Source organism: Aulonocara stuartgranti (assembly GCF_965226115.1).
Source record: "Aulonocara stuartgranti genome assembly, chromosome: 5".
In the NCBI taxonomy this organism is placed as follows: Eukaryota; Metazoa; Chordata; class Actinopteri; order Cichliformes; family Cichlidae; genus Aulonocara; species Aulonocara stuartgranti.
Genome location: NC_138943.1, coordinates 9180699 through 9469056, shown reverse-complemented (window position 1 = coordinate 9469056; position 288358 = coordinate 9180699). Strand labels below are relative to the sequence as shown.

Below are 288358 nucleotides of genomic sequence, written 5' to 3'. Positions count from 1 at the left end.
TATAGAATACACCAGTGTATGAATGTGAGAGTGAATGAATAGTGGTATTGTAAAGTGCTTTGAGGGGTCCCGAAAAGCGCTATATAAATGCAATCCATTATTATTATTATTATTATAGAACACCCGCCGTCTTATGAAGGCCGTCCAAAACAATTATTTCACAATGCCTAGGCCTATGTTTATACCTCGGTGGAGACTGAGTTGTTTGTCCTGTGGTCAAACTGTGTGGAAGTACAAAATGTTTAAAAGCATGTCGGGCAGAATTTTAAGTGCCTGTGGGTAAAATACTTTCCTCAGCGCATCTAACAGAAGTACATCTGAAAATTAGGTTTCAAATAGTGTCTGGAAGATACTACAAAGCACACAGTATCTAATTTTCATTCTCACACTCCTGACTTATTTGTAATGGGGCTGTAATTAAATAAATCATCATAATTAAAGCTGGTATGTGCGATGTTTAGTGATTTATAAGTTATTACTAAACCCATCTGTCTGGTTGAGTTTTGTGTACAACTATAATTTTGTGGAGACTTTCTGTTTTTATGATGATGAGTAACGTGAGGCAGGTGGTAGGACCCATCACACAGTAATCACCAGCAGACCAAAGCTGAAAATAAGCAAGACAAAACACAAACTACAGAGGAGAGCAGACAAACTTGTGGCATCTGAACACACTTGGAGTGAAAAGGGGAAAGTGAAGGGAAGTAGTACTTTTAATATCAAGTCAAGATGTCAAGATGATGACACTGCTTCAATAATGTTGAGGTCTGGATTCTGGGGAGGCCAGTCAATGACTGATAGTGTTCCATTGTGTGTTTCTTCTATCCACTTGCATTGGCAGAGTGTTTGAGATCATGCTGAAAAGTGAAGCCACTTTCAGTCAGATGCTTTCCAGGTGGTACTGCAAAGTGGATCAGAATCTGATGCTATTCATCAATTTTGACAAGATCCCAACACCACTGGCTGAAATGCAGAGCCAAAATACAGCAGAGCCTCCCCCACCCTGTAGATAACTGTAGACACTCACTATTGCATCTCTCCTGCCCTCCTCTGTAGCTACTGATGATGGGTTGAAACAAAACTTTCTCATTTTTTCAATTTTACTCCAAAAGGCCTTTTGCCACAGATTTTCAAACCAGTTCTTGCAAATTTACCATAACTCAGCTTTTTCTCCCCGTTTCCTTTTATAAGAATGGCTTGTTGACAGCCACCCCCTGGCTGAGATTATTTCTGATTAATCTTTAGTTAACAGTAGTAAACTAAATCAGTTTAAGGGCCAGATGCACCTCATCCTTTTTCTTAAGGACATGACTTTCAGACACCTGCTATTAATAGCTTTTTTAGGTCTGTCACTTCTTCTTTTTGGTTAATAGGTCTTTGGGAACCATCGTGTTCATGAAAAAATACTATTATGTCGTGTCAAATTGTATCATATTTTTTTGCATTTTTTGCAGTTTTAACACATTATGAGGGGAATTAGTTTTTTGTGAATGGCTGCTAGTAACAAAGTGCCTACAGATAAAATGTCAAATTGGTTCTTTGCTAAATTCCCTCTTATGTGAGGGCACAACACTGGTGCATCACTGAAGTTCAGCGCCTTTTTTATTCTTGAATGATTCATAGATTGGTGGCTGATAATTTATATTATCAGGCAGCAAAAATAATGTAAGTTTAACAAATTATTACACTTTTTGCAAACTTGTAGAGCAGGGGTGGCCAACCAGTCAGAGACCAAGAGCCACTTTTTTTTTACTGTGTTACCGCAAAGAGCCACATCCTACACATGGGCACACATGAACATCACCCATCCTTTCCTCCCTCTCTCTCTCTCTCTCTCTCTCTCTCTCTCTCTCTCTCACACACACACACACACACACACACACACACACACACACACACACACACACACACACACACACACCAATATGATAATGACTCCTACAGTACTAAAACCACAGGCCAGTCATTTTCAACAATTGTGTGCACTGTCTCACACACACAAACTCTCAGTTCAACCAAGTCCACAAACAAAAATATAATAATCAATAGCATTTACTTTTACAATGCATGTTGTTTAATGGGACTTCTGGCATTCCTTGCCTTGTATGTTGACCCAAACATTGACAGTATCTTAAGCGCAGCCCGTTTGACATTGGGGTATTTTTCCATTGGCATACTTTTCCAGAACTCAATGGTCCCTTCCCTTAAAGCAGGTTTCAATTGGTCCTCCTCACAAAGATCGATCATCTCCAACTCAGCCGCAGCTTAATCTGTGACTAGCGAGACTTTCAAACAGCCGGTCTCTGCATTCAATGGGTCGACGAGGAACGTAATCTGTGGCCTTTTCAATTGTAGATCATGGAACCCGGTCACAAAGCTTTCGTGCAAGTTTTCAATCAGCGTTGCATATCTGGCTCTTTGCTTACTCAGGGCAGCGCTGGTGACTTGCCCGCTTGGCTTTTAGCAGAGTGGGAAAATGCGTTAAATCTCCCTTTTGAATATGTGTCTTGAACAGCTTCAGTTTGTTGACAAACGCAAACACACTTTGCACCAGGTCAGGCAGCATTTTTAACTTACCCTGCAGGGTCAGGTTATGTCTGTCCAAGTGACACAGCATGTCGACCAAAAAGGCCAGATCCATAATCCACTTGAGGTCCGAGAGCACGGGATAGTCCTTGTCCTTCTCTTCCATAAACAGTTTCATGGCATCCAAAAGCTCAAAGAAGTGAGCGAGTACCTGGCCTTTTGACAGCCACCTCGCAGTGCAGCGGCAGGTCACCTGGAAGCCCTTGGTCCAGCTCAGCAATGAGATTCTTGAATTGACTGTGGTTAAGCACATGTGTGCGGATATAGTTGACGATTTCCATCACAGGCTTCATGACGTTATCTAAATTCAATGATTTAGACACGAGTTGCTCCATGTGGATGATGCAGTGGAAATTCCAAAAGTCAGGAATAGTTCGGTCAGCTTTGCACAGCCCCACAAGCCCGTTCACAGATCCCATCATGGCTGGTGCTCCATCCGTGGCTATTGCAGTTCATTTCGTTATGGGCAGATTTGCTTTTTCTAATGCAGCCATCATGGTTTCTTTCACATCTGTGCCACGGGTTCTGTCTTTTAATGGCACAATATCCAGGAGTTCTTTGATCACACAATCGTTTGACACAGACTGTGCAAATATTGCCAACTGAGGCTTGTCTTGTATATCACAACTCTCATCCAATGCGACACTAAAATACTCACATGCTTGAAGGTCAGAGTGCAACTGTGTTTCAATAGCCGTGTTAATGTCCGATATTCTGTGTTCAACAGTGTGGCGGGACAGTTGGACGTCTGATACCATGCGTTTTAATTTGTCGTTTTCAGGAGACAAGATTTCAACAACGTCACTGAGGCATTTTTTAACGAACTCCCCTTCATCGTATGGCTTTTTAGCCTGTGCAATGTTCCAAGCCAGCTGATAGGATGCGAGTGTTAAGGTCTCTGACCGCTTCGTAAATTTTTGGAAAAACTGTATGTGCTGACTTTTCAAAGTGGCCAACTCGTGCTTGCGAAGTTCAGTCCCTTTTGGGTCGATGGTTCTGGTCGATGTTAGCATGGAGTGAGCTGAAGTGGTGCTGAAGATTTGAAGCTTTGAAATGCGTTAATGACGTCAGAATGGCTTGCCATTGCGTTCAACAAAAAAATATAAACTCTCCCACTCTGTTAAAAACGTCCTGTGTTCATCTTCATATTTTCTTTTTGCTGTGTATTTTTTCCTTGCCATTTTAAGGGCAAACTTGCTCCTACTGGGAAACTTTGCGGTATTTTCATCTCACACACATGGCCATTTAATGAAAATACCGTATTGAACTCAAGCGAAGCGAACGTGCACATTTTAAAACAACAACACAAAAAAACCCCAAAAACACAAACTTTGATATGAACGTAAGAGCCGCATGAAACCAGGCAAAGAGCCGCATGCGGCTCGAGAGCCGCGGGTTGGCCACCCCTGTTGTAGAGTAAGGACTCATGCACTCATCTTGCACTTAACTTAAAATTAACATTCCATAATACAGGATATTAGTTCTTTAGTGATTGCTTAGGGGAAATTGCCTGCCATCCACACACACACACACACACACACACACACACACACACACACACACACACACACACACACACACACACACACACACTCTAATACAGGACTGAGACAGTAACTCCCAGTTTACAATAATGCCATGACTGCTGCATTGACGCATGAAAGGATAGCTTGTCTGTATTGCAGTGATGCCAATGGCTTCTGGCAAATACTCTTGGATGAAAACACATCAGATGCAACCTGTGGCACAGTACCTCTGCTGCACATACTGGATAATCAGGTAAATATATGCTTGTATGAATATATGCTGTGAAATAAAGTCAAAGCTGTTTTCATGAATAAATGTAAGCATTTAAAGTTAGATGGAAGAAATGGTAGATTCAGTCTGCTCTTTTGGGAAATTCAAACCCAACTGTGACATCTTGTGGCACCACCTTAAATGCTCTCAGCAGGTTCTTCACATACTGATTCTGCTGTTTGAAAACCCTTTTCTTACTGTAGACAATGTTCCCAAAGAAATAAAGGAACCAGCTTACACGTGATCATCATTGTTTTTGTGTGTGTGTCATTATGCAAATATCATCAAATAAAGTGATTTTACAAGAGACGAACTGTGTAACTGAAGACAAATAAAAAGAATGAACATTAAATAAATGAAGAACCTCTACAAACTGCACTCACATCGTTCAAACTTCACACGCCCTTAACTTAGGCACGCTTGGGTCTGCTTGCAGCTCTTTCTGACAGCAAGGTTATATGCACAAGCTCAATCAATTCAGAAGCATCCATTCATACATAATACATCAGGCTTTTCTGTTCTCAGTTTGGAATGAAGGATTACCACCATCACCAAAACAGAATGTGCACTAATCTGCTCTGTCAACTTTTTGGTGTCCATTTTAAATAGACTAAATGCTGCAATGCTATGTATAAATATTTCAGCTACACTGTAATCCACTGAATGACCTTCTTACTTCAATTTCATTTGATCCTTAAAGACTATTATTCTTTTAAGTCGTATGCAGGAAATTGTGATTCTTATTCAGTCCCTGTATGGCTTTCTCTATTATTCCATGTGGTGACACACTCTCTTTGCTCAAAGTACACACAATAAAATTGCTTGTCTGTGCCATTTTTTAAATCCGTAACACCACCAACACTGCTGTTTTTAGTTTAGGTATTCTGTTAAAACCTACTTGAAAACACTTATAGTTATTTATAATTAATGGGCTTCTAAATACCCCAGCTCTTGCTTTATGAGAGCGGGGAAAGGCTTTGTTTGCATCCAGGTAAACAGCCTCTGTAGAGAGTTAGAGAGAGACTGTATTTGCTCAAATGCAATCTAAAAACAATCAAGTAACAGTTTAGGTTTTCAGGTTTCTAGCTGGCTACACTGGAAGTCCCAAATTATTGGTCATTTTTTCCAAAACCCAAGTCACTAGACAGTTCCTGACAGGGTTCAGATTCTGTTTATGGCCACCTTAAGATGTGTTTTGTGGTCTCCTCCAATTCCTGAGGGAAACATTTGGCTTATTGGCAGCTCCATGCTCCACATGTGCTGACTTGCCAGTCGGTAATTTTGTCTGTCTGCTAGTCAGTCTTGAGTGCTTTTATACGTTTTTTGTTCAAAACAGCTGCCTGCTGTGGCCACACTTCAGAGCACTCAGATGGTCAATCAGAAAAAGTCCAAAAAACAACAATAGTCATGTGGTTTCAGCTGGAAAGCTCCTGGAGACCTGCAGTGATTATCTCTTGGTGACAACTTTTAAATTATCCGTCTGACATATTGTTATAACAAGAATGTAATTTGCACCACTTGCAGGGATGAGGAACTTGAAGATCTAGCTTCATTATTACACTTCTGTACCAAGCACAATCCTAAATATATAAGGTTTTAAAATACCACACTGCAACTTAGTGCAATGTAATATTTCTGGATCACTTGTACAACAAATGGGGGCACCTGGGGAAAAGTGCAACCCTTAATGTAAGTAAAGAATTCCACCAAAAGCCCTTCCTGAATAATATCGCTGATGGCAGATGGCACAGAAATACCAAGCCAAATCCTTTTATGAAACCTCACCCAACACTCGTACTCTGTATTTGTAATTCAGCTATAATCTAATAGTTATTAAAAATATATATTTGTTTTGGCTCAACTTAAAATAAAGAAGATGAAGCTACAGATAACATGTGAATGAACAATTACAGCACAAATAAGTATTCAATTCAACCTTAAAAAATTCATTATAATTTTCATAAAAGGCAATGTTCTACACAAAGCACAGTGTTTTTTCTACACAGTCACATCATAACAAGAGCCAGATGATGTCGTCTATAGCCTTTGATAAAGCACTGAATCACTGCTATTATTTCTAGCTGAAAAGATGCTACACTAAAAAATACTTCACCACAATAAAAGAAACAAATAAAAAATATTCTTCTTTCATGCATACTGCAATCATTTCCAATTATTTTCAGTGCCATGTGAGATAATAACATGTTTTGTTCCTTTTCATCCACTAATCTAGGTGCACCTATTTCAATTGTCTCACAGGATTTGAGTGGTCTCTCAGATGATATCCCAGCTGGAGAGAAAAACAATTGTTGCCCTTGACACTTGAAGTTGCCAACAGAGGGCACAGCACGTTCAGGTTGTAATATTGACTGGATACACCTCCACAAAAGCAACTGCGGATGTTTGGAAAGCATGACAGCTGTGTGATATCTATAACTAAATATATATTAGTTATTATCATGCAGCAGTTAACAAGGTGGTGTCGAAGTGTCCAACAAAAAAACTCTGGAAATCTGGGTGCTCTTACATGCTCTTTTGCAGCTACAATTCCCCAAAAGTTGGGACGCTGTGCTAAATGTAACTAACAGGCAATGATTTGCAAATCTCATAAACCCATAATAGAAAAGATAGCATGTTTAAACAAAGACATTTTACAGTTTCATGACAAATGTCGACTGAAAAAGGCTGAAAAATTAAATGGTAATAAAAAGAAATGGCTGGAGGAACAATTTCCAAGTAATTGGCGACAGGTTAACAACATGGTTGGGTAAAATGAGAGCATCTTAGAGAGGCTGAGTTTCTCAGTTTCTCATTTACCATGTGGAAAAGCATCGCATCTAAGTGGAAAACTGTTCTGTGGTCAAGTTCTTTTTGGAAAACATGGATGTCCCATCCTCCAGACTAGAGGAGAGCAACCATCCAGCTTGCTATCAGCGCTTAGTTTAAAAGACTGGATCTCTGATGATGTGCAGGCGCATTAGTGCCTGTTCAATCGACAAGTGTGGGAGCACACTGTCAGTGCCCAAAGAGCCATACAGATTTCAAACATATGCTCCCATCCAGATCAAGTCTTTCATAGTTCAGCAAGACAATGTAACTGTAATGCATTCTGCATTACAACAGTGTGGCTTTGTAGTAGAACAGTGTTTCCCAACCTTTTGGAGCCAAGGCACATATATCACATTAGAAAAATCACATGGCACACCACCAAACAAAAATGTTTAAAAAAAAGCATATTGATCATTTTTCCCCTCGCACCACATATATGGGTTTGTCCCCAGTATACCCTTTTTGCCTTCTTCTGACCACTACTCATGCTAGGGCCTTCATCTAGGTTGGACCCAGGTTTGAAAAATTTTCAAATATTTATCTGTTGCTATTACGGCTGCCTTGTCTCGCTCACAGCATATGTAATTTCTTCTTGTCTTCCTCTGTTTTACTGGCAGTTGGCAACCCATTTAATTAGAGCAGGTAGTTGTACTGCCCTCTAGTGGAAGTTGTTCTGCCCGTTACTCATGCCGGTCGCATAGTGTACTAATCAGGTGGAACCAGATAATCTTCCACGGCACACCTGATCATTTCTCATGGCACACCTATGTCCCACAGTGGTTGGGAAACACTGTAGTAGAAGAGTCAGATTGGTGAATTTCCTGCCTGTGCAATCCAGACCTTTCACCGACTGAAAACATAGCTATAATCTTATATGAGACAATGAGAATGGGAAAACCTTCCTTTCCCAGTAGTTTAGCAGCTGGTCTCTTCGCTTCTCAGACATTTATAGACTGTGGTTAAAAGAAGATTGATGCTACACAGTATAATTAATTGTATTCTGTTTTTATTTCAGTTTTACACTGCATTCCAGTGTTTTTTGGAATTGCAGTTGTAAAATACTCTGCACTAATTTACATCTTTATACAAACAGTTAAGTTGTTTGTGGCGACACTCACTCTGCATTTCCCCTCAGTTCCACACAGTGTTTCTGGCTTGCAATTTTATTGTTTTTGGTTTTCTCATACTCCTCCCAATAGCCCTGTTTCCAGCTGCGCAACAATAAAGTTCAGAGCCCAGTATTAAACCCATCATGGCAAAGGCAGAGAAAATTCACAACTAAATTGTGTGCATTTAGAAGCTAAAGAGCCAGAAATTTCCCTCAGGTATATGTGGAGACCAAAATAGAGCAGGTCTATTGGCAAGGTAGCTCAAAATGAAACTGTGAAAATGTAATGTTTTTGCAGATAGGCACATTTGTTAATAGGTTCACTAGTTGTATTTTTGACACTCAATCAATCAATCAATCAATCAATCAATCAATCAATCAATCAATCAATCAATCAATCAATCAATCAATCAATCAATCAATCAGTTAGTTAATGCAAGATTATTGATATAATGGTGTCCCTTGATTTAAGCCTTTCTGCTATTTTCTCTACAAAGTAAGGGTTTTCTAATTTTGAAGGAACTGATTTCCCCTTTATAAGTTTGATTGGCCTGCTGTAACCTCCAATCATCACTGCAATTTTATGCTAGAGTGTGTACTGATGTAGATCTCATCACTCGACTTCTCGGGTTAACTACCCCACTTTTATGAAGGTGGTAAGAGTGAGACAATTACTTAAATTTGTGCAGTATGGAAACTGATTTATTCCATGTAGAAGTGGAATAAACCATAAGGTTTCATATATACTTTGTCAAATAACTCTCAAATGAATAAAAGCTTGGAAGAGGTGCTAAAGTTTTTCATTATTTAATTGTTGTTAAAGTTCTTAAAATAGTTACAACTTAAACACTTTGTTGAGGTGGGAAAATGCAGTGTGAGGACATTGATGATAGAGATAGGTTTCTGGAAAAATAAAGAAATAAAATCTGAATAAAAAGATGTAACTATTGTTCTGATTGTGTGCATAACTATTCAATTGGTTCCTCTGTTATTGTATGGGATGCCAAGAGGTCATGGTCCCCTTTAGCCACATCTTGGTTTCTCATGGCTTGACCAAAAATAACTTTTGGAACTAATGCAGGGAAATGCAACCAGTTTTACTACAGTGACATAATATAACTGATGTCATAAAATGATATTTGTTTTGTGTTAAACATCTGACGTATGTGTTTGAATGCAGTCTGCTGTAGCTGCTTTTAAGACTGTTTGACTTATATTCATTCACACAACTACACTGAATCATAACAAGTAAAATAAGATGTAGCCTAGTTTTCTTTTAGAAAGAAATTCTGTCATTGATTAACAAGCGTAGGCAACATGAGACAAGGTGTAAAGTGACATCTAGTTTAAACATAGACTTTATGTCCGCAAAGAGTAATAAATGTACAAAACTTCATCCAACATGATTCAGTAAACATACAGCAGGGCCATTCATCTTACATGATGTAGCTTTCACATGTTTTCTTAGAGCACTTCCCCTTAGCGTTGTCATGTAAACATGACTGGCCTTTTGCTGCACAACGTTTTTTCCATAGTTGCTCTTAACAGTGCACTGCAGATGTAAATCAAAGAGGCTTTGAAGTCATGATTTACCAAAAAACCCCAAAAAAACCCCACAGGCTGCCTAAAAAGAGCACATATCTCCAGTGTAAAACATGTTTAATCATTGCTATTAGTTGCATCACATGAGAAAACTTTAAGTAGAGATGTGTGGCTGTTTTATCCTCAGATAAGACCTTGGCCTCTGCATCAAATAATCACACAATTTGAATGTCATTTGGTTTTTAAGGCCAGTGTTTCGTGTTGTTGGACCTTTTGAATCTTATTAATTCATTGTTGCTTTGATTTTGAGAAGTGAACTTGTTCCTTGATTCTATTCATTGTGATTGATCCCTTGTGTTTATGAGTTTTTCTTTTCAGTGTTAGTTCCCTACTATATTATTTGAGATCTCTAGGTCAGTCATAAATGACTTTAGTGTTATGAGTTTACTTCCTCTTCTCTCACTCTTGTCTCTGTGGTTCTTCCCTTGGTATCTATATATGTTAAGCCTGTCATGGCATGTCTCTGTGCTTGTTTACCTTTGGACTCCCCAGCCCGTCATGTCTCACTCTGTGTGTGTGTATGCGTGTCTCACACTCTCTCTCTCTCTCTGTCTGCCCTCTCATGTCTTTTATACTTAGACCCCCGGAGAGCAGTCATTTTGGTTTTCTACCTTAGACCCCCGCGGAGTCATCATTTTGCGTTTCTACCTTTAAAAGCCGGAGAGCAGTCAGTCAAATGCTGGAGTCATTCATATGTATATTAGGTCGTTACCTAGGAATTCTGGAGGGAGGGGAGTGGGGGTGAGTGATTGAGGGGGTGGGGGAGTGGAGTGTTTCAGTTTGCCATCTTAGGGAGAAATCAACACATGTCCTTTGTATGTCCTTTGTTGCTGACATTTATTGATGAAAACAGTACAAAAAACCAACCATTTGTACACATATTTACAAATAATGATAAAAAGTGAGTGAGTACATTTCAACATTTTCAGCAATCACTCACAATCCTGGCACTGCCACGGTATCTGTCGTCTGCATTTACCACATGTGTACCTGTAGCAGTGAACACATCGCACAGTGGCCTGATTTTTTTTGCATCTGTGTTTGACCTGACACGTGGCCCTTTTTCCAGGGCTCGGTGTGGAGTGGCATACCTGAGTGGTGAATTCATTGCGATCTGTCTGTCTAGTGGATTGAGGAATTTCCCTGCGAATCTTGTTGACTGTGCCGAGGATGGTGGTTTTCCGTCCAAGAAGTTTTTGCGCAAGTGAAAGCGATGTGAAGAAATTGTCCGTGGTAACATTTCTGCCCTTGTCTAGGAATGGTTCCATCAGCCTCATTACTACATTTTCAGAAAGTCTCTCCCCAGTGGGACGATTGGGGTCCTTGCCAAGATATGGGAAGACATTGCAAATGTACTTGGATTTTAGGTCGCAGGCCACCCAAAACTTGATCCCAAACTTGTCCGGTTTACTTGCAATATACTGCAGGAAACAGCACCGAGTCTTTGATGGGAAAAGCTGTTCATCAACGGTGATATGTAGACCAGGGTTGTAGCACGTGATGCAGTTGGTGACAAATGATCCCCACACACTGGAAATTGCAGCGAACTTGTCAGTCTTTGCTCGATCACAGCGGGTGGACTTGTCATCAAAGCGTAGGTGTTGCATGATGTCTTGGAAGCGGTTTCGTGCCATAGTTCCAATTATCTGTGGGTTTCCCAGGTTTGCTGACCAGCAGTCATTTACCGATGGAACCCTGTAAACCCCCCGCAAGATGACAATTGCAATAAATGCCATTAGTTCAGGGAGGTCCATGAACCAATGAACATGCTCCGTTTGCTGTGCATGTTGAATAGTCCATTCTTGAATGCTATGAAGCATGTCAAGAGTGACGAAACACAGGAAGCTCTGAAGGCGACTCGAGATACTTCTCCTGGCCTTAGCCGTTGGCTCTCCATCTGCAGCGTACGCTTCTATTGAGGTGAAAGGTAGTGTAAATGACTGCTGGTCAGCAAACCTGGGAAACCCACAGATAATTGGAACTACAGGGAGTGCAGAATTATTAGGCAAGTTGTATTTCTGAGGAATAATTTTATTATTGAACAACAACCATGTTCTCAATGAACCCAAAAAACTCATTAATATCAAAGCTGAATGTTTTTGGAAGCAGTTTTTAGTTTGTTTTTAGTTTTAGCTATTTTAGGGGGATATCTGTGTGTGCAGGTGACTATTACTGTGCAGAATTATTAGGCAACTTAACAAAAAACAAATATATACCCATTTCAATTGCAGCGACTTGTAGGGTTAGGGTTAGGGAGTGGAGAATACAGGGAGTGCAGAATTATTAGGCAAATGAGTATTTTGTCCACATCATCCTCTTCATGCATGTTGTCTTACTCCAAGCTGTATAGGCTCGAAAGCCTACTACCAACTAAGCATATTAGGTGATGTGCATCTCTGTAATGAGAAGGGGATGCAGAGGGATGCAGCAGTCTCAAAATTGCAAAGCTTCTGAAGCGTGATCATCGAACAATCAAGCGTTTCATTCAAAATAGTCAACAGGGTCGCAAGAAGCGTGTGGAAAAACCAAGGCGGCAAAATAACTGCCCATGAACTGAGAAAAGTCAAGCGTGCAGCTGCCAAGATGCCACTTGCCACCAGTTTGGCCATATTTCAGAGCTGGAAGAAGTCTGCATCCTTCAAGAAAAACATGATTTTCATGCAGGACAATGCTCCATCACACGCGTCCAAGTACTCCACAGCGTGGCTGGCAAGAAAGGGTATAAAAGAAGAAAAACTAATGACATGGCCGCCTTGTTCACCTGATCTGAACCCCATTGAAAACCTGTGGTCCATCATCAAATGTGAGATTTACAAGGAGGGAAAACAGTACACCTCTTTGAACAGTGTCTGGGAGGCTGTGGTTGCTGCTGCACGCAATGTTGATGGTGAACAGATCAAAACACTGACAGAATCCATGGATGGCAGGCTTTTGAGTGTCCTTGCAAAGAAAGGTGGCTATATTGGTCGCTGATTTGTTTTTGAATGTCAGAAATGTATATTTGTGAATGTGGAGATGTTATATTGGTGTCACTGGTAAAAATAAATAATTGAAATGGGTATATATTTGTTTTTTGTTAAGTTGCCTAATAATTCTGCACAGTAATAGTCACCTGCACACACAGATATCCCCCTAAAATAGCTAAAACTAAAAACAAACTAAAAACTGCTTCCAAAAACATTCAGCTTTGATATTAATGAGTTTTTTGGGTTCATTGAGAACATGGTTGTTGTTCAATAATAAAATTATTCCTCAGAAATACAACTTGCCTAATAATTCTGCACTCCCTGTAGTTCCAATTATCTGTGGGTTTCCCAGGTTTGCTGACCAGCAGTCATTTACACTACCTTTCACCTCAATAGAAGCGTACGCTGCAGATGGAGAGCCAACGGCTAAGGCCAGGAGAAGTATCTCGAGTCGCCTTCAGAGCTTCCTGTGTTTCGTCACTCTTGACATGCTTCGTAGCATTCAAGAATGGACTATTCAACATGCACAGCAAACGGAGCATGTTCATTGGTTCATGGACCTCCCTGAACTAATGGCATTTATTGCAATTGTCATCTTGCGGGGGGTTTACAGGGTTCCATCGGTAAATGACTGCTGGTCAGCAAACCTGGGAAACCCACAGATAATTGGAACTATGGCACGAAACCGCTTCCAAGACATCATGCAACACCTACGCTTTGATGACAAGTCCACCCGCTGTGATCGAGCAAAGACTGACAAGTTCGCTGCAATTTCCAGTGTGTGGGGATCATTTGTCACCAACTGCATCACGTGCTACAACCCTGGTCTACATATCACCGTTGATGAACAGCTTTTCCCATCAAAGACTCGGTGCTGTTTCCTGCAGTATATTGCAAGTAAACCGGACAAGTTTGGGATCAAGTTTTGGGTGGCCTGCGACCTAAAATCCAAGTACATTTGCAATGTCTTCCCATATCTTGGCAAGGACCCCAATCGTCCCACTGGGGAGAGACTTTCTGAAAATGTAGTAATGAGGCTGATGGAACCATTCCTAGACAAGGGCAGAAATGTTACCACGGACAATTTCTTCACATCGCTTTCACTTGCGCAAAAACTTCTTGGACGGAAAACCACCATCCTCGGCACAGTCAACAAGATTCGCAGGGAAATTCCTCAATCCACTAGACAGACAGATCGCAATGAATTCACCACTCAGGTATGCCACTCCACACCGAGCCCTGGAAAAAGGGCCACGTGTCAGGTCAAACACAGATGCAAAAAAAATCAGGCCACTGTGCGATGTGTTCACTGCTACAGGTACACATGTGGTAAATGCAGACGACAGATACCGTGGCAGTGCCAGGATTGTGAGTGATTGCTGAAAATGTTGAAATGTACTCACTCACTTTTTATCATTATTTGTAAATATGTGTACAAATGGTTGGTTTTTTGTACTGTTTTCATCAATAAATGTCAGCAACAAAGGACATACAAAGGACATGTGTTGATTTCTCCCTAAGATGGCAAACTGAAACACTCCACTCCCCCACCCCCTCAATCACTCACCCCCACTCCCCTCCCTCCAGAATTCCTAGGTAACGACCTAATATACATATGAATGACTAGCCAATTTAGCTTCCACTTCCAGCATTTGACTGCTCTCCGGCTTTTAAAGGTAGAACGGTAGAAGCCTAAGAATCCCAGTGTTATGTGTTTATTATTCTCTTCCTGCATCAAGTTTGTGTGTCTAGAGTCTGGGTTTTTGTCCCTGATGTGTTTCCTGTCTTATTTTAATAGTCTTTGTCTCACGTATTTACTTTTGCTTCCACTGTCTTATTACTCCTGATTTCTCCCTGCTCTTTTTCCAGCTGTTTGTTCCTGGTTTTTCTTTTGTATTTATGTTTTGCTTTTTGTTGGCTCACTTTCAGTTTACCATCTGCTTTTCCATATCAGCATTTGAGTCTTCGCACTCATCTCCATGAAACCTGACACCGTGTCCAATGAATACCTTTGGTGCATTTATGGCAGTAACCATGGTAACACATGACAGAACATAATCACTTCTAAGCTGACAGCACTTGACACATTAAACACATAAAATATGACAGTCATAGAATTTGATCAACCTACATGGCTTAAGATCTATCCAACTTACAATGGCTGCTCGAACAGATTTTATTTAGGCTTATTGGACACATTTCAACAAGACAGTAATTCTGACAAATAATCAAATAAAAAAAAAAAGACCATGTCAGAGCTACTGTACTAAAATTAAAGAATAATAAACAAATGCTAATTAAAAAATAGCATTTAAATCATGAAACAAATGTAATTTATTATATACTTCTGCTGTAAACATGTTAATGTTTTGGTAACTATGATGTTCACATGTACAATATTACTACAGTTTAGTGTCAGCATAGAAATGTGTGTTAACTGGGACCAAGTAGAGTTGATTCTGATAAGACTTAGCTATGCAGTTATTTGGTCTCAACTTAAAGTCTTGATATTTTTAGCCGGATCCATTACAGTCGAGTGGAAAAGTGTCAAATTATTTTAAAGTGGGATTGATTTATACATGTATATTAACAGAAAATGTTCCTTAGTAAGAGAGTAGGAAATTCACAGCAGTAAAATTAGACTATTGCAACTGAACATCTGTTTCCAACCTGCAACCACTATTTATTTGAGACTCCAGGGACAACATATATGATCCATGTGAAATTGAGTTTTGAAATTTGTGACCTTGAACGTTTCTGAAAAATCCCACTTTCACATTAATTATTCCCTTGACTAGAACATAACATCGTTACTGGCATCAGTTTATTATGCTGTTATTGCTTAGTATGGTCAGTATCATTTTCTTTCATGTATTGCTTACTTGTTTGGGAACCAGAATTTAATCAGCTCATAACTGTTGTACTGAATGATAATTAGGGCCAATAAAGTCCTCAAGATAATCAATATGTAACTGAAATGTCAGCAAAGACTTGCAAACCTTTTCTGTGTATCTCTATTCTATATTTTCCACCCTCAGGCTAATTCATTCCACAAAAGAGGACCTTCCTTCAAGAGTGGTTCTGTTTATGAAAACAGCAGAATCAGAAACCAGTATGGTATGTTTGTCCCTGATTAGTAAAGTATTTGTATCAAAACATCAATAAAATATACCAAAAGAAAAATACACTGCAGTCCGAGTATGAGTGTCACCATGATGGACGTGCAGCTGCAGTGGTGTCTTTTTAGATAAGCACTCCATTGACTGATTGTTGTGTGCAAAATATGGGTGTCTCTTTTTTTCATTCCAAATATAGATAAGATAACATTAACACTGAATTCAAATGCATGTGTGCAAGTGGCCAATTATAAGAAATTAATAAAGAAATACATTTTTGGACAAATCAACTCAGTTCTTTTTTCCTTTGTAAATCTTGAAATGACATGAAAGCCAGTTTAAACCCTTTATCCATTATCTAACTTTAATTACAGTAGTCTCTGTTTTCTTTCCTCCCATTTATTTATTTATTTGAATCAGGCTCACAAAGGTCAACTGTGGTAAAATGGGTACCATTATTCAGTGATTCAGAATAAAAAGCCTGAAAACAAAAAGCATTTTATTTAAGACTGACCTATTTTGCAGTTTTTGCATGCTACCTATCATTTCCTGAGTCTGAAATGAAAAACCAATGTACTTTGTAAGTCACACACTCATTAAATTCAAACTCTTTATTACACAATGTGAAGTACACACAGTGTAGTTTTTATTATAGTGACAACATCTCATTGTAAGTATTAGTGTGTTTGGTGTTATTGCAGATTTACTTTATTTTGCGCTTTGACAATCATTTCTTGATTTGTATTGTATGAATCCGATAATCAGTTTGTATAACTGCTTATCCAACTTAAGTTCATTGAGAGGCAGGCACTTATTCCAAATCTGACAGGGTGAGAGTGGGGTAGATGGTGGACAGATCCCCAGTCCATTGCAGAGGCAGACAACCACATACTATTATATCCACACTTAAAGCTAACTTAAAATCACCATTTAACCTAATGTGCTTGCCTTTGAACAATGAAGGCAAAGACCAAGGACCTGCAGGAACCACAGCAAGCAAAATCCACACAGAAGGGTCCCAGGCGACCAGGAGGTTCAGTCCAGAAATCTTCTGTGATGTTACGCCACGCACACTACATGTAATTTATTAATTATTATACATTTATTGCTTTTTAGAGATTTCACTTTGCATGTGATTGTGGCAGTATAAGCTAATTAAACAATGGCTGGAAACAGTCTGCTACTCTCTACAATTTTGACTCTTAAGCGTTGCCACTCAGACTCAGACTTTTACACTGAACCCTGACCTTACAGGAGAGGCAATATAGACGATAGCTGGAATAATACAAACAATAACGGGAGTAATAAAGACAATAATATAAGGAGTGTGTGCTTAGCCTGATTTGTAGAAATATACAAGTAATATGTAACATGTAAAAAGATGCCTTTGTTAAACAAATTGTAATGTATTGTAACTGTGTTTGGCTTACTCACAATAATGAGATTTTCTTCCAATGTAGATTTGTTTTAATATTTCCTACCTTGCCTTATTTAGTGGCCACTATTGCATTTACTACCATACCTGCTATTTTAATCATCTGTCTAAATGTTGTATTTGACAGCCTTCTGGACAGGTATAGTTCCAAGACCCAGTCTCTATGTAAGCTCTACTATTAAAGAGAGGAGCAGGACTTTTGAGTAATATTTGTTCAACACTCTTATGAAATGTTAGCCTTTTGAAGGAGCTATACGAGGAGAGAATTTGGTAGTAGTCACAGTACTAGCTAGAATAACATAAACAATTAAATGAGTCATGCGTAAATCTGACACTCCTGATGAATTTCCACAAGGATAGTCTGCAGGAAGCGGTTGAGTCCATTTATAGCTTTGCAGCAAAGCTGTCACTGCTGACTCTAGAGGGGTATAAATTAAAGCAGGAGACATATCATTAGCAATGAGTCTCCAGAATAGAATTAACTTTTATGAAATGACCTTCAAAGTTGATACAGACGGCAGGTTGGGAACAAAATCTATTATATTTGTTGAGGATTATTTATACAGCTATAACTTTATTTTTTCCCTGTACTTCTTACTTTCTTCTTACTTGACACTCTCCTAATATCCAAGTTCCTCCTGTAAAATGCTGTGTTGTTGTGGACAGATTAATATATATCAAGAAAATATTGCAAAAGCACAAAATAAAGTAAATCTGCAGTAGCACTGAATGTACTAATCGCTACAATGAGAGATTTTGTCAGTTTAATTACAATTACACAGCGCCTGCTTCACATTGTGTAATAAAAAGAGTTTCAATTTAATGAGTGTGACTGATTCAGCTCATAGTTAATGAATGGAGTCTGTCTGGGTTTTCAGACTGTTTTTTATGAGTCATTCTACTCCTGATGGTGTTGCACTGAAATGGAACCCCCTTGGCTTATTGACCTTATAAGCCTGTGAGGTCAAAAATAATGCCAAAACAAAAAATAAATTAGAAAAAAAATAGCGAGAGTTATCTGGACAAAAATGCCATGTTGAGGAAATAGATGTGCTAGAGCAGCAGAGGTCCACAAAGGGTGCCACGCCTGTCAAGTAAGAACAGGAAACCGAGGCTATAATTTGCACTGGCTCACCAAAATTGGAGAACAGACGACTAGACAAATGTTTCCTGGTCTAATGAATCTTGGTTTCTGGTATGGCTTTCAGATGGTACAGTTCGCAACCAGTGATTCATCCTGCCTTGTAAGTTCAGGCTTTTTGTAGTGAACTGTTGTGATCTGTATTTTCTTTGCACACATTAAGTCCCTTATTATTGAGCATCATTTAAATTCCACAGCCTACCGGAATGTTATTGCTGTCCATCGTTTCATGATCACATTGCACCCATCAACTGATGACTGCTTCCAGCAGGATAAGATAAGATAAGAAAAGCTTTATTTATCCCGAGGGAATCTCTTTTGTCGTAAACATGCTCAATGCAGCAAGAGGAAAAAATGAGTGCAGATAAAATAAAATAACACAACTATCAGTACAAGTAATTATGACAAATGACATAATGCTAATGTTAGTGCAATGAATAATTGGATGGCATGGATATCATGCCATGCCACAAAGCTCACAATATCTCAAACTGGTTTCGTGAACATGACATATCCAATATAGCATCACTGGGATGTGGTGGAACATGAAATTCACATTACACATGTGAAGCTGACAAATCTGCAGCTACTGTGTGATGCTATCATGTTGATATGGGCCAAAATCTTTGAGGAATGGTTTGACGACCTTGTTGCCACAAAGACTCAAGACAGGTCTAAAAGGAAAAGGGGGTCCGACCAGGTACTAGGTATTAAGTACAGGTGTAACTAATAAGTGTATAGTGAATATTGTACATTCAAGCTGTTTTCGAAATTAATCTGATGCAGCCCTTTGAATTACATTTAACTATGTAGCTCTGCAGCATTCGTTAGACATAGTCGCTTTCACTGCTGCAAACTGTATAACATTAAAAACTAGAATGAATATTTGTTTTTTACAGATCAGTAATATGACCGGCTCTGCTTCTGTCAGGCCAGTCACGGAATCATTTTGTTTGTATTCACTTGACATTTCTACAATTGCATTTCTATTATTAGGCCACCAGATGAAATATGATCCATTGGTTTTTCAAGTGTTTTGGCATTTCAGGGTGTAGTTCATTATCTTTTTATTGGCTATGCTGTGACATAATAATGTTTGATGGTTATTCTTCATTCAGTTTACAACTTTAGATGCGTCAGAAAGAGTCCACTTTTAAAACCCAAAGGCTCAGATAAGAAAGACCGCTTTCACCTGAATCACGACTCCTAGATTATATCCTGTATCTTGATTGATTATGTGTATCCAGGTTCATTGAGTTTATATATTAAACCCATTTTTTCAATGGTAAGACTGAAATGTCTATAAAACTTTACATTGTCTAAATAAAGGAAGAGATCTAGGTGTTTTTTTTTTTCGCTTTTCTTTCCACAATAAATGGGAAGTAAATATTGAATTACAGACAGAAAGGCCAAGTAGGTATCCTCCTTCACCTAAAACCTCCTAAAACCTAAAACAAAACACTGAAATATGTTATTGTACAGTTACAGTTATTGCTATAAAAAACAAATAAGTGTGCAAAGACTACCATGTGGCCATTAAAGGTCATTTTTTTGCATTGCACTGATGTCACAGCTTAAGGATAAGTCTCTGCAGATGACCACACACGTGCAGACAGACAAACACACATATCACATACACAACTTTCGCCCTGTCTTCCTAACGTGCATTAGTACCAAGTGCAATCTTCTCAATATAACAAGTATTTCATTCTACTTTGTATAGTATGTTATTCTTCTTTTATCTTATTCTATTCTATTATTTTTGTTCTTAATTTTTACTGCTCTTAACTTGTACTTTCTGATCAAAACACTACTACTTTTAAAACATTGCCCACATGTGGGACTAATAAAGGTTTATCTTATCTTCTTAAACCTGCAGTATTTGTGTGTTTGATTCCTGTCTTAGATATCTAACCACCTACCTACCTAATTAGTAATAAATCCCATGTTGTTCTGAACATGTATAGTATTTGAAACTTAGTTTGTTGGAATCCAGTCACACCACACCCAGCTGATGGGCACTTTACCTCGGTATGTAGACTGGAAACAAAGGAAAACAGCTAGCTTCCTATAGTCTTCTTCTTCTTCTTTTTTTAAGCAGCAGAAGACTGTCGCCTTCCCCCTGTCACCAAGTACAAGATATATGAGGCTGTATTTTTGCCTGGGTTTTCATTCAGCCATCCATTCTCTTCCACTTATCCTTATGAGGGTTGCAGGAGGGCTGGAGCCTACAGTATCCTAGCTACTATAGGACGAGAAGAGGGGTACACCCTGGACAGGTCGCCAATCTGTCGCACTACTAGCACAGAGAGACAGACAACCATTCTCACTCACATTCACACCTATGGGGAATTTAGAATTACTAATTCACCTAACCCCACTAACTGCATGTCTTTGGACTGTGGGAGGAAGACAGAGGACCCAGAGAGAACCCACACAAACACAGCGAGAACATGCAAACTCTACACAGAAAGGCACCAGACAGACAGCGGAGGTGAACTCAGGACCTTCTTGCTGTGAGGCAACAGTGCTACTTTATGCACCACGCCACCGCGCTCCCCGATTGCTGGGGTTTCTCTCTAAAATTGTTGGCTCTTTAGAGTATAAAATGCCAACTGAGGTAACTGTTATTGTGAATTGTTAAATTGAACATTTCAGTTATTGTTATCACAAGATTAACATACAATCTATTATAGTCAATTACACCAGAAAGTATTGCATAGTAGATTAAATTTTAGTTGTCAGTTTAGTTTACTATTATTCAATATGACTGCAATGTTGTTATTTCTTGATTGGACTCCACTGGTAGAAAACGATATTTTCACGCGTCCTGTATGTCAGAACCAGATGAAGCCATGAAGTCAAAGTCCACTTTGCCATTATAGATTACTGATCATGGATACATTATAGACCCTATTACAATATAACAAAGTTAAAAGTCTGAATACTTTCTGAGCTAATATTTTGAACCTTTACTCTGAGAGTATCCTATAATAAACATGTTGTTTTTTAGCTTAAACAACAACATGGAAACTGAAAAAAATAAAAATATTATCAAGCGTTCAGTTTAGTACGTTACCAGTTTACTAACTACTTAACAACAGAGAGCAAATGATTACTGTGTATGGGTGCAGTAACTGTTATAATGTACTCAAACCTCTTCAAACACAAAAGTAAAGTACTTTTCAAATTAGCAGTGTCTTACCTTCAGTCACACCCACACTGATAAGTCACAGTGATAAACAGTCAGAATGCTTTTATCTTGATGTTGTTGTGATAAAGGATAAATGAGTCAGAGTTATTTTGAGATAATAAATTGCATTTAGCTGCAACAATGCGTAAAAAGGGCAAAGGTTCGTTATCCAACAGTAAAGAAATGCAGTAACCGTGGCACGTTTGGATTTCTCGACATCTCCTTGTAAAATAAAATTTCTTCAATGACCATATGCTTGGATGACATGATTTCAAAATGTTTTACAGCCCTAAAAACATAAATCATAATCATAAAGAGTCAGTAGTAGTTTAGACACATAAATATTTGTTCCAAGTTAGAAAATGGTAAAGTTTATGGCAGGAAAAGCAACAACTGGACCTCCTGCTAGGGCACAGAACAGAATGGGCATCAATTACAGCAAAGTCCCTGAGTGTGACAAAGCAGCAGGTACAATGTTGTACATTGTTGTGCTGTGTTATTGTGTCGCATACAAATGATGTCACAGGACTTTCAGCTGTATTGCTGTAATGACCTTGACTTAATGTACATTTTAAGTGGCACTCAATTATAATGAAAAACGTCTAAAACCGAGTAGAGAAGCGCCTCGAGTCGGGTAAAAGCAAGTTGGTACTGGTAGAAAAGAGTGAGCAGACTTCTATCAATATGGCTCTGGTGCTTAGGCCCTGTTCTTGTCCTGCATTGATGAGAGCCTTTATTGTGTATTTATTTGTTTGTTTACTTTCATGCTGGGGTGTTTTTAGTCTTAACGTCCACAAATACATCTTAGCAGCCTGCAGAAGTTTGACGGATAGTTTAATTGACCCACTTGAGTGTGAAATGTTGAGAAGTCACTCTACTTGAAGAGATTCTATTCACTCTCAGGCTGATGATTTACTCTCTCCACCCTAAACTGCTGCCATTAGTGTGAATAATTGCCCTTTCCCATGACTTGGAGGCTATTATTCACTTTTTGCAAACAGAAAACTGTTTGTTTTGACAAGCTTGGACAAATAGTGATGCAAAAAAAGGTTTTGACCAGTTCTTAACTGGGCCTCTTAGTCTGGTCTGTTTATTTTATTTGCGATTAACAGAGGTCACTTTGTGCAGTAAAATGCCAGACCCAGTTAAATTCACCAACTCTAACCTATTACTCAACACTTTGTCACATCAAATCAGCCCATAATAATGCTTCAGCACTATTAAATTATTAACATGTATCGAGTTATCCCAATATTTTTACAACCCACTGTACTGCCCACACATTTCCGCCAGACAGCCTTACGTGGCAGCCCGTTGGACTGAAAAGAATCCTTTCCTGTCTGAAGTGAAGATTATTGATTAACAGTGCGGGCTTAGCCTCATGTACTAGTACCACCCTTCTACACTGGCTGTATGATAAAGGCAATGCAAAAACTGACTAACTCAGCCTTTAAATGATGACATAGGCATAATTTTACATTTTAATTAGATTTTATATATATAGTGCCGAACCACAACATTCCCAGTTATCATTACCCCTGCTTACATCATACAGTGACTCAATTGGCTTGAGTCAGTGCCATCATAAACTGTGTGAATGGCATATAGTACAGGTTTCCTGTATGTCACAATTGTTGACACATTCAGACAGATAACATCCTAACGTCCTTCCTAACACCCTTTTCACACACACACATAGAAACAAAGAAACACACACACCTACTAATATCTGGCTTTTTCTTTAATGACTCTCCAGTTTTCACAAACATTCCTCAGCTCCAATTCCAATCAGCAGTGATGGAAAAATTATATTCTAGATGGGCAGACTAATCTTCGCCTGCCTTTTAACACCATGCCATGAGGCGTGATGAAGCTGTCGCCTCCATCAGTAACACCTGTGATCCTTTGTCATTTCAGCCAAAAATCCCTGACTGTCTCCTTTCAAGCAGCACTCAGACATTGTTCAGTCGAGTTTGAAATATATAAAAACTAAACCACCGTGACACTGGCCTCCAGGCTGCTTTTCACTCTTTCCTAACTTTATTTTCCAGCATGTCAGTGACACCAAATGTGGCACACCTGAGAAAAAAAAACAAAAACATAAAACGCAAACTTATTTACCAGCAATGGGAAGTGAGTGATAACATTGAATATACACATTAGGTATATTTTTATGTGCCATTGTAACATTTTTTTTATCTTAAAAATGTTTCATAGGTTCCGTGCCAGTACAGTTACAGGTCAGTGAAGCAGGTTGAGCAGGTGGTCAATGCCAAAGGCTACAGCAGGGGCCTGGGTTTGATTCTGCCCTGGGTGGCTTCCTCTATGTTGTTCTCATTTTTACTGTTCTGTTGAAAAAACAGAATTCCCTCATAGACACCTCAACTTTTTTAATTAATTTAATTCAAGTATTATTGAAAAAAAAAAGATATTAATTTAGAAACACGATATAATTTATAATTAATGTGTAATATGTGATTTTGAATTTAATTTATTATGTAATCTATTAGATTAATTTACACAATAATGTTAGTTGATAAAGTAAGTTTGGTCAGTTAAGGGTTACAGCATGGCTCCACCAAGGTTATCACATTTGCCTTACAGGCAGAAGAACCCTAGTTTGAGGATACACAAACTCAAGCCAGTAAAAAGCTAGTGTTCTCCTAGTGCCAGCCCTAAAGCTGAAAAAATGGAACAGGCGTATCAGGAAAGGTATCCAGGATAAAACCTGTGCCAAATCAAAGCAGACAGATCCATCCGCTGTGGGAACCCCTAGGGAATTTGGGAGCGGCTCAAAGTACCTTCATTTGAGGGTTAAGGGCAGGACATCCTCAATGAAAACTATTTCTTATAACAGCTTTTGTCAAACTGCAGCACTTTAATGTAGAGAAGGAAAAGACTACTGTCATAAGCTGAAGAGCTGGTCAACCGTGGTGTGAAGTGGGTGTTTTCGTGGGTAAAAATTATTTACCCACGAAAACACCATAAATTAGCATGAATGAGTATTCATTCTCCTCTGCTATTAAACGTGTGTGACTGCTCAGCAGTAAGATAAACTCACTTCAATAAAGTGCAAAGACAGCAGTTTGACTGGAGGCAATCACCAAGCTGTGAAAACAGAAGTGGATAAAACACCAGTCTGAGTGTGGCTATAAATCAAATAAGGCGAGATGTCATAAACAATAGAGCGGCCTGTTGTAAAAGTCAATTCAGTAATAAAGAAACCTGAAGACCACTGAATTCACAGGAGTAAAGACAAAACGGTGACTTTCCCCTCCGGTAAGGAAGAAATAAAGTACAGTGCTCAAAACATTAAAGAAACACTCAGTAGGAAAAATATGGAAGGAAGATATGTCAGTGGCCTTGAGCTTTAATGCCATTCCTGATTTGTTGTCCCTCTAGTGCACCTGTTTCATTATCACCAAGGCGGCTGAAGCAACCCCCTTTAGCTACTTAGCCGACTAGATTCTCCACGTCAAAGTATTCAGTTCCCAGTTGTAAGCAGTATCTGCTTCACCAACAGATAAATGCCCTGTAATGTAAAAAAACAGCAGGACAATTAGCAACAGCCACTGCTGTTCTCTTCTTCTCTAAGACAATTTCCAACAGCTGGAAGAAAAACAGTTTAATTTGCTAAATGGCCGTAAAGATTTTTTTTTATCCTGCAGAGGATAAGCATGTTTTGGTGATTTGGGCAATTCAATTAAAACAAATACAAGCATTTTAAAAATTACCCAGAAGAAATACTCACAGATTACCTTAAAGAAGTCCAGTAACTTTCTTTCTGAGCTCATTAGGTTAAATTGTTAATGTTACTGTTAATTTTTTACCTGCTCGTCATGGACAAAATGCATGTACACCATGGTCTTTTCCAATGCAAATTAAAGCTTACAGCTGTGACTCAAACAATTTAGAGAATAATTTTGGTCATGTAAGCAATGAAAGAGCTAGAAGACAAAAAGTTGCTTCATCTTAAGGTCCAATTATAGCACCAGTATATATATATATATATAAATTTAACACAGAGCCAGAAATGCAGCAGGTTCACGTTACAGGTGTAATAAGGGACAGTAAAGAAATGAGCTACATAATATATTTGTTATTAGATTAGATTTCTTCAGGGAAGTGAGTGATAATTAAAAAACAAATAAAATAACTTCATTTTCCTGCTCTAGCTGAAATCACCTGATAAATCGCTCAGACTCAAACTAAAGATGACCAAAATATATTTGAGATGCACTGCGCCACAGCAGGTCTGTTCACTGGGTAGATTGATCCTTCATGCTACGGGTAAAAAAATTGTTTTTAATGAACTCATTAAAATCCTGCCAGCTGTGTCTCTGGGCTGCCACACCCACTGCCGTGTACGTGATTGCACATTTGGTGCCATTCCAAAGCAAGTCAATTAACTTTACTTGCATCTCTTTTTTGTTTTATTAATGGAGGGTCAGATGTACCGCTTGAAGCCTTTTTCGACTTATGTTATACCAACCCTGATCGCACCATGTCAAAAAATCCTTTTAGAAAGCATGACCATGCACTTTTAATGATGATTAATTCAAGTCAGGGCAGGCTTGTCAAGGACAAATAAATAAATAAATAAAACTGAACTCTGTTCAGCTGTTTTCTGCAGCAGAAGCAGGAAAAGCAGTCAATTTTTTTGCACTAGTATTCAGTGAGTATTCTCAGCCAGGGGCTAATAAGATCTCTGTACACACCTCACATAGGAGAGAACACTATTTGCTTATAGCTGTAGTCCAGTTAAGTGCTTTTGGGTGTGTTTTTGTTGATAAGAAAATCAAAGATATGAAAGAAAAGTACTGACACTGACATAAATAAACCTTTTCTGTAATAAACAACGCGTTATGTGGGGGGAGGCCTATTTAAATATAAAAACTGTTTGTCTGACATTTTTCCACATTAAACAAAGCCCATTATTTGGATCAATTTCTAACAATGGGTCTGTGAGTCACTATCGTCCGAGGAATTCAAGATAATTCTTTAACCAACCCAAGATGCAGCACACATGAGCCAGAGATCCATAAATCTAATCAGAGAGACGATGAGCTCAAAGTAGGATTTATGAATTTCTCTTTACAGCCTTGTAAAACACTAACTCTAATCTCACTAATTATTAACCCGTGAGAAAAACGTTGCTCTCATTTGCAGCATATCTGGTCACATGATAATGGGGCTGCTGGGTAGAATTGTATAAAAGGAGGCTTGTAGGCACAGGGAAATCAGAAACATCAAACTGAGCACCTGCTGAGCACATCTACAATAAGACGCAAAAAGACTGCAAGACAAACTGCTGTCTACTGTCACCATGAAAGCCACATTTGCCATCACCGCTCTCGTCGTCCTGGCTCTGGGCTGGACCTCTGAGGCTGTGCAAGTTGAAGTAAGTGCCTTCCTTAGCATCATTGCATGACTGATGTGTTCATGATGAGATTGCAGGCTTGAACAATGGCAATTTTCTGCTCATTAGTAGAGAGAGTGAAGCTCAAATTTTGGGAAATTAAACTAACTTTTGTTCTGGACTTTCATGGATTACAAATCATACTGAAACTGTGTAGACTCTGAAGCTTTAGATGAAGTTGCAGTGCCTTTGTAACTGCAATTGCTTCTCTTTCAGGAGAACGGACTGTCTTTCTCAATGGAAGCTGTCAAGCGGCTTCAAGAGATGTCGGAGAGTAACGGTATGACAGGACAACAAAACCCAAGACTGAAGGCTAACACCATGTCCCTCTGTGCTGACCCCATGCTCCCACAGGAGTTTCTGCCACTCTGCAGGCAGAGAGGAGCATCTGCTTCCCTTGTCAGATTATGTAAGGCATTTATAAATTCAGTTTGCCTGAATCATAACATCTTAGGTCATAAATATTAAATATAGATGACTCAGCAGTGTACCTTATCTGCTTCCATTTCTTGTCTTCATTTTAGCTGCTGTACCCTTGGACATCTGTGAGATCTGCGCATTTGCTGCCTGCACTGGTTGCTAAACAAACAAAGCAAGCCAGAAACATCCTGCTTACTTGTGATTAATTTTTCATCCCCTGCTAAAATGTTTTAAGGAAATTCGACTTTTAACCACATGCAATGATGAACCAATGGCTTTATCTCTGCATTTTTGACTCTGGCCCATTGGATGCCTGAAAAATTTAGACTAAAAATATCTCAAAAAGGAAAAGAAAAAAAGAATCTGACAAAATGGGGAATGTTTTGCAAACTGTTACTTAGCATAATATAGCATATTTACTATTTTATTTTTCTGCAAAATTCTTTGGCATGCATTTTGTTTTGGATTTTTCGTTTGTTACATTTCCATCTTGCCTTGCTTTATATTCATATTTAAAGAAATGTTTTCTTTTTATTATTATTGTTTGGAATAAAAAGCCTTCATTGATAGATGACGTGTACATTGTGGTCTATTCTACAAATGCAAATATGCTATTGCCATTCTTATTAACACACTAGTAGGTAAGGTAGCAAAAATATTATTTTCATGTTGTTAGTTGTAACAACATCTGACCCATATTTTAAATGGAAATTTGACTACCAAAGCTACTTTCAGCGCTTTCCTCGTCACAGGGCATCACTACAGCACAGTTTAATGCTAGATGCCCTTTCTGTGAACAGTGTTGCGACTTTTTTTCTAAAAAGCGACTAGCGACAAATCTGGCGTCTTTTTCTGGTGTTATTGGAGACTCATTTATGACGACTTTTTGACGTGAAAGCGCATATCGCTCTTACTCTCAACAAGCAGCAGGTGCTGCAGTGGGCACCAATTATCAGCAACCCTCCCCCAGCTGCTATCAGGGCAGGAGATGTTCCCATCTATGCGTCCAAACTGCAAATGAATCGCGCATGAGCAAAGCCGATACTCCCGTACTGACTGTAACGTAGTCAGTTCTTCTTTTACTGTTATTGTCATGGTCTGGCTGGCAGACCGTGGGGATGTGGGGAAAGGAGGACCCAAAACGCAGACTCTGCGATGCAAACAGTGCTCTTTATTTACAGTGAAAAGGCTGTAAATACAATAACTCCCCGTTGCTCCCTCGAACCCCGTGTGCGTGCTTCCCTCCGATATCTGTGCTCGTGCTCCCCGCTGTTGTGTTTCCGCACCCCCGTGCGTGCTGCCTCTCCGGACCACTCCTCCTCCTGTAGGGAAACCAGAGACGCAGCCGTCAACACTAACCCTCGGCGGGCATATACGCACAGCACAGACCTAAGCTAACACACACTGACTTGGTAAGATAACTCAATGATCCCGCGCCGGTGGGAGCTCCAACTCTCTCCTAAGTAGCTCCCCCGACGAGCCCTGATCACCAACAGGTGTGGCATGAACTTCAGGTGTGGCCAGTCCTTCCGCAGGGCCACACCCCTCAGGCCTGCAGGTGGCTGAGCTCCATCCTCCAGCCACACCCGCAGACATACACATCCATACCCTGTCTATACATATGAGTGGGACACAGACTAACACAGCACAGTGCAGAAAAACACACACATCACCAAAATAAAAATAATAACAACAATAACATCAACAGTCAAAACTGCTCACGGACCCCGAGTCCTCCAGAGCTGGGTCCGTGACAGTTATGTTGTTTTGTGGGTCACAAGGTTTAAAACTACTTATAAACACACACACACACACACACACACACACACACACACACACAAAGTAACTCCACCAGAGTGACTATTTCGGGTCACTTTTGGAGCAGGGTTGGAATTGTGACATTAAAAATAAAACAATAATTGCTAAAAGAAATTTAATTTGTAGTTTTAAATAAATTCTAAATGCATTTAGGACGTTTTTAGCTCACTTTATGTCTCTTCCACGATGTTATTTTTCTCTCCTACAACGTAGGTTACAAATACATTAGCATGACCAATTATGCAAATTAGGTGATGACGTTATTTAGCGACTTTTCGCTACTTTTAGGACAGCCAAAAGATGGTTTCCTTACTGAGGAGTTGGCAACACTGCCTGTGGAACTGAACCATTACACTGTGTAATCGCAACTGGCCAATATATATATATATATATTTTGAAAATGGCTTGTAACATTTTATAACACTTACTTACTGAGACATCCAGCATTATGTAGACTCCCCTTTAAAATCCCCATCTAGATCTTTAAATACTTGATCTAGGGCATGATGTAATTTATTTCAGTCAAGTGTACAGGGAAGTGGAGGAGCAATAAATGTAAACAGAACCTGTGTGCACACAAAAAAGTGATTTCATTTCATGCAATATTATAGCAGGAAATTCGTCATCACAGATGACATGGACCCAGAGCTTTTATGTATCTGAATTTTGAGGGTTTTGTGAGTATATTTGAGTTTGGGTTTCTGTTTTGGGAATATTATTCTAGTATTCGAAGTTTTTAAGTTCTTGATCGTTACATGGATTTCATTATTATTCTAAAATGATAATGATAATAGTTTCCAGTTTGTACCTAATTTCATCTTTTCTGTTTTGCCATCTGTATTGAGGTTTCATGTGAGTTTTTTTGAGAAGCACAATTCATGGCTTAGCAAGCTTCGGGGAGCTGAAAATCAGAGTTTTCTGTGTCATGGAATTGCCTCTTTTGTACCTGGCTAAATGCCAAGTAAAAAGGGGCCTTTTGTGTTCAGCATAATCATGGTGACTGATGCTGTACACATAAACTGATTGGGAGCAGGTTATGGTATGAGTTTTGGTTTCAAATCATCTAGAAAAACCACATTTTCTCTTTTATTCATGGCACATTTTAAGTTTCTCTCCTGGGGAAATATGTTTTATATGCGCAAATATTTAAGCCTCATCTTACTAAAAGACACTGAATGAACTGCAAACTGTATATCGCATTGTTAGGGAAATGTCTATTATTCAGAAAAATGTATGAATGCTTTAAAAACTTTAATCTGCTGCTTAGTATGTTTTACACTGCTGGAATTGCAGCTGCAATAACACAGAGCATACACCTAGAATACCCGTGCAATAAATTAATTTCACGTTGATCTGCTAACAAACTAAAGTGATTTCCACATTTCTTTTACTAGGCAGTTTTAATGTTCTGGAAGATCCCTCGGACACCTGCAGAGAGAGTAGGACGGTCTAAAGTTTTTCAGTAGTGTCTAAAGTCTTTGTGTTTCCCTGATCAGCATCAGCATTAATATATGATGCTGTTCCTAAAACAGGAAACTTACACTGTACTTTTTGTCCTCATGTCAAATTTGTACATACTCTAATGGTGCTGTATATTTTGAATAAGTCGCTATGGAAAATACCTGATCTTAAACCTCACATACGTGTTGAAATCTCAGTTAAAGTTATTTTATCTGAAGAATTCAAATATTTGGTGTCTGTAAACCGTGAGTGCATGGGCTGTAGTTAAATCATAAAGTTAGCTTAAAAGTGCTACAAATCAATAGTGCTAACGAAAAGCTGGAGAGGCCGACGGTGACCTCTGATTGTGTTTAAGGGCTTGTTTATATTAAATAAACCATGATACAAAGCATTACAGCCCATTAAATAGCCAACAGCCTTAATGAATGCAGCAGGAACTCAGAAGATTCATACAGCATCACTTCACAAGCAGAGAAGTATAAAGACTTCTGCATTTCTACAAACTGCACACCATCATAACACCTCAACCGATATTAACACATGGCCATTTTTTTGTGTGTGCCATTCTAAAAAACCTGCTCAGGCATTAATTTCAATGCTGTTTTTCCTGGAATACCCTAAAATCAGAATCAGCATCAGAATACTTTATTGATCAAATTATGTTGGTTACAGTGCTCCAGTACAAACAGTAACAAAGACAGACACTACAAGAAGTAAGACTACAATATATACATACATATAAGTCACTTATTGATAAATATCTGAATAAGAAAGAAGAGCATGTGCAAAAAGGGTGGAGCTATTGCAGTATACAGTGTTTTAGATGGATGAGTTGTACAGGGACATGGCCACAGGCAGGAATGATTTCCTGTGTCGTTCAGTGGTGCTTTTTGGTAATCTCAGTCTCCCACTGAACATGGTCCTGTGGCTAGCCAGCATGTCATGGAGTGGGTGGGAGGTGTTATCCAACATTGTCTTTATCTTGGACAGCATCCGCCTCTCCGACACCACCTTAAGAGAGACCAGCTCCATCCCCACAACATTGCTGGCCTCAGTTTATTGAGTCTGTTAGCATCAGCAACCCTCAATCTGCTCCCTCAGCATTGCAGCGGCATAGAGGATCGCACTGGCCACAACAGACTCGTAGAAAATCCTGAGCATTGTCCGACCACTGTTGAAGGACCTCAAAAAATAGAGACGACTCTGGCCCTTCCTGTAAAGTGCTGTGGTGTTTTTAGCCCAGTTTATTGTCAATGTATACGCCGAGGTATTTATAGTCATCCACAATGTCAATATTGACCCGCTGGATTGAAACAGGGGTCAAGTGTTTCCTGGTCTTCCTGAAGTCCACGATCAGTTCCTTGGTCTTTGCCACGTTGAGCTGCAGATGATTCTGCTCACACCACGTGACAAAGGAGTCGACCACAGCCCGGTACTCTGTCTCATCATCCCTGCTGATGAATCCAACCACTGCAGAGTCATCAAGAGAATATACACCTTATTCAAAACTCTACTGCACACATTTTGTGTATTTTAAGTATTTTGGTTTGTTTGCTTATTTCTCCATTTTATTATATTGGTGCAATCCAACCATTTTCTGAAGGGTGACAGTAAGGGTCTACAGTCTTGAACCATTCACGTTCACATTCAGCCAGATTAATTTGCCTAAAAGTCCTTGGACTGTAGGAGGGAGCAGGAGTACCCATAGAGAACAGTGAGAGGCGTGTTTTTTACTATGTTTTGTTCTTGTGAAGCCTCTGAAATATTTCTTACAAATAAAACTGACTTGACCTGAAAGTGGCTTTATGTAAGACATTTGTTGGTTCTGAGCTTTCAACCCTGCATTCTATTCAATACAATTCAGTTTCATTTATACAGGTCCATTCTGAGTTTAACATTTTAGTTGTGTTTATTATGTGTTTTGTGCAATTTGTTCTTGTAATTTTTATTTCTGCGTTCTGTTAATTTTTCTGTTATTTTATTCTCTACTTTGGTTGCAGTTTCTTTCATAATTTGTAATTAAGTTTAAGTTTTCCTGCACTTCTGTACTTTCGTGCAGTTTCAATGTTAGATGAGCCCATGCTGTGTTATTCCCGGTTTTATTTTGGTCTGTGGTAAGTGATAGTAAAATAATGAAATATATAAGAAAGTCAAATGTGTAAAATTATAAAATAATATTGCAAAACCTAGTATGAACCATAACTAAGGTTAAATTACTATGATGTCTGCCCCAAATTTGTCAACAGATGCTGGGATCACCAAAAATAGTGCCAGGAGTTTCATACAGATGTGGTGAGAAGTTTAGAGGCTCTTATAATGATTATGAATATTATATTGTAGTTTGGGGCTTTTAATGATTTCTCTAACTTTACAGTATACATTTTAATGACTTTAAAAAGGAAGAATTGGGTGCAGAAGTTTGAATTTATTCACACAGGGTAAAAAGTATACATACAAGCTCAAGTATACCCATATGGAAAAGAAATAGAAAAAACTTATAAAAGACTTGCATAAGATGTGGCCTACTTCATATAGTGAATCATATAAGGCTTATGCGATTCACTCATGAAGGTGGCCACTTTCTCATTACTTTCATATATTGTTTTAGTAAGTATCCAAAATATACAAGTTTCATGTATATAATTTTTCAAGGGATCTTATATCTGTTTTCACTCTTGTATGCTTTTCATACAAGTTTCACACAAGACAGATACAGACTTTATAAGATGTATATATATATCGTTTCCATATGGGTATGCATGCACCCCACCTTAAGCTATATTAAGATAACAATGAATTAATATCAGTAGATAGGAATACAAACTTCAGTCTAAGTAAAAACAAACCCCAACAACTTTTAATCGTACTCAGCTTGAATCTGAATAAAAAGAAGCAAAATAAAAAATATCTATTTCCTGATGCCTACATTAAAATTTAGGGAACACCTAAAATGTCCAACTGTAATTTGATATACAATGAAAAATTACAGTCTTTGAATTATGCATTTATTTAAGCAAATACAAAATAATTTGAAAATATCATGTGGTGAAATTATTATTAACCAGTCTGCTTTAAGAACAACATTTACAATGGGTAATTTAAATTAATAGTTTATGCCATTTAAATGTCATGCAGCTGTGTCAGAGATTAGCTTAAACCCCGCCCCCAAACCTTTGAAGGTTCAACTTCAAAGGAAAGTGGATGACGTCACAGTGGCTGCAGCCGAACGTGGGCGGGGCTTAAACCTATATAAAGGAGCCGTCCAGACTCTCAAGCATTTGGTTTACAAAGAGCACACATGCCTAGTCCAACTCCAACCAGCCAACAATTTATTTCCTCTTCTACATTTCAGAGTCAGAGAAATAGTAATACAAACTTAAACATGACAACTCCACACAGTAACACCTCAGTGGAAACATGGAAGTCCTTAAGTGACCACTTTTTTGGTACAATTGTACCACAGTGGCAATCTCTGCAGTTCAACCCAGAGTACTGCAACACTGAGCTGCCTTCCACTTTGCTGAAAGACATGTTGAAACTTTGTTCCATGTTAGTGGATGCAATGGACACAACCGTGGAGAAGGGAGATGCAGTGTCCACGCAGAATAATGAGCCTTCTCTTCACTCAGTGCACACAGAGTCCCCTGAGAAAACAGAAGAAACAGGAGCAAAGGACAGCATCCTGAAAGAAATTTCTGTAGATGACCACGGTGATAATGAAGAAACAGAAACTCCAGGACTGGAGGACTCTTCAGACTCAAAAAACCTCAAGCTGCATTTGACTGCAGAGGAGAGCAGTCTTGATGAAACATCCACAGATGACAGTGAAAACAGAGAAATTCTAACACTGCATCGTGTACCTGCACCACCTTGCATATATCCAGATATTTTAATAGGTTTCAGCTGTGAGTCATCTGAGGAAGAAGCGTCTGTGTCATCCCAGAGGTTTCCTCCTCAAACCCTCACCGCAGCCACAGTAGAACCGAAGAAAAACTACTCAGCTGATACAAAAGACTTGGACAACATAGAAGCTTCCCCCCTGGAAAAGCCTGTGAAGAAAACACTACATAGGTCAGTCCGTAAGTCTGATTCAGATTTTCGTTCTTATGATGTCACTCTGGCATCTGATTATCTGTCTGAAGAAAAGATGTGTGTTTACAAAGTTATTCAGTTGGTAGTTTCAGAGGCCGCAGGCAAAGCCTCGTCTAAATACAAGGACTTCACACGGTGCCACAACTCCGACTCTATCAGCGATCGTCTGCTTGAAAAAATCTGGCCTCAGATTGACGAGAGGGATTTGGATCTATCTCCAAAAAGGCTGACCAATATCAACAAGGACATTTTCACCAATCTTTGCAAAGCACATAACTGCAGGGAGAAGTATTTGATTTTATATCTGAGCGAACGGCTTGACGATATTACTGTCCCAACATTTACAAAACACCTGTTGGCCTTACCAAAAAGAGTACTCACTATATATAAAAACCGAGAAGAGTACGTAAAAGTTGTTGAAAGCTTCACTAAAGATTTGGTTCTGCACGCTATAAGCAACGCAAATGAGGCAAGGAAATTGCCTCCAGGTGCAGATAAAGCCATCATGAACAGGTTTACCCATAGGATTTGGGCTAAAATTTTGTCCCAAAAGCTTAAAATGTCCTTAGAGAACACTGAAGAAGTCAGTGTGAAAGTGTACAATGAACTCCGGCAAAAGTGGAAAAATCCAAACACTGTCCTGGAGTTAATGTTTAATGGCCAAGACAATATTGAAAACGTGATTGTCAAAAGTTTCAAAAGAAATGCCCCATTGAAGAGACCTAATTTCTTCTCTAGGGTTTTCTCACGAGCACGTTAAAGTTTACCTGACACCTGCATCTAAAAAGCTGCGTTTTCAAAAATACCTGGGTACATGTGGACGTAGCCTAGATGCATTACATTTTTATTATAATTCTTCATTGTTAATGTTAAAACCAGACTACTTTAAAATAATTGTCTCATGAACCACCTGGTTGATAATAATTTCACCACATTACATTATAGCATTTTTCTGTCCTTTATTCCGTCTTCCTTCTCTCACCCCAACCGGTCGCAGCAGATGGCCGCCCCTCCCTGAGCCTGGTTCTGCTGGAGGTTTCTTCCTGTTAAAAGGGAGTTTTTCCTTCCCACTGTCGCCAAAGTGCTTGCTCACAGGGGGTCATATGATTGTTGGGTTCTGTACTATTGTAGGGTCTACCTTACAATAGAAAGCGCCTTGAGGCAACTGTTGTTGTGATTAGGCGCTATATAAATAAAATTAAATTGAATTCAAATAAAAATGAATTTAAAAAAAAGTTTTAAAAGTGTACTTAGTTTTATTTGCTGTCAATTTGCCTAGAATGGAATATCAGATTAGAACGGCCTCTAAAATATAATATTTAATTTATTAAATAAATCAAATGATTTACAGAAAATAAAATTCAAAAACACTTTCATTTTCACTGTATCTGTATGGCTATAGAGGAGCTGTTATTATTTTGCCTGTTTGTCAGTGCTGGTACGAACCCCGTTGGTGCTGTGTTGATCCTTTTGCAGAGGTTTGAAGTTTCTTTCGATAAATCTGAGTCAGTTTGGGTCGTGTGTCGTGTTCACTATATTTAATTTTACCTAATTTGTGTGTTTTTACTGATTAGTTTCGGTAGTATACCCTGGTGTTTTTCCTAATTACTTGTGTATTTATAGCCTCTGTCTCCCCTCAGTTATATGTCATGTTGTACTGCTTGTTCACATTTACTGGCCCTCGTGTGGCTTCTATTGGTTTAACTGGACTTTGATACTGGCTGCCCTTTGGATTATCGCCTCAATAAAGGTTTGTTTTTTTGTTTTAATTTGTCTCACAGGTGTATTTTTCATCCACATTGACATTTGTAAATATATTGAGCAGTTTTAATATATTCAAGATTATCCTTAATGCGCAGAAAGGAAGGTTTTGTGGAGCATGTACTTGTAGGTTATTTGCGTTTGCTGACAGGTCCGGTGATCACTTCAAAACTAATGCACAGGCAATTTTTCTAACATTTAATTTCCTTTCACCCAATTCTACATCAGGATGTAACACAACATCTGCTCAAGCACCATTCACCTTCATTTCAGACTCAAATATGCACCCTATCAGCATTCAGTAGTGTGAATAATTTAATTTATGCCGCCAAACTACCTCGTTAAACAGACATGCTCTCAGTTCAGGACACCAGTGAACTCTTGAGCATACCAGCCCTGCCACCTGCACAATAATGAACTAGTAATGAGTTGCTACGAAGGCGGATTCTGGGTTTTGGGGCTTTATAGGTGAAAAAATTATTGTATTTTTCTCCGTTCACTAATCTTTGCTCTCTTTTGTAAATGCACAACAAAAATTAGCTTTTTTTTAAAATAGCTATATATAAGCTATTTTTAAAAAGACAAGAGGCACTTCTTTAGTAGCATTATTTACTTTAATTTACTTATTTACAACAGTACTCAGTGAACTCTGTGATAACAGCCAGTGACGGGGGAGGGTCACAGTTCTTGATATTTGCTTGTGTGTGTGTGTGTGTGCGCGCACTTGCAGATCCTTTGGTCTGTTCCCTATTCACACACGGGTGTGATTGAGGCTCTAACTCTTGGGGTAAAGCTGTTTACTTAATAAGATCACACACTAATTGTTGGCGTAAACAGTGAGTAGCAAGGGTGTGTGGCGTCTTTGATAAATGCTGCTAGTCTTCTTACTCTGTTAACTAACACAGATGATGATCAGGTTTGGAAGCTCTGTTCTGACAATTTACAGCCTTTACTGCACTGTGCACCCACGCATTTGGTTTGGTTATAATGTTTCATATGGCGATTCTGTATTTAGCATTAGTTTCCTTGGGAGCCAGGCCTATTTTAATTTATGGATAAAGGCTATGGTTTGATCTGAAGTGTTGGAGGGCTGCATCAGCAGGTTTGACACACAAGCCACTTTTAATTATGGAATAAGCCCACAAGTATTACCGGATTCATGAATCTGTTTGAGTCTGTCATTCCTAGATTCATGACAATAGGTGAGACTGCAGTGTTTGCCATTGGACAGTATGTTATAATCTTATGTGTGTCTATCCTTTTATGTGACTGCACGCAGTTAAGATCTGTGCCTTGTTAAAAGTGAGGTTACTACTTCAGAGGAAAAAAACATAATAAATCTCCTCTTAGACAAGCACTCCCATCCATTAATCAGATGACATTTGAACTTGTCAACGTAATGTCTGACTAACTCGGTCAGTTTCCTTCATAAGTCATGATTGCAATATTACTCACATCTATGAATATTTACATAAAAATTTCAGCACATTAAATGAGAAGTTGTATTAAAGCACTGATGCATGGGACACGATTACAACTTTGTTTGTCTCTCATGAAAGCTGGAAAGCTCACTTAAAACGAGTGCATTGGATTTGTTTCAGATTTGCAATTAATACATTAGCTCCCATCCCTCTCACTGAGCCTGTTTGCAGGGGTGAGAGCAGCTTCAGAGCATGAGGACTTGATGTTTAAAAATTGTGGATACATATAACTAGGTTCAGTGTTTGTTTTCTTTTTGACTTCCATAAAGAAAACTGGGAACTGTGTAAAACCAAGCTAAAATCTAATAATCATCTTAAAATAAAGGAGTCAATCTGTGGTTAGTTGGTAGGAAATGCACATAAAATGAAATCAGCCTACTTGCTAACAATCCTGAAAAACTGTTAGCAAGTCAAACAGCTGCCGATTAAAAGACAGGGAAAGAGTTCAATAATAAGCTAAAACTAGTCATGGGATTTATCATCAAAAGCATTTTTGCTTTGATATTTGACCGTTTTTACCTATTGCTGTATGTGCTCCAGCCAGAAAGCAGTTATATAATACTTATTGAGTGTGAAAAATCAATGAAAAGTTACCACATTCTTTATTGATTTTCCCAACAATGCTTGGCTGGTTACTTAATGGTTCTAGCCAAGTCTGTGCATGTGGGTGTAGTTTAACCTTCAAGTGTCCGATTGCTTTTGTGACATTTTTAAGTTTCCTACTATGAATTTGGAGAATGCAAAGTTTCATACTTCATGAACCATCCATCCATCCATCCTCATCCGCTTTATCCAAGGCCGGGTCGCGGGGGCAGCAGCCTAAGCAAAGAGGCCCAGACCTCCCTCTCCCCAGCCACCTCCTCCAGCTTATCCGGGGGAACACCAAGGCGTTCCCAGGCCAGCCGAGAGATATAATCTCTCCAGCGTGTCCTGGGTCTGCCCCGGACAATTCATGAACCATGGAATTAAAATGCACAGTTTTCTTATGACCCCAGAAATGTATTTTTATTTGTTTTGACATTATTTTAAAATGCTGCACAGTTTTGCAATGAAACATGGATTATAGAACAGGATTCAGAGAATTCCTGAAGTGTATGCAGTTGCAGACGGGCCATGGTTACAAGATGTGCTTTCATATATATTTTAACAATGTTTGTTGCAGCTTGTTGCATTAAAAACTGCTGTTCCTAGGACTGCGCTCTTCTGGACAGAAATCTCGAATGTTGGTCCTAGCAACTGCGAGAGCCACTTGCCTAGCTTGGGGGTCACTGCACCGACTGCTCCGATTACCACTGAGACCACTGTTGCCTTCACCCTCCAAATCTTCTCGACTTCTTCAGCCCTTGGTATTCCTGCAGCTTCTTGAGTTCCTATCGCTCAGTATCACTACATCTTCCTCTGCTTTTCTAGTTGGTTAGCCATCACCAGTTTGTCTATCTGTATTTGGAAGTCTCACAGGATCTTAGCTCAGCATTCTTGACCACCTTAGGTGGCATGTCCCATTTTGATCTCTGAACTTTCAGGACATACTTGGCACAGATGTCTCTGTGTACTACGCTGGCCACTTGGTTATGGCGTTCCATGTATGCCCTGCCTGTTAGCATCTTGCACCCTGCTGTTATGTGCTGGATTGTCTCAGGGGCATCTTTACACAGCCTGCACCTGGGGTCTTGCTTGGTGTGATAGACCTCAGCCTCTATGGATCTTGTGCTCAGAGCTTGTTCTTGTGCTGCCATGATTAGTGCCTCTGTGCTGTCTTTCAGTCCAGCTTTGTCCAGCCACTGGTAGGATTTCTGGATGTCAGCTATTCCTCTATCTGCTGGTGCTACATAGCGTGACTGTCATTCCATGATGATTCCTCCTCTTGTGCCTCTTCTTTCTCAGGTTTCTGCTGCAATGCTGGGTGTCTGTTGTCTCGTCCCGGACAGTTCTTGGAGGATCAAGAAACTGATACCGCTGACAGGCCCCCTGGCTCTTAAAAACTAATTACAATTTTTGAGTTCATACAAAGAAATTTTAGTAAAATGGATGAGCCTGCCGCATCAATTTCTCACTTTGATTTTCAGTGTCTTTGAATTCATCCTTATGTAGCTTGATGTGGCTGTCAGGGTCCCGGGACTGGGCGACCCAGGATCCCTGGGCAGTCATGGACCTGCGTATTATTATTATGTATTTTTGGTGTCGTTTCTCCTTCTCTGTGCGTGTACATATGTGTGTTTCTCTGTGCTGTGTTAGTCTGTGTCCCACTCATATGTTTAGGCGAGGTATGGGTGTGTATGTCTGCGGGTGTGCCTGGAGGATGGAGCTCGGCCACCTGCAGGCCTGAGGGGTGTGCCCCTGCGGAGGGACTGGCCACACCCGAAGCCACACACCTGCCGCTGATCAGGGCTCGTCGGGGGAGCTACTTAGGAGAGTCTTGGAGCTCCCACCGACGCGGGATCATTGAGTTATCTTACCAAGTCAGTGTGTGTTAGCGTAGGTCTGTGCTGTGCGTATATGTGCTGGTTAGTGTTGACGGCTGCGTCTCTGGTTTCCCTACAGGAGGAGGAGTGGTCCGGAGAGGCAGCACGCACGGGGGTGCGGAAACACAACAGCGGGGAGCACGAGCACAGATATCGGAGGGAAGCACGCGCACGGGGTTCGAGGGAGCAACGGGGAGTTATTGTGTTTACAGCTTTCCACTGTAAATAAAGAGCACTGTTTGCATCGCAGAGTCTGCGTTTTGGGTCCTCCTTTCCCCACATCCCCACGGTCTGCCAGCCAGACCGTGACAGAATGATCCCGCCACCCACCATGGACCCAGCAAACTCAGGAGTTGCCACGGAGGAGAGATCGCTCACGCAGCTATGGGATTACTGCCGGAGCGTAATCCAGGCTGTAGACCCACCCAAGAGACATATACAGGTAGTGTTCTTTGACAATTACCTCTCATCCACTACCTTCACCACGAACATTCTGGACATTCACAAACTTAGGCACCTGGTCGCTAGTTTAAGGGAGAGCTCGAGTTTCGAACTATTTGGCTTGGGTGGTCCGAGCATGGACAGTTCGGCTGCTCTCCTAGAGACTCTTGCCGCTTGGTTTTTCACGCGTCGGCGGAGGGCTTTCCCGTCGATGCTCGCGGCACAATCGTTTGATCCGCCATTACAGAAGGCATGCCGCACTCTCCACCGCCATTCCATTACGCCTCAACCTACTCCTGCGGTTTCAGCCCGGTCAGCTGGCAACGGACCGACAGCGCTCATCACCGCAGTGAGTAAACCCGACTCGTTTGTGTCTATTAATCATGTCATTGAAAATCACAACCCAGATGAACAGCAGAAGACTGTTTCCATACACCCGGCCCCGCCTTCACGGAGGAGAAGGCGTCCTCGCAAACAGCGTTCACCCACATCCACACTCACTCCTGTGCTGGTCGAAGACTCAGGACCAGCGGCTCTGGATGCCACAGTGAGTAAAATGGACTCTGCCGGTGTTATAAATTCCCTTTCTGTAAACACGACAATAGAAACTGTTTGCTGTACCTCCAAAGACCCGGCAAATATTCCCTCTGAGACTGTAAGCTGGGAGCTAGGGAGCTCTGAGCATACAGACCCAGATGACTTTTTGGCTCAGTCTGGCCGCATGGAGACGGAGGTTCTCCCCAGGGCTTCCCCAGAGACCGAACTGGAGGTCTCAGTTGCCTCTGGACCCCTGGAATTTGTTGGGCCAGCTGTAACATTTTCATCCTCTCCACCCTTCATAGTAGCCATCTCACCCTCACCTCAGCCTGCTGCCCAGCTGGTGGCTCAGTCTTCAGTCCTGTCAGCCTCTCACCTTCATCCTCAGTTGGAGGTCGATATGCCGGCCGGACCACCTCTGCCATCATTTCACCCATCTGTCCCTGCATCGCTGTCCAGTCTACCGGGAGTGGCTGCCACACCATCGTCGCCTCCGGTCCATCCATCTGTGGCTGAAGCGCAGCCGTCGACTCATCCGCCTGCAGTCGCCCCTCAGCCGTCTGCTTCACTGGCCGCTACCTCACCACCCGCACCTGCCTTGCCCCAGTGGGAGCTCTGCGGGCCCCAGTGGGAGCTCTGCGGGCCCCAGTGGGAGCTCTGCGAGCCGGAGCTCTCGCTGCCAGCAGCCGAGGAGGAGCTCTCGCTGCCAGCAGCCGAGGAGGGACCCGCTCAGCCGGAGCCGGAGATCAGCGGACCGGAGGGACCTCCACGTCTAGCGCGGCCTCCTCTACGTCTGGTGCGTCCACGTCAGCGGTCGGCGCGTCATGGGCCTGGTGCCACGCCTCGCTGTTGCTCACCGGAGCAGCGCCGCCGCCACCGGACCCGTGGCAGGCCACCAGAACCGTTCCGCCGCCACCGGACCCGTGGCAGGCCGCCGGAGGAGCAGCGTCGCCGCCACCGGACCCGTGGCAGGCCGCCAGAACCGTTCCGCCGCCACCGGACCCGTGGCAGGCCGCCGGAGGAGCAGCGCCGCTGCCACCGGACCGGTGGCAGGCCACCAGAACCGTTCCGCTGCCACCGGACCCGTGGCAGGCCCCCTGAACTGTTTTGCTGCTGCTGCCGGACCCGGGGCCGTCCGCCGGAGCTGCTATGTCGCCGCCGTTGGGCTCGAGGTAGGCCCCCTGAACTCTTTTGTTATGTTGATGGGCCGCCTGAGACTGTTTTGTGGCGTTTTTTCTTTTTGTTGCTCCGCTGCGGGATGCGCGGTCGGACTCTGGGACTGTGACCTTGGGGGGGTTGTTTTCTTTGGGGGTTTTTGCTTGTTTTGGTTCTGCCCTCCGTCCTGGACCTCCCGCCGCCCGCCCTGGGTTGGTTGTACTGTTTTTGGTTTGTGTTTTTGGGTCGTCGGGAGCCGACCCTTAGAGGGGGGGTACTGTCAGGGTCCTGGGACTGGGCGACCCAGGATCCCTGGGCAGTCATGGACCTGCGTATTATTATGTATTTTTGGTGTCGTTTCTCCTTCTCTGTGCGTGTACATATGTGTGTTTCTCTGTGCTGTGTTAGTCTGTGTCCCACTCATATGTTTAGGCGAGGTATGGGTGTGTATGTCTGCGGGTGTGCCTGGAGGATGGAGCTCGGCCACCTGCAGGCCTGAGGGGTGTGCCCCTGCGGAGGGACTGGCCACACCCGAAGCCACACACCTGCCGCTGATCAGGGCTCGTCGGGGGAGCTACTTAGGAGAGTCTTGGAGCTCCCACCGACGCGGGATCATTGAGTTATCTTACCAAGTCAGTGTGTGTTAGCGTAGGTCTGTGCTGTGCGTATATGCCCGCCGAGGGTTAGTGTTGACGGCTGCGTCTCTGGTTTCCCTACAGGAGGAGGAGTGGTCCGGAGAGGCAGCACGCACGGGGGTGCGGAAACACAACAGCGGGGAGCACGAGCACAGATATCGGAGGGAAGCACGCGCACGGGGTTCGAGGGAGCAACGGGGAGTTATTGTGTTTACAGCTTTCCACTGTAAATAAAGAGCACTGTTTGCATCGCAGAGTCTGCGTTTTGGGTCCTCCTTTCCCCACATCCCCACGGTCTGCCAGCCAGACCGTGACAGTGGCATCCTTTTGTTCCCTTTTGTTTGTTGTTTTATTTTTTTTCCTCAAAAACATTAAAAAGGGCAACATTCGACTGATCAGGTAATTCTTAAAGAGAAAAAACCACCTATAGTTCTGTAAACTTCATGAAGACTTTTCTCATCCAAGATGCTTTGTCAGAACTGTAAAGCCTGTTTTGTCTTCAAATCCTAATTTTACATTAATTTAGCTGTAATTTAAATATTGCCCTAAAAGCCCCTTTACAACAAATTTATTGATGGCTTCTCTTTTAATCCCTAATCATACATTAAATAAAACTTAAATGAAAACATCTGCTTTTCTGCACGTTTTGAGCCATCCTGGATTTTCTTTTTTGCTGCTAAATATCAAATTATCTAACAAATATTAACACTGAATCAAATGTGCATTGACTTCTTTTGATTTTCCTTGATTTATATTTTATTTTTAATGTATTTTTTTGTAATGCTAAAAAATTGTATTTAATTTATTTTGTGAACTTTGTATTTTTTTCCCCTTATACTTAGAAGCATATTTGCTCATTAGGAGTTTTAATTGGCTTCTAGAGTATCAAAGTCAAACCAAGACAGATTTTGCTGAATAGAGAATTTCAGCTTCTTTTAATAAGCTGTTTCAAGGACTTTAACTTTGATGCACTGCTTTTATTCATTTAGTCTCTCAATGCATGCTCAATCGTCCAGGTAAGGAAATCCCAAAAAGCTGATTCTGTTCATCTGGAGGTAGCATTTTCACTGGGGGAAACATTTCTTCACTCATCCAAGTGACTTCTTCAATCTCAGCTGACTGCAGGCTCCCCCAACCTTTTAAACAGTACATTTGCACAATGACTACAAACTAGCACCACTGGCCAACAGTGGGCTGTGAGGTCATTTTCTCAATCATTAATATGTAAATTGCCATGAGCATTGATCAATGAACATGAATAACATTCGACTTTTTGGGTTCTCACTCATGGGTCGTCCCCAATCACATACAGTTCAATCTTAAGCCTTCAAACTGTGATCTTTCTCAAGGTAATAAAAAGTAGAAAAGGTTTAAGCTTTTAATCCAGCAAAAGTAAAACATATAAAACTAGATATAGGTTTGATTTTATGAAATAAAGTTTACAAAGACAGTTATAATTCATTGTTGATGGCAGCTCTCAGAATTGTCTCTCAGACTCTCACAGATTTGACTGCCAGACTTCAAAACAGTGCCGTTTCAGATCAAATATGCTTATCTGTTTTCCAGTGATTCCCATCTGTTGCCAGTTTGTAAAATGTCGTAATTTACACATGTGTACATACATAGCTGCTTCTTTATCAGACAGCACTGACGAGGGATGAGATTTATTAGCTGGTACTGAGATATCAGATGCGTGGTGTGAAAAGTCACAAAACATAAAATATTGTGCCGACGGAGGTAATAACACAGGTAGTTGTTATAAACAGATTACATGACGGTGTTTATAAAGGAAAAAGCAGATCCAACATGCTTGAACTCACAACTGGTTGTCGAATGCCTTCATTTTATCACTTTATAATGGCAAAAAAGTGTAGTTCAGACTCTCCCACCTGCTACTGTCCCCCACCCATTGTTTGTATTGTGTTTACAAGTCTCCTCCCTAATTTTTGAAAATATCTATAAAAGTCTTTCCATTTCACTGTTTCTTGGTCGGTTCACCTTTTCCAGCTCTAGTGTCTCAACATCATCAACCACAGAAGAAAATCATAAATCGAAAGGCATCTTCACATCATCTTGAAAAATGAGAGTCCTCTTTGCTCTTTTTTTGGTGGGATGTGTGTGCGGTGTACCTCAAGGACTATGGGTCAGAGTAAGTATCATTTGTTTTTGGAAGTATTATAGATCCAAGGCTCATTTTTAAAGTCTCTTTGGTGTTTTTTGTATATTTCGATGCATTTCTGGCACAGTAGCTTATGGTTGATATATTCAGGCTATCTTCTTACATAAAACATTAACTTCAAGGAAATCACTCAACCCACTTATGTTCAGTGTGTCCTTCAAAAGTACACATGACATGACTGTCCTGTCCTTTCCTCTGATTAATCTCTGCGAATACAATGAAAATTTCGGCTTTTTGACACGACATTAACAAAACTTTTACTGGCCCAGATGGAAACTTCTTGTCCCTCTCCCCACAGGTTGGAGACAAAAGCTTCCCACTGGAGGCTGTGAAGCAGCTCAAGAAAATCATGGAATTAGATGAAAATCTTGGTTCTCACTCTGACGCACACACTTTCAAGACTGTGTGTGCCAACCCTCTTGTGCCGCAGGTGTTTCGACCAGTGTGCCAAAAGGATGAAGAAGTAGCCGTTTTCTCAAGTCTAAGTAAGGAGAGCCCAAAGGGAGATCAGATTATTTTGGTCACAAACACATTACGGTATTACAGTGTGTTCCTGTCACATCGTTATTTCTCCACAGCTTACTGCAAAGGGTATTGCATGCATAAGAAATTATGCAAGTAGCTCATTGGGCACACTCTGAGCAACCAGTGTTAATGACTTAAAGCAAGATCCCAAACCAAAAACAAACAGTGTGTTATGTGTTATTATGCAACAGCAGTCTTGTGTAATATATTGCAATCATTTTTTAAGGACAAAAGCAATAACAGTGTTTTAGTCTGTAAATCAGTTTGTTTACCAACTCTCTATTCAATCTATAATAGCTGGTCCCAAGCTCAATTAAGCATAATAAGTTTCAGTCCAAAAATGGACAAATTCCAGTTGTCATAGATGCCATATGTTGCCATTAATTTTACAGAATGTGTAAGCAAAATTTCCTGAAACAGACAAGATGCTTTCCTTCAAACCTTTTTGCAAATGTAACATTTGTTTGCTATTAGACTCAGAGGGTTAATACACCTTTACTACTATTATTGTGGGAATGGTAGATGGTATTTGTTGCATGCATTGTTACATGAGAATGTCACTGGCATTTTAACTAGAGAAGCCAATTAGTTTCCCACACACTCGAAGCAGTGGCAAATTCACTATTTAATATATCAAAATATGTCTTGGAGCACCTCTAAAGCTCATATGTCAATCTGCATGTGAAATGTTGCGTGACAGTTTGTTGGTTAGTTGTTTCCCCCTGTTTTTAGGCTTTGTTGTATGCTGGTTTTGCTGGATGTTTTATGTGTTCCCACACATTAGCCTTTCCCTTTTATATGAATGACTTGCTCAACCACCTGAACTCCAGTTGCTGAGCCAGTCTCAGTATCCTTTTGCCAAATTTAAACAGCAAACAATTACGCACAGGCTCTTCCATCTAATCTTTAGTTTTATTACTCAGACAAACACTCTGTAGGACTCAAGATTAAAGACACAGACAACAAGCATAAAGTTTAGTTGAGTTGCTCAAATGGATTCATAGAATCCAATGTTTTCACATTGTAATAGACACATCCAGCAAGTGCTGCACCACAAAATGCCTGGAAGAATAACACCAGGCTTTGCAGAAAAGTCATCAGAAAAGACACTTGTTGCTGTAATAACATCCAATTATCACTATTAGGAGTAATTTTTCAAAATGGAAAGCAGGCCATTGGGTAAAATAAGGAATGTTTTTTTCTAATTGGGATTATTAAAATAATCACTGAAGTTGTTGTTATGTTTTTTCTTGCACTGTCTAGTGGTTATAAATATGAATGAGTGTGAGATATGTGCCAACCCCGCCTGCGCTGGATGTGGATATTGAGGCTGCCGTCAGCTAGACACACACCTCCCCTGAGAGTCTCTAAGGTGTCATCATCCATTGTTCTTCTACATCTGGGAGTCATGGAGTCTCAGCAAGAAGTTTTCAAGTATTCAGAACTGTTAACTGTTAATTAATGTAAGGGGAAGAGGGGTTGTGTTATATATAAATTCATTGCAAAGCAAAACTGTTGATAAAAATGATATTTAATGGAAATCTGGTGGAATGTGTAACTGCAGAACTTAAGCTGGAGAAGTAAAACAATGCTAAGCTGTGTTAGAGTTTGTATTGTTGATTGTCATTTATGCTTAGAAATATTTACTTATATATGCTTAGAGTTTTGTAATTAGTTGTAGATTGGTAGAGGTTTTGATCCTTGATAGTCTGCAAACTTTGTGTGTATTAGACAGCACTTTGGGAGCATGAGAGGTCATACCGTGTCTTATTATTTTATGGTAGGATTAACGTAGTTGCGTCTGTTCTAGTCTAAGTGCTCTTTGTTTAGATGAACTGCAGGACTTCCTCACCGTGTTATCTAGGATGAACCATCTAGGGTGAGGGGGAGGCTACCCTCTTCCTGACCAAGGATGTTTGACCCTTTGATCAGCAGTCCACACACACACACACACACACACACACACACACACACACAGGCAAGGTACTCTTTGTTTGTATGTAGACGTCATATGTTAATGAACTTATGCATATTCATGTAACCTCAATAAAAGGACAGTGTATGGGAGAACGGACGAGAGCTACTGGGGTCAAGCGAAGGAACGGCGCTCTGTCCGGTTCTCTCCCGTGCACGAGTACCATGAAGAAGTTTGCCTACTTGCGTCTTGCTTGCAGTGTAATTATATTGTCTTAACGTTCCAGCGAATAGGTTCAAGCTACAAACCTATCAAGCTGTATATACAGATCCCCTGGAGCTTGTGTGCAAGTTTTTATAGACAAAATTATAGGTTTATGTGACATTATATGCAATAATAAGATGCTCTTTTTCTCTGGCGATTCGATGATGATTTACTCAATCATTAAGGACACACACAAGCTGAAGAATTTAATAACATAATGTTTTGCATAAGTTTGTTTCCTACAATTTCACATCCAACTAGGATAGAAGTAAACGATGCTGTCATAGATAATATATTCTCATATGATGTAGTTGAGAAAATTCTCAGGGGTATAACCATGAATGATATAAATGATCATCTGCCATTTTTTTAGATGTAGAAAATAGAAATATCATTGAGAAAGACGTCAGAACTAGCAGGATAACAAGATGTATTAGACATAGTTAAAGCTGATATGATTAAACAAGCCTGGAGCAGCTTGTTCAGAAGATGCAAATGAGGTATAGAAAACTTGGGGGAAATAATAACTGACTCATACAATAAAAACTGCAGAAAGAAAAATTAATGGTCTAAAGAATTCTTTAAAATTAGAACAAAAGGGCAGGGATAGCTCAGTAGGTAAAGTGGTCGCCCCATGATCGGAAGGTCGGCGGTTCGAATCCACTTAACGGCTACCCTGAGGTACCCCTGAGCAAGGTACCGTCCCTACACACTGCTCCCCGGGCGCCTGCTTAGTGGGCTGCCCACTGCTTCACTGAGTGAATGGGTCAAATGCAGAGAAAAACAAGTAATTTCCCCATGGGGATCAATAAAGTATCCATTATTTTTATTATTATTAAAAGAGTCTAAAAATGAATATGAAAAGTATAAAAATAAATTAACATGGATACTAAGATCATCATAAGCAAAAGAACACATAATAGTTTACTACAAATACAGGTAAGGCATACAGAACACCGGGAGAGTTTGAAATATTCTGATATTCTAATTTCATTGCAAATACTGGAACACGGCAATCAAAGAGTTCTTTGTAAATCTAGGAACAAAACTAGCTGTGACAATTAAAACACCCAACAATAATCAAAGAGAAACAGGTTAGCTGGATATAGAGAGCCATAATCTATATTTCAGAGGAACGGACAAAACAAAAATAATACTGTAACAGCAGGACAGTGTGCACTGAACTCCGCACCACACATGGCACAGGGCCTCCGTTACACCAAAGACACTCACACTGTAACACTAGACAGGAACCCAAGTGACCTTACAAAGAATGAAAATAAATTAATATGTCTGGACTTAAGCATTTGACACCATTGACAAATTATTGGAAAGGTTAGAAATATAAATGAGTAAGACAGACTGCACACTCATAGTTCCATATTTGACCCATTGGGCAGAAGTATTCGGAAATGCATATAGAATGATCACCAACTTAATATTTTTATTACGAGATAAAGAACTAAAAATAGTATTGACAGCAAATTATTATCATTTCACTACCCCACTGTTCATTTGGATGAATACATTAAAATTTGTGTTTTTTATTATTAAGAGATTTTACAGTTATTTCGATTATGTAAAAAGTAAAAAACAATTACCTCCAGGCATCCAAGATTTGTTCCGGTTGAGAAGAACCAATTACTTTTATGTTAATGTAATTATGACATACTGTTTTTTGATGGGGGGCTTTTGGTCACATTGTCCATTTTTGGTTGGCTAAATATTGTATTATATATGAGGGGTAAGTGCAATATTGAAGCTTTTGCTTCTGTGTACACTATATTGTATAAGTATTCTCTCGGCATTCATCCCAAAGGTGTTCTCTCTGGTTGAGGACAGGACTCTGCACAGGCCAGTCAAGTTCTTCCACACCTAACTTGCTCATCCATGTCCATACGGAGCTTGTTTGTGTCTTTTTTTGTTTTGTTTTGTAGTAATGTCAGAAGTGGAGCTGTCCCCAAATTGGTCTTACAAAGTCCGAAATGTTTTTGTATGCTTTGGTATGCTACGTAGAGTTCCTTACTCCTAAAAAACAAGTCTTCACTGTTGTAGAGTCCAGTGGTAGCGTTCTTGAGCTAATCTAAAGGCTGCGTGAAGTTTGGAGGTCATTATTGATTGACTCTGCAGAAAGCTTGTGGCCTTTACACACTATGCAATTCACCATCTGCTGACCCCACTTTGTGATTTTACATGACACATACTACGTCACGGCTGAGTTGTAGTCTTTCCCAGTTGCTTCCATTTTTTTGTAATGCCACTAACAGTTTACTGTGGAATGTTTAGTAGCAAGGAAATTTCACAAGGTGACATCCTGTCATGGTACCACGTTGGATTTCATGGAGCTCTGAGAGTGACCCATTCTTTCACAAATGTTCATAGAAGCAGTCTGCATGCTTAGGTTCTTGATTTTATACACCTGTGGCTATGAAAGTGATTGGGACTTTAATAATTTAGGATGGGTGAGTAAAAACTTTTGGTAATATAGTGTATTTCTTTCTTTTTTCCTTTTTTTTTGTTTTGTTATGACAGACAGAAACAAAATGGACAAACATTTCTATGTACAAGCATCCACGGACACACCAAACCACAACTTCACTTAATCCCAGCAGGTCTTAGTGGTCAAAGTACTTGATTTTGGATTAAAGTGACAAAAATCGGATTTACCATTTTTTATGCTTTGGTAGATACAATCCTTTGTTACTAAGGCCACAAATCTGTTAAACTTTTAAAACTCCTTAAGGCAATTTTATAATAATCAAATCCTTTGGATTGATGAAAGAATGTTTTTAACTGAATATATATATTTACAGACACAAACCTGCATGCACACAAAAGAAGAATGATGCTTCAAAGCCACTGAACTGGGATAAAAGTAAAGGGTATTAAGCAAGTCTAATGAAAGCAAGTCTAAAGTGAGTGAGCTGAAGGGGTCATATTCAAAAATGTTTTATTTGTTAGACAAATCATTTGGCTTCAACTAAACTCGTCCACTTAACCAAACTGGTAACACCCTTTTAATGTAATTCTTCAAATACACGATCTGTTTGCTTTTGTTTGTTGCCCGCGACTGATTTTGCCAGGATCTACCATGTGTCTGATATGACACGATGAAAATGTATCCAACAGACTAGCCAGTAGTGCAGCTAATTTATGTAACAGCAGCAGGGAATGTGCATCACTGCACTTCAGACATCAATATGCACGACCTGATTCGTGAAATGCTCTCCGGCCCCTGTGTTTTGCAGCCATCACAGCTGTCACACACACACTCTCATCAGTCATTACAGAAACACCCATTTTTAATCATTTAAAGCTGCTCTGTTGTCTGGACAGGTTTTTAGTTGAATCCACTGATCTTTAAAACCTCCAATAATTAGTTTAATGGATCACTTTAATGGGCTGCTTTGATCACGGTGACCAGCCTTAACAGTTACTGCATGTCTGTGTGGTTGCACTGATGTTTCAGTGGAAATAAAGTTGAAACCTACAATATTACATGCCATTTACAAATGAACGGTGACAAATATTGCAGTCCATAATGTATTTCAAGTCTGTTATTGTAGTATCACATTGCAGTATGTGCTGGGTTGAGTAGATACAAACAGACGGATACATACATATGTCAAACTTCTGGTAAGTCCTTATCCTCTATTATTCCTTCCAATTTTTGCAATGTGCAGGTGTACCACTACCAATGGCAGCAAAAGGTTATTGTGGCCAGATGGTTATCTTTTTATGTATTAACACATTCAGATAACTTACACTTACGGACAATTGAATTCACTGAGTTCCTTAGATTTTCCCAGTGTTCTGAATATTGATGAAACCAGTGAGTCATGTCAAACAAATCGTTTTTATGCTGGCAAAGGGAAACTACCAGTTGAGATTGATAACTAGTGACTGGGCTCGCTGCACAGGTGACATCCTGTCACGGCAACGCGTTGGAATTCAGGCCTTGGCCATGTCAGGTTGAAAGATATTGTAGAGCCATGAGCACCACTTATCAAAAGATTTAAGTGAAAAGTATATACATTTGAGCCTATATGTATCCTTTTGGCTGTGTGTATTTGAAACAATGCAAAATAAATTCAAATCCAATTATTGTTTTTAAAAGTAAAATAATATGTATGCAGCACAATCTTTCAGCATGCTCAGAAAAGAGCAATTCAAAGAAATCATTAAAATTACCATGACATTCATGTTCATGACGAGGATATATAAACTTGCTGCAGATGCAGAATTGATATGAAATCTGGGAAAATTATATGAAATTATAATTAGAGGAAGTTAAGAGCATATCCTGGCTAATAACAAGAAAATGAAAGATCATCACAAAAATCGTTAATTTAAATATGTGTTATTTTAAAAGAGAAACAATGACAGACCCTCACTTGTTAAGGAAGTCTCACCTGTTCAACGGGATCTAAGCGAAAAAGGAAATAAAAAGGAGCGAATGCTCTTGTCTCGTTCGGCTCTTCTGCTCCTTCTTCTTTTTGACGACATTTGGCGCCCTCTCGCGGTGTTTCACTAACATTACAACGAGCGGTTTGTGATCAAATAACTGACTTAAACAATAAACCAACGCGAATCCGACGAATAAGTGTCATTGAACGTTAAAACACGAATTATTCATAAGGCTAAAGAGAAAGCTGGTGTTCATCTCACCCTATAGCTCCGTATTTATGTCTTTAAGGAGAAAAACAAATCATTTAACTTTGAAAACAGCCGCCAGTGAACGAAACCTTGGAAGTGTCGTAGAAACGGGCTGATTTTTCACATAGAAATATATTCTGTATCAGGCAGGATTGCGTTATTTTTAAAAAAGACGCGTTTCTGTTCGGTTGTTTTACACATCCGCAAGAATTCCGTGTACGCCAGCTGTACTCTGGCAACGTTGACCAGCTGTTAAACCCTAGTGTTTCATTTGGTGTCCCTTTGAATTGATATCACGTGGCTCGTTGGTCTAGGGGTATGATTCTCGCTTAGGGTGCGAGAGGTCCCGGGTTCAAATCCCGGACGAGCCCTCGTCTTTTTGCGTTCGTCTTCCATAGGCTTTAATGTCTAAGTCCCTCAGGTTTATTTTTCTAAGCGCGTTTTGTCACACTTCCACTATAGATTAAAGTAGCCCTCTGTTCTTTTAAAAAAAAAAATGCTACACAAGTTTGCTCAAAAGATAACCCTCTAATATTGCCTACTGTCAGGAGAGGGAAGCCCATGGGTGGGCTGGTTGGGTTGATAGGGTGCAGCAGAGCAGGGGAAATATTCATTTATAAATAAGTTTCTCTGCACATGCTGTTTGTGGATTTAGACAACTAAATTCAACAGTATGTAAACAGGTGTTTCGCACATTTGGATTAATTAGGACATAAGAAGTAAGCAAAATTACCTGCCACATGAAAAATGTTACTCCTTTTGTGCTCACTGCTCTACAACAGCACTAGATAGATGTTGAATTACCAGTTATGCCACTTTGACATCTATGAATGCATGACAGGGAAGAGAAGGAAAACTGAGATGTGTTGAGGCTGTATGTGAACTATATCTCCATATTGTCTGCTGGAAGTAACACCAGGCTAAAGCAAATGAAGAATTAACTTTTTCAGCAGTGTTAACCTGCCTATTAAAGGTGATTACTCATTTACTAAGGTTACCAGAGCCCTAACATTTATCAAATGAAAAAGCTAAAACTTTGATTTTACCTTTAATGAGTCATGTATAACCCAGCTATTCATTGGTTTGTGCAGTTTGTGTGCACTTATCTGTCTACATTTTAAAAACAAGGTAAAAGTAGACGAGCCTATAAAAAGGTTTAGTCAAAAAAATCCCAAATGTCTAAAGCTGATGACTTGTTAGTACCAGGATAGCATCACACAGTTGTTCCACAATACAAAGGTGCTCTATTAGATTGAGATCTGGTGACCGTGGAGGGCATTTGAGTGCAAGGAACTCACTGTCATACTCAAGAAACCAGTTTGAGATGGTTTTGAGCTTTGTGAAATGGTGTTTCATTCTGCCGGAGAAGACATGGTCCCACAGATCAGCAGTACACTGTACAGTACACAACAATACTCTGTGGGCCCCAAAGAGTGCCAAAAATATCTCCTACACCATAAAACCTCCACCAACAGTTTAAACCGTTGATACAAGGCTGGAGGAATTCATGTTTTCATGTTACTTATGCCAAACTCTGACACTATAATCCAAATGTTTCAGCACATATTGAGACTCTTCAGAGAATGCAACATTTTTGCCAAATATATGTTGTCCAAGTCTAGTGAGCCTGTGCCTCAGTTTTCTGTTCTTAACTTACAAATGTGGCCTTGTGCTTCTGTGGCCCATCTCCTTCAAGGTTTTACATGTTGTGCATATAGACATGTTACAAACATTACATTGTTATGTTTAGAAGTCAACCATGGCTGCTGCAGAAGCCTCAAGGCAGATAAAGAAAGCCCAAAGGCTGATAAAAACAGTTCATGCTTTTTTGCATGCCAATTATTAAGAAATACAATTAATTACATCCGAATATTGAGGAATGTACTTCATATTTTATGCATAATTATACCATTTTTCTTTCTAAAGAATAGCCTGGTTGTTTGAGGCTTAAACTTGAAAATTAGTGTTTCAGTTAATAACGCTTCTCCTATCCATCTGTTCATTTTTCTTTCACTGTTTTATGACAGTTTATCAGTGAATTGTTTAACTGAGGACCAGAGATGGGCAGTAACGCGTTATCCGATTACTTTTTTTCAAGTAACGAGTAAAGTAAGGTATTATTATTGCAAAAACGGTAATTCGATTACCGTTACTTTCCCGTAGGAACGCTGCGTTACTGCGTTACTAAAACCGTGATGTTTTTGCGAGAATGTCTCATGACAGTGACGTAAGCGAGTGCGACAATCGCGACACCAGCTGTGTGCAGATCAACAATGGATAATATATCGAGTGCGGGAGAGTATGAGCATGCAGCATTTAAAGCGTGGAAGTACTGAGCTTACTTTGAGTTTGATACCATAAAAAGGGACAAAAACATTAGCGTCTGTTGTGCGTGGAAAGAAAACTTCTTTTTACAGCGAAAAAAAACCCTAAATTTCCAAGCAAGCACCGGGAGTGCGCTACGACTTAATGGGAAATTCACAGAGAAACTCGCAGATTCTTCCACTGACCGCTGCTGCACCAGGGTAAACCTCCGCCTACCCCACTCCTGCTTTACAGGTGAAAATAGAGCAAAAGCACCGCTAGTCTTTGATTTTATTTATTTTCTGCTGTGTTTTACTTGCATCTATTTGAAAGAGTGAATATAAACACAAAAAAATATTTTATGTGCTGCAATGTGCAGAAAATAGGTTTAAATGTTAAACAAATTTCTTCCAGTCAGAGAATGGTGCATGTTATTAACTTTTTGCTTCATGCATAAAGTTAAAAGATTAAAACTAACAAAACAAGTTTTAAAAAGAGACTTTTCCATTTGATTACATTTTGTATGATGGATTATGCAGAAAAAGTAGAATTGGGCTGAAAGATCTATCACTTTATTACCTATTCAGGTTGTAAATCGTGTTTTTAAAAAGTAACTAAGTAATTAATTACTTTTGAAAATAAGTAATCAGTAAAGTAACAGGGTTACTTTAAGTCAAGTCAAGTCAAGTATTTATTTATTGTCATTGTCAAAGAACAATGAAATTGCGTTTGGGGGAAGTAATCAGTAATTAGTTATTGATTACTTTTTTCAAGTAACTTGACCAACACTGCTGAGGACTGAATATAATGCAGTTCACATAAAGCAGCAGCTCTAAATAACTCAACGTCCACCAGAGGGCACACATCACCAAACTATTTTTACCTTATGCTGCTGAGCTGTTAGCATATTCCATGCATATATTTATTTTCCAGCAAGTGTCAGTATTGCACCTTCTGCATTCTTTCAGCCTGCTAGCTTTACTAAGCTCCAAGCCGAGTACACATCACAGAAATCAGCTCTCTCTCAAACTTTGCTCATTGCCACTGCAGCTAGTTTAAAGTACACCAGCTATCAGGCCCTCCTTCAAGCCCATGCAGTTTCCTGCTTTACATGGTGACAAGTAGACCTCTGAAAGGGCTTTATGAAACAGAAATCAATGCCAGCACACATCAAAACCAACCAAACCTATAAGCAACTATATTGTAAAATCTATTTAGATAAGAAAAAGTAAATAGCTTCTCCTACTGCAAAGAAAACAGAAAGATGGTCTGACCTCTTTTGTTGTCCGTCCTCCTGAGCAGGCAACCTGGAGGAGGTGAGTCCTGCAAATATTATAATTTGTTCAGCACAAGAGCTAACCATATCTTTAATTACAAATAATAACAGTAATTTGAAGTTGGAAAAAGTTCTGACTAAGATCTTCTAGTCCACAGAGATAGGATGGCCAGCATCTTTTGCAAACTGTCATTGTGAAATAATGCCTCAAAATATATAAAAATACCAATTAATTATGAGCTAATAAACACAATCCAAGGTAAGAGCATGTTGTAATAGTCTCCATAGCAACAAACTCTTAAACCTACTTAAAAGACTTTAAAAAACACATCCAGTGTGCACAAGGATGTGCCTGCCTTTACATTGCATGGTTCACAGTGCCAAAGTAACCTCAAGTGTGCAAACCAAAATAACAACACTGGTCCGGCCGGGTTGAGTCAAACGATGATTTTAATGATCACACGCGTGGGAGATGGACACCGTACGCAGACAGCATCAGATCTCAAAATGGTGGAGCATTGATCAAACTCTTATAGCCTCTAGTGGCCCCCACCTAGTCATAAAAGCCTAAACATTCACATTCTTTCTCTCACACGGCGCCTAAGCTACGACCTTGGCTCCCTGTTTATCTGCTCCTGCTGAGATGGGGCAGAAAACTCCAGCATGTTCTGTTCTCTTCTAATCAGACAAATAAGGCGATGACTTTCTGCGAACAGTATTTCTTATAACTCAGCAGTATAATGCATCATAAAACAATATCATTCATTCACAATAAATCAGCAGTCTAATGTAATACAGTTTAACAAATGTAATAGTTATCACCTTCTTCTAATTCAGGAGAATAATGCAAACTAAAACTACATACTAATTCACAATCTTTAATTAGGGGTCTAACATGGCATAAAATAATATTATAATCCCACACTCCCCCTGTTGAGCTCTTTAGAATAAAGAGCTCACCTACACCCTGCAATCCAGTGTTGCCGGGTTCATTTCTTCTTACCCCTGAGGCCCTTTGTCCCCCTGTTCGGTGGACCATATGTGAGATGACCTCTGTGTTTGCGCAGTTCAGATGCAAGAAAAACTATTATTACAACAACAATAGTAGGTACAGATGACACTCTCATCACTCCCCAGTTCTCCCACAGCTTTATTTTGGTGCTACCTTATACCCTTCAGACGTACTCAGACTAGAACCTCTGTCCGAGGAGCTTTTAACAAAAGACATCAAAAACAAATTAGCCATTTTTAATTCTAACATGTGCCTCCCCCTTTTCACAAAAATCATGTGTTTCCTTCCGCCTACCGTCCCACGGTTTCCTCTCCAGTGTGGTACTCAGCTTCTCATGAACACAGGCATTTCATCTTCTAAACGCTATTCAGTTCATTTCAATGATTAACGCTTAAACATGGAAATAATGATTTATGCTTCTCACTGGTTCTCTAAAAAAGCCTGGAAACCTTTTGGGTCATTATTAGCTTAAGTTTTACCATACCTAAGTTATCAAAAACACAAATGAAGTCATAAAAATGTTCATATAACCCTTGTTTGATGTTAAAACTCAATTTCCCCCCTTTTTGATACATTCCCATGTGTCAATTCAACGGAGCTAGAAAATTAAAAGAAAAGGTTAGTGACCTCATATCTCAGAAAGTATGAGTCCTTCTCCCATCCAGTGTCATTGCTCCAGTCCTGTCATCCTGTGCCAGGGAATGAAATCAATTTAATTGTCATGTTAGATCTGTTCAACTCCTGGCTCCGCCCAGAGCCTACGTCCGCAGAATTGCCAAGAAACAAAACCTGTATTAATATGAACTTCACTTCAATATGAACTTGTTGACTACTTTTGACACAGCAAAGGAACATTCTCTCCTTCTCGAGGACAGGCACTGACTCCCACCTATCTCCTGGAGCCAACTGTCCCTTATGGAGACACAACATTGCAGCTACAAGGTTTTGCAGATTGTTAAGTTGATCTGTGTGTAATGCTCTGAATCAGGTATGTAATATAAAATTAATGTTGTTTAATTAACTGCCACTAATTAAAACTTAACAAACGATATAACTGAATAAAAGATCACAAAGAATAACATGATATCAGTGTTATGTAAGCGCGTCCGGCCTTCTATGCTCGAAGTCACTCCACTCCATAGATCAGCCAGACATCGCGCTGACTGTAGCTTTTAACCCTTATTAACTTGAGCACAACTCTATAATGAGCAACAAACTGCAATATGTATAAAGATGATCATGGTTACACCTGCAATGAAAGATCATATGACTATTCTGACACCTGTAAATAGAAGATTAACCTGAGGTTATAACAATTACTGTAATACAAATGTTAATGTAATGTCAATAGCTTCAATAAATGTTTAATGCAATGCTTGTTATATGATTCTGATGTAACAATAATGCTGATGCTAAAATAACAGTAAAACACCCCCTTCTTATCCCGTTTATAAACTTCACACATAAACGTTTATAAATGCCTCTTTTAAATTTTATTTCCCCCTGTTTTGCCCTCACTGACCACAGCAGGGGAATCTATGTTTTGATTCATCCATGAATGCAGCTCACCCGATTCATCACTGAGCCCCACCGTCACTGGCATCTGACAGGGTGGCGCTGCATATTCTTCCTTTAATGTCTCTATGTTCAATCAGTTAATTAGAGTGCTTGAACATGAAGTAGACTGCGTCCACAACAAGTCAATACAGCTGTAAATGTGGCCAATTATAAATCTATTACCAATCAATAACAAAAAATAGCTTTTATTTTATGCATGCTTTTAGTCAACCACTCACCCAGAGGATCTTCAATCCCAGAAAATTCCTTCTCCTCATTTAATGAGTCTGTCCTCCTTCCATGCACTGGTAATATACTCACATATCTATATTATTGCTAATATATATTGTAATATATCTATATCACTAAAGCACTTCTGGATGGATGCAAACTGCATTTCGTTGCCCTGTACCTGTGCATGTGCAATGACAATAAAGTTGAATTCTAATTCTAATTCTAACTGGTCCATCCAGAGCCATATCATCTTGAAATACAGGGAGTGCAGAATTATTAGGCAAGTTGTATTTTTGAGGAATAATTTTATTATTGAACAACAACCATGTTCTCAATGAACCCAAAAAACTCATTAATATCAAAGCTGAATGTTTTTGGAAGTAGTTTTTAGTTTGTTTTTAGTTTTAGCTATTTTAGGGGGATATCTGTGTGTGCAGGTGACTATTACTGTGCATAATTATTAGGCAACTTAACAAAAAACAAATATATACCCATTTCAATTATTTATTTTTACCAGTGAAACCAACATCTCCACATTCACAAATATACATTTCTGACATTCAAAAACAAAACAAAAACAAATCAGCGACCAATATAGCCACCTTTCTTTGCAAGGACACTCAAAAGCCTGCCATCCATGGATTCTGTCAGTGTTTTGATCTGTTCACCATCAACATTGCGTGCAGCAGCAACCACAGCCTCCCAGACACTGTTCAGAGAGGTGTACTGTTTTCCCTCCTTGTAAATCTCACATTTGATGATGGACCACAGGTTCTCAATGGGGTTCAGATCAGGTGAACAAGGTGGCCATGTCATTAGTTTTTCTTCTTTTATACCCTTTCTTGCCAGCCACGCTGTGGAGTACTTGGACGCGTGTGATGGAGCATTGTCCTGCATGAAAATCATGTTTTTCTTGAAGGATGCAGACTTCTTCCTGTACCACTGCTTGAAGAAGGTGTCTTCCAGAAACTGGCAGTAGGACTGGGAGTTGAGCTTGACTCCATCCTCAACCCGAAAAGGCCCCACAAGCTCATCTTTGATGATACCAGCCCAAACCAGTACTCCACCTCCACCTTGCTGGCGTCTGAGTGGGACTGGAGCTCTCTGCCCTTTACCAATCCAGCCACGGGCCCATCCATCTGGCCCATCAAGACTCACTCTCATTTCATCAGTCCATAAAACCTTAGAAAAACCAGTCTTGAGATATTTCTTGGCCCAGTCTTGACGTTTCAGCTTGTGTGTCTTGTTCAGTGGTGGTCGTCTTTCAGCCTTTCTTACCTTGGCCATGTCTCTGAGTATTGCACACCTTGTGCTTTTGGGCACTCCAGTGATGTTGCAGCTCTGAAATATGGCCAAACTGGTGGCAAGTGTTATCTTGGCAGCTGCACGCTTGACTTTTCTCAGTTCATGGGCAGTTATTTTGCGCCTTGGTTTTTCCACACACTTCTTGCGACCCTGTTGACTATTTTGAATGAAACGCTTGATTGTTCGATGATCACGCTTCAGAAGCTTTGCAATTTTGAGACTGCTGCATCCCTCTGCAAGATATCTCACTATTTTTGACTTTTCTGAGCCTGTCAAGTCCTTCTTTTGACCCGTTTTGCCAAAGGAAAGGAAGTTACCTAATAATTATGCACACCTGATATAGGGTGTTGATGTCATTAGACCACACCCCTTCTCATTACAGAGATGCACATCACCTAATATGCTTAATTGGTAGCTTTCGAGCCTATACAGCTTGGAGTAAGACAACATGCATGAAGAGGATGATGTGGACAAAATACTCATTTGCCTAATAATTCTGCACTCCCTGTATACATACAACAAGCCAAACCACACCTTGGTCACACCAACCCTTTTCCGCCCTGAAGATGTCCAACGCCATCTTAGTCTGGACTGTCAAAGGTGACTTTAACGCTGACTGTTCCGACAATCCATTTTATAACATTTCCTGGTCAGATTAGCCAATCTCTGCACACTGGAATAAACATAATCAACATGATCAACATTTTTCCTGCGTGTTATTTCACCATCTTATTGATTCCAACGCTCCATCCCTATGTGGTTTGCTACATTATGTTTATCTAGAACTCCACTCTGTCTCTAAATGTTTGAAGAATTTTTCATGTTTGGGGTCAAATTTCAAGAATTTGACCATACGTGAAATTAATGGTGTTATCACCCCCATCGGGGCTTACCTTTCCCACTTCTGATGATATTCCTCCCTATTCTTTGCAAGTACCCCCTTTTGGTGGTGAGAAACTGTTGGTGTGGTCAAGTGGGTGCTGTAAAAACAAAAGCTCAAGACAGAACAGCTATCAGTCATGTACTTCATACAAAATTAGCATATATTGAATTTCATATTGATCCTCTGAGTGTAATGTCACATTTTAATTTTAATTTATCAAAGCTAAACACAATAATTTTTCTTTATTTTGCTCTTGTTCTTGTGCAGCACCACCTCTCAGCACATGCCCCTGTCGGTTCTATCCTACTTTTAAATTGCTGACTATTTCAAGAAAGCACCTAAATGATGGGGACCAGTGTTTATTATTACATATCTCCATTTTGAATGTGACAAGTCTACCATCTCCCTGTTATCCATAGATATTAATAGAGTTTTTTTGGCTTTTTTCCTCTATAAAAGTTAATTGACTCTTTACAGTGGCCTGCTATGGTTAATAATAACATGTTCAGTCATGAGTGAAATCAAAGCTTTTCTTCACTCTAGCATTTAACATTCCCAACAATATAATGTGATACCTTAATTAAAACAGCTAATAATAATAAAAAAATTCTTAATGCAAACATCAGTAACTCAAAATTAGCAACCAAAGGGTTAAGTCTGCAGTTCACACTCATGTGAAGCTACAGTCTCCCCCTTTAGTCTCTGTCATCCTTCTGTTCCTGTAAAAACAAAACAAAGCAAGACAAAACATCCACCCTTCTTCTACAGGCTGGGTGAATTGTTTGTGGACATTTACTAATCCTAAAGTCGGCACCGTTTTTGTCTCAGTATCAAGTCAGTTAAAACTTTTAGTCGTCAGTCCATCACAGTCCAGTCACATGCATACATCCACACACATTCATACCAGATATTGCTGATAATGGAGTCTCACGCGCAACCTATTGGAGCATCCATCACCAGCAAGATGACGTCATCATTTTAAAGGAAAACAGTTCCTTGTTTTTTTGGACTGGATTGACTCGCTGCAATCCTTTTAGGCTCAGGACTTCTCATGTGATCAATGTCCCATATAAGTGAATTTCTCCAGAGCCCATTATAATCATGGAGAAAAACACTTTGCGACTGTTTCCAGTAAGAATATTTTATAGCGCTTTAAAGTTCAATCTCTCAGGCCTGGATTAAAGAGCTGATTTGTTAAATCAGGAACTCACAAAATACCAAAATATCACCACCAGTGGATCACACCTCTCAGATGTTCTTATTTCAGTGCACTGTAACAAAAAACGGGGCCTGTTGCAAACATGTCCAAGCATAAAACCATCTTTCTCTCTCTTAGAGAAAGAAAACAATCCAAACCTCACTAATAAAATAAACCTAGTGTTAAGCAAAACCCAAAAATCAACCAAAATGTCACCAGAAACTTTTTCTCCCTCCCTGGACAATATTGTGTAGGAATACAGGTACTGTAACTCCTTTTTGCACTGAAAAAAAAACATGTTGGATTTACTTGATTCAATAGTGGACACTGGTTGCACACAAATGTTTTGCTTTGGCAGAAACTTAAACAACTGAGTTAAATCAACACAACCTTTTCATATTCAGTAAACCTGTGCATTTTGTGTTCATAAAACACAATTGAAACATGTTCAGATGGAGTAAGTTGAGCTCCTGGAATATTTTAATCCTTCACCATTCTGTCATTTTATTTCAACACTATTCAATAACTTTTATCCAAATACTACTTGGTCACTTAAATACCACATGTTGTCTTCATATTACATACGGTTCAACAAAGTCTAGATCCTGGTTACCATAAAAATTGAATGGATCTACAACAACTACCATCCACCTATCTTTATCCTGGTTGCAGCAGGGCTGGGAAATAACCCTGAAGTGATAGGTTACCAGGCAGGGTACACCCTGGACAGGTCACCAGTCTATCACATAGAAACAAACAACCATTTACACTTACATTCACAGATAATTTAGAATGATCAATTAACCTAGCTCTAATAACTGCATGACTTTTTCTCTCACACTGGAAACCAGAATTTCGTACAGATCTTTAAAGCCTGAGGCAATTGTGTTAAATACACGCGAGATGCTTACGTGCATTTAACGTAAGGGCAGGCCCCTTTTTTTTCATTTTTTTTTTCAGTGTGTTTCTCCTTCAATTAAATCTCAATCACAAAAATGTGGTGCTCCGAAATAAAACTCACACCGTTAATTCATCATTTTCACTCTGTACCACTGCTCCTTATCAGTCTGTGTGAAGCACAGTAAAGAATTCAGTCGAGGCCTTAAGCCATAAACAGACATCACGCACAGACATTGTTTTCATAACCAAACTGCTCTAGACCTTGTCCCCTAAATCTACACAAATGCCCTCTGGGTGACATGAAACGCATTTAACCAATAAACAATCAATGGCTTCTTGTGTCTTTTTTCTTTTTTGAGCCAAAGCTTGGCCTGTCTGTCGTCCCAATTCTGTTAATCTATCCTTTTGCCGCTGTACTCAGGTTTCCAGGTTGAGAGAAATCCACCTGTATGGACCCCGACATTGAACCCGACAGATTAGCCAGAGGTCCCTTTACTACGAGCCGCGGACCTTCAATAATAGTAATAAATCACAGCAATAGTACATTCATGTAGTTTTAAAAAGCACGATAATATATTAAGTAATCCAAAGTATTCAGAATACGTTACTCTCATTGAATAACGTAACGGAATACGTTACAAAATACATTTTGGGGCATGTATTCTGTAATCTGTAGTGGAATACATTTTGAAAGTAACCTTCCCAACACTGTACATGGATGAAAGAAACAGTCTATCCCACGCCTGTATTTCTTATCCTGTTCATAGTTGAGCTGCTGGAGCTCATTCCACTACAAACTTACACAGAAAGGGGATGTTGACAGTCTTTGTCGGGGTCAACACAGATACGGAAAGCTTCAAATCGCAAATTTATAGTTGCTAAATATTGACACGTGTTTGGACTGTGAGAGAACATGCACAGTCAACACAGGCGAGGCCCCCACAGCCAGTGGATCCCGTTTGAGCCAATAGTCTCCTGTGAGGAATTTGTGAGAGTTGCATTTTGGATTTTCACAACTCTGAATCCCCACCTCCAATCAGGTGTCCTCTTTGAAGGACCGGTACCCTAAATCAGCGGTCCCCAACCCCCGGGACTCGGACCGGTACCGGTCTGTGAGTCGTTTGGTACCGGACCGTGAGAGTTGAGGCTCAGGTGTGAAATGTATGGTTTTCAGGGTTTTTATCGGTTTTCAGCGTTATCTTGTTATCGTTTTTATCATTAACTTGGTTTTCCTGGGTCTTTTCACGTGTGTTATGAATAAATCTTCTTTTTTTCGGTACCGGTACTAGTTTTATTTTGTTGTATTTATCTGCGACACATTAAAGGCCGGTCCGTGAAAATATTGTCGGGCATAAACCGGTCCGTGGTGCAAAAAAGGTTGGAGACCGCTGCCCTAAATCATGAATTAAGTCACCAGTTTGAACCAAACCCAGCATTGAAGATCAGTCTTGTTTTCAACATTTACGTTGGTCTGAACAGATAAATCAAACTTTTACACATCCCAATTTTTTTGTTGTTGTTTTTTTGCTCCAACGTTAAATTTAATAATTTCAGCAGGTATCTGGTAGCACTAAAGCAAGCCTCCTCCTCCTCAGCCTCCTCAAACCATACTCCTCTACACCTGATGGGCAAGTTTAGCATTCATCCACACATAGAGTTGATTCCCAAGAGAAGCGGATAAAAGCAAGCAAGTACTAGAGGTGGATGAGGACTTGCATTGCACTTTCGTGAACACAAGATTATGATAACAACTGCAGCTGCATGTGAAAGGAGTTTAATCCATTCCTTACAGCTTTATTTTTGAGGTTGAAAACACCACCAAGCTCTGAGCACTCTGAGCTGACTATTGCTCTCAATAGATGCATGCTACGTGCTCAGCATAGTGAGGGTTGGCAAGACTTCTTTGGTGAAGGGCTTTATGCTCAGTGTCAGAATCACAGGGCATGTCATTGCTAAATCACCCTACATGCTCAGCACATAGTTTCCTTTGATACAGCATGACTGAGCCGACTTTAATTTATTTAGAATTGGATGTTTTCTGGATTGAATCTGTGTACCAGGAGATGAGCACATAAAAGAAAGTGCGCGGTTGTGGAATTTTGTGAGTCCTGACTTGAATGCTGCCTGGAGCATCAAATGTTACGTCAACATTCCGCAACATCAGGTCTTTGTCTCTATATGACACCAGCATAAGATTTTTCAAAATAAAAGAAGTAATTGCTAACACACTTTGATCAATATTCAACATGCCATCTCATTATGTCAAATCTGTTCCATGATTTACAATAAGGATGTTTCTAACTTTCCCCCATAAAACTAAATCTCTTTATTAGCTGAGCAGAAGACTTTTAGTTCTTTTAGTGTTCAGAGTCTATTTATGCTGAAAGGCAAAATTCTGGGACATTTTGCATGTTTGAAGTTTTTCCTGCTATCAGATATTTAACCTAAAGGCAGTGAAGGGCTTCAGATGAGTGTGCAGTCACTCTGTATCATAAATTTGATAACATTGCAGTACTCAAACAGGAACAGAGGAAAGCTGCGTTATCTTATTGCTCTTATTGCACGTCATGATATTGTGAAGTCAATCATGATAGGGTTCCATGTAATGCATATTTTTATTAGTGATTAAACTGCAGACTTTGCAGGAATTGTAGCTGTTTTGATACCCACAGTATGCTTTGCATCATAATCCATTTGCACCATTACAGCTTTGCAGTATTTGGCTGAATCTATGTATATATAACATGTATAGCCCTGTATCATCCTGCTACTTCTATCAGCACACATTATCAAAAACACCTATAGTGACCTGGTTCCACTCACGTCCATACATGCCCATGCCATCCCATATGGAAAAGAAATAGTAAAAACTTATATGTGATTACTCATGAAAGTGGCCACTTTCATGATAACATTCCCCATATCGTGATTAAAAGATGTGGTATTCTTCAGAGCATGACCTGTTTTTCTCATTTCCCATACTTTTCTCTTCCCATCATGCTGGTACAATTTAATCTTGCTTTCATCTCACCAAAGATTTTCTTAGATGCTTTTTAACAAAGTCTAATCTGGCCTTTGTGTTGTTAAGTGTAGAAAGTGGTTTCCATCTTGTTGTAAACACTCTGTATTTCTATTAATGAAAATGTTTCTTGATTGGAGACTTTGACCATGATACGGCTACTTTGCCAAGTTTATTTGACTTGGTTAAATGTTATGAAGTTGTTTTAGTTGTCTTCTGTCATCTTCCAGGATGTTTGGCCAGTACATTCCTTGTTTTTGAGAATGTACCAGAGTGTTGATGTGACCACCCCTGAAGTTGTTGTTTTCTCTATATTGGGTTTATTTTGCTTTTTGAGGCCAATGATGGCTTCCTTCGCTTGAATCAACATTTCTTTTGACCTTATATTAAGAGTTGAACTGAACAGCTACAAAATGCAAGTTGAACAGTTGGAATCACCTTCAGATCTTTTATCTGTCACACTTGTCATGAAATAATGAGAGACTGACCTGACCGTGAAACTGCTCTTACATTTGACTCTTTGAAAATGGGGAATAAAATTTTCAAAAATTCCAAAACAGTTCATTCAATTTGTTTGTTAAACTCTCCGAAAAATAGTGGTACGTCTGTACAGAGCCAAAATCCCCAAAAAAGTTGCCATTATCCAAACATTTGTACACCTAGCTGTCTACAAATTATGAGAAAAGCGTGACCGTAGAGTCACAGCATCCGTAGCCTGATAAATATTTAGTTTAATATATCACAGTTTAATGTTTGACCATTTGATCTTGGATGAAACAATCAGTTGGAATAAAGAATGACTTAAGTACACTTAATTTCAAGAATACTGCACTAATATTTTACCTCTGATCTGATAAACGAGTCTTGCTTGTTTAAAAGTCAACCCACATATCATTATAATTATTATAAATTAATTGTTTACGTGCAGTTCTATGAAATCTATGATTTTGAGGCAGTTACAAAGTTATAAATATGTTAACGTTCATCTTTGGCTTTATTTACTCAGTTCTTGAGTTTATCATTTCATTTAATTTGTGCATTCATCAGTGAAAATATTCATTCTGTCAAGTGCTTATACTTGTTTATTTTCCATGCAGACACTGACTTGTAGTCAGTCCTCAGATGCACCTCAGAAGGTGTAAATATTTACAGCAGCACCAACACACATTATAAAAGGAAGATGTTTGTCTCTTGCATACTAATCTACACAATCAAAGACTCCAATGTCTGTTGTATTGAAAGTACTAATACCCTCAGGTTATTTATTATTTACACGTCAATCGACTTTCAAAACAAGGTAAGAGCAGATCTGCCTATAAAAGGGTTGCAATTACAAAGATATATCTCAGTTTTTCCACATACATTGAATCTACTGTCATTTCAGCCTCTTTCAGCTTCATTCAAACCTATGGACTAAGGATCTGTTTATCTAATTACATGTACATTACAATTTATAGTCAGTAGGCAAGCAAACAAGAGCAGTTTGATTCACAAATATTTGAGATATTGTAATCAAGCACATTTTGTATTTGGGAGTTTTCGCATGCTAAAACACCAGATAATTTTATTTTTTAGTGAATAAATATTATAATGAACAAAAGTATGTTTCTTTTACAATACAGAGATGACAACAGACCTCAGAGTATAGCTTTTATGTTTATGTTCTTCTATTAAAATTTAAGGCCAAAAGAAACAATCATGGCTCAATGAAAAAGAGATACTTTTGATATACAGAAAATTAAACCATAGTCAGATATGAAAAGCCCTGGCAAAAATAGATATTTTTACTTCCATCCTATAAAAAACAAATTCTAAACTGCAATCCAACGTTCATTACTGTTATTAGGTATTCGGTGAATGTGCCATCTTTTGGCAACAATTTCAAAATGTTATTTTTTTGCAATATTATGAAAGATATGAAGCGATCCCAGTACTGGGACATCCAGAATCGATGAGGGTTAGAGAATCTTACGCTTGTTTTCACTGAAACAGAGCTTAAAGAATGCGCAAGATTCATTATGTTGTGTTTCTAAGACAAGAGCATAAAACTAAGTCTACTTTTTCCAAACACAGCGCTGGCAGCACTAAACTAAAAACATTTCCTAATGTAATTTTGCGTTAGATTATTAAAACAATAAACGCCTTTATTTTGGAAACATTTTTCTTTTGGGATTTTTACACCAACATTTTGCTCAGGCAACTGAAAGGACAAACAAATTTTAGCCAGTGAATGTACTGAACAACCGTTCAATCTTTTTTATTTTTGGCCCGCTAAATTTCACAGCCATAACACACAAACACACACAGAAAGAAAAACATAAGCATGCACTGATAGACATTTGACCCACCAACGCAAACAGTCCTTTCCTGCAGACTTTTCAGTGATTAAAGGGTTTTTTTCATTCTCTCGTGACTGTATATAGATCTGAGATAGGAACATACACACATCCAGAAAACTGAGACAGAGGTTTTTTTGTGTTCAAACTTATGCAAACCGCAAATCAAATAAACACCAAAATCCTCCTTTAGAGCCAGAAAGCTTTTACAATCATTGCTTTGAAATTATATACATTTACAGTCATAACAGAGTGAAGTTAACTGACTATTTCATCTAAAACCACCATATGGTTGATATTGTTTAAAAAAAACATTTAAAAATTACTTGCACAGGTGGGTGATTATCAGTGATGGGAATAACGGCGTTACAAGTAACGGCGTTACTAAAGGCGTTACTTTTTTCAGTAATCTAACTAATTACTATTCCTATCGTTACAACACCTTTACAGTTACTAACAAGAAAATGCGGTCCGTTACTATTTTTCAACAAACAGACGCTTGAAGCTGTGTTCAGCTCACCGCATTTTATATCAGTTGCACGGAAGTAGCTAACTATATAACTAATCTGGACGCTACAGCTTTAAGCAGCTGCGCTTGCAAGCACTCTCTGCTTATGAGCAAAAAAAACAACAACAAAAAAAAAAACCAGGGGAAGTTTTAGGAGTGACGGCGAGAGAGAGAGTTTTGAGATGTGAGAGATTTGTGACGTTTAGCGTTTTTGGGGTGTGTAGTTCATGTGTTGTCTTGAGTAGTTAGTGTGTAGTGTTGTGGATAGTTTTGCGTTGTGTGTCAGAACAATGAGGCGACTGCTGTCTCCAGGTAGAAAAAGGAGTGATACACCTGCTGCTGTCAGACCTGCAGGTATCAGGCTCCTTTATAGTGGACAGAAATTATGTTTTTGGAGTGGCACAAATAATTTGTGTGGCATCTTATTGAATGCAGAACAGCTGATTGTTCTGTAAATAGTTTGAAATGGTTATTTAAAAAATCAAGGTGAAGGGTAAATGGATGCAAATAACTTTGTTGTTTGCAAAACTTGTGCATAGGATTTTAAAATTGACAATTTATATTCGCATTTAAAGTTATGAAATATGATTCATTAAACATGTTTGTGGTTGTTACAGTAAAAAAATATAACTTTTTCTACTCTGATTTTATGGGGTTTTTTTTCTGATTTTAGATCAATTGTGTTAATACAGTATGTCAAAATGAAAACATAACTGTAAATTCAGACACGTGAGGTTGTGCTGAAAAGGATGATACCAAACAAGGCAAAGTAAATCGGTTTTTAAAGGTAAAATGTAGAGGGAAAATCAAAAGTAGTTAAAAATGGCCAATTATACCCTGGACCCCAGAGGCTTAAACATTTTTTTAAAGCAACGCAATAGTTACTTTTCAAGTAATTAATTACTTTTAGAATATTGTAACTCAGTTACTAACTCAGTTACTTTTTTGAAGAAGTAACTAGTAACTATAATTAATTACCTTTTCAAAGTAACTTGCCCAACACTGGTGATTATAGTCTGGTGCAGAACTTATTTCTAAAATAAACCTGCATATAATTACAGCTAAAATAATTTTGTGTAATTTGGCCATTGTAACAGCCACTATGGTGTGGTGTCCCTTTAAGACACCCAAGTCGAGGGTTGATGGTGTCATCAGTTTGTGCCACTGCTCTCTCTCTCTGTGATTGTGGGGACACGTGCCTTCACGCTCGTGCTTAACGAGAGAGGGACTTATGTTTTCTTTTCCAGACCCTTTTTTTTTGTTTTGTTTGCAACGCTTGGGTTGTATGAACGCTGGGCATTCTGTTGTTGAGCCGCAGCCGTTCAGCCGGGCTTTTATACGGTTGCTGAAGAATGCGTATTAAAGAACCACCGTGGATTACTGATACCAGCGTGGGTGTGTATCCTTCCGCCTAGCCTGCTAGGTGTTTTGCCGCCTCTTCTCAACCACACAACACAACCCAACGTTACAAAATGGCGCCCGAACATCTTCTCTTGGACCTCAGTATGCAGTATCTTCGAGCATCTGATGATTGGTACATAAAAAGGTACGACGCGGCAAAGTGGCTGTCCGCCATGTTTCGCGGGAACGGACCAGGCTGGCCTGGACGAGGACGTCGGGAGGATCAAAGGGTCGCGGCGGTGCATTTCCATGGCAACGACTGGAGCTGCTCCAGCATGGTTTGTGGACTGTGGCGCCGTTCTCTGTTTGGCCTCTTCGTCGTGGCTCCATTGGATGTGCGTGGACCTGCGTTTCCTGGGCGTGGGTTCGATCCAGCTTTGCCGTAGTTCCTGAATTTGCATTTTTTTTCTTATGTATTTCGTGTTGGTTACTGTTGTAACATGACTGTTGTTTGGGTTTTCTACAGTACTTTCTGGTACTGTTTTCACATATTATGCTGTCTGTTGCAAGTTTGTGAAGTAGAAGAAACGCAATGAAAGAAAAAGGGAATTTCATTCTGCAATTGTCCTGGCTATCCTAAGTTTATTTTCTTTCTTTAACATTTGTTTAAATGGACATTCACCATGTGGGACACTGTCATGTATGCCAGTTTGTCAATATTGCACTGTACATTTCCCTGTTTTGGTTTTAACTTCTTATCCTGCTGACCATGTATGGAGGCTGGTTAAGTCTGGACTGTACCAATGCTGTACAGGTGTGTAACAATTCCTCCACGACCTGCTTACTACCTAAAGTAGCTATGTGTGGTGAAAGGGGGTAGCGGGAGGAGGGTCACCTGGGTCCGGCTGAGGGCAGCCTTTGTTTAACCCGGGGGGAATATGTAACAGCCACTATGGTGTGGTGTCCCTTTAAGACACCCAAGTCGAGGGTTGATGGTGTCATCAGTTTGTGCCACTGCTCTCTCTCTCTGTGATTGTGGGGACACGTGCCTTCACGCTCGTGCTTAACGAGAGAGGGACTTATGTTTTCTTTTCCAGACCCTTTTTTTTTGTTTTGTTTGCAACGCTTGGGTTGTATGAACGCTGGGCATTCTGTTGTTGAGCTGCAGCCGTTCAGCCGGGCTTTTATACGGTTGCTGAAGAATGCGTATTAAAGAACCACCGTGGATTACTGATACCAGCGTGGGTGTGTATCCTTCCGCCTAGCCTGCTAGGTGTTTTGCCGCCTCTTCTCAACCACACAACACAACCCAACGTTACACCATCTGGATAAAATGTCTTTTACTGTAGATAAATAAGATTTTCTTTTCTGCTTGATAACTGTTTGTCCTTAAACTTTTTTAAGCAGCGCAGTGTGAAATTAGATTTTTGTAGAAAATAAGATCAGTTACATATGTTTTTGTGATTTAGCCATGGTGCGAGTATGAAAGGTTGGCTGTTTCTAGGTGTTTGCCCTGTTTCCCCCTGTGTACCATCACCTCTGGCTTTAAGACAGCAGCGATAGGCATCAGCCCCACACAACCCACCTAATTGTCTGATTAAGAAAATGGAGGGATGGAAATTAATTTATACTACCTTCTCTGATGTTTTTGTCTTTATCGGTTCATGTTTTAGTAACTGATCACTGTTAAGTGTATAAAACTATTCACAATCACAGTCCAATAACGAGAGATCACTCGGAACAATCGAACATGATTTACTGAGATAGAGAAATTAATGTATTTGTCGATTAGACTTCGATGACCCATCATGGCAAAACAGAATCCCCCCCACCCCCATAGTCTAGACACTGGCGGTGAAGATGAAGACTGAGGCCAGGATCAAGCTCTGACAGAGATGCCTGTGAGGTGGAGATGGGGAGGAGTAGGGTTATACAAATGAAAGCCTGAAAGGGAGCGTGATGGTGATCACGGATCTAAACTATGCAAAGTGGAGGCTGATTGGCCCAAAGAAGGCGGGCAAGAAGATGATTGGACTAATGGAGTGTTATGGGGAAATGTTTTTATGCTTTGCTTCATAATAATAGTGTTCATATTTAGAAGCTGCAGCCCAGCTTCTAAACAGTAAACTGTAAGCCATATAAGCCATATGATAAGACCACATGAGATTTACACACAAAGCTGAGTTTTGCAGAAGTTGACTCACAAACAGCACCCACACACGAACATGAAAAACAGGAACTGCTATGCTTGTTAAATAAAGGAAACGCCTGCGACTCGGTGTGAGTCTCTCTGAGTCTTCACCCGTGCACGTTAACTGTCAAAGTGTCTGAGTGTCATTTCTTCACCTGTGCGTTTGATAATTGTTTAATCCCGAACATGGAGTAATGATGACAATACTGAGATTGACAGCGATACCGTTTAGAGAACAGAAAAGCAGCCTAACACCCAGGAAAGCAGGCAGATGACTGATTACAGATCAGCCTTATTGAATTTACACATAAGCTTCATTATAATATGTATCTATGCATGCAAAGAGATCATTTTCACACAACTTCTGAGGTGGGCATGATGATAGTGTACTACAAAATGTTCATGTAACAGTCTACACTGGTTAAAACGCCATTTAGAACAATGAGAAAATTACTTATTAGAAATGAGAGTGACGATTTGTTTATGTACCTTTCTGTTTCTTGTTAATGCCCTCAAAATATGTCTTTTTATCTTGTTAGATTTATCATACTGTATGTTATCTTTGAGGGAAAACATGAAAATACAATTTAGAGAAAGAAAATCTGCCAATCCAACCTCTCTCTCTTTCTCTCCCAATTAATCTCATTTTATAGCCAGATGGACTAATAGGAAGTTTGGCTTCAGTAGTATGGGATTACACTTGAATGAGCAGCACATTTGTGTCCTTCTATGAGCTGGATGAGATGAGTTTTAGGAATGGGACTGATGCGAATAAGTAAAGATTTCTCGTAATCTGTCAGTATCCACCAGAAATGTCTTTGGTCTAAAGGTTAAATAGAAGCGGACATCTTTTAGAGTTTAATCAACAGAAAGCTATAGACCAGGTTTGCTTTGCTGTGGCTTCCACCCAGTGAAAGGAAGATTGTATATATAATGATTAACTTTCAAGGTTTGGTCAGAAATACGTGGATGCCAACTGTCTCTCATTAACATCCATCAAAGAGCCCTCTGTTTGAAGCAGCCACTCATGTGCTGCTGTACTGAATAAACAACTAGGAGCCATCTGTAATTGACGACTAATGGGACCTTCTGTTCATTTCCATGTAACAAGGAAAAGGCTTCAAATTCTATTTTAATTGGGAGCATTATCAACAGGAGAAGCCTGTGGGAGAAACCATTTGGATGCACCAATCAGGTTAATTGGATACTAACTCTACTTGGCAAGTAATTTTCAGATGAATACGAGAGTTTAAGGAGGTCAGGCAAAGTATGACGTGCAGTAAAAGCCATCTCCACAGCAACAAATCTAAAAGCTACCATTCCAGATTGTTATCAAGACGTGTCATTACTCAATAGGAGAACTGTGGTAGAGCGAGAGCTGGATGATTGATTTTCCTGCCTTAAGAATCTCCTGTGAGTTTCTCATCTAACAGAACAGATCAATGCTGAGTCCTTATAAAAACACAGGTAAAACCACCTTGCTGACTTCAGTTTGCTGGTTAAAGACACATCTGGTACTTCCATCTGACAAGTGTGCATAAATTGTCACGTGAAAGATTAAAATGAAACTTCCCTGTTTTACTTAATCCCGTGTAGAAAATCCAAAGGATTGTTAATATAAATCTGGAGCAGACCAAAAGGTTAGCTTATCTAATAATGAAACTACTAAGGCATAGCTGTTTTTCAGTCAGACAAGGTGAGTTGTGACAGTTTTGACTCATGATCCCTTGGCTTGTTATGTAGGCTTGGTGTACTGGAAGACATGTGACTCTGTTTATGCTGTAAACTCTGCTCTTTTTGTGCATTTTTAGAGGTTTGTTAACTGTTTCCATCTGTAAAAGTAAGTGCCCGAAGTCTCTCAGATTTCTGAATTGCCCTGGTTAATCTATTGCAGTGACTGTTTCCTGGCATAAGAAGCTCATTAAGGCTTGGCTTGGCGTCCTCTCTCCCACCGTTTTTTAAGGTCTGGGGAGGGGAATAGCACTACGTTCACTGTTTGGATCAACTTATGCATGCAGCTGTGTAGGAGAGTCAAGACAGTGGGTGGGGGAGGTGACGGAGGACTAAAAGGAGAGGGCAGAGGGGGGGAGCCAGGAGACTACAAAAGAGATCAACTCTCCTTCACTTGAAAGCTGTGCTCTGAGGAAATGTACGAGAAAAGAACATCAGAGCAGAGATGAAGCATACAAACCAAAAGTTCAATATGGGGGAAAAACAGTGATGTGTCTTTTTAAATTGCCTTTTTTATATTCACTTCCATTTCTTTCATATTTTTTCTTGATGTCTTACATGAAGCACTTTGTATTCTGTTGTTGGAAGGTGCTTGAAAAATACAATACAAACATTTTAAAACTAAAGCCTAATGTTAAACTTTCAAAACACTCCTTCAGTTTAATTTTATCACTGCCAAAAATTAGGCTGGCATTAGGGATTGGTTCACACTTTATTAAACTTTTACTTTTTGGGGGGGGCTGGCACTTTTTTGAGGAAATCTTTTGCATGTGATGTTTTACAAGGCTCAGCACATGTATGACATGTCCTCCGAGAGTCATCCAAATTAAAATTTGCACTTATTTTGAGAAAGTCACACATGGTTTTGTATCACTGTGTTTCGTGCAATTCATTAATAATGCATCCATCCATCCGTCCAGTGGACCCTGGACAGGTCTCTGCTCTGTCGCAGGGCTGTGATCTCCAGACCACTCCAGATCCAAACAAAATAAATGAAAAATAAATGAAAGTAAAATTGATAACACACACCCAGTCTGACTTTTCTGACATTTCAGAGCAGAGGACTCACCAACTTTGTTAGGTACAATTGCTCATTAACACAAATATTTAATCAGCCAATCATACTGGAGCAACTCAGACCATGTAAACCTGTAGACATGTTCCAGAACACCTCCTGATGTACAAATTGACCATCAGAATGGGGAACAAGGGTGATTTAAGTGGCTTTGAATGTGGTATGGTGGTTGGTGAATTTTCCCACACAATCATCTCTCGTGTTTACGGAGAAAATGTCGCGGTTTGCGGGGCAAGCGGTGGTGTTTGTGAACAAAGGAGCCAAAATGCAGGCAAAGGCTGTGATGCGAGTGAGCGTTTATTTACAATGAGTGAAGTACAAACAAAAAGCAAGGGTGGTAAGGACAGAACTAAGGAATGGCCTGAGCTGGGAAAACTAATGAACTAACCTAAAACATGTAGCAGGGAGAAACATGGGATGGTGAGCAGAGAGATGCAATGACACACCAACTAATGCAGACAGACCAACAATGAGCACAGGCAACCACACACTATATATATATATATATACACACACACACACACACACAGAGGGAACACGGAATGGCAAACCGCAGGGAGGCACAGCTGATCCTAATTAACATGACGAGGCAAGAGACGCAGGCCTTCAAAGTAAAACCGGAACCCACAGACTGAACTACCGACACTGACTCAGAGCACAGAGAGAGCACACAGACTGGAATAACCTGGCACACAACAAAGGAGGCACAGGAAGAAACTCTCAACTAGAGTACATGATCAAAATAAACATCAAATCATCAGATAATAATAACAATAATAATAATAAACACAGAATGCTGGGTCACTGACCCAGCACCATGGCAGAATATGCCTTGTTGATGCCAGAGACCAGAGGAAACTGTCCAGAATGCTTCAAGCTGATAGGATGGCAACAGTAACTAAAATAACCACTCATTACAACCAAGGCATGCTGAAGAGCATCTCTGAATGCACAGCACGTTGAAGCATAAAGCAGATGGGGTACGGCAGAAGAAGATATTTTCTTGGCACACTTTGGGACCCTTAATACCAACTGAGCATCCTTAAAATGCCACAGCCTACCTGAGTATGATTGCAGACTATACCCCTCCCTTTATGACCACAATTTACTCCTGTTCCCATGGAGGTTCTCGTCATGGATATGCAGCTGACACATCTGCAGTAAAAACCACTTCAATGCTCTTTTCAATAGGAATCTACGAATGCCACAAATGCTTAAGTTGTGAGCTGGTACTAGCAAGGTGTACCTATAAAGTGAATCCAATGCAAATACTTTTCTTCACACCTGGAATTTAGATACACATGCAGAGGTCGGTCAGAGTTCTCAGACAGTGATCGAGACTGCCATCAATCGGCTGTCTCTGAGGCCACTGGATGAAAGAATGACTGCACATCCTGTGACAGTATAATAAGAGGCACCAGAGCAGAAAATAAGTGTCAGCTTATCAATGGCTTACAGTGCGTGAATGCAGCAAGTGACACACAAATAGCATAATTTCAACATTTTAAAAGTGAAAATTCACATTATAACCACTGACATGGCAGCTTGTTCAGTAACCTGTTTCACAGCCTGCCAACAAGCCAACGAAGTGTAGCTTTGTTTCATTAAATGCCTCAAGAGCACAGAAACCAGCTACCAACACTGACGTATGTCAAATTTTTAATGTTAGTCATTATTCTTTGTGTCATTACTTCAAAAGAATTCAAACTTTCTTTTCTTTTTTTTTTGCACTGAGGCAATTGTAGATAAGGTGCACTCTTTTTTGTGAAGTTAAAAGCTTGGCTTCATGTGCTTCTACTTAGCATGTAAATTTGCTGAGCATATCCCTCCCTGACTTTATTGCAGATTTTTCCTTCCATAAATTTGGCCACGGCGGATGGTGTCACTCTAAAGTTCATTCATTTGCCGCAGTCTTCATTCCCTGCACATTTGGGAGGACAGTTTAGGCCGTTATATTCATGACTGTGAGGCTGTACGGAGGAGAAATGGAGAAAGTGAATGCAGAAGTCAGGGCACAGACCTGAGTCTTCATGCCCTCATGGGTGCCTCCCTCTGTGAAATGAGGCTGTGGGGGGTGTGGAGAGAGACCATTAGGGTATTTAACCTCTTACTAAAAGGAAATATATAATATTGAGACTATAAACAGTTCTGGAAATGTGCAAGACACAATGGCAAATGTACTTAATGCAGCATCTAAAAGAATTACCAAGTGTAATAGTAACTCTGTAGAAATCAGTATAAATGCAACACATTAGATCAAACTTCATCACAGCTAGGTGAGAGAGTAAATATTCCTTTCCTCTTGTATGCAAAAGCAAATATTTTGCATACTGAATAATGCAGTGAATCATTATTGATTTAACTTATTTCTTTAAAATTGTGATAGCAGTTAAAACTATAAACTATCACGATTTTTAAATGTGCTCAAATGAACTAGATTATCGAGTGGGTTGTTAATTTTATTTTTTGCCCCAAGGAAAATCTCTGCTTCGAAAAGGGAGAGAATTAGCATCTTCTTGCAGCCTCACTGCTCCTTTTATACCGCAGCCCTGCAGCTGTCAGCCTTGCCTTCCTTTCTCAGTTTGATCTGTCTGAGCCTCTGAATCCCAGCCCTCTCCTTTTTTCCTTCTCTCTTTTTTTTCCCCTATTATTCAGCCATGTCCACTGTGAATCAGGGGTCTGGAGATCATGACGCAGATTGTAGAGTGGGTCTCTGATACAGAGACAAAAGACTATTAATACAAAATGTCATAACATAAAAGTAAAAGTGACCCAATCAAAGGGAGGGAGACACGTAGAGGGTGCGAAATGGAAAACATCGAGCTGTCACAGCACTCTGTTCAGGCTGATTGAGGTGAAGTTTTTGATGAGCGATTTCATATCAGCCGTTTCAGGGCGAGTGACACTTTGATGACACAGTCATAACTTTTTAGATCTATATCTGTTCAGTTTTTCCATTACATCCGAGCTTTCAGTGACATCTCTTCGGCTATACCCAACCATTTTTTCCATCTTTAATTAAAGCGGAACATTAGCATGAAGAAAGATCACACTTAAGTAAGTAAGTAAAATTTATTTATATAGCACATTTCACAGATAAAAATCACAAAGTGCTTTACAATAAGATCAGACATACAAGTTAAAATTAATTAAAAGCCCATTTGTATAAAAATGTCTTCAGCTGCTTTTTAAAAAAGTCAGTAGAGTCTAGACAGCGTAAAGACAACGGCAGAGAGTTCCACAGCCTAGGTGCCAGTACCTGAAAAGCCCGATCCCCACGTGTTTTAAACCTAGTACGTGGGACCACCAGTAGCCTCTGACTTGAAGACCTAAGTGCTCGGGATGAAGCATGAGGTTTCAACAGGTCAGAGATATACTGGGGAGCTTCACCATGCAGAGCTCTAAAAGTTACAACTAAAATTTTAAAATGAACCCTAAAATTTACAGGCAACCAATGAAGAGAAGCCAAAACTGGAATAATGTGTGACCTTTTGTTTGTAGCAGTTAAAAGTCTTGCCGCTGCATTCTGTACAGACTGAAGGCGATCCAGAGCTGATTTGTTGAGACACGTAAAAAGACCGTTACAATAATCCAAACGAGAAGAGATAAAAGCATGAATAATCATCTCAAGTTCTGCCTTTGACACCAGTAGCCTGAGTTTAGAAATGTTTCTTAGATGATAAAAACAGTTCCGGACAAGTTGTTTAGAGTGTTTCTCAAGAGACATTGAACTGTCATATATAACACCTAAGTTTCTGTCTGAAAAACAAAATCTTTAGAAAAGATTAGAGCTTCTTTGATTTAAATAATAAATTGAGTTTATATTGCTATTAAGGCAACAGTTCTAGCTCTTTTCTTCAGCTACATTTACGCACATTTTATTCACACTTGAGCCGAACATACTTCTTATAATTAGTGTCCTTCTTATCTGTTTTTTGAAAAATTCTGTGATTTTTTTTTAACTATTTATGGCTGTACAGGGAAAAAATGTTTTTAATGCAGTATATGTGCTGTTTTAATTGTTGTTTGGGTGTTTTCTTCCGCTACAGTATGAAAGACCTTTACATTTCTTGCCTGAGTAAGCTTCACACTGGATGTCCATCCATCCATTTTCTTCCACTTATCCAATTCAGAGTCACAGTGGGGTTGGAGTTTATCACAGCAGCCACAGAATGAGAGGGGGGGTACACCCTTTTCAGGTCGCCAGTCTGTCGCAGGACTAACAGAGAGACTGAAAACCAATCACACTCACATTCACACCTACTGGCAATTTTAAATCACCGGTTAACTGAAGCCCACTCACTGCATGTCTTTGGACTGAGGGAGGAAGCCGGAGTACCTGAAAGGAACGCCACTCAGACACAGGAAGAACATGCGAAGGCCACACAAAAAGGCCCCAGCAGGGTGGTAGATTCAAACCCAGGACCTGTGCATCTCTCTGGCTCTTGACGAAGGCGGTCGCACTTTCTCCCTCTCCCTTCCCTTATCTTTCCTGCTTGGCTTTCTCATGTCTCTGTCTGGTCTTGTCTGCTTCTCTCCCTCTACCCTTGAAGAGTCTCACAGTCCGTTCTCTAAAACCTAAAAGAGGAATTATGGATTTGATCAACTGGTCCCTGAATCCAATTGACACCCTCTTCTCGATGAGAAGCCTGGGTTCAGGAGAGCCTATTGAAGACATCTATCTTTTTGGAACCATGATAACAGGGTTCTTGCTGGCTTGGCCCTGGCTTGGCCCTGGCTTGGCCCTGGCTTGGCCCTGGCTTGGCCCTGGCTTGGCCCTGGCTTGGCCCTGGCTTATCGAAGAATAAAGAAAGCGGAAAGAGCTGTTCAAATCAACACAAGGCTGCCCGCTATGTTGATTGGAACGACGGAGCAAGCCATGGCTTCTCAGAATGGGCTCATTAGACGCAGCACGGATGACATCTTGGAGAAGCTTGCGGCTGCTGTGAGTGCTGAGACTCTGACAACATCGGACAACATCTTGGAGAGGCTCACAGCTGTCGTGAACACTCATGCTCTATGAGCAAACTGGATAACATCTCGGTGTAGCTGGATAACATCAGGGAGAGGCTCATGGCTCTCCAACAGGAATGGTGAGGAACCAGTGATGGACATTAGATCGACTGTAAAATTGACATGCAGTGGTTCGCACTAAAGCAAGAACACCACCATTATTTCATGTGGCTACCATATCGGCACTAGCTGCAGTCTCAAGGCTGGAGCTGAACAGAACAAACAATTTCTCCCCTGATAACAAACTGTATTTAGACTCTTCATTCCAAACACCCTTGTACGCTTATCTCCAAGGCCGAGTCGGACAGCGGGTCTGGGCCCAGCACTAGATGAATAGCTGCCGGGCAGGATGGCAGTGTCTGGATCGGCTTACTTCTCACCCCTTACCCACCCCTGTTGCTTGTCACGTGCTTCATGATGTTGTGATGTGGACATTTATGTGCTCTTTGTGCAGAGGAGGGGTTTTTTTGTTTTCTGTTCTCATGCTGTCCCGCCCTTGCATGTGACAAATAAAGGCTTTCTTGACTTGATTTGTTAGGCAACATGCTAACCATATTGTTACAATAATCTAACATCACTCAGACAACTGTCAGCTGTCTTATTAGACAGTTTAGTCAGCTTTCAAGACACCATGAGTTTATTTTTGAAGTACATGATGCTCTGTTATTATTACATTTCCTTTGAGTTATCATTAAAGTACAGCATGTGACCTTCTTGTCTAATTTTAACTGGTACTCCTTAAGAGATAACGTGCTTGGGGAAGGATGGGAATAAACTGGAAAAACAATACGCTATCAGCCAGATATGACAAAGTTTCCTCTTTGCATATGTTACATATGCAAAGAGGAAACTGCAAAGAGCTGGAAGCGTTACGCTTCCAGCTCTTCATAAATCACAGACGTTCAGAAAGGTTGGCTTTTCACGTTTTTTTCTGTAGAACACATGGAAAACACTTAACATGTGTCTTCTGGTGGTACCCGCAATTGTAGCTCCCTCACAGTGCAAACGCAACTTGTGTTGACAGACTTATAATCTACTTCTTAATAAAGAAAAGATGGAAAATAATCATTTCTTCAATTTTACTGTCTGTCACACTGAACTTGTACACAAAAATAAATCTTATGACTTATAAAAATACATTTCACAATCGTATAAAACAAAATAACAGGGTACAGAAGTCTCAGCAAACAGTATCACCGGCTAAACATTGTCCTCTAGTGGACAAATTTACAGTAGCGCACTACATTTTCACTTGCTTGTGCTTTACAGACAAAATGACCGTTAACAAGCGCACGTACCTGCAGAAGACAGAAAACATTTAACATGTGTATTCTGGTGGTTCCCGCAATTGTAGCTGCTACAATGTAAAACAACGTCACAAAAAGCACAGAAAAACAGTAAGTCCAAACACATTTCCTGCTATGCGCAGCAACCACTAGGGGGCCGACAAAAGCTTACTGCCAAAGAGCAAAAATACGGCAGAAACACTGTTTGACAGCAACCAGCCTTTGTTTCGGTTACACAGTAACATTCTAACATCAATATAAACCTATATACATCGACATGTACAACTTGTGTAACAACATTCACACCAGAAACCATAAAGGCAACAGGGGATGTAACATAAATGAGATAAGATAAGATAAGATAAGATAAGATAAGATAAGATAAGATAAGATAAGATAAGATAAGATAACCTTTATTAGAGAAGGCAACTGAATGATTCTGGGTCTGAGGAGAGCGGTCTGGTGGAGCTTTTTTGTGTAGTGGCTTCCTTTTTTTTTCAACTTTCTTAAAGGAATTAAAATTTGGCACAAACATTAAACTTGATTCCTGGAAGCTAATTCAAATGTGTTAGTTAAAGGTCGAGGTCACCTCACAAAGAATTTTTCAGGTATAATTAATCATATTTTATAGCCAAAAGGTCAAGAAGCCCACATTGTGATCTCCATTAATCACCATGATTGTGTCTCCACAGGAAAAAAAACAGTTTGTTCTGTTCCTCATTGAAGAGGATGGCACTTTTATTTCAGTACTTGCAGGAGACCACATTCTTCACTTCCTATACCAAAGTAATAACCAGGACAAGGGGAGGCTTCTGTACTTCTGGTGGTTTCACCTCAAGCTCATTGGTTTTGCTGATTCTCCTCAGGGATTTTAGTTTAGGTGCTTGTTGCACCATTTAACGAAGCTTTCTATTAGTCTTCTCTATCCTCCATTCAGTCCAATCATACATTCTACTCATCATAATGATACGTTACATTTCTCCCTTTTCATTACACCCCTTGTATAATCCTGACAAGATATTGGTGTGAACTACAAGTGGGCTTATCGGTTGAGGCAAACAGTCAAAATTCGATCTAGTTCTTATTTCCTTTATTATTTATTTTATTTTATTTATTTATTTATTTTAGAAAAAAATGTCCATGGTACTTCATGATTAGTAGAAGGTTGTGTAGGGTGCCTGAGGAACAGAGATGGGCGGTAACGCGTTACTGTAATCTGATTACTTTTTTCAAGTAACGAGTAAAGTAAGGGATTACTATTGCAAAAACGGTAATTAGATTACCGTTACTTTCCCGTAGGAAAGCTGCGTTACTGCGTTACTAAAACCGTGATGTTTTTGTGAGAATGTCTCATGACAGTGACGTAAGCGAGCGCGACATTCGTGGCAAAAACTGTGTGCAGATCAACAATGGATCATATATCGAGTGCAGGAGAGAGTATGAGCGTGCAGCGTTTAAAGCGTGGAAGTACTGACCTTACTTTGAGTTTGAGTCCATAAAAAGTGACAAAAACATTAGCGTCCATTGTGCGTGGAAAGAAAACGTCTTTTTACAGCGAAAAAAACCCCTAAACTTCCAAGCAAGCACCGAGTGCGCTATGACATAATGGGAAATTCACAGAGAAACTCGCGGATTCTTCCACTGACCGCCGCGGCACACCTGCACCAGGGTAAACCTCCGCCTACCCCACTCCTGCTTTACAGGTGAACATAGAGCAAAAGGACCGCTAGTCTTTGATTTTATTTATTTTCTGCTGTGTTTTACTTGCATCTATTTGAAAGACTGAGTGTAAACACACACAAAAAAATATTTTATGTGCTGGAATGTGCAGAAAATAGGTTTAAATATTAAACAAATTTCTTCCAGTCACAGAATGTTGCATATAATTAGATTTTTGCTTGATACATAAAGTTAAAAGATTAAAACTAATAAAACAAGTTTAAAAAAGGGACTTTTCCATTTGATTACATTTTGTATGATGGATTATGCAGAAAAAATAGAATTGGGCTGAAAGATCTATCACTTTATCACCTATTCAGGTTGTAAATCGTGTTTTTAAAAAGTAACTAAGTAACTAAGTAATTAATTACTTTTGAAAATAAGTAATCAGTAAAGTAACGGGATTACTTTTTGGGGGAAGTAATCAGTAATTAGTTACTGATTACTTTTTTCAAGTAACTTGACCAACATTGCTGAGGAATGTCACTTATAGACGATTACTTTAGGTACATCTTGCTAGTAAGGTGTTGGAGCCCCTTTTTGCTCACAGAACTGATTAAATTTTTTGTGCTAAAGATTCCCAAAGGGTGCTGAAAACATTGCTTCATGATTTTGGTCCATACTGATACAGTTGATGAAGATTTGTCAGCTGAACATCCATGGTGCAAATCTCCTGTTTCACCACTGTACAAAGGTGCTCTACTGGACTGAGTACAATGAACTCACTGTCTTCAGGTTGAGATGATTAGAGCTTTGTGACATGGTGCATTATCCTGCTAGAAGTAGCCATTAGCAACACTGTTATCAGCAACAAAATTCAGACAGGCTACGGCCTTTAAATTATGCCCAGTTGGTATTTAGACAAACCAAAGTGTGCCAAGAAAATAACCCCTCCGCCACTACACCATCACCATCCACTTGGACTCTTGAAACAAAGCATGGTGGGCCCATGCTTTCTTGTCGTTTACCCCAGATTCTGACCATACCATTTGAATGTTGCAGCAGAACTTGAGACTCATCAGACCAGACAGAGCAGGTCATCTACTAATCAGAAGGCTAGTGGTTCGATCCCTGGTCTGCATGTCAAATATCCCTGGGCAAGATACTATCCCCAAGTTGCTCACTGATCCATCCGTGAGAGCAGGAATGTGTGTAAATGTTAGATAGAACGCATTTATATGGAAAAACCATAGAAAAAAGTGCCTGTGTAGATGGGTGAATTAAGCAAGTTGTATAAAGCACTATTTAAGAACCAGTTCATTTACAACGTTTTTTTAAATCTTCCAATTTTGTTGAGTGCATGTGAATTGTAGCCTTGGTTTCCTGTTCTTAGCTGTCAGGAGTGGCATCTTTAGTACATGGTCTTTAGCACACCTTGATTGCAGTGAGTGGTTATTTGACTTACTGTTGGCTTCCCGTCAGCTCATAGCAGTCACACCATTCAGACCTTTGGCGTCAGCAAGGCATTTTCTCCCAAAGAACTGCCACTCACTGGATATTTTCCCTTTTTCTTTGTAAACCCTAGAGGCGGTTGAGGGGGAATATCCCAGGAGGTAAGCAGTTTCTGAAATACTCAGACCAGCCCATCTGGCACCAACAACCGTGCTACATTCAAAGTCACTTAAATCATCGTTCTTCCCCATTTTGATGCTCCGTTTCAGCTTCAGCAGGGCATCTTAACCATGTCTACACACTATATAAAAAACCTTTGGTCAGGCAAATGTAAACTGACATATACTAAAAGTAGACACTTATTGGTTGTGCCAAAGGGAGAGGCCCCATGAGAAGAGGCATGACACTGAAAATTACGGTGTAACTGAAAGTTTTATGAATTTAAACGTGGTGTTGTAATATGAACTCAGCAGAGGTGATGACTTGCCTGAGAAAACTGCACATCTATTAAGATCCGAGCATTTCCATGAAAATTCAAGCTGAGGCATGACACTGACTACTTTCTTTCACTGCTTGCTTTGTTGCTCATTGACTGAATGGAAAAAATCTGAGAAGACAACTGGAATCAAATGCACGAGACACACCCAAGTGCTTTGTATTTGAAAAACCATTTCATCAAAATCAGTGAGTTAAGTTGCATACTCGGGGCTTTTTGATATTCATAATATACAGTCTGACGCTATCTCTCTCTAAATGGAGAACAGAAACGATAAAGTGGGATGGCAGAATGATGTGTAGCTGGGAAGAGGAAAAGAAGATAAACCAGTAGAGAAAGTTAACTTGATATCATGACATGTTTCCTGAGGGCCTAAATGAGCCATTTTCAGTCCTGATATTAAGAAAGTACTGCTAACAACATGAGGACTTCATTTCATGCCTGCTTAGACTAAACCTCCTTTTTCATGCTTCAGTCAACATGATTCCCCTGTTTTCCCAGTGACCACATGATGCCAAGAAATTAATGGTTTCAATACACCCACATTCCACACAAGCTATAACAAAGCAGGTGGAAAAGTACAACACACATGCTGGCCGAGAGGGTTTTTGGACAGATGTGAGACAAAATGTTTGAAATTTTTTAATGTTTTTACTTTGTGTTGATATATTACATTTTGTGAAAATTTGTCCCTTTTCATCCTAAAACATATAATTTTTCTCATATATCACTGTTGCCTGCTTTTCATTTTTTGTTTTGTAAAAATGGTTACATGTAAATAAATCTGACTTTAGTATTGTTCTGCTGAAATGCTTGAAGCGGTCAGTGAAAAGAGCGCTGTAATGAAAATTTGGAGGAAAAATATAACTGAAGGGCAGAGAATGGGGGCAAAAGGAGAAAACTTAATCATGTTTGTCCCACCAAAACTGTTAACAAGATTAACAGAAAAACAGACACATTTCATTCATTGAATTTGAGATTTAAAAACTTGTATTTGGACAGAACCATCGGTGGTATATTTCTTTTACTTTTCTTTTTTTTCTTTTTTTTTGAAATTATGCAAAAAAAACATGCATGACAAAAAATGATCTTAATGTATCGTCAATTATACATTCATTTGCCTCTTTTGGCAAAAAAACAAAAACAAATTATAATAATTCTTCAAATTGTGAACATATCTTTGAAAGCTTGTGAGGTAGACTGTTAAATGCACATTTAAAATATGAAACAAATTCAGACATTTGCAAATTCGGTCTATTTAAACAGAGACGGGCTGCATTAAAAAAGGACGACGAACGAGTCTGAAAATCCTTAGTTAATAGAAAAATCACAATTGAAATCTCACAATTAACAATGATCTCTGCCACAGCACCCATTAAAAAAAATCAGTGCATCACAGTGGGTTGATTGTTTTGTTTAGTTATCCGCTACACTTTTGTCAGTTAATCATCGTAAAAATAAACATGTCGAAAGGTGGTCCCATATTTAAAATAGTGGAGAGACAAATTAAAAAATAATAAAGCAACATAATCAAATTAAAATCTTAAAATGAGTGGTTAAAGTGAGTGCATTAACAGCGTTGGGTGTCTGGGAAAGGTCAGCACAAAAGTCGCGCAGCTGAGAGAATGACTGCAACAATGGAGAAGGCTGGCCGTAATCCAGCTGACCCGCTGGGTGACATACAGTGCTCCCTGTACTCCCCGATACAGGCTGCATATGCCATTACATGGGGGATGTAGTTTTGTTCGTGGACCCCATGTAGGAGGTGAGCCAAGGGACCTTTCGCAAACACAGCCACATCCTCTCCTCCATGAGTCTCCGCGTTCAGCGGTACGGCTGCCTGGGCCTGGTAGTTGTTTCCCTCTGAAAGGAAGAGACAGAGACAAAAGATGCAGGCAGTCATTATTATTTTTAACTCGCAAGGGGATGATAGGGACTAACTCCCAGTGATATCCCTCCATGTTTCAGTGTCCTGCAAGGACACCAAGAAGCTCAGGTTCTCTGAGCATATGCTTAATGTCTAAGTGTTAACAAACCTGAAACCCTAGTTAAACACCCCTATTTTGGTTACCAGGGAAAAGCACACCACACACGCTCCAAGTACACCCACCCTGCTCAGTGCCTCACACCGTGGGTGATTCTACAGTGGAATAAAGTCTAGCCATCCTCCAGTAGACTAGTTCCACAAGCACTGAGGTAAGCCCAACTATATCTTGGGGTCTCTTCATCACCAGGTAGAACTGCAAGTCAGTTTAAGCAGCCGGGTATTGAACCACCACGGTCTCTGCCTTTGACCACTGCCCAAATGACAAGCGCTATCTTATCATTATTCTGAAGCAATGTGAATAAAACGTTTTTACTTACTATAGTCAACAGCAGAGACGTTCTCCCTCGCGCCATTGATAACTTTGTGACCTGGTCCGTTTCCATACAAAATTGAGGTGAAGGGCTTCTGATCAACATCACTCAGCATGGGAGCCAGACCTGTGGAAGAACCAGACGTAATGTAAAGAACTGCAAGTTCTCCACTTCAGCTGTACAGTATCTAACATATGCTTGTCATTACATACCAAATATTGTATTTCCTCTGGGTGTGTAGCCTCCAAAGCTGAATACGTGAGAATGGTCAGCAGTAACTATGGTCAGCGTTTCATGGTCGCTGGTCAAAAGACCTGCCCGGCCAATAGCCCGGTCCATTTCCACAGCTTCATGAAGAGCCTGCTTGGCCTTGCCTTCATGGTGTCCGTGGTCAATACGTCCTCCTGGTGTAAATATTTACAGTTAGGCTAACATGACCTCAGAGTGGTTTGTATAACATGTAATTGAGCCAGATTTGTTTGTCCCAAAAAATGCCAATGCAGCTGCTTTAGGAATGACAAAGGGCATCTTGGGAGAGACTTTGAAGCCCTGCTTATTTTCTCTGTTTTGTAAACTTGGCCTGTTGCTCCATAAAGTTGAAAAAACTGGCTAAAAATGTCAAATCGCTCCCCAGTATTGCTATCTCTATAAAGATGTGGAGGAAGCCATTTCAGATGGTCTGGTATCTAACAAAAACCTCTCTTAATGCAAGCTAACCAGAGGTGACGAAAGTATACACATTCTTCACTTAAGTAGTGCAAATACTTGTGTTAAAAATACTCAGTTTAAGTACTGATTCAGAAGGCCCTGAGTAAATGTGGTTATCCCAGCTGGACATTTGTCAAAGCTGGGAAGGATCCTAAGAAAGCTCCAGCCGATCCAGGAGAGAAAGACAACTGCTGCCTAAGCGAAAACCCGTAGTGATCCCGTACGTGTCAGGAGTACCGAAAGAGTTGAGATGCATTTTTTCTAAACACTGCTTTTCTGTGGCTTTTAAACCCCCCAAAAAATGCTGCGCTGAAAATCGGTCCACCCCAAGGATCGGGTCCCCAGACACAAACAGAGTAATGTATTGTACGCTGGTAAGTGCCAGGAGGATTGCCCGGATTTATACATCAGGGAAACCAAACAACCTCTGGCGAAGCGGATGATGCAACACAGAAGAGCCAACTCGTCAGGTCAGGACTCCGCAGTCTATTTACACCTACGGGCCAGTGGATACTCTTTGATTGATGAGGATGTACACATCCTGGACAGGGAGGAACGCTGGTTTGAGGGCGGAGTCAAGGAGGCCATTTACGTGAAAAGGGAAAGACCATCTCTGAATCGAGGAGGGGGCCTAAGGGTACATCTTTCACCATCTTACATTGCTGTGATTGCAGCCATTCCCCAACTCTCTGTGAATGGTACTCATGGCCATTGATCAGTGGTTATTGATCAATGGTCATGACAATTTGCATATTAATGATCAAGGAACTGACCTCACAGCCCATTGTTCATTCAGTGGGCTAGGTTCAGCCATTGTGCAAATGTGCTGTTTGTAAGGTTGGGGAAACCTGCAGTCAGCTGAGACTAAAGCAGTCACTTGGATGAGTGACAAAACGTTTCTCCCACTGAAAAAACTAGGTCCAGATGAACAGACTCAACTTTTTGGGATTCAGAAGGCTCAATAAACACTCTACTTAAAGAAAATTCTTATATAAATGCTCCCGTTTAACTATAAAAGGGAGTGCTTTAAACTATAAAAGTACTCCCTTTTATAGTTAAAGGGGAGTGAATGGGAGATCTTAGCTACATACAGAAGTCTGCTAAGTCTTGGTGAAATCAGCACAAGAACAAAAAAAATAACAACTGTGTAATTGTACCATAACAGAGGCTTCAAACTCACCCTCTACAAGCAGGTAAAATCCACTGGGGTTCTTTTTTAGGATCTTGATAGCCACATCCACCATCTCTGTCAGTGAAGGATCACTCTCAGTGTTCCTCTCCAAGTCATACATCATATCCCCAGGTTCAAAGAGACCTGGAATACCAGAGGGCACAGCTCAATGTGTAACAAGGTATTACACACAGAAAATAAGCCTGCAGTAAAAGCAAACGCATATGGCACTTTATTAAAACTTCAATGAAACTGTCATAATGAGACTGAGACTCACCCAGTAAGTAATCCACATTGTTGGGGTTTAGGGATAAGAGCTGCGTCTTGTTCCATACATAATGATTTTTCTGCAACAAAAAAAAGAAAAAAAGGTACAGAACAGTTTTGGTGGTACAAATGGAGTCACTTTGAATTTCAGAATATGAAAATGCAATTAGGTAGATAAAGAGGAAATGAGGAAACAAGAAGAGCAAAGAGAAACAAAAGAGGAAAAATTACTTTGTCCTTCATTCTGTCAACCCACTCCTGCACCAGGTTTCTTCCATCTTTCCGTGTGCCACTGTGCTTCAAAATATTAGGATACTCTACATCCGACATGTTTTTGGGAAACATATACTTCCTTCCTCCACCCATAATCACCTGATTTAAAAAAAAACATAGATAATCGTAATCACAGTTTTTTTGGGGACCAAATAAAAACATGTCCTGTGTAAGAAACCATCATATCAAACATTTACTGTTGGCTCGTAAACACAGTGCTAATGTTCAACGATGCCATCAATTTGTAACTTCCTTTGCCTGACCAGAACTTCAAATTAAGCAGCAAACAGGGGAGGAAGCTCTATGAGAATATTAAAGCACATTTCTAGCTCATTGCTAACATCCATGCAAATCTGAATCTTCAAAACACAGAACTTTATTTAACCAGGAAGGGAAATGTGCGAGATTAAGAATGTCTTTTGCAAGCATGTCAAGCACTAGTACGAGATTACGCTAAACAAGTTCCAAAAGTTTTAAATATCTTCGTGTAGATGTGTACATTTGTGTACTTGCTCATTGACAAACAGTGTATTTCCAGCAATAACAAAAGTATTTCGCCACTTAGTATTTTGCTTTTCACATGAGGTAGCACATGAAAGTGCAACTGACAGTCTGCAGCTGTAGCACATGTTTCCATTTTATCCGGGAATGTCACAAAAGACGCTTAGTTTTTATTCGTGCAGATCGTATAAATATTGCAAAACTTTGACAGAGACGCGACTCAACCACCGTCGTGTAACCTCACTGGCACTTCATAGGCATTTCTTCAAATAATAAGTGTTATTTCTATCAGTTTTAGGCTCAGTTCCTTCATTTGGTGTGCATGTCATTTGTGTTGCAGCTCTTTGGTCACAGTAAATACAGATAAAGAATATTTTTGAAATATCATAGAACAGTGCAAACATCAGTGATATTAGAGGATCAATGATGTCTGCACTAGTTTATGGCAATCAAATCAAAAGTGTATAAGGATATTCAGCTATAAGCAATAAATGTGACCTTCACTAGACTTAGTTATCTCTGGACAGTGAATGTCTGTAATATGTTTCATGACAATCATTCAGTTGTTAGAAAAAATGAATTTCAGAGTGGAATGAAGTGATAAACCAACAAACCACAGTCTGGATTCTGGAGCTGCTAATAACGTCCACAGATAGTCGATCAATTAATCTTCAGGTTTAATCTGAATCTCTACTTTTCACTTACATCAATGTTGGGAATGTTTTCAAACAGTTGTCTGGCGATATCCTTGCAGCCAGCTTGCAGTGCTTCTACTGGCATCTCATTGTCAGAGTACCAGTCTCTGTCCACACAGTGTGCGTACGCAGCACTAGGAGTCGCATGGTTGACACGTGTTGTTGTCACTATGCCCACTGACTTTCCTGTAAACAAACATGAATATTGAGAAACCCCTCAGATATGTAAATAACCTTTTAAGGATACGTTTCCATCTATGTGTTCGGTGAGTCCTTTCAGTGCAGCAGTGGAATAAATTCATGGGTCAGTTGTTTTGTATCTGCATTGGTAAAAATTGGATGCCACTGTATGGGGAGCGGGGAAATCAGTGGTAAACAAATTGCACAATTTACACCTTAATTATTAATTATGGTATAAAAAGTCATGGAGATCTACTGGAAACAGGGTGTCAAATACTGCATGTCATGTTCCCAGAGGAATGATTGGCTCTCTTATTGTCTGTGACCTGTGAACCATCCATAAACCAGTAAAGTATAGGTGATTAAAGTAAAACACAGAAATCAATGTCAATACAGAACAAGTATATATTGTAATGCAAACAAAGGTAATAATATTAAGGCAAAACATTTGCAGCCTGATGAACAGCAACTGCATCCAAGCCATTTAAAATCACCTTAACTTCATTAAATTAGACCAGCTTATAAAGTTTTAGCTGATTCTGCGACTGGTTCAGCGTGAACTATTGTTCACAGACAGAAATAATGAACCCTGAGACCTACAGGACAGTAACTTCCCACACTTTGCTGATGAACATAAGTCAGTAAGTAAAATGGGATTAAGTCAAGAACAGCATTATAAATAAGACTTTACTAGTGGCTGAGTCTATGACATGACCAAGCAGACCAGCCAACCTAAGCATACACCATAGACTGAGTAAGAGCTTTAAACTTATCCCCACCATACTGTAGCACTCATTCACACCACACATCTGGCTCCTCTTCCGTGGTGCATTTTTTTGTTTGTTTGCTAGTGTGAGTGTTGAGTGTATAAAGTGCAAAAGTTAATACTCATATAAACTCTGAGCTTTGTTGTTAGGATACCTGGTGAAGGTAGTCACTGATGAGACTTTAGACATGCTTCTCTAGGCTGATCAATATTTATCTTATTAAGCAGGTGAAACCACTTATTAAGGGAGGAGAAAAAACTGCATATTTACTTTCTAGTCCACAGACATGCATGTTAGGTTAATTGGTGATTCTACGCTGGCTGTGGATATCAGAATCAATGTTTGCCTGTGTCTTTATGTTAGCCTTGTGGTGCTCCATGGTTTTCAATCATCCCCCAAAAAATACACATGCGAGCCTAACACAATCCCCACTGACCCTTGTGCTTAACACGGCTGGATGAACTTAGTAACAAGATCTGCATTTTTGAAAAGTTTGTTGTCACTCTACCTGCGTCCTTTGCCCATTTAAGGATCGAGGTGACCTCATTGCCCTGTGTGGTGTTACACTGGGAGCGGACAGCGGCTGCACTCACACCCAGTGTGCCCTCATTGGCCTTAACCCCGCATAGGTAAGCTGTGGCTGTGCCAGCACTGTCTGGCACCTGTGCATTGGTGTTGTAGGTCTGCAGGGACACAGTGCAGGATAGTTTGTGTTAATATGATCTGACTTGTTTAAACTTGAGCATTAACTATGAGCACTGACAGCTCTATTAAAAAAAACAAACCAAATAAAAGTAAACCAGAGTGTCTACAATTCTAATGAGCTTGAAGGTGTCTTGTCTTGGGCTGCTGTCTTGTAATTTTTTTAAGTAATCTTCAGGAATAGCTCTCCAGGCTTCTTGACGGACATTTAAAGCTCTTCTTTTGATGTTGACTTTTTTTTTCCGTTCCCCGTTAAGATGATCCCACACTGATTCAATAATGTTGAGGTCCGGGCTCTGAGGTGGCCAATCCATGACTGATAATGTTCCACTGTTATGGTTTTACTGCACTGTCAGTATTAATGGTATCATTGTCATGCTAAAAAATAGTGTTGCACGGTGCATCAAAATCTGATTGTACTTTTCTGCTCTCACAATTCTTTCAATTTTAGCAAGATCCCCAAGCTGTAATGCAGCCCAGAACCACGACAGAGCCTCCACCAAACTTTACAAGTAGCTGTAGACACTCACTATTGCACCCCTCTCTGTAAATACTGAAGACTATTTGAACCAAATGATTGATTCTTCACGCCATCAGACCTGCTGCCACTGATTATCAGTCCAGCTCTTCTGTAATCTGGCATACCTTAGCCTTTTCCCCCCAGCCTTTTCCCTCCTTAAGAATGGCTTCTTGACAGCTACATCCCGTTGAGATAATTTATAGCTTCAGTGAACAGTACAGACGGAAAGGCCCACTGTATCTGTCAGGATATGTGTCAAGTCTATGCTGGATTTTTGTTCCATTTCTTAAGAACAAGACTTTTTAATCACACATCCTGTTCATTTGCTATAAATATTGTTTTAGGTCTCCCACTCTCCTTCACTTCAGATTCCTCAAATTTCTTGCAGTTAACAGCTCTTTGGTAATCATCTTGTTGTTCTTTGGTATTTTTCATAGATTCAACTATAGAAATGTAAACAAATCATGTGCTTTTGTGCTAGCCTGCCAGTACTAAAATGTTTAAAGATACCATTTTAAGTTGTTTTTCGTTAAATAGTCATTTGTAGGCACATTTCTTGAGCTAGATGCCGTTTTTTCTGCCACGGTCAAGTGCAAGGACTGGACTGTAAATATGTGGAAAAGTAGCCAAAGGAAAAACATCTTTCTTGAGAAAGCCAGGAGAAAGATCTCTAATGACCACTTTAAAAATGACAAGAAATCTTGGCTCACAGGAAAGAAAACATATAGTAATTGTGGTGTGGTTCTCAAGACTTTTACACTTTTAACCCTCAAGCAACCAAACTATTTTAGCTACTTTATTGGGGTGACAAATGATTCTATTGGTTATATTTTAATGTAATTTTGAAGGCTTCTCATTATATTCATCACATTTTTTTTTTTTTTTTTTTATTGATTGATTGAATCTTTATTTTGAACATGTTGAAAAAGTATAAAAAAAATAGAATTAAAAGAGACAAATGAACAAAGCAAACAAAAGGAAAACGAGCAACCACAACTCCAAATAACGTCCATGTTCAAAAAGGAGCAGGAAGAAGCATAAGCTTATTTAATCCCACCCCTTTTCCACTATCTAGTATCAATAGACTACAGAAATACCTCCTTGTAATTACATTATATGTTATGTGTAATTTTTTTTATTATTATTTTTTTTAAATATATACACATATATGTTTCTATCTATCCATACCTACGTATATACACACATACGCACATATACACATTTTCAATAACCCCATTAACACCTGAAGGATACACAACCTACAATTTTATATATATTTAATATATATATATATATATATATATATATATATATATATATATATATACATATACATATACATATATATATATACATACACACATACATACACACACACATACACATATATATACATATACATATATATATATATATATATATATACATACATATACATATACACATATATATATATACATACATACATACATACATATACACATACATATATACCCATACCAACAAACCCGTGCATGCGCACACACATGAAAATATTAGACAAGAACACCCTATCAAATCTCTACCTTTTCCCTACCTTTATGTAAAATATAAAGTAGGAAATAACTTGGTAATTAAAATGATCATAACGGCTCATTAAATGTTATTCAGGGTCATAAATGACCCTTCATGGACACTTGAAGTTTAGAGAATGTTACTGTAAGAAAAATATTTTTTTAAGAATCATTGCAGTCATTGCCATTTCGTTCTTATCTGATTTTTTTCAAGCATGCATTTCACAAACACAGAGCACTAGAAGAGCAACTTTTATCATGTTAGCATAACAAAGGTATTTTTGAATTGAATACTAAAAGAAATACATCCTTTTACATTTTCTAGACTCTAAAATGAATAGTTTAGTGAATTGTTGTTGATGAGTCAATGAGATATAAATAATCAACCTATTTTTGTATTTTTTTTTATTTTTATCTATAACTTACACACATCCAGTATGATAAACACTAAACAGCCTTGTTTCCGGTCACAGGCCTTTTCTGGAAGCCATTAATAGCCAAAGCACGATCAATACATTGTGTCATAGTGCACTTTAGTCAGACCTTGGATAAAGATACAAAAGGGAACTTGTCCATTTCCAACTGCGTCTCTTCTCCGCTCTGTCCATTCAGCTGACCCTTCAGTATGCGAGCAGCTGTCACCGTGGGAATACCCATCCCTAAACCGCAAAAAGCACTGAGTTTTATGACAGATTTTGACACAGCAGGGACAGAAAGGAAAACCCTGTGAAAATCAAAGATTAAAGAGTTCATTGTACTTCATTTGCTGCACATGGACATTTTTTTGTTGAAGTTGACATTCTAGAACAAAATGACTGCTGATAGGTAAAACATTTCTTCTGGATTCATATTACTTCAAAAGCAGATACCAAAAGAAAAAGAAGGGAAAAGAAAACAACTACACTTGCAGCAGATACTTTTTAGGTCACAGAGATGAAGGAGTCTTTTGTAGTTACAATAGAGAGAAATAATAATGTGCCCTACATACTCAGTATATGGTCCAGCGTAGCTTTGTGCAAATAGACATTAAACACCTTTCCAGACACATTTCTTTATGCATTCACATCAAATCGAGAGAGTTGCGCAGTGGCACCATGTACTTAAACATGCTCAGCACTGCAGTGCCTTTTGAGACACTAATTTCAGCACAGTCCAGTACATGCAAGTCTTAATATTCCCTTGGGAATAGTAAGCACAAAGCAAGCTGTTGGGTGCATACTAAGTTTTAACACATTAACAAGTTTCTTATGCTGTTTCACATACTAAACATTTTTTGCTCTGGTGATGATCTGCAGAATTTATTGGAGGATATGACTAATGAAATAAGTAAAGTGAAGTTCTGGCTTGATAAAAACAAATTATCATTAAATTTGAATAAATCTAAACTTATGTTATTTGGAAATAGTAGTTTAAATACAAATGCAAAGATTCAAATAAATGGTGTTGATATTGAAAGAGTCAGTGAAAATTAATTTCTGGGGGTAATAATAGATGAAAAACTTAACTGGAGAGCTCACGTAAGATATATTCATTCCAAAGTATCACGAAGCATTGCAGTACTAAACAAGGCAAAACAGGTATTCGACAGAACATCACTTCATATTCTCTACTGTTCACTGGTTTCACCATACTTAAGCTATTGTGCAGAAGTCTGGGGCAATAACTATAAAACCACATTACATTCACTTTTTACTCTTCAAAAGAAAGCAATTCGAATCATCCACAATGCAGGTTATAGGGAACATACAAACTCACTATTTTTGCAGTCTGAAATATTGAAAATTGACGATATAGTGAAATTCCAAACAGCACAAATTCTATTCAAAGCAAAAAATAAAGAACTGCCAGGTAATATTCAGAGTATGTTTTTTTTGAAAGAAGGAAGTTATAATTTAAGGGGTTTTTGTAACTTCAAAACAATGAAGGTACGTACTACAAGAAAAGGCTTTTGTGTTTCTGTTCAAGGAGTGAAACTATGGAACAAACTGAATATGGAATTAAAGCAATGTCCAAACATAAAACTGTTCAAAAAGAGTTATAAAAATATGATCTTCTCGATCTATAAAGAAAAGGAAAATATTTAAATTAAGTGAATGTCTCTATTTAAAAACAAACAAACAAAAAATTCATGATGTGATATTATAGTATATAGTATATCAGAAATCTGTTCACTATTTTTATTACAAATTATATCAGTAAGGAAGCTGACTAAATATTCACTGATAATTTATGGGACAGGGGTGGGATTAAATAAGTGTATACTTCTTCCCACTCCCTTTCAACATGTAAATTAATCAGAATGTTTTTTTGTATGTAATTTGTATAGTATTTTTTTTCTCTCATTTCTTTTCTAAATGTACTTGTATATTGTTCACATGTTGAAATAAATTACCAATCAATCAATAAATAGCATGCCAGTGTTGAATTCCATGAATAACTCCTAATGCATTTTGATGAATCTTTTACATTTTCAGTTAGAAAACTGAACTCAAAACACTTAATTGATCATTTCAAACACTCCAACATATGAGACCATTGTCATAAAACTCACATTTATAGTTTTGTACATAGAGAGCAAAACTAATTATTATGCTTTAGCCTTAGGTCTGGTTCTATTAGTCAGATTCATGTCAAAGGTTGCCCTGCATGTAGCTTAGCTTAGAGGTCCACAGAGGAAACAGCTGACTTTGGTGCTGAGTGTTGTTACTTAACAGAATCCTGTAATATTCCTGGTAAAGAGTAATCATTAATCTCAATTCTTGGGAAACATTAAATAGTTAAACAATTGCACACACTTTTTTTTTCATTTTATTAATTTTTCTGTTATTCTATAAAACGGCAAACATAACTGTGAATGCAGCTGCATGCAAGAATGTCATGGTGTGCGCATAGAGCAAACAGAGAGGCTGAAAGCACATGCCCCCATGGAGGATAAAGGTTTTTGTTCAACCAGCGAGGAATCCAGCACAAACAGAACCCCAGTGATCCAGTGGCAGCACGCTTGCTTTGTTTGCTCCCATTCATTCACCTCACTCATTGGAAAAAATTTTAAAAATCTCAGTCATCTTCTACTGATCAACTGAATCCTCTGTAATATCGTTCAAGTCTAATTACAACATGGAATTACTTTTACCCTATCAAAGTGTCAAGGCTCTGCGCTGACCACAAATGGTAATGGTAAATGGCCTGTATTTATATAGCGCTTTACTAGTCCCTTAGGACCCCAAAGCGCTTTACATATCCAGTCATCCACCCATTCACACACTGGTGATGGCAAGCTACATTGTAGCCACAGCCACCCTGGGGCGCACTGACAGAGGCGAGGCTGCCGGACACTGGCGCCACCGGGCCCTCTGACCACCACCAGTAGGCAACAGGTGAAGTGTCTTGCCCAAGGACACAACGACCAAGACTGTCCAAGCCGGGGCTCGAACCGGCAACCTTCCGATTACAAGGCGCACTCCCAACTCTTGAGCCACGATCGCCCACACAAGTCTTTGGTGATGAGCCTATTGAAGAGCTAATGCTTTGGTAGCCGCAGTTGCATTTCACCTTTCATCTGCAGGCACTGATGTAACTTTATTAACATCTTGCCACAAATCTGTAATGACGTGTCGCTTACCATCTCCAAGGAAGAGGATGAGATTCTTTGCTTTGTTTTTATTGAGCTCTTGCAGCGTCAAAGCATTCTTCAAAGTTCGCTGAGCCCATGCGTTCCAAAACTTGGGATCTTTCTCTTGCTCTGTGTATTGCAATAAACAAATCAGGTTATATTTGGATAGTCCTAGGAATCACCAGATGCAGGTCTGCTGAGATTTTGCATTGACACTGTACAAAATGCCAAAGGTGCATTGGTTCCAGCTTCTCCAGCTTAAATATTTGGAGATTTCTTTATTCTTTCAAGGTAGTCAACCAAATATCTTTATCTACTTATCAATCCATTATTTAAAACAATAATCATCGGATTTAAGATGAAAACACTTTCAAGCAATATTAAAGCCAGAAAATTACTTGTTTTTTGTGGCAACGCTAAACCAAACACAGCTTGATATAAAAGCTTCTTTTTAGGATTTTCAACCTTCCTAGTGTGTGTTGGACACCTACTGTCAAACTATAAACCATTAGACTGTTTCTGTTGTTCTATTTGTTGGGTTTTTTTAGCAGCTGACTACAAACACAGTGACTTACCCGGGAATTGTGGGTTCCCCAAGCTCCCCAAAATCAGACAAAAGCAAATGATTAGCAGGGCTGTCATCTTCCTGTTGTCGAGTGTGTGCGGGTGACACGTTACTCTAGACAGTCACCACATGCCACTTTGAGAAGCTGGAGAGGCCTGGCCGCAGTCGTCTCACAGCTACAAGAGAACAAGGGCACAAACTAGTAATTTTGCATGCGTCATTTCATCATACACTGACTCTGACATACTGGTTTAATATTTATTTACTCCATGATAATGTGACCAAGTGCAGTTGTTAATTGCAAGCTACACTTGTCTTTCTTCAGTGTTATGTGGAGACTGGAGTTATAGGCAATGAATACAGACATTAAGCAAGAGAAAAAAATCTCATTTGAAGTTTTCAACCGAACCTCAGAATTTGCTTATTTTACTTGATCTTTACAATAAAGACAAGCTGATATGAAGCCAAGTCTTTTCAACATTTGGTCACCCTTCTATAGCAAGAAAGTGTTGAGATAAAAGTCCTTTCTGTCACAGAAGTTTCCCCAAATAAAGAAACAGGCAAAAAGGAGGCTGCGAGGGGGTGGGGGTGACACAAGAGGAATACAACCATCTGTGTTCATTTCATCTAAGCCACTTAAATGATATGTCTTTGCATTATTGATATGACTTGCTCAAAAGTGGAGCTTTCAGTCGCTGAACACTTTGTAGGCAAAACAAAAGAAGAGCTTGGAGAAGTTAAGCTTCAGGCCTCGCTGTGAATGTAAGTAGTCACAACAGGGGCCCTTATGGGTCCTGGCCAGTCAGGCTTTCAACTATAATTATACACACCCTCTTCTTTCTTCTCTGCGCTTATAGTCAAGGTCATTTTAATGGGATTGCACTCAATGGCACTGAGAGGTTTAAGAGCCATGACAAAGCCGATTAACACCAAACGATTGACTGCACATGTCCACCCTTGAATGAAAACCTCAACATTAATATTTCTTGACAGAAAAATCTTTACCTGAGGCTAATTACTTCAGTTACAATTATTTCATCACCTCCAAAAACAAGCTTAAAATTGAATCTGTCCCAGGCTCCGAATAAGAAGTAAGTCTGAACATACCAGGTTAACTAAAAAGAAATGTCAACACCAACCGGGCAAGAAGTCATGGATATAATAATGTAGCATTTCCCAGATGCTGCAGGTCAGTGGTCATTAACAGCCTTAAAATCTGCCAGGTCCACCCAGTGGCACTGAACCAGCCAGTCTGCAGGTAAAGTAGCAGAGCAGTGCCATAACTGCCACCAGCAGGATTCCTGTCAGCGCAGTGGTCAGTATCGCATTGGCTTCCGTTTCAGTCATGGTGTCACCAGACATTCAGATGCTCCAGTGTGTCCGGACCGGTGTCAGCTAGAGCGAGGTGTCCCAGCACCAAACAGCTTCGCTCCTCTCAGCCTTCCCAAGCTCCTATTGAAGCTTGAGGCAGGTCACGGGGGCACTTAAATGTGTAATTCCAGCAGGCAGCAGCACCAAAGCATGGATTAGGTTTTTAATTCTGCTCAGAGTGGAACGGCTGACAGATAGAAGCTATTACCTTCAAAATATTACATCAAAATAAGGGGATCGATGTGGTGGCAGGTTTTCAGACAGCAGAGATTGTGCTGCCTTCTCTGTTTCTGTCAATTTTAAAAATCCAACTTGTTTTGCGTCTGACACCAAGCTGCCTCATGCAACCTCTTCTATGCACACAGAATAACTAACACTTCCGCTACACTACACACAAATGTGGTGGAAAGCATTTGATTGCAATCTCTATACTTGAAATACTCAGACATCCACAACATGAACTTTTACAATATGTAACTTTCGGGGCTTTAAGGATTTTGCTACATCAAATCCTTTATTCATAAATGAAGTACCTAATCTCAGTGAAAATGATAGAATACGGAGCCAGTGTCTCTGCAACAGATGACCAAAAACATTTTTTATAATCCAGCGCAAATCATTTTACACGGCTTTACAGCAAGCATTAACTGGCAGCAATGCCACAGCAGATGGAGAGAGGGAAAACACGATTAAATAAAGGAGGGGGAAACGAGCAGAACACCCACATCGCTGCTTGTACTCCGACAACGTGGTTTCTCCGAAAGCAACCTGTTATGTGTAGAAAACACGACCAAAAAACCCCCAAAAAGTTCATTGCAGTTTTACTTACTGCAGTTGGATTCCGTGGGCAAAAATGACATCAAAATGTTCTTGCAGTCCACTCAGTCCTCCCTCTTGAAGCGCGTGTCCTGGTCGCTGCTTCCACGGTGCTTATCTGAGGGCCACACTTGTTCGATTGAGGCTCCAGGATCTGAGAATAGCGGTCTGTATCCCACGAAGGGGGGAGAAAAAAAACCCTTAGAAATAACGATGCCCTGCTGCTGCCATGGGAGTAAATGGACCGAGAGCTCCGCCTGCCGGGCAACCCTGGAGTTGCTTCTTCGAGAACAGAGCACAGTGGCACCATTACAGTGTTCAATATTCATACTTCTGCAGCAATCAGGGGCGTTTCCAGGGAGACCAACAACAAAGCAGTCCACAGGAAATCTGAAAATTTAATCATAAATAAATTGAATATCGATAACTTTCGTAAAAAAAGGACAATGGGCACAATTTTCAGGCTGTGTGCAGTACTAATACAGTTCCATCATGTGAAAAGTGGTACTGAAAAAGAGCCCATGGCTTTCCTAATACAGATACATCTATATGATGTGTTAATACATATCATAATATGTTTAAATGTAATCTCAAGTACTCTTGAGAACAGCCTTTGTCAGAATTACTGATTCACTCCTGTGTTTATCACTTTAGTGTTGCATGCTGTTAATCTTATATTACATATTTATATTTATTTTGAAACTTGCTAAATAATACATGGTATGGAGTTTAAATTACAACACTCGATACCAAAATATATGTGTATTTAAATATTACAGTTTTTTCTGAATGCTTAAACCCTAACTGTGATTCCTGTAGCACAATCTCTAAAACTATTCAGACTTATAGCAAAACCACTCACTGAGTTTGCAAAACTAAAAGCACAAAAACTGCTTTGCACTCAGTTTGCAATTTTGTAACACACACTTTGCAAAACTGTAGGCACAATTCACTGCACAACACTCAATTACCAAATTTCCAACACACTCCTAGCAAAAGTATACACATGTATGGCTATCATTAACACTAATTTGCCAACTGTCTGGCACACTTTCACATGTCAAAACTTTCTTAGATAATTAGTTCACTTTGCAATCAGCCTAAGCACTATAATACAGGTAAGCTCTGTGTGCGGAGTACAATGGAGGGAGCAGAAAGAGTGAGAAGTAGAGGAGGCCGAGGAAGAGGACGTGGAGGTGAAGAAGTAGGATGAAGAGGACGACAAGGACAAGGAGGAGCAAGAGGAAGACGAGGAGGGGGGAGAGGAAGATGAGGAGGGGAGAGAGGAAGGGTAGGAAGAGTAAGAAATAGAATTGCTGATGACATCAGAGCTACAATAGTGGACCATGTAATCAACCGTGGAATGACCCTGAGGGTAGCTGGCCAACGGGTCCAGCCTAACTCGAGCCGCTACACTGTAGCAAGCACCATAAGGACATCTTGAAATGAGAATCGGTTAGTACAGTCACTTCGCACAAAGATTTGTAGCACTGCCATATGCCAATGAGAAACACACCAATACCACTGATGTAAAAATACTGAAATTGTTACTTTACAGAATTGCTAGATGACCAGATGCTGGGGCAGAAGAAGCATGTTCACTGCAGACCAAGTAACCCATATAGTCATTATGGCGATTGCAAATAATCCTATACTTGGAAATAAACACTTGTGTTTGTTTTGATGTGTTTGAATAAACACCAGTACTTGAAGTTTGGATCCCTCTATGCTTATGGATCTATGACAGAAGTATGAGCTCAAACTGACATAGCCTACCTTGTGCACAGAGAAAGCAAAAGCCAGATGTGTTTTGTATTCATACCATCAGTGTGCAGTTGGCGCATTGTGTGCTTAGGAGATGATGGCTTGTGTGTACTGTTTGATACGGAAACACCATTTTTACGAAGGTGTGAAGAGTTAATCTAGCTGTGTTTGCTTTTGCAAGAGAACTACAATGTTTTGATGATTGGGTGACAGGTTTTCTTATTTGTGTGAAGAGTTTTGCAAAATTAGCCAATAGTTACAAAAAATGTGCTTAAGCAATCAGAAAAAACTGTAAAAAGGGATTTTAGTAAAGTACAGATTTCATCACTGAGCCATACACTCATCCAGCGGTTCTGGGCAATTATTTTAAGTCTAGAGTGACCACATCCCTAAAGAAGTACATGTGGGACAAAGAGTGTGTTTGTGTGGGACACTGTGGGTTACATATGCTGAGATGTGGTCTTAATTTTTTAAGAAACATGTACAAACTGTGTACAAGTATGACAGCTCTTATAAACTCTGTTATTTTGGCTGCTTTTCTGTTTGGTAATATTTTGGTTTAAGCAGTTACGCATCTGTATATGAGCACATTTCTTTTTGAGTCTTGTTTCTTTTTTGGGCTCTTGTGTGTGCCACTTCACCCGCCAATTCATGTAATTATTATTCTTAAAAATTGAGGTATTATAGCAATATCATCATAATAAAGGCACATAATTATTTTTATTATATTGTATATGCACTTCCTTTTGTTTAATTATATTCCAAAGAACTCTCCATATGTGAGACTTCATGGAGACTTTCTCTGTTGAACATAGGGACGAGTGATGAGGTGCAAATGCTGTGGAGACCCACATAAAGTGGAATACCTGCTCAGGGAGTATCACTCACACTTATCATTTATGACATGAATGCCACAAAGCTTAAAAACAAACAAACAAACAACAAATAGACAACCATTCAATTTAGAGTCACAAATTAACCTAACCCCACTAACTGCCTGTCTTTGGACTGTGGGAGGAAGCCAAAGTACCTGAAGAGAGCCCACACAGAGAGAATATGGAAACTCCACACAGATGATGTCTAACTCAGAAACTTTCTTTTGCTGTTTAAAGTCGTTGGTAAGGAGTACTGCAGTTTCAGCTTGTGTGGTTTTATTTTGGATGTATGCTTCTTGCTATTTACTGCGACCTCCTTTGGGTGTCGCTGTTAGACCTGCTTTCTCAATCATCATATGCAGTTACATTCTTTATACAAATTTGTGGTTTGTATCTGGTCTGTCAGGCTAAAAAAATAAATAAAATAAAACAAAAGATAAAAATCCATAGAGCCTAATGTAGTTCATACCCTTTCCTATCTTAAATAGCATTTGTTTTGGGGGTGCTTGGTGTATTTTTAGAGTATTTTTTCAGTTTGTCAAGGCTTCAAAATGAACAGAGATATCGGTTAACAGTCAAAGGTCATATATTCAGAAGTTCAATGTTGTGCGAATGTGTAAAATTTTAACTCTGCATGTTAACAATTGATACAACATGATGTACATGTATCACTGAAGTAAAATACAATATGAGGACTACTGGGAGGAAAAAAATGCTGGAACTGTTCTAGCTGTTACACCAAAGTGTTTCAAGGTGAGTAAAGCTGATATAAAGAGTACTTATTATTATTATTATTATTATTATTATTATTATTATTATTATTATTATTAATAACAATAATAATAATAATAATAATAATAATTACATTTTAAAAATTCAAACTTTTGAATTGGGATTTTAAAGTTAATGACGTTAGAAGAACAAGCATACATTTTGGTGGTTGTTTGAACTTTTGATACATTGTTACACGAGCTTAGTTAATTCATCAGCAGTTATATTGATATCATTGCTCTGGCAAGTTCAGCATAACCAAAATGCTTAGTTAATGTTGGGTTAACTTAGTAATGCAGGCTAATACTCTTTAGTGTTTATCTTTTACTAACCTATGTAGGCTACTGTGACAACTCAGATACGGGGGAAAAGAGAGAGGTCACTATTAAACCTTACCATTAAAAACCAATTTGATGTTTTTATGCTGAGAGAGCAGCTTCTTGCCGACGCCTCTCATTTCAGTTTGAGTGCTTCTATTTGAAACCTCTAGGCGTGAATGTGCTGATTTCCGGGGTAGAGGCGTAGTGGAGGAAAGTTTCAGAGGGACGTGAACTATCTTGACAATGAAGCGCAGGCTCTTTGGCTGTTTTAGCTGAAGATCGCTCACTGTCCCACGGTCAGAAAGCGCACCAGAGTCACGGCGGTGGCGGCAGATCAACAGAGAGCACGGTAAGACGTCCTCTGGCTACACGCGATACTGATTAAAAGTGTAATTACACAACTGGACTGTGCGCAGTAACGCATTAAGAGAGACTAATTATTACAAACTACTGCGAGGTTGTGGTCATTAAAGGAAGAAACCCTGTTTTTAAAGGAAATGTTAATGCAAATGTGTGGCTGTGCTTCCTATATAACTAAAGAGCAGGCTGCATACAGAGCCTTGCATGGAGTTTAGTGGCCTTATTCTAGGTTAGCTTCATGCTGTGGGTTTTAATTTGACAGTAACTATCCAATAGAGATTTGGGGCTTTGCTGCCATATTCAAATATGTTGCATTAATAGTCTTGTTTGCAGCCTCTCAGGTTTTCACTACTAACTTTGACACACATCACGTTTGAGTCAGCAAAGTTGTGTTCATAAATACCCAGGGGTGCGTTTAGTGAGTCAACCTCAACATCCTATCGTTCCATGTACCATTTAACATGCTCAACCGTCTGCACTGACCTGTGCATATGTGACATTTTAGTCACCACAACTTCTACAACCAGCGTATTTGAGATTACATTTGTAAGAATTTATTATATATACAGAGGCAAAAAATTGATTGTTTTGTGCCTCTGCCCCCCTCTTTGTGTACTGTGAAGAACTAAATAGTGAAAACTTTCTTTAAAAGACTATCCAGAATGTTTTCTGCTTGTGTTTAGGGACCAACGCAACCATAATAAAAGTTTCAAGTTATTACATCAAATTTAAAGCAAATTCTTCCTAAAATAGATTGCTTCACCTTAACCTCAGCTTTAGGAGGAATTGGATTTCCTGATTTTCATGTCCTTTTGCCACTTCCTTTTCCTCTCTGTTGAGAGCTACTTCTGCTTTTCACTGCTTTTTCTTTTTAATTTATGTAGCAATTAACCAGTCCAAACTCAAGTTAAAATCAATATCTAGGTTGTTTGAAATACTGCTCTGTTGATTGCTGGCACAGAAGGCAACTATTTGTACAGTTTCATGCCTGGGTGATTGATTGCTTTAAAGATGTTTACAAGGCTCTGGAGGTGTTGCACTTGGGGAGCTTGGTTCACCCAGTTATTCATTACCTAGGTGTGATCAGGAGTGTGCTGCAGGATGCCATAACAACAGCAGGAACAGGTAATCTGCTGTTATCTGTTTGTGCTGGTGCAAGATTCCGTGTGCCACTCCTTTTAATCCTGGCCTTATGCTAAAAAGGTCCTGCTTGGAGCGCTTTAATCATATATGAGAACTATATTGAAATATAGCAATATGCCATATTATATGTATCAGGGCAAATATTATTCTACCACGTTTAACTTGTGTGCATGCAGGGTCAGGATGACTGAACTTAATACTTTGGTTACTTGCAGCAGACACACAGCATGATGGCGAAACAAGACCTGGCTCATTGATATTTGATCACCGTACATACGTCAGAGTACCTGAAAAGTACACAGAATAATGAGTTGGAGTCGTACACTAACCAGGAATCTGAAGAATTTCAGAGCTGAAACCTGCATATTAAAAACCATGTGAGAGAAAATGCAAGCTCTTTATTTTGTCAAAGGAGGCATACACAGAACACTAAAAATAGGCCTGAAGTGTTATGATTCTCATAAAGCTCTTCAGCTTAGTTTAACAATCAGAGCTGGGAAAGCCTGGGAAAGTAGCTTTATGTCTTTTTTTTTTTGTGTGTGTGTGTGTGTGTGTGTGTGTGTGTGGGGGGGGGGGGGGGGGGGGTCATTATCAGGGTGTTTTCCCCAAAGGAAACATTGTCTCTGCACTGTGACAAAAAATAAATTTCCACTGCTGTTTTGACATCAGGGATCAAGAGCTGCAGCCTGAGATGACTTTGTCTTATCAGCGGCCTTCAGGCAGAAACGGGAGCCTGGACACAAAAGATTAAGTGGTTGGTGGCTCCTTTTAGGAATAACTGCACCAGGCATTATTCCTAGTTTAATTTCTTTGCTTCATTTGCTACGTAAACATGCGAACATTAGGCACAGGTCGAAAACTCAGCTGACAAGTTGAAGCCGCGAGCACTGAATTGCAGTATTCCAGTAAACACAGCCAGAGGCAGCTGCAGTGTGTTCAGCCAGTTTCTCATCAGGTAATATGTTGGACTGGATCAAAAAGTTTGTACTTGTTATAGTAGGATGTTTAGTCATGTTTATGTTCGACAGGGTGGTATTCCTGGAATGTTTTTCCTGAACTTTGGATTCACACCAATGGGTTAACAAAGAGCTTTAGGCTTGGAAAGAAGCCTGTTTTTTTCTCTGCTTCTTGCTGAAAGTCTTCTGAGATTCATCTCTGCATGACAGCACAGCATGATTCAGATCTGATAAACAGAAGTCAACAGACACGTGTCTCTTGCGCAGGATACTAGGCTTATATTGTAACTTGTTTCTAGCATGTAGTCATTAATTACTGATCTTATGTGGTCTGCAGCTGCATCCAGACCTAGCGTCTCGCTGGCTTACCACAGTGGTTGACCAGGGCACACTTCTTCCCGTGCCGAATGGGTGCACTGCCAGCTCATGTCAGACAAACTTTAAATCATCTCCCTCCTTCCGCCGACATTTTTTACACATTTTCTTTTTCCTCTCGTCCTACTCGCATTTGTTTCTTTGCTAATAAACTGTCAAACTCTGCACGCCACAGCGCATGCAGCACCCAATTCTAAACACAAACACACTGAAGTTATTATTGGAAGAATGCCCGAGTGCTACAAATAATCGTCTGGTTTGCAGGATCAGTGACGAATTACTGACGCATGGTTGGGTTTACATTCTCCCTCAAAGGCCACAGTCTCCCGTCATTTCCAAGAATTGGAGGATACTTACCTCGCATACTGTCGGCTTTACTTTGGGAAGACATCTTTGGGCCCTGTGGGACACCATTAGGGATTTCCTACAAAGTGTCCACAACTGACCTTGACCACAGACTGTTAGTGTAAGATTTGCATCATTTTATGTTTTCATATGCCTCCCACTTGTCACTTAGCGTGACTTCCTTTAAGAAAGGGCATCAACAGGAACTTGTGAGCAGGAGAGACCTAAGGTTCATATTTATAATTTATAACTCTTTCTTTCAGGTCTGTGTGGATGAGTGTATATTAGTATTGCATCAAGTATTACAATTCACATTTCTTGAAAATTAAAGAGGCCTTTATTGGTCACAAAATATTAACAGGAAAGGGGAAGTGGTATTGTGACTACGTAGTGATTCAACTCAATCTGTGTGGCAATCTGTGCGTACACATCTGCACAGACTCTAGCTGCCAGGAAAGTGTTCAGAAACAGTGAATGTGCACAGGAATGCCTGTGCAGCAACAACGTGGACAGTGCCAATAAATACTGCATTTTGTTATCCTGCACTGTGATCCAAAGCAGACTACATGATTAAACCGGGGTGTTTTTCTTTTTTGCATATAATTTTGTTGAGTTACACTCACTTTGTTTAATTCATGAGGCGCTTTTTTTGTTAAATGGAACAGCTGTAATCCTTTAATGAGTTATAGGTCAAATATTGATGGAGCAAAACGTATGTGTGTCAAACGAGAAAGTCAAACGTCAATGTCCCCATTAGACCTTTTGCTTTGAGCTATAGGCCATTCGAAACCATTTATATAATTGAAAGTGTATCTATGCCCTCATATTCTGCCCTACCTCTTTCCCCTCATCATTTTAGTCCTTCCATTTTTTCATAAGCTGATTGTATGACCCAGCAGGCCAGCTGCCAGCCCTTTATTGGAGTTCATAAACACACCAGCACAGTGATGGTTTTTGCAAAGTATGTAGAATCATCCTTTTTGCTTGTTTGTTTTTTGGCATGCAACTAATCCTGCAGTGTTTGTCGCAGAAACACAATGACGACTGCTACAGCGTGGGTCTTGGTGTCAGATTTTCAAAATAAAAGCCACCAGTTTCTTAATGTAAGCTCAATGTGCTTTAAAATATATCCAGTTTCCAAAATAAAAACGCTGAGTTATTGTTTTTTGTTTTTTTTTTAAAGAAAACACTTTCCTTCTTAATGTAAGCCTGATATGTTTTTTTTATAATAAAGCCCCTAGTTAGATCTAGGAAGTTATGAGGACAACAACAAGCAGTAGTTTTATTTCAGAATAAAAGTCCCCAAACAGTTATTGGCTGGTATCAGTGTCTTCCCTAGTAAGTTTTATACTACTGATCAGAATGAAAGCCTTTTAATTTAATTTTTTTTTCAGTTTCCTTCTGCTTCAGTAACTATTTCTTTTTTTAAGTTGGCTTATTTATGTACAACTATTTAAGCAGCAAGCAGCCGACCAAGAACAGCAGTACCAACAAATCCAACACTCTTTCTCAACAAATTTTCAGTTTAACTTCAACTGTTCCCCTCCTCCCATTGGGGTTCATTTCATAAATCTCATCTAATAGAAACCAAGATTTAGTAGGAATCACAGGAATTTGTGCTCCTGGTTTGCATGGAATTCTCGAGGATTTTTGTGGTAGGAACATCAATTTTTGTTTATGAGAGACGAGTGGGAACTAAAAGAAAGGATCTGACCTTCTGGCTGTGCTTATGAGACAATCTAATAAAGTCTTAATCAAGTAAACATTTATTTCAGTCGCGGGTTTGGTTTTTGGTCAAAAGGCTAACATGTGAACTGTGCCCACAAGGGGAAAAACTAAGATTGGACAAAAGTGCTATTTTAGAGTCTGATTATATGCTTGATGATCAAAATACTCCAGGCAAAAATGTTTTTAATATATCCCCCTGTGGCGTTTTGCATTGTGGTGACACATTTACAGGCAGCTGAAGTTAATCATTGTCCTGTTAACAGTGTTGAAATTGTAGTATAAGAACGATCTATATCTCTGGCCTCTTGTGCTTCAGGTGTTTACTAGTGAACTGCAGATATGTATATTTACTACCCAAAAGTCTACAGTCTTACTTGTGTAAGACAAGCAAGACAACTTTTTGTGATGCATAGTCTGGAGTCTTGCTGCAACAGAGTAGATGACTTTACACGTGGTTGCCTGGTTGGCAGAGGCAGGATGTAAACAACAACCAAGATGGCATTTAAAAACTTCCAGAGCATGTAATGTGTGTGTAACCTCACAGCTAGCAGTTCAATGTCAGAGCTGCTGAAAGTGACCTGGGTGGCGCAGTTTGTTAATAAAAGCAGCAATCCAGTCAACGCTTTCCTTGCCACTCTGATCTTTTCCTGTTACCAGAAACGCCTGAAAAGCTGTATCAATAGGAGCCAGTAATTCTGAGGCAACAGGCTATGGGGAGTATTAGAAAACAAAGTTGTGTAATGTCAGTCGCTGTACTAAAAGATCTGTTTATGAATTGTAAGTGATAGGAAGTAGCTCCTTAGGTTTGGAAGTTTCAAATTAGCTTTTAAAAATGGATTGCGCATTGCAATCAACCATCCAGGAAAGTAACTCTCCAAAAGTTGATTCTGTTCATCTGGACGTAATAATAATGATAATAATGGATTGGATTTATATAGCGCTTTTCAAGGCACCCAAAGCGCTTTACAATGCCACTATTCATTCACTCTCGCATTCATACACTGGTGGAGGCAAGCTACGGTTGTAGCCACAGCTGCCCTGGGGCAGACTGACAGAAGCGAGGCTGCCATTTCGCGCCATCGGCCCCTCTGGCCAGCACCAGTAGGCAAGTAGGGTAAAGTGTCTTGCCCAAGGACACAACGACCAGGACAGAGAGCCCAGGGATCGAACCGGCGACCTTCCGGTCACAGATACGCTTCCACGTAGCGTAACGTCAACATTTGGAGATTGCACATTTCCTTTGAGAATAATCGGAACATTTGGAAATTGACTCTTTGAATTGCAAGCAAGAAACTATACTGTGGTGTGTAGTTTAATATTCCCCAAAAATGATGTCCAATTATTCAAATATTTGAGATTTATTGTGAAACAGGCTGCTATGAATACATTCATAAACTCAGATGGGTTTTAAATTTTGCTTAATTTAAACACCACCACTAACATTTTTTTTTGTGTGTTAGTTTTTTAAATGTGATTAAAGGTCAAAAATGTAGAACCCAAGAGGCAGGTTTAGCTGCAACATTGACACCCAAAAAAGAATTACAAGTCTAAACAAAGTCCAAAAGGCTTGTGCAAACACCACAGTAATCCACGAGACCACAAGGAGGGACACCAGGTGGAACAGCAGACAGCCTAACCAGTGACACGGGGCGAGACAGGAAAATAAATGAAGACAGGTGAACCTAATGAGGGTGGGGCAGGGGAATCACAAAAGTGGCAAAGTAACACACAAAGACACATATGACACTGAAAAAGAGGAAGTGAGTGGTAGTGACACAGAGTGAAGAAAAAGGAAATACAGGAGACATGAGAAAGTAGTGCTTTTTAAGAAAATAAACGAGATAAATCTTAAAAACTAAATAAAAACGTAAACACTATATAAGTCATTCATGAAAGTTTCTATATGTCCATCCATCGTGTATCCAGTTTCGTTGACACTGTAGGATTTAACTGATATTCCATGTCCCCATTTGTCCATGTTCTACCTGGAGGAGCCGTCCCACCCCTACCTACCAGGCTTGATTGGTGTCCCCCTGGAAGAGGAGGTGGCTGGGGAGAGGGTGTTCTGGCCATCTCTGCTTAAATTGCTACCCCTGTGACCCCAACCTAGATAAGCACTGAAAAATGAAAGGATAGACAGCTATGGTTTAAATCTGTACCCTGCACCACAGAATGACGTGCACCTTCACAGTAATATAACTACATGTTTCTGCCATACAGACCACAACAGCTGTGATAGGGCTGTTTGGTAGCATTATATGGTATAACCTCAGTATATTGAGTAACACAGGGAGGATACCTCTGTGTAATAAAAGTTGTAACTGTCTCTTGCTTACAGTTATATAGTTAGCACAGTACTAAATCATGCTGAGGTTTAGCCGAGACACCCTTCAGAGAAAGCTAATTTCCCCTGCTCACATTCCTGCTCATATTCTTTTGGTCATAAAAGCATCACCATTCATCCAATTTTTCTTATTCAGTTCAGGGTCTTAGCTAGTCGCCAGTCATTTAGAGAGACAGACAATCATGCGCGCTGCCATTCACAACCACGGCCAACTTAAAATCAACAGTTAAGCTAGCATGTATGTATTTGGACTCATGTAGGGGGCCAGAGTACCCACAGGAAGAACATGTGTTCCAGCTGGGCGGCAGATTCAAAAATAGGCTACAGTGCTAGACACAATGCTATGAGAACCTTATTGCTCTCCCTCCCATCATCACAGGTCAAAAATAAAGCAGCTGCTTTATAAAATCTTTATAGCTTCTTCAGCAGATTAAAATGATTTGCAATATGATGTGTTGTCTAATAAATGGATCCATGTGCAAGCCTCAGCTAGGGTTAAACTTCTTTGTTATTTGGTGACCAGCTTCCCACTCCAGCTCATAAAGGAAACTTTGAAGTGCTATTTCTATACATTATTATGAAATATTCTTAGTATTACCTTACCTTTCAAGTTATTTTTCTTTTTATAACGGAAAGTTAGTGTGGTTGTGCATTATTGGTGTTTGTGTCGCTTACCCACTTAAATCAGCCAGACATTATGCTTTAATAAATAGAGCCATGATACATTTTCTTTTATTTTTTACATATACTTCCCAAAGAAGGAATGCCTGCTGATGGTCGGGCGACCGTGGCTCAGGGGGTTGGAAATCGCATCTGTAACCGGAAGGTCACCGGTTCGATCCCTGGGCTCTCTGTCCTGGTCGTTGTGTCCTTGGGCAAGACACTTTACCCTACTTGCCTACTGGTGTTGGCCAGAGGGGCCGATGGCGCGATATGGCAGCCTCGCTTCTGTCAGTCTGCCCCAGGGCAGCTGTGGCTACAACTGTAGCTTGCCTCCACCAGTGTATGAGAGTGAATGAATAGTGGTATTGTAAAGTGCTTTGGGTGCCTTGAAAAGTGCTATATAAATCCAATCCATTATTATGGTCAGCTGTAGATATTCTTTGTCTTATGTGTTTAGGTTATACCGATGACAGGTTCCACTTACACGTCATGGTGCAGGATTTCTGTTCTGTCACTTCCTGATTTATTTTGTAATCCTTGGACCATGTTCATTCCTGTTAGCTTTGCTTCTGGTCCTTCTTACGTTTCCCTCCAATTTTCCACCACACCTGTCCCCAATCAGATAATCACTCTCCCCAGCATATATACTCACAGCTTCCCTTCCGGTTGGCTTCTTTTTTAAAACAGCTTTTTCATGTTTGTGCCCCTTTTTGGGTGAGGGATTAAACATGAGAAGAAGTGGCTGTTATGACTTTCAGGTAACAATTGCAAAAGAAACTGAGCATGTATGTAAAAGATTGTTGTTGTTTTTTTTTCTGTGCTCCTCCTCCCAGTCCATTGTGTCCTATAGAAAAGACAAAGGGCGTGAACTACAACTGCGCGCTTGCCTCCACAAATCTAAGTGAAACCACATTTGAGTATGTGCTTTCACACACACTCACATAGACGCGCACGCTCACACAATCTGTACCATACACTCAGTCTCAGTCATGTAAAAGTCAGAGCTACTTCCCGTTTTTCAGTAGTTCCGGCTTCTCTGTTGCCGTGTTTGCACAGACCGTGCTGAAAAGGAAGTCTACAGAAACTTTGCTCAGGAAGAGAGGGAGAGGAGAAGCGCAAGGAGATCGTACTTTCAGGAGGAGGAGGTTTTCCTACTGTTGTGAAGTTTGCTGCAGGGTCTCTCTGCCTGAAGCCATGGGGGTGTTTGGAGGTGTTGAGAGAACTGGAGGGAGCAGAAAAGTGCTTTGAAAGGCTGTTGTTTTTTTTATGTTCCATTTGTTTTTCCCCCAAGCAGTTTTGCTGTGTGAGTGAAAGAAGTAAACCGGATAATTTTGTTTTCTCCTGATGGATTTTAGAGGGAAACCCTACTCTGCCTTAAATTCCTGAAGAACAGACACCGCACGCAAAAACTCTCACACACGTTAGTGGGATGTTATTAGATGCTTGAAGCAACATGGAAGCTCTGAGAGAGTCTTTTCTTAATTTGACTTTTCAGATGTCCGCATACAGGCGAGCCACTCTGGACGAGGAGGACGTGGTGGACTCCACCAGTGACGATATCTACCCATCAGCTCCCATGCAGGTAAGAATGCAAATACCTTGGGCTAAACCTAAGAAACAGGTTTGTGCTGGTACTGGATTATTATAGAACATGTGGGTAAGTGTGTAATTGTTGAGGTTTTGCACCTGGTATAAGACAACACATTTTCTAAATTTTTAATTACAGATGAACCAACAGCGGCTTATGCTTATGCTTATGATTAGTTTTTTCTTTTTAAGCAAGCTGTCCTCATTTAGTGGTTCAATAAAAGCCGCCACTCTAGCCGTAGTATTAGTTTAACTTGTCTATCCGGAACTTTAAGATATCTAGTACTTAGAAATGTATTCCTATTCTGATTTATGAAGGAATTTGAAGTCTTCATGTAATGTTGCATTGGCCAAAACATCTAAATAGAGGCCTCATTCTGAACTGAGCATGTGTATGAAATAGAAGATTATAAGATTAGTGAGTATATTTGCATGACAGTTGAACGAAAGATGGCCTAACCGCTAGTGAGCTGGGACATATCCTCCCCAGTGTCTGTAGTTCTCAAACTAAATTTGGATCCCCTGGAATACTGTTAATGAATAAGTTAAAAATAAAAAGGCTTTAAACTCTTCCAGAAAAAGTCACCAGAAAAAAAAACTGTGGTCACATCACTTGTGTGGGTTTCATCCAGTTCTGTCCAGAGACGGCATTTTGTTTTTGCTCAGTGATGGACGGGGTGCATCCAACTCTCACCCAGCATCAGCTGGTATCAGTCCACTGAAACTGGTTGGATAAGCAGTTAAGAAAAGGCATGAATTGATGGATAACTGCATAGCTGTCATTTTTATCATTTTCATACATGTTGGGTGCAGATTGCTGCATCTTATTATTTATTTATTTTATTCATGGTGGGGACAAAATAAAACTCCTGTAAAATAAAATTATCAGTGCTATAACTGAAAACGGTCTATAGTTCAAGCAATACTGAAATCTGAACTTTGCCTCCACTGTTCTGCTTGGCTTTCAGTGTGGCATCAAGCACAAATTAACCATGTCAACAGTAAAAATGATAAAGCTAGCTAAATTAAAGAATTCCCAACAGCATGTATTTGTATTTTACAGGAGCCTTGCAGAAACATCCTGGAAATGTTATTCTCTGTAGTAAAAACAATGCAAAAAGCCATAATCAAAACACTAAGAGTATGCTGTTGCTACTGCCCTTCTACTCATGTATTTGGTTGACAGCATTTTGAGATCATTTTACAACATTTCAGCAATTTGGCAAATATTAATGTTTGGACAAATGTCTTAATTGTTACTTGTAAAATTTAAAAATGATTTGTCTCCTGTGTCTTAGAGAGAAGACCACAACGCAAGAATATTCCACAAATTGACTTTAGTTTTCAAACAGAATGAAATTGGTTGCTTTTTTTCTCCCCATTGAGATGAAGTTGTCTTTATTTTTTTTTTATGGTTTTCACACAAGGAAGTTTTTGCGCACAGACACTGAAGCATTTAAGTGTGAAATCCTTTGTATTTTTTCTGCTTTATGAAAGAACACAACATGTATAAAGGATTTCACTGAGACTGCAGATAGAGCATTTGGCCTCATTCCTTAAGTTAAACAGTGTATTGTTCATGTCCATACAGTGCAGACAGACACTGCTTTGTGCAGTTCGTTCATTCTTTAGGTGCTTTATTTAACCAGGATTGAAACTGTGTTCAAACTGTGCCTAGATTCAAGTATAACGTGTGGGGTTTTTATTTTTGTGAAATGAAATGTAGCTTCCTAAGACTGTGGCAAACTACAGGTGAGAAAGACTTGGCAGTGATTATCCCAATTGTGCTCAGAAATGCAGCTCTGCACCAAACCTGCTTAATTCACTAAGTCTCTGGGATTAAGAAGCCGCCTTTGCTTCGATCACACTTTAATTTGACTTGTAAAAATGTGTTGTTTTTTTTTTTTTTGTTTTTTTTCCGCCTGTCCCATTTGGTTCTTTAGCCATCAGAATTGTTGTCTGAAGACCAACAAGGATACCCAATGGATTTACTTTGCCAAATGGATCATCGTGGCATTGCCGCATTGGTCCATTTGGTCGATCTTTGTTTTTATTATTTATTTTATTTTCAGATGTTACAGACGGGACAGACATGAGTGAGAGATAGGAAAGGGAGAAAGAAAGAGGAAGGAAAGGAAAAACAGAAGGGGAGAGGGACAGTGAGAAAGGGGGGGAGAAAAAAAATAAAAATCTCCTGGATCACCTGTTGAGAGAAGAATAGAAAACAAGCAAAAAAAGACAAAAAAAAAAAACAAAGCAACATACTAAACACAACACCATCGCATTAATCTAGCTAAGTGTAAACAGCAGTAAATGCTAAATATTCAATGTTGTTGTGCAGCACGCAGGACAGATGTGCTTCAAAGTAGCAGCCAAGAAAGGTGTAATTTGGGTCTACGAGCAGTGTACACCCGTGTGCATACCTGTGTGGATCAGCGCGCTTGTATTCCAAAGGTTTCTCCATGTAACGATCTGCTAGGGAGTGTGGGGGGGCCACAGCCCCGTCCTCCAGGGTGTGAAGCAGGTATGGAGGAGATCAAAACTCCAGACATCCAGAGGCCCCCAGAACACAAACCATGGAAGACCAACAGAGGGGCAGCCGCGCCACTGTTCCAGTAAGAGCTGAGGAGAGTCCCAGATGAGGGTTCACTCAGCAGCCGCGGAGCAGAAGCCAGGGGGAGTTGCAGTGACGCGCCCGTGAGCTCCGCCGGCAGCCAGCCGTGCCTGAGTGACCGAGCCCCAGGCCGAGAGGCCGGGGGCACCCCACCCCCGAAGGGGCCCGAGCGAGCCCCAGGCTCCAGGCCCCGATAAGCGGCCGTCAAGGAGTGAGCCGGTGTGTACCCGGACGCCCACCCCCACACACAAAGAACCACCAACGCACCGACACCTGAGGGAGTCCGCCACCGGCAGGGGAAGTGGTGGTAGGTGGAGATAGGCCTCCAAACCTTGGAGGGCCTGAGGTGTCCCCAGAGAGGTGGCGTCTGATACCCAACCTGACATATAGACACAGACATACAGGCACACACAGACACAAACATTCATTCCCACCCTCATGCTCTCATATGCACTCACTCCACACTCAACCAGCGTGGAGACAGACATAAAGAGACGCTGTACACACGATCACACTCCCCAAGCGTACTCTACAAACCGGGTCTAGGTACCCTTGCCCCTGGAGGGGGGAACTGCACCCAGACCCAGGTGGTGTTACCCTTTTCCCTGCGGTGGGGAGAGGCAGACCACCCCGACTCCGTAGCAGCAGGGAGGCCCCACACTCCAGACCGCAGTCGGACGGCCAGCTCCACCTAGCCCTCCTGCTCCAGCAGGCCGCAGAGAATGGGGGTGGGAGAAGACTCCAAACCTCCCTCCACCCACTCATTGTAGTGTTGATGCATGTGTGTTCTAAGGTGCAATTAAAACCCAGGAGGGCATGGAGCTACCTGCCAAGGAGCAGCAGGTAAGCGCATGGTCCCTCCTGCTAGCCCTCAATGTCTACGTGTATTTAAAATTGAGAGGTGGGCAACGACGCCAGGGGTGAGGTGTACACCCTGATGGTAATTTGGACTCCGTGTATCGTGCCCACCCCCAAGATCCTATATGTATGTGTAATGAGAGTGTGAGTAATGTGAATGTCTAAGTTGTGGGATAAAATTGAGGCAGAGGCAACCAGAAGGGGACGGGGGGGGTAGCCTCCTCTGCACCCTGGTGACATACCCCTACTCCAAGGCCCTGCATGTGTGGGTGGTTGTGGTGGAGCGGGAAGAGAGAGGCAGCTGGAGATGGGGGGGGGAAGGAAGGGAGGGGCAGGTAACCCCTCCCTGGGGCCAGCTCCCCCGCTGACCCCAGTAGGCACTCCCACACTCCGCGACCCGCCAGGGAAAGGGGGCCTAGGCCCATCCAGACCGGGGCCCAGTGCAGCAGCGCCTCCTGGCCCCACAGAGCCCGGGACAGTCCACCCAACCCCACCACAGAGAAAATTGCACCCACCCCACCATCCACTCATCTTCCAGACTACATAAGACGGTAAACGCCCAGGCTGAGATCTTCCTCCACCTCTCCTGTATCTCCCCCTCCTGCAGAGAGAGTTCCTGAAGAGAGGAAAGCTCCTGCAAGATGTGACAATCTCCCCCACCAGTTGAAGAGCCCCCCAGGCGGTTCGACGCACCGGCGGCACCCTGCTCCAGGGCCGGGCCCCCATGCACCCACCCGCCCCAGCCCAGAGACGGAGCGCCCCCAGAACCTCACGCCCATCCCGGACCCACCCAGGGGCAGCCAGGCTACCAGGTCAGTAACCCACGTCTGTCAGCACAGACCCTCCCCTAGCCCCGCTGCACGCAGCCGCGAGGAAACAGTCACCTGAGAGCCAACAGAGCCCCCAACCGGACATGACCGCTACCCCGGGTTGAGCCCCCCAAGGAAGATGCCTCCGGGGAACCCCCCGACGCCCTAAGCCTGTCCCTACCCCCACACCAATCACAACAGTGAAGGCGGGACCAAACTATGACCCCCCCCACCCCCACTAGGTGATGGAGCTGATAAAAGGAGTCCAGAGCAATTGATCTGATGTGGTGGCAGAGGCTGTATCAAGACTAATGTAATCTAATAGATAATTTCTATATTGGTTAGAATTAAGATTATTTTTATTTTTCCAGTTCATGAGGACTGTTTTCTTGGCTATGCATAGGCAGTGAAAATCATATGGGCTATATTCTTTTCTGAAGTGACATTATCTAAGCTGCCCAGTAAACACACTAAGGGGGAGGTTGGAATGTTACATTTCAGACACTTTGATAAGTCTTCACATATCTCGCGCCAAAACTTTTGCACTGGTGGACAGAACCAAAGAGCGTGGATGTAATTGTCTGGTGTATTGCCTTGACAGTGTGAGCAGTTGTTGGAAGATGTAAAGCCCATCTTGAACATCCAGTGACCTGTATAGTGCACTCTATGTAGTATTTTGTGTTGTATTAATTGCAGACTGGGATTTTTAATTAATTTAAAGGTTTTTAAGCAAATCTGAGACCAGAAGTTTTGGTCTAAGCTGACTGATAAATCTGCTTCCCACTTTGCAATAGGAAGGGATATTGATTTATCTAATTTAGAAAGTGTTCTGTATATTTTAGATAATAATTTGGGGGATTTAAGAGTAAGAAAATGTGCCGCACTTAGTGGTGTTTGTAATTCAACTTGACTGAGGTTAAATTTCTTTTTTACTATGGATTTAATTTGTTGATATTCTAAAAACCTTGTCTTGTTGATCCCATATTGTGCAACTAGTCTGTCAAATGGAATAAATTCTGTTCCCTCTAATATATGTTCTAAGTATTTAATTCCTTTACAACTCCATTCTGGGAAATTAATCATATTATTGTTTTGTAATATGTCAGGGTTATTCCAGATAGGTGTACGTTTGCATGGGATTAATGAAGACTCCGTTATTTTTAGAAACTCCCACCATGCTGTCAGAGAAAAGCTGATGTTGATACTTTTAAAGCATTCATGTCTTTTGATGTTTGAGCTAATAAATGGTAGGTCTGAAATCTCTAGATCCTTGCATAGTGCCTGTTCAACATCTAGCCAGGGCTCAACTAAGAGGGTATGTTTTAACCATTCTGAGATGAACTGAAGCCTGTTGGCTAAGAAGTATTGGTGAAAATTAGGCAGATCTAATCCTCCTCTATCCTTGGTTCTTTGTAGCGTTTTTAAGCTGATACGCGGGGGTTTATCTTTCCAAAGGAATTTGGAAATATATGAATCCAGAGATCTGAACCAATCTTGTGATGGTTTGTTAGGGATCATCGAAAATAAGTAATTTATTTTTGGCAAGATCATCATTTTTATAGTGGCGACCCTTCCCATGAGTGATATGGGTAAAGATTTCCATCTAGTCAGATCGCCTTCTACTTTCTTTAGAAGTGGGATGTGGTTTAATTTAGTTAAGTCTGAAAGCTTAGGAGAGACATTAATACCTAAATATTTAATATTTCCGGATTGCAGAGGAAGAGTTATGGAAGGAGCAGTTAATGGGGAGAACTGTAGATTTTGGCCAGTTAATTGAATAATCTGAAACTCTTGAAAACCAGTTTATTAAAGTAATTACCTCAGAGAGGTTGGTTTGTGTGTTTTGCAGAAAAAGCAACACATCATCCGCATAGAGACTGATTTTATGTTCTATGTTCTTACATTTTATGCCCTTAATTGTTGTAGCCTGTCTAAATGCTGCTGCTAGAGGTTCGATAAAAATTGCAAAAAGTGAAGGAGAGTGGGCATCCCTGTCTGGTGCCCCTCAGGAGATAGAAGCTGGAGGATGTCTGGTCATTTGTTCTGATACGAGCTGTTGGGGAATTGTATAATATTCTTATCCAGTTTATGAAAGAGTTTCCAAAACCAAATTTGTGTAAAGTTGCGAATAAAAATTTCCAGTTAACTCTGTCAAATGCTTTTTCTGCATCTAGAGATAATATTATGGTTTCGATGTTTTTATCGTATGAGTAGTCTATTAAATTAAGTAATCTACGAGTGTTTGTTGAGGAGTGCCGACCTTTTATGAAACCAGTTTGGTCAGGATGAATTAAGAGGGGGGTCATTTTCTCTAATCTCTTTGAGAGAGCTTTGCAGATTATTTTAAGGTCTACATTTAAAAGAGAAATTGGACGATAGCTTGAGGGAAATAAAGGGTCTTTGCCTGGTTTTAGCAGGAGACTAATGTTGGCAGAATTCATATTTGGTGGTAGTCTGCCATTTTCCTCGATTTCCTGCAACATGCCGTGGAATACTGGTGCCAAAATTATCCAGAATTCTTTGTAGAATTCTGCAGGGAAGCCGTCTGGACCTGGAGCCTTATTATTGGGCATACTTATCAGGGCTTCCTGGAGTTCACTTGGTGTCAGTGGCGAATCCAGTTCCATTGCTTGACTATCTAGTAATTTTGGAAGAGTTACGTTGTCAAGAAACAGATCAATTTCATTTTTAGATGGGTTTATTTGTGGTGAGTATAAAGTTTCATAGAAATCCCTAAAAATGTTGTTTATTCTTCCAGGATCATATATTATGTTCCCCGATAAATCTTTAGCAGCACATATAGTTGTTTTTTTCTTTATTTATTTTTAGCTGGTTAGCTAGAAATCGACCTGATTTGTTACTGTGTTCAAAATTCTGCAAGCGAAGTCTTTGTATAAGGAATTGTGTTTTTTTTTTTTTTTTTGTTTTTTTTTTTTTTTTTTTTGTTTTTTTTTTTTCATTAATAATTTCATTTAATTCTAGTTTTGTTTTGCATATTTTGTTCAATGTTTCCTGATCTTGGTCGCACGCGTAGGCTTCTTCTAGTGATTTGATGTTTTTTTTTTTTGTTTTTTTTTTTTTTTCTAATTCCTGAATATTTTTGTTTTCTTCTTTCTTTTTGTGTGATGAGAAAGAAATTATTTTACCTCTCATCACAGCTTTCCCTGCTTCCCATAGAACAGAAGCAGATATTCCGGGAGTGTCATTAAAGTCTAAATATGAAGTCCATTCCTTTTTAAAATATTTAATAAAGTCTTCATCTTTAAGTAGTGATATATTAAATCTCCAGTTTTTTCTTGGCGTAGTGTTATTCTTGTGCATTAGTGTTAAAGATACAGGAGCATGATCGCTGACAGCTATAGGATGAATCTCAGTGTCTGAAATGTCACACAGCAGTGAGCTGCTGACCAAAAAATAATCCAGACAAGAGTAAGAGTGATGAACATGCGAGAAAAAAGTATATTCCTTACTGGTGGGGTGAAGAGAGCGCCATGCATCGCAAAGACCAAAGTCGCTCATATACTGTTTGATTATATTTGTGGACTGCCAATTGCGCTGAGTTCCTGTTGTGTTGAGCCTATCAATGTCTTCATTTAGTCCAAGGTTGAGGTCACCGCCAAGAATGAGTGTGCAATCAAGGTGTTCAGAGAGTGCACTAAAAAATCCGTGGAAGAATGAGGGTTCATCAACATTTGGACCGTATATACTTACAATACATAGTTTTTTGTTCAATATTGATAGTTTAATAATTAGAAATCTACCCTCTGGATCTATAACTGTATCGAGTACTGTAAAATTAACATTTTTATGTATTAAAATTGCTACTCCCCGTTGTCTAGAATTATAACAGGCTGCAAACACGTTAGGAAACTCAGGTGTTTTAAGTTCGTTTAAACCTGTGACAGGTCTGTGAGTTTCTTGTAATAAAACATCTGCCTGTAGTTTTTTAAGCTGGTTAAATATCTTTAACCTTGTGAAAATGTCTACTAATAGCAGCAAATCTGATCCCTATATTTATAGATTTGGCATACCTGGCTTCAACATGGTGTAGTGTGTGGAATGAACAAAAGTCACCATTTATTTATAGGAGTCTCGTTCAGACTGACCAGAGTTTGTAATGTGTCCATTGAAGGATACGAGTGACTCTTGGAGTCAAAGTCTTTGAGCCACTTTTCAACAGATCGTTATCAGTAAACCCATCATTTAAAGGGTGAACACCAAAAGCAGCAGATAAAGTTCAGCGTTGTCTTGTCTTATATTAGGCCAAAAGTAAACTGTGCTTTTATTAGTGAGGAAACAATGAAAGAATGCTTGACCTCTTTCAGTGTATGAGGGCTGAGGAGACTAATGGAGAAGCCATTGTGCTGTGAAACCATACCTGTCATCAAATCCCTGAGAAACTTTATCTAGACACAATATTTTCCAGTTTTTGTTCACAAGTAAATACACTCATTGTGTGTCATTCATGCAGTAGTGTCTGTGGCTTTGAATTTTAAAAAGCCATCTAAAAGATTTGTGTATGTGTGTAGGTGAGTCTTCTGCACGGCCGTTCCTCGTGTTGGCCGAGCAGGACACGGATGGAGAGGAGGCTAATGTGCTTGGTGTGCATTCTGTCAGTGGGCCTGTTCGTAACTCTCATCACAACTGGGATTTTCTACAAACAGAGTGAGTCCAAAGTTTTATTGACACCTCAATATTACTATTTTGATCTTTCAGTGATTTTATATTTCTAATCTTATTTATTTTTTCTGAACTCCACAAAAGAATGAAAGAATCCTAGCCTGTAATTAACTTATACACTTAAGTTTTAAAATCAGCTGCTTCCAGTAACTAAGAAAATGATGCAGAAACAATCAAAAATATTTGGATTTTCAAAATAGGTTTAATTCTAAAAAATAAAATAAATAAAAAATTAAATTGAAAGGAGCCCAGTGCCTGTATTTACAAATGTCATAAATGACCCCACACAACTTTACGTTCTCCTCGCCACATCACACGTCTTGTGAAAGCTACAGGTGAAGAAGACACATTATTATTGGAGAATTTTTAGAACGGTCACAGCTACACTTACAAATATAGATGGTTCAAAGGTGACCCTGCTTGATCCCTTGAAAGTTGAGGTCAATCAACAAATTTGTGCTTGATGTATTAGACACTCTTTTGCAATGTAGAAATGCAAAGGGTGACCTTGTGTCCACAAACCCAGAGCAAGACTCAAGAAAATCTAGCAAAACATAAAAGCGCTACCCCATTCATGCATTTTTCTTCCCTTTATCCAATTCAGGGTTGTGAGTGGGATTGGGAGATCCCCCTGGACAGGTCTTGGGCTATTACAGGGTTAACATATGGACAATTGTTCATGCTCACATTTACATCTTCAGCCAGTTTACTGTAAAATCACCTAACCCTCTGAATTGTGGGAAGAAGCTGGAGTGTCTGCCAAAAAACAGACACTGGGAAGACATGCAAACTCCATAGAGAAGGCCCAAACCCAGAATATTCTTGCTTTAAAGTGACAATGCTGACCACTGCTGTCCTAAGTGTTTTGAAAAGTCACCTCTGCAAAACATGAAATGGAAAAGGCACAAGAATGCTACACCCATTTTAATTACAGTAGTACCAGTTGGCCTCATTGCTTAATCAAAGAGACATGACTCTTTTAAAAAAAAAAAAAAAAAAAAAAAGGCACCAGGCTTTGTTTTGAATTTCCCTGCCTCCAGGGTTTAAAGGTTATATTTGTACTTCTAAATGTGAAACTATAGCAAAAAGCTTACTTACTGCACTTTTTTCATTGTTCTGCACAAGGAAAGACTGTAAGACTACAATTTGCGAGGGGTTATTAAATAGGGAGTTGTGCAAAGTTTGTTCTTATTAGATTCTTACTAGAATGTCTGGATTAAGTTTCTTCAAGTCTAAGCCAGAGACCTTATAGAAGAGAGAGGCATGGCACTCAATGTTGTAAAAAAGTAAATATGACAGAATTCTATAATGGTCCAAATGAAGAGTGGGCAAGTAAACTTGAAATTATATTAAAACTAAGTCTGTAAACTTTAAGCTTCAAGCAAACACTTAGGGTTTTATTTGAAGTGTTATTAACAAACTTTTTTTTTTTTTTTTTTTTTTAAATGTTAATAACACTTCAAATAAAACCCTAAGTGTTTGCTTGGGGGTATTTCCCAAGCCCAGAGCAAAAGCCAAGTGGTGAAATTTGTTTCTGGAAAGACTTTGGTATAGCAAAGTTAACTAAATACACTGAACAAAAATATTTGGGAACCGCTGACCTAGAGGATCGCCTGAGACCAGCTACCCAGACAGCTGCAGCAACAATTGGTTTGCATAACCAAAGAATTTCTGCACAAACTGTCTCAGGGAAGCTCATCTGCATGCTCGTCATCCTCATCGGGGTCTGGACCTGACTGCAGTTCGTTGTCACCAACTAGAGTATGCAAACACTCACATTCGATGGCGTTTGGCACGTTGGAAAGGCGTTCTGGTCACAGATGAGTCCTGGTTTTCACTGTTTAGGGCAGATGGCAGACAGCGTGTGTGGCGTCGTCTGGGTGAGCAGTTTGCTGATGTCAACGTTGTGGCCCATGGTGGCGGTGGGGTTCTGGTATGGGCAGGCGTATGTTATGGACAACAAACACAGGTGCATTTTATTGCTGGCATTTTGAATGCACAGAGGTACCGTGACGAGATCCCTAGGCCCATTGTTGTGCCATTCGTCCACGACTATCGCCTCATGTTGCAGCATGATAATGCACGGCCCCATATTGCAAGGATCCGTACACAGTTCCTGGAAGCTGAAAACATCCCAGTTCTTGCATGGCCAGCATATTCACCAGACATGTCACCCATTGAGCATGTTTGGGATGCTCTGGATCGGCGTATACGACAGTGTTCCAGTTCCTCCCAATATTCAGCAACTTTGCACAGCTATTGAAGAGAAGTGGACCAACATTCCACAGGCCACGATCAACAACCTGATCAACTCAATGCAACAGATGTGTTGCCCTGCGTGAGGCACATGGTGGCCACACCAGATACTGACTGGTTTTCTGCCCCCCCATAAAGCAAAACTGCACATTTCAGAGTGGCCTTTTATTGTGGGCAGTCTAAGGTACACCTGTACATTATTCATGCTGTCTAATCAGTCCCTTGATATGCCACACCTGGGATGGATTATCTTGGTAACACAGATTTATAAAGATTTGAGAACAATATTTGAGAATCATGGGTCTGCTGAAAATGTTTCTACATACACAGATGTTTGAGTTCAGCTCAGTAAAAAATGGGAGCAAAGACAAATGTTGCATTTATATTTTTGTTCAGTGTAGTTCCAGCTCCAGACATGGGCAGTACTGATATCTTACCTCAAGAGTGGAAATCAACTTTGCTATAATGAAAGATGGTTTATAGGAGAATTTTCAATAATGCAATTCAATGAGTTTTTAAAAATAAATAAATAAATATAATTATAATTTGTTTTGTAATAAAGTAAAATTGCCAACTGAGGTAGAATCCCATGCTAAATTTTTACAAAAATCCTAAATGTATATTATTGTGGTCCTAATATTCCTTCACAAAAGTGCTAATATAGCTAGTGAAAGAGAAAAGTCTTGCACAGTGTTGTCGAATTATTCATTTTATTATTTTTGGCTAGTGGGGATTAGTTTCTTGTATGTGAGAGATGAGGAAGAAAAGTCTAAAGTAGAAATGTGATTGTTAGATGCTTAAAAACAACCCTAGCTCTCTCTCTTGACCTTGTTCATTATGGAAAAAGGAGTTTATGGAATTGTATTGACATCCTGGTGGCGTCTCATCAATGGTAGCTTCCTTAAATTTACCATGGGAAACGTAATGCCACTTCCTCCAATTCAGCACCACAAGTCAGATCACACTTTGAAATAACAAAAGGAACAAGGATGAAACCTCCTAAGGGTACTAACATCATCACAGCACATATGTCTCAGTCTCTGTCTCATACCTTATATGGACAAGCTGAAGGTCTTACAGGAAGTTTTGTAGTAGAGGTATTCACTGCTTACACTTCTGTAAATGTTAAAAGGTTTCTGTTCAACAGCTTTAATGTTTAGAACAGAGAATCTATAAGCCTCAGTGCTCTGCTTGGTTCCTCTTTATTGTTCTAGAGAACTAACACATATATACTGTATGGGAAAGTGTCATCTTAGATTTGGATGTTAAAACAGCTCAAAAGACATGTTTGTGGTGTTTGTATAAAAACTGTACTTGACTCCTGAAATAATGAAATGATTGCTGAAGTAATCCTCAGTCTTCTGCCCTTTTCTGTTTAATATATTCATCTATTAATCAGACACTTTGATTAATAATTATTTATTAGTGGAACATGCCACTTCCTCAAAGACCTGCCACGTATCACTATTATTTCTAAAGAATATTGCAATACGCAGTCCCTTCAGGTTGTATATTTGTTCTTCTAAGATGATGGATTCCAGATGGTCAGAAAACCCTGGTTTTCTGATCCCACAATGAATTATTTTCAGATTATCCATTTTGGTTGTTTCCCACTAGCTGATAATGCTGAAAGTGAATTATCCATGAATTTAATATGCTTTAAAACAGTTTTTTGCTTTTTTTTTGTGCAACAGCACACCCAGGCTTGTGCCTAACAGAGCCATGCATTACTGTGGCCAGTGCGGTTCTGGGAGCAATGGACCGATCCGTAGATCCCTGCCAGGACTTCTATAACTTTGCTTGTGGGGGCTGGATAAAAAACAACCCACTATATGAGGGCAAGTCCCGCTGGGGTTCTTTCAGCAACCTGTGGGAACACAACATGCTTGTAATGAAGCAGTTATTAGGTAAAGATCCTTTATTTGAATGCAGTTCAGTGTTTTTAGTTTTTTTTTTTACCCCCATATTTTTAGCTTGTTTTTTCCACTGGTGTGATTTCATTGTATTTGGGCAGAAAACGCAACAATGAAAGGTTTAAGTGATGCTGAAGAAAAGGCCCAGCGATATTATGAGGCCTGCATGAATGAGACCAAGATTGAGGAACTGGGAGCTAAGCCACTCCAACAACTAATTGACCAGGTATGGTTATTCAACTTTAAAAGAAATCATTTTTATTGATTTTAATAAAATTGATTTTCTTGGCTCCATTAGTTTCTGAAAGTGTGCTTAATTCCTGTCTGTTCCAGATCGGAGGATGGGGTCTTACTGAACCTTGGGACAAGGACAACTTCCAAAAAGTTCTGCGAACAGTGTCTGTCAACTTGCGTACTTTTCCTTTCTTCACTGTGTTTGTCAGCACAGACTCCAAAAACTCCAGTACTAACATCATCCAGGTGAGAAGAACAGAAGTTAAAGGTTTAACAGCTTCCTCGAGGACAGGTTTTATCTATTATTCTTGGACCGATTCCTTTGTTATTGCTACAGTATTGGTCTATCTGCTTTCAAATGAATTCATTCCTTTTGTAGGGTGTCACAAGACTATGACAAAAAGGAAAAAGTGGGATCTCTGGCAAGTTTCTGCATTAGCCTACATGCTGGAGTTGCCAGGCTAATGCAGAAACTTGCCAAATGAAAACAAAAGGGCTGATTTTGAGCTTATACAGAGGCCGAACGGAGTCATAGGCTGTTTCTCTTAACACTAGGTGGATCAGACCAGCCTGGGACTACCTTCACGTGATTACTACCTCAACAAAACTGCAAATGAAAAGGTATTGTCTACAGTGTTAGACTGGTTTTAGTTATGACAGTTTGCATGCAAGGGTGCACAGTAATTTAAACACACCCTGAGCCTCGTTGCCTTGTTACAAAAGGAAGTCAAATATTTAATAATATTCCTATTTTGGCCTCGGGGGATAAACTCTGCATAGTAGCATGTGGTTCCATAGTTTGAATTCTTTCCTAATTATAATGCATTCAAACATTTTCTCCATACAACCCTGTCTCAATGTGCTGCCTTTCTTTATAGTATCTGACAGCATACCTCAACTTTCTAGTGGAGTTGGGAGTTCTTCTGGGTGGCACAAAGGAAAGTTCTCGGGCCATGATGGAGGAAGTTTTAGATTTTGAAACCACCCTGGCCAACATCACAGTCCCTCAGGAGGAGAGAAGAGATGAGGAGCTCATTTACAATAAGATGGAGGCAAAGGACCTGACAGTGAGTGTCTCCAGAGATCTCTTCTTCTAACTTCAGGTTTAACCGCATGTTTCTGGGGTTCCAAAGCTGTCTCAGTTCCTACTGCAGACTTAACAGGCCCTGGAGTATGTCTTAGCAATTGTGTAAAGTCTTTCCCAGTTGCGTATCATAAGATGTGGATTGCTACAAGCACTCTTGTGTAACAACAGTACTGGTTAGTAAGAGCGATTCTGTTGCTTCGAGCTTGGAGTAAGCATTTCATGTTTTTCCTAATATTATAGGTTTCTTATGTCTAAGTTATGTCTTTGTTTTGTTTGTGGCTGGCTTTATGCTGCACACTGTATGTTTGCATGTGATACCTTGTAGCTAGATCAGGAAATGCTGTGGTTTACTGAGAGCCTTTGTGTGACTGCCATTTAAAGATTTTGGGGTGAGTGAAGTCAGATAGGCAAAGTATGCTGAACTTCCAGTGTAGGCCTCAGTTTTGATGGTATCGGCAAAGGGAAGAACAAATGTTTGCAGTATTTAAACTTTCTTCAAATGTCAGCTGCACTGTGAATGACCATGAATGTACGTTAAGATCACTCTAAAGAAGCCCAGACTCTTCTCATCATTCCTCAGTTGCTTGTTTTGTGTGTTGCAGACTCTAGCTCCAGCAGTGGACTGGATGCCATACCTCAGAGAAATGTTTGCTTCTGTGTCACTTAATGGATCAGAGCCAGTGGTGGTTTATGCCAAAGAATACCTCCAGAAAGTGTCTGACCTCATAACTAAAACAAATAAAAGGTGAGGTGCAAAGAAACTCTTAATCATTTTTTTCTTTAACGTGTCAAAGACAGGTTGCATAACGTTGTGAACACAGCTATGTAAATATCTGTTCCCCTAGATTTATTATGCAGTCAAATAAATAAAATGGAGCAGAGGAGATCAACAGTCTACAATAACTCTTGTACATTTACATGATAAGACCAACTGCTTGGATTTATTGTGAATTGCCCCTTCTTCAATTAACAGATATTTTTATCTTTTGTAAGCCTTCTCAACAACTACATGATGATGAAAGTAGTGAGAAAGATGGCCTCAATTTTGGACCAAAAGTTCCAGGATGCAGAGCAGCGTTTCCTTGAGGTCATGTATGGAACCAAGAAGGTAAGGGATGAAGCCTTAGGCCTTGTCACTATAATCAATGTCTTCCTGGTTATCTCAACACTCGATGGGCATATTGGAATGCATCTGGGCACTGGCAGTTAAATTGGATATAAAAACATGTCAAACCAGCTTTAACTGGTGTTAATGTTAAATCTTTGCCAGATCAATTTGTATTTATTTCTATAATACTGCTTCTGTAGGGATGGGTTCTATCCTTTTGTGATCCTAAGTAAATGAAGTTCACATCAGTAATCAGAAGGCAGTTTATATTGTAAAGACTCTACAAATTCTAGCAATTAGACTGCCCTTATATGTGAAACTATTTGGCAGCAGTGGGGAGGAAGAACTTAAACAGCCACCAGACTACAGGAGAGGAAGACAAACGTTAAAGGCATGGGGGGGTCTCTTTAGTGCATAAGGGGAAGTGTCTCAGTGGTGAGCCTATAGCAGCATAACTAGGAGATGGTTTGAGGTCACCTGATCCAGCCCTAACTGTAAGCTTTATCAAACAGCCTTGCATCTAATCTTAAAGTAGAGAGGGTGTCTGTCTTCAGAATCAAAGCTGGAGAGGTGTCTAATAGCAGAAGGCTCAAACTTGCATTATAGATGGCTTAAATATGCACCTTCTTAGAAACGAGTGGCAGTAACAGCTAGGGGCAGAAGTAAGAATAAAATGAATATGTAAAGTGTTCACTTCATAAAATGCAGACACAGTAACGGGAATCTGCAGTTTCCTGCTCTGAAAACACTCCAACTCCAAACTGCATCCTTCTTTGTTTTTACTTGCATTTGAAAGTTTCTGGGTTGATTCAGAAATGACAGCTTGTTGAGTAATTCCTGCTTTAAGAGTTTGCTCAGTGACATAATGTAAGCATACAGTCTTGTGACATTTAAATTCAGATCAAAGGGTGCATTCACAAAAATGACAGCAAGTTTGCTCACCTGACTCATTATGTTGAACTTTGTAGAGAGCGGAGTTAAACTGTCCAGGTCTTGAGTTGGCTGCTACATAAATACAGTGGCAGTAAATGACGTCACACCTCCCCAGAAAGAGTACAGATAATCTGCAGTCTTGTGAATGCAAAGTATTCACACTACTTTCCTATAATAGAGGAAAAAATGGCTGACATACAAAGAGCAGTTTCAACTTTCTAGAGAGCAAAGGTTAATATGGAGTTATTTTTACAGTAAATAAAACCCAAATGATTTGCTCTACGAAACACAATGATGCTACAGATTTTATTTTTTTATTTTTCAAACAAATAAAACTTTATGGAAGGTCAGCTCAATCTCTAAAGTTGTGCTTCCTGTTTGACTGTGAATACTCCAGTGAGTTCATCCCTTATTGGAGGAAGATCTGTTCCCTGTCTCGTTACCCACTGGGGTCAAGCTGAAATAACAAACCAATACTCTGCGTGCGTCTTTGTTTCTGTTCCACATCTCATTTTCCATCTGTATGCCGAGCGGATTCTAACGTTTTCTTGCTCTGAACACTTGCGTCTTTTTTTTTTTTTTTTTTTGCCTACAGCTCTGTCATTTTCACCTGAAGATAAACTTATGTTAATCTAGAGGTAGCAAAATTAGACTTTGCAAATACAAGGAAAACCTTTAAAAACAGTTATGAGAAATTAATTTTGTAATTGCAAAATTTAATTTGAATAACTGAGGTTTGTTTTAAAGTGCATTTTAGATTTAGGGGAAAATGACAAATGTAACTACTTAACAAATGAAAGAGTTTCTGGTATCAGTGTGTTGTGACTCAGGGCAGCATCAAAAATTGGGTGTGGCATGTAGAGTGCTGTGAGCTATATACAATCGCTGAGCCTAGAGAGATGGCATTTAAAATTTGCTTAAAATAACAGCTCGAAGGTCATAGACAAAGCAATTTATCAAGTATATGGTTCACTTTCTATCAGAGGTCTTGGCATCCTTCATAAAATTGTTCAAAAAAATAGTAGTGTTACACCTTAATTATATATTCTAACAGCAGGAATGCAATAAGCAGGATGCAGACCTCCACTTCAAAATTGGTGAATTTATTTCTAGCCATGTAGATCTGTTTATCATAGTCGGGGTTCTAGGCAATTTAAATGCAGCAAGTTAAAACTTATGAGGATTAGTCATGTGTAATCTGGGAAATCTAGGAGGTGGTAACTAATCTGAAGCAAGAAAAATATGGCAGCCTAAAAAAACACTGCACAAGGCAAATGACACCTAACAACCAGTGAAGGGTGCATCGTTTTCTTTAACGCGTCTTGGGTTTTTTGCAGAGCTGCACTCCACGCTGGAAGCTGTGCGTCAGCGACACAGACAGTGCCTTGGGCTTTGCTCTTGGCGCGATGTTTGTCAAAGCCACCTTTGCTGAGGACAGCAAAGCCATTGTAAGTGTTTCAAGGTTCTTCCTTCAAAATAGCATCTGCGAGAGATCGATTGACGTCTCTTTGTCTTCCTGTGCTTCAGGCTGAGAAAATGGTTACAGAAATTAAGCAGGCATTTGAGGATGGATTGAAGTATGTGAGCTGGATGGACACAGAAACAAAAAAGGCAGCAAAAGAAAAAGTGGGTATAAAGCATCCCCCTGGTGCTTTATGGTGACATCTGTGCATGAACTGTTTTCTGTGTAGAAGTGGCAGAGAAATGCAGCACTGCCATCTGCTGTGAAAATATGTCTCTTACAAATTGTCGTCTTTCACAGGCAGATGCAATATACAACATGGTCGGGTATCCTGAATTCATCATGAATGGCACGAAACTGGATAAAGTGTTCAATGATGTAGGTAAATGCAAAAGTGGATTACAGGGCCTAACTTCTCACTTTTGTTTGTCATGGTCTCTTTTGCCTGATTAAAATGCTGAATTTTATTTTCTGTTACTTTGATTCCTCTTTCAGTTTGCTGTGGTGTCAGGCCTTTACTTCCAGAATGTTATGCAGTACTACAACTTCTCAGGCAGAGTGACTGCAGACCAGCTGAGGAAACCTCCCAACCGAAACCAGTGAGTTCCTCAGTTTTAACCCTCTTTCCCACCATCCTTCTCACAGGGGAGGTAGCACACTGTTATGGGAGTGAATTTCTATTGGCGTGTGTGCATTATACTGACGTAGCAGAACCAAACTTTGTCTCTAATTGAGCTATGGAGGAGGGTTTAGATTAAGGTTCCCATTAGTTTCAAACTGATCTGAAGTCTGTGTAGGAACAGGAACTTGATGTTGATCTCATGAGGTGCATTCTTGTACCTTGTTTTGCAGGTGGAGCATGACCCCTCCAACAGTAAATGCCTATTACAACCCAACAAAAAATGAGATGGTTCTGCCTGCAGGAATCCTGCAAGTTCCATTCTACAGTCGCTCTTGGCCTAAGTATGTCCTCCATGTGTTGTTGGAGTTTGCTAAATAAAGTAATTAACACTCTTTATTCTGCTGTGAAAGGCATTTATATTTGGCTGACAAACTGACCGTCACATTTACTCACATTCATATACTACTGAGATTCAAATCCAGAGCTGCTGCTTTGAGGCAACAGTGCTAACAGCTGTTCCACCCAAACACAATTTTCCACCTTCTTAGTCTTTGTGTTCACTTGAAGCCAGTAGCCACTTAGATTAACATGAAATACAAATGACTTTCTCACACTTGAGACCAGCACCTACACTATTTAAGCCTCTGAGGTCTGAGTCATCATGGGTGATGATATCATAGGCGATCAAAAGATGTCAGTTTTGGCTTTAAATCATTGTCTGTGACTTAAAACTCAGCAAATCTGTTTAACAACCCTCTAAATTTTCTTTATTGTGTAGAGCTCTCAATTTTGGTGGAATTGGAGTTGTCATGGGCCATGAGCTGACTCACGCATTTGATGACCAAGGTAAAAAAATCTTAATTTGTATTTTCAGAGTGACTTAAACTTGACCAAAACTAATAATATTTGTATTCAAAGGCAGGGAGTATGATAAAGATGGAAACCTACGCCCTTGGTGGAAGAACTCTTCTGTTGAAGCTTTCAAGACGCAGACCCAGTGCATGGTGGAGCAGTATGGCAATTACAGCATCAACCAAGAGTCTCTGAATGGAAGACAAACGCTGGGAGAAAACATCGCTGACAACGGTGGACTCAAGGCTGCTTACAACGTCTGTCAGATAAGAAGCACGGCTCACCTTGAAACCTCATGAAATATTTAAATGTGCAGAAAGGGGCTTTCTGTGAGCAATGCTGGTATAAGACTGTATTTGGGTTATAACCAAGTTTTGACACATTGCATGCTTACAAGGTCAGACGAGCAGTGCACAGATTTGCCATTAAGCCCCTGTAGCAGTTTATCTCTCAGGCCTGCTGTGGGTCATATCATTAATCTGTATTGGAAAAAGGTTGTCTAGTTTACAGTGAAGCCTGGAAATGCAACAGGTGGCTATGAGTGGCCTTGTCAGCCTCTAGTTACTACTTCACATGCACACATTCTTTCCATGTAATGAAAGGTCATAAGCTGTGAGGCAGATGACCAAATGCTATAGAAGCAAAAGTGATGCCCTAGAAGTAAATTGAGGTGCTTCTTTTTGTTTTGAAGGCTTATTTAAACTGGATTAAAAAGAACGGTGAGGAGGCCACGCTGCCAGCGCTGGGAATGACGAACCATCAGCTGTTTTTTGTGGGGTTTGCCCAGGTTTGTACCAACCAACACTGCTTCTGCTTTAAAGCCTTAATACACATCTGGGGGTGTGCTTTGAGCTGTAAACTGTTCAGAATAACAATTTGTGGTTACCATCTTGGCTTGGTTCTCAGCGTTGCATTTACCACACTCAAAGGATACACAAGTTTGCCACACTTGTTCCTGTTTGTTTCTGACAGGCTCTAAGAAAGCTGGTATGTCACAGATCTCGATTGTATGCTTGTATGCAAAACCATGGCTGTAGGAAGACAACAAGACCTATTATAAGCTTTGTAGTGTAAAACTCTGTAATAAACACCAATGCTAAAACACTGCTATAAGATGGGTGGTGGAGGGGACAGGTTTGAATAGAGAGATTTTGATCTTAAAGTCTCTCAAGATATGCTGCTCAAAAATTAAAGGAACACTTAAATCACACACTGGATCTTGATGAATAAAATATGAAAGTTGGAAAGTACATACTAGTCTGTGGAACTGAAAATCACTCCAAAAATCAAAGTGGGAGACAAATCAAACTTTTTGGGCTTGTCTTGTTGTTGCCTCTCAAATGTACCTGTTGTCATGGTAATTTGCACCAAAGCAAATTATTCTCAACAGCTTTTTGAGTAACTCTGAAGGATTAGGTAGACAAATAACTCATCCTTGTCTCATCTCTGTTCCTCTCACAGGTATGGTGCTCTGTCAAGACACCTGAGAGCTCGCATGAGGGCGTTATGACAGATCCTCACAGTCCTCCGAGATTCAGGGTCATCGGCACAGTGTCAAATTCACGTGAATTCTCAAAGCACTTTGGATGCAAAGCAGATACTCCCATGAACCCAAATCACAAGTGTGAGCTTTGGTGATGCCTCGTTGATCACGGAGTTTAACAGGAGTGAAACTGACACTGGGGGTGGGGGTTGTTTAAGATGCCAACAAAGCCTCATGAGACTGGGATGCAGGTATCACTGAAAGTCCCCTTTTGCTACTTAGTGCTTATCAGGCTGTTTATCGGGACAAAATGTGGCTGCTGTGTTGGAAGGATTGCAATCTTCACTACTTCTATGCAAAGACTGTTTTAGCAAACTGCATTCCCCGAAATTGAGATTTAATGTCGCTTTATTTTGTTTTTGGTTTGTTTGAACGCTTTGAAAAACCACCTGATAGTTACGATGGAGGAACCACTCTTCTGGCTTCATATTTTCAAATGAGCAGATTAATGGGACTTTTTGTTACTTTCCACTGAGCTTTTATCTGCTGCTTTTATTGAATGTTATATTTAAAGTTTTTGTTCTTTTATACAAGTGAACCAGGAATTTAAATATTTTTTTTGTTTATTTTTTTTTTTTTTTAACCTGAGGAAAGTGCAGTTAACACTGTTTTGTTTTTTTTTTTTAAAGCCGTTAAGGGGTAAAAAAAATACTGTTTTAATGATGCAAGTGTTTGCCTTTTAACACTTAATATTCCAAAAATGTGTACAGTTTGGTCAGTGTCATTCAGAACTTGAGTAAGCAGAGCCACAATGTGCCATACCCATTTATACATTTTGTCACAAATTTTGTACATTAAAACCAAACTAGAAACATTTCCCTTGTTCAGTTTATTTGATTCATGCATCACTTTAATTCACAGGCAAGATTCTGACCTGACACACGGTGACCAGAGGCTCAGATTCTGCATACGTTTTGTTTGGGTCCAGTGGTCTTCCCTGGGCTAATTTTGGGTGTCATTTGACTTTTTGCAAAATGTTTTCTGCATCAGTTTCATTGAAATATCTATGAAAAGAGTTGGGCACAGGTGACACCTGCCAAATTCATAGACTAGAAGTTAATGCTGTAAGGTTCTTCCACTTTGGTGGGTGTTTTGTTTTTTCTTTAGCAATACAATCCTCAAGTTGTTGTTCATTATCCCTCTTGACTAAACTTGATGATCTGGCTTTCTGTTATCTTCAGTTTGCCTTGATTCAGGTGTAATCTGAATTTCTGATATTGGGTTACTTTGTCTTTTACAGTAGTAGGTTATAGGTGTAAATGAATATGTTGCCTGATCATAAATCAGATTTTTAAATGGCTCAGACATGTTCAAAACCTTTGTGCATTTAGAACATTTCATGTAGACCGGTTTTGATTTGTCAGAAGTACAAAATATGATTAGACAAACTAGCAACAGTATGAGGGTGGAAATTGGCTCACAGCTTGAGGTTTTTGTTTTTTCTAAATGTTCTGGCTCCTTCATGGTTATTACCCTGCCTATGCGTGCAGGGTACTAGAGGATGAATGGATGTACAGCTGCTGCATATATCAATTTTTCTTAAGTCCTCTAATTTTGTTTTCACCACCTCCCAACTTAAGGTACTGCACTCAAGTCATTAACTACTGAAATTTTTCAATAAAATGTACTGCTATTCCTTTTAAGGTGATGCAAAATGTAGATTCCTCCTTTCTTAAAAGATCTTGGGCATCTGTTTTGTAAATGAATACATTGAATAAGGAAGGCAATAATCTCAAATTGTTTTCCTTATGTCTCAGATTTTTAAGTGGGGGTAAAGGGTCTTTCACTGGCTCACTTTTAATAAAAGAAGAAAAAAATCAGTGCTGTGTTGTAATGCTGGTATTCCCAGGTCATAATGCACAAATTTGGTCGATTTGGGTTGCATTTAGTCCCAGATTTGTTTGATATTCGTGCACTTAAAAGGGGTGAATTAGGAACAATGAATTGGGATCTTTTAATTCATGATTAATTTCACTGGTCTTGCCTACTTGAGATCACATTGGGATGTGACTTATGAAGTAAATTAGTTGGGCATCCTTGATCTAAGGGAAATGCCTTGCGACTCAAACGCGAGAACGGTAGATGGCAGTAATAACACACAATTGTTAACGCACAGCGCTGGTACTTCAATAGCCGAATACGTAAGATGATTATTTTTGTCCATACAGAAACCTAATTTACTATAAACACCTGTGCAATCTCATTAATTTATTTTAGTAGTAATAAAAGGAGCCGGGTTTGTTACAGTTAGCAGTTACAGTCGTGATGCGACCGTTATTAATTCTAATTTCAAACTGGATTTTAAAATAGTGAAAAACTGATTTGGAACACATTTGGGGAGCGTCAGCCACGCCGTTTTCGTGTTTTGGTTGAAGGTTAGTTGATTACCCGAGCGATTCCGTAACTGGCCGAGGATTGCCGAATCATCTGTCCTGCCCGGACTGCTGGAAGCGGCCGCAACGCCATGTTGGCGAAGTCTCTCATCTATGTGCGAAAAAAATGATAGAAAACACACTTGCCGAGAAGAAAAGGTAGATCGCCGAGGGAGGTTGAAGATCGCGGCGATTGTTTTTTTTTTTAAACAGAAACGAACCGAGCCGGATCCGCAGAGGTTCCGGACGGGTGAGGGAGGCTAAACCTCCCACCGTCCCCATGAATAGCACCGCTGATCCTAACAGCGACTTTCCATGAAAAAAGACGTTTGTGTTGCTATTCGAGCTTCGTTATCCCAATTCGTTAAAGGGATTTTGGGGCCTGCTTCAAGAATCCGCAACGCTTGCTCTATGTATGCAGGCTAGGCGCTGTTTGCATCAGTATTTATTAAGATATTGTTTTTATTTGTTATTGATTTTTTTGCGATGAGTTTGCCACCGAAAGTGGTCCCCAAACCCGCCGCTGTCGCAGTTAGCGGACCTGGAAGTGGCCCCTCTCCGTCGAGCCAACTGCGGGCTACCCTGACCTCCGTGTCTCTGCCGCCGGGAGCCCCAACTGCTCCTCAGCCCGGCGCTGTTCAGCCACCCCAGTATCCTTTGACGTGGGTAACGCAGAAATTACTTGTGTTTTCATGCATAATTTTCCCCTGTGACTGTAGCACATACTGATGTTTAATTAGTGATTAATAGCAGAGGTTGGACGTGGGGATGATGGTTTCGTTTGGAGGGAGCTGGGAGGGGAGGGGACAATTACCTAGCTAACTGTGCTAACGTTAGCTCCCGAAGCCGGTTGTCAAAGCTAACGGGGGGAGTTGACGCCACACCACTGATTATCAGATATAACTGGCATGTTCCAGTAAAAGTGGTGGTACATGATAATGTTAAATAAAGAGGTACTATTAGGTACAGTAAAGCTTTATCACCGTATCTCAACACCGGTTACCGGCTTTGTTCAGCTTTGGTTGTTGACTAGCAAGGTGCAGTTATTGCACGGTGCCAGCTAGTTAATGCTAGCAAGTGCCCAAGTCCGTCAATGCAGCGTCGCAAAGCAGTGCAGCTTCCTGTGGCTTTATTATATGTAACGGAGCTAATGGTACTTGCCTAAGATTTAGGCCCGGCTTGTGGGAAATGGACACAGCTTCCAGTTTTACATTAACGTTTTGTTTATTTGTTCATCCGGAGAGGCCTGTCAGTGCCAGAGCTGAGCTGTCATGGTGACAGCCGTCAGAAAGATGCTCGCTTGTTTTAATGACCGTCTTGACTCTTATAATGAAGTCTGGTTTGGTATGATTACAGTCAGCTGAGAAATCTCTTTAAAATTCCTTCACAACCATTTCTGTTTGTTCTCCTGAGAATCTGTCTCCAAATATTTAGCAGGCACTGTGTAATTATATATAAAAAGTTTATAATAATAATTATTACGGCCTTGTGCTCTTACTCTCCTTTGGGTGTACTAGGGGATGGCCCAGTTTTAATCTCTACCCTCAATTTGGTGAAGTCATAGTGGTTATGTCAGCTTGTGTTTTATTTACAGCATGGTGTCAGTAGTGTGTGTGAGAGAGGATTAAGTTGATGTCTCCTGGCTGCCGGTGGCAGAGAGATGTATCTGTTTTGTGATCTGACAGCTTCTGCTGTGGCTTTGGGGTGTGATGGCTCAACCTGATTTCCTGCCTCCCACAGTCAGAGCCGCCCTGTGTTTATGACATCTGTAAGGGGCACCAGGTTGCTGGTTGTAGCAGGTGGTAGTATAAAGGTCCCTCTTGATTTGTTGCATGTTGTGATTTTTTTGATTTGTCTGTCAGTAAACCAAACACAACAGAAAAGATTAACATTCTCTTTATCTGCTGTTGCATGGCCTCTTTTGACTCTCAAGCTCTTTGTAATTGGTGCTACATTTGCTTAACCTACTTTCAGGTGCATGATAGTGAGGGCCTACTGACTGAGTACAAAAATACACCACCTCCACTTATCCATTTTAAACATTGTTTAAGAAAGACAGATAACAGGAATCCACTTTTTGCATGTAATTGTAAGTTATGGTTATTAAAAATTAGCTTAACCATGCTGCCTTATTTGGTATGATGTGCTATTGCTGGTTACTTTATGAGATTATTTGAGATTAAACTTGTGGTAAAACTGACTTGAATTAATGTGATTTTTAGAGGGAAAAGATTTTATAATGTCCCTGTAGCTAGTTATGGCAACAAGATTAAACTGCCAGGACCTCTCCCTGAGTGGCGTCCACTTTGCACTGAACCCCAGTGGCTCCTCTGGATGGAAGGCTCATAGAAGGGTGGGTTCATGTGGCTCTTTCGGGCTGGGCCCACCAAAGGTCCTCTTATAGGCCTGATTCCTGCGTGGGGCCCCGGAATCCTGGGCAGGGCAAATGGCTTCACTGAATTCCTTTTCTTTAGTGGGGTTTTCTGAATCACACTTAATCTGGTCCCTCACCTAGGATAAGTTTGTCTAGGGAGGTCCTACTAGGGGCAAATAACTCATGACAACAAAGCTTCTGGGACCACTTGGGCATGGAGACCCCACCCGCACTCCCCTACATATCCCGTGACCCAGCACCATGGTAAGGTAGAGTAGAGCCCTTCACATAGATGAGTGGCAAATGAGATGGTTCAGGCACCTGACAAGGAGGCTGTCCTTGGCATCTTGGTGTTTTGGGTTTGTCCATATTAGGAGGAGACCCAGAGCCAACCTCAGGACACTCTTGAGAGATTACCTTGGTGTCTTCCTAGGAAGAACTGGCAGAGGTGACTGATAAGGGACACTACTATACTGTGACCCTATAACCCAGATCAGTGTCAGAAAATGGATAGGGTTCACAATGAGTATTACTTTCACTGAAATTCTGATCATTCCTTGTTCTTTTGTTATTGATTGATTAAAAAAAATGCCTGGTGTGGCACGTTAACAACTTTTCAGCTCATAAGCAATAAAAAAGACGCTGTGGGCTCTCTTCAAAAGAGAAATAATCAGACCAATGATAAACAAATATTTTCAATTATTTTTGATTTAATTTAGTGAAGCATAAAATACACTTTAGTCTATCCAGAGAGCAGAAATGCAATTGTCAATTCACTTTGACAATGGACTATTTTTAAATACATCATACACAGCAGGAAGGTCCCACATGGTACAGATTTTTATTACTCTTTTGTAGTATTTTATACATGTTATCATTATTATTATTGTTATTGTAACCACTTAGTTTAGTGTTGGGCTCTAAAAACAACTTGGGTATATTCAGAAAAAGATTTTACACCTGTTGCCACTTCAAAGCCCTGTTTTCTTGTTGTTTTCCTACATATATGCTGCAGACAGGAAATACAATTTCTTTTGAAATATATAAGTGTCAAAGTCATGCTGGCTGATGTCATTCAGCAGGATAAACAAACTCAAGGAGATGAGTAAATGTTGGTTCCGATGTTTGACCGATGAATGTGGGTGTGTATTTGTTGATGGTGTAGGTTCAAGAGGTGATCACCTCGGTAGTTATCTTGGAGTCTGCATTCTGCAGTGGTTTTGTATCAAATTTTATCAGGAGGAAATAGCAGTCTAAATTAAACTGTATCTGCATCAAATTAGTGAAGTTAACAGTAAAATAAACCAAGCCAATTTCTTCTGGGCCTTCCCTGTTACTTCACAGATTCCTGTGAATACACTAGACTGTACAGCGTTTGAGTTTTATGTCTGTATGTAAACAGACCGTCTGAGTGTTGCCACTAGGCTGACCTCTCACTCTGTTGTGACCTCTAAGGTCAGAAGAGTGGGATCATATTACTCTCTGTCTGGCCTTGTGTGTGGGAATTTCTTCTTTGGCAAAGTTGGTGTGTGTCATTGTGGTTCCTGTGGGGGAACATGTGTGTGATGGAGAGGGGGGGGGGGGGGGGGGGCAGTTTGTCTGTTCCTGGTTGCCAGAGAGACGCCAAGCGCATGCGTCTGCTGCTACACTTGCCAGACAATGGCACTGCTGCTTAGCATTCAGAGAGAGAGAGGCCAAGGTGGCGCTTCCCACCATCTGCCAACAAAGGGCCAGGTCACCCAGCCTGCCTCAGCCCCCCCTCATTTCCTTCCATCCCCCCTCAGCTCACCTCACCCCACTGCTGAGCCAGCTGAGAAAACTGAGGGTTTCTCCTTATTTTTTTGCCCCCTGATCTTTTTTGTTGGTTCCCCTATCTAACTCCACAATTTCTAGACTTGCTCCTTTTTGTCTTTAGAATTTTAATAGTTTTTAAAATAATCATTAGTGGTTGTGCCCTTAATATTAAAAAAAGAAGTGTCTTGAAAATTCCTGTAGAAGCCACTTGACTGCTATCTTTATATGCCTCTGGGAACTTATTTACTTAGTTATTTTGAAGCAGGATCTAAAATCAGCTGTTATTTCAGTGGTCAGCAGGAGATGAACACTGAAGATGAAGATGATTGAGCGTGCGTCAAGGCTGCATACAAGATTTACTTTGTTTATCCCAAAGATGTGAAATACATGTTACAGCAGTCTGAACAGTGGAATATGACATTTACAAAGCTCATAAATACACAAAAGAAAGAAGCACAGGGTAAATAAAAAAAAAAAGAATTATAGGAGGTCATTTAAAAAGGTAAAAATAATACAATACAACTCAACTCAAAGAAGTCAAAACAAATATATACTGGTATGTGGTGTAAGGTAGTCCTGTAGTGTAGCTGAAATAGAGGGTGCTTCTGTGCCCAGTAACTCAGTGGTGTTGAAAGATTTTATGGCAAAAGTTCCTGGTGCACATCTGTCAATAATTGCAGAAAATAGCCTATATGCTAGAGTGTTGTTAGCTTTTTTTTTTGTTATATGTTGTCTTTTCATAACACCTTTGCAGCATATCGACCTAACATGGTACCTACAGTTTAGCTATCTGCGATTTGTTCTGCGCTGGGAAGCGATCTGCTTACATCCTCTGTATTAGATCAGATCCTTTGACGTGTACCAATGTCTCAATAACCAGTTTTTAGGCAGTTGCAGTAATAGTGTTTGGTTGATGTAAAATTCTAAGGCACACTTGGACTTGCATCAACTATTGCAGTAAGTGGTGCAGAGGGTGATTATTTCAGTGACCCACTCTTTATATAGAGAATCAGTAGTATAATTTGATAAAAACCTGCTGAAAGGGTTTGCAGACTTTGCCCCAACAAGGTTTTTCCCCCCTGGGATTTGTATGTCTGTCACCATCTTTGCTGTTGCATAATCCTCCCATAAATTTCCAAGGATTCTTTGAGTGGCATGTCTCTCTCCTTTAATGTGGCCAGGCATGCAGTCACACTCAATGCTATGCACCTATGTAATGTATGTACCCAGCTGGTGGTTCTCACAGAACAGGAGTCCTGTATTTCAGGACAGGTGTGTGCAGCCTGCATGTGAAGATATTCTCATAAGCTCACTCACTGTGGGATGTTATAAATAAACTGCTGAGTTGTTATGAGCCAGCATTGAGGGCTGTTCTTTCCAAAGAGGGCGTGGCCTGTTGTAGAAGACGTCCTGTCAGTTCTCTCCCGGCATTACAATCTGAAGTGACATTTCCACATCATTGTGTATATTGTTTCTGTATTTACTTCTGCTAGAGCATTTCAGACACATCCTGGAATTAGTGGAAAACTGATATTTTCTTATCATGGACACACTGCTTTCAGCTGTTCTTATAATACTGTGCTTGGAGAGCCATCTCACCCACATGATGATGCTCTAAGGTCAGTGATGAAGTTGTTTATGTACTCCTGTCAGCAGGTAGTGCTATTACTTTTTCCATTAAAACTTAGATTTTTGTGTAGGTGCAATAATTTAGACTTTGCCCTACAATTGTACAAATTCAGTGCACTACAGCTAAATAATTGCTTAATTTGTGTGAAGTTGAGAAGGGTTTTTTCAGCGTGTAAGATCTGGGAAATTGTTGTTTGCTAAGCAGATTGAGTATTTGAGGACTATTTGGTAGCACTTTTTGTTTTGAGAGCCCAAATCATCCAGTTTTTATGGGTTACTTCTCTATGTTTCTTGCACATTGATTCTTATGAAAATTCATTACTGACAATAAAATTAATTAAAATACATCACATCAAACAAATTCACATTTCCTCAATTTTCACAGAAAATAAGTGTTGCTGCAAATAAATGGTTACTTGGTAACAGTAAGTAAGGGCTGTAGTTTTTACCTTGGCAGCATTTTAGAGAGCTGCCTTTCCGCTTATATACAGTGTAGACGTACTGTTGAAAATTCCTCTTAAAACACAGCCTTGTCTTAAGCTTTAAAATTATTATTTAAAGTTTGAATGACAGCCTTGACCTTTGCAGATTTTATGTTAGGATCATATTACCTATATAAAAGGTGGATGTAGTTTCCATGTCTCAAAAGTGAAGCCAGTGCCAAACTGAAGTGTATTTTTTTTTTCATTGGCTAGCAGGAAGTGACTATTGTGGTTTCAAAAAGAAGCACCTTTTTGGAAGCCTATGGGAAAACTGCCCTTTGCTTCAATTGATCTGATGGCCTCAGACTTTACTGATAAGTGTATGTACTCAGTTGCAGCTTGTAAGGCTCATTGAATACAAAATAATATATTTCTTGGGGTCAATTGTTGTCCTCCAAAAGTTTTAAAAAGTAATTAAAGCTGAGGCAGGCCTCCTGCTTATGTCATTGACAAGTTGTTATCATATTAGTGTGCTTTGTCTCATCACTCAGTGTTCACATTCAGTTTTAAACACTAAAATGCTGACTGCATAAACCAATGCCATGCCAAGAAAACCACATCTGTCTTTTATTCTCAGTCTATCATGTAGTGCTAAGTTGTCAGCTAAAATTAGGGAGCTTGGTTTGTAAAGTGAATCCACAGATTTTGTGGGTGTATTGTATAGATACCTGCTATTTTAATTTTAATTAGGCACTCACCCAAATTGGAGAACACATTTCTTGGGCCATATTATTTGTTATATATTTGCAGTTCACCCTTGAGTTCACTAGCCCCAATAATGAATAATGTAAAGCTTTAATTTTAAGAGCAAGTTAATGAAAATTCACCCTTGAGACCAAAACCATTTTTTATACCAGGTTGTAAACATGCTTATTTTTGCCCCAACTGGCCATTCAAGGAACTGCATTTTTTAAGGTACATTGTGTAATGACTGACTCGTCAGTAAATATAAATAACTCTTTCTCCACCAGCATTACGTCAGTCCTCAGAAAGTGTCATGAGAACTAAGTGCTTTTAGTTGGTCAAATTCATAGTTGGTTGTAACTTACCTAATGTAAGTCTTTGAAAGGCATTATTTCTCATATAGGCACTCTGTTAGAAACCTAGCTTTTATATAAATGATGGTTAGAGATACTGAGAGATGCTACACACTCATGATAGCCATTTGTCAATGGCAGTCCCACCTAAAAGCCCAATCACAGAGTAATTTTCTTGACTACTGTAATGCACTGTTTTTTGGAGTCAGCCAACGATCTCTTGCTCGTCTTCAGCTCATTCAAAATGCTGCTGCCCGCCTCTTAACTGGTACCCACAGCTATGAACATGTAACACCTATCCTGTCTTCTCTTCATTGGCTTCCTGTTCATCACAGAATTAATTTCAAAGTCCTAACACTGGTTTATAAATGCCTTAATGGTCTTGCTCCCCCATACCTTTCCAAGTTACTTCAGCCTTATATTCCTTCACGGACCCTCAGATCAGCTGACCAGCTGCTGTTGGTTGTCCCAAAATCAAGGCTTAAACGTAGAGGAGAACGAGCCTTTTCAGTTATGGCCCCAAAACTTTGGAATACGCTGCCTTTAAATATTAGACGGGCATCTTCGTTTCCTGTTTTTAAAATGCTTTCGAAAACACACCTTTTTTGGATAGCGTTCAGACTGGCTTGAGTTGATATGGTTTTTATGGGTTTTATTATGTTTTATGTGAGTGTTAGTGGTTGTATCTTGTGTTTTACCCTGTGTTACTGTACAGCACTTTGGGCAAACCTTTTGTTTTTAAACGTGCTATATAAATAAACTGGATTTGGATTTGACATCTTTTCATTTGGTGGTTGGTCACCAGTGGTCATTTTAAGCTTGGTAAGAAGCATCGCCCTTTATTGTATATACCATTCACTCATGGTTCAGTGAGTGGTATCAGTACCTCCAATTAGTTGTCTCTTTAAAGTTAAAGAAAGTTTTGCCTTATGTGCATTTGGTAGTTGCTGATGCATGTCACTGAATGTCAGTCACCTTCTCTTTATGCCCATTACCTCCCTCGCTTGCTACCTGCTACCACATAAATGTGATGTTTTGCTGAATAAAACTTGAAACTAGCTGACAAGAACAAAGGTAAAATTAAAATTTTATTGAGGTCACAAATAAAGGCAACCAACTGCCATTTTCTCATAGACTTATTTACTTTATTTTTAAACTAGATGAGCTTCTGGCCATTGGAAAAGAATGCATGTTTTAATGGTAGATCTGCATTGGCTTCACTTTTTTCCAGGCACGTTATGCTTTGTCCGTCTGTTTTGTTTTTCTCACAGTTTGTGGCTAGAAGTGGGAACTTTCCTGCCCGTTAATTTAAAATTTGTATCTTTATAAAGAAATACAATTTGTGTTTTAGAGATCCACAACCATAGCTGCTTAAGATATGGTTTGTTACAGTTGAATCCAAAAACCTACCACCTATTGTTCATACTGTAGTGAAAGAGCAGTCTCAGCAACAGCAGTGAGAGCTTTGTGAGCTTCGCTTTTATCCAACTGTGTGTGTGTGTGTGTGTGTGTGTGTGTGTGTGTGTGTGTGTGTGTGTGTGTGTGTGTGTGTGTGTGTGTGTGTGTGGCCAGTGTGCCAGCAGGGAGGAGGGTTTGTATCTGCACCATCTGGGTCGTCTCCACTTGCTTCCTGTATGTCCACTTTGAGAAGGTACAGGAAGTACTCTGAAATTTGCAGGTAGTCTACGTCATTCAGACGAGCCTGTAGGACTATCATGTAATTTAACATTTTTGCCCAGCAGAATTTCCATGATGTTTATCAGTCATTGCACCACTCTCATTTCCATTAGACCCTCTCTTGCTTCTTTGTTTTGGATACTTGTCGCGATTTCTTGAAGTTGTTAACTTTATAGCTCTGATTCATTCATTTATTCAGGATTAGTTTTTTTGAGCCATATCATCCTCCTGATCAGACGTTTACTATGTGTAAAGCTGTATCTCCTCCTGTCTTCCCCTCTCTGCCTCTCGCACATTCAGCACTTAAGTGGCTTTCCAGTAAGCTAATGATGAAGCAGGGACCGCTGCAGCTTTTCCTTCTTAAATGAAGCTTATAGGTCACTGGAGGGGTCGAGGACAGGGAGTAGTGTTTGATGCTACTTTGGGATCTCAACACGAAAGATGTGTCTGTCTGTTTTAGACCAAAAATGTACCTCCCAATATAAGAAACTACACTTTCTTTTTTCCTTTTTCAGAATGAGCAACTTTTACGGCAAATGTTACTATCTCGTTATCGGTTTGTGATTATATATCCTCAAATATTTCTTGAATTTGTCCATGGGTCAAATGTGAATCCCCCCCCTTCTGATCAGCTTGATGTTATAGGTTATATTTCAGCAGCACTGGCACTCTCATTTTTGAACTGTAAGCCTTTAGATTGACATTGTGCTTGGCCTCCTTCCCAAAGCAGACAATTAATGGAGATTAAAAAAAAAGGCTAATGTCTAATTAGTGCAGTCATCTACTGATATGGTTATGCCTGATGCACACAGTAGAGCATGATTGCAAAGTGTCTGCATCCATCTGGTTGCTCGACCACCCGCATGGAGAGCTTGACATGAATGATGCACGATCACCTTGATATACCACTGCAGTATTAATTTTCTTCTACAGACTCAATAAACTTAAAATAAACCGCAAGAACTTTTAATATGGAAGGAAAACTAAGAATGTGTGAAACCACCATCATTTCTAGTTGCAGATCTAGTTGGAGGGCAGCTCAAGAGTTGGCAGTTCGTCTTGTAATCGGAAGGTTGCCGGGTCGAGCCCCGGCTCTGACAGTCTCTGTCATTGTGTCCTTGGGCAAGACACTTCACCCGTTGCCTACTGGTGGTGGTCAGAGGGCCCGGTGGCGCCAGTGTCCGGCAGCCTCGCCTCTGTCAGTGCGCCCCAGGGCGGCTGTGGCTACAATGTAGCTTGCCATCACCAGTGTGTGAATGTGTGTGAATGGGTGGATGACTGAATGTAGTGTAAAGTCCATAGGGACTAAGTAAAGCGCTATACAAATACAGGCCATTTACAATTTACAGATATAGAATTTGGCAAAACCAAAAACTTGGCCAGTTCTCTGATTAAATAAGTGTAATGGAGTATAATAATCAAACGCTCAAATTTACTCAAAACATAACAATTAAAAAGTGATCAAGCTTAAGAAATGACTAATGTTTTCCCAGCAGCAGGAAAACAGCATTTATTTATGTGTTGCCTTTCACAGAAAGAAGAGCTTTGCAGAAAGCAATTAAATGTTTTTAATTTGCATATTATCTTAAAAGAAAATGTATAAAATAAAAGCAGAATGAAATATACCATGGAAAACTTACTTTAAACTTATTATGAAGCAAACATGTAACAGGGTTAAGAGTAGCAGAATTAAAAGACCAAAGTATATATTTCATAAAAACTTGTGTGGCACAAAGCATGTTACAGAAAGGTATATCTTGGACTGACTTTTGGCTGCAGGTGATTTCCTTCTCAGACAACAGAAATCTGCGTGCTGCCTTTGAGCCGTTTAAATAGTGACTCATTCTTAGAATTTGGCGACTGTGGTCGAAAGCTTAGACCTGCCAGTTTTTGGTTAGTTTTTTTTTTTCTTTCTTACCAGGTGTATCTGCCTCGTCTTCCCCAGTTGTCTTTTTGTCCCTCCTTAGAAGGGTTTGGAATTAAAAGCTGCTTCCAAATTGTCTCTCAGGCTTGATGGTTTCCAACCTCATCAACTCCTTTTATCACTGCTGGCATGGCAATACTGGCAGATGAATTAATAACGTCAAACCTTTGCACACCTGAGTCACACATAATCTTTTCTACATTGTGGTCAGACTTGGAAAATCATACAGTTGCACTGACAGAAATCTTGAATCTGAAAGCAAACAATGTTGTAAGAAATGTGGCGTCACTGTTTTCAAATTTCCTTCTGGCTGTAATAGCGACATCCTTTAGATGCAGTTGATTGAAGATTTAGAAATGGCATTTGTGTCAGTCATAGACTGACACAAATGCCAACAAAAAAAGTGTTTGTTGGAGTAGTTAACACTAGGAAGCTTGGTTACCAGCCTATATTCATGAACTGTATGGGTGTGATGTAAAGACACTTCTAAGTTTAAAATCTCAACACAAAGGGAGGTTAAAAAAGAGTAACTTTGAACTAATTTTTTACTATTGCAACTTAGAAAATATTGATGTTAGTCACATTTCCTAGAACACTGAGTAATATCATTAAAAATGTAAGGACAAAAGATTCAGTTTCTGAGTATGGTGGTATAAAACGAAGAGATGCTCACAGGAGAAGCGTGACATATTTGCTTAAAAGTACTTTGTTTCATTTTCTGTGTATAGTTCGTATTTTTCGCCTACTTTCGAATGCTGCATTTCTTGGATGTTGCTTTTCTAGTTATCATGTGTAGTCTGCAAATCATTGAAGAAACCTGTCATGTGGGAAATGTTTGCTGTCTGGCTCTCAAAGCACCAATAAAAAGAAGGTGAAAACTGTAAATGCCATCTTCCACGTAGTTTTTGTACTCTTCCTCACATAGACTGTCAAATCATTGTGATGGGACTGAGCTTCTAATTACTCCTAACATCTTTGTATGTGTGTAGTGTGGGTGGGTGTGGGATTTTTTTTTTTTTTTCTTCTTTTTTTTTTTTTGTCTTCCTTCTCCAAATTCCTCGGTAATGAAACTGATAATGCTTCCTGCTGTGCTTCCGTGTTTTGATTCACAGCCTTCTCTTTAAATAATTCTTTTCACTCTGTCTTATCTCGTTACGAGTAGCAGTGCTGGCAGGGGTCCCAGAGAGATGACGGGCCCTGCAGGCAAGAGCAGGACTAAGGAAGGGAGTTTAGGGCAAAGGGAGGTGTGATTTGGGTGAAAGGAAGAAAGCCAGACGTTCGGTTTCCCTTAAATCATGTGATCAGCAGTGTGTGAGCCTGTCTGTCGCACACAACTGCCTGAGCAGGTTACTAAACACAGGCCTTCCCTTTTCTGTATGGATTTTACACATTCCCCCTTTTATCTCTTCTAACATCTCAGTGATGTCTTCATTTATTATATCTTTCTTAAGCTTTAAAGAAAGTGATCAAATACTCTGGTTTCACTGCAAACAATTATTAAACCCTCGAGTGTTATAGATTTTCTTTTGTGCTATGTTGTAGTTTTTGTTTAACCTCTTATTCTTCACACAGCTGAAGGTGAAGGGAATTAATATTAAATGTATTTTGCGCTGTGCTGCCAAATAGTTGTTTCAGTCCTCACTCTTGTGCTCCAGCTGCCCCCCAGCCTGAAGTAGCACAGAAATCCATTTCAGATTTTCCCTTTAACTCTTGCAAAATGGTGAAGGTACATAGTGTACTCTCAGAGATGGGGCATTTTAGGCGGGGTTTGTATGGTTGGAGGGGGGGGGGATCCTTGAAATTGAGCTACAGGACATGGGGTCTGAGGGAAGCCCTCTGATGATCTGAATGTATTTAATTAAATTAAACTGCAGAACATTTTTCAGTGGATTTGTGGTTTTTTTGTTGTTTTTTTAACTCTTAAACATAACAGATCAGTTCTCTTTGCATGCTTTAATCAGCCATATTTAGACTCAGCAACACATCTTCTAAAATATGACAGGAATCTTACTTGTCTGTGACCTAGCAGGATGCCAGTTTTTATCTCCTGTTGCTTGAAGAACTTCCCTTAACATCCTCTTTCCAGAATCCCACGGGTTCAGCCATCACTGGACGAACGAATCTTCCCTACACAGCCTGGAGTCGCTGCAGTCTACAGCGTGAGTCACTGCATGCAGCCCCTCTTTTCAGACACTGTTACATTCATATCCACCTGTATATACTGTATGCTGCAGTGCATATGCAGGAAGGTTACACTTTAAGTAAAAACACACACTGAAGACTCTGATTTGTTGTACTGACTTTATGCTTTTGCACACACTTTTATTATGGTCACATAAGTCACACAAATTATTGCTTATTTTAATTTGGTTACTGAATTTAATGCGGTTGTGTACAACCATTCATTCATGAAGGTAAAACCTGAAAACATATAATAATTTTTTTGTAATATGGAATTATGTCATTCTATTTGTTATGTATTATGTCATTGTAATTTTGTGGTGTAGTGGTTAACACATGGAGGAGACGCAAAACCCGGCCTCAAAGCTCACAAGCTGCTATACTACTAGGATTGTGTCAAATTAACATGTGGATGCCTCTGCTATTGTGACCGCTTGGGGAAATAAAGGAACAGCTGAAAATACCATTATGTATCATAGTTGATAAGAGAAAATAATCATTCCATTCTGCTGATGTCAGTATGTTTTCATAAAACATATTCTGTATTTGGTATTTATTGCCAAATTTTGGTGCCTTTAACCAGTGAGCTAGAAGAAGCAAACTGATGGCTGACCTCCTGGCCCCTCTGTGTGTTTTTACCAAAATGCTGTTTTCCTAGGTTTACACACCAACATTGGTATGGGTTGTTGGGAGTTTAAATCTGAAGCTTTACAGTTAACCCCGAAAACTAGTAAAATGTTCCAGGTATGTATTACAGGAAGAGAAAGACTTCCTGCTGACTCGGCACTCCTCTTTGCCTGTGAAATTAAAGTGAAAGTATTTAATATGTGCGGTAGCAAAAAAAGGGGGAAAAAAGATACTTAAAATTAAGGATGGACAGATCCAGAATTTTCCAGTTGCTGTACAATGTTGTTATCATGGCCTCAGCTCAATACCAGAGTTATTCACAGCCCAGTACCGCATTATTCAAGTTACTTGTACTAGTTGGCGTTTTTTCAGCTCGGTGTAAGAGCAGTAGGCTGCTTCATACTCCTGTCTTACAGTTGTACTCGTTTTTCCTCTTCCTGATGTCACTCTGTTTCACTTTGAGTGCAGAATGGAGCTGAATTCCTGTCGAACTGACAAGAACATGTCATACTAAAAACGTTCCAAAATGGACATAACATGAATGAGTCAGAAAGACAGACAGAGATAGCATTCCTCTCCTTGTTGTGTGAGCTTTGCAGTCATGTCCACTTACACGGCCTCAGTTTGCAGTTAAGTACAAAAGTGGAAAAGTTTTGTAAACACATGAAGAAAATCTGTTGCTGCTGCAGGCGTGAAGAACCTCCACACTGCTGCCTTTTGCTGTTAGCATCCTCATACTATTTATCTCCCAGCTTTATGTGGCACAGTAAACAATTTAAAGTTAAATTGAGTAGATTGGCTTGTTGTTACCCAAAGCTGTTCAGTAGGTTAATTTACCTGTCAGTTTGTCATTTTATAATGATGGTGCTACATCGCACAACATTATTTGTAGCAATAACAAAGAGAAGGCTTTATGCTGAAACGCAGCAGCAATTTCGTCAGCATGGTGACTGTAAACACTTTCTAACCAGAAATCTTTTTTACTCGTTTCGATGTTAAGAGTGCCAAAGTCTATAATGGTGGAGATCCTGTTTGCTGTCAGTCCAGTGTTTGACATTAGGATTGTATGAAACTGGGCAATAATAATACAAACTGTGCAAACATGCATGTGTGCTTGTAATTTAAAAGAGCACATACGTGTAAGGAAATTCTTTTGTGATCAGATCTCAGCAGGCCTGATCTGCAGATTGGTTCCCTCAGGGTACCTCTGCCATTTACTGACTCCTTCAGGAATTAATTAACATTTTCTTCATCATATCTTTGTCATGATAATATTTACATAATTTGTAGTGCGTTTCTGTTGTCACATGCCTGGAGCATAAACATATGAGTTAGGAGGATTTGGTAGACAATTAGATTTGCCTGAACTTTAGAGGCTGCGTATTGCCTGGTAGTCGGTGACCAGCCACACCTACTGTGCCTCTCTAAAGACAAAATAAGCCCAGCGTAGCAATCTTAATGAGGCGAGCAGTTAGCAGAAAGAACAGAAACTGTGCCTATTGTGACACACCTTGTGAATGAACAGAATAGGAATAGTTTTTTTTGGTTTTCAGCTTAGATAAGAATGATGATTTTCCAAGTCTCCCTTTTTGTTTTTCATTGTGTTTCTGTTTTCAGCTTAATTTTTGTAAAATGTTAAACAGAAACACAAGTCACCAAAATACACCAACATCAGTGATAGAGTTGATGCATTAGGTATCTGAGATTTAAAAAAAATATCATATTATCTTGCATCTAGCATTGTGTATTAAAAAGTTCTTAAAAGTCACTTCTGTGGGTAGATTACTGGAGAATGTGGAGGAATCTAACTTTCATTCATATCAAGATATTTGATCTGTCGGTTCTTTCACAGAAAAAGAAAATAATAATTTGTTTCACAGATTTCAGATTTTGAAGCTCTTTCTTTGAGTTCTCTTTTAATTTGGTTGTTCTATAAACATGAAAGAAGAACATGATCACAGTCTGAATGCCACAAGATTGTATGGTGTGCACTTGTGCGCTTAACATTACCAGTATTGCTCTTGCTGAGCCAGATGGAGGACTGGGTCAAAACTTGGCCTCTTGCACTTGATGGAGGTGTATTATATCATTATGAGCAGCAGAGTTGCCAGTGCTCTGACCAGGACTACCTGCCCTGCTGTCAACAACCTTTATTGTACTTACAGTACAATTTTATTTTACTTTCACCTGTCCGCTCACCTCTTGCCCCCCTTGCCCACGTACTCAGTGAAACAGAGCAAACCCAGGAAGATTAGCGTGACCACAAATATCAGCAAAAAGCATTTTTGCTAGCCCTGCTCGATTCTACTAGAAATATAATCAATATGTGGCGAGCAGTGATTAGATTTGTTTGAGCGCTTTCTGAACTATTCAAGGCAAAACCAAACCACCTGTGCCTGTTGTGCAACACCTTGTGAATAAACAGAATAAAATTTTCTTTTTCCTTTTTTTTCTTCTTTTTTTTGGAAAATGCTTGAAAAATACTGCAGATCCAGGAGCAAGTGCTAGGCTGAAAATAGACAAAGAACTAATGTATAAAAATCAGCAGTGTTCGCTTGTTGCAGGCTGCAGGGTTTTGAATGTTTTTCTATGTTGTCGCATGATCTAGTCACATGACTGTTATGTCAAAACCAATTAATCAGCCTGATATTGATTTAACAATTTATATAAAGATAGTAGCCATTATAAAACGTGATGCTTTTCCCCCCCTGTAATTAATTCAGCTAAATATTGATGTCTCACATAGACTCAGTTTATCATTGATTTTTACATCATGCACTCATGCAGTTTTTAACATTGGATTTTCTTGAACTGTAAATATAATTCAACAGAAAATGGATCAATAAAAAGTGATCTGAACCAAACTTTGGCACAGCCGGGCAGGGAGTGAATTTAGGATTTTTTGGGTGGGGCAGCTAAGTGTAATGGTACATGCGTTGAATTTAAAACTCAAGACAGTGTGTCATCAATTAGAGAATCACTGTAAAAAACAAATGTGGCTCGATTATTCTTTCATCTCAATCTTGTTTTCATAAACTTTGAAAGCCGAAATGATCGCTGAAAATCAAATTTGATTAATCGCAGCACCCTCAAATAGATGTTAACGGATATTTAATGAAAGGAGGGCACATAAACAGGGTAAATAACAAAAAAGGGTTGTTGTTTTTTAACCTTTTGATTTATTAGGGGAAAATGTGTCTATTTTTACAGGGTCTGGCATTTAACAGTACGCTAGAATTGACCTTTTTTTCTGACACCACACTGAAGATGTTTCCTGCCCTGATAACATTTCTGAATTGTGGAAGGTACAGTAAGCAGCTGCACATTAGACGAGGAAATGCTGTGTGCTTGGAGATGGGCTGTTCAGCTGTGAGCTTTGTTTATTCTTTGCAACCTGACAACACTGAAAACATTGGAGGCTTTATGAGATTTTTCAAGCTCTCAAGAAAGTTTTTGGGGGGGTTAAAACTGCAACAATGATGACACTGGTGGAAATAAACGGCACTCGTTGCATGAAGCTGTTGCTCTGTATGGTGATAGTGGGGTTTACTCAGCCGCTCTTTCTTCTCTTCCCCCTCATGTACAGCCCCCATACAGTTGCTTACCTCCCCTCCCCCATCCCATCACACTGTATGTCCTCAGAGTCAGTCACTTGCCTGAAGCAATGCAGGCTCCTCCCCTGGTAACAGCAGCTAGATTAGTTGCTTTATCCCAGGTCATCTGAGGGAAGTGGGCCAGACAGTGGAGATGCAGAGATACTATAGAGACTGTGCAGAGTATTGGCTATAAAGGTTACAAACATTTGAAGTTGAGAGTTTGTAATTTTAGTAGCAGAGTTTTTAAATCTCTCAACATAGAAAAGCAGCCCTTGTTAGAGGAGAAAAAAAGAGAAGAGGGAGGCTTGCCTAGCTTTCCATTTCCCCTCCTTGTCTGCTTACTGATTTCTTCCTGCAGTATCCTGTCTCATTCCCTGGTGTTTTCAGGCCTGCTGCAGCAACAAGCAGCACCTGCAGTGGGGCCAGCCCATAGCTACAGCTGCCAAGGCCCATCCTGCCACACCACAGAGAGCTGAATAAAAAATCTCAGCTTTGTCTGATACTGCTCACCGCCGGTACCCACCCTGAACCCTTCCCTGTGGCTCAAGCCTGTTTGACATGACTCACTTCTATCTGTTGCACAGAATATTCTCTATCTATCACAGATTATTTGACCCAGTTTTGCCATATGAGGCCCAGACATACTTGCACAGCAGGCTACAGAAGAGGCCGCAGTCGAGTTTTTAGCAAAGTGCAGCAGCCTTCAGCAGCCATGCATGTTTGAAGGTCTTCACCTCTGCATAAATACAGGGGCTAATCCTGCTGCTTGAGCGCTTAATTTACATCCCTCAGCAGGAGGGAGGACTAATGACCTGTGGAGCCCCGCCACTGCTGTTCCTCCTCTGCACCAGCCTGGCATAATATATCATTTTGTTTAAATCTTTAATTTTACTGCTTCATTTCATACAGGTGTCCAGGCATGGTCCTTCTTACCCTGCTCACGACATCACAAAGGGACACACTAATTTGCCGGGCACCCCGCCTGGTCATGCCCATTCCCCGGCGCTCTCTCAGGTATCAGTACCCACAGCTTCCCCATATCGCTACCCTAAGGGCTGGGAGGCAGGCGGAGGGGTGAGTTTGTCACTGTGACCGCCGTCATCCTCTCTGCATTTTCATGTTTATTGTGAAACGGGTTCAGTGTGTCCACATAGAACAACTATATTTCCACATTTGATGTGTGTTAAATTGTATTTATTTATTTTTTTTATACCTGTAGACACCCTGTATTAGTTTTGGTCATGTTGCCTACACACTACCCTTTGTTCTTTTGTTCTCCTTTCTTACGTCAGCCTTCATTTTCATGTTTGTCACTTCTCTAATTTCACAACATTTCTAATGCAGCGCTAAGTCATGTGTGCATGAGTGTCTTCTTTTAATGAAATTCACATGATTACATGATGAACACCGCCACAAAATCTAAGAGAGCAGGTCTTGCGCACTGCTGCCTATAGGAAAACATCCATCCACTGTTTTCTACACACAGTACCTGCTTAATCTTGACAAGGGTTCCAAAGTTAGCAACCTCAGCATGGATCTGGCAAAAGGGAGATAAACAGTCCGGCCTGTTGATTTTTCCAGTCTCCTATAGGGCTTATGCGTACTTAGAAAGAATGTTTACTTGACCTTAGAGCTGGGCGATATGAGATTTTTTCATATCACGATATGTTTTTTTCATTTCAGGCGATAACGATATCTATCACGATATAAGCCAAATAACTATATTTGTAAGATTTAAATGTGCCGTTGCTCACAAGTAAAATGTGAAATAATCAGCAGCTTGTTTTTATTTAAATATTTATTTCCCATAATAAGTTCAACAGGGTAGATGTACTTAAGGAACATGAGACTTTTTCAGATAAATAAAGGCAAATATTGCAAACTACACAAAAGGCAGCCGCTAAAGCGTTTAAGTTTCAAAATAGAACAAACGAAACAGACTAAATTGTCAATTCCACTTAGAAACAAAATATTAATTCTAAAAATAAATCTTAGTTTGTTTTACAGAAGAACAGACAAAACTGACTAACTTTTGTCAATATCAAATAAACTGAGAACTAAAAGGAAATTCTCAATCTCTCCTTGTTGTATAGCTGAGCTTTTCAAACAGTTTTAACAGTTACTTTAGTCTGACAAAAGCCGAATGACGAATTAGCGCTTCCAGTCAGAGACTGAGGCTACGTCCACACGTACACGGGTATTTTTGGAAACGGAGATTTTCCGTTTTAAAAAATAATCCCGTCCACACATAAAGGCAGAAATGAAGGAAAACGCTGCTATGAACATGCCAAAGCAGCAGGTGGCGCTAGATTCCTAACCGTGCAGAAATGTTGGCCAATCAGAAGTCTAGAAGCCTCGGTGGGAAAAAGTAAACAAAGCTGGGGCATAGAAGCAGAACCGAGTCGTATGTGTGGACGGACAGTAACTGTGTGTATATGTAAGCATTTAAACACTGCAGAGAGTAGAATTAACAGTAACAGTATTGTAGAAATTCATTTCACCGAAACAATAACGTGGCGCACAGTGTGACGCATGCACCAGTTTATTGTATTTCCAGACTTGCTTTCGGCACAATTTACAGTGCACGCTACTCTGTTTTTTGTCAGACTTGAAATAGCCGAAATACCTTCACACTACGGAACTTCTATGGCTCTTCCGTTTGACAATCTCTCCGGCATTGGAACCATCATCTGTTTTCTCTTCGGTCACGCTCGGTTGATTTTTCTAGTCGGCACACTCATTTCCTCCATTACGCGCTGGCTCCATTACCCGCTGGCTGCTTCCCAAACAAACACACGTGCGGCTTGGCACTTGTGCTGTACGTAACAAGTCACGCGACGTGACGCTGCAGCTGTGATTGGTTCGGCTCTGCGCTACTTAATTTGGATTGGCTGACCTTTTTTTTTTTTTTTTTTTTTTTTTGAGGACAAGAGCGGCGAGGTCTATCGCGATAGCTTAATTTCTCTATCGAGTAAAAGTTATATCGCGATACATATCGTTATCGTTCTATCGCCCAGCTCTACTTGACCTGTAAGATTTTGTGAGAGAATTAGAACACAAACTCAACCTTATTATGAGAGTATTATTAAGTTATGTTGGATTAATTCACAGTTTTATACTGATAATTATGTTTAGAAGCTTAAATATTAGTTATTTGACATTTTGTCCCACTGGTCAAGTAAGCAGTATAAAAAGCAGTTCTATAAAATATTTGATTGGTGTTGGGGGCTTGTTAAAGCGGATGTATTGTCCTAATTTCCAGCTCTATCTGTAGAGTAGATGCATTATTTGACAGGATTTATCTTATGGCGAACCTTAGTTCAGCTCCTCAGTTCACCTTTTGTTTGAAAGCAGTTTTAGCTCCATCCCCTTTAAGCAAACTGTATTTTAATTGGCTGCCCAACACAAACAAAAGGTTTAAAAAGCTGGTGGGTGAGGCGAGATTAAGGGCATACCTTATGTCAGGGGTGTCAAACTCCAGGCCTCGAGGGCCGGTGTCCTGCAGGTTTTAGATCTCACCCTGGGTCAACACACCTGAAACAAATGATTAGTTCATTACCAGGCCTCTGCAGAACTTCAAAACATGTTGAGGAGGTAATTTAGTGATTTAAATCAGCTGTGTTGGATCAAGGACACATCTAAAACCTGCAGGACATCGGCCCTCGAGGCTTGGAGTTCGACACCTGTGCCTTATGTGGATCGCATCGTTTGACACTTTGGTCAGTACTCTATTTGTATGACAGGAAGGAAAACAAAAAGCAAATAAATCCCCTTTAAATCGAGATATGCATGTGTGTATGAATCCATATATGCCATGATCACAGTAGACATACTGTGACCGATTTTATATTTGAGATTTAGGCATGGGATAAATATTGGGTAGAAATCCAGCAAGGACGCTTTCCTCTCTGTCTGTAACTACAGTAAAATCCTAACCCGTTTGATGGAGATTGGGTGAGGCTATGACAGAATTTACAAGGGCAAAGCAGAAATAAATCAGAGTTGAGCATTATGAGAAGATTCACACGCTTGTCGCTTTTTAGTTAGGTACTGCATCCAGGTGCTTCCTCTTTTCATTTTGAAAAACACCTAGATGTATACAGGTAACTTTGTGAAAGGTCAGTCTATTAATCACAAAGACATAAACAACATCAGTGACACTGCTGCTGCCTTGCTGCTTTCACTTTAAAGCATGTTGACTCTGTGACTGAGCTTCTCTGGAAGAATGTGACAATGCTTGCAAGGAATCCAGTTCTTCCTTTTTACCGTGGTAAACTAATGGCCCACTGCCTCACCCTAAAGCAGCTCTAGTCACTCACCACCCTTTCTATAAATAGTTTTGTCAGCCAACACAAACTTAAATTATCACCATCACACCAGCAGCACGATGAAGAAGAGTACGCAGATCTGCTTAAACCCACCTCTGCTTAGCTCCACTGCACACTAGATGAAAAATAAAGGAACACAGGATTTGCAGTCCTTGGGGGTACCAATTATTTTTGCACAGTACATAAACCCTGATTGAAAACACTTTCTCCCAGCTACACCCAATTATTTAGTGCTGTGTTTTAGTGTGTTGTCTATAGTTTAGGTCCTTTGCAGTGCACTTTCTCTTAAATGACTAGGGACTGATTGCTGCACATTTTTTGCTCAGTATACATTAAGCCTTCTTTTTTTCTGTTTCTATTTCTTCTTTTTACAGTCTCCATACAACCCTGGGCAAAATGCTGGCTCCGCACCTTTAGTGTACTCTCCCCAGACGCAGCCAATGAATGCACAGCCACAGAGTCGCCCGGTGAGTGCCACTCTGGTGCTGGATTTACAGCACACCTGCCTCCAAGAACCCAAACAGTTTTGTGTTTTAGTGGAACTCTGTTTTATAGCTTTACGAAGAAAATCCACGTAAATTGATGATTGATCTTAGCTTGATTGTGGCACTGAGGTACCTCGATACAGGCTATATTTATTTAATAAGGTCTCCCTCATTTATGGGCTTGTTGTTGGTGGTAACATATTGGAAATGAGTCCCTTTTGGTGTATTTTTTTTCCTCCTTTCATCTGCATTTAGTACTTTATACAGTTACTGACAGTGAGAAATAGTAGGAAATTAACTTTTAGCTACAGGAAAGAAAATTCAGATCAGTCCTGGGATCAGTATTTTTTATCATGTTTTGAATAATCAGAATTCAGATGTTGCAGTTAGTGAGAGTAAGTAAGAGCTGTTCAGGTGTTGTCAGGTGTGTCATCATGTTAAATTCAGGCTTTTCAATACAATTCTTGTGCAGAATAAAGGAATGTAAATTACATCAAAGTGGCAATTCTTTATCTAAGCTTTACTCACTTTCTAAGGGAAGCTTAAAGTGGACCTGTTGCGCTCATTTCTAGTTCCGTTTATTTTGTTCTTTGACTTTCCTACAATGGCTTTGCATAAAAACGATTACTTGACTTGTACTGGGTCCCATAGTTCTGACTGAAATGAATGATTTCACCTCCTTTCCCTTTAAGGTCAACCTCCTTTTAAGCTAAATTTCATCTGATTGGCTGCCTCTCACAAACAGAAGATTTAAAAAGCATATGGGTTCTGTTTTTCTCTCATAGGGATTACTTATGGATATGCTTACCTCATTAACAACTATGACATGTTTAATGTGAACATCCAACACTGTAAGAATATATACACAAACTCCAATTCTAAAAAAGTTGGAATTTATTTACATTTAAAACAGAGCGCAATGATTTGCAAATCTCAACACCCATATTTGATTTACAAAAGAAAATAGAAATCATATCAAATGTTTAAACTGAGATTTTAAGAGTTTGATGACAAATTTTAGCAGCAACACATTTCAAATAACTTGGCTAAAAAAGCAAGTGGTACATAAAAGAAACCGCTAGAACTAAAGCGGAAAACTGTTTGCAATCAGAAATCAAAATTTGAATCTTTTTTTGGAAAACATTGACGCTACATCCATCAGATTAAAGAGAAGGACCATCTGGCTTGTTATGAGTGCTCAGTTTTAAAGTCTACATCTCAGATGATTTGGGAATGCATTAGTGCCTATAGAATTTGAAGCTCGCACATTTGGAAAAGCATCAGAGAAATATCTGCTGTCATCTAGATGATGTCCTTTTCAGCAAAGCCCTTGCATTTTTCAGCAAGACAATGCTCAAGGCTTTGTAGTAGAAGAGTCTGATTGCTGAACTGCCCTCCATGCAGTCTAGACCTTTAAATAACTGAAAACATTTAGAGCATCATGAAATGAAAAAATAAGACAAAGAAGACCCAGAACTGTTGAGCAGCTAGACTCTGTAGAGTAGGGTGACATTGTCCTGTCAAAACTCTAGCAACTACTGTCCTCAGTTTCCAGATGTTTACAGGTGGTTGTAAAAACAAATCCCAACATTTTTGAGACGTGTTGCTGCCATCAAATTCAAAATAAGCTAAAATTTGCTTGTTAAAAGTTAAATTTTCCCACCTTATCATTTGATATGTTTTCTGTATTGTATTGTGAATAAAATACAGGTTTATGTGGTTTGCAAGTCGGGATGGGACATGATATGAATTTAGCTTTGTGGTCAAATGTTTGAGCATGTTGGAGGTATTTCCCCCCTTTGTTGTGATCAAAGCTCTGCTTGTGTTGCAAGTGAGCCTCACGTCCTTTTTTTTTTTTTTTTTTTTTTTTTTTTTTGGAGCGCTTCTCTTGATGCCACCTTGGATACTTTCCAAACCAAAATATGGAGCGTTTACATGACGTCGTAATGCAAATGCATCAGACGTCAGTGGAACAAATAACCAGGATCGTTAGGCAGGCAGATGAACAATTCCAAGGAACTGAACTTCTAGATTGCAATCTCTATTTGCAAGTAACTGCAATTTTTCTTTTTATTTTAGAAATCATTCCAACTTTTTTTGAATTGGGGGAAAAAAACAGAAAACCATCATAGGTCCATTTTAAGCTTGATATTAACTACCAAGCAGGTCTTTTGGTTTTGCTGGTGGTTCTGCTTCTCTTTGACTGAAATATATATGCCTGAAATGTTCAGTGTAGTTGAAAGAAAACCTTTAAAGCGGGAATGATCTTTAAAAAAAAAAAATCTTACCACAAAAAGCCTAGAAGAAAATATTTCAGTATAATATTGTCTCATTTACTTTGTTTGTAAGTCTTTCTGTATCAGAAGAGCATAGCTAACAGGAAATAAGTCACTGTCCAGTAAGCCTTGTTTTAAATTCTGCCACTTAAGCCATTTTATTTCACTGCAGTATGCCTTATACAATCAAATGTATTTTTTCTGCATTTGACATTTACTCACAGTGTCTTCGCTGGCCTTAAAATCTGTTATATTCAATGTGGTAGTTACAAGTAACAATTGCAAGCTATTATTTGCAAATGCATGCTGTGACTGAGAACTAGTGTTGAATCATGTGCCATGTGTCTCTAAAGCTTTGTAGCTCTGTGGTTTTGTGTTGTACTTCCAAGCGTCGGCTTCCATTGCTCATCTTATACTGTATCTGTGTCTCTCTTATGCTCTCTCTTCTCCCCGCTTTGCCATCACTGCTTCAATCTCCTTGCTGGACCTCTCCTCCCTCCCCCACCAGTTTGCTACGGGCCCTCGACCAACCCACCATCAGGTAATTTACCCCTGCTGTACGCCCCTCCTGCTCCCTCTCTTGCATCATCATCATCATCAAAGCAGTTTGCTGGGCCCTGTTGGCAATGGCCTGTTTGTGGGGCGTCTGCTGTTCCTTAGGAGAAAAATAGTCTCAGATTTAAAAGCCTTCAAGAATCTTGGAAACAGTTAAAGAGGGTTTAATTGTCATGGGATGTTTCCGTGCTGCTAGTTAATCAAGATATCCAGTCAGGTGCACCGAGCTGTTTCCTGATTCTTTTTTTGAACTATTCATGTTTATTTTTATGTTGAGGGTGAAATTAGTTCCTTCCAGTAACTGTTATTTGGCCTTTATCAGCTTTTAATTTATTGATTCCTTTGGGTTCTAAGTGGAAAAAGTAGGATGTTTTGCACAAGATTTTGCAAGAAACCTTGACATTTAATGCTTTTTAAATTATATAACTTGGTTAGTTTATTCAGTTTTGTATTTTCTCAAACACACATAGTCTACAGCAGAGTACAGACCAACCACTGTTATTCATTATATTGACAGTTTTGAAAGCGATTCTGTCTGCATATTAATTTTTGTTTTACCTTATGCTTTAAATTAGGAATTGTGTTTAGCCACTTTGTTTTAGCACCTTCAATTTAAAATAGAAATATTGGACACTGCATTCAAATTTACAATTTAGGTTGATATCAATACAGAAAGGACTGTGTGGTAGATGATGACCTTTTAAATCAGTTATTAAAGTTTAGGTGTTTAAAAGTAGTCAGAGTGAAACTCATCAAGTCAGACAAAATTCTCATACTTAACGGTTTGCGGCAAATGCTTTTCAGTCAACGACTGCTTGAAGTCTCGGGCATAAAGTCGTCATCAGACGCTTTGTGTCTGAGAACACAGACTGCTTTTGTATACCTCTGCATTCATCTGGTTGCTTCCATTAGCAGTGAAATCATCAATAAATGCCAGTGTGAGAGCGCTGTTAGCAGCCATATATAACCACGTTGGCGAGCTTTGGTTTATAAGTTCTACATTTTCCTCTTTTCATAACTTTGATGGAAATGCTTTGTTGGTTCATACAATTTTACCATAGAGCTGCTGTTATCCTTCTTGGCTTACTTGGGGAAACCAAACAGCCACTCTATAAACCCATGGCACAACATGGAAGAGCCATCTCGATAGGAAAAGACTCAGCAATTTTAGAAGAGAACTGAATAGAATAGAGACAGAGAAGGCTGATTGGTTGAAAGAGGAGTGAAAGAAGCAGTCTACTGTGAAAAACCATCCTTGAACAGAGGAGGTGGCTTACCACACCAACTGTCTGCCACCTACAATGCAGTTTTGCCTTAACACCCACTCATGTCTTGCATCAGGTGATCACAATATGTTACGTGACAGGGCGAGGCAAGGTCTGACAGTGGTTTCACCTGAAACCTCTGCTGGTAATGATCAATACTAGGTCAATGACCCTCTTAAGGGGCAACTCCCACTAGGGTTTAAATACCTGGGACTCTCCACCATTTGGTTTTAGAACTGAAGAAGCTTCTGGGATGAGAGGTGAAACGTCTTCAAGAAACTTAACAAAGTCTAGTTGCTTTCTTTCCAAGCTCCTTAGATAACCAAGCAACAATAAGTGGTAGTAAAACTGGAAATGGAGAATGTTGGTCTTCAGGGTAAAAGTTCTGAGTCAAAACATTCCAGAGAGCTCAGCTTTGACTTTGAAAGCAAACGTTCTCAGTTTTACGCTTTACTGTAGTAGGTGAGTCTTTGCAGACAAGTCAGGGTCTTCCACGCAAACCATGCTCAGCTGCAGCAGTCTGCCAGCAACCAAAGCATCCGCAAGGGGGGTTTCAGTACAGCACTGTATACCTCTTTGTAACCAGTTTCACCAGCAACCATTCAGCAATTGGTCAGGAAATATACATTTTTCCATAGTGACCTGTGGTGGCCAGATGATTGGGTGTGGGCCCGTGTGACTGCGGCCTAAGCCAAGTGTCTCTTTTGAATCATTTCATTTGACACTTTCAGTATCCATTATTTTATTTCTAATTGAATGGGAGACAATTTTTTTTAGTTTTTATAATTTGGATTGAGTACACATTATGTTTAAAGTATTCACTCTTCCACTCAAGTGCCCTTAAACAGCAGTTGTACGACTTTATTATGTTATTAGTGAAATTGAATGGGCCTACTTTTTAAAATTAATTTGTTAATCAAACAGGTAATCTGAGGTGCATGTCAATTCTTGCTCTTCTTTGGAGCAGACATCAATCTGACACCAAATTACTAATTTCATAGTAGAGAATTGTTGTGATAATCTTTACCTTAGTTTTAAGGCATTTCTCCAGTTTTGTTAATGCAAACAGGACAATTATGATATTCCACCTAAGCTCTTGGATAGAATATATTTCCTAAAAACAGAAATGGGAACATTACATGCTCATGTGGCTAAATCTGTCATATTTTTGGAATTCGTTCCCACTATAAATACCAAGATATTGCTTTTTTAACTTCTTTTTCAGTGTTAAGACAAGGTAGTGGTCAGGTAGGCTGCAGTCAAGAAAAGAGCCTAGAAAAATTGTGTGTGGATTGGCCCCATCTTCCTGTGGTGATAGCTGATACCTGTGTAAATAACACTGTGGATCCTGTTAGACTGTAGACACTGTGTAAACCAAAGTCAATAGGAGGCATGTTGATGTGTTCATGTCTTGCAGTTTGGGATTTATGATGGTGTTTGTGTATTACCTTGTGGATGCTAAGAGTCTTAGACATGTCTGGGTTCTGACATTCAATCCATGTGGCCTGCTGTTATCTTTGTGTTTGTTGATTCACACCACTATGATTCATGCAGCTGCCCGTTTATGAGGTTGATGTGTTATTCACACCCACTGGTCCACAAGATGTGCCCCCTGTCACTTGCTGTGTAACATCCTCACCTTCTGGTTGCTTCAGTGTAGACAAATTTCATATAGTCTATTAATAGGATGGTATCAAAGTGGAACCGGCGTGTTTACTGGCACAAACACAGACGCACGCACACATAAACAAGTGCACGCTCTGGCTGTCACAAATTGGTGCTGAAATTTCTTGTGCCACCACGGAAGTGGAATCGGAAAGAAGGAGGAGACAAACAGTGGCCTTTTATACCAACAGAGAAAACGGCTATTGTTTTAGTGAAACACACTCAATGCACTGTAAAGTGAGCATAGAGATCCAAACATTTATTTGGTCAGAAGATAAGTCTGTCTACAAATAAGCATGATTTTTACTTGCTGTTATGATTTTCAGCACATCTTCTGTCTGTATGTGTGAGAACCAAAAGAGCAGAGTTATTGGAGATTAGTTACCACTAAAATAAACATTTGTTTGCTTGAGAGTTTCTCACTGTAAATGACTCTGTAAACCTGAATTTTCAAAAATCAAAGGTTTTATTTGTATTATTTATTTATTAGATTTGAGCTGTCAAGCATGTTGATCTCATAGCAAGAAGGTCCTGGGTTTAAATCCATTGGCTCCTGGGAGCTTTCTGTGTGGACTTTTGAGTTTTTATGTTCTCCCTGTGCCTGCGTGGGTTCTCTTACACTCCAGATTTAATTTGATCATTTCAGTTTAGTTTTTTTTAGTATGAGTTTGTTTAAAATTCATTAGTTTTAGTTATATATTTTTTAAAATCATCATACAAGGGTTTTTTCTCAGGGACAAGATTTAGGAAAATCAGAAAAGATAATACGACATAATGACAGCACTTTGAAAGCAGTTGACTCACTGTCATGCAGATATCTTAAATCTCATTAAACATGCACCAAAGTCTCCTCAGGCTGGTTGTGTTGATAAATTTGACCAAACCAAATCCAAAAGATGAAAATTAAGGACATTTCCTCTATATTTTTAATTTAGTTCGTTTTCTAAGTTTGAAAAAATGTTTCAGTTTTTTCAGTTAACTCAAATATTTTGTCATAGACTAAAAACTAAAGTTAGGTAAGTTTAAATAACCCAGTGACCCTAAATGGTATGAAGATACTCACTTTCAGCATTTTCTTTTGAGTTTGAGGAGTTGGTTTTAGCAATATGTTAAAAATAGAAGTATCACAGTAAAGTAGTTCTGTTAAGAGAGAGACGCAGTACTCCTGAAGTAAAGTCTGTGGGAGAATTCTCCAGAGGGACAGCAGTGGCGAGAAACGCTATTATTAGAAGGACTTTGTTAGCAAGGTGAATCTATTGAATGTACGACTGCATTCTCCAGACACAGATACCTGCTAATTAGTGCTAAATAGCACAATTACTGATACAAACCATATTGGAAAAAAATGCCAAACAAACTGGTCAAAAATATGTATTAGGGGACTAATTCGAGTGGCTGCTACTTAACTATGTGGTAGCTGCATTGAAGCAAAAAAAATTAAACCATGAAGTTAATGAAATGCAAAAAAAAAAAAATTATTAATGGCTAGAAGAAAAGAACATTGTCATACACATCATGTGCTTTATGTTTATTTCTTTGCAAACTAAATGAATTAAGGAATGGTAGGGAATGGACCAAACCACTGCGAGGCAAATCATCTGCAAGGATGAGTACATTTTCTAACTGTGAAACGTGTTGTTTTGCATCTATAATTAACACCAGAACTGTTATAATTATCGTTGTCATTGTTTAACATGTACATATGTGATTAGTGATTTGAATTAGCTGAGGTGAAGCCTGCTGTTTTTGGTAGTTTTGCTTTGTTTTCGTATTTCATCCCAGGAGGTTGTTGCCTGGGTTTCACCTAAACTCTGGTGGCAATTCTAGTAACATATGAAGGTCAGGGGACTGAAATGAAGCCCATCTGCTCCATAATATAGACATGTGTCTGAAACTCATCGTTCATGCAGCCCGTAACACTCCCTCCTCTTGCTGAGCCAGTGATTCAGGTGACAGTGAGATCCCTCTGGTGCAGAGAAGTCCCACTTCATTGTCACGAGGGTTTAATCATCCCAATTGGCAAAGAAACCCTTTCTAAAAATGCATGTTTAAATAATAGTTATGTGCATGTTACATTGGGTGCCACATGGCAACAAGTGAAATACCGATCTGACATTTTGACTGTGACTTTTGAGTCTTTCCTGCTCTACTGCCCAATTATTACCCATCACATTTTCTGAGATTATTTTATATATATTAGTTATATATATTGCCAAAGCGATTCCGAACCAGGTACTGTGTCATTTAGATAGAAGTAATGGGACAGCTTTCTGTTGATGTGTGTGGCCGCTTAAATCTCACCAGTATGGTCTCCTATTGGCTTTTCTCTTTTTTCCTGCTTTCAATACCCAAGGGAGGATTCAGGCCCATCCAGGTAATTTACCTCTTTGTCTAAAGTCTCTGCAGACCTGCATGGCATGACGAGGATCATGCTCAAATAATCCCATCCCTCCTGACTTTTTACCCTATACACCCCTTCATCTTCACTGCAGTGTACTCTTAGTACGGTGGACTTTCATCATCATTTTTTCCCCTATGTCCTGTCTTTTATCCCGTGGAGGATCATTAGTGGAATTTTCAGTTTATAATTTTTTAGTTTTCTCCCCATTCATTACTCATCCTCTATCACCTTGCACAGTTAAATGAACAGCATGCACAATTAGAGAGAAACTGTATATTCCCTCCCAAGTATTTGTTCTTTTAGATAATTTTTTGTCCTTTGTGAAAAGAAATGTGTTTGCTGCCTTGGAAATATGTTTTATGTTATATAGGTGACTAATTTATGTATATATGGTTACAGTCTTGTTGGGGGAGTTGTTTTAGTGATTGTTTTAAGCCTGTTTTTAAGTGACAAAGCTCCTTTGTGTTAATAATGTTCTGAATTTTTTTGTCTCTGTCTCGTTCTCTTGCTTTGCCAGCAGAGACTGATAATGACTTTTCCGGTAATTTCCCAGATTTTCACAGAGCTATTTACAATAAAGCCATTGAAGTTGATTTATTATGTTAAAGGTGATTTCCCTCCTGGATATTTTTAGACTGTTTTACAGCATTGTTTATTCTGCTCTCCATTCTGTTCTTCACTGAGGCACTCTGTGACTGTGGTTGGGTATTCCCAGCTTGAGTCCCGCTTATTTGGAAGTCGGTCACAGCTGTTGGTGGTGGTCTTTCTTCAGGCCCAGCACACAAAGTTTCAGCATATTAAATTCATTGGGCTAATCAAATACAGACCCTCTCTGATGTTTAACTTTTAAGTGATTGTGACATGTATTTGAAAAGCCACTGTAGCTGGAGTGACTGTGAGTATTGTATGTTTTTGTTTTGTTTTTCTGTTCTCTTTGACACACCAGAAAAGACCATATTTCTGCATGACGAGCAGGTCAGTGGCCTGTGTCGCACATTCTGTACAGCTGCGAGATTGGCCAAAACAAAAACCATAGTTAAGGGCTCTTAAAAGTCTGAGCTTTTACTTTTTTCTAGTTGTACATTCCAGGTAAAAAAAACTGGAAACTTTTGCTTTCCCTTAAAGTTTTTAGGGCCTTCTCCAGGAAACCATAACCAGGTCTATCTCTGGTCTTGTGATTTCTGGCAGGAGGATTGCAGCAAGAGTGAAAGTGAAGTTTTACACGACAGTATTGAGATCTGCTATGATGTATGGTTTGGAGATGGTGACGCTGCCACCAAGTCCACAGAGGTTTTTGGATGTAGTGGGTTGATGAGATAGAAGAGGATGCAAGGTTTGGGGTGGGATGGAGGCAGATGATATACTGAGGAAACCTGTAATATGAGCAGTCAAAAGAGGAACAGTTTTATCTCTCGCCTCCAGGTTGCTTATCCAGCTATACCGTGATCTTACTAATATTCATACCACAGAAAATCTCCATCTGTGTATAAATCCCAAATAAAACTGTGATTAAAAAAGGCAACAAGGGACGGATAAAATATCCGGAAGTTTGACTCAAAACAATGTATTAACACACCAATGTTTATAGTAAATAGTTTAATCTATCCCATTCATCTTGGTAGCAAATGGCAACAGGATATATTATTGACAGGAGAAACATCATGACTGCTTGATGGATTTAAAGAGGTTCCATCATTCCCAAACAGGAAAATCACCAGAATTGTGATAAAATCATATTTTAACCCTGATTTTGTTACATTCATGAATGGAAGTGGTGTAAAGACAGTAGCATACACAACAGAACTGAAATAAAGCACAGAGAAAACAATCTTTGTTTCTTTTAATGCATCTGTGCCTTGATTAGTTTTTTCACTCTGAATTGCTAGAACAAAATTTTGTAATGAGAAAGATATGACAGCAGTCTCTTGACTCAATTTTGATCTGAGTCAAGAGATCTGACCTAAACCAAATGATCCACCACCTCAATCGTGACCATGTCGGACACTTTAACAATAGAAACATTGTGAAGCTGCCCGGGATCACGACAGCAATGTACACATGAGGTTTGACCGAGTCGGATGATTGCAGTTCTGTGCTGTGGGCATTTTTTTTTTTAACTCAAATGTCATCTCTGTTTGAATGACTTAATTGTGCTTTTAAGGCTGCTGGTTAGATGTTTGTGGCAGGATGAAAAATTAAGGACTTGAGTGTGTAAAGTGAGCTAAATTCAGACTGGTGCCACTATGTAAATATTCATCTGATTCATCACATTTCTTGCCAGCTAAAATATGTAATCCAAACTTCAGAGAGATGTTTAGTAAATAATTCAAGGAAGAGATTATTGGTTATTTTTGGAGGAAAAGTGACATAAAAGTGTTTTTGACTTTCAGAGTGGGTCTAATGAAACAGTCTGAACTGTCTGCAGCATTGCTTTCAGGGAAAGTTGTGGTCACTGGCCTTTTTTAAGCTGCTGATAAAAACCAAATCTGGAGTAAAGGTCTAAAAGTCTACTTGCTTGTAGTTTAGAAAAAGCATGACAGACTGCTGAAATGAGACTTTGTATCTGGGGTAGTATTCAATGTCTTCTGCTGTTTCTCTCTCTATTTTTTCTGCCTTGTTATCTTCAGTTTTTTCAGAGGACTCAAATGCAGCCTGCAAGGCCCACCATCGCGACGAACACGCCCTCGATACGGCCTGGCTCACAAGCTCCCACGGCAGCCGTCTACCCCACTAATCAACCAATAATGATGACCATGGCACCCATGCCTTTCCCTTCCCCCCAGGCTGCACAGTACTACATCCCACAGGTAAAGAAGTCACTATTATAGGTACAATTAAGACTACTAAAATAGTTGCTCTATCTATTTATCAATACCATTCTTCAACTCTGATTGGGCCTTACATTTATTTTTACTTTTCAGCAAAAACATGTATCGGAAAGTTTCCACCAAGAGTATTAAAATCAACTTTTCTGTGTTATTTTAATTTGAAACTCCGATAAGAATTCAAATGATATATAATATGTAAATTAGAGCACTTCAGAGGTGGTGTTAAAATGTTTTGTTTGGAAACAGCTAGGCTAGTTGTTTGTCTGCTGTTTCCATTCTTTGTGCCAACCTCATCCAGTTTTATGGTGGCTGTATATTTAATTATTCAAACTTAAAGTGTCAGGAAAACATTTTAGACAGCACCCAGCAATAAAAATGAATGGTCATATTTAAGATTAAAGTTTTTGATTACATTAACAATTGCTTTAAGTGGCCCTAGTGTGCTTTTTGTTATTTTCTGTCATATATATTTACACTGTCATGTACCAAGAAATTGAGCTGTGCTAGTCTGTAGTGGTTAAGAAAGAGATCTCTCGAATAGAAGTAACCTCCTCTCAAGTGTATGTGGTCTCTTCCACAGAGTAGGGCAGTTACTCCTTTGCATTGAAAGCAGCTGCTGAAGTTGTTTTCAGGGTGTTTTTCTGGCACATCCATGCGGGAGAAGATCTTTGAGCTGACCGAGAGCACACGAGATAGGATGTATTTGTCAGTTAGTTTGGGAATGCCTTTGTATCCACCTGAAGGCATCTCTGGTTAGACTGCTGCCCCCATGACACAGAGTCAGAAGTGTAAAACTCAATGGATGGTTATACTATAACAGTAGTGGGTGCTTATATAAAAAGTACCCAAAGTTTCAAATAACAAGTTCGGTGAATGCAAATTTTCAGGTATGAGAGCCAAAAGCCCAAGCTTCAAACTGTTCCAAAAAGTTCTGGCTTAAAATAGAGAAGCCCCTCCCACCTGCTGTTGAAATCTTCTGTTTGAAAATGGCAGCCAATGAGAAAAGAAGTGGGCCAAAAGTAATCTGAAAGGGAGGGAAAATAGTTTATTTCAGACAGAGAATGAACAAGAGGATTACTACACGCTCTAGTGTAACATAAATGAGAATTATTTATGAACTGTGCAGTTTAATTCATGCAGAATTATTCCACTAGCATCTAAGAGTAAAACCACATGCTAGGTCTTTATGTCTTTAGCAGAGTATCAGCTATACTCATAGCTCCACATTAGATGTATAAAGTTTGCGCACCAGCAGCAGCATTGCCTTTTGTGTTATGCACAAATATTTTGCGTGTCCTCTGAACAACCCTAAAAGATCATAATAAACTGGTCTAGACAGAATTCAGTGGATTATTCAAAGGATCATCAAAAGGACCATTAAAACCCATAAAAACTCCCACAAATGCTAAAAATAAAAAAATAAAAACGAAAAAGGACCCAAAAAATAAAAGACTAAACCGGTCAGTACATGTCTTGTTTTCATTGGTTGTCTCTCTCTTTTGTCCTCTATACAGTACCGCCCCAGTACACCCTACGTGGGACCTCCTCAACAGTATTCTGTACAGCCCCCAGGGTCTGGCACCTTCTATCCTGGACCAGGTCCAGGGGAGTACCCAGCCCCATATCGTGAGTCACTAATGCAACACATACACATGCAGTGGTAGTCCTGTACCCATAAAATCTCAGTTAATGACAGAGTAGCACAAACACTCACTAACTCTCTTGTGTGCCTACAGTGCTGTGACTGTAAGGTTTAACTAAGATGTCCTTTCTTCTGTTCTTGTTTGTCTTTTCTTGCAAATTCATTCAGATCCCCTCAGGTACCACCCACCTGTCTCACCCTCTGTCCCTGCTCCCGTTCCCACAGCTGGTCCACCCTACTTCCCAGGACAGTCTGTTTACCCCCCGTCACCCCCTATCATAGTGCCTACACCACAGCAACCTCCACCAACCAAGCGTGAGAAGAAAACAGTGAGTATCCTATTAATTCTGTAATTTTTTTAAAGGGAAAAGTTGACACAATACTTATTTCTTTTTCTTTTTTTTGGGACAAATTTCACCTCTAAGTCAGTTCACACAACATAAAAATAAGAATTTCAACGATTTCACAGTGAAAATTATTCCAACCAAGGCTGAAATTGTTTTTCTTTTTTTTTATTCACCTGCATGATTTTCGTTCAAAGCCTTTGAAGAAGATACATTGTCTATCACAAATAAAGAGATGACAGACTACTTCAATAATCTGGCATAATTCAGTGGGCATCCTTTACTTAAATATTAAAGATATTTTGTATAACTTTTACAAAACCTTTGTTAGTAATGACACCTATAACTTTTAAGTAAACTGGAATCAGCATCCTGTTGCGCACTTTTGTATAGGTGGGCGTTGGCCAAAACACTCTGGTGACAAGGCTGTAGTTTGACTAAACACTGTTTCCTTTAGGTATGCTTACAGTGGCATTTATTTGTCTCTTTGTCAGCTGGATATGCTTCATTTTTTGTCTCTGGGGCTGGAAACTGGTCATTTGTTGACGTTGGCTGGCCCCTAGCTATGACATTAGCTCGCGTTGTATCCTGTAAAGTAGCGGAAGGGAGGCACCCCGAGGATAGAGTGCTGTGAAATCGTATATGCCCCCTTTCTGATTTCTTAGTTTTTTGCACATGTCACACTTAAAGGTTTCAGATCATCAAGCAAGTTTTAATATTAGACAAAGATAACTAGACTAAATACTTCCTCTTCATAGAATAGAATCAAATAGCCTTTTAATGTCATTTTACATGTACAGTGAAATTGTGGGGACTCACACAAACTGTGCAGGAAATACAAATAGTAAGACAACAGGAACAAATAAAAACAAGAGGAATATACACAAAACAAGAGGAAGCCACACAAAAGAAGTCACACATTAAAGGGACTTTTTAATTTGTGCCTTTTCATGCTGGAGAGTTGCTGTTTTTAAATGATAATTTCATTCATTAAGGGGAAAAACTGTCCAAACCTACCTAGCCCTACATGAAAAACTAATGGTAGATTTGCATACCTTTTTTCCTCTTAATCAATTAAATCATCATTTGCAAAAGATTAAGGAATCTGAAAGAGGCTGGATACTTTCTCGTGGCACTGTAAATACCATATCACTTGGATTTTCAGGTTGACTCCATACTGGTCCTAAGCCTGGGTATTTTTTTTATTTTTTATTAAGGAAACACTTCTATCCCTAAGCAAGTAGTTGTGTCCTTTTGGTCTACTGTTCCTACTTAATTGTGTTTCAATTTAAGGTAATTAAGGTAATTCATTCATTCCTATATGTAAAGAAGGTGTGTTTTCTCTTCATGGTGGAAAGTTGGAAAGGAACTCCTCACTGTTTCTTAGGCTATGTTCACACTGCAGGCGAAAGCGCATCAAATCTGACTTTTTTGACCCTATGCGACCCATACCCGATCATGGTACGACAGTGTGAACGGCACAAATCCGATATTTTCAAATCCGATCTGGGTCACTTTCATATGCGGTACTGAATCGGATACACATCTGATGTTTCAGAAAGCGACTGCTGTGTGAACGGTCAAGTCGCATTAAATCCGTCTTTTACGTCACTGACACAAGACAGATGCCAATTATCAGTGCTGGAGAAGCGCCCAATAAGACATCGCAAGCGCCTCCTGGCCGTCCCGTGTAGATGTCAGTGAAACTGTTGGGAAGACAACGTTGGAGAAACGTGACCATTTTATTTGTACTGTATAATCTGCAGATTCTGACAGTAATCTGCAACTATCCTTTGAAGCACCGCTCCTCTCTAAAACAGCAATAAGGATAATTATTAGGCCATATGTAAATAACAAAATAACTTTATAACTTAAAGCAAATTGGGAAACGTAAAGTCCGAAACAAGTCTTTATATTAAGGCCATCAGTCAAACAATACTGTTTGGTCTGGGTCTAAACAGAGTGCCTTGTGTGACGTCTTCTTTTGCGCATGCGGGCCGCTTTGAGGGTTCACACTAGAGCGCGTTTGCTGTCACATTTTATTCGTAGTGTGAACAAGCAGACAAAAAATTGGAATTGAGTATTAAGACCTGCAGTGTGAACGTAGCCTTAGTTTCCCTCGTCTCTCGTGTGTTTGTGTAGAAGTTCAGTTCACCCAACTTTTGATGGTTGACTTGTCCAGCGAGAATTATGTTGAAAAGTACCAGATATTACCGATATAACAATTTTTCTAGCGTGTACAACATACGTGTATTTGTTGAATTAAAAGCTGGTCATTATATCATCATTTACAGCCAATTTGAGTGTGAGATTCCCTCCAAGTCTGATTCCTTCCTTTCTTAGCTGATAAAATACATCATCTACTGCTGATGCAGGATTGCTGTAAGACTTGAGCGCTTTAGTAAGGTCTGATTTTTTTTTTCTTCTTCTTCTTTTGTGCCATTGTCCTCCCAGATCCGTATCCGTGACCCCAATCAGGGTGGCAAGGATATCACAGAGGAGATCATGGCAGGGGGTTCAGGGAGCAGGAATTCAACGCCTCCTGTCGGCCCCCCCTCCTCTACACCAACCCCACCACAGGTATGGCTTACTCTGGAATACCCTCACTCACCTCTCACCTGCAGTAGTTACGTAGAAGTATTTAGAGAGGTGGAAGGTTTCATATTCCTTGGTTGCAGTGTGAGCTCTCTGCTCTAATCTCCTCTCTGCCACTGTGTGTGTCAGACAGGATCAGTTTATTCAGCCATCTTGCCCTATCATAAGAAATTAATGAGGGCTTTCAGCCTAGAATGTTACATGCCTGTTGTATTTTAATCAGGGCCAATATTTAAAAGTAAATCTTTGCACATTCATTATGTTCATTCCCTTGGTTTCTTAGCCTGTTTCTGGGAGCATAAAAGCTCAAAAGCTCACATAAAGATAATAACCAAGTTAGATTATTATTAAATGCCACATACAGTATGTGTAGATATGGAGGTGGTTCATAACTTGTAAATATCACTCTGCATGTGATAGTCTCATAGCAATAAGTAAGTTTGTTGTAATCTTGTTTAACAGCTCTTGTTAATCTTACACCTGCTTTTCTTCCTTTCACTGTTTCTGTTCATTCACTACCTTTTACAGTAGATTGCATATGTAATTTCTTTATACTCCTACTCCTTCCTCAGAATCCACTCAGGTTGCAGATTCTACTAACTCTGTTCAATCTATTCTTGCACAAACAAACAAAATAAAAAATTGAATTTGTTTGGCATCGTGCTTAGATAAATATAGAAATGTGTTGGTACTCATTCCTGATCTTTACATCGCCGACTACTCATACTGCTGCTTTATAAAAAATGAAAAGTAGCCCTTGTTTTATATGGAAAATCTAGTGTTCTAATGCTATTGACACATTTTAATAAATGATAAAAAAGAAAAGCCCAAATGAGACAGATTCCCTGGATTCTGAATTCTGAGAGGGATGTTAGGACTTCTTCCTCCCTGTGTCCTTCTGTGGATGTTAACAGTGTCTTTCCTCTTTTTCTCTGTCTTTTTGTGCCCCCTCCCAATTTCATTTTTAATGCATCTACCCCCTTTTCGCTGTGCTTTAATTCCGCATCGTCCTGATCTTCTCCTCTCCTCCTGCCCTTCCTCTCGCATCCCTCATTCTCCGTCTTTCTGTTTCTCCTGTCTTGTCTTTCATCTCTCCTCTTATTCTACCTCGTTGGACTCCTTATTTTTGCTTAATTCTGCATTTGGGCTTGTTTATTTGTTTGTGTGCGTGCTTGCCTGCATCTTTGTGCCTCTCTTTCTGGTTTTCTGTGTTGCTAGTTTTTATGGCCGCACCCTCATTATCCTCACATTTTCTACCTCAAATCGCAGCAGCCGAGCAGCAGCCAGACTCCGGAGCAGCAGCAGCAGCAGCAGTCGCAGCCTCAGCCTCCTCCGCAACAGCAAACCCATCCTGGAAGCTACACGTTGGAGTCACCACAACCACCACAGTCCCAACAGTCTCAACAGCCCCAGCAGCCACAGCAGCCGTTGACAGCTGTGGCTTCAGACACCAAACCAGGGCCAGGTCTGCCCCGAACGCTTCTTTTGTCCTTAAATGTCATCTAAAACTCCCCAACACATAGGGGCCCAATCCTATTACATTACATAATACATACATGCATATGTAACTATAGGTATGTACATATGGTAAAAACATGCCATTAGGTGCTCAAAAAATACTAAAGTAATGTAATTGATGAATCAATGATTTTACTGTTTCATCCATAACAGCAACCAGTGTTTCCCTCTAGCTGTATTTCTTTTGGTGATTTTCAGATATTTTAAAGATCACTTTGACATTGCACATTGAGTGCTTTCACTTTCATTTCACATTCAAATGAGTATTGAATCAACAGTGCCTCCTGCTCTTCCTGTAAATACCTGTAAGATTTGACAAGCTTTCACGGGAATTTCTCTGTTAACAATATCTTGTGCAAATGGTTGAACTTTGGTTGCTCTGGTTTGTTTTTTAATTTATTTATTTGGTAATGTTTTAACACAAAGGCGTGTTAATACATGATTCTGATTGGAAAAACCTTGAGCTTTGCTAACTGCATTCTGAAATCATTTTCCTTCCTCCTCTTAGATGACTTGCCAAAATTGGAGCCAGTTGCCCAGAAGTCTTCCTCACCTGGGCTTGTGCAGCCTGACGCTCCCTTGGAGAGACTGGAGGCCAACACTCCTGCATCTGAGCCCTCTCCTGCTCCCGAGCCCGAGCTTCCCTTCACTGCTTCTCTGGCACGCCCCGTCACTCTCCCAGTTGCAGTCGCCAACACTAGTGAACGTCCCTCAGCCAGGGAGTCCACTACTTCAGCATCTTCTCACAGCGCCTCCTCCTCTGCTGGGGAGAGCAAGCCCTCTTCGGCACCACCTCAGATGCCCAACACAGACAAGCCTCTTTTAGATGCCCCACGAACTTTAGCTGCCTCTCCATCGCTGGCTCCCAAGGCTTTGAACGGCCTTGCAGACTCTGGGACTGAGCTGGACACTCAAGCTCATGAGCCTTCTCTCCAGCCCCAGGCATCTGCTCCTGCTTACGGAGAGCTCTCCTCCTCTCAAACGTTGCCCTCTGATGTGAGGCCAGAGGTGCCCATTGCTGCTACGCTCTCCCCTATGGCACCTGTGGCTGTGGTGCCAGTCACCCTGACCTCAAGCCCCGTCCCAACTCTGCCAGTTATGCTCCCTCCTGGCCTTCCGCCTCTAGTGCAGGCCACAGCGGAGGCTGATGAGCTGAGCAAGTCCTTAGACACTAAAGACCTCATCTCTAGAGGAGGGGCAGAGGCACACGTTGGTGTTACTGACAGCAAAACAGAGTCCCAGCAACAAGCACTCACCAGGAAGAGTCCTATTACGGGTACTGAGTTCGTTTAAGTTCTTGATTGCATGTGGCATTTTAAAAGCGTGCTATAAACTAAGTGGCAGTGACAAGCCAATGAGTGGCTGTTTTATGAGTCCATTACTATTTTATGATGTTATACATAAATAGCTGAATTAAGTGGTCCTGTTGGGCACATCCATAAGGCACGTTTTTGCAGATAATCTCTTTTCAAACACTGTGCTAAAATAGCTGATCCTCAGTAGTCCACAATCAAACAAAACATAACACAGGAAAAGGAAAGGAAGTCAAGTCATGGAAATTAGAGGAAATATTTTTTACACTTTCTTGTTTCTACTTGTTTGGTAGCGAACACGGGCTTTTTATGAAATCTTCATTCATTTTGAGTGGCTGAATAAACTGAGGGTCATCTCGGCATTGCACCCACTGAATGTCGACTTTTTATTTTCATTTCTCTCTATGAATTTTGTTTGTTTTAACTGGATCTGGATGCAGACCTTTAGCTGAAATAAGCAAATTTAACCCGTCTCCCTTTAACTCAGTTTTCTTCTGGTTGTCAAAATATTCAAACTGAAGGTTAGAGCCATATTAAGGACAACTCCTCTCATTGAAATCATAGAGACAGTAGTAAAAACTGTCTGAAATGGAGCATTGATTGATAGTTTGATAAAACATAATGGGTTTGTAACTTGAGTAAAAAGATGCTTTTCTTGCCATCATTCTTACTAAATCAAATTTACCTTTTAAATCCCTCATGACTTGCTTGTTTACTGACTGGCTGCAAGTGATCTTAAGTTCCTGCGTTTCTGTTTCCCTGTAGTTAATCAGACTGCTTCTGCAATACCAAAGACCTGGAGAAAACCAAATGAAGGGACCTCTACTGGAGATGCACCTCAAAATGTGGATGAGGTAAGAAGTTGGCCTCTTAACTCATAATTCAGGATGAAGAGAGGAAAGAAAACCTAGGTATTGAGCTTGACATCAAATTGTAGATTCTTTTTTATTAGCCTCTGGAGAGAAGTGGCTTATAGTCTGTGGACGAATAAACAATCGATAATTTTTTGAGATACTGTGATATTTTTTTTTCTCCGAAATAGTTTTTATTTTGTCTTAATTCATTTAGGAGTAGTCCTGCAAAGTGTTACAGGAATGTGAGAGGGAGAGAGGAGGAAAGGCACAATTTGGGCAAAAGTTCAAGTGGAAAATGTTTCCACATGTGTGGTTAGGGAAGCAGACATAAATGACTTTGGGGTGTTGTTATCGTCAGCAAGGAGTTATCCATCATCTCCACTGCTCAGCCAGTCCACTGCATGTAAAACCATCTCCGTTCCACTCTCGTTTCCTTTCTTTTATGGTTTTGCACAGGCTTGTTGCTGTGGCGGAGTTCTAACACCGCCAAATACTGGCCAACAAATAAAGGGCTTTAAATGGCTTATTTTTAGTCTATGCTGAACAGGTTTTGAGCCGTTTTATGCAAAAAAACAAAAAGTCACACAGAGAGGTTTTAAACATAAAACCTTAGGAGTGTAGATAATAAATAAGCCTAAAAAAGTTCATTATGTGTTTCTGTTCTCAGCTCATCTCAGTGCTGGAAGCCAGAAGTTTATATGTAAAAATAGAAGGTTTAGTAACAGATACATTAGTATCGTATACACAAAGCACACTAGGAGACAAACAAATTTCCCACATGTGGGACTAATAAAGATTATCTTATCTTATCTTAAACACAAAGAGTAAAAGAGGGGGAAAAAAAGAGGAAACCCTTTACACTGACTAAAAATTTTGTGGTGTTTCAGAGTGGTGTTTCCCTGCCATGTATAAGTGGTGTTTCAGAAAATATCTCCACACCTTTGGCATTGTTTGATTTGAATTTTTTTTAGGTCTCTGATGAAGGTTATACCCTGTGTGTAGCTGTCTTGTACCATGTCCTAGCATTGTTGTTTTCCCTTCCCCTGCCACCTGCTGGGCTGTGCTCACACTGCACTAAGCTGTCTGAGTACGCTTCAGTTTGTTTCTACATCTAAACTTTTGTCTGGCACCCTTGCTCCTTTTCTTTCATGGCCAAGGTTTTTTAAGAGCACGGTGAGGTTGATTTTAGGCAATTTTTAGAATTGGTGACACACCTTGTTCTAGATTTGTAAACTTTGATGAAGGTAGCTGTTAAAGCATATGAGTCCCATTCTCATGAATAGCAGTCACACTGCATGCATACCTTGGCCAAGTTCAGCTGAACCGCTTAATGTTGTTTGGGTTCTGCATGCAGCAATCACACTAATGAAATGAGATATATTGTCTGGGTGAAATGTGCTGTTATTCCCTAAGACTGCATAACTAGCCAAAAGAAAGGTGAAGAATACAGCGGGTTGTTTACTAAACAAGCTTTTCCCATACATCAGCCAAAAGTAAAAAGGTTACATCCTTATATAATAACCGATGGGAATTTATATTATAATACAAGTATTATAGTTGAGTTGATGGTAGACTGTATTTGTATTTTAATTGTTCTGCTGTATTACTCAGAGGAAGTTCGGTGTTTCCTGTTGTGCTGTTTATGTGCATAGATGGCGTTTGAGTCTCCACGATGAGGACTGCTAAAAGCACTGGGCTATTCAAATTCTAGTTAAATGACTGTGGGGACAGAGTAAAGGGAAATAAATGATACCAGCAGGATGTCTTTGAACTCTGTCACCATTTGTTTCAGTCTGTTAAAAGCAGCATGTTGTGCTTCAGTTTTTACATTTTCTTTTTTTATGAACTATCATTTTAGTGTGTAATATGTAAGGGACTTCCAGATGTTTATTTTACAGTAAATATGTATTTTTTGGGGGGGTGGGGGCAGTTAAAACCTGTAAAATAATTTCTGAGAGAGCTGCAGAACAGCGGCTTCTCTCAACAGATTTAATATACTGGTCTATCCTGAAAATAAACAAGTAGACCTTAATTTAATCAGTGAATACCCATTTCAAAGCTAAGCTTTCATGTACAAGTGTGCCCTGCAAGTACGTTATAATTACACCTTAAAAATATATGTTTAAATGTAACCCTAACCCTAATTTGAACACGCTTGGACCTTAATGGAATCTTGCCTCCTCATAGGATGAGTCTAAGCCAGTAGATCAGCCTGCTGGAGACCAGGCTGTGCAGTCAGCTCCTCTGAGCAGCAGCCCAGCACCCCTACCATCAGCCTTCACCTCTACCCCTGCTCCTGCTTCTGGTAGCAGTCCAGAAGCTGATGGAAAGCCCACTGCTCCAGAGGAAAATGGTGAAGCAGAGTTGGAGCCAATCAGGAACGGAGCAGGCCACACCTCGGAGACGGAGAGCAGCGACAGCGGAGCCACCCCTGGAGACAAGGAGAACTCCACCGGAGCTCCTCCAGACATGGAAGGTGAGAAGGACCTCAGTCTGTGTGAACAGTGTTTTCAAATGACCCAAGGCAAAACTGAAATCCAGGGAGCAAAGGATGGAGTTCTGCATTTACAAATAAAAATATTTGTCTTTATATTTCTATATTTAGAGCTGCCTCTAAATGAAAAGCTCAGCACTTCTGCCTGTTTCTCATATCTGTTTATCCTTTTTTTCCCCCTTTACTTTCCTCTTCAATCCTGCTTGGCTGTCCAGACCTGACTGAACCCAGTGGGAAACGTCAGTATAACAGAGAGTTTCTGTTGGGCTTCCAGTTCATGCCTGCCTGCATACAGAAGCCTGAAGGGCTCCCACCGATCAGCGATGTGGTGCTGGACAAGGTAAGCTACAGATAGCCCAGCAGTCTTGCAGAATTCATAAAGCTTTAAACAGCCTGACATCTGTGTAGATAAATAGATTGCTGAAAATGTTGTCAGGTTTTTATTTTTTATTTTTGCAGATATGTGGCCTTGACAGGCCCATCTCTGTTATCTTGGGCTAAACCCCTCCTTTATTTTTTCCATTATTGTTATTTATTCCCAGAGCCAGACTTCTTGTTACCAGACTTCAGCTGACATTTAGCTAAAATCCCATATCTATCACCACTCTCTTATCACTTAAATCATTTAGTGACAAAAAAAATGATAGGTTTTGGGCATCTTTGTCTGAGGAGGGGATATTGATGTGTGCGTTATAAAGGTGCTCAGCGAGTCTTCAGGCCTCAGAACAGTAAGAAGCAAACAAAACAAAAGCATTGTCTCGTTTTAGTTGGAGGACTTTGATGGTGCAATTATTAGTATTGTCACTTCACAGTAAGAAGGCTCTTGGTTTGACCCTCCTTGTTGGTTGGGGCATTGCTGTGTGGCATTTGTGCCTGCATGAAGTCCCTGTGTTGGTTTTTCTTCCCACACAGTCCAGAAATATACTTGGTCGATTGGTGTTTCTAAACTCGCATTAAGTGCGTATGTTAGCATGTGGTTGTCTGTGTTAACGCTGTGATGGACAGGTAACTTATCCAGGTCATATCCCCCTGCTTGGACGAGGAGCTAAGAAAATGAGTGGATGGTCTTCTCTCCTCCTAAAGCAGGCTGTAGTGTGGTAGCTGGAGGCCCATGGTGGTCCTGAGGTGTATTAAATTTAGCTCTCGCTTTGGCAGTGCTTGAAGCAAGAGCTGTCCCTTTCGCTATCGATGGACTTTCGGGTGATCTGCAACTCACATAAACCGTACGAAGGAAATAAATGCAATATGATGTGGTTCTGCTCCCTTCAAAGTCACCAAAGGACTGCAGCAAAAATCCAAAAGACTGGAGTTTAAATAGCTTACACCAGTGAATGACGAGTCTTGATGGTCTCCAGCAGCATGTATTTGAAAATAAGCACAGTTGCACTCACGGCAGGGGCTGGAAGAGGTGTGCTGCTGACCCCTGATCTGAAGGTATTAACAAATGTTCTCCATGATGTAGACTAATTCCAAACAGTCCACTCTATCTCATTGATCTGAAAAATACTTGTGGTTTCAGCTTCTCAAACGTGAAGTTCAAAGCGTTGTGCATTTATTGTCATTTGGGTTTTAGACTGTTGGTCGAGGAAAAAAGAACAGACTTAAAACACAGAAATCACAGCAGGCTCTGGGTATTATTCATAATGCCATTTTTTTTAAAAGATTAAAAAATAATGGTGCTGAAAACAATCATTAATTGTAGCATTAGTTTCAAATCAACCTTTTTTTGTGAAATGGATGAAAAGGATTTTTTCAACCACATGTCAACAGGCGACAATAGACGTTGTTTTAGTTTGTTGCTCCGATCCACACATATGTATGGGTGGAGCATATGGCCTGCAGAAATGCTGTTTTGATTAAAATCACATTGCTATTATGTCACACTTGGCAGTGTCAAGAGCACATGCCCCTCCCCCATCTCTCAAAAAAGAACAACCAGGCCGGCGAACAGTTGATTGGTACAATCCCAAAGTCTCATTTTCTCTGTGGGAGAAAGTGAAATCTCACTGGAAAAGAGTCAAGAGGAAGTCAAGGACAGCTGAAAGACAAAGAGCTGGATTTGTTCTTCTCTCCTCCCCCACAACTATCTCGCTCTCTCCTGCGTTCCTTTCTTCTGTCCTCCCCTTCCACATCTGGTTCTGACTTTTCTTACTGTACGGCCCGCAGAACAAGCCGAGCATAATTTATTACCGGTGCTAGAAGAACATATAAACAATAGACTGATAATGTAGTATGACTGTCATTTATTGGAGGCCACCTTTAAAAGTGACTACCGGGTTAGAAATTCATCCTTCCACACACAAACACACTCACACACGCTTATTAGGCTCATCTTGCCCTGTTGCCAATATTACCAGATTACCAGGGTATCACTGCTCCCCCTGCTGTTAGGGTTACCTTGTGTGTTTATGTATGTCTTTGTGTATGTTATGTTTCATGCAGATGAACCAAAACAAGCTGCCGTCTCGAGCGGTGGATTCCAGGGTGATTTCCAGAGGACCCGATTTCACACCTGCTTTCGCAGATTTTGGGAGACAGATGTCTGGAGGACGAAGCTCTGCGGTGAGTCACACATGTACTCGCACAAGCTGCCACAGTCATTCATAAAATCTTACTCACACTGCTTCTACTCCAGTGTACAGTGTAACACAGTTAGTTGTACACTTGTCAAGACTGAATTAAGCTAATCAAGTGTGCCCCTATTAATAATCCATAGGGTTAATACAGTGTTTCTTACAGGTTTGGGTTGCACCCACGTTTGTCTGCATTCTGTGTTAACGTTCACTGCACCATGAGAGATTTGCTTAAGGGCAGGGTTTTGTATCCACAATGGAAATCTTAAAACGGAAACCCTATAGCTACAAGATCAATATACAGTATGAGACTCGATAAGAAAGGTTAACATCTTCAAGTAAACTATGGATGTTGAGCATGTGGCTAAAATGTAACCTAACTGAGTGGTTTGTCAGTTAACTGGATGTTGAGAAGTTAAAAGAATACAATATTTTAGAATCTATATAATATATTTGACAATGTTTTTTATTTTCTTAGTTGCAAATATTTTATTTCTCCATTACTTTGTGATAAAATAATAATTCTTAAATTATAGTAATTCAATTTAGTAATTATAGTACGGTGTTAAATCAGTGTTATTTATTGATTTATTGATATATCTATTTATTGATTAGTACAATGGTAATATCTCTTAAACGAAGTGTAATAGACTGTAATTTGATTTAGCACGTTAATACATGACAATGGCAGAATATAAGCTTAACATGCCTACGCACAAGTATATATGCAAACAAAACCTCAGCCGCTACTGTGGGGATTCAGTGCAGTATGCATTATAATCAGATGCCTCTCCCATGAGTCTCCCATTCCTCGATACATTCCAACTTCACTATCTTGAGATATAATTGGCAGGAACCAGCTCTCCACCTGCTGTGGGTCCTCTATTAACTGTCACTAGTTGTGTTTGAGTCCATCCGATTGCAGGATAAGATCCTCTCTGGAAAAGCAGCTGAGGATCGCCACAATAGCAACCTGGCCAAGAAGCTAGCCAGCACGGAAAACACGATTCAGGAAGTGGTAGGGCTAGCTGGTCAGGTGCATTTGAACTTTCAAAATAACAATGGGAGGAACTTCCACTGGCAAGTCAATCACAATCAAATGAATGAAAAAATGCAAAAGAGAGTCACGGAAAATACTTGGGTGGTTTGTAGCCACCGACACACTGCAGTCTATTTAAACAGAGCTGGAATAATTTATACTTCAATGAGTGCCTCCTGGTAGTCGTGTTGTTTGTGTCCTATTGTTTTTCCTATTTCCTATTATTTTTATTATTTTTTATGTAATTAAGTCATGTCATTAGCAATGTTAACTCTCTCTTGATTTCTTTCATTATATTCACAGATAATGAGCATTGGGCAACGACGGCCTCCACCCAGGAAGATCATCATGAACGTGGTGGTGAATGATGATGTTCAGCTAAAAAAAGCAGAGAATGCCTGGAAGCCTGGCCTGAAGAGAGAGGGCCTCGCAGAGGATCCAGAGATTCAGAAAACACAGGCAGGGCCAAATATACCATACACAGACAGCAAAACACACAAAATAACATAAAAGAATACAGCAAAAATTAGCCGCCTAAATAATTAAACCTACCACTAAATGAACTCACTCAATATACAGTGTCTGATTGATAAGCTGAGTTATTAAGTTCTATTTATGATTGCGTGATGGCTTCCCTACAGGAGCTCTTCAGGAAAGTACGGAGCATCTTGAACAAGCTGACGCCTCAGAAGTTCAACCAGTTGATGAAGCAGGTAACAGACCTGACCATCGACACAGAGGAGAGACTCAAAGGCGTCATCGACCTGGTCTTCGAGAAGGCCATCGATGAGCCCAGCTTCTCCGTGGCTTATGGAAACATGTGCCGCTGCCTCGCCACGGTAAGCCAATCACTGTCTCGATTAAGACGCAGAGCTGTGGTTGTGTTATGCTTTAAATTATACCGTAGGTATATTCATTCTAAGTTACTATTATACTATGCTATTATATTGTTAGTATTGTAAATATTGCATATAAATAAAAATGGGTTTAAAATGACTTTTTACATCTAAAAGGGTGTGCTTTGGTGTGCTTTTGTATAAATTCTTTTTCTTTAGTATAACATGAAAACTACTTCAGTTGTTTTGGTCTGACTTGAGTCTTAAAAGATTCTTAGGGATGTTGTCTTTTCTCTAATTTCTCTTTACTACAAACTTTGTTCGCGTACAGCTCAGAGTGCAGATGACAGACAAACCCAACACCACAGTGAACTTTCGCAAGCTGCTGCTAAATCGCTGCCAGAAGGAGTTTGAGAAAGACAAGGTGGACGATGTGGTGTTTGAGAGGAAACAGAAAGAGCTGGACTCTGCTGCATCGGTATGTCATCTGTGACTTCAGAAGTATTACTTTGGATTTTATTTGGACTATATTCCATTCCTGGCAAGATAAGATTTTTAAACTTTGATGTTTCCTTGTTTTCTTTAGGTGACTGAGCGTGAGCGGCTTCAGGAGGAGCTTGAGGAAGCAAAGGACAAGGCCCGGCGGCGTTCAATCGGCAACATCAAGTTCATCGGCGAGCTTTTCAAGCTCAAGATGTTGACAGAGGCCATTATGCATGACTGTGTGGTCAAGCTGCTCAAGAACCACGATGAGGAGTCCTTGGAGTGCCTGTGCAGGCTACTCACCACCATTGGCAAGGACCTTGACTTTGAAAAGGCAAAGGTGAGCTGGCGGAGAAGGTTCTTTTATTAGGTTGTTAATATATAGTTTTAGTTAATAGTTTAACTATTATGTTTAATAGTGAAGTTTAAGTGTCTTCAGTGTTTGGGGAAGTATTTAGTTACCTGCTGAGACTTCAAATGAAAAGCTAAGACTTGAAACAGGAGGAACTGCACTCAAATATTGATAAACAATTAGCATAAAACACCTCAGAATCTGCAAATTGACAATGTCTGACCTTGTCTGTGTAAGTTTTGCAGAGAAATTTACATCCAAGGTGTAAAAATGTGGTTTATGGTCATATAGACTACACCAGGGGTAGGGAACGTTAGTCCTCGAGAGCCAGTGTCCTGCAGGTTTTAGTCAAGACATGTTGAGGAGCTAATTTAGCCATTTAAATCAGTTGTGTTGGATCAAGGACACATCTAAAACCTGCAGGACACCATCTCTCGAGGCCTGGAGCTCCCTACCCCTGGACTAGACCGTTTTTGGTTTGGGGTTTGTTTTTTTTTTGGGGGGGGTGTTCCTGGAGACAAGCATTGAACCCAAGGCATTTTATTTTGGTCTTATACAAGTTTATTCATAGTTAGCTTAGAGATGCTGGTATGCACATTTAACTTATAGACGTAATCAGTTAGCTGTCTCCTGTTTTCCAGTATTTATGCCAAGATCAGATAAGCCTCTGCTGATAATTGGTACAGAATTTATGCTGCGTGTTGTATCAGAGTCAGGGCAAGAAAGAGAATCGGTGAAGGTAGATGTGATTGACACTTACAGTAATGTTACATTTACACTGATTCGTACATACTGGCACAAACCTGAAGGCTGTTGGTGTAATGTGCTACACGCACAGTGTTATTCATTACATATTCAGAGGTGATTTGACATTGCAGCGAGACCTTGAACAAACCTTTTATCTGAGGCTGTGTTAAAAACTTAAAGCCAGACTCGGAAATGAAAGTGAACGAGTTCAGACAATATTTGGATGGATAGAGTCAAAGGTGAATCAATTTATATTTATGACACAGGCATGGCACTTTGACATCATTATGCCTGTGCTAATATCCACCAAGGTAAGCGTTGGCTGTGCAGCAGTTAAGTGAATCTGATGAGGTGAGATGAGGTGATTCTGGTATACAGCAGCACAAAAAAAGAAAAAAGAAGTTCTGTTGGGATTTGATCCTTCAACGGTTTGGCTACATTCAGTTCCAGAGGCAACAGAGAAGCTCTTTATATAGGTTATGAGGAAACGGGGATATCCCCACAGTGTCTCTGCAGTCGATGCTCTGCTTTGTTCTGTCTGACTGGCTCTCCTGTAGATATCAGTGACTCTCAGCTGGTCACAGAAAGAGTCCTTAGATGCTTGGAGAGACATAACTGACCTAAAGGCCATACTGCTCTCTGCTGCACTGTGATGTGTGGTTTGATCCTTGTCATGTACCAGTCACCCTACAAAAGACAAGTCCTCTGACCAGCAGGGAAAACATCTAGACTGTAGTCAACCAAGGAAAATCTCAACAGACTGACATCATACCTACTCTTTAACCAAAAAGATTGATCACTGCAGGGGAGGGGGTTGTGTGTTTTTATGAGTCACAAATAGACAAATAAACCTGGTGTTTGCAGTGTATTAAATCATTTAAACCTCGCTATGTTAAACTGAAATTACAACAACAGATGCTGGAGCTGGTGAAGCTGTGGCTGGATGCCTGTGCCATTGCAAAACTATTATTAGGTTAAGCGTATTTGAAATATGCCTGTTCTGATATGTTCACAAAGCCTGAAGAGGTAATCAAGGAAGCTGGTGGAACATTCGAGCACAGACAGCTTGTGTTTCAGCTTAATGAAAGATTTTAAAATTAGAAGATTTTGCTCAACAAAACTGAAGCCCAAACAACGAGTCTTAAACTTCCGCCTGATTCCATCAAAATAGAATGATTGCATGATTATTTTTTGGTTTTGCCATTTTGTCCATTTCTTTGAATTAACAAAAAGTTCCTGTTTTGTAATTACAGAACAGTCTCTGCAATGACTTACCGGAAGTTTTTCTCTAATTTTCCATATTTCCATATTTAAGCATAAAGACTTTCATTTACTACTGCAGCAGCATTTCTTTATCACAAAGAAAACCTGAGATGTACTGTCAAAATCACACTTGTTTTTCTTATGTTGCGATATGTCAAGGATTAAATGTGTAATTAAACTTTACACTAACAGAAAGGGGAGTTTCACTGGTCTGGCACACATAAGCTCAAGCTGGGCTGTATGTGGCCCACAATGTAAAACGAGTTTAACATCCCTAATTTAAAACATCAACATCTGTAAAGTTGTTATATAGGGGGGAAAGTCTTTATAGAGGCCTCAACCAATTTATGCTAGGTTGTTAACATGTTTTTAGTACTATGAAGTTGGGTATTTTAACATGGGTTGTCAGCAGTGAACAACACAGAGGAATTTTTGTTTTTGGCACTTTAGCCTTGGCTTCATGTTTCAGCTCCAGAAGTTGCTGCTTGGTTTTATTTGACATGGTTTCAGTTGATTTGTAGCAAAAGTTCAGTAAATGTGAACATTGGCTTAGTTAGACAAACCTAATGATGACAACAGAGGCCACAGTTGTGATATTTGGGTCTTTGTTTGTCTTTTTTTAACATGTAGTGTTTTCCTCCTGCTGTCAATAACCAGCCCCCACAGTGCCACTTCAGCCTACTGGTTGAGCAGTGAGCATATGCCATAAAGCTTAAATGCAGCAGCCCGGGTTTGAGTCCAACCTGTCGCCCTTTGCTGCTCCTTCGCTCTTCCTCCCCTCTTTCCTATCAGCTCTGCACTACTGGGCTATTACTGTAGATAGAAGCAGAAATTCCCCAAAAAGTTACCAAAGAGCTAACCAATTGGCACAAAGACTGCACCCTTACAAAAATCTTATGAACTCAGCGTAACCACTTAAATCTGCTTTGTTTGCTTCTGGAATATGTAGAGAGCCATAAAATCCTAAAGAATTTGATCATAAATCAGCCATTGTTCCCTTTTTAGATGAGTTTTATCTTGTTTAATCTCATTATTTCCAGAACATTTCTGTTCAATGGCGAGCTATTACGTCGAATTGAGTCCATTCATCTTGGGTTATTAGAGTTTTTGTTCTGCTGCGTCCCAAAATGTTCCCATTTAATGTTGGTTGGTCAGGCAGGTCCCGCTCCACGTAATAAACTGAACAATCAGTCAGTAGAATGAAATAATGTGAGTCACTCAGACCTGCTGTCCATTAAAGAAATTGAAAATTTAACCTTCGTATCTCAAATGAACCTTGTCTGTCTCTTTCATCAGCCCCGGATGGATCAATATTTCAATCAGATGGAGAAAATCGTCAAGGAGAGGAAGACTTCATCTCGGATACGGTTCATGCTACAGGACGTTATAGACCTGAGATTGGTGAGTGTGTGCATTTCTGATAATTGTTTTCAGTGGAGAACCCAGCCCATGTTTAGATGAACTAATAATGCATTTCCCCCCACGGAGGTTTATTTCATTGATTTTTCCTGCATGTTTCTCTGAAACATGCGGGATATCAGTGTTTTGATCTAGTATTGCTCAAATGATATCTACTCCACCATTGAATCTTTACACCTTCTGGTAAAATACACAGTAAACAGTAACAAACCTCAAACAAACATGAACCTGGAGTATTTAAATACCTGACCTTGTTTAAGCTTGTATGTGCTGATCACGTTTTAGCTGTATACTTCTGTTTTTACGAATGAACTGATGAAAACTTTAGAAAAATCCGGTCAGGATATTTTACTCACATGTTGCACACAGCGGAAAATAGTCAGCTTCAAATATGTTCCCACTACAGGTGTGCAAGCAGTCTGGATAGAGAGTCTAAGATGCAGTGCACATGTCACATGTTCAGTGGCAATAAATGCATCAGATTACACGAGCTATTCACACATTTGCACAATCAAATATCATATAGAGTTTGGAACTGTCAGATTCAAATCCAGCTAATGTCCATTCTGTCTGCATTTGCATTTGATAAAGTATTATTTCAATTTAAAATCTCAGTCTTAAAATACAGTGGTCAGTTAGCTCAGAATAAATGTATTGTTGGCTAACAGCAAAATCAAGATGGGGAAATTTTACTACAAAATTCTTTAACAAAATACCTCAAATATATCGAAAAAGCTAACAAGTTTCATCTCTAACCCTGAGGAGTTGATGTGCTTTTGTTTTTCCTTCAGTCTTGTTATTAAGTTTGTTTTAAATTTAATTCTGAATATGGCAAAATAAAAGTTGTAATAAGTCTTAAATCTAGGTTGTCTTAAGCTGTGGGAAATCTAGAAGAGAAGCTTTAGTAAAAAGCTGCTGGTGTTTGTTGTCTTCTAAATAAGCATTGATGTTTATTCACTGCAGTGCACAAAAACATTAGACGCTACAATAAATACTACTGTGTATATTCCATTCAATTTTGTAGATATAGCACCACTTACTATGCCACTATGCCCAGTTATTATTTTATCACTGTTTGCAATAACCTCTGAAGAAATTTATGTCTGATGTGAGTGTCAGTTACCAAATCAGTTAACAGGAAGTGGGGTATAAACCATTCCCAGTGATACTGACTTGCTAACAAGGTGCAACACAGTTTTTAAAAAACATATCCTTAACACTTGTACAGAAGCTGCGTGCATCGACTGCTTTATTTATTTTATAAACTGATTAGATTGAGATGTTTAATTACATAGACGTCAAAAACCTATAAACATGTCTAGTTTAGAAATTGGAAGTTGTTGATTGGAAAACATCTTCATAGTAAAAATAAGAAGAGGTTCACAAGTAATAAATCCACCTGTAAAGCTTGGGGATGCGGTTTATTTTTCCCCTTGTTATTTGCTGCTGTCTCTGGACCGAACCAGCATCTCAGTGACGGGTGCTTTTATGGGTTTTTGTGTTTGTGTTTAGCTGTTGTAGCCTGAGTTTAAAAGCCTAATGAAAATGAGACAGAATTGTCAGTTCAGCTTCATACATATATCAAACCTCATCTGTGGTGTCGCTGTTAAGGTTGATATTGTGTTTTTCCTGTAGATGCATCTGCATTGATTAAGCTGAGATTGCTCCTTAACTCTAGCCTGACACAAGTTGTTTGCATCAGCGTCAGCATCTCATACGAAAAGGAGGAAAAATTCAAATCCCTGCTGTGCTACGTTCCTGTCAAATTTGAAATTGAAATGAGCAAGAAGGTACTTTGTTTAAAAACAAAAACCTTCATCCTCAGCGTCATAGACACGCACATAGATATTAATAACAAATGATGGGCTGTCGCAAGTTGAAAACCTTGTTAACACATCTTCTGTCAGGTGTGGTCACTCATTAAATTATTAGTGATTTTCTTTTGTGACTGACAGCTTCTCATATGTGATCTGATCTGTGTATCATGATAAAACAAGGGAAATACAGTAATTTGCTCTGGTTGTTGTTTCAGTTGGTTTATATCTGACTGACACTGTTCGGTGTATTTTATGAATCTGGTGTTTTTTTTCTCTCTTTTCCAGCACAACTGGGTTTCCAGGAGAGCTGACCAGGGCCCGAAAACAATTGAGCAGATCCACAAAGAGGCTAAGATTGAAGAGCAGGAAGAGCAGAGAAAAGTGCACCAGCAGCTGCTCTCCAAGGACAGCAAGAGGCGGTCAGGTCAGGCCTGCAGTCTAAATCCTCTTTAAGGCTTAGAGTCATATCGGCACAGCTACAGTGACTCAGGAAGCCTGCAAGTATACAGGCAGACTTCCTGTTCCTATAGCCCGCAGAGATGCTATTGTGCCCAGCAGCAGAAAGGAAGCCCCCCTACCCCCTCCCATCTGTCAGATGACCTATAATATTTCGTCATGTGTTTAATGCGTGTCTGAAATGATGAAAAATGTTCAGAATTGTCGCTGAATTCCCACGGAACTATATTTTTCCTGCTTTATGCCCCTTAGATCCACGAGATCAAAGAGATCAGCGTGGGCAGAGAGAAGAGACCTGGAACACTGTGCCTATGACGAAGAACAGCAGGACCATCGACCCCAACAAGATCCCAAAGATCTCCAAGGTGAGACATGCTGCCCATGCTGGTCGTAGCCTGAGATGAGCTTCAGCCATTAGTTAGAGCGCCACCAGCTGGAAAGACAAGAAAAACCTTTAATAAATCTTAGAAATGTTCAATATGCTGTAAGTGCCCTTTTTCTACTGGAAGAGAAACTCCTACAGAGAAACTGCCTGCAACATCATGATACATCTCAACCTGTAGGATTGTCAGGATACTCAAATTCCAAACTCTCTGCTGACACAAAAAGATTTTTAAATGTTTTATTATTCTATTAACAAGTACAATGACAAAACTAATAACATAAATATATATGTATATTTAATTATGGTAGAAGAAGAAGAAACTAATTGGAAAGTTAAAATGAGTTTTGCTCAAGTGAACAGATCAGCCTTTTTCTCCTTTTTCTCCTCCTCTGTGCACATTGCACGGCCTCAGTCTGAAGCTCTTCTATTTCTCACAACAGAAACATATTCAATTTGGCTGCTCTGCTCTCAATTTCACCTTTTATTTGCTCAGATTAGTGCTCTGCACTCTGGACTCTCTGTTCAGTTCAGCTATTGCTCTGCACAGCCAGCAATCCACCTGGTTTTCCACATGCTCCAAAATCTGTCTGTCACCTGACCAACATCCTGCCATTGCTGGGGTTTTTTTTTTAATTTTTAATTTATTTAAGTATTTCTAGTGGCGTTGAAATAGAGTCCTTGGAGTTTTTACGTACAAATAGTGGGGTTTGTTTTTTTTACCCCCCACACAGCAAAATTCACTATGTGACTAGTAAACTCTGTGATGTCAAAACAATGATCTTTCAACTGAATTTACATATTCGGCATGTGGGCAGTGTTGCAGGAAGGCACCTCTGGCCGGTGAGCAAAGATTTTGTTGATGTGGGCATGAAAATCCATCCGTTTTCTTTGCACTTTTAGCCAATACAATGACAATCGAGTTCATATTGTTTCCTGTGAATGCTCCCCCTCAGATCACTCAGGACATTACATTAGAACTCCTGGCTGACAGTCTCACCCCGAGGGACAAATTCAAAGTGAACAACACGATGAATGTTTCTTTTTTTTTCTTCTTAAAAATGAACATGCACCAGGTCTCACTCCTCACCTGAGACCATGACTTTGGCCTGAACTCATCAAATGAAAACTGTTCAATCATAACTGGAGATGTAGCGGCCAGCACCAGTGATGACTGTCCCTCACATGAAATTGGGGTCAGTTTGAAACAGAATTGATGTTTGCTCTCGGCACAGGTTTGAGCACCCAGAACAAGTGGTCAGAACTTCCAGAGTGAGATCTAAAAATAGCAGACTGTCTAAACAGGTTTTTTTTTTTAAAGAAAAATCATCATTATGTTGATTAGTTCTTCTCCTCACAGTTAGCAAAATCACTTGTTCTCAGACTGAGGAGTTTGGAGCACCGTGGGAAAACTAAGATAAAATAATGTAATTTTGTAGGGCAGGATAGACGAGATTGTTGTACAGACTTTTTGTTTCTCACTAAAATTAAATTTGGATTCTTGTTAATAGTTTTTAAACAAAATTGCAGGGTATGGGTTTAAAAAAATTTGGCTTCAAAAAAAGGGCATGCTAGAAAAGGTTTGAAAACCCGTGAGTTAGTGAATCCGTCAATTCAGGAGGCACCAGTGATGATGGAAGTATCAGAAATGAGCTCTAATTAGAAACCTGTCACAGACAGTGTTTTGTTGCAGCATGTTGTGTATTGGGTCTGATGGTGTGTGGGTAATGTGCGGCTGCTTTGTTCTCTCAGATTCTCAGACTTGGCTGAACTTTCTCAATTCTGCATTGTAATATAAACAAATTGTGGGATGGTTTTCATGTTGTGACAAGTTTGTTTTCCATTCAACATGTGTTTGTTTTTTTCATCTCATGTTAAAGCCCCTTTTCAGCTGGCTGGTGTTTTTTTTTTTTGCACACAGAAGATAACTGTTTACGCAGACTCAAGATGACTCTTAAGGATAATCATAACTGGGCCGAGTACATCAATGTCCTCTGTTCCCATCTACATAACTCTACATGCTCAGTTATGCATATACTGACATCCTGATGGAACTATAACTATTGCTGGGTAAAAGAAGTTAGTTCATTTTTGGAGCGCCCTCTGCTGGAAGCACTCTGGCAGTTTTAACTGTTAGTCTATAAGAGAGAACCAAATATCCCAGAAGCTGTCTGGTATAGAGGCAGCATTTTAGGTGCTATCGTCATTTACAGCCCCATTTAACTGGATACTCACTTGACACTCACGTTACATTTTTCCTTTGGCCTTATACCTGTCAGTCTTCCTTGTCCTTTTAAAATACTGCTCCTCTCCAGCTTAAAGGCAGAGATTGTGAAGCTTTTTTTCTGAATTATTGTGTTCCCGCAGCCTCAGATGGATGAGAAGATCCAGCTCGGCCCACGGGCTCAAGTCACGTGGGTGAAGGGCAGCAGCGGAGGAGCCAAAGCCAGCGACTCAGGTAAGATGCCACAACAAGCTATAACATCATTAGCAAAACTTGGAAAAACAGAACCGAGCACACTGTACAAACTGTGGTCGTCATAACAGTCTTTTCATCTCGAGTCTCAGAGGCTCATTAGTTGTACTAAAACACCAAAATGGCAAAGTTGGGAGCATCGCTCAGCTTTCAGCTGCTGATTTATTGACACTAAGTCAGTTTTGGCAATTTACAAACATCTTTCAAATACAATAAATGGCTGTCAGTGAGACTCGATGGAATAACATTAGAAATGATAAGAAATACATCTTCAGTGCCTTGTGACTGGCCCCCCAAAAATGTCGAAAATCAGGTCTGATGGTGAGATTGTAGCTGCAGCTGGCTCAGATGTGTCACAGTAAAAGCATCAGGATGCATGAAGAGCAGGTACTGTGTGAAATTTTTGAAAACAAAGACTGCTTTCTTCCACACTCTCCACGCTCTGACCTGTGGCTGTTAGGCTCCGTCTCCACAGGAAGCATCAATTTTCTATACAAATCCTGTGAAGCTCGGCGTTGACAGCGCTCAAAGTCCTCAGGGCAAAAACTCCCCCAGTGCAATGCACTCGCAGCACTTTTAGTTCAAAATAATTCAACCTTAGGAGCAGCATTGCTTTGCAGGCATAAACACTTCTCTCCATAAATTGAGATTTATATTTAAAAAAAGTTCAGCTTGTGAGTTCAAGGCCTTTGGTGGGTGACAGTGTGCATCAGCATGATCGGTTCACTTTCACACAGATGTCTCAGTAACCATCTGTAGCAATGCCTAGTTTTAGTTTAGTTTAGATTTAGTGACAGTATTATCCTCTTTGTATAAAACCTCTTTGGGGAGTGCCAAACATTCCTGTATGCAGGAAAAACTGTGTAGCTGTGATTCCCAATGTGTTGCTTTTTCCCCCTGGTAAATTGGGAAGGTGTTGCTGTTTGACCTGGAAAGGTCTTTCAAATAACCATAAATGATCTGCCTAATTTTCACCAATACTTCTTAGCCAACAGGCTTCAGTTCATCTCAGAATGGTCAAAACATACCTTCTTAGATGAGCCCTGGCTAGATGTTGAACAGGCACTATGCAAGGATCTAGAGATTTCAGACCTACTATTTATTAGCTCAAACATCAAAAGACATGAATGCTTTAAAAGTATCAACATCAGCTTTTCTCTGACAGCATGGTGGGAGTTTCTAAAAATAACGGAGTCTTCATTAATCCCATGCAAACGTACACCTATCTGGAATAACCCTGACATATTACAAAACAATAATATGATTAATTTCCCAGAATGGAGTTGTAAAGGAATTAAATACTTAGAACATATATTAGAGGGAACAGAATTTATTCCATTTGACAGACTAGTTGCACAATATGGGATCAACAAGAAAAGATTTTTAGAATATCAACAAATTAAATCCATAGTAAAAAAGAAATTTAACCTCAGTCAAGTTGAATTACAAACACCACCAAGTGCGGCACATTTCCTTACTCTTAAATCCCCCAAATTATTATCTAAAATATACAGAACACTTTCTAAATTAGATGAATCAATATCCCTTCCTATTGCAAAGTGGGAAGCAGATTTATCAGTCAGCTTAGACCAAAACTTCTGGTCTCAGGTATGCTTAAAAACCTTTAAATTGATTAAAAATCCCAGTCTGCAATTAATACAATACAAAATACTACATAGAGTGCACTATACAGGTCATCGGATGTTCAAGATGGGCTTTACATCTTCCAACAACTGCTCACACTGTCAAGGCAATACACCAGACAATTACATTCACGCTCTTTGGTTCTGTCCACCAGTTCAGAAGTTTTGGCGCGAGATATGTGAAGACTTATCAAAGTGTCTGAAATGTAACATTCCAACCTCCCCCTTAGTGTGTTTGTTGGGCAGCTTAGATAATGTCACTTCAGAAAAGAATATCGCCCATATGTTTTTCACTGCCCTATGCATAGCCAAGAAAACAGTCCTCATGAACTGGAAAAATAAAAATAATCTTAATTCTAACCAATATAGAAATTATCTATTAGATTACATTAGTCTTGATACAGCCTCTGCCACCACATCAGATCAATTGCTCTGGGCTCCTTTGATCAGCTCCATCACCTAGTGGGGGGTCATAGTTTGGTCCCACCTTCACTGTTGTGATTGGTGTGGGGGTAGGGACAAGCTTAGGGCGTCGGGGGGTTCCCCGGAGGCATCTTCCTTGGGGGGCTCAACCCGGGGTAGCGGTCATGTCCGGTTGGGGGCTCTGTTGGCTCTCAGGTGACTGTTTCCTCGCGGCTGCGTGCAGCGGGGCTAGGGGAGGGTCTGTGCTGACGGACGTGGGTTACTGACCTGGTAGCCTGGCTGCCCCTGGGTGGGTCCGGGATGGGCGTGAGGTTCTGGGGGCGCGCCGTCTCTGGGCTGGGGCCCTGGCCGGGCCTCGGGGCCTTGGGTCCTGGTTTGTGTGTTGCCAGGGTTGTGGGCGGGTGGGTGCATGGGGGCCCATCCCTGGCGCAGGGTGCCGCCGGTGCGTCGAGCCACCTGGGGGGCTCTTCAACTGGTGGGGGAGATTGTCACACCTTGCAGGAGCTTTCCTCTCCTCAGGAACTCTCTGCAGGAGGGGGAGATACAGGAGAGGTGGAGGAAGATCTCAGCCTGGGCGTCTATTGTCTTATGTAGTCTGGAAGAAGAGTGGATGGTGGGGTGGGTGCAGTTTTCTCTGTGGTGGGGTTGGGTGGACTGTCCCGAGCTCTGTGGGGCCGGGAGGCGCTGCTGCACTGGGGCCGGGAGGCGCTGCTGCACTGGGCCCCGGTCTGGATGGGCCTGGGCCCCCTTTCCCTGGCGGGTCGCGGAGTATGGGGGTGCCTACTGGGGTCAGCGGGGGAGCAGGCCCCAGGGAGGGGTCACCTGCCCTTCCCTTCCTTCCCTCCCCATCTCCAGCTGCCTCCCCCCTCCCGCTCCACCACAACCACCCACACATGCAGGGCCTTGGAGTAGGGGTATGTCACCAGGGTGCAGAGGAGGCTACCCCCCCATCCCCCCCCCCCCTGTCCCCTTCTGGCTGCCTCTGCCTCAATTTTATCCCACAACTTAGACATTCACATTACTCACACTCTCATTACACATACATATAGGATCTTGGGGGTGGGCACGATACACATCCAAATTACCATCAGGGTGTACACCTCACCCCTGGCGTCGTTGCCCACCTCTCAATTTTAAATACACGTAGACATTGAGGGCTAGCAGGAGGGACTATGCGCTTACCTGCTGCTCTCTAGCAGGTAGCTCCATGCCCTCCTGGGTTTTAATTGCACCTTAGAACACACATGCATCAACACTACAATGAGCGGGTGGAGGGAGGTTTGGAGTCTCCTCTCACCCCCATTCTCTGCGGCCTGCTGGAGCGGGAGGGCTAGGTGGAGGAGTTGGCCGTCCGACTGCGGTCTGGAGTGTGGGGCCTCCCTGCTGCTGCGGAGTCGGGGCGGTCTGCCTCTCCCCACCGCAGGGAAAAGGGTAACACTACCTGGGTCTGGGTGCAGTTCCCCCCTCCAGGGGTAAGGGTACCTAGACCCAGTTCGTAGAGTACGCTTGGGGAGTGTGATCGTTGTACAGCGTCTCTTTATGTCTGTCTCCACGTTGGTTGAGTGTGGAGTGAGTGCATATGAGAGCATGAGGGAATGGATGTTTGTATCTGTGTGTGCCTGTATGTCTGTGTCTATATGTCAGGTTGGGTATCAGACGCCACCTCTCTGGGGACATCTTATGCCCTCCAAGGTTTGGAGGCCTATCTCCACCTACCACCACTTCCCCTGCCAGTGGCGGACTCCCTCAGGTGTCGGTGCGTTGGTGGTTCTTTGTGTGTAGGGGTGGGCGTCCGGGTACACACCGGCTCACTCCTTGACGGCCGCTTATCGGGGCCTGGAGCCTGGGGCTCGCTCGGGCCACTTCGGAGGTGGGGTGCCCCCGGCCTCTCGGCCTGGGGCTCGGTCACTCAGGCACAGCTGGCTGCCGGCGGAGCTCACGGGCGCGTCACTGCAACTCCCCCTGGCTTCTGCTCCGCGGCTGCTGAGTGAGCCCTCATCTGGGACTCTCCTCAGCTCTTACTGGGACAGTGGCGCGGCTGCCCCTCTGTTGGTCTTCCATGGTTTCTTGTGTTCTGGGGGCCTCTGGATGTCTGGAGTTTTGATCTCCTCCATACCTGCTTCATACCCTGGAGGACGGGGCTGTGGCTCCCCACACTCCCTAGCAGATCGTTACATGGAGAAACCTTTGGAATGCAAGCATGCTGATCCACACAGGTATGCACACAGGTGTACACATGGGTATTCACAGACGCGGACTACAGCTTTCTTGGCTGCTGCCTCAAAGCACACTGTGCACTGTCTATCTTGCGTGCTGCACAATATCGTTTATTATTTAGTATCTACTGATATCTACTGCTAGCTAGTTTATTGTGATGGTGCCGTTTTGTTTTTTTTACTATGTTGCTCTTTGTTGTTTGCTTTCTCTTCTGTTTTTTTTCTCCATACAGGTGACCCAGGTGTTTTTTTTTGTTTTTTGTTTTTTTTTCTTCCCCCCCTTCTCACCGTCTCTTCTCCCCTTTGGTTTTCTTTCTCTCCCTCTCTTTCTTTCATTCTTTCTCCCTGTCCTGTCCCGTTTGTAGCAACTGAAAATAAAATAAATTCATAATTATAATAAAGGTCAATCAAATGGACCAATATGGCAAGGCCATGATGATCCACTTGGTAAAATAAATCCGCTTGGCATCTTTCTTGGCCTTAAGACAACAATTCTGATGGCTAAAGATCCAAACGGGACACAAAAAAAAAAACATAAATGTTTTATTATGAATTACTTGCAATCAAAAGTATTCAAAGCTAATAAAAGAAAGCTTTGATTTGATTTTACATTTTGTCATATCCTTTATGTATCTGAATAGCTTTTGATCCACTGCTGTTTTATTTCTTTTGGTTGTTGGGTAGTTAAAGTTAATGGTCTGCTCATTAGTTGCTGAGTAATGGAGCAGTAATTCTCAGGCTCTCTGGAGTTTACAAGAGTGGGACCTGCAGATGAAAACCATGAAATGATAAGTATAGGTGGGTGACAGAAGCTTTTCAGGGCCGAAGTGGATTGTGGCATCCATACGTTTGGGGGTTGGCTGGACTTTTAAAGCTGCTATGGACAGATTATGCTGCATAGTGACTGAGTCGAATCAGCACTCTGGCTGATTTGACACTGTTGGGATTTAAATATATATTTTAATGCTTATTTTGTTGACTATATTGTATTATGTATAAGAGAGGGCCAGCTTTGAGACTAGGTCGCAGGCTGACAGGAAACTGCATGTTTTTGCAGAGCATGGTAACTGCAGGCAGAAAGTGAAACTAAGCAGAGTGTTTGATCGAAACTTAAAGTTTGTGTGACATCTATATGAATAACTAGGCTTCCTGTTTGTGCTTCAGACCTGAGCTAGTGTGTTCGGGTCTCCATATTCCGGAATATGTAAAATTAAAGATCATTTTGTAAGTTAGACCACTTTGAGCCGTGTCTTTCTTTGCTGTAGGGAATACATAGAACTGAGATTTAATAACACCAAATGTGATCACTCCTCCGGAGGTTTCTTCCTGTTAAAAGGGAGTTTTTCCTTCCTACTGTTGCCAAAGTGCTTGCTCATAGGGGGTCATATGATTGTTGGGTTTTTTTCTCTGTATCTATGAAGCGCCTTGAGGCGACTTATGTTGTGATTTGGCGCTATATAAATAAAATTGAATTGAATTGAATTGAATTTTTCTTCTTCCTGTTACAGACCTGTCACGGACAACTGGCCTGAACCGTTACTCTGCACTGCAGCCGACACTCTCACCTCAGCCCTCCACTACACCTCCCCAGAACCCAGAATATGACTCCAGGAGAACTCTAGGAAGGTAAAAAACAACTCCAGCTCTTATTTGTTCCTCCTGATTGTCTGCTGATTTCTCGAATATCCTTTTATTGAGCAACATCATGTTTGACTTGATTTTTTTTTCCTCCCCCCTTCACAAAAAGTCGTGCCAGTACAGGCAGAGAGCGCAGTGACAAGCCACTAATCTCTGCAGCGCCATCAGCACGGCCCGGACCGTTCATCAGGGGAGGAAGTTCTAAAGAGCTGCTGGAAAGTCCGAACCCAGAGGAGCCGCGAAGAGACCGTGAGCGAGAGGGAGCCGAGCCCCGGAGACCGAGTGTCACGGAGGACAAAACGGAGATGGAGCGCAGTAGAGTCAGGGAGCCTGGTGAGAACACTGCTCAGCCTCTGCAGTTTACATATTTCATTCAGTTTTCAGGTGAAAACAAGCGAAACCCTGAGTTTTTGGTGTTAACAAGGTAGCCCACTTCTTACCAGGGTACATTTCATGTACAAAAGCTCCATCAATCAAATACCTATCATTCCTGGACATTGATACTCAGATAGTGAGAGAGTCTGAGGTCTTTTTAAATGAGCATTGGTAGGAAATTTAAATTCTCAGGAACACCTGATTTGGTGCATTTTATAGAAAATTTGTAGTTTTGTATTAAAAGAAACCTGTTTACATTTTTAGGGTTGTATTACCATATACTTGCTTGTTGACTTTATATAAAAGTAGTAAACCTACTTACCAGTTTGAATTATTTACTTCAATATTTCTAAGGTCATCTAACACCTCTTGATGTGCTTTACGGTGTTGTAGGCTAATGTAGTCAGATTTTCCTGTGGTTTAATGATCAGTCAGTAGTAATGAGTCTATTAACTTGCACAGCCAGCTTTCCTTCCTGGCTTTAAATAGATTTTATTTATAAAGCACTTTTTCAATTCGAATGAAAACTTCAAACACTATAAGCACACACAGATATTCATTCTGCACTTTTTAACACTATACTGCTATATGGTGCTTAGGTTTAGAAATCCCTGAGTATAATTGTCTATTTGCCAACCACCTTCGTGTGACTGTTTATCCTGATTGTCAGTGTTTATGTAACTCAATCCAGATAAGAAGAAGATTTGTGGGGTGTGTTGAACTTACTTTTTAGAGCAGCCATCGGTTCTTTCCACCAAAAGGCAAAGTTGGGACTTGTGTTTATATGTTTACAGTGAAACCTGAGCCAGTGGTCCAGACCCCAGACAGACCAGCCCTGTCTGAGGAGGGGATCGAGAGGAAGTCCAAGTCTATTATTGACGAATTTCTACACATAAATGATTACAAGGTATGACATTCACGAGCAGTAGGTGAAGTTTACGGTGCACAACTTCTAATACGCATCAGCAAGCTTCTGCTTTACATGAATATTAACAGTGATCTTTCCAGAAGATTCATTCATGATTAAATAAGTTATTTTCTTTAAGGCAAGCATGCATTTTGTATTTTTCATACCCCTTTAAGATATGTTGTAAGCTTTAACCAAGATTTGTGTGAGTTTAAATCCACCAGCAGGGTAAGATAATGAACCGTGTTTGATATTTTAATGATTTATAATTGCTAGAATGGAAAATTTCAGTATTTAAAATTTTCAGTAATTTCCAGCTGAATCAGTTTTGACAATATATCTTCATTTTCTGCAGGAGGCTATCCAGTGTGTGGACGAGCTTGACTTGGGCTCCCAGCTTCACATCTTTGTGCGCGTTGGGGTGGAGTCGACCCTAGAGCGCAGTCAGATCACACGGGACCACATGGGCCAGCTCTTCTTCCAGCTGGTGCAGCAGGGAACCGTGCCCAAGGCCCAGTTCTACAAAGGGTCAGTTCACTTGCTTAGTGGCCAATACTCAATCGATCACTAGAACTCTTCTATTTACTTTCTTCTTACCCATTTTTTATTATTTGATTTATTTGGCACTGAAATTTTGGACCAATCTTGCAATGGAAATACACATTAAAGTGAAAGTATATCCTTTAAAAAGCACATTGCAGTATTTTTAACATTGTTTATTAAAGTGGAAATAAAGTTTGAAGCACTGTCACATCTAATCACTGCTTGGTCTTCTCTTTGTCTTTGTTTTCTCAGGTTTGCAGACACGCTGGAGCAAGCGGACGACATGGCCATCGACATTCCTCACATCTGGCTGTACCTGGCTGAGCTGCTCAGCCCTGTGTTGAAGGAGGGGGGCTTCTCTATGAAAGAGCTCTTTAGGTACAAATAACTGAAAATGAAAGATTTGCTACATTTGTTCAGAAATAAATTCACCTCTGCCACCAATTTATCTACACTTTAGTCTCAGATTACCTTCCATCAGACATAAAAAAACAAAAACATGAGGGTTACATCTGCACATGTGTTTAAATAATTGGTCTGATTGCACATTTGCTGTAAACAAAGCTGTGTGTGACAGGGGGAAAAACATGTATACTTCAATTTCTTTCGTCTCTGTTTGCAGTGAATTAAGCAAACCCTTGCTTCCTGTGGGAAGAGCTGGGATCCTTATATCTGAAATACTGCACTTACTATGCAAACACATGGTAAGCAATGCTTAGATGTTATATTGTTGTTTTTTATGATTATTTTTACTTTTTTTGTTTGTTTGTTTTTTATCTGTTCTCATGACCTCAGTAACATTTAATCAATGAAGATTAGGGACTAATGAATAATATATCTGTGTAAGTATCTATGCTCCTTATCCTCGCCTTCAAAATGTTGAAAATGCAAGAAGATGTGTGTGAGGGGAGAGGTTTAACTTTTGTCTTGTTGTGTTTCCACAGAGCCATAGGACTGTAGGTTCTTTATGGAGGGAATCTGGCCTCAACTGGACCGACATTCTTCCAGAGGGAGAGGATGTCCAGGCCTTCATCTTACAACAGGTTGGTTAGTGTCAGGCTCAGACTTGACAACATTTTGATTTCTTTCATTGGTCACTAGGTCAGATAGGAGTTAACATTAGGGTCCAAAAATTTAGCTTTTTTCATTGTGTGATTACACACTGCTTCCTCATCGCTCATGTGTTGCTGTTTTTTGAGATCTGCATGATGTCATCAGGTGTTACCTAGGAATTCTATAGAAAACTATGTAAACAGACAACAGGAAAACCTTTTTTTTCCCCCTTTTCATCACCTTTTCATTTCTTGTCCTCTCCTGTCATTTTCACATCAACAGAAACTCCAGTTTCTTCAGTCAGACAGCTCCAATCCTGAGGCAGCTCTGCCCGAAAGGGTCTTGTCTCCTGAGGAGATGAGCCAGCATCTGGAGAGACTCCTCCTGGAGGATATGGCCAGTGATGAGCAGATTTTTGACTGGGTGGAGGTATGACAAGCGACGTTACTCAGGAGCTCAAACATCACACAAACTGTGTGACCGAGTGGCTAAAAGCAGGGAGGAGCGGCAGGCCGTCGTTTGCTGTGTTGCTTTTTTTTTTTTTTTTTTAAATTAAAAGTATGGAATGAGAACAGACGTGGTGTTTGCATTTTTTATTCTTCCATCGCTTTAATTTTTTAGATATAGGATTCTGAAAATGTGCCTTTTTACAGCCTTTGGTGCAATTAAAAAGAGACATAAATATAAGGACTGAACGTTTTTGTGACTTTTCTGCCTTCCACTGTCTTTCTGTTCTGTTCTCTTATGTTGAGCGCTGCACCTCGTGGTGCTTCATCATTGTTGTTCAGTTGTATTTTTTTTCTTACTTTTCCTGTTTTCATCTTTATCCTGTTATGTTAATACATGAATAGGACGACGTGTTAAAGATGTCTGAGGAGACCAAGCTTGAGGTAGCCAGCTCGAATGACGATAGAACCAGAAGCCATGCCAACTGTTTTAATGTAGCCTGCTCTTATAGTACCTGACTCTACAGAAGTGGACAGCTGGGGCTCAGAAGTCCACCAATACCAGAGTTTGTGTTTCGATTCCTTGACCCCAGTTACTCATGATGGTCAGACCAGCAGCATGCCTCCTGGCTTTGAGCAAACAGTGTGTATGAAATTACAAAGCTCTCTGGATAAAAGCACTACATAAATGCAACCCATTTGCCACTTACCATTGTACAGCTGCACTCACTACTAAAAATGTCAGAAAATAACTCAAACACTGTGCAAATATGGTGAACAGTAGAACAGAGTATCAGATCATTCGCGGACAAGTAGGTGTTAAGTGACGTGTTGATACAGAGTATAATATAATCCTGGTGTGGTTGAAGTTGAGTGTTTGAGCAGAGGACGCAATCCAAACATGGTTTGAAGGGGAAAACATAGTTAAAACATGTGCTGCTGCAAAGTTATGTGAGGTTGCAGTGTATTTTTTACCTGCTAAGTGGAGTCATGTGACAATGACAGCTAGTTCTGCTCCGTTTCCCAGGCAAATCTAGATGAAACACAGATGAGCTCGTCTCCCTTCCTGAGGGCTCTGATGACAGCTGTGTGTAAGGCAGCAGTGAAAGGTAAGCCACTCCACCACCTGGAGAAGACACTTCTCTGTTCTGCTTAAATCCCACCGCTGATTGCAATATTTACACTCTGCCAAATTGCGAGCGGGCCGGCTCAGCATGCACTCACTCTGCCTCCTGCTTTGCTGTACAGATGATAACACCAATTGTCGAGTGGACACGGCCATGATCCAGAGGAGATTGCCTGTATTACTCAAGTACCTTAACTCAGACACTGAGCGACAGCTGCAAGCACTTTATGCACTTCAGGCGCTGATCGTTGCCCTCGATCAGCCTCCAAGTAAGTTCTGCATCATAGTTTATAAAACTAGTAAAACCTGCTGCTCTTAGCTTTCCTTACTAGCGCCTCTCTTTTGTTATTGCTGATTAGAGCTCAAATACTGGCTACAAGTGGCTGTACATGTAATGATTAAGACATTTTTTTTATTCATTTAAAGAACTTGATCTCACCACAGAGTTCTTACAAGTAAATTCTTAATAGTTAGTGGCTGTTTCCAAGGTAAAGAATGATTGAACTAAAAGTCTCAGTGTTTCTCTGTGGAGGATTTGCATAAATAAACTTGATGAGAACTTCACTGCAGTTTAGTTCTCAAGGTATAAGAATATAATGTGTTTCAAGGAAATATATCTTGCAGTTATGTCAACATGGGTTAGGTAGGGTTTGCAATAGACTGTATATAAAAGATGGTCACATTTTTTTTACTGCTTATGTTGATTCTACGAAAACTAGTAGTGACTGTATTTAGACAAGAGGTTAGAGTGTCACTTTGTCAGATAAAGCATATAAAGCTGCATTCATAAACTACATGCACAGGTGCACAAACACTCACAGATAACCAAACAAGACCAAGAACAAAACACTAGACTTCAGTAGCTTTCTACTACGGTCATAAAAAAATTATTTCCATCTACCTTGTTTTATATTTTTAACTGCAAGCCTACGGTCTTGTACCATTCCATACACCCTAAACAGAGCAGTGACAGAAGATAAGACTCTGATTAAGTCTGAAACAGCATGAAAAATGGAACTGTGGTGAAGTTGGTATTGCCTTAACAAGCATTCATTGTAATGACCAGCAGGGGGCATCTTCTCTAGCTGCAAAAAGGCAGGATTATATAGAATGTGTATGGGGGGGAAATGGTCTTCAGCTGACTGTATTTGTGACCTCAGTAAACTGTTTCCTGATTAATTTCTGTGCTCATTTGCTGGTTTCAAGTCTTGACGACTAAAAAACGAATTAAATTTAGCAAAATACGCCTAATCTTTAAGTTTAAGTTGCCTGCCTGAAGGCTTCACTGTGTTAATGTAACTTTTCAATCAGTCTTGTTTCTCTTCTGGCTGGTTTTAAATTTATTTTCTAGTTCCTTTAGAATGAAAAGGAACAGGGTTCAACTTTAAGCTAATTTCGAAAAGAACTTGTCAAACAAGGTGACAGTTGAATATTTGTCTGTCTTCTAGACCTCCTAAGGATGTTCTTTGACTGCCTGTATGATGAGGACGTCATCTCGGAGGACGCTTTCTACAAGTGGGAGTCGAGCAAAGACCCGGCCGAGGAGCAGGGCAAAGGCGTGGCCCTGAAGTCCGTCACGGCCTTCTTCACCTGGCTGCGCGAGGCAGAGGAGGAGTCTGAAGATAATTGACGAGGGAGACACCCGGGGACGCGACTTAGTAGAACTGTATCCTCGCAGCAGAACAAACTTTCAAAATGGCTGCGTGGGCAGGACGACATGTTTACGGCTGGAATTTTTTTCTGCGGTACGGTTCTGAAACATGCCGCCATTTTGAGTTTGGATCCCAACGGTGGAAGCACTAAATACCTGTATTATACATAGAAAATATTTTTTTTTTAAATTTTAACTTACTTTTCTTTTGTTACTTTTTAAGAAGAGACTTAAAAGATACATAGGTTCTGGACTCTTTAATTTATTATTTTTTTAAGGACTGCAAATATGAAAGTTATTTAACATTTGCAGATGCTCACAATGAGAACAAGACGGCAGAAATAACAATATAATTAATTATAATAACAAAATAATAATTGTGAAATAAACAGCCTCCCCGGATTCCACACTGTTTGGTTTAAAACAGAGTAAAGCAAAATTATTTTGGGATGAAGGGGAAGCAAAGATTAAAAAAAAAAGAGGAGTTGAATGCACAGGAACTATTAACATTGTCCAAGGTCAAAGGTTATCTTGTAATAACCAAGAAGTGTCTCCCTGAGCCTTGGCTTGCTCTGCATTGATATGTACATACACCTCATGAGAGGTAGAGGTATGCATTCAAGAAGCGATGCAAGTCCGAACTGTCACACAAACGTAGACGAACAAACCAGATTCATTCAGATGGAATGAGCAACTTCAAAAAGCAAATGGCCAGAGTCGCTGAACATGACATGCTTGTAACACTTCAGACCTACAGAGCAGATTAAAGCTTGTAAATACATTAAAGACAAAAAAAGGTATTTAAAAAAGTGCTTATTCTCGTGTTTTCGTCTCTTCTTTTTGGGGGGAAAGGTGGGTTGCCAGATTATTTTTTTGACGCGTGTGTGTATGTGTGTGTGTATGTCTAATAAACTGAGCCAGTGTTTGAAGAAAAACAGTTTTAAATCCAGGAAGAAGCAGCTGGAATCCCCTGGAGCCACCGGGAAGTTGAAATCATTGCAGCGCTTCTTCTCATGCTCGTATTCGATGTAAACATTCGTACGTTCATATTTAACGTCTGTTACGTCACGCACCCGTCATCACATGTGCTTTTAGGGCTTGGGTTAGATTTACAGCAGCAGGCGACACTCCTAGCATGAATGACTTTGACACACGTTCACCGATGAGGTCGATTCTCTTGTCACTGTTACAGGTTTCATAGGTTTTTGAGCACCGGTACTGGATTTTAAACAATTAAGACAGGATTGAAGTGAGGGGTTTAACAAAAGTATTGCGTTAACTGTGGAGGAATTACAGCCATTTTTCTTTGTATCCGTCAATGACAGTTTATTGGCTGCTATTCTGGGGAATGGTTTATCACTTGAGGTTTGTCTTTTTTTTTTTCTTGCAAAATGGTGCAGCTTAAATTAGAAAATGTTCAGCTTATTTGACAAAACAATTTAAAGAAACCCCAGGGCGTTGTAAAACTGACTGATATAGAGAAAACAAGCAATTAAGAAAACGATCTGCGGATTTTACAGCAGCAGCACATTGTAATGCAGCATCATGAAACCATTAGCTGTAATAGAACGTGTTTGTTTTTAGCTGTTCACTTTCCCCTGAAGGGTTTCTTTAATCTGTCTGGCTCGTCAAAATCTAAATACTGCTCTGATTAAAGTTGGATGTCTGCCACTTTAATGGAGAGTAAACTCGGAGCTTTAATCAAGATAACCATTTTCATTGTTCCCTTCAAAAACTACAGATCCCACAAATTATAGCTTTGTCCATCCAGGCATTATCCCGTCACACATGTGAGCAACACTTTCTCTGATTTCACTTTTCAGGATTTACCTGTGTGGCCAAAACTGCTCTTGAATTCAAGGATATCTCAGCTGTGAAATAAGCAACATCTTCCATGAAGTTTTTGTTAGGATATGTCAAAGAAAATTCACAAAAAAGCAGGAAAAACAGCATTCTGACTTAATAATAATTAAGAAATTATAAAAACTCAAATCCAGAGTGACATAATGATGTTATGCCTTTTGTCTTTTCAAACTATAATGATTATAATTGTTTGTTTTGTGTTTCTTAACAAGCTTGTAGTTTATTTTTGTTAAATTTTTTATTTTTTGTATTTGTTTTAGACAGTTTCTGTTTTTGTGTTGTTTATTTCTTTTAAGGGGATTAGATAGAAATCTATTACAAAGCCTTTTTTAACGTGATATTTTTGTTTCGTTTTGGGGGTTTTGATCATAGTTTGTTTTTTTTGTTTTTTTTTTTTAGGTTTTTTGTATTTATTATTATTATTATTATTTCTACGGTTGTATCAAGCAGTTTCATCTTGTTCTTTTGAGATTTTTCCTTTTGTTTTGGTGTTTTTTTTTTTTTTCTTCTTGCTTTTTGTGTGGGTGGAGAAGGGGGATAGAGGTGGAGGTGGGTCAGCCTCGACGGTGGGAATCCTTCGCTGTGCGTCGTGACGCAGCACGTTGCAGTCCTAACGGGGCGGGGCTCGTAAACAGAGGAATCGAAATAAAGGATCGTGCAGAAATTTAGCCCAAAGTGTTTCCGTTTTCCCCGACGTGTTAAAGGTAAGTTTGGCTCGCGTGCTGAGAAATTGTTTGCTAAACATGCAGTTGCACGGATACGGTTCGGGAAGCAGCCGGGGGTTTTCACTTTGTGCAGCTGGAATGAATTTCATCTGCCTTGTGAGACGCCATTATTGTGTGTATAAACCGACGGACAAAATGGCGAAAACTGCTGAAAAATCCTGGCACCTCGTCCTCTGGCTCCCGTGGACGTGATGGAAATCCGTTGGCAGAGACTGACCCATCAGCGGGGCAAGCTTTGCGCCGTTTTGTAGGCGCTCAGCGTTTTGCGTAAAGCAAACAGCACCTTTTCTTCAGTTGGGGGATAAAAGGCCTCAATGAATGAAGGGGGTTTGGCACCAGCGGCAGTTTTAACCCTGTGCATACACAAAATGGGCCTCAAACCAGTGAAGCCAGTTAAACCAACAGTCCTATCCAATTTCTAACTAGTATTAACAGATATTTATGAGCTGTAATAATTGTACATGTGCAGTGTGAAATTTATAAATCTTTATTGTATCTTTTATTCCTCAGAACTCATTCTGAAGATTTAAGTTTAGCATGTTTTGTTTACCTGACGGACATGAAGAAATTACCTGAAATTGGTGATATAACTACTCAAACATACCGTTAATAACACATCTTGAATCCTAATAATTTACTTGTAAAATAAATAAAATCTACGGATGCACTAATTTATAAAAGGCGAACTTCAAAGAACTTAAAAAACAAAAACAGCTATTTGTCAGGTAAATATCAGCTTCATTGATCCACAGGTACAGTACGGTTTATGTAGTTGGGGTTTTTTTGCGAAGTGATTAAATTTTGCATATCAAAAATTTCACTCACAAAGCCAAACAATGGTTGTGCTCATGATCTTTTCTGGTTCTTCAGGTAAATCTCCTGTGATGCCGATTCGCCGAGCAGCAGCGACTCCGACCCAGGAGAAGACCCCCTCCGCTGCAGCAGAGAAAGGTAAGGGTGAGGTAGTCCTCCACCTGCACCCTGTCAAACCCTGGCCCCGCCCCCTGCCAGCCATCAGCGGCATCTGTCGCAGTGTTCAACTTCAACCAATCATTCATTCTCTCAACACAGAACGAGCAAAACTCATCTCCAGTTCTTTTTTCCAGTATTTATTAGGAAAATAGAGTAATTTAGGTTTCTTGTATACTTTATAGCAGTTATACATTCACATTTATATTATATAGTTACAGTTTCATATAGATTTGGTTGTTTAATGATTAGTGTTTTATTTAAAATGTTTTAGTATTAGTTTTGTCTCATAAGTAATTCAAAATATCATCTTAATTGTGTCACTTGACTCATAATCCTGCAGATTTATCACACATTTGCACTAAAGCCTCATTATGCTTTTATGTTGTTTTATGTTCCTGTTTATTTTTTTTAATTAAAAAAAATACACTAATGTTGCATTTTATGTAATGCAGTATTTTCCCTTCCAGTTTTATTTTTTCATTAAAAACTTTAAAGACCTCGAGTCATACTTTTATGTAAGTTTAATAATATCAGCTTTACACTATGAAGAAAAATAAAGGCGGTATAGTGTTTTTAAGGTTTTATTTTTAATGCTTTCTCAGAACCTGAAGCCTCCTCGGAGGAGTCGCCCGCTACCGAAAAGGAGCAGGCCGCGTCATCAGCCGCAGCAGCCGATGGCGACGAGGGCAGCGCTGCGGGCAAGACGGCGCCCGCAGAGAACGGGGAAAAGGCCGACGGCGCTGCAGCGGAAAAGGAAGGAGAAGGGAAAGAGAAGAAAGAGTGAGTTTCACCATAAGATAGTCTGCAAGCGTGAACAGTGCGATATTTCACTTTGATAGCACTTTTATCTGTTTATATTATCCTTACCTCTGCTGGATAACTGCAGACTGCTCCTCTCGTGCAGTGTTGCATTTCTAAAAGATGTGAGTTGTCACATCCACATTCATTCCCTGCATCATAGTAGGGCTGCCACGATTTGTCGACTAGTCACGATTACGTCGACTATCAAAATCGTCGACGACTGATTTAATAGTCGACGCGTCGTTTGAAGCTTTGTAAGATCCCAAAAGACGCAGGAATAAGTGGCAGGATTTAAGAGTGTAATAACGGACTGAAACAGAAGATGGCAGCACTGCATGTACAAGGATGCCAGCTGCCGTTAAACCCCGAAGAAGAAGAAGAAGAAGAAGGAGCAGCTGTGTCCCAGAATTCATAGCGCGGCCCAGCGCAGTTTCCAACAATGGCGGCAGCTAGTTAGTTTTAATGTTACTCTTATTATTCTTTCTGGGTCACAAAATAAACGTTTAACATATTTTCAGGCGAGAATGTAGCTGTGTAAACCTCAAATATCTGCTCAGTTTATCAGGACACCACATATTTTCAAAAGCGCTCCGACGTTTTCGGAGACATCTGTTACCCACTAGCTCGTTAGCGAGCCGGGGGCTAGGCTCACTAGCGCCGTGAGAACACCGGACTCCCTGCAAATCGTTTTCAAACCCACCGCCGTCTTTCGCTACTCGGGTTAAATATATATGAGTCACTTAGATAACTTAAAATGTTATTGTTTGGCTTTTTTTTTTTTGTATTTTATTTGTTCCTGAGTAAATCAGTTTGTCTGAGATTAAAGTTATAGTTTTTACACAGCTGAATAAACGTCAAGCAGACAACTGATTATCAGAAGTGTGAGATGCTCCAGAATATACTCCAGTGTCCTGTTATATTTTAGATAGCAAGGAGTTTATTAAACTTCACCGAAACAATCTGCAAATTTCATTAAAATTTAATAAACTATCATCTTGTCTTTATTTTTAGTTAGCACAGACCTTAAACACTTAAAGCTGTAAGCTAATGATAGTTATATAAGAGCAGATGCTGCTGGTGCAATAAGCTGTAGTTTTACGTCCAATGGATGATGATCTGATTAGTCGACTAATCGCAAAAATAATCGGTGACTAGTCGACTATCAAAATAATCGTTTGTGGCAGCCCTACATCATAGCCATCAGACAGATGTGCGCAGTCTTGGAGGAGTCCAGGAGGAGAGGACAGTGGCATCGTAACAGTGTGAGGATTTTCTAACACCCCAGTCCAAGTGATCAGTGATATATACTCACATTTCTAATAAAATCTAGCACTTTAGTTTAGCTCTGATGATCACGGTTTTTGGGCTGGTCGCAAGCCTTTACGGACTCCTTTGTTTTTGTTTTTCTCCCCCTATAAACTTTAGCTTTTGTAACATAGAATTTTGGCCTCCTCCTCTTCTTCTCCCAGACCTTGCCAAAACAGACCTTCACCTTTTTTCTTTTTTCTTTTTTTTTTTGCACATTGATCATTAGCACTGCAATTCAGTGAGGGTCAAATTACCATGGTGGTCATTAAGACAGATGTTCTCAAATTTCATTTTGTCTTTCCCGTCGGTGACAAACGGACAAAGTGACAAATGCAAGGACTGCGCGGCTGGACAGTGCGCAACACACTGCTATGTTCTCCTACTAAGGTGAGGATGTGATAAAGATAAGGGTGGTAACGATCACAGTGAAATATCGCTTTTAAAGAATCAACCGTCATGACTGAAATTGTGTCTTGCTGCTTCTGGCAACAGGTTGAAGGATGGCTACAAGTACGAGAAGTCTAAAGTCAAGAAGGTGAAACGGACGATTCCGGCGTGGGCTAGCGTCACTGCGAGCAAAAAGGTCCCTGTTACCAACTTTGCTGGCACTCAGAACAAAGTGGATAACATCCTCATTGAAGCCATCACGGTGTGTGCAAACACTGTAAAATGAATCTCTCGGCACACAGCCGCTCTCTCGATTATTTATTTATTCGTTGTCCGTTTCCTTTGTAGTCTTGCAATGACAGGTCTGGAGTTTCATACCAATCTGTCATGAAATATATCGTGAAAAAATACCCAGGGATGGAGCTTGACAGGAAGAAGTTCCTCATCAAGAAGTCCATGAAGAAACATTTGGAGAAGGGAACCATCAAGCAGGTGAAGGAGCCAAGAAACTGTCAGAAGTGCTCTGTTTTTCTCAAGGATTTGTGGTTTTAAGTCTACTTGCTTGTGCTTTAACTGTCTCTCTCACGTAGTTGAAGGGGAAAGGTCTTTCAGGGACCTTCGCCATTGGGAAGCAGACTCCCCTGTCTAAGGTACGTCACAACAACTTGCAAGATGCTCAGTCTTAATACTTTATAGGTGTTGGGAATTTCTCAGGGTTGAGTGTTAGCAGTTTCCCCGTGTTTGAAGTCCTAAAGTCGAGCCAAGCATCTGGATGTAGCATGTATATGAATGCTATAAATCATTTCAGTTGTGAGATTTGCTCTAAGCCCAGTTCATGTGCACTACAGCTGGTAGATAAAACAAAGGTGACTACACCTCAACGATCATCTCCTGGTACTCTTCTGCATCACAAATGCTTGTTAGAAGCCCTGATCTGACAACTTCCTCATTTTTGATGCATATTTTTCTCATTCTCTCTGTAAGAGAATGAGGGGGGGATCCAGTGTTTCTTAATCATCAGCACACTTGTATATGCCACAATTAATGTTGAAGGGATTCTCCGAACAAAGCCAGAGCAGATTGACACTCTGAGAAGGACAAATTCTTGGTCTGTAACTTGCGACTGGATGGCTATGAAGTGTGAGCGTTAGCTGATTTGTCACCTTGAGATGTGGAGAAGGTCTTCTGCTGAAATGCAGAGTGAAAATTGTCATTTTGCACATACAAATCATCAGAGACTTCCAGGGTACAATTTTGAAATTGGTGACTGCAAAGGAAGTGGTCTAGATGTCCCCAAGGAGACGCACTTGCAGGAGATTTAAACTTTTTTTTTTTTTTTAAATTAAGGTAGTGTTTGATATGGGCCTAACGTGTAGTGTCAGCATTTTCCTTTTCCCCATTTTTCCCCGAGACTGGGATATGTTTGGTTTTAATTGTCATGTCTGTAAATGGATGTTGTTTTAGAAAGCTGCTCAGAAGCAGGAGTCTCTGGGAGACGCTCTTCCTCTCATCATCACTCGGCTCTGTGAGCCCAAAGAGGCCTCCTACAACCTGATCAAGAAGTACCTGGAGCAGCACTTTCCCAGCTTTAACATCGAAAACAGGTGCAGCGTATCACCTCTTCTCCGTCTAATGTTGTTTCAAGATGCAAGGTGCTCTTTATCATTGACTCGTTTAATTCGTATATAAAAGATGGTTGTGCCATTGTGGTCAGAAGTTGCCACACACTCATCATGGGCAGGAATGTCATGGTAATTTTGGGCTTTTAAATATTTAAACTGTTTTTCCAGGGTGGAATGATTGTACAGCACGTGTACTGACATACCGGTACTGCTTTAACTGTATTGTGTTTAAAAGCTGTAAGCTGAAGATGATTTACTCCTCAGGCCAGAAGTCTTGAAGTCCGCCCTGGTGAGGGCTGTTGAGAAAGGGCAACTGGAGCAAATAACTGGGAAAGGAGCGAGGGGGACTTTCCAGGTAAGTCTCCTCCTTAACACTTTGTTTTGCTCAAAAAAGAGGAATGCATTTGTTTGTTTGTTTTTAATGGGCAACAAACATTTAATTTTTGGTTAAGAAAAGGCCTCCTTGGACAAAAAAAATGTCTTCTGTTAACAGAAAATGAAATAGCAGAGCAGTTCTAGATAATGTCTTTTTTATTTATTTATTTTTTTAAAGTCGGACCTATCTGAGATAGTCATGTAGCAGTTGCCACCAGTTACTAACACCTAAACATTTCAGGACCCGCTTTGTTTCCACGTCACAGACAGGACCACAGAGCCAGTCAGTGTGCCAGCTCGGGCTTCATTGTTCTTTTATACTGTTGCATAGAGGTAAACGACAGGTTGTTTCTTTGTACGTGAGAGAGCTGCAGACTTTGTTTCCTAAAGTGCTTCTACCCACCAGCTGAAGCGTACCGGCAACAAGGTCCTGCTCAAGGGTGGCACTTTGGAGGACGCCATCACAGCTGCTATCACAGCCATGAATGAACCGAAAACCTGCAGCACCACAACTCTACGGCGATACCTTTTAGACGCCAACAAGGACAGAAAGGAGTACCAGTTAGGTAAGTTAGGTAATCCTACGTGGCTCAACAGGATTCCTGAGACCGATTGCACTACATGGACATAGTAAGGGTGCCTTATCTACACACGCTGCACCATCTGAAACTACAACTAGACACAACACTCGCTTTCTCTTTAAACAAATCACAAGAAATGCAGCAGGTGAACCCTTTAAACCTGGTTCTTATGACTGAGCCCTTCAGCCTTCTGCAATGATTTTGGTGTTTTGCTAGTAAACTATCCCCTCACTCTTATTTTGAAAGTTAATTTGCTGCTAGCCATGTTTCATTAACAGCAGACTGACGGGTCGCTGTTGTTGAGGTTCTCAGTGTCATTCTGCGGTCTCTCTGTTTTGTGGACTTAAACTCTTTCACCGTGAACTGCAGCTGCAGACGGTAGTTCTTCCATATTATCTGAGACCCATTCAGAACCTGCAGGCGGTGGAGAACTGAGCTGAGTTCATCACCATCTGCACAGCATATCAAGGACTACCGTCACCAGCTGCTGTTCAGGATGATGGAGGATCTGCACGACTATCTGATATCTGCAGCTGATTAGGACTATAATTTCTTTCTTTCTTCTTTTTTTTTTTCTTTATTAAAAAATTAGCCAGCAGCTCAAACACACATAGCACAAGTTTCAGTTAAAACTTTTTTTGCATCAACAATGGCGTCACCAGCAGAACTTTTTTTTTTCTCTCTTCTCTTTAGTGGCCAATCTTCGGAGGACCCTGACAAAGTGTAAAGTACTCGGATGGATGGAGCAGATTACTGGTCACGGCTTCAACGGGACCTACCAGCTGTCGTTCCCTTTCTACCCGAGGTATTTCACTTGCATCTGGAAATCCCCGACCCTTTAATACTTAATTTATTTTTCTTTCTGTCTGATAAAGGAGCTTTGTCTGTGCAGCTTCTGGAATTCTTTGTTCTTTCTTTTCTTGATGTCTGATCCTTTTTTCTTGTCCCCTCCTTAGTCCCACCATCCTGTACCCAGACAAGTTCAAAGAAATTCCAAAGAAAGATGCTGCACCTCCGACCAAGCGAAGGCGAACAGTTGAATCTTCAGACGAAGACGAGGAAGAATCAGAAGAAGAGGAAGAGTCTGAGGATGAAGCCCCGGCCCGTAAGAGGTGCATATACCTGTTGCAGCTCGACTCCTAATTACATGCTTGTAGTTAAACGTTTAAAGATGGGTCCTACTCCATATATCAGTCCAGTCTTTTGTAATGACAGCCATCCATCCCACGATGATTAACAATTCAAGTGGAGAATTGTTTTTATTTATTTATTTTTAACAACTGCTTTTTGTTAAAACGACTCTTAGGAAACCTCCGAAGAGGCCTCCACCAAAGGCTCGTCGTCCTCCTCCAACCAAGAAATCTTCGAGCGCTAGTCAGTCAAAAGCTAAAGGCAGAGGACGTTCGCTCGCAAAGAAGTCTCCAGCCAAGAAAGCAGCATCTTCGGCCAAGAGCTCGGGAAAAAAACAACCAGCTCCTAAGAAGGAATCCGAATCGCCATCTAAAGCCACACCTGTCAAGAGAGGCGCCCCTGCAAAAAAGCCCAAGACACCAGCTGTTAAAAAGCTAAACAAAAGGGGGGCCAAGCGACCTGTGTCCAAGGAGTCGCCCCCCAAGGAGCCTACAGCCACAAAGGAGACGACAAGGAGCGGGTCCAAGCGCTCCAAGGCCGAAGAGTCGCCTCCTGAGGCGCCTGCAGCTAAAAAGCAGGCAGCCAAGAGTGGATCCAAACGACCCGCAGAGTCGTCCCCTGCAGAGCCCGCAGTGAAAAAGGGGGCCAAGAGCAGCAAGCAGTCTGCTCGCAAGTCTAAGAGAGGGAAATACTGAACCCAGGAGCGTCTTCTACAAACTGGTCTGAATATCCAGCAGTCTGCCGCTTTAGTTTCAGTGCTTTCTTTCTCTTTATATCATTGTTTTCTCCCTCTTTATGGGGCAGTAGGGTTTTGTTTTTTATTTCGATTGTAGAATAAGAACCTTATCCTACCAGTTAATTGAACTTTGAGAGTTTCTGAATTTTATTTTTTAATCACAGTGTGTAGGAAAGCTCCGTTAGTGTTATCGGCGAGGCTGCCGTCTTGGGAGACTGTAGGAACATCAAGCATACTTTAAAACTAGAGCCACGTAGCGACTTCGGTTTTGTTATGTTTTTCTTTTTCGATTTTTGTTTTTTGGTTTGTTTTTGTTTACACATGTTCCTCGTGTACTCTGTAGTTGCTGGCAGCACACATTCCTAATCTCAAATCAAAGATCAGTGTTCTAGAAGGGTGAAAACGGCGTCAGTTTTATGTTGAAAAGTGGGTTTAAAAGTTCAAAAGAGTTACTAATGTTGTTAGTACTTTATAAAAGACAGAAATTTGAAATTTCTGTGTTTTGTCCCGGGATTGAATCAAAATGTAGTCATGCAACTAATGCATACAAATCTGAACTGTAATCTGTGTTCCTCATTTATGTAGTTTCCTTCTTAATTATTATTATTATTATTAACTATAATTTATATTTGGTTATTTAAACAGATATAGCCCCCCTGGGAAAAAAAAAAAGATTAAACCTGCAGGTGCCAAGTTGAGGATAAAATACTGTTAGTATTCAAGTCACACTGAGGGGAAAATGTCTTTTTGAGGTGTGTGTGGGTGTGAGTGTGGGTGTAAACAAGCATATACACAAATTGATTTTATCGCTTCACATCTGTATTCAGTACCAAACTGTAAGAAATGTGTGTTGTGGAAAAAGGAGGATAATAGGATAATAACTTCCCTGCATGCATGTATCCCTTGTGTTGTTAAGCTTTTTTCCAAGTCATTAATAAAATGGCTATATTTGTAGACTGTTGCAGTATTTATTTATTTTTATTTAGTGGGCAATGAAAATGTCACATCTCATAGAGTGCCTTTGTCCCATTGATGATGAAAATCTAATTATTATAGCAGGAAGGTAGACAATTCAGAATAAACGGATAAAACTTATAACTAATGTTTTACAGCAACAGAAAAAAAAATTCTATATACGGTAGAAGAAATGTAATTTAAATTTATGTATATATGATATATTTTCCCATCTTTAGATGCATAGCAGCAGTGTTGCACTTTGATTTCAGTCCCCAGCGTGTGCATGTGGTCTCCTGTTTGTAGAGTCTGACAGCAGCTTAAAGGAAAGGGCTCTGTCTCATCTTCAAGGATGCAGTGGCCTGTCACTGAAGGGCTGATGATTAGTGCTGTCAGAGTGTGCTGCACGGGGTGGGAGGTGTTCTTCAACAGGACTGACAGTTTAGCTGCCATTATCCTGTCACTCACCACCTCCACTGGGTCGAGAGGTCGTCCCAGAACGGAGCTGGACATCTGAATCGGCCTGCTTCTGTCCTCAGAGATGCTGGTGCCCCAGCAGACCGCAACTTAAAAGATGGCGGATTGCCACCAGAAGAGGTTTTCAAGAGCTCCATCTGAACTCCAAAAGATCTTAGTCCTTATAGCAGATACAGCCCCCTCTATCCTTTCTTGTAAAATTCAGCAGGTTTTCCTCCTGATTGTCTTTGTCATTAAAACCCCCCCACAGAAAATGTAAATGGTTAGCATAGCCGTGGGGACGGGCTCAGAGAGCATATGCAGTACATTTAATTAAAGTAATTACACCAGGCCATTGCTAGCGCACATCGAGCAAAAATCTTCAAGACTGAAATATTTTCCACTTACTTTAATTCCCAGTTATTGTTAGATCTTTAATAAAGAAATGCTACATCATATACCCCTCTTGCATGTATGCAAAACTTTTCCCCACAGGGCATTTGCTTTTCTATGTGGGCAGCTGTAAATTAAAGTCAAGCTTCACGTTGTTGAATTTGGAGCAGGGGCTTCTTTCTAGGTCAACACTCTCTGTCTGTGAAGCTGGGGTCCCAGGAGTTTTGACTTCATGGCAGGCTTGAGCCATGGTGGCTACAGGTTGTTGCTCAACATCCTAACCAATTTCCTCTCATCTGAGGGGGACAGTTTGGGTCTTCTTCCAGACCTTGGCAGTGTGACAATGCATCCAAATAACTTATACACACGTACAGCAGTTTGAACTGATGATCTTGTAATCTGCAGTTGCTTCAAATTTGCTCCAAGAGAGCTTCCCAAATCCTATAAATTTACAATTCTCCTTCTTAAATCTTCACTGAGTTATTGCTTTCCCATTGCTCTGAGTGTTGGTCAGTATCCTGTCAAAGAAATCCTCCTTTTTAAGGAGAAACTACTAAAAGTAACTACATTAAAAGTTACCGGGCCCACAATGGGTGCATGTCAGCTTTTAACATGTATAACCAGAAGTATAAACTGTAGATAAAAAGTGGAGAAACAAGTATTCTGAGCGTTTACTTAAGCAAAATGTATATTCCCACGTATCATTATAAAGGTTTTAAATACTACTGAATCACACTGACTCATTGTGTATCGCTGTAATGTTGCTGCACCTTAACTTTTTGTATTTTTATATCTGTATCTAATAACACAACATAGCATATGATAAAATCTGCAAAATAATAAAATGGCACGGCGTACAAATTACAGTGTTATGACCCCAAATATCTTTTCTGAAGTAAAAAACGAGTACTATCGGGAGGAGGTGTGTGTGGTGGTGGTGGTGGTGGGGCGGCTTAAAATAGATTTAACTTTTGGACCCAAAGTTCATCTAGACACAAGTTTTCCCATGCAGGCTGCCATCTTGGTGACGCCTCCAGTTATTTCTCGCAGGTTTTACCTAGTGGACTTTCAGTGCACAGCTTTTAACTATAAATTAATATCGTGTAATTTTAAAATACTTTTATTGACACATACTGTTATTTTTGGTTTTGCTGCGTGAGCTTGAATTCTTGCGCGCTGTGTGGGAATGTCAGGCGGAGTGGACAGAAACCGCTTCAGGGGGAGGGTGATGTGATTCATTGAGCCATTCCGTAAGTTTCGTGTTTTGGTTGATTTAGTTCTCACGTACACCCTCTTTTCTTTCTTCTCCTCCTCCTCTTTCCCCGCCTTTCTTCAACTAAACTCCGCCTCGGAATACCGCTGCACACCTGGGGGTAACGGCTGCAGGTAAAAGTGTGACGGTGGGGGGGCCTCGGTGTGCGTTTGGTCGGCGTGCCAAGAAGACGCGGAGCGGTGCGAGGGTGAGGAGGTGGATGAGGAGGGTTTAGTTGCGACTCTCAGGGTGAGTTTCTGTGATATAAAGGTGCTGTTGTGACCTGTGCGCTCAGGTGGAGACGCCCCGGTGTTGCCTGCCGCTGCTGCTGGACTCCACAGGGCGGAAACCCTTCAAAAGTTTTGTCTTTTCACGCGTTTGTGTCTTTCTGGGTTTCTTTCGGGGCATTTCGTGGCGGATAATCTCAACAAAACAATCGAGCCTCTCGTAGCAGCAGGTTTATCTGCGACGTTAATGCGCCCAAAGAAGCGTCTTCAAAATCAGGCTCTTGCGACTGCTACGCTTATGTTTAATACCGACTCGTCTTTCATGTTTCCCTGAGTATCAAGAGGATAGATAAACGCACATTCAATTTAGTCCATATGTTTTCAACTTGTTTTTAAATCTCCTTCACTCTGCTGCTTGGAGTCCTAAATTCTCGGGACTTCAAGTGTTGAAATCTCGTATTTCCACAGGGCACGATGGGTGAGGCACCGGTCAGAGAAGATGGTACAGTGACACGATCAGCAGAGGTATGTCTGGAAATATGACTTTGCATTTGTGTGTCTGTGTGAGTGTTTGCTTAACCTCCTGTGTTCACTGGTGAAGTATGTAGGCTCATTTCCTGTGGATGATAACTGTTTGGATGACCAGATTAAGCAGCTGCACACACAGTTGAAGTCCCTTAAAGTGAGTCTTTATCTTTCTATCTAAACCTACGAATGTGATGATAACGACTGTACCTAATGCAGTCCTGTATTCATTTAGGCATGCAAGACAAGACGGCCAGTGTCCCTAAAGTTTTCCATTAAAGGTGTGAAAATGTATAATGAGGATGAAACGGTAAGTAGAGAAAATGACAGTTAATTTGTTTTGACCTGTTTACGTCGCTCTCCTTTTCGTGCCTTATTGCTCGCGACCTGTCCCTGTGTGCAGATCCTCCTGATGGCCCACGCTCTGCGGAGAATCTCTCTTTCCACGGCCCGACCCGTCGATTCACAGTTTGCCTTTGTCGCGCATAACCCAGGCTGCCCAGACACCCAGCTCTACTGCCATGTCTTTAAAGCAAGGCACGCCAGAGCAGTAAGGAGTCTCCATTGTTCTGTTATAGTTAGAGCTCGCAGTAAATATGTATTTAAGGCTTTCTGTTTACTCACAAATAACAACCCTGCCGCTTTCCCATGCTGGACAGAAAGTCCTTCTGTCAAGCACAGTATATTTTAAAGTGTGTGATTAAAGGTGTTCCAACTCTGCTCACAAAAAGCAGAAACAATGACTGACTATACTTTAGCTGCAACCCCATTCAAGGTTATCTCTGTGTGCACCTATGGGCTGCTTCTGGCACTACTTGCACTCGGTGGAAGGCCTGTCCTGACTGCTTGAACATGTGTGTTTTGTGATATCACCATGTTGCTTACCAGACATTTCAAACTATTATATGCCGAATCATTACCAGAGGTGATGATGGGCTACGACCCAGAAATCAAACAATGCAAGAGTTTTTTTTTTTCTTTCTTTCTTTTTTCAAAATGCATAATATGTAACTTCTCCAGACAGAGGAAGAAAATTTGACATTGTGTGTCCACTCATGGTGCACTGACCGGAGGTTTGAGGCCAGACCAACACATTTTTGCTCTACTTGCCAGATTTGGCTCGCTGGGACTTCACCCTCCCTCTTCCCTGAAACAGAAGTCAACTTGAAGGAGCATTGTTTTATCTCAGAGGAGCAGAGCAAAGGCACATGTGCAAGCGGTTAAAACAGAACTTCCATCAAGCGATCTAAAAAGAGTTAGCAGCATTGTGATTTTGCTTTTTACTTGTGTTGTACTTAGCAGTTTACTTCGTCTTCTTTCTAGTCTCTGTTTTTCAAGTCTGTTATCATAGAAAGTTTCCAAGCTATATGTTTGCATAGTTTTGGTCCGTGCCTGAAATAGTTGCGGGGTTTTGACAGCGATTCTTTAAAAGGAATAAAATGGTCACGTGTTTAAATGACGTGAGAACGAGAACAACCTTTTAAAGTTTACATTAGAGGTTTGCGTTAATGGTGTCACTGAAACTGAGTCCATATTTCCGTTCTCGTTATCTTGATAGGCAAACTATTTTAGAGCAGCCCAGAGTAGGGAAGTAATGCCGATATAATATAAAGCTAACATTTCTGTTGTTATCAGAAGCCTTTGACACATTAGAGGAAATTAAATCCAATAAATGTGGTCAGTACTGAACAGTTTGCCATGGTAACTCCAAATAAAACCCTCCAGTGTCACACAGGTTTGGACTAGAGAGTGATGGGAAATGTGCTTATTGATCTTTGATAACAAATTCCTTTCTGTGCTAAATTCAGATCTGATCCCAACCGACTGTTGTATCTTCAGAAGTCACCCTTGAAGCCAAGCTTCCTGTGTGACACAATAATAGGTGCCTCTACTGGTGGATCTGGTAGCATTCAATTGTTTTGAGCCAGTCTCACCGCATTGTAGTTAGCAGCGAGACTTGTTCCAACATGGAGAGGTCGGCAATACTATGACACTGCAATTGCCTCATCTCTGCGAGATGCCTGTGCTTGACTAAACGGTGTCAGCTGTGGTGTTGAAGCGCTAAGTTTTTATCAGTGCCGTTGTACTGTTAATAATTTACTTGATGAACGACTGCAATATGACACAGAATAACACCGTTTCAGTTTAACTGCTAGGTTTTCTGTATGCACCCTTCCTCCTTTAGGCCCAGTTCCTGAACCTGCTGCTGTGCCGCTGCTTCCAGCTGTCGTACTTGGAGAAGCATCCAGAAGAGGCCCAGATAGACTCTGCTGGCTCACTGCCTCATCGCAAGCCTTCACTGCTCAATCACGGCTTTCCTCTTAGTGTCAGCGCCCTGGTTTCATTCAGAAGAGCTCCTTTTGGTGGATTATTACCTGGCACTAAGGTTTGGCTATTCTTTTTTTCTTTTTTTAACTTCACCCAAAATCTCATGGACTAATTTAAATGTTAGTTTGTTAGTAAATGTTGCAATGGTTTTTGCCTCTTTATATATTGTATTTCAATGTAAGTTTACCCATGTCTTCAAAAATTACCGCACCCAAGTTTTTGCACAGCACTGCAGTTTCAAAATGTATGCCTCAAAATTTAAATTATCTGTACAAACTATGTGATGTTTTCTCTACAGAAAACTCCAAAGTCTTCAGATGACCAACAAAGCAGCCAAGATGAGGTCTTTCCCATCTCCTCTCCCTCCCTGATGCGCAAGAAAGTCATACGCACCAAAGTGCTGCGCTCTGGTGCTTACCGCTCCTTCACTTTCACGCCACGCAAACAGCGCACCATTCAGGATCAACTGAGTGTAACTCAAGGTGGGCCGAGTGTTCACAGAGCGCTATCGAGGTTCAAAGAATTGATTAGGTAAAGCGACTTCATCAGTATTTGGTGAAGGGCAGTCACTGCTGTGGTGTCAGGGCTTTTCTTTGTTTTGTTTTTTTTATTTTAGTCTGCATGATGAAGTGATTTCATCTCATATGGGTAATTGTGCATTTCTACAGCGCTTACATTTTATTTCTGTTACTAATGTTCCTTTTTAAAGTTGAATATGTTTCTTTGTTTTTGAGGGGTTATTTCATCATCATCACTGCATAGCGTCCACTGAGTTGAGATCATCTGGGATGCTTCTTCCCCGTCACATGGTGATGCAATATTCCACCTTTATAAAATCTAACTTTACATTATTTTTCTTATCATATCAAAACCAGAAAAGGATCTAGACAAGTTGCCAGCGAGGCGATCCCGGGCTCCAAGCTTGTCTGAAACAGAAGAGGCACTAGCTCAGGCAGTGTGGTGTTGGGCTGGTATCGCAACGTTAGTATATCGCACATCAAATACATCTTTACATTCATAAGTGTCACTTTCCTATTACTACATCTGTGATTTTCCTTCTTGGTATTGCAGTGAGAGCAGCTATTCACTGCTTGCAGATGATGTTCTGGGATCCTACCTTTTGTGCCAACATCCAAAAAACCCTAAATGTGGCTCTCTAATCATTCGCTTCTCCTCTGGCCCGATCACCCACCTTATTGAAAACACCCGTAAAGGGAAATTCGTGCTGGAGGTAATTCTTTTGTTGGCTCATATACATGATGTGAAAACCAGATTATGATTAAATCTAATCTCTTTCACTGGTTACTTTATTTTCACAAGCTCTTATATTTTTCATAAATGATAGAAAAGAAAGGGGGTCGTGGGGGGGGAGATATTGAAATATCTGATTTAATGTGGAAGTGCTTTAAATACGCATTCCCTATAATGGCCAGCAGAGGGCGGCAGCTCTAGTTGCAGCGACTTCCAATTAAATTGAGGTCTGTGGATAAAATTGCCCTCAACTCTTTCACTCTATGATGTCAGTAAGAAGATTTGGGGCTCAGTTGGTAGTTTCAGTTCACATTTACTGAAACATGGATTATTTATTTTTTTTACTTTTTATGAAATGTTGATATTAGGAGTGCGGTGGAGAGCAAGGGGTGTTTGTTTCCGTGTGATGTTAAAATGTTATGGTCAAAAACATTAAGCTTGAGGCTATCCTGTACATCAGGACTTTATAGTGGGTGACTTCCAAATTTTATACAGTCTGTTTTTAACTAGAGCCCTCAAGTGGCTTTTTGGAGAACTGCACTGGAGGTTTCCACTTGGCAACCACCTTAATTGACAATATTATTCTCGAAAACCATAATAATTGTTTGTATTTGATTAGAAATGTCATAGTTGATTTATAATCATGTGTAACTGGTGTCCTTTTTAATTTATTTATTTTTATAAATGTAGAAATGCAAGACTGAATTCAATTCCATGGCTGAGCTGATTGAGCACTACACAGAGACTGAGGACGAGCTGCCATGTCTGCTGAGCTATGCTCGGGTGAACCACTGCTATGAGTGGGAGGAAAACGTCAGCAAACAGCAGCCTGTAAAGCTTCAGCCCAAACGAAGCCGAAATTAAAAGTACCCACAGAAACGAATGGATGTAAACCCTGGACACTGGAACATGTGGACTGCCAACCTCAGAGGGCACAAAATAAGCGACACTGATCATTTCTTTTGCACATTTATCTTTTATCTGTGTTTTGGTGCGGGAAGGTTTAACTGTAAAACAAAGTCACTGTTTAATAGTGTTGGCACTTACTGTGAACAGTATCCATTTCCTAAGAGGGTACTTGTGTGTTAAAGATATTTTGTGGTTTCTGATTTTATTATTTTTATTTCAACATAAGCTTTTAAAAATATACATTTTTATTTGTGCCTATAAAACAGAGGAGCTTTTTTTTTTTTTTTTTTTTTTTAAGACATGAAACTAAGAACCTGAATCTGTAAAGGGGAATTAATCACTGATTACTACACCTGATGGCAAAGCCACACTTTTTCTTCTTGTTTCCTTGTCTAGTAACAATGTTACTGAAATGTAAAACTTTTACTCCTTTTTACTCATATTTTTGTATGCAGTTTGTTTAGCTGATAATGTCGCATCTGTTAATATGACTAAATTTCTGTTCAGAGTTTTCATTGGTCGAGTATAAATGGTACAAAATGATTTCAATCATTCTCTGGGATTGTGGTTATCATGTTGTGTCGTCTTGACTATAGTTGATTTGTTCATAGCTTGCACACCATCTACCTGCACCCCCTACATTAGTTTCACAACAGAAGATTGTGATTATTAGCAAAACATTAAATAACTGAACATAACGTGCATCCGTAGTCTTTCTTTTCTCTTTAAACGTCTGTTTGCTTTATTTAAAATATGTTTTCACTTTTAGTTTCTTGACAGTAATGAAGCATAAAGTAGACTGTTTTTCGCCCTTTGACCCCACTCCGTCCTCACGGAAATGGCCGCGGGTCTGGGCCTGTTACATTCCTCAATGGTTACTTATGGTTGCTAAGCAACCTCAAACGCCTCGGGGAGAGGAACAGAATGGGACAGGACCTGAAGCGATACCTGACGAGATCCGTCCACACTGTACCTGGAGATATTTTTGCTGATCGCTTCTTACTGAACCTCACTGGAGATGTGGGCCGTTAGTCAACTGCTGCTGTCATCTTGTTGTTAAGGTGATGTTAGCCATCGAGGTCCTGCTGTCGTACTTCTAAGTAAACGTTGAGTGTTTGCGAAGGAGACCGGAGCGGCTTTGTATTTTACATTAGTTTGATCTCTTACACCTGCCAGCTGCTCGGTAGTGATTCTTGAGACATGGGGTCAGAGTCGGTGAAGGTGGTGGTCAGGTGCAGGCCCCTGAATGACAGGGAGAAGGCGCTCAGCTGTAAGATGGTGCTGACCATGGACCTGCAGCGCTGCCAGTGCTTCATAGAAAAGCCAGGTGCAGTGGATGAGCCACCTAAACAGTTCACCTTTGATGGGACCTACTATATTGATCAAACAACTGAGCAGATGTACAACGAGATTGCTTATCCTTTGGTTGAGGTAAGCTTGATTTTATTACCAGCCTGCAGAGCTGGGCTCTATAAAAGAAGCACGCTTGTCACTGGACACCTTCAGCCTAACATCAGTAGCCTATATCTAATTCCTAATGAATGCAGGCGTCATTGTGAATACCCTTTGCTCACCTCAAAATTAAATAAAATTAAAAATGTCACTTTTACAGGGTGTGACTGAGGGATACAATGGGACAATTTTTGCTTATGGACAAACTGGAAGTGGAAAGTCTTTCACCATGCAAGGGGTGTCTGAACCTGCAACCCAGAAGGGTGTCATCCCGCGGGCCTTTGAACACATCTTTGAGAGCATTCAGGTGTGTCTGTTGACCACAGTGATCTTGTAGCTTGCAACATGCATACGTAATATTATGCTCTTAGTTTTTGTCTAGGCTCGTCTCAGCACTGATAGAATAATTATATGTTTTATCTCGTGTGTGCAAGCTAGTGTGCAGAAAATACGAAATTCCTGGTGAGGGCCTCCTACTTGGAGATTTACAATGAAGAAATCCGAGATCTTTTGGGAAGCGATGCCAAGCAGAGATTGGAGGTGAGTCCCTGCTTTTTAGATAAACTAAACAGGCTACACTGTATCAGAAGAAGCCAAATGGATTATTGTTCTTTGGTTAGTACAGCAAGGTGAGTGTGCTGTTTTCTGCACAGTACTGTACCTGTTGCCATGGTGATTTAAACGCACAGTTGATTCCTTAAAGGTCAAGGTGTTGTAACAGGGTGACAGACTAGCTGATTGTGCGTATGTGTGTGCTTTGTGTGGCTGATGAATGCCTAGCTGAAAGAGCACCCAGAGCGTGGGGTATATGTACGGGACCTTTCCATGCACACTGTGCACAGTGTGGGAGAGTGTGAAAGAATCATAGAGAAAGGCTGGAGGAACCGCGCAGTGGGCTACACGCTGATGAACAAAGACTCCTCACGCTCCCACTCAATCTTCACCATCCACCTGGAGATCTGCAGCACTGGTGAACTTATAATATCTTTGTCATCACTATATCTGTTCAGTCTGTGCTGATATTCTTCTTTTGAATGTGATCCTCTTATATCTCCTAATGTCATCAGCACTTTACCATCAGTTATTTTTGTTCTGTGGCACTATATCTTTAAATTTGATAGTATATGAATCTCCTTGTTAATAGTTTGCATATCCTGCCTGTGCTTGCATGTAGTTTTCAAACCATTGAATAAAACATACCAGGTTAATAAAGGTAAATAATAAGGCTTTGTAACAGTGTTGAATGTTGCTTGCGTTTCCTGTGTCAACTCAAATTCTCAGATTCATCTGACCAGGACCATCTACGGGCAGGAAAACTCAACCTTGTGGACCTGGCAGGAAGTGAGCGTCAGTCTAAAACTGGTGCTACCGGCGAGCGACTCCGCGAAGCCACAAAGATCAATCTTTCCCTCTCGGCCCTGGGAAACGTCATCTCCGCCCTGGTAGATGGACGCTCCAGATACATCCCCTACAGAGACTCCAAGCTGACCAGGCTGCTGCAGGACTCTTTGGGAGGAAACACCCGCACCCTGATGATCGCCTGTCTTTCGCCCGCAGACAACAATTATGAGGAAAGCCTAAGTACGCTGCGATATGCAAACCGGGCCAAGAGCATCCAGAACAGGCCTCGCATCAACGAGGACCCCAAGGATGCTCTGCTCCGAGAGTATCAGGAGGAAATCAAGAAGCTGCGGGCGCTCCTCACAGGCCAGCTGAGCACTGCTGACCTTTCAAGTAAATTTTTATAGAAAAACAGCATGCTTTTTTAGCTTAATATTCCTAAATCTACACATAGCCTCTTTTAGATGCAGAGAAATATTTTATTTTCTTGCATGTTGTCTTTCTTTAATTACCAGTGCTATAAAAAAAACCCACTTTTATTTAAAATGCAGCTCTGCTGGCTGGTCAGTTTTCTGAGTCATCCCCTGCTGTGCCCTCAAGGCCACAGTCCACCCCCACTGAAGAAAGGAAGGAAAAGATTAAAGAGGCAAACATGGACCAATCCCACACAACAATTTATCACTTCAACTTTAAGCATGCATTGTATAAAGAGCCTGTGATTTATGATCTGTGTTCTGCTGTCTCTGCAGGAGTATGAGGAGAGGCTGGCCAAGTTGCAGGCTGAATACAATGCAGAGCAGGAATCCAAGGCGAAGCTGCAGGAGGACATTGCTGCTTTGCGTTCCTCCTATGAATCAAAACTGTCCAGTCTGGAGAAGGCCCAAGTCAGCAGGGGGAGCTCTGTCCCCAAGAATGGTAACAGCACATCCTGTGCCAACAACAGAACAAAAGTTTTCCGCTGTTGGATTCTCCCCATGTATGCTTCTTTGTATTGTGCCGCTTCTCTACATTAGTGGGCGCCAGCTGTACATCCCAGGTTGCTTTGGAAGAACTCTGCATGAGCACTGATCCCATGTGCCACAGTACAGTTGAGGAAACCTCCCAGACTAAGGTAGTGTCCAGCCCCACTTTCCATAAAGATCACTCCTCTTCAAATCATATTTGTATCCTGAAACAAGGTAACAAGGCAATCTTATGTAGGCAAAATGTTGAATTTTATTCCCTCATGTTGGCGAGCAAGCTTTCCGAAAAAGATCCAGATAGAGCTGGACTCTTGGAGTCTTCTGATGCAACTGCACCGGGGCCTCTAGACCAGAAACACGTCCTGGAAAGGTTTGTAGGCTTCTGTTCTAATCATGGAAACTTTCCTTAACATGAACACTTCCTCAGATTCATAGCTATGATTTTATTATTATATATGATATGTCTTAATCAGCCGATCCATCTAATTTCTACTCCTTATGGGTCTGGGTTGTGAGCATTTTCAACACTGTTCACAGGATACTGAACATATTGTTATGATGGTATCTACAATCTTCTTATCACACTCCATGATGAATGTGTCATACTTATGCTTGTGGCTACAAATGGAGTGGATAATCAGATTCCAGCTGTATATTTTTCTGTATGTACTTACCCTTGCATTCTTTTACATCATTGCATTCTTCTGTGTTATTACCATAATCTGGTAATTAGCAGAACAGTTATGTTTAACATATCATACATTGATGGTTACACTAGAATAATATAGCAAGAATTATACTAAGCACGCATCTATGCGGTGTCCTTGGTGTTCAATCTTTCCTCAGACTGCAGCAGCTGGAACAGGAGGTGGTAGGAGGGGAGCAGGCCAGGAACAAAGAGCTGCAACAAAGACAGTGGCAGAGAAAAAAACTTGCTGACCAGAGAAAAGCTCAGCTTGTCCATGCTCTGTCAGAGAACAGCGAGGAGAGCGAAAATGTGCTGCTGAATGTCTACAACTCTATCCAGGAAGAAGTCCATGCCAAAAACCAAATGCTAGTCAAAGTTCAGGGCAAGGTGAGTGGAAGCAGTTCGAAGGAGCTTACAGCAGATGCAAAATGCAATCTTTCTGTTGGGAGAAAGCATATGTGTTAAGGGTTTTCTGTACATTTCAAGGAGCGATCAGAAAGTTTGGGTTATCCACCCACAGAAATCTATTTCTCCTCCCTAAGATCTCCTTTTCATGCACCCCTGCTCTTGACAAAGTTTACTCCTTAAAAGTCAAATTTTGACAACAGTGCAAGTTCACCAGAATGGGATTGTACATTGCGAATTCATACCACACTTTCAGACTATAAATGCAGACTTGTGCGTTAACATCCTGGGGCATCTGTGGGAGAACATCCAGTGGAAAGAGCCTTAACAACAGCATCACCACACATTGAAAAGGCAACAGTTTTTCGGCCAGAAAAACCCAGTCTTTGCTCACCATCTTTCCTACGACTTTGTACAATTCTCCAAAATCAAGTTAAAGTATTATACTCCCTGTTTTGAAACACTGGGCAAGATCCAACACTCATTGTAGAGGCACAAGTACAATGGACTTCCAAAATAGTGATACCAAAATAACAGCAGCGGTCTGGAGATGTATTAGAAGGTGACTTTGACTAAATTTAAATTGGGCAATTTATTAACTTTTTTAACCTGGAAAAATTAGGTTATCTCTTTAGGGATTTACTAATTTGGTGTGTTAAAACGGTTCTCTCTTTGAATGTCAACCCCTACATATGACACGTTTTTAACAAGTGGGTTTTAGCTAGTTTTCTCATGAATAACATGCTTCGTCACTGTTGCAACAGCTGAAAGCAGCCAAACTGGAGATCCGTGACCTGCAGGCAGAGTTTGAGGTGGAGAGGAATGACTACCTGGCGATTATACGCAGGCTGGAGAAGGAAGGGCAGCTCCTGCACAGCCTGCTGGAGCGTATGGTGCCTCTGGTGCGCCGTGACTGCAACTACAGCAACCTGGACCGCTTGAAGAAGGATGCTGTCTGGGACGAGGACAGCGCCACCTGGAGACTGCCAGATGTGATGGTGCAGAAAACAACACTGCCTTCAGGTGGGGTATAATACGGTATGTAAAAAAAAAAAGAAAAAAAGAAAAGTGAAAGCTTTTTTTTTTTTTTTTGACAAGACAGTAAATCTTGTTTGTTTTGAAAATTACTTTCCTTAAATGTTTATTAATCACATTCTTTTTCTTAGCAGTGACTCCAAAAGCTTCAGCTCGCAGAGGCTCAGGTTCTGATGCTGGAGAAGCATTTACGGTGTGTTTGCATTTCATGCATAGGCTTTTACTTGACATACACACATTCTAGCAGGATTAGAGGCCATTTGATGGATTGATTGATTGAATCTTTATTTTGAACATGTTGAAAAAGTACAACAAAATAGAATTAAAAGAGACAAATGAACAAAGCAAAACAAAAGGAAAACGAGCAACCACAACTCCAAATAACTTTCATGTTCAAAAAGGAGCAGGAAGAAGCATAAGCTTATTTAATCCCACCCCTTTTCCACTATCTAGTATCAATAGACTACAGAAATACCTCCTTGCAATTACATTATATGTCATGTGTATTTTGTTTTTCATTTTTTAAAAATATATATACATATATGTTTCTATCTATCCATACATACGTATATACACATATGCACATATACACATTTGCAATAACCCCATTAACACCTCAAGGATACACAACCTACAAATATATATATATACCCATACCAACATACCCGTGCACCCGCACACACATGAAAATATTAGACAAGAACACCCTATCAAATCTCTACCTTTTCCCTGTACCCTGTAAAAACCATATCCTTAAACCGCTTTTTAAACTGCGCCATGCTCGGACATTGCTTCATATCTTTACTTAGTCTGTTCCACAGCTTCACTCCACACACAGAGATGCAAAAACTTTTTAATGTTGTATGGATACGAGGATGTTTTAAATTTAATTCCCCCCTCAAATTGTATCCCCGTTCCCTTTTAGAAAACAGTTTTAGAATATTGTCAGGAAGCAGGTTATTTATTGCTTTATATATAATTTGTGCTGTGAGAAAATGAACCAGATCTGTGAATTTTAGAATTTTTGATTTTAAGAATAGTGGATTTGTATGATCTCTGTAACCAGTTTCATGGATTATCCTTATGGCCCTTTTTTGTAATATAAAGATTGATGATAGCGAACATTTGTAAGTATTGCCCCAAACCTCTGCACAGTAATTCAAATACGGTGCAATCAGGGAACAATAGAGAATGTGGAGTGATTTGTGATCCAGAATGTGTTTTATTTTACTCAAGATTGAAACACTTCTTGAAATTTTGTTATGTATATGATTTATATGAGACTTCCAGTTTAATTTGTCATCTATAATCACACCAAGAAACTTATGTTCAAGTACTCTTTCAATTTCCACACCATCTACATGAATCTGCACTTGTGCATTTCTAAGGGAATTCCCAAATAAGATTATTTTAGTTTTACTTAGATTTAGCGATAGTTTATTCCTGTTAAACCATTTTTTAATTTTGCACATTTCTGAAGTAATTGTATCCAGCAGCTCCTTTAGATTCCCCCCAGAACAAAAAATATTTGTGTCATCTGCAAATAATACTAATTTTAATATATCAGATGCCTTAAAAATATCATTTATATAAACAATAAATAATTTTGGACCCAGTACAGAGCCTTGTGGAACACCACAAGCAATGTCCAAGCATAATGAGGAATGGACACCCAGCTTCACAAATTGTTTCCTGTCACTTAAATAATTTTTCACCCATTGCAGTACAACCCCCCTGATCCCGTACCGTTCCAGTTTATTAATTAATATGTCATGATTGATTGTGTCGAATGCTTTCTTGAGATCCAGAAATACTCCAGCTGCATACTGTTTCTGATCTATAGCATTCGTAATCTCCTCAATTGATTCGATTAATGCCAGAGATGTTGATCTTTTTGATCTGAATCCATATTGACTGTCAGAGAGTAATTTATATTTATCTAAGAATTTGTCTAATCGTTTATTAAACAGGTTTTCTAGGATTTTGGAGAATTGTGGTAGTAAAGAAACAGGCCTGTAATTTGTGAAGTGGCGTCTATCCCCAGTTTTATACAGCGGCACAACTTTAGCTATTTTCATTTTGTTTGGCACTTTTCCCGTCTGAAATGATAAGTTGCAAATATATGTTAGAGGTCCTACAATTCCTTCAATGACCTTCTTGACGATTTTCATGTCAATATCATTACAATCAGTAGATGTTTTATATTTACACATGTGTACAATGTCAATTATTTCTTTTTTCCTCCACTGATGTGAGGAACATTGAGTTACGGTTCCTATCAATCAGGTTTTCACTACAGTCTACTGATGGCAGTGACTCAGGAATTTGTTCTGCCAGTTTTGGTCCAATATTTACAAAATAATGATTAAAGCTGTTGACCTTATCAGCAGTGTTTTCCATAATATTGCCATTGTCGATAAAGTATTGAGGATAACTTTGTTGTCCAGAATTATTTTTAATGATACCGTTTAAAACATCCCATATTCCCTTCATATTATGTTTATTGTTGTTCAATATTTTACTATAATACTCCTTTCTACATACACGTATAATATTGGTCAACTTATTTTTGTATTTTTTATATTTATTTTCAGCATCTTTTGTTCTTTGTTTTAGGAATTCCCTATAGAGTGTATTTTTCTTTTTACATGCATTTTGTAAACCCTTAGTGATCCATGGTCTATCTGAATATTTGTGCTTTCTGTTGTATTTTATTGTTGGACAGTTTTTTATCGTACAACTCCATGAATATTCTTAAAAATATGCCATATGCAATATCAATATCAGTTTCTTTGTACACATTGTCCCAGTCCTGATTTAATAGATCGTTCTTAAGTGCATTCATAGTTTCTTCTGTCCTTACACGTCTGTATCTCAGTTGTTCTTCATGCTGATTTTTCTTATAATTAGTGTCATAAACTGCAAAAACTGGTAGGTGATCACTGATGTCATTAATTAATATTCCGCTCACAATGTTGTTTTCCATATTGTTAGTGAAAATATTGTCAAGTAAGGTGGCACAATGTGGTGTATTTCTGCTAGGCCGGGTTATTTTAGGATGTAAACTCAAACTGCACATAGTGTTTAGGAATTCGTCGGTCATTTTATGCTTTTTCGGATTCAACAGGTCAATATTAAAATCACCACAGATAAACATAACTTTTTGATTTGTTTTAGAGAATATTTCCTCTATGAAGTCATTAAATACTTGAATACTAGAGCCAGGTGTTCTATATATACAGCTAATTATTACATTTTTCTCTTTTTCCTTATAAATTTCAATTGTTATACATTCTAATAAATTATCAATTACAGTTGTCATACTTTCTACCACCTTGTAATTTAGGTTTTTATCCACATACACAGCTACTCCCCCTCCACTCTTGTTCCTTCTATTTACAAAATTCACTCCAATGTCTTGATTAACTAAAACAGCACTTCATTTCTGTTTTAGCAGGTGGAGGAGGACAGGTACAAGCAAATGCTGGACAGAAGTGACAGTGAGAATATTGCCAGCAGCTACTTCAAGTCAAAGAGGGCGAGCCAGCTCCTCGGAAGTGACACCGCAAAAGCCCACGGTGAGAAAAGAAACTGCGGGCTTCTAATTAGTACATATTACCAGTTAAATTAGTGAATTAGCTCTGCTGTTGAATGCTATTTCATTTTTATTTAGCAACATATTTGTATGCTGTGATCTTGTGTTTCTGCTTTTCATTAGAACCTTACTGGCAGGAACAAAAAATAATCACGTACTACACTTAATACTGTTACAGTAAACTTTTGTATTGCATTTGGGAAGCCTTTTCATTAGGTTATCTCTCTGAGCATTTTAAGTTTTGGCTTCTTTTTTACCTTTTTTGTATATTTTATATTTTTACTTATTGAGACCATTTAGTTTTAGATTAGTTAGATTTTTCTTCTTTTTCACTTTCTTACTTTTGTTTAGTTTTTACTGTTGTCTGTCTTTTCTCCTGCTGCCGTCCCCTCTCCTCCGCTAGTTAACGTGGCAGGTCACCTCTCCATGAGCGGCTCTAACATGAATCTGTCTGTGAGCTCAGACGCCATCCTGCCTCGCCCCTTCCGTCTGGAGTCGCTGGATGTCCCAGTGTCCAACGGTAAAGTGAAGCGCAAAAAAAGCAAATCTCACATCCATAATGAGGCGACTTAAATGGACTGTGACCCACATATTTGCAGTTTTCTACAATGACACTTTTGATGACTCATCAAAAAATAAGTGTTGTATATGTATATCTGACTGTGAATCAGTGTATGCTTTTATGACGGCTGCTATCTAGATTTACACAGGACCCATTTATTGCCGATGTTACAAGTCCATTTGCGTCATGAGTTTTTAATTATTAATGTTAATTTTTAACTCATTGCTACCTACTGTATGATGCTTCCTCGGTTTTTCTTTTCTTTTTTGCACAAGACATAATTTAATGTTTGTTTGAGTTAGGTTCTTTAATATTAAAATATTTGCATTGTAATGTTGCTGATTTCCTTTTTTTTACCCAGCATTTAAAATACTTGTCAAGAACAGATGACATCAAATTAACTGATGTCTCATGTGTTTAATTTCAATTACTTTACAAAAAAAGCCATTAAAACTTGACTCCAGTGTATTATAAACAGTAGTAAATAATAATATATAAAATAATATCAGCCTGCATGTCAAACTGTAGTACTCTGCTGTCACAAATGGATCAGGAAAGCTGTTGTCAAGGCAGCAGTATGCTAGGATATGGTTATCTCATATTACACATCATCTCTGGTCACCAGTGTGGGTTTTGGTGTGATGTTAATTAGTAGATTCTTTATCTAAATGCAAATAACATATGTGAGACAGAAAGTTGTTGTTGCAGTTTTTAATCATAAGAATTAAATATTGAAAAGTTTATTATGATGTCAGTCCTCTTAAGGTTGCAGGACATGCAGAAACAAATGCTGTTTAACTCGATCCTTCCTGCAGCTGTGACTATCTTATTTCTCATTTTGACACTGGCTTGATTTCTTTGTCTGTTGCTTAATGTTGCTCGCAGACAAGACACTAGCAGACAACTGTGTCCGTTTCAGAGTCTGACATCATTTATTGTGGCGACACAATAGACATAGACACGGATACCTTTTGGCAGACCTGCTGCTTTACTGAGCGATAACACAGCTCTAATATCCTTCTGCAATAATTAACCACGAGCTAATCTGGGCTCTTCAGGACCGTTGCATAACAGATATCATGCCGTTCAAATAATCCATCAGGAGAAATTAGAAGTGTGACATGTGAGTGTTACAAGAAAATAGAGACAGGGAAGTGCTGGGCTACTAAGTTTGCACAGAGGTGGAGCTAGAGATAATAGGATTATGGACGAACGGCTGAGCAGGCTTTTCCATCATCTGAGTGGTGTGTAAGATGAGCAGTATGGCTGATAGCCTTTCTGTAACAGGAGAGAGGTAAAGACTGCAGGGATACAGTCATAAAGCTTTGCCTCGGGGATCTGTGGGTTCGCTTATTAATCAAGACATTCAGGCTGAATATAGACAACCACAGCTTGGATTCCCATGTGCTGAAATGTCCTTGGGCAAGACTCTGCCATCACTGATGTGAATGAAGAGTAACAGTAGGGTTAACACTCAAAACCAACCTCATGTATAGTGTTGGTTGTTTTTGCTTTTTGAACAGAGCCAAATGGACTGGTGTAATCTGGAATGTTTATCTGCAAATATTAAGATTTTATTATTTAAAGAGGAGAAAGAATTAGGAAATGAATGCAAGTGGCCAAAATGACTTTTCCCATGAAGGTTAGTTACGCTCAGCCTTAGATACAGGTTGAGGAAGTGAGGTGTACCAGTTGAGATCATTCAGACATTATAATGCCTCCTGGACCCCTTGTTTTGGAGGTTTTCTGGACATATCCAACTGGGAAGAAACCCTGTGGAAGACACAGAGCTCACTGGAGAAATTATATACACTATATGGACAAAAGTACAGGGCCACTATAACTTATAGTGCATAATGGTAGTGCGTATCTATGACGACCAGTGCCGGCAATCTCCATCAAAACCAAATGGCTTGCCGTGAACAAAGGAACGTAGCGCTGAGAAGATACATAATGTGAGTGTAAAACACACATACAGTAAGTACTTGGCTAAGGAAACTCATGGAGGAGGTTTGAAGCTCATTGGTGATGTTTGCACGCAACCTGCCCTAGCACTCTGTGACCTCGATCTGCAATGTAGTCTGGGGTGCTGCTATCACGGCCCAACTTCCAATAAGGAAAAAAAAGATGGCTTAAAATGCAGTATATTAGATAAAAACTTTATTTTCAGGGACATTTATATCAATGGTGGAATAGACACAAATAATTAAATGGTTGTTTTTCGTTTCATATTTTCAGTGTTACACAATGAAGGCTGTGTAACACTCTTTAATCTACTGTACACTGTAAAAAAAAAAAACAGTAGTAGAAAGAAACTGAAGAACGACTGGTGCATGAGTTCTTGTGTTGGACATAAGTATTGAAAATTATCCCGCAAAACTTGAAAAAAAAAATGCTAGAATATTAAAAGACTGCATGAACTGATCTGGTGCTTTGAGGATTTGCTCTAAGAAAAATCAACATGCAGGCACATTTGTGATTTATAAAACAATGAGTAAGATATCAGTTCTGGCACACCCTTATCCGTGTCTTTGATTTAGTACCTGTGCCAATAGCCAATAGGGTTTAAATTTTATATAACAGAATTTTGTTAGGTTTGCAATACATTAAGATACTATTTTCATACACTGATGCTCTGGATTTAGAAAATTTAAGGTGCAGTTTCTGTTACTTCTGAGTGCATTTTTAATTGTATTTTTAATAAAAAAAAATGTCTTTAGATGACTATGTGTTGTATATTTTAAGTGCAGAACATAAGTGTATGGCCCTTTAAACGCTTCCTCTCCTGCTTTTATTTGACAAAGTGCCGTGTGCCAGATTTCCACTTAACGCTTTAACTCTCTTTAAGCTGATCGTGCGCTTGTGCTTCTTTCTGAGCATTGCATTTATGCCAGCAGGCATCTGCTCTTTCAGTCTTTTAGCAGTCCAAGCTTTTTGAGAGCCTCTTTTCGATCACCTCCCATCCCAGGCACCACCATCACGGTGTAGCCTACTGAGTTTGAGGTTTTCTGGGGTACTGGGGGAGCTGTTGTGGTGGTCCTGGTGGTTGTCACTGGTTTGGCTGATTTGATGCTTTGCGGTTCAGAGGTGTTTCCACTACTTCTACAGTTGTCCAGGGTGGCAGACTGCTCCAGATTAGCCGTCCTCTTCCCCTTGGATTGAGCAGGATGTGATGCAGACCCAGGCCGCTGGTCATGTTTGGTGTACTGACGCAAATTGGCACTGGTCTGCAGAGGCCTGTTATTGGACTCTTTTGGCACTTGAGCATTACAAAATGATTGGCTCCTTGATGGATTACTATTAGCTGGACCTCTTGTAAACTTGTCAGCTGTTACACCCAAGGAGGAGTTAGGTTTGGGTGTAGGCAGTGGGGTTACTTTATCATTTTCTGCCTCTTGGCCTTTCAGGAGGCCCAGCTTCTGCAAAGCTTCCACTCTCACCACCTGGGGATCAGCTACATTCTTGACACTGTATGAAGAATCTGATATTATAGATTCTTCATTTTGAGTTTTTGCAGATATGTTGGTGGGAAACTTTTTGGGTTTTGGGGGAACAACTGGAGGACCTTTCTTACACTTGGAAACCTCTGACTGGGATTTGTCTGATCTTTGGAGATTTCCAAGTGTTGGGCCTTCCACCGGGGCAGAATGGCGTTTTTCTGAGTCTATAGTATGATCAACTGTTGGGCATAAAGGGGTCTTCTTTGTGGAGGCACTCCTCTGCAAATGTACAAGTGCGTCGTAGGAGAGAGGTCCTCTAGGTAAAGGACCCTCAGCTGTCCTCACTGAGGGTTTTGTGGAAGGAGGTATAACATTAGCCTCTGAAGATGTTGGGCGAAAAACTGCTTTCTGGTTGTCTTTGTATCCTGGTTTGTTGTTTTTAGATGTAAACTGAGGCTTAGAGGAGGCGGTTTTGACTGCAGGAGTGCCTGGTTTAGTACCGAGTACAGAACAGGAAGTACTGCTTGCAACAAGAAGAGGGGTGGGAACCAGGTAGCTGTGCATGGGCCTGGCATCAAAATTTTTGTTGATTGGTTTCTGGTGATTGGTTGATGTCTGTGAATCTGGAAGTCAAACAAGTACACATTTATCACTAGAAATTCTGTACACCTACCTAGAGCATTTCACTAAATAATGTGTCACTAATTCTGCATCTGTTCCCAGAGATTAACTCACCATCAAGGTTGCTTTTGCTCATGGAAGCTGACAGATTAGCCACTTTAGTAGCAAGGTTGCTGGAGCTGGGCAGTTGTTCAGGCTCGTCATTGGAGACTCCGCTGTCCTCCTCAGTATCCAAAGACTCAATAGTCTCCTCCAAAAACATGAGACAGGCCCTCTCCTCAGCAGACAAGTGCTCCAGACTATCATCACTCTGAAACGCATTAAAACAGGGCTTTCATTTAGAAAAGAAATCCACAATGAGAGATAGAAATCCTCTCTAAGAAAAGAAATAGACTTTTAGCTTTTATGTTACAGCTGTTACAAGTATCGTTTTGCCTCACTACTTCAAGTTGTTTCGTATATGTTTTGTGCTATTACTAGTGTACATATTCTTAGATTGAAGAGGGTAAACTTGGTTACTTACGAAGCCAGAATTAACACTGACCACACTGTCACAGCTGCCAGCACTCTCCATGCCATTCATTGTCTCCATTCCGGTGTCACCTGGCCAGGTATCACTTATGGGCATCTTAGTGCCCTACTTATCCACAGTTAGTGACACACCCTGTTGTTTCAATCTGAAATACAGAATAAAATTACTATTGAAACTGTTCTTAGCAAAGTAAAAGATTTATTTTTTTTTTAAAAAAGGGATATATTAATTATTCTCCACATTTTCCCCTGCTATTAATTCTTTATGGCCCTGTAGACCATTTTCAACAGCACCATAGAAAACACTGTCCTTCATAAGTATCTCCCTTACAAGGTTTTACCCCATAGATGCATTTGTTACCTAGTTTTAACCTTTTGTAGTATTTTCTTAACGGCGTATAAAGGTATCATTTGACAAATGAGTAAGGATGTTTTTCGATATCTTTTGTTTTATAATTCATAAAAAATCAACCAAATTGTTGAATAGAAAGCAAAATAGGTCATATTCGACGCTGTGATAATGATACATCAATGCTAATGACAATCATAGGCGCAGCTAAAACTTTTCCTGCAAAACAAATAAAATCAGGAAATATAAGTCAAGCCATTTTATACGCAAACAGCACAGCACAGCATTGACCATTGGGTCTGACCACGTTTCATGTAATTTCTATGTGCTCACATTGTCTGCTAACTGTAAAGGAATTTATTCTCTGGTATGTTGATAAAAAATAATTAAACATCTGTGCAGCATGACATCAACTAAGCGGCACATCTTCCAGATATGAAAGACAGTTTTATCTATAAATGGCAATCAGCACCAAAGGACTGTGTTCATATCCAGATCACTATTGCTAACTACCTTTTAAAACAGTCAACTATAAAAATAAGCGAAGCGTACAGCTTCATCAATCAGAGATGAAAATTAGTCTGTGGTTATTTGAATGATATTGGTCTTATAACAGTATAACTGTAATCCTGTGTGTACACTATGGTTGAGTTGATGTTAGGTATTTGAGTCAAAACTGATAGATAACATTGTGCACAGAAAATGTATATAAACTTTATAATATCCAAATATGACCTGCATAACTGTGGACTTCATACCTGATCATGCAGCTAAAGAACAGCAAGGGCACAGCTTTATTGTAAGCACTGAAATTGACAAATGCAGGTTATCATAGCTCGGTGAGCTTCTAGCAGATATCTAACTAGTCCTCTTACTACATGTGACTTGGATTACAACCTGCATGCCACTCCTAATCTCTCTTTACCGGATCAATTTCAGAGGGAGTGGAAGGCAGAAGCAATCAGTCTCCTGAAGGCTATATGACACCTGTTTTAAAAAAGCAGTTTCAGCTTTGTATTTGGAAATTTTGTTCAATGTTTCGTTTATATGGGTATAGTAGCGTAGCTGCAATTTGAGAATAAAGGAAGTCCTGTCTGGACCTGGTGAAAAGAAATTCACTTTTGGATAAGTGTCAACACCTGAGATGCAAGGTCTGCCAAATAGGGCAGTGGAGGCACAAAAGCACTCCTGTCCACTGTTCGTGGTTGGCCATGCCATCCCATCCCTTTAAAATTGTAAAAATCCCTATGGCCAGATCAGTACGCAAAGTCCCAGGTCAGGATATGAATCTGAACAATGTAAGCTTAAGTGTTAACGTTTATTGTGATTTTTGACCGGCTTGAAAAACCTTTTCACATTTGTCGTTTTTATCTGCTTATTAGGTCCCAGTCACTCTGCTATAACCCTTACTCTGAAAAAAACAAAACAAATCATACTGTAGATAGATATGAACCCGAAGAACATTTAACAAAGTGTTATCTCTTTAAGTGAGTTACACCTATCCTATCAACAGTAGGCAAAAACAAAAACTGGGCGAGTTTAGCTATCACAAGACTATGATGCACAAGTCAAAGCAATAAACTGCTGTGTCAGATTCTTTGGAAAATGTGGTGCAATGACAGCGTTGTTTTCATTGTGGCTGTAAAAGAGCATCTGGCTAAGTTTTTATTACCTTCGAAGAATTCTGTGCAGGATGTTGTGTAATAGGGGTTATTATCATTTTCTCCACTGTACCCAGGCTTCAACCCACTTCCTTCACATTAATTACTGACATTATTAACATTATTAGCCCCAAACCGCCATAAAACCCCTTCACCGAAAAGTGTTTAAATACCGGTTAAGTTTAAGTCTAACACTTGACAAACAAAACAAAACATAAAATAACTGCCACGAGCAGTAAACTATTTAAATAGCATCCAATAAATGAAAAATATGCTAACTGTTCCTTACCCTATTTACAACAGAGCTTTAGTTTTTAAGTAAATATAGGCGTACCTGTCCGTGCACGGTCGTCTCTCATATCCTGCTCCGCGTGCAACTGAAGTCAAGGTGAGCGCGCAACTCAGAGACACCTGGAAGAGGGACTTTGTCCCTTAAGCTTCTAGCCAATCAGAAGCCACATCCTCCTTAAGCCCCGCGAGTCCTCGTTTTCATTTTTTTTTTTGAACAAACAAATGTAAACCATTGCTGTCTCTGTCTGTCAGACGTATGCTGCCAGGACGGCTCGTTACTGGAAGTAATTCAAACATTTAATGCTCTTCCTCCATGTATATATGTATTAAAGTATTCTTTATGTTTTTATTTTTTGGGCGTCAGGCTTTGGGTGAGCATTTAGGAAATATCCTCTAAAAAGTGTTGACTAAAAAGATAGCGCTAAACATATTTTTTTCAGTTAACTTTATTATTGTTGTTATTATTATTGTCGTTCTTCTCCTTAATTATTATTAATGTATTTATTAGGAAAGAGAACAGGTGCTGTTTACTACAGTGCTGATTCAAACAGCACAGACGATGCATAGCTAGAAAGTTACATTTCACTGATACTGCACGAGTGATCTGGGTGGGTGTGTGTCGGTGGGGTGGTACTACGTGATTTTAAGTAATTAAGTGATGCAGTTAATCATTACTTGTTCATGCAGCAGTACACCACCTTCAAGCTTTACAAAGGGTCGCTACAGCGTTTAGCTCAGAGGCTATACCACCTTAAAGGCATCCTAAAGGGGCTTCCTATAGTGTCGTGGTTTAACACCCACGGTTCGATCCTGGAAGACACAACCAGGTTAAAATTTGCCAAACCAAATACGCAAATACTTCCGAGCCCAATCCATTCAGTTCACTTCCTAATTAAGAAAAAGTTGCAAATTGAGCATGTAGGATCTGGGGAGTGAACAATTTAAGTGTAATCAAAAACTGTTGCCAATTAGTTTAACAAATAAAAAAAGTCTATTTATGCAAGCGCTAACGCACTTTAGTTACCTTATTTGCTAACAAAGCTCAGATGTGGGACACAGCCAAAATCTCACTGCAAGCTGAAGTTAGAATTTCAGCTGGTGTTAACTTCCGTAAGTGGAGTGATTTTTTTCCCTTCTTTTTTTGGTAGCTGTTGTTTGGGGGGGGAGCGCTACACTGAACCAGTACATTTCTGATTCCTGCATGAATTGCATCCTTTATGCAAGTCTTGAAACTCACATAAACCAAAATAAGAAACTGTAAAGCTGTAAATGGGGTGTTGTATATGAAATATTTGTAGAGTTAAAGAGGTTTGTAGTGTTTTATGAAACATTAAAATATCACATTATTTAAAAGAAAAACACAAAAACTAATTCCTAGGCTGTGTGTGAGCTTTGTGTTTTGTAGCAGTGGTAGCTGCTACTGTTGGTCAAACAGTAAGTAAATTAATCCTAAATCCTATTATGAAAGGGTAGATGTTCCTTAAAATAACATGCGGGTAGTGTAATCCGACAATGATGGCACAGGACTAGGGTAAATTTGCCAGTTGGGATTTATTTTTAGTAGCAATGCACTAGATAAAGTCATAAGATAATAGAGTTGTCACAGTAATATCACAATAATTATTAATTAGCATTATCTATGTTACTTCCCATTTGTATTTATGTACAAAAAGATTCTAACCTTTAAATTTCACACTGCTTCTTTGTCCCCTTGCATCAAACCATTTAAAGAAAAATAGCTTAAAGATTTATTTAAAACCCATTAAAGCATGGCAGCAACAAAGTATCATCTCAGCTTGACCTGTCTCACAAGGGAAACTGAAAACTATTTAACTCTTTGTTAGTTTGTTTTAACTTGTTCTTCAAGCACTGCAGAATTTCAAATCATTTAGCCATGAGTAAACCCAGTATAGTTAACACAAAACAACTTTTACACATCCTATTTGCTATATTTTTTAATTGACAACACTGAAAAAAAAACAACAATCAAGTAAATCCAGTTTATTCTGTAGTGCTTTGTGTGCAACATTCACTGTTATTGTTAATCATGAGAACATGGCAAATACAAAATGCAACAAAGCCATTTCATGGTTTTATCAAGTTGATTATTCAGTTTTTACCAGCGTTTAAAATACCTAAGGTAGATGATGAGGTGGGATAAGGGGGGGAAAAAAATCATACAAATAAGTTGTTTTGTTTTTTTTGCTTTCTTTAATTGATTACCGTCACCATCCGAATATGAACCAAAGTCAAAGTCCAGTCAAGGCTCCACTGTGAAGCTTTTGGCAACAATTCTGCAATCAAAGACCCGTCAAACACCATGTTTTGCCACAATGAGAACTAACCACAGTTATCAATCTCAAATCTTTGACTTTAAGTTAAATACAAGTGCTTTCTTCATCCTTATAGCCAGTGTATGTCAAAGAAATTAGCAAAGAGATAATGGATGATTAGCTTAAAATGTGAGAACAGACTCCTGTTGTGGGGGAAGAAAATAATTCATACAGTGAAACAGGAGTGGTAGTTTTTATAAAACATACAAAACACAGTAAACTAAATGTACCTTTACTTGTAATACATCCACCCAGAGCTATAAATGTAAGATGGAAATATTTGATGTTGATTAGCAAAGGACATTATGAGCAGCCTTTAAAAAGAAAAAAGATCTTAAAATACTGTATGCCTTACCTTGATTTGTTACAAATATAATGCTTGAATGGTTTTTCAAAGTATGCAGTCTAATTTAAACAACAAAAAACAGTTCTTACAGCATTTCAAACTTGTGCACTACAAAAAAACAAAGAAAAACACTCATCAAAACCTGCGGCACAAATATAGAAAAATGAGCTACAGATTTTGTAACGCGTTTTGTTTACAGCACCATAACTTTTTTTTGCCTTATTTAGTCAAGCCCACTCACAATCAATGTTGCAACCCCCCCGCCCCAAACAAAATAAAGGCCAATTTTGCACTTGCAGTATGATACTGTATTCAAAATTCATACCACCATTGATCTTGTTGACCAGAGCTCAAATCCCCCCCCCCAAAAAAACAGTGTAACTTTGAGCTTAATAATCAAGGGACAAATCATTGCATTTAATGTCTACGATGGACGCAGAGTAACAGAGAGATGCATTGGAGTCTGCAATGAGTTATCTGTTTGTTACGCAATCAAAACAAGCTGTGGCCTATGAAAGCTCAGATTTTTTTTACCTACATTTTGATACCTGGATCTTCTTTTAGTCGTCATATCCTTCTGGATTAAACAAATGGCCAAATTTTGAGTCACCCCAGTGCAGATTCAGAGCATGCAACTCAGAAAATATTGACAATATGAATGATCCATAATTATGCTAAAGTTATTGTACAAACCAAACAAACAAACAAATAAACAAACAAACAAACAAAAACAATGGATACTGAGGAGGTTAGAAGTGTGTCTGATTGATTTTTCATCAAGTAATCCTTTAGAAGAATCCTGCTTAGCATTAACTCAGGCCGCCTATATTGAACAGTTCAGATGTTTAAATTTAAGGAAATTAGTGGAAGAATTACTTACATCTGCCCCCAAAGTAATAAAAACATGCTACATAACCAACATGATAAATAACAGTCAAGCTTGCTGTGCCGTGTTTAAGACAAAAGTGAATGTGATCACATAACTGTGCAAATAATTCTTAGTGACCGTTTTAAAATTCTTTGTTCGCACATCTTTGTTTCGTCAAGGGTAAGTTCTGCCAATTTTCTGCATCGATAACACATCCTAAACTGTTTGGTTTATGAACTTGTCCATGAGTGTTCTTAACAGATCGAAACAACAACTAAGAATTTTTTGCATCCTGACCCAGTTTAAAGAGATCTGAATATTATGGTTTCTAACACTGGAGCACTGCAGTAGCATTTCTGACTGTAAGAACTGACAGTAGTTAAAAAGTAATACTGAACAGGTAAGAGGCGGAACACAGTACCTGCAGAATCTCCAAAGATGTTGCCAGATAATGTGAGGTAGAGGATCACAAAAGCAGACAGACCCACAGAGTTGCCAGACGCAGGGCATGGGGGTTGGTGGTTGTTGTATTTGTGAGAGAGGAAAAAGACAGCAAGACTTTCACACTTCACCAAAATTAGCGTGGCCTGTCTCCTTGGCATGCTCACGAGCTTCCTTTTGTCCCACCAAGCCTGTCTGACACACCATGCAGCGCAAGGCAAAGCGGTTAACGTCTGTGAACTGGCGCTTGCGGCGAGCCTCGTCTGCCAGCTCGAGGGCCTGGGCCAGGATTACGTCGTCTGTAGTCGAGAAGATAGTCTGGGGCGGGGTGTCGGATCCGGGGATCTCTTTCTGCAGCGGGTCGTAGTGGATGCCATCATAGATCAGCAACACGCGTTTGTGGTAGCCAGCATCCTCCCCAAATCTGTCTACTCGCACTGTCTGAGTATCCACTACGCAGATCTCACACTGGTAGAACTTAGACATGATGGATACCTCGATGGCTCCTCCCCAAGTGTCATCACGTCTTATCCAGGTGCAGTACTCCTCATTGGTTTTCCCCAGCACCGCTTCAGAGTAAGCTGTGGGGTCACTCGAGACTATCTGGGCAATGAGACCTCTCATTTCAGGGGCACAGGCGGGGTCGTATACGCCGCCTTCCACCACATAATAAACACTGGTGAAGAGGCAGGAGTTATCAGCTGGGACCACTCGGCGTGCCAGCATAGGTGAACCTTCGAGGTTAGGTCCTTTCGTTACAGCGGGACGATCCTGAGGCTTTGGCTTGTTTTTTTCCTCCTCAACGATGAGTGTGTCTCCTGTAGAGGACGACACACCAATGACAACACTTTTCATCCCAGTCAGACTTTGGTTTAGAAAAGGAAGAAGAAAACACATTGCCTTATGTATATCTGTCTGAATGGTACCTGATTATGTTGCACAGATGTCCCTAAAATGTCTATTGCATGCAAATAAATCAAAGACTCAGTAACTCAAAAAGTTCTGCTTCTAATATTTCTGACCACATCCCAAAACATTCCTTTTATTATAAGCAATTAAAAGTTGAAGTTATAAAGACTGCTTATTCTAAAATCATACTTAAATTTTAACCTGTCCTCACAGGTATATAAATTCTTGTATATACCCAGGGTGCCAAATGTGCAGCCTCCATACAATACAATTATATCCGGCCCGTGAGATAATTTCATATGTCAATTATTAAAAGTCCCCTTGGTATGTGGAAGTTGAATCTTCAACCCTGCTGAGAATCCATGCAGGCAGGGGTGGAACTATTTTGATGGGCACACCATGCGGCCAATCACATGCAAAGACAGACTGGGATCATACCATTATGTGAAGGAAGGGGGCAAACCTTCCAAAGACAGCAAGTGTAGCGTACAGATACATTTCAATGATATTGGAGACTTCAAAGCTGAGTGCAGAACTTATAAGATTCGGGGAAGCCTAAAGTGATACCCGTTTTTATTTTCAGTCATTTTCCACTGTGGAGGACAAAAAGTTTCAAACTTGCCCAGGGCTTAAAGCTTGTGTGTTTTCTCCCTAGTAGCAGCAAATGCATAAAAATAAGGCTTTTAGGAAAAATTGCTTCCTTGAAAAAGACTAAATTTACAGTACAGTGATGAATATTACATAAAATAAACTCTATATAAAGCCTCACAGGCCTGAATGTGCACTTGAAGCCATTTATAATTGTTAATATGTTTGATCTGCTGCTCACCACAAACAAGCATAAGCATACATTTTGGACTTTTAACTGTATTCCCATAAATTTTACAGCTTTTCCTACTGATCAAAAACCTCCCTTATGGCTATTCATAGGAAAAGTAACAAACAACTCAACAACCACTGAACAGCTAAAACAGCAGGTAAACTGATTCTGCAAAGAGAAATGCAGAGCATGGATCCCCACATTCACCCGAAATCGCACTTCCAAAGAAATTTCAACAAGAAAAACCTTTAAATATGTAACTTCTTTACATTGACAGAAAGGAGCAGTTTCACTGGTCTGGCCTGCTTACGATCAAAGTGGGCCGTGATGTAAAATGAGTTTGACACCTCTGCACTAGAGCATGTAATTAAAAGTTTTTAATTTGGTCCATGTTTTCTGCACATGTTGGATGCCTGCCAGCATACCTGATTTGATAGGGTAGTCCTTGAGGTGAGCCTCTCCGTTCCGAAGATCAAGGCTGGAGGGTGGGTATCCGACCATTATTTTCTGCACATCACAGGGGATACCAGTCAGCTCCTCCACCTTGCGCTTCAGCTCCTGCACGCAGGACTGATGAGTCAAGCCATGCATCAAGTGGCTCCCATTTTTGGTCTTACAGCGAAGCCGCAACATCCTGCCTGCAAAAAAGGTGATATCACATTAGTGACACTGCAAGTACCAGGTAAGAACTTTGTTAATCCACAATGGTTGTGTAGAGAGCGTTAGATATATTCCACATGTATGTTACAGATGAAGACCATTTCTAACATGTTGGAGTGCTAGACTGCTGCATACGGTGTTAAACCTGCGAATTCTGGCATCCTGTCCAGGGTAGGCCTGTGCGATATGACCAAAATCTCATATCCCGATATAAGAATTCTATCGTCCGATAACGATATAAATCACAAAAATGTAACATTTTCTGTAAATTCTGTGAATCTCGGGCAGCTCGACTTGCGGGAAGGGTTTCCAGCTGTGCGTCATGTAGCTGGAGTCCAGTATTTTAACAGATGCATGAAACTACACATTTTTAGACATAAGTTGTAACGGGCGCCGTTTTCTTTGTGAGTATTTATTACACGGCGTGCTGCGGAGGAAAGCCTGTTCTAACGTTTGAGTGTAAGGTTTATTTTTTAGCACCTGGCTGCTCTTTTTTACTTCTCATCCGTAAATAATCTGCTCTTTCACGTGATTCAGTTTATTTTGAAAAGTCTCAACAGGATCTTGAGCTTTATTGTGAAAGGTTTATGTGGAACATAAACAAACGGACACGCGATGGCGTTACCGTCATTGTTGCTAACCACAATGCATAAAAACAGGCGCTTGTCCGTCTGTAGTGTGGTTATATAAAATATAAGAGAACGAGAACTTTAATTAATATAGCCACTACAGTGACCATCAAAGCGATGAAAAAATATTGCCGTAAACAGTTTATTTTGCGACACCATGAAACAAATGATAGCATAAAATGAAACTATAGACTTTTTTATATCGTCATCCGATATATATCGTTATATCGAACAGCCCTAGTCCAGGGTGTACCCTGCTTCTCGCCCGAGTAACCAGGGAGCAAGCTCAGGATGTAGAGCAGGTCATCCACCAATTGCAAGGTTGGTGGTTCGAATCCTTGGCTAGTCCAGCCTGCATGTTAAAGTATTCTTGGGCAAGATACTGACCCCCAAGTTCCTCTCAGCTTCATCCATCAGAGTATTAATTTAGTTAGAAACCACTTAGGGAAAGAAATAAGTGCTTGTGTGAATGAGGCATGTTGTATAGAGTAGAAAAGTGTTATAAGAACCAGTCCATTTAGCATTTTTAAACATACAGATTTAACTGGGGGACATAAACAGTCCTCTTCAGAAAGCAGGACCGTTTGTTGGAGTGTCTCACTAACAGGGTGACTGACACAAACTACAAGGTAGTGAAGCTTACTGCCAACAAAAAAACAAAAAGTAGGTAGGTGCCATGTGAGGTCCAGCTGCTGCAAATATACCCTCAAACTATCAAAAGTGTCCATTTATTACGAGTGGGAAATTCCAAACTCAAATGCTCACTGTGGGATAAGTAGTTTTTACCAATCTGAATCTGTGTCTTCGAAGCCATTTCCCCGATGGGACTACAAGTGTGCCAATGTTGGCTCTTTAACTGATTTTAACATCGAAATCCTGCACTCATGTTGTTCGCCAATTTAATGGCTAATGAGGAAGGGACGTGTTTTGAGTCATACTGCAGCTGTAAGCTATATTAAGTTGAAAACGTAATATATTTGTTGGGCAATGCTACAGATAAGACTTTATGACTGGATAACCTACATTGTGCTCGTAGTTACATCATAATGCTGCCAACTAAACGGGCCACGCATAACAACTGAAGTGCTGATGAACAGAGTAAAAACACCTGACAGCGACATTGCTTTGTTTTGGTGTCTTTGTTCTGGCAGTTAACACATCACTCAACAGCAACACAAACGCAGGGTAAAAAAAACCCCCCAAAACATAAAGAGTCCAGTTTTTGAAAATGTAAGAAATCCGCCTCTTATTATCCATCAAAAACTGTCGGGTTGTCAGCGATAATTACTCTGAGACTGAATGAAAGGAGTTCAATTCATTTCTGCTAGCTAACCGTACCGTGTACTGTCTGCTAACGTTAGCATGCTAATCTGCTCGTTAACTTGGTCTTAATTGAACCGTTTTTCCAGGAATTTAGCTTAACCATTTAGAAAACCTGTTGCTTTCCGGTGACAAGTCTAACGACGACAAGGAGTACAAAATGATACGACAGCGAGACAAATTATTTGGCTGTCTTACCGTCTTACTACACTCCCTGCTCGCCACAGTGGGACGTATAGTACGTCAAAGCACGTGTAAATGACGCGATCACGCACTAGTGGCACGGTTTACGTACGTCTGCCTGGCGTACGCTGGAGAAGACGGTTATTTCGAAAACACATTTTGTCATTAAGCTCCTTTTCTGTATTGACATTTAATCAACAATCATTTGATTTTAAAACCAGTGCAGCCTATGACTGCGCAGTGTAGCTTCTTACAGTTCGACTTAGATTAGATTTTGAACCGCCGATCTTCTTGGATTAAGTCTTAAAGGCTGTAGTTATTTTATCTTAATCCACAAGTGTACTGAGCTACTCCACATTTCTTTATCATTTGCTAGGAAACATTGTGTAGTCATATATCGATATGTGCAAACATACATAGAAATAGAGTATATAACACAAGGTTTTTAGTGTTGTATATTATGGTTTGTACAATTCTAACGAGCTTGAAAGTGAATATTTGGTATGAGCAACTTTATTCTTCAACACAGTTTGAACTTAGGCAGATTTTATGTAATTTCTTCAAGTTGTCTGCAGGAATAGTTCTCCAAGACCGTTAAAGGACATTCTAAAGCTTTTCTATGGATGCTGGTTTTAGTGCAATTTCAAATACCTCACCCTTTTTTCATGTTGGCATCTTGACAGCTACCACTGAGACCATTTCTGATGAGGCTTCAGCGAACAGTAGATGCATCAAGTGAAGGGACAGATACACCTTTCAGGTCTTGTGTCAAACCATTGCTGGACACCCACCTCCAATTTCTTAATGACCTATCTTTCAGGTACTGTTCATTTACTCCAGATATTTTTGTGAGCCTGCCACTTCTTCTTTTCTCCTCTACTTGTCCAGTTTTCTCAAATTGCATTGCAAACAGTGCTGAGATATGCAACTTTTTTTTTTTAGCTAATTGCGTTCTGGGATTCAGCTTGTTGGTGCAAAAATACTGCTTTGTGCGTGTGAAACTAACAACTTTTGTAACTTCAGCTAAAGAAATGAGAACAAATTATGTTTTTATTACACGCTGCTACTAACAAAGTGCCTAAACATACATGTTTTCTTTGATAAACCTAATATGTGTACACACAACAGTGTTTCATCCCTTGATTTATGTTTCTTTTTTTCATGTATAAATTATATAATAATATATGAGAAAAGAAGGTTGACAAAAAATGGCTAGGTTAAAAAAAAAGAAGAAGACTGGACTGAAAAGGAGTAAAAAATCAGCCAGTGTCCAAAGAAAAGCTTTGAAGGACCCTCAGAAAACCTGGAGAATGACTGCTCAAGACCACTTTAAACACAAATCTGAGTCGCCCTAGAGTTTATTACAAAGTAAAAATAAACTCTCGGGTGGCTCAGGACTTTTGTACAGTACTGTAGATATTAGATATAAGAATTTAGAAACCAGGGTAGCTAAAGTATATACACAGTATATACACACAAAAAAAAGAAACAAAAAGATTGTACTGTGAGGCTAAAATCAGTCTTTGCAATTGATATCCTGGATGCATCTTAGGCCTAATATGTATAAATAATTTATATTAAACACCATCTTAAAAAAACATAAGACACATCTTGGGAGAAACTTGAATAACGTCTCCTGAAAAACGACATAAGCTGCAAAGTTTAATGTTTAATTCTTTCCCTTTTTCAAAGCATCAATAAAAAAAGAAAAATGCAAGCCACTTCAAAATGTACTTTTAATGTCTGCTTAAAAGGCACAGTAGGCAGCTTTGAGCAGGACAACAATTTAACAACAAACATTACAGAATCATAAACTAAAACTTTGATCTATCATATAAAATCTAAAAAATTTGCTCCAGGAACAAAATACATTTGCATAAAACAAACAAAACACATTCACAGCCGGTATAATGACATGAACACAAATAGGGAGACAGCTTAAAGTTTGGCTGTTTAGTTTTACTACATAAAATCCTTCTACAGAATATATCGGTATGATGAAAAAAAAAACAAAGAAACATTTAGGTTGTAGTGTCAAATGTGATTGAATGTGAACACCTGCTTAACAGATAAGGTACCTACTGCTGGTATATAGTGCTGGTAAATCCAGCAATTTAGTGTATTTTCACTGCTTTCAGAACAGGCAGATCTAAATAAACTACTTTTATTTTCTAGAGACCATAACTAGCACATTCTGTCAAATTAAGACATAAATTATGGCTTAGGAACAAATTTGACAAGATTCCCAACTATAGATTGTTTATTTATAGCATATTAGTGTTTGATATGCATAGAAAATATAACAGAATCTATTTTTTCTAAATCTAACTGTGTAAATTGATTTCCATCATTCCAATGGATAACTTATTCCTATTACATTCAGTGACATATGGAGGATCTAATTCTATCAGTATATCTAAAGTTCAGTAAGGCATTGCAGCATTTATATTGAGTTTTTTGTCATTCCTGTGATATAGTATGTTGTGTGCGTTTACTGGTTTCTTTATGTGCGCATGCAGAAGTATTTATGACACCAATGATAAGGCTTCCTGTTCAAAGCCTCGGCATGCAGAGACGAGACGGAGACCTTGAGATAACTAGAACTATGTTACCTCATGCAGAAGCGGCCCGCTTTTCAAAAGAAACACTCGATTGACTCGTGACTGGATTCAGAAGTTGTCCACACTGTGGCAAGAGTAAAAGAAGAAAGAAGATGTGATCTTCACTCAGAAGCGGACACAGCCACTAGTTTCTTCTGAGCTGTCAAAGTCGCTTCCTTCGCACAGGGACTCCTTCAAGAAACGAAAAGAAAAAAAACCCTCAGTGACATTCACAAGTCAGTTTTCTGCAGCAGCACATTCTCAACTAACAAGCCACTAACAGCGACATAGTCCAGAAGTTGTGTTTTGAGACAGCTCCATTAGTATTTTATCAATATCTAATTAAGGTTTAATTATATAGTGCGTTTCTAAAGTATAATCTTATATACTCAACAAACACCACTGGATTTTCATGATATAATACATGTTGAATAGTCGTCTCTCATTAGTTTTAATAAAATTGACTGCATCTATTAAAATACCAAAGAATCAGTATATGACAAAGTGTTTCTGATAAGGTCGCTGTGATGAAACAAAGCTGATATCAACTTTCACTGTGCAAAGGTAATGGAAGATTAGAGAACCCAAAGACTGATAACCACAAAGAATAGACCACTGCGGCAACATATACCAATATGGGTTACAATGAAATGAGTTGAAATACGGCAATCAAAGGTTGACAACAAGTTTCCAAAAATACTTACAGACAGCTGCCTCCTATCCGAGTCTGTAAAGACGGGGTTGGAGCAAGAGAAGGAAGGGAGAGAGAGAAAGACAGATAGAAATGTGGAGAGGGACTGAAGCACTACACCCACAACGCAAGGCCAACAAGTACACAACACATACAAATATGAATATGCATTTTAAAATGTTAACATTTTTAAACTGAAGTGGTTAATGTATTTGGGGGAATAAATTGTGTTTTTTAGCAGAAAGCTGACATTTCACAGATTTTTTTGGGGTTTTAATCAAACTGAATCATCACTTTGGGTTTTTTAACAGTTATGAGATGATTAGAATGTGCGTCTGTCTCTCTGATGTTTGTGTGTCTTTTTCTTAACTCCACAAGGAGCTTTCCTTAGTAAAGAGTAGACATGCTGTTCTGCATATTCAAGCTGTCAGCAGCCTGGCGGTGAGGCAGACGTCATGCAGCACAAACATATGACAGAAACAACATTTGAAGAAAGGAGCAATCCATTCAAGACCCAAAACATGCCCTGAGAGGAAAAGATAGATGGTGGAGGTGGATGTCATGTATGCTGATTGCAACACAGACACCAAAATTATCAAGAGGATCCAAAACTGAGGTGAGAAAATGCCAAACACATGATTACAACTGTGGCGGGACCAATTACGGAAAGACGGTGTGATTTAGAGGGGGATCCTTTAACTATCTCACTAACTTGGCTTTGCCGTTCCTCTGGCATCAAAGCGGATGGGGTGGGGGCAAGCGGTAGCCAGGGCTGGTTGCCTGCGCTGTAGAGCCTGGGCCGCTTGACCTGGTCATGACTGGACAGGGGAGTGTAACTATTCCGGCGATGTATGAGAGTAGAGTCCTTCGGGATTTTACCCTGGTAGAAAATGAGATACTGCAGGTGTTAAACGAAAAAGATCTTTAAAAAAACAACACCAGGGGGCACCTGACGAGGAACAGCCCAAAAAATTAATAAAAAAAATGCTGCACTCGCCAAACTGATCCAAAGCAAAAGGTAAGGAACTGCTTCCACCCACAAAACATCAGTCAACAGCAAAAGCACAGCCCTGATTGCACAGGACAAAAAACCCCACCTGCTTCAACCAAAACCATGACAACACTGGACCTAAACAAGTCAGATAAAACTGCCTTCACAGAAAATTCATAATCTTAATATGAGGACAGACAGTAGAGTAATGACAAAGATGAGATCATCCAAGCAAAAATAAGCATGCTCAGCAATGTCTTCCTTCAAGGTAAAATATCACTTAACATTCACAGGCTCATAGAGCAAGCCAAGCTGAGGAATTAAGGCTAAAGGTAAAAGTGGTTACAAGACAAGGATATAAGGAAAGGAGGCAAGGAAGCAAAGCCTAATATATACAGGGGGTAAGGTGTGATTGTGCCAAATGAACAGACACAACAAACAACAGCGCATCTTAAAATTATATGCTGAGATTCAGTGACCAATTTAGTGCGAGTAAACAATATGCATATTTTACAAATGATCAACTTTAAACATTCAATGGAACAGTGATGTTCGCCTACTTGTGCAGCTATGTGATTTTCTTTTCCGCTCATTTCAGAGCAACTTACAAGAGGCCGGTCTCGGTGCGTGTTTACTGCCTCCACATTCAGATAAAACATTTCCACTTTACAACCTACAAGATAATAGACAATACATTTACATTATCTTCTCACGTTGCCTTATGTTGTTACAGTGTAGCGATCATCAGGTAAAGACTTACCGTATGCAACAGGGGTGAGCTTGAGAATTGTGTGCAGTGGACATTTCATGTATGGAAGATCCTCTGTGAAATGAAATAAATAGCATACGGGTTCATCATTGTCTGCTTGTGTTGTCTGTAGCATGTGTGTATGTTTGTTTTTATCTCACCTGCACCCTTGTCCAAGAAGTAAGCCAGGAGACAGCGCATCACAGCCTGATGGCAGATGACCAGCACATTGCCTTGTCTCTCTAATTCCATAATAACCGGCTCCAAGCGCTGAACCAGATCTTGGTAGGACTAATGAGCAACAAAAGATCATTCTGGGCTCAATTGCTAACACTTGAAAGGAAATTAACCTTCACAGCTTGAACAACACTGGTAGAGAAAGAAAGCTGAATAACAAAGCAGAATAAAACTACTGCCGCTGTGGCTGCTGATCAGACGCTTTATTGTGAGTAGTAGTTCAGGTTACCTCTCCTCCTGGGTAGCGATAATGATATTTGTCTTGATCCCTCAATGCAAACTCCTCTGGGAATGTCTCCTGGATCATCTCGTAGGTCATCTCCTCACAAACACCCTGGAAAAGGAAAACAAATCATTTATCCTCACGTCACAGCCCACAATGAAAAGAAATGTTTCAGCACAATTTGAAATCTAAAAAAACATAACTGGATAATTTCCCTTGATAAAATATATAAATGTCTCCAAAGAGCTAAGCCAGTTTCAAATATAATAAAGCCCAGGAAACATAAGGTGATCTTGAAGGTTAGTGAAAAATGGAGACCGATTTCATCCTCAGAAAACAGTCATCATTTAATCCTTTGATTTCATACTGTGAATAAATAATGACTTATTTCATGTGACCTAGATCTTTTCAAAGTGTTATAACCCTTTTTATTCTCCTCTGGATGCTGCTTTGACATTAAATGTGATCAAAGGGGCTGAAAATTTCGTTTGTCTTTGACTCTTACCTCTATGCAAACATATTTTATAAGTGTCTTGGAAATAACAGCATAAAGTTTCCATTATTACAAACCAGAGGTCTAGCTGTAAAAATTGCTATAGCTGTGGAGGGTACTGACAGCATCAATCTCATTGAGGATTTTCCACTGTTCATAAGGCACGCCAAGCTCTTCCGCTGTCTGGATCGTCCTTCTCAGTTGGCTCGTCCACACCTTCAAATCTGACAGCTTGTGTTCATCAATGAAACCACGCAGAGCGTGGGCGAACTGGGATGTGAGAGAAAGGGAGAGGCTTCAATTTATCCCTCATTAAGGGCATTTCTTGCTTTATTAGACAGATATTCACCAGTGAGAGTGAAGAAAATAGGAAATTGAGAGGATTAAATCCAATAAAGGTCACAACTCTGGAGTGCATGATATTGCAGTTTAAGAACATCTTATCCCAGTAGCTATCTTCTCTTCAGAAACTGGCTCAACAGTTCATTAAATGAGCATTAACAGAGTGAACGTGCAAAAATCCTACCTGTTTCCCACGAGGGGAAAGTTCAGAATCTCCTCCGATGCGTCCTTCAACATTGTGTTTGCTCTCTCCGTGTCGACACAGGTAGATGGAGTGAGAGTGCACATGGATGTTCATGAGGTAGTAGACGATCTTGCTCTGGATGTAGTCCTGCACCCGGTTCACCAGAAAACGCTGGCCCACGTTTATAACCTTGATAAAAGAAAGGTCCCTGCAAATGCCAATGCAACACGCCAGTGATTTACTGTCGCCATCTAGTGTTTATTTACTAATTTACAAGGTCTAATTCTGCCAATATAACAACTTTACTGTTTGGATTAATAAGAATACTTTGGAGGAACAATAAATGGTAAAGATTCAAATAATGAAAAGCAGTTCATACTTGTCATAGTCATCAGGATCTAAAGGTTGGTAAGTGACCTTGTAGCACTCAATCCGCTTCAGGAAGTCATCCATAACTCTCTCTCTGTGTCTCTCAGGGTAGTCTGGACTCGAAACCTTCACTTCCTATTATGGTTAACACATTCAAACAATATTAGTATCCAGTTCAGTTCTTACATAACGCTGCAGATGGTGTGAATATTAATAGGTAATGGAGTTTGACCCAGACAAAGTCACAGTCAAAGGTTAAATTCATTTAGGTGAGATCATACCAGGATATTAGCAGCAATGACCTCGGGGTCATCACACACCGACTCCACAAAGAACACCTGTCAGAAAGATGGAAACTCAGAGTCAACGTACGCTAAACATTCCTGAAACTGACAATCAATTGTTTTATAACAACAAATTTTACATTGCCATGAACTTAGACAAGAACTTACACAAATACAGCGTAATTAGCATCAACAAAAAACACGACACATAGATTATGAATTAGTGAGCTTTCCACATGCAGAAAGGCAAATTTAGCTCACTGAGTTTGACTTTTTCCAGTCTTAAACACAGACTGGTAGAACTGGTAGCTTCAAATCTACAGAGAAGAGAGGGAGAGGGAGAGCGATCCTGGATAGCTTTATTTTCCCAAATGTTATCTATTCAGTTAACAGCACCCTGTGAAGTTTGAAAGCCTCACAGTTTAAATTCTGTGAATTTTTGACATCTAATAATAAATATGCTAAATGTTTGAAAGGTGATTTTATTAAAATTATTCTGAAATTTTTACAAAATTTGTAGATATTGTTTTTTTGTAGTTCATTAGCCGCTTTTCTTTTACTCTTCTAGCTGTTTCTTACTTTTTAATAAATGTGTTGCTCCCATCAAATTCAAAATGAGCTCATATTTTCTGTGAAATAATAAATGTTTAAATGCTTGATATGTTTTGCAATTCAGTTTTTAATTTAACTTGACTTTTTCAAAATTGGGGTTGTGCATTGAAACTCTTTGTGTAATGTATAAATTGAGCTCATGTAACCTCTGATTGATGATAGCACGTATACTGAACAGAAACCCACAAGGATTAATTAAAGATGGTGATTCAACAGGATCTTGGGAAATAAAGGTCAGTTCAATAATGCTGTTTCCCCCCATGGCGATCGCGCTGTTCAGCAAAATAAATGTGATAAATGTAAAGACTTTTCCATGGCTTCAAGTAATAACTCCAATCTGCACAATACATTTTAAAAGTCCCCACTGGGATATAAATGTGTAAAAATAGCAAATAATTTCACCTTAAAAGCATTCTCCTTCACAAAATCTTGAATAAGGTCTCGTCGTTCTCTTGTTGTGTTTGTTGCATCAAAAACCTGAAAAAAAAAGGGCAAAAACAAAGACAATATTTGTTTGCTCTCTGTGAAATGTTTGTAGGACAGCGTAGGATTAAGACTATCCCAATGCCAGATGTGTTTCTGTTCTGGGTATTTAAAGGAAACGAGCCAACATCGAGACGCCATGTCAATAGAGAAGCATGCACATAAAGACTGAGACACTCACAGCAATCTGACCTCCCTCCTCTGTCAAGTACGCCTTCACATCTTGCAGCGCTACCAGAGCACACTGCCTGCAGCAGAGAAAGCAAACATAGCAGCAGCCAACTATAAAAACCAGATTTACTGAAATCCACCATCATCAAAGTTCACATTCTAGTGTCAGTGTCAGAAATCTGAAAATGTTACAGTAATACATTGTAGATTTCATGAAAAAAAGATTCTTTGTAGCCCCCCCCCCACCCAAGTTTTGGATTACAGCTTTCTTCTGTGCATCAAATACAATGGTAAACTGAAAACCCCAACAATTACAAGACATGAAAAACACACATTTTTAAAATCACAAAAAAATGTTTCCCATCTGTCGGCAGTAGGGTTTAGTCACTGACCCAGTTCAATTATCATGTGCAAGAGTTATGTGGTACACAGTGGTAGATTTCTCCTCCAATAAAATGCAGGCATATAGAGTTTAATTTGTTCTGCTTGAAGGCTGACAAAAAAAAATAAAAAATCAGCTGCAATGTGTCTTTCCTCAAACAATACAATTTGGAGGTGTATTTTATCTATTTGGAGGGAGGAATGTTGGAAGGCACAAAACAAAACAGCATTGATTACCATAAATGATTTTAAAAATACATTTGTTGGTGTTCTTGTTGAGTGTTAAATCAAAATGTTTGTCATTTAGCCAGAGCTTCTAGTCTTGTCACCTTAAGAGTTGAAGCTAAGGGACTGCTGGTGGTAGCTTTAAACACTATACTGCAATATATATATATATATATATATATATATATATATATATATATATATATATATATATAATTATAATAATAATCTAAATAATAATACTAATATTAATAATAACAATAGGTAAAATAACATGAAATTATAATGCAAATTACAATTAGCATGAATCAGGAGGATAACATTTTAATGAAGTATTTAAACAGCACATATTCATAAGGTTCACTGGTTAAGGCTAAATTATCAGCAGAAAAAAGTTTTATATCTAAATCCTCACAGCAAGAAGGTCCTGTGTTGAAATCCAAAACATTAAACTGGCCTTTCCTCAGGGTGCTCCAACTTCCTCCCACAGTCCAAAGACATGCATCTTAGGTTACTCTGTGATTGTAGATTGATTTTAGGTTCGGATGTGAGCCTGAACGGTTGTCTATCTTTCCGTATTAGCAAAGTGACAGACTGGTATCCAGCAGAGAATTGGATAAGCAGTTAAGAAACTGATGGATGAATGGCAAGAAAAAAAAATGGTACCAAAAACAGAAATTTCAGAGAGGTTTCTTTGTTTGATTAAAAAACAGGCTATTCCCAGAGGGAACGCAGAGGGTTGACAGAAAAAATTACTCACATTTCCTTAATTGAACAGTGCAAAGGTTTTGAGGTGCTTTGGTTGCTACAATGGGAGACTTTCTATTGGCAGACAGGCAACTTAAACAATAAAAGCAATTCTTCTGATTGGAGTGAGCTTCTTTTTTACAGCAGGACAATGACCCAGAGCTCCAAACTATGGAAAAGCTATTCCTAAAAGAAGCAGTGAGCTGGCAATCTGCGTGTAATAGAGTGGCCAGAACAGTCAAAGGATCTTAACTCTTTTGAGCTGTTGTGGGAACAGGTTGATTGTGCAGTGCAAACATTTATCTAACTCGTGGGAGGAAATTCAGGAAGCATGGGGTGAAATTTCTCCAGATTAATTAACAGCTTGAATACAAAAGATGTACAAACCTGTGATTACTGCCAATGGATAACTCTTTATACAAAAGGAGAAGTCTGAAGGACAAAATTATTAATTCAAGTACAAATCAGTATTTTAAAACTTTATTTCTAAAGTTGCCAATACACCACACAGCTGAGCTCCAGTTTTTAGTTAACTCATAAGAAAAAGGTAGATGTCACGTGGAACTATTCCTTTAAACTGGTCTTGCTGATACTTTATAATAACAAACACAAAAACTCAGGCTGGATATCCATGCAGGTCCACAGAGGGCTTGTGTCAGCTTCAGAGTGACAGCGGCAGCTTGTTTAATATCTAGGTCAAAGTCAGCACTAGGATGCTGTCAAGAGCCCGTCACATTTTCATGATAGCCATGCATAACACAGCCCATTTCAATCACTACTACCAGATTAGACCAGGAGGAAAAGAGGCCTTTTGTTTTGTTCTTTGTTAATCTTTCTGTTGAAACACTGATTTACAGTCACTAATCACAACCATTTGTAGGGCACACTTTGCTGCTTGTGTGTATGTGTATATCAGTTTAGGCTGACTGTGGCTGAATACTGACTGCCGGCCAAAAAAAACAGCTTAGTCACTGATGCAGCAGGGACATCTGCAAAATATGAAACCGACTAAGGTTGAATGCAAGAAATGTGACACAGCCAGTGAGGATATGACAGTTTTCTTAGTGCTAGATAAAATGCAATGTACATTGTAAAAACGTATTGTGGGCACACGTGTAAAAGTGAACCTTACTTCCTTATTTTCATGGCTTCTTCATTGTCGTGGCGGAAGAAATCATAGGACTTATAAGCTCTGACAGCCTCTCTGCGGTATACGCCCAAGTTAAACACTGAAAAATGAACAAAGGACGTTATAAATCTGCCCTGGCTGTGCTGTCGCCTCTCATTTTGGATACACTTGGATATACTTTTGTTCTAGTGAACAACTAAAACCACAAGAATTTAAGTGGCTAAATTTAGCTTCTCTTTGTGGGATCATTTTAGAATAGTTACATTTAAATATTTATTATGCACACACAATGTCAGTGGGGGGAGGTTTAAAAATTCAGCTTTTGCATTTAAACATTTTGCTTTCATTCTAATGTCACTGCTACTTGTTTTTGTGACATATATAATGCATGCCTAAGTGCTGGAGAAGAGATAACACTGATGCTGTTTTTCATGATCTTTAGAGTTGCTTTCCCACATTAACTAATTAACTATCCTGGTTTAACTTCTACAAAGAAGTAAAAAGAAATACAAAGAAGGATTGAAAGCATATGAAAGTTCAATAAAACACACTATGAAATTTTTTAAATTTGCAGATGGCATTAACTGAAACATAATGAGAAAGAAATGTTATGTTCTACCTTTGGTTGGGACTCCTATCCAATTGAGGTAACGTGTGAGTTTCTTGGAGATGTAGGTCTTTCCTCTAGCGGGCAATCCGATCATCACGATCACCGTTGGAGAGTTTGTCATGTAAGAAGCCCATGCTGTGCAGGAAAGAGATGCAAAGAACTGAATGTCAAAGTTAAATGCAAATCATATCTGACTCATAACCAGCATTACAATAGAGAAAAACATGTTTTAAACAGGCATGCCAGTGCTGCACACACTCCTGAACAGCCAGTCTTATATAACTAGGTCATGTGTATACACAAAAAATAAAAAGTCTCTTTGGGCACAAATATCTATGGAGTGGGTTCAGAGGTGTCATCCGAAGAAATTAGAAGGAGAAACATCCTGGGAGAGAGAAGTAATTTTCTTAAGAATAGCAGAAACCACTGAAGGTTTCAAAGTATTTTTATCACTGGTCATGATTTATATTCTTTTTCCTTTTTTTGCCAATCCAGAGAAATTCATTCCCATGTAGGTTGGAGACTAAACGAAGCAGCTTTCCTCTCACTGAGGTGATTGTGATTTGGTCAGAGCAACAAGACAAGGTTTTATATTACAAGTGCACCTGCACACTCTATAAGCAGCGATGCATGAATTAAAACCTACTAAAATCTAATTGGCGTTTACTTACAGCATTTTTTCTCATTGACTCTGGGGTCTGTTTTCTTGGCTTCTGTGGAGTTTGCAGAGCCATTGTCTCTCTGAGTGCTTGACATATTGGAATCTTCTTTAAGCGCAATTCAGATCAGCTCTCTCTCTCCCTCAGAGGGACATAGTCCAAGTTGGTCTGCAACATGCATGCAAAGGATTAGCCTCAGACAGAAGAGAACCAGAGCTTTGTATGCAAGGTTTTCCTATCGATGTCTTATGGCTTAATGTATCCCCGGCAACATCGACTGCAGAGCAAGCAGCAGGGGAGCTGTGAATGAAGACGAGAAGTACTGCCACATCATCTGTGCACAGGAAAAATACTTGGCTTAAAAGCACTATATTTACAAAGCCGCACATGAGCGAATCATGCGGTGGTTTGCTCTCTCACTCGCTGGGGTGACCGAGTTCACTCTAACATAATTTATACCACAATCCACACAAGACGAACATACAAGAGTCAGTGTTTTACCTGGTAAGGAGGTAAATACGAAGAGACCTGCTTTCGGGACCGCCTCTGAAAGACGCAGTCATGCACCGCAGGACCGGGGATCTCGTGATCTACCGGACACAGAGTTTGCGTGCGCCGGTTCGGTTGGAGGAGCCAGTCTGGTCGGCCTGTCCTTGGTGCTGAAATGCCTCCTCAGCCGGCTGGTATAGTTCCAAGCTGGAGGTGCGTGTCGACGTTCCTCTACCGTAACGTCAGCCTACGCCAAAGCACACACCCCCTAACCACAAGGGCTCTGCAGAGGATCAGGCGCAAGAGCAAGAAAAGAAAAAGCGCTACACAAAGACTGAAGGGTGAAAATCCTTTTATTTTTTTCACCATAAAGCAAAGATTTATTTATTTTTTTACAATAAGCACAACTAGCTTCTTTGCATAGTTATTTTATTCAGCATTACATACCTCATTATAAAATGCAGATAGTGGTCAAAAGACAATGGTTTAACATAACAATTGCTAAATAAATAAAACCAACCCAGAATCACAGTGTTCCCTTACTATATTTAAAAGAAATAACAGTGAATAAGACTAAGCAACCTTTACACATTATCTGATCATTCACATGCCCACATATATGTACAAGAAACATGTGTAAATCTGTCACAGGAGCCTGGAAAGAGCTCAGACCTCAGCTTGCTGCTATTTTTAACCATTTAGAGAACATTCAGAAGTCAGAGGTGAGGCACTGAGTTTGTGGCAACGCTGATGGAAAATGTGATGCCAGGTCAGCTGAGCAGCCAGCGCTGTGGCGTGTGAGAGACTTTCAGAGCATCTCAGGCTTGTGAAGGACTGATGAAGCTCAGTTGGAAGGCACCGATAACAGAGTTTAGTGTCAGTAGCTTTGCACACTTTTCGGCGATAAGAAGATGTCTGCAGTCTCCAGTGTCTGACTGTTAGTGGTTTGTAGTTTTCACCTTTAAGGCTTGATTTTCCACAGCTGGAAATTAAGCAGAGACGAAACAAAACAATTAAAAAGAAAAGGTTAATCATCTTACTGTGCAAAATAATCCATTTAAAAACAGATGTGAAGAGAAAGCATTTAAAAGACATTTAAAATAACAGTCTCCAATTGTCTCAATCATGGACTGTGGAACCAGTAGCCAGCACATGCAAAATAAGGAGTTAAGACTTGTGAGATTTAAAGTGGAGCCAAACCATGTAGTATTTTAAAAGCAATCAATAAATCTGAATGAAAGCGACGCCAGTGTCATCCTGCCAGGACTGGAGTGATGTGTTCCCTCAAATGAGTGCTTGTATTTTGCACCAGCTCATTTAACCATGTATACAAGGAGTTGTAAAAATTGTGGCAGGAAATGAGGGTGTGTAGGATGTTTAATGTTGTTATTGGTGGGCACAGGCCTGACCTCAGCAATGATTATAATCTATAGCTAGCAAAACTGAAGTAGACTCTTCACATGCTGGTTAAACTTAACTACCAGTTCAATACTTTGGGAAACTCCATATTTACCCCAGCCCGCCCTTGCTGCTGCCTCATTGGTGGATACATATACTCTCTGTAGATGACTGGCTGTTTAAATTTTTGTAACATTCTTTTTCTACGTAATCACAAAATTAAGTGGAATGGTGGATAAGTATACTGGACTCATGCTAACACATATGTCATTTAAAGTGCTGTATGCAGTATACAAATCTTCATGACCCTGATGAAGGCCACAGACTGAAACGAGTTGGTCAAGTTGGTGACTTTACTACAAGTGTTGCTAGAGCTTCGGCCTCTTTAGACTCTTATTGTGCCAGAAACCTTTTATTCTGCTTTCAAAGAAGCCCTATTTACTCTGTATGTATCATGTTTCTGCATTAAGAATAGAGCCAGACACGTGAGGATAATAGCTTTGTTTAGCTTGGAATTGCATTGCATAAAGACAATGTCACACTTTTCTACAGTTGTAAAGAGAACACATTAACATAAGGTTTCTCAATTGCGTAATTCACATATAAACAGGAATTTACAGCAGTTTTTGCACATCATATGCTCTAGCTACATACTAATCAAGTAAGTATTAAGTGTAGTAAAGATTTGTTAATACTGCTGTCTTCAAGCAACCACATAAATATATATTTCTCACGTGGTTAAGCTACTCATGGGAGTTTGTCACTGTGCAGCTTTACTTCATGTTTTTCCTCTTATCATTCACATGCTAAATATTTTGAAATCTCAAAATGCACATTTCCAGCTTGTCTGCCAGATGGCTTCAACCAAAGCAAGGTTTCCAGGTCAACTCTGTAGGCTACTAACAGCTCCAACAGCTAGAGGGCAACATGCAGCTGTACTAGAACTAAATGTACAGCCTGTACTTTTAGTTGCTCCTCTGGTGATTTATTATAGCAAATATTTATAGTTGTAGTCATTATATTCAATTTTAAACACAGACACTATTTAAATGGCTCAAATTAGAGCAACAACAACCAGGTTGTACTGATAAAGTTTTATTTTTTTTCTTGAGAGATAAAAACAAAACAAAACATGGAGCCCAGAGTGATCAAGGATGTGCATCTTAAATCATCTATTTTTCTCGTCTTTTTAGGCAAATTTCAACATTTTTCATTATAACTTTACTCACTCTGATGTTGAAGCCAAGCAGGTCACTGACTACGGCAGACACAGCAGAGAGAATGACAACTTTGGTGATGTTATAGATCAGAGGGTTCACTGTGAGACCCAGCAGTCTGAAAGGAGTATCGAGCTCCTGGAAGATGTAAGGAGGAAGAAAATGTTATCTAAGATTTATGACATGGGTACCCATACCCTGAGGCTAAAAATGATCAAAGCCAGAATTTATTAAGGATGAAAAACCACTGACAAAGGGGACTCCACTTGGCCTTCATGAGAAATATAACAATTACATATTGCAATACAATCAAATTTATAGTATATCCTTCAGCACAAAGTTATTACGGCTGTCCCAAGGAGATCAGTAGTGAGGAAGAAAGAGTGATTAAGCTGATGGATGTTAGAGAGTACCAACAGAGACATGACAGGGACTGAGGAAAGAAAAAAGAAAAAGACAGAAAAATCCCCAGCTCACTGCAAAGTTATAATATTATAATTGCATTCTCTACACGGACTGCATAACAACCTTGACTGGGAACTGCATTTAGTTTCAGTGAAAATTTGGGCTTACCTTCATTAGTTTTGTAGCTAGCTTCAAAACATTATTCACAATACTGAGTTCTTCTTTCTTATTGGGCTTTTTCTCCATCCTGAGATACAAATTGATCTGGAAACAAAAACAGTTTTACACCGTGTTAATGTTACAGTGAAGGCCAAATAATGTATTTAAACCTACATTAAATCAATGGACTAATCAGCCAGAGAAATAGCCTGGAATCTTGTGTCTTTTCCAGCCTGGGGGGGAGCTTTACCTGCTCAGTGAGCAGCACAGAAGAGTTACTATACTTGGAGTTGGTCTCTGAACCCAGCGTGGCGAGCCTTAACAGAAAGAGGACGAGAGAGGCGCACCACACCATGAGCTCCCAGTTCATTAGAGACTCTAGGAATGTCTTGTGGCTTTGCAGAAGCTGAAAAAAGAAAGCAACACTGCTTACATTTATTGACCCCGGCTTTGTTGTGAAAATTGGATTTCTTTGCACCTAACAGAGCATATAAACTACTTTCCATCTTAGCTTCATGGCTTATCTTCAGTAGGGTAATATGATTAAATGGTTGCATGTTTTGAGGCAGTCTCCTTGCTATTTGATCTCTGTGCTAGAATCGCAGTATTTGCACAAAATGATCAAATCAATGTTCTCCCATATGACTGACCTGAGCACAAATGATGAATGAAATGGAAAGTGCTAAAAGAAAAATAGTGGAGACAATGACGTCAACGGAGCGCTGCGGACCTCGTCTCTGCGAAGCACAAACAAATCAATGACGCACGGTTAAAAAGACAAGTCTACACCGAGCAAAATGTTGAAATAAATTCAGATTGGGAGTGTTTTGGCAGGAAAATACAAACCCGGAGAAAAGATCGAAGCGACAACCACATCTTTATATTCTGAACTTTCTTCAGCCTGAAATGGGGAATCTCAGATTTCTTGGCTTTGCGAGCTGAAGTTAGGTGGCTAAAGAACTTGGCAAATAAAAGTCTCTGTTGGGCAGACATAAAAAAAATACTGTGATGCACTGCAGCAGAGCTAAAACTGATCACATTTAGGATGCAGCACTGAAAACATCTTCTAGTAAAAACACAACTTATATATATAAATGATGACAAGGTAGCAGAGAGACAGAATGGCTCAAACAATTAAGAGACACTAAGCATAAACAATTTGTCCAGTCAACAGTAAAAAAACACAAACAAACAACAAAAAACCTAAAAAACTTGCACATTTTGAGAACCCGGGACAGTACATTTTTGTGATGTGCATTTCCTGAATCACCATTCACCTGTTTGTATGTTCTCTCAGCCACGCACATCATGAAGAAGAACAGCCCCGTGAGGCAGATTCTTTGCACTGTCGTGATGAAGAAAAAGGCATGAGCTTGTGTATTTAACGGCCCCACTGCTATTTCTATCAGCTCTGACAGAGGCAGGGAGCTGAGGCCCGGCATGTCCAGCCGCTGAGCCAAGCGGAAGGCAAAGGGCAGCAGTACCAGAGTGACAGTGATGAGCCCGCCAAGAACGAGATAGCCCATTCCCTGCTCTACTAACTTCACCTGGTAATAACAAACACAAGAAGGGAGGTGTTTAAGACCAGAGACATGTGCTGGAATATTTTTATGCAATGAAAGCTACAGTCTTTCTTGGACTCTCTTGACAACATATTTTACACATTTACCTCAGACTTTGAATATTTCTTCCATTATCTGTGTTTGTCAGTTTGCCACATTTGACAGCTAGATGTTCAAAAGAGTCAGAATAACAAATTCTGGCACGGTAATGAGGTAAAATTTGGCTCTTAATTTTTGCCTGGCACTTTATTTTTTGCTCTATCCGTAGAATTTGAAATTATTTCAAGGTGGTATTTCGCCACTAAAGATCTGACCATAACTGTAATTATTAGGAAATTGTTTGCTTACAAATGTGCATTATGCTGGACTGGCTGGTAATAATATAAAGAGGAAGGTGTGTACCCGTGTGAGGATGATCCCACTGATCTCCAGTACTGACATTTCTGCTTTCTTACACTCGCCCTGCTCCCAAATGATGGCACTGACACGATCCTTGGATGGGTGACACGCCTGCAGCCAAGACAGCTGGTTCTGAAACGAAACACCACAGACAACATCCTGTTCACAATTCATGCATGTTTAGTGTGTAATCTAATCGGCAACAGGCCTTTGAAGTTGAAGCTTAACCACATGTCAAAACTTCCAAGACTTTTGAGACTGCTCATAATTTTATAAAACAACATATGTAGTCACAATGTCCAGAATAATGTGTAGTATTTAAGATGTGTTTGCATTTACTCCAGTGATTGCTTGTTGTAGGCTTTCATCCTCGTCATCGCTTGTCAGAGTGTCGTTTTGTGGGAGGCTCATGCTGGCGTTGCACCTCCCACTATCGTCACTATCACTGCTCCCTGTGGAGGGAGGGCCTTGGAGAAGCTCCTCCCACATTGTGTCATCGGTGTCGGAGGCAGGACGAGAGCCCACGCTCGGCCTGAGACGCTCCACCTCACGGGGCTTCACCTTGATAAAGGCTTCACTCCCGTCCTGAGCAAATTAAACCAGAGGCAGTGTTCTGTATGCGACATTGAAGTTACTTCACATCAAATCTCTAAAACAAAACTAGACAAATTACTATTAAATAAACTGCTAATTCAGTGCCATCTCTGAAGCAAAGCCTAGAATTGTAATTTGCATCTTCCACATCAGGCTTTATTAATGTATGTGCTTCTTAAATTCCCCAGAAGCTTGCTGTACATTAAAAATCCATTAAGCAACTTTGATGGTATACAGTGAAGTTTACCTGAGGCCTCGGTGTAATTACGGGGTCAGACTTTTGGTTTCTTTTCCGAATAGACGGTAGTGATGCAGGAGCTGTAGTGGTGTTTCTTTCACTGTGAAATGGTATTTGTGTTACTTCCAGCGGTTGTATTCCTTCCTCTTCCTCACTGGAGAGCTCATCAGAATCCCTAAATCCTGACTTTCCTTTGTTCTGTAAAACATCATCACAAATATATATATATATATATATATTTTTTTTAAAGCATGCACATGAATTTTACAAACACTGACTACTATATATATGCATGTATTATTTATATGAATAAATTCTTACAACAGCACAAGGCAAGAGGAGGTAGACTTACACCTAAAAGCATTAACAGGATGGTAAATCTATATCAAGCAAGCAGACCATATTTACAGTTCAGTCATTTAGACACAGCAATTAAAAATACTTTTTAAGGGAAATTTCAAACTAGTTTGGCACTTATACATCCATCCATCCATCCATAACCTATCCACCACATCTGACTGACATTTTTTGACTCTAAAGATCGAGTAGAGATGAGAAACTGTACCATTCTCTCCTCTTTCCTGTATAAATGCTGGTTTTCTTCAAACTGCCAGCAGCCCAGCAGCTCCGCCTCCCCACTGTTGTTCTTTTCTTCAGATTTCTTCAACCCTCTGTTCTTTCTTGGCCTAAAGGAGAGAAAGTCAAAAGACAAGTCAAAGGTAAATGATGGTAATTACCGTCTTTTGACATTTTTATTATTTACATTAGTATATTAAATAATGACATTATCATTAGTTTATATTTAACATGCACAACAAAAGCGATTTTCATGTGAGATCTGTTTTCATGTACAGCATAACCTGGGATGTGAGAGCCACATCACATATTGTACATGAAATACGAAGAAAAGCAGTTAATACAGTAACTCTCTCAAAAGCAAATGAAAGAAAATGTAGCAAATGATCAGTGTCATGAGAAGTCATACTGAATATTACAGTTTTTTTATATGGAGATGTTGTTCATAATAGTTATGTAACATTAAATAAGTTAACAATGATAAGGCAAATCTCACGTGACAACCTCTGAGGGACTTGACTTTATGGTACAGGTGCATGTTTAGGAGTAGTGTTTCGGGTCTATCTGCATGTTTAACATGGAACTTTATGCATGAGCCACAAGGAGTGTGAGTGTGTTTCTGTGTTAGTCTAACCACTAAATGCGTGCAGCGCCTAACAATGAGGAAACTACCTCCTTCTGCGCGTGGGGCTGGTGGTATTGCTGGCAGCTGGACTGCCTGAGGGCCACCGGCTGGACTCAGTCGACACAATCTGGCAGTGCACGGTACCCAGCAGCAGCATCAGACACATGGGTCCAAACACCTCGCTGGCAGTCGCCCTAGGGACCTCGAAGTACAGCAGCACCGCTGCCACTGAGGGGAGCAAAACATTTTGCAACAGCAAACAAAACAGTCTCTTAGGGGAGACATTATAACAGAATTCATGCTTACTAATGAGGTCTCTTCTGTGCTCCTCAGGTGTGATGGGTAACAAGTTTAGTGTTGCATATAAATGAATGTAAGCTGTGTTGAATAGCTGGCGAATTGAGCCTGCAGCAATAGATCTAACTTCATGAACCACAAACAGAGCATATCGAGACCTGTGTACTTTCTTCAATTAAAAATACGTAATCAAACAACCTAAACAAAACCAACAAAATCAAACTTATTTGGAAAGGAGTGTGCATGTGTCTGGGTGCTTGCAGGCAACAATTTGAAGACACGGTCACAGTAAAGTACTCCTGATGTTTCCACCAATTGCTTTCAGGGAGTTAAGGTGGACTGGAATTAATCAGTGAGTGGTTGTGAGAGAGGGCATGCTGCTTTTTTGGCGGTTGTTAGTGCATTTCTGCAGCCCAGATTTTGAACTGTTGGCCAAGGGGGCGACAATCCAAATGGCACAACTGAAGAGTTTTTATGTGTCATGTGGCAGCTGCTGTGTGACGGTAAGGCTCCACAACATTTAAACCAGAGCTATCATGTGTTTCTATTATCAGTATTAGAAGCAGAATCGGAATACTTGAATCCCACAGTTGGTCACGGTTGTTCCAAGACAGTGAGATCAGTAACTAACTAAACTAAATCAAATAATATATTAAAAAGTTATAAAATATAACAAAATAGTCTATTCTTGCATAGATCTGCAACTAACACATATTTCAGTAATTGACATAAAGCAATTTGCCCTTGGGAAATTATTAACGTTTTTTCTGATTCTGTGTATTTTGATTAAAGAAATAAACACAAAGACGCATTCAGCCATTCGGTTTGGTTAGCTCTTCCAGCACACGAATGCTGACTTATGCTGTTAAAGAAGAGTTTTCTATTCTTCACTGAAACTCTTCTCTAAGCAGATACAAAGTTATTTATCCAGTAAATTAAAAACTGTTCTGATGCATGGAACCTGGTCTAGGTTGAATGTCTACACTGATGTTTGAGTTGAGGTCAGTCTTGTTTTAAGGCTATAGTTGCAAGATGAGTGGTGGTGAGCTAACCTTGCATAATGTAGAGCATGAGGATACATGAGGAGATGGACATGGAGGTCACCTGGATCCACCACTGGAAGAAGAACGGGAACAGCAGCACTCTGACCAGACCCTTTCGAGTCAGCGCTGTCCATGGACTCTCTGGTTTGGCTTTGCTAAATGTAGATCCTGATGGGATGAAAGGGGTGGTCTGTTAAAACTACATTTACTAAGTGATGGAGCAAGGTTAAAGTAAAGAAGAGATTAAACAGAGCCAGATAAAGCACTGCACATACATATATACATTGCATAGTTTATCTGCTTGACAAGAAACCTGGAGAAATGTCTCAAATACATTTCAAAACAATTAATGCTCCTTATTCACACTCACCTCTTACTAAATCAACATCAATAAGGTCTGGCTTGATGTGCCCCGTCTTCTTTGGTTTGCTGTCCAAACCCTATATAAATAGTAAGGGCTTCTTACTCAACTTAGAGGTCAAATGCACTAAAAATACACAAACATTTATTCCATTAAAGAGAAAAATGAGTATCTTACATTTAGATCGGCTTTCTCAAGAGATTTCTCCCAGATTTGTTGATCATATGCCCCGATCTATAACAAAATATAATTCTTCTAATTATCTTAATTCAAAGAAAACACAAGAGGTGATAATAACAACTAAATGATCAAACAAAACCATGTCCAGTTAAATCTATGGAAAGCTTGTGTGATATAACCACACTTTTGTTTTTATTTAAATCAATTTTTCTAAGGAGTAAGGGAACAAAGAGGTAAAGGAAATGATTTAATAAATTGTGAGATGTAAGGATGTAAATCAGAGCATATGGATTCAAGATTGAATGACTATGAATTAAATTATTACAATTGTAATAACAGCCACTTCAAAATAAATCAGATTAATAGTAACAGTAATTAGGTTTAGCAGAGTTTTTAATGTACTAAGTAGTAAACAAGTAAGTAAAGAACCACAAACAAGGCTCATTACATATCTTACGTTATATTACTAGACTTTACTAGTAATGTATATAGTATAGGTTTGTAACAAGTGATGAGTTTCTAAGACTTTCCTAAATGACACTAACTGTACTGGATGTGTTGCGCTTACCTTTTCTTGGTACCAGGCTATTGTTGCCATTGTTATTAGACAGGGGAACCGGTCAACTCGGATCAGGTCATTTCACGGTAAAGAGAGGAGGAGTGTGGAGAAATCCAGATGTGTTCCCTAATCAGATATGGTGCACGGACACAATGCTGAAGCTTGGAAAAAGCAGAACTTAAACGAGAGGCCCGCAAGGGAAAGCAGAGATAAAAATGAACGCGTTTTGGTGTGAAACAAGCACCTGTGTATACACAGGTGCGCTAAGGGTTAGCTAAAAGTAGCCAAAGTAATTATCTGAAATTATTTTTTACCTGGAATTAAACAGCACGGTAGCTTTGGCACAAACTGGAAGAAACCCTTTCTGATCATTACAAACTGCTCGTTAACACTTTCTTGTCATCAGTTTCGGGTCGCTGCACGCTGCAGCGTCTTTTTGTGCAACTGAGCTAACTACTAGCGCCGATTACAGCTTACTTTACCTCTTCCGGTAAGTTTCGACGCGGATAATTTCTGAAAATACTACATTTTAGCAGCTCTTCTGCTTTCACACATACGTCTACTTGTTTATTTAAGCTATTTTACACTTTTTAGCCCATTCTTCCGCTTCCCTTTTCCTGGGTTTGTTGTTTTTCTTAAGTTGGATCCCAATATTCCCTGAGGTTTGTCTATCAGGTGGCCATTTCAGGTTATTCAAAAGAGAAACCCCTTTCAAAGACGTATGCAATTGTCAACATTAAGTAATAAGCATGAACTAAAATTATAGACAAAAACTATGCTACATATATGTCAGTATACGTACTTCAGTGATGAAACGCATACATCTTCAGAGGGCAAGTGCTACCTGAAAGGCTAATCCGTGGAAACAGAATACCCAATACCTCCATAACATTTCGGCCACTGACAGCGCAGCTGCTGTAGGAACGGTAGTATCAATCACGCTCACGTTTAAGCTTGTCCCTTATATAATACCATAGCCGTACTTTAATGCAAAAAGGGTCCCTCTGAATTATTTTTAAATATTTATTTAACTTCTTAATCATCTAAGCTCTACAAGAAACCTTTTTAAAAAATTTCCAAGACATGTTGCAAATCTCAGTATTCCTGGTTTTAGTGAGTAGACTCATTAAAAATTCCTGAAAGAATTTTTCTGTGTAAAAATGCTTCTAGCTCAACTTTTAATTTCTTTTGTATCAATCCAATGATGAGGATAAGGAGGCGAGGAGGAAGAGGGGATTTCTGGCATATATGACTAAAAAGAATGTTCTCTCTCAATTAGCACAAACTATATTACAGGTACATATGATTGTAATTAACATTTAATTAGAATTCAGATGAAAATATTAAGAATACATACAGCTGTACAACACTACTCTTTAGTTCTACTGTTTAAATAATAGCTAAATAAGAGTATCCTGAAAATGATAAGGTCTGATAGAACAACTCTGCTGTCTAGCAGGTGAATCAGCAGGCTGTTAAGATAGAGACAGAGTCATTTGTCATTCGAATCTTGAGTGTCCGCTGATGGCTGCTCATGCTCAGCTGTGCACACGATCTTTGCTTTGACCTTTTTGTTTGAGGAAATGATAAAGTAGGGGCTGAGAGAGGCATAACATGAAGAGAAAAACACCCTCATATCAGCCACCACCGGTGACACTTTTTCCACCGTCAGCATGTAGATCCAGATCACATTTTCAATCCCAAAGAAGACCACATAGAGAACTACCAGGGTTAGCACTGCTTTGGCTGCTCTGGTCTCTGCCCCGCCACCCTGAGAGCGATGAATCCCTTTCATTTGGTGGCTGTGGCGGTGGAGCAGCAGCAAGATGTAACAGCTGGAGCCCACCATCAGGGCAACAAATGCAAAATCCCTCCCAGAGATAGCCACCCCGTTAATCACATAGGACAAGTTGTCTCTGAAGTCTACAAGGCAGAAGCCCAGGTTTAGGGTAAAGGCAGAGACAGTGCCATTTCGTGGAGCCATGGTGAATAATGGAGTTGATATGCATATGGCCATATTGAAGAGCCACAGCCCTGCAAAGGTGGGAATAACCAGGGATGGAAGTGAAGGCTTCAGCCTGGACAAGTAAGGCCCAGTAGAGGTGATGGTCACTGCCTGAAACACACTTAGCATGCAGGTGATGCAGACTGACAAAGCCCGGCCAATGCGGTAAGCATAGATCACCACCTTACAGCCCGGATCATTCAATAGGGCCTTCAGCCCGAACACCGTCATTGACGGGGGGACACTGCGGGTCAGCAGCAGCAACAGGTTGGTAAAGGCCAGGTGGCACAGAATCATGTCCACAGGAAGGAGCTTCGGTCCAGTGCAAACGATATGTGTGTACGCCAAAAGTACCACAGTGTTTCCTAAAACGCCCATACCTGTTTGCAAGAGGAAGGAGACACCTTTGATGGTCACACACAGATCCATGCCACCAAGACCTGCAGCTGTCGTGATTAACAAAGCAGAAAACCAAAACTGTGATAAATACTATACACATAACCTTAATCTTTCAAGATGACTACACAAGTTTTGATAAAACCAGATAACACCAATTGTGTCACCTGTAGTGAAAATGATGCTCACCTGAAGTTGAAGAGAAAAAGTAAAGTATTTAGTGCTTTAAATGTTGGAGAGCCTTTGTAAGTTCAATATATAATCCTAGATGCCCCTAAGGATCGGCCAAGATATTAGTGCAACAAACTAAATATGACTCATGGTCTCAGAGGACAAGACCCACAAAGGAGACAGCGTCCCCATGGATGTTGATACACTTTTTTGGCTTGCTGTATTGACCACTACATGGCTTATAACAGATCCATGATTAACATGTTCTCAGTGTAATGGGGTAAAAATATCCTTTTTAAAAATACTGCCCAAAAACATAATAATAGTAGTGATGGCAGAATTTTGTATGCGGATTATTTTCTAGCTCAATCTGAGTTTTAACTTACGATCATATTAATCAGAGTTAGAATACTTTATTAATCCCTTAGGAAATTATAAGGTTACTTTGAAATAATGTTAAGAATGCCGAAGAGTCATTTCAACGGGCACAACTTTGGAACGTGGAAATTTGCTTTCTTTCAAAGATTCAAGAGAAGGTCAAGAGATTTTAGTTGTTGGTTGCAGTCTGGGAAAATCAGTTCCTTATGTAAATTCTTAAGTGTTATTTTCCTGCACTTTGAAATATCATAAAGCTATTTCCCTGCAGAGTTTTAAGAAATACGGTTGATTGACCACGTGGAGACAGCCGTGAGTGGTTACTGTTTACGCAAAAGCAGCCTGATGATGCTTTGAATGAGCCATCAAGAGGCCTTTACACGCACAGCTGGTGCTTCAGCGTGCGCTCCTTTTCTCCATCATGTCCTGGGAGCATGTTAAAGACACAGAGAAGCAAAACAATTAGCCATATAACAATGCATGTCTGCACTAATTGGGGGCATAGGGACAACTAGACATTATTCATTTAGCACCGACAACGGAAGTTTGTTATAAGTATCCCCGTTTTCTAACCAGCTAACCTGTAAATGGCAAATGTGTCTTTATAAGGACTCTAACCTGGTCAGCTGCACAAGTTTCTTTTTGTGCTAAAACGGTGTTGTTTGAGAAGCCTGCTTTTCCCTGGGGGTGGAGGTGGGATCGGGGGGGAGCCTTGGAATAGATAATCACTAGATGTGTTATTTGCTTCCCTGTGTGTTTTTGTAACATGTTTAAATGTTCTGAGAGCTAATTAAAATGGCAAGTTCAAGCATGTCCTTCTCAGGGGATTGCAACAGTATGCTTCATTGCGAGTTAAAGATTTCTTTTTTTCTCTTGACAGGAAATATGTTCTCGCTGATGTAATCTGTTTTTAGCATTGCTCCTATTCTCCTATTATAATTTTGTTGTTTGTCAGAACAACAGGTGAATATGAGTGTGTGTGTCAAAAAACTATTCTTGTTATATAATATTATATTCCCTTGAAGCTGCAGACAGCAGAGATTTATTATTGTCCATGCTGTACATACATATTCTATATGTGTAAAAAATGCTTTCAGCTCAAGTGCACAGTTGTGTAGTGGCTTCTAGAAAAGCCCACACAATTGGAACAATCTGGATGGCATGCAAATATCATGCATACCCTGTAATGATGAAATTTATGTTACTAGGACACAAACAGACCCTTGCAGAGAATCGTCATGTGAAATTGATAAAACCCATTGCGGTTTATGTTAATGCATTTTAAAAAAATCAGGTCCATTCTTAGATGTTCAGCTCAGTTTAGTTAAGAGAAATATCACTTTACACTCTTTTGTTCCTTTGTGTGTGCTGATGAGGGCAAAATCTCTGAACTGGCAGAGGGGTTATTCGTTGTATTTCTCACTGCACCTTTTAATCTTTCCAATAGAAAGAAAAATGCACTTTCAGAAGATTTTGACTTAACAGCCTCACAAGGAGATGGGGACAGCTGACCTCCCAGCATTTTACATTTCATTTGTCTTCATCATCTAAAACTCATTCACTCTAAATTCTTCGGGAGCTCACATTAGATTTTTTTTTATTATACATAAACATAGCTGATTTTCATGTAATGTTCAATCAAAAACATAACATGACTGGCTTTTAATTTAATTCCTATTTTCATAAAAGCTGGACTAACACAGAGAGGCACAGAATGTCCGCACTAAATGATACATATCCAGACTCATTAAAAACGTCAACATATAAATATAGAGGGGAACATACTAGACTAGATGAAAATCCTGGAAAACAAGAAATATGAAAAAATTAAACTGTAATTAACAAATCTAAATATTTTGTACATTTGCATGTTCAGTTTTACCCAGTTGGTTTTCAATGACAGAGAAAAAGTATTTCAATTAACAAAACAGAACAAGAATTTTCAAGGAGAAATTGTATCAAACCACCATTAGTGCCAACGCATACATTATATTCATAGTGTTCAGAATAAATATTTAATCAGGGTTTCCTGAATGTGGCCACAATATTTCAAGTACTCTATAATTTTCAAAGTAGGACGTGTCTTGTGTTACAGGAATTAAGCTTAATGTTCTCTAGCAGTTCCCCGATGTTAAATCATATTGTCCTTACAGCATCCTCACAGTTTAGGTTAAATTCTATTAAGAGTTTTTATTGCTGTGGATGAATTACACAATCATAAATCATAAATCGGATCACGCTCCAAATGAAAATTGCAGGCGATCTACCATGAAGAGTGAGTCGAATGTCCTTTGTTTCCTCTTCCTCCACTGGAGGACACTGTGGTGTTGATATGCGTCTAACCAACACAGGGAGGGTTTCTGATTTGCAGTGGCTTTAAAAAAAGATTGAAGATATGAAAAATGCAAAAGTATTGTGGAGGGTTTTACACAGAGATCTGCATATAGGTTCAGTAATTAGAAAATTGATTTAATTCTCTCTACTCAGTGAAACAGTGACATGGAGGAATGATTGTAATCTCTTTTTTTTGACAATAAACATGGGACTGATAGATATTGTGCTTTCATTAATGTCATATCTCTCATCCACTGGTAAGCTCTTTGTACGAGGACACACACAGCTTCCACTGTCTTAGCCTGTCTGAAACCCAATACAGGTACAGAAGCAGTCATCTGAATTGATCTCAAGTAATTGGAGGCTGAGGGAAGAGAAGTCAATGGACCATGCAAAACAGATCTTACCTGTCTGCCAGTATAAGAACACAAACACCCTGACTACATCAGGAGAGAAGGATCACAGCGTGACAGGCACAAGGTCCACTTTAGACCTCTTTAGCTTCGACCGTTCTCAGGTAGGAGTTTAACCTTCGAAACGATTTTTTCCTGAAACCATTTAAATGCTAGGCACCATTTGACATTTAGAAGTGCATGACAAATAACATATTGATAATGTGATTTTATTGATTTTCAACTTCCTGTAGGAATGGCATCAGAAGTGTTTGTCCGTGGGATGCTCTTTCTCTTCCTGACCGTTGTGGGAATTCCAGGTAATGCCACTGTAATTGTGGCATTCCTCCTCTTGCTGTACCAGGAGAAGCGACTTTTAGCAGCTGATGCTATTCTCCTGCACCTGGCCTGTGTCAACCTGTTGGTGGTGGTTGTACGTGCTTTGACGGAGACCCTGGCCTCCTTCCGTCTGGCCGACATCTTTGGAGACACAGGCTGTAAATCAGTGATCTTTATCTATAGAGCAACACGTGGCCTCTCAATCTGGCTCACTTTCCTGCTGAGTACCTATCAGTGCTTGAGCATTGCCCCTCCAGGATCAAGCTGGGCTTCTGTTCGTGCCTTGTTAGGTCACTATTTGGCCTTTGTGTTCCTCTTCCTTTGGGTTCTCAATGCCTGCATGACGACAGCAGCCATACTGTTTTCTTTCAGTACCAAGAATGAAACTAGCCCGATAGACAATGGCATTAATGTACAATTCTGCTATTTGAACTTTCCTTCAAAGCTGTCCAGAGATGCCAACGGGGCAATCCAGGTTGGCAGGGATGTTGTGCCCATGGCCCTCATGACACTCGCAAGTCTGATTATCCTGGTATTCCTTTACAAGCACAGCCAGCAGGTGAAGGGACTCCGCAGTAGTGGTGGCGGTGGTGCTGGAAATAGTGGAGCTGAACAACGAGCTGCCAAAGCTGTGGTGGCACTTGTGACCTTGTATGTTGTCTTCTATGGGGCAGATAATGGGCTTTGGGTGTACACCCTCACTGTGAAGAAAACCATGAGTTCCTCACTGATCTCTGACCTGCGTTTATTCTTTGGCTCGCTATATGCAGCACTAAGCCCTCTGGTTATAATTGCATCAAACAGGAAGGTGAACAGCAGGCTGGGGTGTGTAGCACATGAGAAGTCTGCTGTGGAGAAAATCAAAAATCTTTCTAGCATGTGAGGCCTGCTGGGATCAGTTGATCACTGGGCTGAGATTAACCTCAGACAGAATTTTTGAAACTCTGGGTCATGCATCGGTTATTCTGTCTTTGAAATATACTGAGCACACTATTTTCCACAGTTTCCTGATTTTGCTTAAAATTTGGGAATTGCACTGTCTTTTTTCCCCATGTAATGGCTTTGGTAGTTCTTAATTCACAACATGATGCCCTTTTCTTTGTTAAAAAGACCTTTCAGATGTGTTTTAATTCAAATACCTAATAGTTCCTTATTTATTATGTCACTATCAATCAGAACAACCCTGTTACTGAGTACAAGTCTGTACAGATCTCTGCTGATCTGGCACTATGTTCTTTTGTTAGTTTATATTCCCTCTATATTAATTGGGAGGAAGAATTATAGTTGGTTGACATGGGCTCAATGTAGCTGCCTATTTAGCTATAATTAAGGCTTTGAATGTAATCTGGGAAGTGTCCTGTGCTAATGAGCCAGGCTAATTGTCCCACAGAGAATTGTTTAAAACCTTATGGAAAAGACTATATTCTTTGGAGGGAAAAAGCGATGTTTATTAATCAACAATTAGTTACTCCGTTCCGTGCACATGTTATATTGTATGTCTAGGCTTCTTGGGTACAGTTATAAGACTTTAAGGACACAAAAATACATCTTGGCAAAAGCTCAGATGAGCTTGCTGTGAAAGTGGCAATGTGGGAGTTTAGGAGTCATTATGTAATTGCTATGTCTCGGAGAAGTAAGTGTAAAGAGAGAGAGAGAGACAGGGTGAGGACACAGCAACCTCTGTGAGTGACAGTCAAAAAGACATAAAGTGGGGCTGCCAGCACTCTGTGATCCTGCAATAACTCTAAAGTGCAATCAGTGCAGCGGTATTCAACTACTGTCGCATTGCAGGTATGAATGAGGAGGACAAGTCCTCTTTCAGTGCTTGTGCAGAACTGTTGCTTTCACCATCACATTGCCTTCAAAGGGCATTAAAGGCCATATCTTTTATCTAAAAAACAAAAAAACAAAGCCCTGTTAAAATTTATTGTAAAAGTTGCAACCATTAAAACCCTTGACAATGTGATTATATGACTTAAGCTTCTCTGAGGATGAAAAATTCCATGTGTCTTACTCTTCAAACCACTGAAATCTGATTAGCACTTTACACAGACTCCGGTGGAATGAAGGATAGAATACATGGATGGTTTCACAAGTGAAGTGAGCACGCTGAAGCCTCCCTTCAGGTGGTGAATCACTGGGGGCGTTGACACCGATTTCAGTGATGTCATTCTTTCTGTTTCTGTCAGGGAAGAAGAGGTTGATTAATTAAAGAGAACAAATACATGAAAGACAGGTTCCATTGGAGTGTATGCTCAAGTTTCCTTCTGTACAGGTTGTGTGAAGGGCGTGCCAGGCGAGGCCTCTCCCTGCACAAGTAAGGACCTGTTTTCGATGTTTTCCATCCTTTTGCAGTCTTTTCAGCTTGATGAATGCAGGGTGCTGATTAACACGTACAGTCCAAACCCACACAATTGTAACCATCTATTACAGCATCTCACAGCCTTCAGCTGAAGCATTTACTCCTAACACTTAATTATTCACTTTACAAAAAAACCTGCCTGTCTATGCACACTTTTCAGTCTGAAGTCTCATTTCACCTGTATGACAAGGCAATGCACTTGCCACCTAGAAAACACAACAAGGCACAACTAATTGATATTTACCCCCCCCCCCCCAAAAAAAAAAAGAATTAAAAAAATCTACGAATGCTAACCCTTCTCTTTCCTTGTGTGTAGTTAGGCAAGGTATACGACACAAACCTGTGCAAAGCCACAAACGAAAAAGCTGTCAAGTTTTCCACGGTGGTGGATTTAAATGAAACCAAAGTGTTGCATTAAGTCACGCCAGGTGATCCTCTTCTGCTGTGCCTGATTTCAGTCTGTTTACCTGCACCAGGTACAGGCATATTTGTCCCTGTGTCCACCAATGGAAAAGCAGCAAGAGGGTTAAACCTCCCCCTTTTCTGCCTTGAAGCAAGTCCACACCCCAAAAACAGCTTCTTCTTCTTTTTTTTTTCCTTTTCTTTTACCCGGGAACTAAATGTTAAACCAGAACTGTCCCCTCCCCCACAGAAACGTTTATGAATTACACAAACATCCAAATGTTAATCATAGAAACCACTATGTGCAAAAAGTGGCAAAAAGCACAAATGTATAAGAACCTCCTAATATCAATAGTTTGATAATGATGATCATAAATGAAGTTCATTTGAGAGCACCATCAACCTGCCAACCTCTTTATTAAATCCTGTAACCTTACATGTTATTTTGTGGATTAAAATACATCTTAGTTGGTAATCCCATGAAAATCTTTATCCGAATATAGCAACTGGGGCTTATTACTCTAATGAAAAAGTATCAGTAATAAAATAATCCTTAAAAAGTTATGCTTAAAAAACCTAAATTTTGAAGAAATGACAGCCGTAACAAGCTCTTTTCAAGCTTGCTGATGTTGTCTTTGCCTTTCCTTCAAAAGCACATTTTTTCAGCTGTCTTGTTTAGAGAATCTGAGTGAAGCTACTGATGGAGAATGCCACAGAAAACTGTACTTTTATCTAAACTCATTTGGTATTTTTTAAAAATGCAGGGGTGATGGTTTAAAAAAAAAACAAAAAAGCCATCTCGGAAGTAGCTTTAATTCAGTGCAGTGTTCACCTGGGGTTCATCTGGGTTCGAATCGCTGAATTATACCTTACCTCAGAATAGCTGACAGGAGGTGACCCGAGTTTAACACAATCTTTATAAATTTTTTTTTACAATCTTAAGTTACAGAGCTAGATGTGTGTGACCCATTTCTTTGCATCCACCCAGTTTAACTGATTCTTTGAGACAGAGCGCACACACCGTCATGTTTCGACTTGTCTGGAATGCTGCATTGCACCTAAGCAAGGAAGTCAAAAGAAGAACATTTAGACAGCTGAGGTAAAAGTTAGCCCTGTTCAGTCTCAGCAAAACGTTTTCATTTTATACTCTTTAACTCCCCTTTTTGTTGCAGAGACTGAAATATGAAATACACGGTTAATATAAACACAAACATGGAGATTGTGGAGTTTCAAAGTTTAAAGTTCTGGCAGTTCTGATTTTATTTACACTGTAGCAGAAACATGTTAGTGAGGGAATAGTTTGCAAATGGAAATTAGGCTTATTTTTTATTTATTTTTTGAGGGTTGGATAAGCAGATTGATGTCATTCTGGTGTTTCGGCACTAACTATACAGCTCCAGGCACGAGCAGAATATATGGAGAAACACCGAGCTGGCTCATTCTAACCAAAGACAGCAAATAGCACCTTTAAAGCTCACTAATTAAAATGCTATACTTTTGTGTTTGAGCAGCACAAAAGAGCAGTGTAAAAATAAAATAAAGCAAAACAGAAATAAAGGCTTGTTGGTTTGGACAGTATCGGGTGGACTGTTATTCTGTTTCTGGACTGTGCTAATCAATACTCTCTCTCTGCTGGCATTAATAATATTCATGCAAGTCTGAGTAGAGTTAAAAGAAATAGTACACCAAGTCTCTTTTAATTTAGTATTCAGTAGTCTGCTCAAAATAAACAATGTGAAGACAAGAGCTGAATCTGTATGACTGACCAAATTGGCATAATAAATGAAACTACTAGAATACCACAGTACTTAAAGTATAATCTATGACACGGTAAATAGAATTTGAAGGGTATTTATGTAGAGCCCATACTAACCGCTCACCATTCACAGAGACATTCATACAGCACTTTATTATATGCATTTCAAACACCCCACTTCAATGCCTAAGGCCAGTTCAGAGTCACCAGTTACCCATATGTGTATGCCCTTTGAGCGTGTCAGGAAACAGGCACATGGGGAACGTGCAACCTCCACAGAGAAAAGCTTCAGGTTCAGTCCAGTGTGGAAGATTGGGTGGGGTTTGGTTCACTAGCCTGGGGGCAGTAGCCTGCTGCAACTCCACCATGCTCAGGTAAAAAATGCACCACTGTACTGATACATGAAATAAACATTTAGGATGCCTTGCTCCTTATCTAACAGTGTCTCTTACCGTAAGGAAAAGGAGAAATATAGTGTAATAGAGTGTTTTTATTTCAGCTTCTGAACAATAACAGAATATTAATGATCTTTTTCCAGAAAGATAGAGCCGCTGGATTGGCTGAAATGAAAGCTGAAACCTGTTCTGACACGAACTGAAGTTCCAGCGTAGGCTATGTAAGAATTCTCTCAATACGTATGTGGCTCATAATTTATTACTCATGGGTGAATTAGTTTTTGTTTTATCTTCATACAGGTAGTCTCACGGAGATCAAGATATCTTTTTAAAGTAAGAGAGAGAAATAAATGTATATCAGGCAGGAACAGGCTTCATTGGCATGTCAGTTTGCAAAGATTTATCCTTTGATGAGCCAATCCCGTGTCCCTGAAGCACACTGATTCATGCTGAATGCTGTGTGAAAGCATAAGCCCAGCGCCCAGATTTTAATCTCTTTAAATGACTGCGGTTAAAAGGCAGCTAACACAGTAGGGGTTCAAAACTGGGGGCTTGAAAGTTGAATTAAACTCCAGGAAAATAGTATATCTGTATCTGCAAACTACTTGCTAAATACACTATTTTGTTATTTTGATTAAAATGCCTGAATATTGAAGCTAATGTAACATAGACAAGTCTACTTAATTAAAAAACAAACACGTAAATAAACAAAAAATAAAGGAAAACCCTGTGACATGCAGGATCTTACGCAACTTGAAAAACTGACATCAGATACATACACCACTAACTAACCAAAACATCTTAAATATAGTCTAATAAGGCATATAAAAATTAATTGGCTTAAATGTTGACTTTGAATTGTTTAGTACTGTGAAAAACCTGAGGCACTTTGCATAATTAGACTTATGTATTTACGTGTGGCATATATAATGGCCTCAAATTCATTGTGTAGCAAGATAACAACTCGCAATCATAAACATAGAGGTGGTCATGTCATGGCTTGCATGTATGAACATTTCAGGAACAGGCTTTCTTGCCTTTTATGACATTGCAATAGATCTAAGCAGCAGCAGAATAGAATCCAGAGTGTACGCATTTTTTAAACCACTGTATGTACAAAGTAGCTCCACCAATCTCATTGCTTACCTTCATCCAACAACATAAGAATGACTTCAAATACACTGCCTGTACAACCAAAGCTTTTAACTGAGAAGGTGTCAGACCTGCCAAGTCAGGCACTAGTTTTAAACTCTGTTCATTTTACCAGCTTAAAAAAAAGACTGAGACCCAGATTCTGTGTGTGACCTTAGCTGTGCATGTAAGTGACAACATTAATGAACTCTCTACTCATTTTTGAAATGTATTTTATTAAGATAAATGAAAGCCAAATGTCCCCTGTCAAAGCTGGTTGCCTGTCCAGTCCATATGGTGTTATGGATAACTTTGATGTAACCATAAACCTTTTAGAGCTTTACAATCTGCCATAGTATTTTTAAAACACACAAAAACAGATCCAATATCGATCATTATTCCATTTTTCCACGCTGAAGACAGCTAATGCTGTCACTACCATTATCACTAGTGCCCATGCAATGAAGATGCAGTTGAGTACTGTGTGTCTCTTTTTAAAATTTGAATTGATGGATGTACAATATGAATCAAGTTACTAATATTTTGGAAGAAAACATGCTTCTTATTTGCTTTCTTTCCCAGAGTTAAATTAGACTTTAAAACTATATCTCTGTGGTAATTAACGGTGGGTAAATATTCTGTCACCCGTGAACGTGTTATATCTTGCTTATTTAATCTGTGCCAATCCAATCCAAAGTGTGAAAACCACAGGTTGTGGTTTTAAAGGGATTATATGCTGTATTTCTTGGATGAATACAGCATACACTTCAGTTTTGATTTATATTATACAAATGAGAAATAATGTGTTAATTCGGGGTGCTGACATGTGAATTTTCTTACCGCTAGACAAGAGACTAACTTTCGCCTTTATTTCAACTCTTTGTGCTTTTACAAGCTAATTAGCCGGTAGTACTGAACAGCTGGGTTAGCAGTGACAAAAGGGATGCTTTCCTTAGATGGTAAAGTGTTCCTTTCAAATGTTACACTGTAGTAGACGTTAGGATTTTGCCCTTATCTTTCTCATCTTTCCCACTAAATGCCAGAAAGGTGGAATTTTCCACAAGCCACTACCCTGAGTTTGCTGTGGAATGCAGACAAGATGGAGCAAGCCTGCAGAGAACGACATCTCAGCAGTAACAGTATGTTGAGGTACTTAGCTTGTGCACATCATGCCCACCTCCTTAATTCTCCCTTCAGGGGGTTTTGTTGAGCTATTACTCAAATTGTAGCGCTGTTCTGTAGTTGCTACTGTTGCTGTGAGGTTCCTGCAGAGGGCCACCTTAGAGTCACTCATTTCCGCAGTCTGAATTCTATGACTCATTCTGGTTGAATATTGTTGTTTATTTCACGTCGCTAGTTTTATGCAGTAAGCCTCAATCCATCTTTCAATATGTTTGTTCATCTGAGTAGATTTCACAAAGGCCCTAAAAGAAGGAGGATGTTGTAACTCAACTCTAAATTCAAAGCTGTACGAGACATTTACGACTGCTCTTTTAAACAACCTTAGATTGCTATCGGTGCCTTAGAGCAACAGACCTTGTAAAGTTGCACAATGTGGGGCATGTGCTGACATAACAGCCACACGTATCTCATCTCTCCACTAGCCCCCTTTGCACACGTAGTGGAAGA

At 39.9% G+C, this 288358-nt stretch overlaps 13 protein-coding genes and 1 long non-coding RNA gene across 36 annotated transcripts; 8 read left to right on the top strand and 6 right to left on the bottom strand.

Annotated features, from left to right (window-relative positions):
• Positions 1–27012: 27012 nt before the first annotated feature.
• LOC309706090 (guanylin) lies at positions 27013–28181 on the top strand. The gene is made up of 3 exons (XM_082532330.1): positions 27013–27174; positions 27409–27601; positions 27717–28181. The coding sequence occupies exons 1-3, from the start codon at positions 27100–27102 to the stop codon at positions 27773–27775; spliced, it is 327 nt and encodes a 108-aa protein (XP_082388456.1). The 5' UTR covers positions 27013–27099; the 3' UTR covers positions 27776–28181.
• Positions 28182–45433: 17252 nt separating this feature from the next.
• Positions 45434–47754, top strand: LOC309706105. The gene is made up of 3 exons (XR_014276678.1): positions 45434–45604; positions 45933–46119; positions 47423–47754. It is a non-coding gene; the product is annotated as an uncharacterized lncRNA (long non-coding RNA).
• A 38983-nt stretch (positions 47755–86737) lies between these two features.
• Positions 86738–102018, bottom strand: alpl (alkaline phosphatase, biomineralization associated). Of its 2 annotated transcripts, none has more exons than XM_082534895.1 (12): positions 101844–102018; positions 99654–99819; positions 99088–99207; positions 96009–96124; positions 93199–93373; positions 91754–91929; positions 90506–90646; positions 90285–90354; positions 90017–90151; positions 88341–88532; positions 88135–88254; positions 86738–87633 (listed from the first exon to the last, which is right to left on the bottom strand). In XM_082534895.1, exons 2-12 carry the CDS (start codon positions 99718–99720, stop codon positions 87368–87370), a joined length of 1578 nt encoding a protein of 525 aa, XP_082391021.1. In that variant the 5' UTR covers positions 99721–99819; positions 101844–102018; the 3' UTR covers positions 86738–87367. The 2 variants fall into 2 exon arrangements, with proteins under 2 accessions (XP_082391021.1, XP_082391022.1); XM_082534896.1 differs by lacking the exon at positions 101844–102018 and adding an exon at positions 100783–101106.
• A 3707-nt stretch (positions 102019–105725) lies between these two features.
• ece1 (endothelin converting enzyme 1) lies at positions 105726–136846 on the top strand. 3 transcript variants are annotated; one of them, XM_082532167.1, is made up of 19 exons: positions 105726–105909; positions 114970–115056; positions 123872–124007; positions 127973–128185; positions 128293–128417; positions 128525–128671; positions 128981–129046; positions 129304–129492; positions 130115–130257; positions 130506–130620; positions 132891–133001; positions 133081–133179; positions 133316–133393; positions 133511–133614; positions 133868–133978; positions 134416–134483; positions 134556–134746; positions 135181–135276; positions 135951–136846. In XM_082532167.1, exons 2-19 carry the CDS (start codon positions 114970–114972, stop codon positions 136125–136127), a joined length of 2256 nt encoding a protein of 751 aa, XP_082388293.1. In that variant the 5' UTR covers positions 105726–105909; the 3' UTR covers positions 136128–136846. The 3 variants fall into 3 exon arrangements, with proteins under 3 accessions (XP_082388293.1, XP_082388292.1, XP_082388291.1); XM_082532166.1 differs by lacking the exon at positions 105726–105909 and adding an exon at positions 114121–114232; XM_082532165.1 differs by lacking the exon at positions 105726–105909 and having other exon boundaries at positions 114420–115056.
• Positions 136847–138349: 1503 nt separating this feature from the next.
• On the top strand, positions 138350–208964 carry eif4g3a (eukaryotic translation initiation factor 4 gamma, 3a). Of its 4 annotated transcripts, none has more exons than XM_082532161.1 (34): positions 138350–139066; positions 151408–151480; positions 156635–156799; positions 160428–160520; positions 163323–163355; positions 171328–171507; positions 173043–173154; positions 173339–173499; positions 175969–176094; positions 177379–177574; positions 178136–178903; positions 179706–179794; positions 181982–182270; positions 182504–182628; positions 184731–184850; positions 186204–186359; positions 186542–186739; positions 187068–187214; positions 187323–187559; positions 190878–190982; positions 193103–193241; positions 193526–193638; positions 196023–196113; positions 201922–202039; positions 202161–202384; positions 203221–203333; positions 203689–203861; positions 204129–204254; positions 204499–204580; positions 204821–204919; positions 205212–205358; positions 206403–206484; positions 206624–206770; positions 207950–208964. In XM_082532161.1, exons 1-34 carry the CDS (start codon positions 138891–138893, stop codon positions 208129–208131), a joined length of 5385 nt encoding a protein of 1794 aa, XP_082388287.1. In that variant the 5' UTR covers positions 138350–138890; the 3' UTR covers positions 208132–208964. The 4 variants fall into 4 exon arrangements, with proteins under 4 accessions (XP_082388287.1, XP_082388289.1, XP_082388288.1 ...); XM_082532163.1 differs by having other exon boundaries at positions 138351–139054; positions 156635–156739; XM_082532162.1 differs by having other exon boundaries at positions 138351–139054.
• A 1630-nt stretch (positions 208965–210594) lies between these two features.
• On the top strand, positions 210595–219607 carry hp1bp3 (heterochromatin protein 1, binding protein 3). 2 transcript variants are annotated; one of them, XM_082532601.1, is made up of 13 exons: positions 210595–210719; positions 211611–211691; positions 212315–212492; positions 214146–214208; positions 214314–214470; positions 214557–214700; positions 214799–214858; positions 215673–215812; positions 216095–216185; positions 216612–216771; positions 217480–217591; positions 217743–217898; positions 218093–219607. In XM_082532601.1, the coding sequence occupies exons 2-13, from the start codon at positions 211625–211627 to the stop codon at positions 218610–218612; spliced, it is 1848 nt and encodes a 615-aa protein (XP_082388727.1). In that variant the 5' UTR covers positions 210595–210719; positions 211611–211624; the 3' UTR covers positions 218613–219607. The 2 variants fall into 2 exon arrangements, with proteins under 2 accessions (XP_082388727.1, XP_082388728.1); XM_082532602.1 differs by lacking the exon at positions 214146–214208.
• A 1848-nt stretch (positions 219608–221455) lies between these two features.
• sh2d5 (SH2 domain containing 5) lies at positions 221456–227646 on the top strand. 2 transcript variants are annotated; one of them, XM_082534015.1, is made up of 10 exons: positions 221456–221706; positions 222404–222460; positions 222537–222617; positions 222696–222770; positions 222864–223010; positions 224646–224846; positions 225087–225270; positions 225664–225769; positions 225860–226019; positions 226730–227646. In XM_082534015.1, exons 2-10 carry the CDS (start codon positions 222410–222412, stop codon positions 226901–226903), a joined length of 1179 nt encoding a protein of 392 aa, XP_082390141.1. In that variant the 5' UTR covers positions 221456–221706; positions 222404–222409; the 3' UTR covers positions 226904–227646. The 2 variants fall into 2 exon arrangements, with proteins under 2 accessions (XP_082390141.1, XP_082390140.1); XM_082534014.1 differs by lacking the exon at positions 221456–221706 and adding an exon at positions 221740–221957.
• A 132-nt stretch (positions 227647–227778) lies between these two features.
• kif17 (kinesin family member 17) lies at positions 227779–237280 on the top strand. Of its 6 annotated transcripts, none has more exons than XM_082534011.1 (14): positions 227779–228379; positions 228561–228707; positions 228839–228940; positions 229181–229370; positions 229682–230134; positions 230293–230387; positions 230491–230656; positions 230755–230852; positions 230982–231073; positions 231550–231778; positions 232561–232819; positions 232966–233024; positions 236289–236409; positions 236830–237280. In XM_082534011.1, exons 1-14 carry the CDS (start codon positions 228149–228151, stop codon positions 236997–236999), a joined length of 2412 nt encoding a protein of 803 aa, XP_082390137.1. In that variant the 5' UTR covers positions 227779–228148; the 3' UTR covers positions 237000–237280. The 6 variants fall into 6 exon arrangements, with proteins under 6 accessions (XP_082390137.1, XP_082390135.1, XP_082390136.1 ...); XM_082534009.1 differs by having other exon boundaries at positions 236286–236409; XM_082534010.1 differs by having other exon boundaries at positions 232963–233024.
• Positions 237281–239135: 1855 nt separating this feature from the next.
• On the bottom strand, positions 239136–244237 carry LOC309707497 (specifically androgen-regulated gene protein). 2 transcript variants are annotated; one of them, XM_082534872.1, is made up of 4 exons: positions 243925–244237; positions 241594–241726; positions 241164–241359; positions 239136–241051 (listed from the first exon to the last, which is right to left on the bottom strand). In XM_082534872.1, the coding sequence occupies exons 2-4, from the start codon at positions 241675–241677 to the stop codon at positions 239898–239900; spliced, it is 1434 nt and encodes a 477-aa protein (XP_082390998.1). In that variant the 5' UTR covers positions 241678–241726; positions 243925–244237; the 3' UTR covers positions 239136–239897. The 2 variants fall into 2 exon arrangements, with proteins under 2 accessions (XP_082390998.1, XP_082390997.1); XM_082534871.1 differs by having other exon boundaries at positions 241573–241726; positions 243925–244234.
• A 1630-nt stretch (positions 244238–245867) lies between these two features.
• yod1 (YOD1 deubiquitinase) lies at positions 245868–252498 on the bottom strand. Its single transcript, XM_082532458.1, has 3 exons — positions 252406–252498; positions 250024–250236; positions 245868–248687 (listed from the first exon to the last, which is right to left on the bottom strand). Exons 2-3 carry the CDS (start codon positions 250229–250231, stop codon positions 247990–247992), a joined length of 906 nt encoding a protein of 301 aa, XP_082388584.1. The 5' UTR covers positions 250232–250236; positions 252406–252498; the 3' UTR covers positions 245868–247989.
• A 1614-nt stretch (positions 252499–254112) lies between these two features.
• pfkfb2b (6-phosphofructo-2-kinase/fructose-2,6-biphosphatase 2b) lies at positions 254113–265343 on the bottom strand. Of its 4 annotated transcripts, XM_082534809.1 has the most exons (17): positions 265071–265343; positions 264582–264737; positions 263920–264045; positions 263304–263400; positions 260829–260895; positions 260567–260641; positions 259550–259606; positions 259279–259403; positions 258900–259107; positions 258497–258643; positions 257887–257991; positions 257582–257711; positions 257433–257495; positions 257281–257345; positions 256394–256561; positions 255695–255717; positions 254113–255182 (listed from the first exon to the last, which is right to left on the bottom strand). In XM_082534809.1, the coding sequence occupies exons 2-17, from the start codon at positions 264664–264666 to the stop codon at positions 255113–255115; spliced, it is 1611 nt and encodes a 536-aa protein (XP_082390935.1). In that variant the 5' UTR covers positions 264667–264737; positions 265071–265343; the 3' UTR covers positions 254113–255112. The 4 variants fall into 4 exon arrangements, with proteins under 4 accessions (XP_082390935.1, XP_082390936.1, XP_082390937.1 ...); XM_082534810.1 differs by lacking the exon at positions 255695–255717; XM_082534811.1 differs by lacking the exon at positions 256394–256561.
• Positions 265344–265429: 86 nt separating this feature from the next.
• On the bottom strand, positions 265430–275576 carry phtf1 (putative homeodomain transcription factor 1). 6 transcript variants are annotated; one of them, XM_082534805.1, is made up of 17 exons: positions 275474–275576; positions 274681–274832; positions 274110–274166; positions 273942–274011; positions 273581–273739; positions 272279–272459; positions 271596–271716; positions 271040–271228; positions 270538–270783; positions 270202–270330; positions 269515–269784; positions 269084–269215; positions 268888–268974; positions 268488–268643; positions 268247–268342; positions 267686–267811; positions 265430–266040 (listed from the first exon to the last, which is right to left on the bottom strand). In XM_082534805.1, exons 2-17 carry the CDS (start codon positions 274708–274710, stop codon positions 266020–266022), a joined length of 2070 nt encoding a protein of 689 aa, XP_082390931.1. In that variant the 5' UTR covers positions 274711–274832; positions 275474–275576; the 3' UTR covers positions 265430–266019. The 6 variants fall into 6 exon arrangements, with proteins under 6 accessions (XP_082390931.1, XP_082390932.1, XP_082390929.1 ...); XM_082534806.1 differs by having other exon boundaries at positions 274681–274797; XM_082534803.1 differs by lacking the exon at positions 275474–275576 and adding an exon at positions 274986–275424 and having other exon boundaries at positions 274681–274848.
• A 587-nt stretch (positions 275577–276163) lies between these two features.
• On the bottom strand, positions 276164–277105 carry ora1 (olfactory receptor class A related 1; the record flags this gene model as incomplete). Its single annotated transcript, XM_082534891.1, has 1 exon — positions 276164–277105. The coding sequence occupies one exon, from the start codon at positions 277103–277105 to the stop codon at positions 276164–276166; it is 942 nt and encodes a 313-aa protein (XP_082391017.1).
• Positions 277106–280600: 3495 nt separating this feature from the next.
• On the top strand, positions 280601–281566 carry ora2 (olfactory receptor class A related 2; the record flags this gene model as incomplete). Its single annotated transcript, XM_082532051.1, has 1 exon — positions 280601–281566. The coding sequence occupies one exon, from the start codon at positions 280601–280603 to the stop codon at positions 281564–281566; it is 966 nt and encodes a 321-aa protein (XP_082388177.1).
• Positions 281567–288358: the final 6792 nt, after the last annotated feature.

What these genes read in the sequence shown, in the direction of transcription:
- eif4g3a (XM_082532161.1), top strand. Translation starts at nt 138,891, where the DNA reads ATGAGTTTGCCACCGAAAGTGGTCCCCAAACCCGCCGCTGTCGCAGTT. An exon ending in GAGTCGCTGCAGTCTACAGC is followed by an intron (nt 151,481 to 156,634) that starts GTGAGTCACTGC and finishes CATTTCATACAG; the next exon opens with GTGTCCAGGCATGGTCCTTC. An exon ending in GCGATGTGGTGCTGGACAAG is followed by an intron (nt 182,629 to 184,730) that starts GTAAGCTACAGA and finishes TGTTTCATGCAG; the next exon opens with ATGAACCAAAACAAGCTGCC.
- sh2d5 (XM_082534015.1), top strand. Translation starts at nt 222,410, where the DNA reads ATGGGTGAGGCACCGGTCAGAGAAGATGGTACAGTGACACGATCAGCA. An exon ending in AAGCAAGGCACGCCAGAGCA is followed by an intron (nt 223,011 to 224,645) that starts GTAAGGAGTCTC and finishes TTCCTCCTTTAG; the next exon opens with GCCCAGTTCCTGAACCTGCT. An exon ending in TGTTGGGCTGGTATCGCAAC is followed by an intron (nt 225,770 to 225,859) that starts GTTAGTATATCG and finishes TTGGTATTGCAG; the next exon opens with TGAGAGCAGCTATTCACTGC.
- ece1 (XM_082532165.1), top strand. Translation starts at nt 114,928, where the DNA reads ATGGAAGCTCTGAGAGAGTCTTTTCTTAATTTGACTTTTCAGATGTCC. An exon ending in CTGAGGACAGCAAAGCCATT is followed by an intron (nt 133,002 to 133,080) that starts GTAAGTGTTTCA and finishes CCTGTGCTTCAG; the next exon opens with GCTGAGAAAATGGTTACAGA. An exon ending in TGGATAAAGTGTTCAATGAT is followed by an intron (nt 133,394 to 133,510) that starts GTAGGTAAATGC and finishes TTCCTCTTTCAG; the next exon opens with TTTGCTGTGGTGTCAGGCCT.
- pfkfb2b (XM_082534808.1), bottom strand. Translation starts at nt 264,666, where the DNA reads ATGTCAAGCACTCAGAGAGACAATGGCTCTGCAAACTCCACAGAAGCC. An exon ending in TTTCCCCTCGTGGGAAACAG is followed by an intron (nt 258,644 to 258,899) that starts GTAGGATTTTTG and finishes CTCACATCCCAG; the next exon opens with TTCGCCCACGCTCTGCGTGG. An exon ending in GCTCACCCCTGTTGCATACG is followed by an intron (nt 257,346 to 257,432) that starts GTAAGTCTTTAC and finishes ATTATCTTGTAG; the next exon opens with GTTGTAAAGTGGAAATGTTT.
- alpl (XM_082534895.1), bottom strand. Translation starts at nt 99,720, where the DNA reads ATGACAGCCCTGCTAATCATTTGCTTTTGTCTGATTTTGGGGAGCTTG. An exon ending in CTTTTGTATCTTTATCCAAG is followed by an intron (nt 93,374 to 96,008) that starts GTCTGACTAAAG and finishes GTGTCCCTGCAG; the next exon opens with ACCTACAACACCAATGCACA. An exon ending in CGTCTCTGCTGTTGACTATA is followed by an intron (nt 87,634 to 88,134) that starts GTAAGTAAAAAC and finishes TCTTCCTTTCAG; the next exon opens with AGGGAAACAACTACCAGGCC.
- phtf1 (XM_082534805.1), bottom strand. Translation starts at nt 274,710, where the DNA reads ATGGCAACAATAGCCTGGTACCAAGAAAAG. An exon ending in ACAGGAAAGAGGAGAGAATG is followed by an intron (nt 271,229 to 271,595) that starts GTACAGTTTCTC and finishes GATGTTTTACAG; the next exon opens with AACAAAGGAAAGTCAGGATT. An exon ending in TAGCTACAAAACTAATGAAG is followed by an intron (nt 267,812 to 268,246) that starts GTAAGCCCAAAT and finishes TACATCTTCCAG; the next exon opens with GAGCTCGATACTCCTTTCAG.
- yod1 (XM_082532458.1), bottom strand. Translation starts at nt 250,231, where the DNA reads ATGTTGCGGCTTCGCTGTAAGACCAAAAATGGGAGCCACTTGATGCAT. An exon ending in GGACTACCCTATCAAATCAG is followed by an intron (nt 248,688 to 250,023) that starts GTATGCTGGCAG and finishes CGTCCTCTACAG; the next exon opens with GAGACACACTCATCGTTGAG.
- LOC309707497 (XM_082534871.1), bottom strand. Translation starts at nt 241,677, where the DNA reads ATGCCCATAAGTGATACCTGGCCAGGTGACACCGGAATGGAGACAATG. An exon ending in TCAGTGTTAATTCTGGCTTC is followed by an intron (nt 241,360 to 241,572) that starts GTAAGTAACCAA and finishes AATGCGTTTCAG; the next exon opens with AGTGATGATAGTCTGGAGCA. An exon ending in GAGCAAAAGCAACCTTGATG is followed by an intron (nt 241,052 to 241,163) that starts GTGAGTTAATCT and finishes TTTGACTTCCAG; the next exon opens with ATTCACAGACATCAACCAAT.
- kif17 (XM_082534008.1), top strand. Translation starts at nt 228,149, where the DNA reads ATGGGGTCAGAGTCGGTGAAGGTGGTGGTCAGGTGCAGGCCCCTGAAT. An exon ending in ACATCTTTGAGAGCATTCAG is followed by an intron (nt 228,708 to 228,838) that starts GTGTGTCTGTTG and finishes TGTGCAAGCTAG; the next exon opens with TGTGCAGAAAATACGAAATT. An exon ending in ATGCCAAGCAGAGATTGGAG is followed by an intron (nt 228,941 to 229,180) that starts GTGAGTCCCTGC and finishes ATGAATGCCTAG; the next exon opens with CTGAAAGAGCACCCAGAGCG.
- LOC309706090 (XM_082532330.1), top strand. Translation starts at nt 27,100, where the DNA reads ATGAAAGCCACATTTGCCATCACCGCTCTCGTCGTCCTGGCTCTGGGC. An exon ending in CTGAGGCTGTGCAAGTTGAA is followed by an intron (nt 27,175 to 27,408) that starts GTAAGTGCCTTC and finishes CTTCTCTTTCAG; the next exon opens with GAGAACGGACTGTCTTTCTC. An exon ending in TGCTTCCCTTGTCAGATTAT is followed by an intron (nt 27,602 to 27,716) that starts GTAAGGCATTTA and finishes TCTTCATTTTAG; the next exon opens with CTGCTGTACCCTTGGACATC.
- hp1bp3 (XM_082532601.1), top strand. Translation starts at nt 211,625, where the DNA reads ATGCCGATTCGCCGAGCAGCAGCGACTCCGACCCAGGAGAAGACCCCC. An exon ending in TCCTCATTGAAGCCATCACG is followed by an intron (nt 214,471 to 214,556) that starts GTGTGTGCAAAC and finishes TTTCCTTTGTAG; the next exon opens with TCTTGCAATGACAGGTCTGG. An exon ending in AGCTTTAACATCGAAAACAG is followed by an intron (nt 215,813 to 216,094) that starts GTGCAGCGTATC and finishes TTTACTCCTCAG; the next exon opens with GCCAGAAGTCTTGAAGTCCG.